Raw genomic sequence first — 288,358 nt, 5'->3', positions numbered from 1 at the left:
TTTCGGGGATGGGGATGGGGTCTTGAACCCTCCCCCTTCCCTTTTATAACCACGCATGGGGAAGACCGATGCCGGTAATTTTACGGTAATTTTAACCATTTTTATTAATTAATCATTTTCAAAATTTTCGGAATGCCAATATTACCTTTAAAGTCAGTTAAAACTTAAATTACGAAGCATTTAGTCTTGGTGAGTATTCGGCCAACATGCGTCCGCGTACGAAAGAAATGACAATATTAAAGAAATTCGGATGGACGATCTGGGTCCTAGGTCGTCAATCCGATTCTTTTTCAGACTAAGAGCTACATACCTGCATTTAGAGATTGTCAAACAAGGAGTTATTATGCTCAGATCATGCATTACTCTATGGTTTTCACAATTAAATGTATCAGTTACTACACGTACTTACTTACGGAGAAAAACATTTCCAAATAGATGATATCGGTAACTTATATTTAACAGTTAAGTTTCAGATTGTTTTCTGCCATATGCAAGCACGTGTGTAATTCTGATATAAAAATAGGTATCATGGCCGGGGGGGGGGGGGGGAGGGGGTTGTCATCGCAACAAGATTGTGTACTACATGTAGCGTACTAGAGTGTACATTGTTAATTAATAATTGATGTTTAGTTGATGTTTACAAACAAAATCATAAAATTTATAATAACATGCTGTCTGGAAAGTTAACTGGAAGAACTCAAATGCTAGGGAGTTTTGTTTTCTCTATCTGCTGGACGATTTCATTCGTCTTGAATTAATAGGCTGTAAGGATGCCCGCCTACTAAATACACATGCTTACACGTCAACCGATTAAAAGTTACTGTACTTTGGATTTATAAATCGTTCTAAAACATTCGATCTGATATATCGTTGTTAACAATTCAAAACTTTAAACGATTGCATTGGTTATAATACCTACCCTGACCCTCACGGAAGAATCCATTCTGACCAATGGAAATTTCATTTACAATTACTCCGCGCAAGAATGTCTCATTCATTTATATTTTCGCAGTTATAGTGGACGATCAAAAATAGGAACTGTTGAGACACATCATACAATGTGAACATGTACCGTGAATGCAGTTTACTTTGCGTCCATTTTCTTATTTTGAGAGTCCTTTGTATCATTGCCAATGACAATGACAATGAACTTTATTCTCATAACTGAATTTACAGTGTAGAGAAAAAACATATGTACAGTATGTACAAACTACAATATATATAATACATGAAAATCAATGGTACAGGCATGATGAAGGGATAACAGATATAATTTAACCAAGAGAGCTAACTCTCTCAAATATAGTATCTAATAGTTTACAAATATTGGTAAGCTGGTTTATGTTTGTGACATTAAACAGTTTTTCAAATTTTACAACATTTGGATTTGTTATGAAATATTTTGGTAAACATCTAACCCTTGAATTGGATATATATACATCAGTACATTTGAAAAGGTAGTGAAATTCATCCCCTATTTCATTGCAGGTACATAGTTTACAAATTCTGTTTTCTCTAGGAATATTAAACCATCTACCTATCTCAATAGGTAATTTAGCATTACCAGTTCTAAAGTTACAATATTTCTTACATAATTGTGTTGGCAAAGTCAATAAATACTTTTCAAAATCCAGTGACTTTTTAAAAATCCTATAATTTAAACCTTTTGGAGAATTATGTACCTCACTATACCATGATTGCTTAAATTGGTCTAATAAAATATTGTATACTTTAGATTTTAACCAGGGTATGTTTATTGTGTTTTGATACCATATATATGTCAATCCACATTGATTTAAAGTTTTCTTAATGGCTTCGCACCATGGATTATTAAAATTCTTCAATACATTTAAAAGTTTTGCTGACAATTTTGAGTTCTGGAAATTGACTAATTTACCCCAGAAGGAAATCATTCTAACTTTAACGTTAATTGTTAAGGGGTATCTTCCAAGTTCCCCATATACCATAAAGTTTGGAGTTAAGGTTCTCAAGTTCAATATATGTTTACAAAATTTTAAATGTAATTTTTCAAGGATATTAGTGTTATGAAAACCCCAAACTTCGCATCCATATAATAATATTGGTTTGATAATTTTATCGAACATGTCTACTTTACAATCAATTGTTAGATTATGGGTTCTGCACTTCCCAATAACACCATACATTGCTTTAGTAGCTTTATCAAACAGTTCTTTAACATTAAGATTAAAAGAGTTGCTTTTACAAAAAGTAACACCCAGGTATTTAAAGTTGTTAACAATTTCTAATTGGGAACCTTCAAGAGTAAAACAGTTGGTTTGTTTACCTCTACCAAATATTACAACTTTAGTTTTTTTACTGTTAACCTTAAGACGCCACTCTTTACAATATCTAGAAAAAACATTGAGTAAGTGTTGAAAATCTTCTGGATTTTCAGACAATAAGATGGTATCATCTGCATACAATAAGACAAAAAGATTTAAATAAAGATTAAGATCTTTCTTAATGTTATCAGACAAGCATGACAAACCTCTGACATTGTTTGTATAAAGATACTCCTCAAGATCATTTAAATATAGTTAAAATAAAAAAGGCGATAAATTTTCCCCTTGTCGTACTCCAACTGTACATTCAAAAAATTCCGAACTTAATCCATTAACCAGAACTTTTGACTTGATACCTTTGTACATATAAGTAATAATTTTAAAACATTTTCCATCAATATTGTTTGATAATACCTTGTTCCATAAACCAATGTGCCAAACAGAGTCAAATGCTTTCTCAAAATCTATACACGCACAATATAATTTCATCTTATGCAATTTGAAGAGTTCGATAAGGGAATACAATGAAAAAATATGATCTATTGTACTATGACCCCTACGAAAACCTGCTTGGTTCTCTAAAATGAGTTGAACATTGTCAGCATATTTGTTTAACCTTTCATTAATGATAGCAGTGAATAATTTTCCAAGACAGCTCAAGAGTGTAATTGGTCTATAATTTTGGGGTTCTGTACTATCCCCTTTATTCTTATAAACAGGTATAATGTTACCACTAACCCACTGTGTGGGTATAACACCAGATTCAAATATTTTGTTAAACAATACAGTATATAAATTTAACATACAATCTTGGGTACTTTTGATATATTCATTAAAAATTCTATCATCACCACAAGCTTTGTTTTTTCAACATATTGATACCCTTAAATATTTCTTCACAAGTTATTGGTTGGTTAATGTCATTATTAAGATTAATATCAGATAACATATTAAGTTCATCAAGAGAAAATACATTGTTATTTGACTCTTCTTGTTCATTAAAGTTCTTGTTACAACAATCCTTATAAAAAGTAAAAAGGTCATATAAATTTGCATTACATCTTTTCTTATCTGTGTTTGTATTCAAAATTTTCCAATATTCTCTAGGATTATTTGTTCTTAAACTAAAAAGTTTTTTTTTCATTTCTACTCTATGCGTTACATTTGCATTTTTCAACCTTTTTTTATACAATTTTTCTTTTTCATACAAGTCACTTTTAAAAATATCTCCACCAAATTTTTTGTACAACCTTTTCGCTTTTCTATAATTCTGTCGAGCATTCTTACAGTCCCGAGTAAACCATGGTTTCTTATATTTGACATTGAGTGTTTCACTTGTATTTGTAAGAACTGGCTTTCTACCGAATACATTTTTGGCACTTTCGACCAGTACATCACTAATCTTTTCAACAATATTATCAATAAATTCAGGTGATATGTTTTCAAGCATAGTGTAACTTAGTTCATTTTCTAATGATTTTACAATATCTACTTTATCTTCTATATAGTTATGATATACTTCAACTTTTTCGGGATTCCATTGTTTAGCAATTTCTTGTGTTGGCTTTTGTTGATATATGGATTCAGTGCTGTGCTGTCTTTCAAGTGCCAATACTATTTCTATAGGGTTATGAACATCAGATAAAAATGAGGAAAAAGGTAATATTCTCACACTATGTACATATCTTAAAAACTCAGTGTTTGAAATACAATAATCTACAACACTTGATTGTTTACATGTAAACTCACCATTTTGGTCACCCATGGATCTACCATTAAGTATTATAATGTTACAATGTTTACAAATATCAATAAGTTTATTTCCATAGCAGTTAACAATGTTATCTTTAGATTTCCTTTCTATGGAAAAACCATATTTTTCAATTGCTTCTAGGTCTATTTGATCAACAGCCCAATCAAAATTACTGTTATTGTCAGCACTGTTACAAAAATGCGATAGAGAATCCTCAATATCAATAAAATCTCTCAATGTGGATACTCTACTATTAAAGTCACCTAATAAACATATGCAATCATTTTCTTTGGACAAGTTAAAAATCTCATTCTCAATATCGTCAAAAATTTCAACTGATGAAAATCTGGAGTTTGATGGCGGTATATAAACAGTTCCTATCAAAATATGTTTCTTAATACTAAATGTTTTACCTTCTATTCTAATCCATAATATATTGTCACTTGCGTTATTAATAATGCTACAGAATTTGGATAAAGAATCTCTAATATAGACTACAATACCACCAGACTTCCGAAATGACAGATTTGATCTATGTTTGCTGAATACACTGAAGTTTGGGATATCAATATTGTCAGCTTTATCTGTTTTTGTCTCTGTGAGGCAAATTATATCATATTTGCTAATAACATCAACAAACTCAGGATTTCGGAGCTTAGAAACTAGACCGCAAACATTGATAGAAACAATCCTCGCATAAGAAGTGTCTAAAGATGTGAGAGAGTTACATTCGGTGGTTTCGTTTTCGTTGTTTACATTCCCGCTCGGTTGCCTGAAAATGACGGAAGGCGGAATAATAATTGTTAATTATTATGTCATATAACACGTGAAACTGTTTTCATTCCACCCACAAGATTGAAATAATAATATAAGATTATTAATTTTATTTTTATTTTTATTAATTTAATATCTAGCATTGTATTGCTTTGCATGTACACAATATATTTAAAAAATCAGCACTTAAAGTGTTGATTGTTTAAAAGATATGTCTATTAATCTATATGTACACATAGCGTACACACGTGATTCAAAATACCCCAAACGGAAAACAGTAAAGAATTCAGTCATTGAGTCTACATTTTATAGAATTTATAAAAAAAAATACATTGCGGTTCTGAATGTTTGTCAATGTGTCAATCTATCAATAAAAAGTTTGTTAATTATGTTCGATTGCTAAAGCTAAAGCGTTTTTGATAAACATTGAACAACATTTTTTCCATGCAATTTTTTTCCACGGAAGATACCTAGTACAATTATAAAGCACAATTTATTTAATTACCTCTTTAAAATTTTGTATGTAATAAATAATTTATAAATTGCTGATGGACGTTGTTTAATGTTTTCGTTTGTAGATGTTTTACAATTAAAAAACGCAAAACGCGGGGCATGTCATAATTAACTAATATCCCTAATGACCGTAACTTAAAATAAGCGGCTTTGGATTCAGATATTATTGTAGTCGCTTTTTAAATCATGTTCACGATGATAATATTAGTTTCATCGTAAATCAGTATTTTGTTTTGCTTTAAAATATGTTCTATCGGAAGCAATCCCGTGTTCGTTTTAATTGCCAGCGTACATTTTTCATGTCAGTAATACACATTATGCTTTATATTACGGCCGTGTGTTGTAGAAAAAAATTGAGTTTAATTACTATGCATTAGAACAATTTTATTAAAATATCTCCCAGTGCTGTAACAAACCAGCGGTGCGTTAGACATCTTCAAGCACATGCAAAGTCGTCTGGGCGACGGTTGATACAGCTAGCGACTCTGCTATCGATCGGTTACCTGAGTCCCGTAATCTAAACAAACAACAAAAATAAGGTCAAAAAGCTTCATTTTTATGAAAATGTACATATAAATAAAAACATTTGGGGATTTTATGTGGAATCATCTTTACGCGTGCATGTATCAGTTAGTACATTACAAGAAGCCATTTTATAACGTCTTAAACGTGCACACACCCACACAAATGGACCAAATTGACGAACATTAATTGTTTCTGCAAATACTGACTATTAATTACAAAACCATCAAATTGAATACTGCGGAAGGATTCGGAATTAATTTCTGTACAACTTTGTTTTAATAATGCCTTAGAAATGTTCAAACCTTTACAAGTTATTGACAAAAAAAATTGACACCTAACTCCCTAATTATAGGGGCCAGCCACTTTTTTTGTATACCGAATGAAAGGTCTCGGTTTGACCAAAAACTTTTAAAATACATCTTATGACAAATCATTATTAGGTAGAAAACTAAAACGGCAAAAACTTGAAAATGTATGCATTTCTTTCTAACCTTTGATTTAACGCTCATACCACTATTTTTACTTACATTTAAGGACGTTGTTTACTCAGGGTTAGAGTTCTCAAAATTCGGATTGTTATAAAGTTCAATATCATGAGTAAAATTTGTTCTAAACACTAAATGTATTTATGAAATGAATTATTATTGACAAACCACTCGATATTTTTACTAACTTTTTCACTGATATATTATTGGCAGTATTGTAATATTCAAAGTTAAGATTTGATTTGTTAGTCAACATAATTTTACATATTTTCTGTCGGTTTTATCTCACTTTTTCGTTTAGATATTCGAATGGCACACCCTACAAAAATATTGAAAAATGCTGAAAAACGATAAAAGATACCGTATCTCAAAATTTTGATCATTGACCTCATATATCTTTTATGCCTGCAGAGTAAGGTAAATATAGCTAGTTTAATGCTATAAATGTTTTAGTATTATAATCATTCAGTTTTTTTGTAAAATTGAATCAATAAAGGGTAGGAATTTGAAAACTGATCGAGGAAATTCGGACTGGAATATTCATAAAAATTGTGAATGAAAACTTAACGCTTTGCGATTGTTTAGTGTCACTGCCATTCATAAACTGTATTTTTTTTTAAAAAGAGTTTAGCAATTTGTATTATTTTCACAATTAAGATAATTTCAATTATAGTGTAAAATTTTAAGTGACTTTTCTTAATTTTTTAAAAAGATCTTCAATGGCCATCGTCTCAAAAAGTAGGTCATTGACCTACTTTTCTGAGAGTGAAAAATAGCACTACCATGATACGTCTTTAACACACAATAGATGGTTTTTCATTATCATCAGTGGAATTTTTTTTTCATTCTGAGTAAACATATACCTCAAATAACAAATGAAATATGTCTTGCACCAATTCAATGTATCAGCTTCCAAACCAGTCAATCTTTAAGACTCTGTCATTTATCGTTAAAACTAAACCCATCAGACAAAAGAAGTCGTTAAATTTTACTAAAAGGGTAATATTTGAAAACCGAATAAGTTTTTAATAATAAGTTAAACCGAATTCATCAATCTGAAACGACAACTTCGTGCGGCATGTTATCAGACTTGAAAATTTCAAAACAATTGTTGAACAAACGAGAGAGATATTAAGGATCAAAGTTGGCGTCAAGAAGAATAAAAATAATAAGAAATCTGAAATTTTTTTAGAATAACAAGAAGGTCCTCCGCTCGGAAGCGGATGATGTTAATAAATATTATTAAACACTTCAACCTATTTCATAATTGCATTCACACCTTTCCTAAAGATGATCTTGACGCCGTTCGGGCATATGTACCTGTATTAAAATGAATGTGTTTTTATGATGTGTTAAGACACCTGGCATTTATAGTAACCGCAACGTTATTTTTTACAAGATAAACGATAGGATAGGATTCACGCACGATAGGATAGCATTAACGCACGATAGAACAGTATACACGCACGAAAGGATAGGATTAACGCACGATAGAACAGTATACACGCACGATATGATAGGATTGATACACGATAGGAAGGGATAAACGATGTTCATGATAAACGTATGGTCATTTTAAACGATATTTACGAAGAAACTGATGATGGCAGAATTTGAGAGGGAACACGTACAAATAAAGATTTACGTGGAATTTCTTTTTAGTAACAATTGCCGAGTTGTTAATCATCGCTGCATCGTTTATAGAATGTATAAAAATGACCAGTTAATTTTTTTTTCAACTAAAATTATGAGCTTTAATGATCAATAAATTTTCTGTATTGTTAAAATTGTTTTCATTACCGAACACCCTAGCCAATCGCTGCGAATATTTCATCCCGAGATTAAATCACTCGGAAAATAGCGGGTTTAATTATATAAATTTAACTCTTTTATAAAGTAAGTATAAAATCTATCATAAATACATTTCTTTCTGTATAAGAAAATGATGCATTAAAAACGAATTATTACAGACAAGTTGAATAAATATTTACGCAGTTATAAATGTACATTCCGCGTACGATTTGTTAACAGTGTTTTCATGACCACGCACCCTAGCTAATTGTCGAGAACATTTCAGCCTGAAATCAAATATCACACGGAAAATAACGGGTTCGAAATACAACTCGGGTTTTAATTAAATATAAATTATATCATGAATAGTTTTGTTTCAGTAAAATATGATGCAACAAAATTATATTGCATAAAAGTTAATGTCTACGCAGGTATACACTCTGCGTACGATTTAATATATTCGATATACAGGTAAATATGTTACCTTGTTCCTAAGAATTTCGTTTTTCATTTTCAATGTTAGCAGCTACGATTTACATATAATATTGGTTAATTTTGATCTAAAAAGTTCAAAAATTAGTATCCTGACGGAATGTTGGATAGGATTTTACAATTCTTGTTCGATAAATATTCGTATACGGCGCACCGAACGAGTTGCAACTTAATAATACATTTACTTGCTTATAAAAAGGCACGAAACGATTAACACGATAGGATTAACGGAAGGATTGTTGAAATTAAACTATAAACCTGATAGGATTAACGCACGATAGGATAGGATTAACGCACGATAGAACAGTATACATGCACGATAGGATAGAATTAACACACGATAGAACAGTATACACGCACGATACGATAGGATTGATAAACGATACGATAGGATAGGATTGTAAAAAATAACGTTGCCGGTACTGTAAATGTTTAAGTTCATTGAGTTACCTCAGTTGTTTAAACATGTTTTACCTGTAGTATTTCGGTCGAGTAAATCTCTATTCAAATGCGTTTTCAATGGGATCTTTTGCTCCTGTTGTTGTATACGTCTTTTATCATTAGATGCAAGGGTTTCACTGTTTACGTCATGGAAACTCCCATAAGTTATTTACATCTTCTTATATATTTAGTTTACAGTGATGATGATTTAGTTTACAGTGCATACACATCAAATATTCACTTCATTTGAGATTTAGAATATAAGTATAATATAAACACAGTCACACATCGAAAATAAAAAAGCACATGTACATGTACAGACACGTGTATACACCGACAGACAGACATATATATGCACAAACAATCTCGAAAACTTGCTTTTATCACCCCAAAAAGTTTGAGTATTTTTAGTTATGAGGTGGGGGGGGGGTGAAAGAGGGTGGAGAAAGAGAGGGGAACACTATCTATCAAAAACTCATACATATGCAAGAGGATACATAAAAGTAGACTTATATTGTTTGTCATTATTTGCTTACAATTTCCTTGCAGCTAATATAAACACATTTAATAACAAATCGCAAATAGTTTGCCAATACTTTTCATACTCAGCAAATTAACAATTCTTTAACAACAGTAGTTTCTCAATATGTATTCTATCAGTGACAGTTCGTTTTAACATGAGCGTCGAGAGGTTTGGGACATTCTTATATTTACTGGCAAAAAAATATTGTTTTACTGTGAGAATCAATATGTTTTGAAGTCTATACATATTTCTGTTTTTGAATTTACCAAAAAGTATAGTTTTTTTTATCAAATGTCATTAAAAAATTAAACTTGCTTCTTCACCATTCTTCAAAGTAGAGCCATATTTCTTTGACATGAAAACAGTCCACAAATAAATGTTCTATAGTTTCGATATCTTAATTACAGAAAGAGCAGGCTGGCGAATCGATTATATTGAGTTTGAAAAGGTACTCATTTGTTGGCAACATTTTATGTAAAATCTGGAATTGCAACCATTGAAATTTGGATTCTTTCGAGGTTTTAAATGGGAGTTGTACATCAGTGTGTAATTGAAAGTAATTGAAAAGTAATTGGAATTACATGCCTTTTTTGGAAGTAATTAATTAAATTACCATTACATGTAATTGAAACTTTGGCCAATTACACATTACTTTCAATTACATCGAAATTTGTAATTAATTACACTCAATTACCATTACAAATTACCACTACCCCATCCCTGATTCTATTTCTGTATAAGCAAATCCACTTTCTGTCCACTTCGTTACTGAACGAATTGATTCTTTTTTGTTATCGATGAGTACATAATACATATACTTACATCCTTTGCTTTGTTTGTAAAAAATACTGAGGGAATTTGGAATAAATTGTCCATATTCTACCTTATTATTATTTAACACTTTTAATCTTTCAAAAACTGCTCCTTTCAAACCAGTTTTTAGAACTGTTTTGGTTTTCCTGCCTTTGGTAAACATGTTATTTTACCTAGTTTATTTGATTCTGTAAAGTGTCCTAACTCGTAAGTATTGTTTATGGCTCTTGTTATAAAGCTGCCTAAGTCGTACCAAAAGAATTTAAAAAATTCGCTTGTAAACCCATCAGGCCCTGGGTTTTATCGCTTTTCATATTCTTCAAAAAGTTATAGACTTCCAATTTATTAGATGGGCCTGCAAGAAGATCAGATTCTTGTTTATTTAATTTGGGAATGTCATACAACTCAAATTTTTCGTAAATGTTTTCTGAATCTATAGTTTCCCTCTTCTGATAAATGTTATCGTAGAACATTCTTAATTCATTTAGTATTTCAAATTGATTAAAAACAGTGGAGCCATCTTCTTTTTGAACTTTTGGTATTATTTTGCTCGAAAAAATTTTCGATTCAAGGCTAATGAAATATTTTGATGGCTTTTCACCTTCCTCTATCCACTTTACTTTTGATCTTATACATTGACCTTGCAATCTGTTTTTTTTAATAAGTTCTAATTCTGTTTTTTTATTTGATAATTCATCTTTTATTTCTACTGTAAAATTCTGCTCAAGAAGTAAAATCTCTTGTTCTAATTGCTTTTCCCGTTCTGTTGTTTTCTTTTTCTTATAAGTTGAATAGGATATTGATTTTCCTCTAATTTGCATTAGTTATGTGTATAGGAATTATTGGTCACTTATAATAAATTGTATATTATTATCATCTATTGTTTCAATATTTTCTAAATTGTAAACTGGGCAGGCATACTGCTGTTTTACATTTTTTATTTAATTAGATATACATATTTTTTGTCTTTAAGAAGAGAGTTGTTAAATTTTCAAAAGCCCTTTCCTTTAAGAGATTTATTTGTTCTTACATACAAGACAACTGGGCAATGGTCAAAGCGGTAACTGTTTTCATATTTTACATAGAGAGATAAGTTAAGTAAATAATTTGATTTAAAAAAAAATCAATCAAGTCTAGCCTGTTTAATTTGGTTTTTTTCATCCAAGTGAATTTTTTTTAGAGTTGGATTATGCTCGCGATATACATCTTTCAGAGTAAGTGTTTCCATAATTTTTAAGACTTTGAGTCTTGCTTTGGGATTATTTAAGTTCTTATAGTTCATGGAGTCTAAGTCCTTATTAAAGAACTAAATAAAAATCACCACCAATAACTATATGCTGGTTTAAGTAAATATCTTGAATCTATAATAAAAGAAAACTAGAGCAAAGCTCGTTGCAAAGCAACGAGTGGGTCTTCCGTTAATGTCGGAAGTAAAGCTGGAAGTTCCAGTAAGTAGCAGAGCTTTTAAACCGATAACAAGAGTACCTCAAATGAAGAGATGAAAAAAAAATCGAATTATTCCTGGTACGACTTAACAAAATACGAATGATTTTAAGTACGACTTAACAAAAACCTTTCCGATTTCAAGAACGACTTAACAAAAAAATCCGAATGTGTTCAAGTACGAATAAACAATTATTTTTGGTACGAGTTAATTTAACTATTAACTTTATGCAATTTTTTAAACCAAAAAAGTGGAATCGAAATTTCCGGAAAAATCAATTTTTAAACCCCAATATCTCTGTAATGCGTCATCCAAGTACAAAATGGTTTACAGTGTTAGATTCAGCTTATTAAGCTCTACAAAACACATATACGTTTTTTATTTGATAAAAAAATTCAAATTTTCGAAAAATTTGATTTACTTCCGGTTTCGACCGGAAGTGACTGATTTTCATTTCCAGCCTTATTACAGAGGCAAATTGATCAATATATAAGCTCGAAAAATTTTAACTTTCTATCTTAAAGCGTTTTTGAAAAAAGCCGCGGACAAAATGACTTTTTGAAATTTTTAAAAATGACGTAACGTTAAAACGGAAGTGATGTTACTATAGAAACTTTAACATCTTTGAGGCATTATAATTGCACATTATCTCTAAAAGTTTCAGAAAAATCGGTTAAAAACTTTTTGAGTTATGAAGCCGAAAAGGAGTCAGAAAAAGAAAAGAAAAAGTATAATAATAGAAAGAAACCGAAGAATAAGAAGAGGGTCTTCCGTTGAAAACGGAAGACCCTAATTACCATCACTATCTTTATGTTCATTGAGTATTGTTATATCACAGTTATTATTGATTAATATAGCTACTCCTCTACACTATGATTTATATGAGTTAAAGTAGGCTTTATAACCCCATAGTCCCTTTATCAAGCTTTCTTTCTTTTCAACTAAGTGAGTGTCTTGAAGAAAGCATATATTATAATTTTTTTGATTTTAAGACTTTAAAAATGTCCCTCCTTTTATTGATATCACCTAAGCCTTGGCAATTAAATGTCAATATGCTTAGATAGCTTTGCTGCACTTTATCATCCATGTTTATATATATGCTTTATAAGGTTTACGGTTCCCGAAAAGAATAGAAAAGGGGCAAATAAAAGGGAGAAAAAACAGTTAAAGACAAAGGTTTAGATTTGCGAAAGCACATCACGCTTGCTAATTTTACCAACACTAAAAAATAGTTGACTGCATGAAGGGTTAACATTTAGTACAAAGGGCGTGGGGTTGGTTTTCATGGTTATGATAGACGTCATTGGCGTTGCTATATGGATGACGTCAGTGGCTCCACAGCTCCACTGTGAATCCCATAGTAAGGTATCCGATGTAATGACGAAAAGTGACCCCCGTAGAATATTGACACGAGAGTCAAATTTCTACGTAGAAAACTGACCCAGGGTCAGTATTTTATGACAAGTAGGGTCCTTTTTCTACAGTAGAAAACCATTCCAGACCTGTTAATCTACGACCCCCCACACGTTGAAAACTGACCCCATAGAATTTTGACCTCACTTATAAACTACATGTACATAGAAATTTAAAAAATTCAAGGCGATATGTTAAGCATTCATGTTTGGGGGGAGGAAGGGGGGGGGGCGAAAGCAGATGAAAAATTAGATAGAACTAAGTATGCCCCTCCAGCTTGCCTTGTTAAGCCCCTTCGCTAAGTCTTTTTAGGATTGTGCCCCCACCCAAGGCAAATGCATTAGGATGTGCTCGCATGCGCTCCCTTTTTGCATTATGCTCGCTTTGCCAAATAGGTCCCGTTATTAGTCCCCTACCGGTTTTCACCGGAGGGGACTATAGCTTTCCTCTGCGTCCGTCAGTCCGCCCGTCCGTTCGTCCGTCCGTCTGTCTGTCCCACTTCAGTTCTCCACCTTTGTTTTCTTCATGCGTTTGAGGAATAATATGATAATTTGCTGAACAGCCTCAAAATGTCAAACTACAGATCAAGTTTACACTTTTGGAGCGTCTGGTTGACATATTTTCGAGAAAATTAATTGTTTATATTCCAATTTTTTAATGTTCGGGTTCGATATTCTGCATAACTGTGCATTGTTTTCACAATTTCCACAAACCGGGGACGTGTTATTTGCTTATGCTTATATGCTTATGCAATACACTCAGAATGCTTGTAATACTCACTTTTCCCTTCGTGCCCAGGAGGACGCATGAAGACGTGCAACAAAATACGCCACTTACGTCGGTCGCTGGCAACAACCTCCGCCTCTCTCCAACTGTTCCACCCAAGTTCTTCTCTCTCTTTCTCCACTGTACGCATCCGTGTGTTCCTTGGCCTTCCTCGCCTTTTTTTCCCTTCAGAAGCCTAGGTCAGCGCAGTTCTGATATTTGAGTTGTTGTCCCTTTGGAAAACATGGCCTATCCATCTCCAACGTCTTCCCTAGATTGCTCTTGAAAGTGGGATTGTTGCTGTTTGCTCATATAGTTGATGGTTTGAAATATTGTCTGGCCAGTGTATTTTCGGTGGTTCTCCAGAGTTCAGGGTATTACAGTAACACAGAGATGTTGAATATTCTCACCTTGGTCATAGTGGTATATTGGGCTGATTTCCATGAATTGCTTAGGGATGAAAATGCACTGAAGGCTAGCCATAGGTCTTTCATTATATCTGCTTCTCACCCCTGCGAATGTGTTCGGAATGTTTTCTTTATCGTTGCTAAGTATGTAAAAATAAACCAGAGGTGTTCGAATGAGAGTTCACTAGACTTCACCGAGATTTGTTCAGTTTTTGTGAAATTTCGAGCGGAAGTATAAGTGTTCGGATAATTTTCTCAAAATGCGTTAACTACTGGTCGTTTTTCATATCATATCCTACTTTGATTTATGTTAAAACAAGACAATCTTTTAAAATGTATGTCTTATTTCACCATATAGCGGTTATTTATATTTAACGAAAATATTTAGAACAGAGTTATCGTTCATGTTCAGTCTCGTGTAAAGTTGTTGAAAATATAAACATTGGGTTGCTTAATGAAATCATAGCCATGTTGGATGCTTGTGTTGTGCGATACCATGTTTTTAAAAAAAATAATGGGTGTCTGTTCTGCATAAAACTTAGTATATCGAGATATTTCAAGGAACATTCTGCATAAAATAGTATAGTCTGTTTCACTATTGATACTATTACTAGGTCAGGCGCGGATCAAAAATTAATCCTCAGGTGTTATCGCTGCTAAGCATATAAATTGTTACAACAGCAGACAAAAACTAATTTTTGTATTGTCACATTCATTTCTAGAACACATTTTATCCACCAATTAATGAAGATAAAGTTTAAAATCAATAAGATTTTATATTTGATTACAAGAACCCAGATTCTATGAAATAGACTTTAAATACAAGGCACGTTTTTTACTGAGAATCTGAAAAGGTCAAATAAAACCACGTGGTCTAAAATTTAAATGACAATAACATTCGCAGGGGTGTTCTGTCCCTCCGGTCTTGTCTATTGTGGCTAGGAGGTAAAGGAATGTTTGCACCTCCTCAACTTCTTTGCTGTTTAGGCTGATGGCATCATTTATCTTCATTTTTTGTTTTATTATTATTAATATTTAGTCATGTATATTTTGCGACATCTTTCAGCCTGGCGGTTTTCTCTTGTATGTTGCTATATTTGCTGGATATCAGCGCCAGGTCGTCGGCAAAATCAATATTTTCTAGTATGGACATAAGTTTCCAGCATATACCTCGTTTCCTATCGTTGGTGCTTCTCATTATCCAATCGACCACAATGATGAATAGTAACCCAGACATGACACCCTGCCTCACTCCGGTTTTTCCTTTTTCAATAACACATGTGGTACTTCCATCATACATTTTTCTGATGATTTTAACATATATATCAGGAGTTTCATAATGCTTGTGTACATTCCATAATGTATCCATTATTATGCTGTCAAAGGCTTTCTTGACGTCTTAAAAACTTATGTGTAAAGGTGCTTGCCATTCTATGGACTGTTCTAGTATGTTTCCTGAGGGGTAAACATGTTTTAATGTTCCCTTTCCTCTCCAATATGCAGCTTGTTCTTGCCTTAAATTTTCTTCTATCCTATCTCTAATTCTGTATATCACTACTCTATAAAAACAGATATTAATGATATTCCTCTGTAATTGTCTTATATAGTGAGATCCTCGTTTTTGGTATTTTGACATAAGTGATCTTTTCCAGTCTGATAGTATCTCCTGTTCATCAATGATTCTGTTGAATAATATCATTAGTTTTGGTGCTACACTTTCTTTTAACAGTTCTGCGCTGATTTAATATATTCCGGGGCTTTTCCGTTTTTTCCATTTTTAGGATTGCTCTTTTAACTTCCTCTTCTCATATCGGCGATGCATCAATTTCTATGTCCGTGTTAGGCTGGTCAGTACATCCTTCTGGGAGTTCTGATGCCTCTGTTGGAACAGTTGACTACTTTCCTAAAATGTTCTTGCCATCTCTCTATTATCTTTCCCTCCTCATTTAGTAGTTTGCCATCTTTCGATCTTTTGTTACTTGTTCTGCTCCTTTTCTTTCCGCAAAGCTGTTTAGTCAGCTGGTATACTTTTCTGAGGTGGTTTGACTTTGCAGCATTTTCAGCTTTGCAAGCTACCTCCTCCAAGGTTTTTCTTCTTTTTACTTCTTTGTCCTTTTCTGTATATCCCTCTTTCTTAATTTCTCTTTTTCTTTTTTAGTTTGATCTTGCAATTTCTTCTTTTAGTTTCCTTCTTTCATCTATGGTTTTGTATGTTTTAGTATTGTGCTAATCTTTATGTTTCTTTGTCCTCACGTCCAAGATTTTCCCGCTGTTTCGTTATATATCTCTTTCACTTGTGTCCAGTTTTTGCTGATATCATTTTCTTCACCTGATGATTGCTGGAACCTGTTTCTGATTTCAAGTTGGAATACTCTGCATACCTTGTGATCTGTCAGTCTGCTGACGTCGTACATCTTTCTTATTTTTGCTGATTGTTTTGTTCAGACTTTCAGCTTTACTTTCGTTATCACTAGATTGTGGTCTAAGTTGACATCTGAGCCATGCATACTGATCTCCTTAATCTGCCATTTACAATTACATGGACGATTTGGTTTCTATCCCTACTTTGAGGCGATTCCAATGTGAGTTTTTGTATGTCAAGGTATTTGAAGAGAGTTCCACATATGACTTGGTTTCTCTGCTACTCTTAACCCATTTTCATTTATTTTGACTATTCCTTCTCGTCCCATGACCCTTTCCCATCCTTCATTTTCAGGTCTAACTTTTGCATTTGCATCGCCCATTGTTAATAGAATGTCATGTTTTAGAACCTTTTCTTTTTCTCTCTGCAGCTGTTCGTTAAAGGTGATATGCATCTGCATCTGCATAACTTGTTGGGCTGTATATTTGTTTTATCGTTGTTCCCATAATTATAGTAGATGCATTAATAGACAAACCTTCATTACATGACTACGTATTGCATATTTATAGAAGAAAAACGCAGAAGACAGATGTAAAATTTTGATAAATAAAGCGGATATTTTAATATCTGTTTTATTAGCTACACCGAATGTCTGACAACCAAACAAAACATCGTCATACCGACAGACTTACCTTACAGGTTCACATAAGACAGCAACTCGCATGTAAATTCAGAATTTTTGATTTATCACTTTTTGCGCTTAAGGTGGGTCGCGGGTTTACCCCATAAAAAATCTCACGAGAAAACATACCCTGAAAATTTGTCAAATCGTTCTGTAGGATTTACAGTTCATTATATAAAATATTTATCAAATTTGTCTACGCTGTTTTTATGCAATACCGCCTTGAAATTGGTATTGTTGATGGTGCTGTTTTGACGCTTTTCTAATGAATACATAGGGAAATGAGCATTTTTCAAGATGGAGTTATTTTGAGGAATTGCAAGTAACTCTTAAACAGTTTAGACAAATTTGTCAACTGTTTCTGTGCGTAAAGAAAAATTAATTTAAAACAAATTTATGTAAAAAAGATGATATGTGTTCTCGCTAGATTTGTTGCTATTTTATCTCTATTTTTAATAATTTTACTGAAAATTGCCGTATTTTCGTATTTGACGTCGTGAGTACGACGTCATTTATTTTTAACCCATTCCACTTATTTAGTGATAACATCACTTAAAAATCAAGTATAGACTTCTTAAGTTTAAACTAGAAGCTTACATTTTTTTAAAAAGCAATATTGGAGAGAATGAAAATAACGCGCAGATAAAAAAAAGCATATTTTTATTATGAATTCGAAGGCATAGGGCCTCCTGTGTACCCCCGCTTAGCACTGGCGTTAGAAAAACAATAGTTCTTAACTTTACTTTTGTATTATAAAGACATTTTTTTTAAATTAAACAGATTTTTATAGTTGATATTAAGAATATTAAAATAAAAAGCTCACTTTCGCCCTCTTATTCTAAATCAGAAAATGCAGAGCATTGTATTTTTTATATCAAAAATTTAGAGGAAAGGGTGGTACCAAATTTTTAAGTAGGTTCCCAATTACCACGTTCTCTTTGTCAAATGTAATGTTAAATGTTAATGTAAATATATGCGAATAGTCTCAAATCTAGAAAACGGATGATATTTGTAAGATATTGACTTTTATTTTGGTTATCGAAATCTTCGCAACTAATTAAGAAAATTTAATTCCCCTGCTTTACTCCTTCCTTTTATCGTTCAAAATAGTTACGATATACTTACTATAAATGCTTTTTAGTTTTTCTTCTTTTGAAGAATTATTACCTACCCAAACCCACATCTCTCTCTCTCTCTCTCTCTCTCTCTCTCTCTCTCTCTCTCTCTCTCTCTCAAGTTTGAGACTACATGACTGTCATTACTTAGCTTTTATGGACGATTTCACATAGAGTTAAAAAGTAACGCTCCAATTCTTGCTAATAATCTACGTAGTTATGATGTATTGCTTCCAATCTGCATTTCCAACTTACGTTTCTTACATGAAAACTAAGACTTGGTATGAATTACTACTTTATCATTTACACTATAGACCTAAATCGAATTTCGTTATTATAACTAAGAGCATTTGACGTTAGAAAATGTGAAGCGGGAAACCTTGAGATGTCTCCTTTATGACGTCATAAACAAATGTGCACAAAACAGCCAATCGAGTTGTCTAAATTGAGTACAGAATTTGATGACGAAAGCAAACCCGCAACCCACCTTAAATTAAACTAAATGTCTGATTACTTTAATTTCAAACTCTGCATCGCCGCCATTATATGCTCAATAAAGTTGTGTAAGTATAGCATCTTTTTAAAGTATTTTAGGACAGACTAATCTGAAATCAGGACAAGCAAAAAGAAGAAAAAAAGAAAACATTTTTCGCCAGTTTTCAATATCCTAATACGTGGGGGGGGGGGGGGGATTGGCAATTTAGGAATTTTTCTATAATTTTTAATCCGCTTCCATAGGGGGAGGGGGGCTCTTTATAATTTTTTTTTTTACTTGTAAACGTAAACTTAAAAATGTTACCTTGGAAGGAGAGGTTTGGAATTCGACTGCGTTGTTTTAACCTTAAGGAATGTGGCCAGCTCTAGAAATTAAAAGCTGGAAAACAAAAAAAAACAAACACTTTTTAAAATGACTTATTTTGGTCTCAATTTGGCTTGATCTTAAATTTTGGCCTGGCCTTAAATTTTGCCTCTACAAAAATTCTTATTTTCATATTTTATTTACATATTTGATGGTTTTATTGAATTTTACTGATTTATGTGCAATACACATGAATCATCTCACTAAATGGCTTTTAGTATCTTATGGTGATAATTCTTTTGAAACAGAGATCACTTTTCCAGGAACGGTGACAAAAAGCAGCTGTTGTTTCTACTTTTAGAAACTGCTAAAAATTAGTATGATTGCCTGGGACACTTATATAGGAAGTCCAAGTAATGTTTAAAAAGTTATGTAAGAGTATGCCCGTATAAATTACTAGATTCAAATGTCGTTTTTAAATACTAGAGTGTGTTTCAAATCTAGTCAACGTCAACGCCAAAGCCCTTTTTAGTGCCATTGTTTTTATACATTTTTTTACTGTTTTATACCAAAGTGTCATGTTGTAATCATGTTGTAAATTTTGTATTTACACCCACCCAGTAAATTCAAAATTTCCAACTTGACAGTAGTTTGCAAGTACATCCTTAATGTCAATTTAATTGCAACAGATATCGATTTTAAATTCATGCAAAATCATTGTTAAATATTTTGTTTCTTGTGTTCAATTCTAAATTCGAAGTTTTAGGATTTGTGATGTTTATATGGATTTGAAATCAAGCATTGTATTTTTTTGAAATACATTCTTTTTAAGCCAGTTGTAACAATAAAGAATTGATTGTGAAAAATATCCAAATGAGATAACGCAATCGATCGCAGATCTAAGGGATAGCGAATTCAACTTGTTAAGGTCACTTATTAAAGGGGAATGGTCACGATTTTGGTTACAAATTATTTTTTCGATTTTAATGTTTACAATGCTTCAGTAAGGCATTTTGAATAAGCAACCAACATTTGAGTGTCATTTGATGAGATAAAAGCGAGTTACAGAGCTTACAATTCTTCGCTATGTAAACAAAGTGTTTGTTTACATTTCGAATGTTGAAGTGCAAATTCCACTTTTAGACTTAAAATAAATGTGTTAATCGTTAGGAACTGTTTATTTATGCTTAAAATGACTAATAAGTTAGACAAACCAGCTTTAAAAAGATTTTTAAAATGTATATTGAAGACATGTAAACAAAAACAGGGCACGAGCCTTGTTTACATGACGAAGAATTGTGAGCCCTGTATCTTGCTTAAAACGTAACGACTGGCACCCAAATTTCATTTGATCATTATAAATGCATTCTAAAAGCATTGCAATTAATAAAAAAAGGAAAATAAAATTTGACCAAAATCGTGACCATGCCCCTTTAAATTTACCTATAATAGGCTTCGACCCTCCTTCTAATAAATATTCACACACACCCCTCCCAACTCCCAGATAAAATTTTCTAATTTCACGCATGTGATGAGATGTGCCTATTTCAGACCAATGGTTAATAATTAATTTCTCATTGTGATAGATACCGTGATGAGTAATTTTCTATTCCTCATTAAAATTTACTGGTATCAATTCCTGTTCACAATTTGTACATGTACATTTTTTTTTTATTTAGATTGATATCGTTCCGTCATGGTTGAACAATGTACTTTAATAAAAGAAATATATATCTTATTTTTTTATTTGAAATAATGATTGTTGGCAATGACAAGTGAATAGAAAAGCTTAATCAAGCTGGTTATTCGTACAAGGTTATACGATAAAAAAAAAATCCAAGTACCAAGTACCAAGCAGGCAATTTAATCCCCATCCCCCACCCCCATCACCACCATCCCTGTATCCACCATAAGAAAAAAGAATGGACTTGAATCAAGTAAGGATCTTTTTGAGAACAGCAGTGCTTAACATGTGCTATGACTATGTAATCGGCCTTTTAGGAAAGGTATTTGATGATAATCATAAGAATGTCCAGGGGGGGGGGGTATTTTTTATTTATACAGGATCTACCTATATTATACTACATTGTCCATATATTGTGTATTGTGACTCCTATAGGTTAATTTTATCATGCCTATTGTTGCTTAGGAGAGCGATGTGATAACTATATGTTAGATACAAATAACACACACAGGAATATGCTAATAAAACCTGTTATTTATAGATACACCTGTGCATGATTTAAATTAATTAATTAAATAAAATAGCAAGACCTTGTAATTAATCAATATAAGTTGCATTAAGTATATATATTTATAATGTAGGCTTTTATTAAAAACTAGACAATTGTTTAAAAAATGATTATTATCATTCATCAGTCATGATCTCATATACTGTAAATTTCTAATTAACGCAAAGAATTAATATCCGCGTAATATCGCGAGAAACACATCTCGCAGATTTTTAAATTTCCTTTATTTTTTCGGACAGATGTAAGCTATTAGGAAATTTGATGTAAAATCGGTGTGCAAGATTTTATATTCTCGCGATTTGATGCAAAACGATAGAATCGCGGAATTAAGTACTCGCGTAAATTAAGAATCTACAGTACAGCATAACTGAATAAAAGTGTTTATTTCTGATGTTTGCTTATTCTATTGCAGCCACTGCTGACGCGATGGAGTCACTGTGTGAAATCCCAACCCCAGGGACAGAAAACCCACAGCAAGATAACCAGAGTCTGCTGAAGCTGATGTCTCCCCCCGAGCTACCTCATTCTGGTGTTAATGATAGTTACATTTCTTTTGTGACATCAGGCCGGGTCTGTGCTAGTGATGAAGACAACCGAAACATGACAAACACAGAAGATGTCCTTCGAAATCATGTGGAGGGTTTATTTAGTTCTAAATATGGTAATGGATTTCAAACAGTGAACAGTGATGGTGAACACATTTACATAGATAGGGATTATAGCATTAAAAAAGCTTCAAAAGATAAGAAAACAACCACTACCTTAATGAGGAAAATATTTTCGAAATGGACACCAAAGTGTGTGTACTGGTCTCCATCCACTGGGGATCTACTGGTCGGGATGTGTAGAGAGGAACCATGGACAGGCAAGGTAACGCGGTACAACCAGAGCGGAAAACTGATACAAACCATACAACATGACAATACAGACCTGGAACTGTACAAATATCCTACATTTATAACAGAAAACAACAATGGGGATGTCGTGGTGTCTGATAAGTCTGGTGCTGTAGTGGTGACAGAGCGTGGAGGAAGACATCGTTTCTCCTACATAGGACATCCACCAGCATTAGGACTACAGCCATATAGAATCTGTACTGACGCGCTGTCGCACATCATGGTGTATGATTATAAAACCAACACAGTACATTTGTTAAATAAGGACGGGCAGTTCCTGTCACATGTACCTGTAATGATACCAAGAATGTTCTCACCATACGATATGAGTTGTGATGTCAACACTCACCGTTCCCGGGACCGATCACGGGACAACATTGCGTTAGTCCAAAGACATATAAACAGAAACGGCAATATAGGATGTAAGTCTGTGTATTTATTATTCATAATCATTGAATATCAATAACTTAGACATACACAGTAACACTTTGTGTTAATTAAGAGTCAATTAGAAACAGTACCGACCCAACCTAACAGCGAGTAAACCCAAACTAAACCCTGAATTTACTTTCTGGGTTAACTCTGGGTTTACTAGAGTGGACCCAAAGTAAACTCAGAGTAAACCCAGAGTGGCCACAGAGAGTATACGAGTATACCCCGATCAGAAGTATACACCCGAAAGCAGACACTACATATGTATTCAGAATATACAAGAGACAGGAATTACAGGCAGTTAGATGGTAAGATAAAAGGCAAATCTGCTTCACACTTCAGTGCGTCCAGTTAACCCCAAAAGCAATTCCCCAGTTAACCAAAGGTAAACCCCGAGTATACCCCAAGTAACCCCCCCCCCCCGAGAGGACCCAAATTTTCAAAAAATAAACTTGGAGTAAACCCAAAGTAAACCCAGAAAGTAAACCCGGGATTTAGTTGGGGTTTACTCTGGTATTAGGTTGGGTTTGATTGGTACTGCACATGTACTGCTCATGTTTATCTGTGCGAATGTTTGTCAATGTCAACAGCTCATTCTTACAGGGTTGTTGGCATTAAGCAGTCAATTATTTCCTTCATTTAAAATATATAGAGAGCAGATATTTTAATTCATTAATCACATGTAGATATTTCGTCACATTGCTTTATAACTACATGTAATTAATATAAATTACAACTAATAGTAATTAGGGAATAAGATTTACTGTAATTTGTATACTGTATATTTTGTAATTATTGGTTTTCGTTACAGCTAAATTTTACTGATTTAATCATTAGAAAAAAAATTAAGCAATCATTAATATAGTTGGTTAAATCGTTTTCTTTGTAGATATAATATTCAAATATTCCACTGATGAGGATTCCTCGTCTTTAAGCTCATCATCATCCGTAGAAAGACAAGGCGATTTAACAGGTAAGTCTGAGTCATAACAGGCAGTGTTAATTATTTGTTTATTAGAAAAATTTGACTTTTTTTGTATTTCTGTCAATTTTTGTCAGTGTTAAATATGTGTGTATAAATTTGTGAACTCTCTCTCTATTTATTAGTAACAGTAGAAAAATAATATTTTTGATTTTAGATACTAAGGAAAGAATACAGACAGATAATATGCAGGTGTCACTACAGTATTTAATTTTACTATATATTCTTACCAAAATTGCGCAACTTTATAAACAGATTTAAAACTCAAAACGAACTTCTGAAAAAAATCCTCTTGACATCTTTTTAAACAACGCTTCATTCACAATTTTCTAGCACAAAACACATGTGCATCCAGCAAGGCGTGATACTTTGTTTATCTCGTAGTTATACATGTGCTTGAAAACAAGCCCGGGTCTTTTCACCTCCCTCCGGGAACAACACGCATAAAAAGTTGAAATGACCTCGATTATTACAAAACTTAGATAGTTGGACTTCTCACACGTTGATTTTTTATCTCATAAAAAATCAGCTCCTGTCGTGTGCGGAAACGCCCAAAATTCATAGGAGAATTCGGTAATTATTTTGCCTCAGCCATGTTTTGACGTGAACCTTTAGTGAAATACTGTTATGACACCTGCTGAATATGGAGATTCATGTCGTTAATTATTCTATAATAAAATACATACTACATTGTTATCAATCAATTAATTAAGTTTATAGATATAGTAAAGTCTCTAAAATACTAAATTCAGTAAATTATTGAATTACAATGACCTGAAATACATATGAAATGAATGTGTCAGCATTGAATGATAAAATTATGTAACATCAACGCCTTGTTGTAGATGAGGAAACACACTTCACTGATGGGGATTTCTTGTCTTTAAGCTCAACATCATCCGTAGAAAGACAAGGCGATTTAACAGGTAAGTCTGAGTCATAACAGGCAGTGTTAATTATTTGTTTATTAGAGAAATTTGACTTTTTTGGTATTTCTGTCAATTTTTGTCAGTGTTAAATATGTGTGTATAAATTTGTGAACTCCCTCTCTATTTATTAGTAACAGTAGAAAAATAATATTTTTGATTTTAGATACTAAGGAAAGAATACAGACAGATAATATGCAGGTGTCACTACAGTATTTAATTTTACTATATATTCTTACCAAAATTGCGCAACTTTATAAACAGATTTAAAACTCAAAACGAACTTCTGAAAAAAATCCTCTTGACATCTTTTTAAACAACGCTTCATTCACAATTTTCTAGCACAAAACACATGTGCATCCAGCAAGGCGTGATACTTTGTTTATCTCGTAGTTATACATGTGCTTGAAAACAAGCCCGGGTCTTTTCACCTCCCTCCGGGAACAACACGCATAAAAAGTTGAAATGACCTCGATTATTACAAAACTTAGATAGTTGGACTTCTCACACGTTGATTTTTTATCTCATAAAAAATCAGCTCCTGTCGTGTGCGGAAACGCCCAAAATTCATAGGAGAATTCGGTAATTATTTTGCCTCAGCCATGTTTTGACGTGAACCTTTAGTGAAATACTGTTATGACACCTGCTGAATATGGAGATTCATGTCGTTAATTATTCTATGATTAAGATACATACTACATTGTTATCAATCAATTAATTAAGTTTATAGATATAGTAAAGTCTCTAAAATACTAAATTCGGTAAATTATTGAATTACAATGACCTGAAATACATATGAAATAAATGAATGTGTCAGCATTGAATGATAAATTTATGTTACATCAACGCCTTGTTGTAGATGAGGAAACACACTTCACTGATGGGGAGGCCATGTTAAGCTCCACTGATGGAGAGGAAATGTCTAGATCAACATCAACCATAGAAAAGATATAGCTTAGATATTGACACGTTGTAAATGTATCGGTACAAATCTAGTCTTCTTTCAAAACCATATGTGTTTTTGTCACTTTGTTCAACATCTGCATTTGAAATTGACCTGTGCATTTCTTTAATCTTCAAAAATCTTCTGGAAAAGCATTCAGCCAAAGGACCTCAATTTTGTGTGAAAGGAAAGGTTGTGTAGAATAAAGTTTGATCAAATCACGATTCCCTTGAGAACGATTAGGGCAACAAGGGGGGAGGTTAAACATTTCAGCGAAACATTTTCTCAAAAATGTTAAAACAACATAAGAGGCCTTATATTTACCATAGAAATACGTGTATAAAAATCAGAAATTTTTTAACTTCTTGTACAAGATCTACTGTACTAAATTGTCGAGATATTTTGAATTTGATACTGTAATTTGATTAACTATTGTTTTTTCAGATGAGTGGTGTGGTCCACTGGCCTCAAGTTAATTATTTATATTTATATTTGTTGCTATAATATTTTCAATATTAATCAAACAATTGTTTTTAGCTCACCGAGACGAAGTCGGGGGAGCTTATGCTATACACCTGGCGTCGGTGTCGGCATCGGCGTCCTGACCTTGTTAAGGTTTTTGTTGCAGGCCCTGTTTTTAAGTTATTACTTGTCCCCATTTTCACCAAACTTGCGTGGATGATGCATCTGGACCTGATTATGGACTTAAAAAAATTGAATGCTGAATCTGGGTCATGAATTTCAAATGCTGGAGGAAGTTGAGCTTTTTATGAAGTTACTTATGGTTTTAGCTTCACCAAACGTGCATGCATGGTGCGTCTAATGATACTGATGCACTTGACAGGCTTGTTTATAGAGCAGGTACCCTCTGATGATTATATCTTATTTATTATTGGTCCTAAACCCACAAAACTTGCAAGGATGGTGTTTCTTATGATACTGATGCACCTGACAGGCTTAAATGCTGAATCTGAGCCAAAGGTTTCGGATGCAAGAGGAGTTAAGAGTTAATTTTTGGAACAGGTTACATGTTTAATATGCATAGTTGAATAAACTATGATATAAATGAATAGCAGAGGTAGCTTCAATGCAGAACCTGATCCCCTTTATCAAGGATGCAAAAATATAAATATTAGTTATTGCTGGTCCACACTTCACCAAACTTGCATGGATGGTGTGCCTTATGATACTGATGAACATTGCAGGCTTGAATGCTGACTCTGAGCCATAGGTTTCAGATGCTGGAGGAGGTTTAGTTTTTTGGAACATGTCGCATGTTGTATAGATTATAGCTTGCATAGTTGATTTAACTATAAAAAAAAAAAGAATCGCAGAGATAATTTCACATACAGAGCCTGATTTTCATTATCAAGGGTGCTAAAAAATCTCCTTCCTCACTCAAACCTGCTTGATAGATGTAAACTGGTATAACATGCTTCCTATAATATAGTATTGTATGATATGATACACTTTTGATTTGATTTGAACATATTTTTATTGTACAAAAATACAATTGGGATTGGGCACAAGTTCCATAACTTAGACTGCCCTCTCCCACTATTGTTTTATATGATACAGTATTGTATCATATGTTATATTGTAATAAGTTATATGATACATTATGATATTGTATATAATTTTCTTTTTATTTAATGATATGATATTATTCATTACATTGGTATGCACTGTATTGTTTATTATTATAGAAGATTTCATAATATGATATAGCATTATAAATTTTTATCACATACTACTGTTACAGTACCCGCAACGTTATCATTTACAATCCTATCCTTGCGTATCGCGTATCAATCCTATCGTATCGTGCGTGTATACTGTTTAATCGTGCGTTAATCCTATCCTATCGTGAGTGCATACTGTTCTATTGTGCGTTAAACGTATCCTATCATGCGTTAATCCTATCAGGTTTATCGTTCCATTTTAACAAGTTTTCCGAATATCCTATCGTGTTTATCATTTCGTGCCTTTCATAAGCCAGTAAATTCATTTCAAAGTTGCAACTTGTTTAGACAGTGCGCCGTATACGGAAATTTATCGAACAAGAATTTTAGAATCCTATCCAGCATTATATCATGATACTAATTTCTTAATTTTTTAAATCAAAATTAACCTATATTACATGTAAATCATATCTGTAAGCATTAAAAATGAAAAATTAAGGAAAACTATCGAAGTTTTAAAAAAAAAGGTAAAATATTTACCTGTATATCGAATATATTAAATCGAACGCGGAGCGTAAACATTAACTTTAATGCCATATAATTATATCCGCACTTTCTAAAGAAAGTTCGGGTATATTGTTGTTACATGTACCCTGTTCCGTCCGTCGGTCCGTCCGCCTGTCACGTTTTACTTTCTCAAACTGCTCTTACATCTTATAAACCAGCAAACTGAACTCTTGGAGTTTGATTTGGGGTATCATATTGTTTTGTAAAAAGGTTTAAAAAATTCTCTCTTAGTCCTGGGGGTCAAATAATTGGTAAAAAATGACGTTTTTTCACAAAAAAAGCCTTCTTCCTTGCACTCCTCCAACAGTAGACAAATTTTTTGGAATATGTTTTAGGGTATCCTATAGATGCGCAATAAGGTTTCGGAATTTTCAAGTTTGTCCTGGGGGTCATTTAATGGCTGAAAAATGACGTGTTTTTTTTTTTTTTTTTTTTTTACAAAAAAAAACTGGTTTCAAAATCGTCTTTTTTTGGCAGTAGCCAAATGATCTTCTAGAATACGATTTGGGGTGTCATGTTGAGGTGTGATCAGGTTCCAGAATTTTTTTTTATTAAGGGGATCAGTGGGCAACAAAAAATGACGTTTTTTTTGCAAAAAAAGTATGGTTCCCAGAACTCCTCTTACAGCTTTTGGAGTAGCTACGTCATTTCTTGGGATATAATTGGGGCCGTCCTATAGATGTTCAGTAAGGTTTTAAAAATTTAAATTTCATCCAGGAAGTCAAATAGTAGCAGAAAATTGACATTTATCACTTCAAAAAAACATAGATCCTAGAACTCCTTTTATGATTTAATGGATAGACACATCATATCTTGGGATATGATAGGAACTGTTCCATGGATGTGCATTACGGTTTTGAAAAAATTAAATTTAACCCTGAGGCCCATTACCTACATACCTTTTGATGCCCTTTAAGGATCAAGAATATATATGGTTAAGGGGTGGGGTTCTCAACCGTTATCAAGATATTCGTGCACTTCCTGTTTGAGGGGGGTCATGACCACCCCCGGGGCCCATGACCTACATACCGTTTAATGCCCCTTGACACAGGGAACAAGTATATATATGGTTTAAGGGTGGGGATCTCAACTGTTTTGAAGATATTAAGGGACTTGCTTTTTGAGGGGGTCAGGACCACCCACAGGGCCCATGACCTACATAACATTTGATGCCCCTTGACATCAGAAACATGGATATATATGGTTTAGGGGTCATGATTATAACAGTTTTTGAGATATATGGTAATTTCAAATTTCTGGGGTCAGATCTAATAAACCCTATATATTGCCAGTAACAGTCAATATATGATTATGAAAACCCTATATTATTATCTTTGTCCGTTTTCAAGTAACCATTTACAATAGAGTCTACGATTCTTCCTACAAGGTTCAATGTTAGACCCCACACCCTTTTGACACCCCCCCCCCCGAAAAGTGTTGTCTAACCACCTAAAATGAGAAAAATCAAACCAGAATGCACAACTAGATATGCAGGCCTATCATACATATATCCTAGAGTTCTGTACAATTCTGTTCAGCCATCTCTGAGAAACAAGTTCAGAGCGGGAAAAATGAAAAAGAAGAAGACGAAGAATAATAATACATGTATTACTAACCGTACAAAAACAATAAGTCTCCAACTTTCATTCGGGAGACTTAAAAGATTAAATAGAGATAGGATCATCAAACATCAATACTTTAAAGACTAGATGCTGTCATTAGACACTAATACCCGCACCAAGTGTTTGCCCCTAAATAACACTGTTTTGTACCAGTTTAATTAAAAATGAAGGCTACGACGCTATGTTAAGGCTGCCCAATTAATTTCACAGCGATATGTAGAAAGTCACTTGTCTGTACTTCATAAGATATGACGTCATAGTTAACTTTGACGTCACTATCTGCATTCCTTTCGACCGTTCTTAGGGAATGTATCGTAACCTGATAAGTGATATTCATTGTGCATAATAAAACCGCTTCATTCCTTTACATAGACACTGTTGTAAATACTAGTGATACTAAATTCAATATCACCGATATGGAGTATAAAAAAATCAACAGTTTAAAAGCTTCGTAATAGGTTTATAACTATTCATAAACTAATGGTTTTGAGACTCCCCCTGCTACGTGTAATCTAATGAATGGTGATATGTATGTGCATATAAAAACGGCTTGGCACAAGTGAAAGATAAAAACAATCTTAGTTTATTTTACGTGAAATCGGGAGGGAAAAAAAGTACCACTGTGAATCTTGATGGGGGAAACCTACCGATTGACCCGATTTTGTGTAAATTGAGCCTAAAAGGTAAAAATGTGCCTAATTTCGATGGCGGTGCGAAATGTTTTGACAATATTTCAAATAAACGAAATATTTATATGAACCCCCAGCAAGAACTGCAAAATACATTACTTATCGCAGGATTTTTCATAAAATTTTTTTTGATTTAATGTCATTTTTCACTTGTGCCGATGCGATTTTTATAGATTATTTTCCGTGTTAGAATACACCCGTCACGTGCTTAAGAAAAATATATGACGTCACAAAAATACATTAAATATAGTGTTGGATGCCACTGTTAACTTATGTAATAAAAAATTAAAGAAACTCATTCGGTTAAAGCATTTTTCGATCATTAAAATAGTATCATTTTTCGATATATATTTAGCTTCGGACAGCCTTAACATAGCCGCGTACATGCAAGCTCCGGTAATACAATTAAAATTAATAATTTTCATAACTGAAGGATGAGATCCCTTCCCATATGATAATACACATTGTGACATGAGCAGCACTTTATGTGCAATTCACAGGGCGAAAAACCATCTTTAAGCAAGTCCTTAAAGGTGGCTTAAAGGTGACTTAAAGGAGCTTAAAGGCTATACAACCTTTAGGCCGCCTTTAAGTCACCTTTAAGCAAGTGCTTATAGGTCCTTAATGTCCAAACTTCTTTAAGCTACCTTTAAGCCACCTTTAAGCCACCTTTAAGCATCTTTAAGTGGCATTTACGCTCTCTTTACACTGCCTTTACACTGTCTTTAAGTGGCCTTTAAGTCAATATTGATCAAGCTGAACAATAAAAACATATATTAAACGCAAAAGCTCTTTTATAGGGATGGGAGGGGGTCATCCGAGTGATAATATAATTTCCAAGGAGGGGGGGGGGGGGTGTTCCAGGCGGTTTTAATCGTCGCTCCATTAAACACAGATCGCTATCATCAGCACCGCTCCGATGGACACAGATTGCCGTTATAAAATTCTTTATAATTTTTTGGGGGTTTCAAAATTATTGTAGGGATGAGCGCAGTCTCTGTATCTTAATATGTGCATAAAACTAATTAAAGTATGTTTGTTTCCTATTATAAATTAATCGGTGAAAAAATCTCTCTCTCTCTCTCTCTCTCTCTCTCTCTCTCTCTCTCTCTCTCTCAGTTCATCCGGTTATTAAACAAAATAAAGATAATAAACCAAAAATGCATGATTTAATTTGATAATTGGTTTAAGGTTTGTATTTTTTTTTTCAATTTTCATTATTTCTAACTCTAGATCTGCTAGATACATGTTAAAGATGAAAAGACTCTCAACTGTCTTTGTTATATCGGGCAGGATATTACTGCTTTGTTTGTCTAGACATAGTTTTGTTCGTTTGTGTATATCTAATTAGAGTCTATTGTTTGTCCAACTTAAGAAAACCCCTGGAACTAACACAGAATATACAAGATATACACAACAGTTGTGTCGTGTGCCCAGGTGCATGTTTGTGTATATCTAATTAAAGTCTATTGTTTGTCCAACTTAAGAAAACCCCTGGAACTAACACAGAATATACAAGATATACACAACAGGTGTGTCGTGTGCCCAGGTGCACGTCAGAGTTTCTAAAGGCGTTGAATCTTAGTATGTACGAGTATACGATAACTCTAGTGAATAAAAGTTAATTTACATTTGTAATTCATTTTCAAAGTATTATTTCCTAGCTCTGAGTTTCATAAATGTTACGTCTACAAATTAACGATACATGTATGTAAGAGTAAAATCTTGAGGCTTATTAATTAATGTACCGGTGATCATAAATAGGGGTTGATTATTTCAATATATGTATAAGGGTAAATATGTCAAATATACCCGGCCTTGGCACATCATACAATTGTATGTACAAGTCATTTGCAATTGCCACATGCAGTAAATACGTCACCGGTAATTGGTAATTTTGTTTGTTATAGAATTGATAGTTTAAAAATCATGTACATACAATTACATGTAAATATATAAACATATTGGAACGGCGCCGCGATCATGAAAACCGGGAAATTGGGGAAATTGAACAAATACCCTAATAGTATCAATGCATTTAATAAAAGAAATGATTTCATTTTCTTTTTTACATTTTTATAGCTATAAATAAGATGAACGTATCTACTCGGTTTAAATTTATTAACTAAGAAAGCCTACTATAGTGAACCTAATGGTTTCCATTTAGGTATAATATATTTTTGTTCACTGAAGACCAAGTTCCGTATTTCATTCTAAATACATGCATGCATGTAATTTATAAATTAGATATAATTGATTGTTACAAACTGAATGGTTTGTCAAAATCTTTTCAAGTAAACACATTCAATACAGTGATTCAATATCCACTGATATATAGGATATAAAAACGCTCATATATATGTAAGTTGCAGTGGCGCAGAGGAAGTGTGGTGATGCTAGTAAACTAAGGGTCCCAGGTTCAATTCTCGCCATGGCCCGTTTTTTTTGTGTGTTTTTTTTTTCATTTTTCTTTCTAGAACAAAAACCGTTTTAATACCTTTTCTTTCATAAAGTTAATACATTTTGTTGGAAATTAAGCACAATATTGAATTAAATTTTTTTTTAATGGCTTAAAGGTGGCTTAAAGGTAGCTTAAAGGTGGCTTAAAGGTTGCTTAAAGAAGTTTGGACATTAAGGACCTATAATTTGTCCTTAAAGGTGGCTTAAAGGTGGCTTAAAGATAGTCTTTAAGCTGCCTTTAAGCCATCTTTACGCTTTCTTTAAGCCACCTTTAAGCAACACATATAGCTTAAAGGTGGCTTAAAGATCGTCTTTAAACTACCTTTAAACACCTTTAAGCTATCTTTAAGGAGGACTTAATGATGCTCATTCATCCTGTGATATTGGGGTAGAACTGTTTGCAGTGAATTTTCAGTTAATCAATAATCTTAACATTTTATGTCATAGAAAGTATAATAGTCTATATAATTATTACAAACAAAATTGAATTATGCCCCCTCCCCGTGGCGGTTGCCGGTTTTAGATTTGCTTCTGTGTGCCTACATGAACATCATCGTGTGCACAGATTTAGAAAAGGGGTGGGAGTGAGGGGTCCAGACCCCCTCCCCCCTCCCCATGAAAATTCATTTATATCAATTGAAAAATTACCAAAAATACACCTTGGACCCCAATGCTCTTACAGACATGTAAACGCTCTAACCCATTGCCCTTCAATGTTAAGTAACATTATTTGGGGGTAAATATTTAATCAATATTTAATATACTTTATTGTTTATCTCAATAGGAAGTATACATGTACATCACAATATGCAGGTGTCCTGCACCACCTTATAGCTGTTATTTACCTAATAAAAGTGCAAGTGGATTTGAAGAATAGGTCATAAAAATACATGCATGTTACAAATGACTGATCTTTGTCTGAAGTTACGTACACAACGCAGGTCTGCATGTCTCATTAGCGGGTACTAGTTTTACCCAGCTCTTCGATTAGATGGGTTCACGTGTATACATACATGGGTGTTGCTAAAACGCGGAACGGAAAATGGAACGGAAAGCAAAACGGAAGGGAAAACGGAAAATCTTATCTAATGTTATTTACCTTATAGATTTGTTAATCATGCTAAAACGATATACTTTATGTACCTTTTAAAATTTTTTTGAAATATAAGCAATATTAGATTATTTGTTCAAGAATATTCATTTCCTCAAAATTAACAGTACATGCATTGACCACTATATTCTGTCCAAAAATATCCTCGATTCACTTTTTGCTGTATATTTATATGTACCTCAGGGTTCAAGCGATTCTCTTTTAGAAGCATTAAACATTCTCATTATTCTTTCTTTAAAATGTCCCCCTAGCTTATCAGCTGGTATAAACAGACGTTTAAAAATAAAGAAGTCTCCGGGATTTTGCATTTCAACAGACCCGGATGATAGTGTTGAAAAATTGTGCAAGGTCTTCTGAGTGACTTCCAAATGGAGAAAAGATGTCAACATTTTCCATTATAAATCGTCCAAATGTACTGCATGAATAATTAGGATCGACAGACTATAGTCCCAATACATAATCGGAAAATCAAACCAGGCAACGTCTAGAGTTCTCTATTCGGATCATATGTATATAGCTGCTGGAATAAACAACTGCTTAGTAATGCAAACGTAAACAAACTTGCATTGCTAAAAATACTAGTTTCACAAATTACTAGTTTCACAATTATTACCGGGTATTTTAATGTTTACTGTATTTTAATTTTTAATGTCGTCAGTCCTACGGGTTTTTTTCATTCATCTTAATGATACTGTATCGTCTGTATGATAAAAGATCGTCTAGAACGCCGAAAATTCAATTTTGATGTAAGTATATACATGTACATCATGTTTGAAATATAAATTAAAATACTCAAAACACGCATAAAACGCTTTCACTAACTGCGTACGTTACGCTGATATGCCAGCGATACCATATAAGAAAAAATAAGTAAAAAGTTATAGCTAATTTGCTCGTTTAATCATGTTAATGTTTTACAATTCGTATATATATATATACATTTGATTTTTCCGTTTCGTACTCAACTAAAGCCGAATGACTACAATGCTATAATTGAGACATTCATATGAATATTAATAAGATAGCAACATGTTGATAATCTTTCATTAGATATAAATAAAATATACAAAGTAAATCGTTTCTGGCCAGTCTATATCCTTTTTAAGCGATAAACGTGATGATATTTTCCATTCCGTTCCGCTTTCTGTTCCGTTTTCCGTTCCGCGTTTTAGCAACACCCATACATACATGTCTGTGTTTTCCGTATGCAGAAAAGGATTAGTTAAGATCAGCTAAAGGAATTCATTATTGTGTTTTAATTGGATTATCATTATGATGTTGACCAATTTAGGTTAGCATAATACATATAGTAGCAGTAGCACAATATAATGATATGCCAGCATACATACAGTACCGTCAACGCGGATCCCGTATTTGACCGCGCTCCCCCCGCGGTTATTTAATCCTTTCCGCGTTACACCATCGCGGTTAATTCATCGCGGTCCTCGCTGCAGCCATGTTTAAACCGCGGCGGTGTGACCTACCGTTGAACAAGGTGATCGGAGATTTTTACCTGTATGCTATTAGACAATAAGACGGCCACCTAACACTGAGAGTCATTCTATACTGGCCATGTCTGATGTATTGTTTTCATTTCACATATTAAAATGATAACGTATTTTTAATGCACGTTTTCAAAACTCCTTATCGATTATTTTAGAGATGTTTTAATTAAATAATCATCTGCACCCGTAATAATTTTCATGTAACTGTTGATATACCTATTATTTCAAAAATATTTAATCATTTTTATATAATGTAATCTACATGACGGAGAGAGTTAGAACTATAAAATATCATTTTTCGATTTTTTAATGATTTTAAACATTTCCGACTACAAAAATGTTTTAATCCATATCAGTTTGTAGCTCGTTTTACGGCACTCTCTCGATGCTCAAGACAATTAGTCTAGTCCGTGACAGGCACATGCTACACGGAGAACGTTAACCTACGGTCAACGGCATGATATGAAAATTTTACTCAACCCTTAAAATACTAAATTATATTGACATAATTTTATGTGAGTTCAATATGAAGCTACAACACAAATGTACATGTAGTATCAGCTGCGAATACCGTTTTTCGTAACCGCCCCCTCCACCTCTTCAACGTTTTAATGACTGTGAAAGTACATGTAAATTGTACTTGACTTTAGTCCCAATTGTTTAACACAAAGGTGTGAAACCATCGCATTGACGGGAAATCACTCTACGCTTGAATGCACAGAATACACTGGTACATGTATATGAGACAGGTGGATAATCCGTGTAACGAGAGACAATCGGGAATTTCATTTGTTTTCAAACAATTTTACTAACCGTAATAACAATAAATAGTTATTCATTTTACTGTTATCTGTTTAACTGTTAAACGTGTTTAAGATGCACCCCTCCGCAAAAAACCTAAAACCTTCAATATAGACTAAAAGAGAGAGAGAGAGAGAGAGAGAGAGAGAGAGAGAGAGAGAGAGAGAGAGAGACTGTCGATACTCAAGACAATTAACCTAGTCCGTGACAAGCACACGCTACGCGGTGTACGTATACCATACGATCAACGGCAAACTATGAAAATTTTACTTTACCCTTAAAATATAAAAATATATTGATATCATTTTGTGTGTGTTGAATATGAAGCTACTACACATATGTCGTATCTGTAGCGAATAATAACGTTTTTTGTACCCCCTTTACAACGTTTTAATGACTGTCAAAGTTAACTGTATTTGTCCCAATTGTTTTACACAAAGGTGTGAAACCATCGCACTGACAGGAAATCACTCTTCGCTTGAACGCACAGAATTCACGGGTATGAGGCAGGTGGATATTCCTTGCAACAAGTGACAACCAGGAATTCCTCCCGTATATCAAACAATTTATCTAACAGTTACAATAAATAATTGTTTCATTTTACTGCCTTCTTAAAATGTAAAAGGTGTTTAACATGTCTCTTCCCCCGAAAAGAGAGAGAGATAGATATAATTAGTTTTCTTTTTAATTATGTTGTATACGAACTAAACTTCACAAACACGGTGTCAAGCATTAAATTAAACATCATAAACAGTGTTAAATACTATATTGTTAGACGAACTTCTTTTTTTCCTTACCTGAAGACTAATAGAACGAAACTGTTTTCCTTTATCAAGGAAGAAGCACGTGGTGCAGCTCGCGGGCTGATTTGATTGACAGGTGAAGCACGTTGCATATTGGATTCAATCACAATGTCTTTTATGAATACTAAACTTAGGACATTTTTATATTATTATATCTCAATTGAATGCAGTGGCGTCGTGAGGGGGGCTAAAGAGCATTACTCTCTCTCTCTCTCTCTCTCTCTCTCTCTCTCTCTCTCTCTCTCTCTCTCTCTCTCTCTCTCTGGCTCACACACACACACACATTAAGATTGTAGATAAACTCAAGATCGGCGACACTCAATCAACTTGATCAAGAAACCTCCTCTGTAAGATAGGTGTACTGTTAGACGAAGCCGTACGCAATTTGGAGATTTTCTTTTGTCTTAAATAGGTGTGAAAACCCCTAGAGCATGTCGTTTTCTACCCTAGGTTTGTGAATCACTATACACAGGAAATGATCGCGACTTATAATTAATATACACAATGAAGGAAATGTGTACAAAAATAGGTGGCATTTGAATTTTTTTAAAAGTAACTCAAGATGTATGCATTTAATAACATGTACAACTTCCCATGTTGTTTTGTGATGTAACAACCTCATTCCATTTCTTGTAAAGAAATGTCTATCTTCACGCACACCAGAACCCCTAGCCATTGTTTTATGAAAATCACAGAATATACGTCTATATACACTGTATCTTTTCAGGACACACTTCGTTTAAAACTTAATAAAACCCGTGCGATGTGAAGAATCATACAATTTTAATTATGAGTACCTTTTTCCTTTGTGTTTTAATTAGGAAAACTGATTTTTCTTTGAACATTTAATTGTGAGCAGGTGTTTTTATAAGGCTACAACTAGTCGGTCTACAGAGCTGGTTGAAATCAATTTTCCTAACAAATTATAAAATTTTTATCAAAACAATGACGCTTGTTACAGCAATTATAAAGTGATTTTCCGTAATATGAGCGATTAAGCCACTTTTAAAATTTAAATGAATTTTTAACGGTTTCATAGGATAAAATGATATTGAAAAATAAACGTACCTGAATATTCATAAAGTAAAATATTTAATTTAAGTAAATAAGTCTTATTTATTTTACATTTTTTGTTAGATTTTAAAATTTAATTTAATCGTATATCGATAGATCAATAAGTTAGTAAAGCATGATTTTTCAACCACCTGCGGGCATGGCTCATTTCACCTTGGATTGTACAGATAACAGCTTTAAATGATTAGAATTAAAATATTACCACAGTATTACCAAATAAACAGCAAATATTAAAAAAAATATATTTACCTTCAAAATATGTGATTTACTATAAAAGTATCATTATTATCTTTATGCATTTATTAACTTACATTTATGTTTAATGCATGTTATATTTTTTTTTTATCGAGGGAGATAACTCGTGTTCCTTTTCGATACTTTCTAACACCTGTAATTGATCGTTCAAACCGCGGGGGTGTTGTCAATATAGGTGATTGAACCGCGGGGGCACGCGGTTTTTACCTGAGACAGGTGTTTAAACCGCGTTGCAATTTGGACCGCGGGGGTGCGCGGAAAATACGGGATCCGCGTTGACGGTACTGTATATAAGTTCTACTTCAACTTTCTAAATCACTTAATGTGATCTCCCTTTGACAGCATAATGTATCATCATCTTTTAATATTTAAATAAGCTTATCATCGTTACCTATCCTATTGCATTTGTAAAGTTTCTGTCATTTTAGTTGCAAAAGTTATTTTTTTCATTTGTCAGACTTACACTATTGAGTTGACCCCATATTGACCCTATATAAACAATTTATTATTAAATTTGTGTATTACATGTAAGTTAGTGTAGACACTTATCATTTTTATATGAGTAAATTATAATAAGAAGGAAGGAGTATTTCTTTCTTAATGTATTATGATGCATCAAATACAATGTAGGTCATGACCTTATGGGACTGTTCTGACCTCACGAAACAGGAAAATACAAAATATCTTCTAATGTCATTATGATGCATCAAATGGTGCAAAGTACATTAATGACCCCCAGGTGTTGTCTTAACCACCCCCCCCCCCCCCCCCGCCTTTATGAAATAGGAAATGATATGATACAGTGCTGTATATTTTGTTAACTTCTGAGATCTGAGATCCTCATCCCTAAACCATATAATTTATTTTTGCTGTTTGTGTCATTGCGTGTAAAATTGTGTATAGATTATGCCCCCTTGGAGACACCCTGACACTTTAGAACTAGTAATAATAATGTATGTTATCTTATTCATATGTAATACAGTAGTGTTTGATCCATGTGGGTAATTCCTAGCCTAATGATGTCACTGCTTTGTTTAGGAGACTTTACAATTGCCCCAAATAGGCGAATACACATGGCAGTGATGCATATACATTGTATAACATTTTGTTTATAAATCTTAAAAATTGAATTAAGCAATTTCCAAAATGTTAATGTGAATCACGAGAGAAAAAGCAATCAAGAAATGATTTGAAATTTGCTACTGTTCACATGTAAGAATGTATTAAGAAGACTGAATCTTTATAACTAGGTTAGATTGGGGGGGGATGAATGTGGAGTATAAACATTTATAATTTGAATCATTTATTGTAATTAATTTTAACTTGTCAATGAATACTACTTATTGATCCCAAGGTAGAAATATGACCTCTGATCATATCTCAATAGATCATTTGTCAATTATGCAAGGTGTAATGTAATTTTTTTTAAGAATAACATTTTTTACCAGTTTATAAAAGTTTTAAGACACCCAAATTATATTTTGATTTTAATAGATCATTCGACAAGGGAGGGAGGGATGAGAACAGTTTATATTTGAATTTGTTTGGGAATGGGGGTTCCAAGTCATATATTTGACAATTTTTTAATGTTATTTAAAATAAGACTAAGCCATACTACAATCATGAACATGAATAGTATAGAACAAAACACAAACTAATACATGTACATGTATAATATACATAGGAAGTATTACAAAACAGATGACCGATCTATATCTGGGTTCTTAGATTGAATCATATATTATGTACATACTATATTATTGTTTCTTTGTTCAAGGCATTTAAGATGGTATGTAGGTCATGATCCCAAGTGCTCTTCCTGAAATTATCAAATATCATAAAAACCATTGAGATCCCCACCTTAATCCAAAGTTATTATTCCTCCTGAGGTCATGCAGGCGCGTCAGATCATTATGGCATGTAAACCATGACCCTAAGGGGTCATCCTGACCCCCTTAGAATCAGAAATTGTCAATTATTTTTAAATTATTGATGTTTGATGATCCTATCTCTATTTAATCTTTATTATTAAGTCTCCCGAATGCAATTTGGAGACTTATTGTGTGTGTACGGTTCTTTATACATGACTATGTTATTATTCGTCATCTTCGTTTTTTTCTTTCCTGCTCTTAACTTGTTTCTCAGAGATGGCTGAACAGAATTGTACAAAACTCTAGGATATGATAGGCCTGCATATCTAGTTGTGCACCCTGGTTTGATTTTTTTCATTTTGGGTTAGACAACCACTTTTTGGGGGAGGGAGGGGGGAGGGGGTGTCAAAAGGGTGTGGGGTCTAACATTGAACCTTGTAGGAAGAATCGTAAACTCTATTGTAAATGGTAACTTGAATACGGACAAAGATAATAATATAGGGTTTTCATAATCATATATTTGCTGTTACTGGCAATATATAGGGTTTATTAGATCTGACCCCTGGGGTCATCCCCACCCCCCAGGAATTTGAAATTACCATATATCTCAGAAACTGTTATAATCATGACCCCTAAACCATATATATTCCTGTTTCTGATGTCAAGGGGCATCAAATGTCATGTAGTTTATGGGCCCTGTGGGTGGTCCTGACCCCCTCAAACAGCAAGTCCCTTAATATCTTCAAAACAGTTGAGATCCCCACCATTAAACCATATATATTCTTGTTCCCTGTGTCAAGGGGCATCAAAAGGTATGTAGGTAATGGGGCCCGGGGGTGGTCATGACCCTCCTTGAACAGGAAGTGCACGAATATCTTGATAACGGTTGAGATCCCCACCCCTTAACCATATATATTCTTGATCCTTGAAGAGCGTCAAATGGTATGTACCGGTAGGTAATGGGCCTCAGGGTTAAATTTAATTTTTCAAAACCGTAATGCACATCTATGGAACAGTTCCTATCATATCCCAAGATATGATGTGTCTACCCATTAAATCATAAAAGGAGTTCTAGGATCTTTGTTTTTTTGAAGTGATAAACGTCAATTTTCTGCTACTTTTTGACTCCCTGGATGAAATTCAAATTTTTAAAACCTTACTGCACATCTATAGAACAGTCCCTATCATATCCCAAGATATGATTGTCTATCCATTAAATCATAAGAGGATCTCTTGGATCTATGTTGTTTTTTTAGTGATAAACGTCAATTTTTGCTACTATTTGACTCCCTGGATGAAATTTAAATTTTAAAAACCTTATTGCACATCTATAGGACAGCCCCACTTATATCCCAAGAGATGACATAGCTACTCCAAAAGTTGTAAGAGGAGTTCTTGGAACCATATTTTTTTTTGCAAAAAAAACCGTCATTTTTTGTTGCCCACTGATCCCCTTAATAAGAAAAAAATTCTGGAACCTGGTCACGCCTCAATATGACACCCCAAATCATATTCTGGAAGATCATTTGGCTACTGCCAAAAAAAAGACGTTTTTGAAACAAGTTTTTTTTTGTTAAAAAAAACCAAAAAACACGTCATTTTTCAGCCATTAAATGACCCCCAGGACAAAATTGAAAATTCCGTAACCTTATTGCGCATCTATAGGACACCCTAAAATATATTCCAAAAGATGATTTGTCTACTGTTGAAAATGTAGGAGGAGTTCGAGGAAGAATTGGTATTTTACCAATTATTTGACCCCCAGGACTAACAGAGAATTTTTGAAACCTTTTTACAAAACAACATGATACCCCAAATCAAACTCCAAGAGTTCAGTTTGCTGGTTTATAAGATGTAAGAGCAGTTTGAGAAAGTAAAACGTGACAGACGGACGGACGGACGGACAGACAGATGGACGGACGGACGGAACAGGGTAACAACAATATACCCGAACTTTCTTTAGAAAGTGCGTGTATAACAATTGACAATTTCTGATTCTAAGGGGGTCAGGATGACCCCTTAGGGTCATGACTTACATGCCATAATGATCTGACGCGCCATGACCTAAGGAGGAATAATATCTTTGGATTAAGGGGGGAATCTCAATGGTTTTTATGATAATTGTTAATTTCAGGAAGAGCACTTGGGATCATGACCTACATACCATCTGAAATGTCTTGAACAAAGAAACAATGATATAATATGTACATGATATATGATTCAATTTAAGAACCCAGATATAGATCAATCATCTATGTTTTGTAATACTTTCTATGTATATATACATGTATTAGTTTGTGTTTTGTTCTATACTATTCATGTTCATGACTGTAGTATGACTTAGTCTTATTTTAGATTACATTAAACTTTTATACACTGGTAAAAAATGTCATTCTTAAAATAAATTACATTACACCTTGTATAATTGACAAATGATCTACTATGGAATCATTAGATTTCGTGGTGGCTCAATTTTCGTGGAATTCGTGGGTACCTTTCATCAACGAATTAACATTCTCCACGAATTAATAAATTCGGGTAATAAAGTCATATTTTCTCTGTAGGTTTGAGAGAATACACGAAAATACGTCCCTACGAAACTGTAAAAGAGCTAGAGCCACGAAGCATCAAAATGTGCCTTAAAATTTTCACAGAACTCAAGTCTGAAACAATACAAATTGTAATTACTTATAATGTAGGGCACAATATTCTGCTTCTATGCATATGAATTTTTTTCACTTCGGTCCCACCGTTTAGCACATGCGCATCATCAAACATACTATGATCGTTAAAAATAGCTGAACATTGTAGATTTTACTGCAGTATTTCCCAAATTTGAATGTGGCCACACTTGAGTACCTCTTTGAAACTTTTAAAACTGAGAGATATTGCATAAATGCTTCCGCCTGCAAAATTTCGTAGAGGTACTCAAATGTGGCCAATGTGTATTTTACAAATTTTGAAAATTTTAATAACAGAAAATAACACTGACCACTCTATTTTAGGGTAATTATTTGCTTCCTTTTTATTGAAATGGCAGAATTTAATTAATAATGATAAAGAATTATTTGTGATTATTTACAAAATCATCATTTTATCAAATATTTGAGGAAGAAATGCATATAATCTTAACTTTAACATGTTTTTATCTAGTAATTTTATACTGTGTATTCATGCTTAGATCGTGCATCATCAATGACGTCATAGTTTGACGTTTGCGACGTCAGTTGAATCTGTACATGAAATCTTGAGTTCTTTCAGTCTTTTGCCAATAGAATTGACCAGTAAAGTATGCATTTTTAAAAAGCATTATTTCTATATACCACGGTATTATTCAATTGCAGTAGAATATGAGATACATGAACATTCCTGTAAACAGAAAAAAAATTAATTGGCAAAGTTAACATTGTACGTACGTAAGTAAATATATATTCCTATACCTTTATGTAGAATAAGCGATAGCATGTATACGTAGCTAGTTAAGGGTTTTTTGTCAAACGGTGAAATGCATTAAACGAAAGGAAAGATGCAAGAGATTTTTTTCACACAAGTACGTGTTCCTGAATACCGCGGGAGAAAGTCAGTCGACATCACATGAAAACATGTACATATATGATAAACTTAATTTATTCCGTCAAAAAACTTGATTATTTAATTCCTAAGTACAGCTGTAATTGAATATTAAGCCAATCGTCCCTTGCATAAAATTTTTTTGCAAATGCATACGTCTTTTCTTTATCAGCCACCTGTTGATCAGTGTTGATTTGTCGCGTGGTCAATGTATTTCCGGTGAACCGTTCCATGCAGTTACACTCCTTTCTTAAAAGATCGATTGTGTCCGTTTCGATGAAGACGGCTTTTGGTATACACAACTTAGAATACATTATCAGCATGTGCTCTATATAGAAGTCTAATCCTAATTGCGATGTCTTTGTTGATAATTTGTCCAATAAAATAAAAAATCACCCTAAATGTGTGTACATCGGTGACTTACTTTTGCCTATAAAATTCCCGATTGAAATATTCTTTGATTATTTTATGCGTATTAAATCTAATTAATAAGTTTTTCTTGTATGGAATGTAGAAAAAAATCAAATTGCCGGGCCCTTTCTTTAAAAAAAAAAACAACGATGAGAACAGAGAGATTTAAAACAGTATTTGTTTCCATTCACCCCCTCCCCTTCCCTACCCTCTGAAAAAATCGATTTACGGCCGAGTTCACTACAAATCTATAGGTATGATAACACAAATTCTACAGGCTTGCTATGAACTCGACTTATCAAGACAATTTTACAACATTATTTATGTGCTACTGCTTGATGTTTTAAATAAAAATGTTCATTTTAACCTATCTTCGCTCCGAAATAGTAAACCCACATTCTCTCTCTCTCTCTCTCTCTCTCTCTCTCTCTCTCTCTCTCTCTCTCTCTCTCTCTCTCTCTCTCTCTCTCTCTGAAATATGTTCTTAATTCTCAAGACATTTACGGATAGCTTATCACTTGTAACAATTCTCAAAGGACATGAATATTACTAGAAAAAATGAAATGTAAATGAATAGACATTATGGCATTTATAAGGAATAATTAACTCATAAGAATATTTTTAAAGAAATCGATATTCTTTTTTCATTTAATTAATAAAAATTAAAACACTGCTGTAATGTCATTTCTTTGTTCAAGCAGTCAAAAATTTTACTTGTGACAGTCCGATATATTAGAGAGCTTCCTGATATCAGACCATCATCAGTGGTTACAACACTTTCATTCTTTAAAATCAGGCTGTCTCAGGAATCAACAATGATATTCAATTACTCTATATGCCTCAAACACTTCTGTACGAAAAAATATCACTGTTCTCGGCCCTATAACGGGCCTCGAAACTGTTTTATAAGCAATTCACGAAAATTGGCCCCCACGAAAATTAATGATTCCACAGTATTGATCAGAGGTCATATTTCTACCTTGGGATCAATAACTAGTATTCATTGACAAGTTAAAATTAATAACAATAAATGATTCAAATTATAAATGTTTATACTCCACATTCACCCCCCATCCCCCCCCATCTTACCTATTTCTAAAGATTCAGTCTCCTTAATACATTCTTACATGTGTACAGTAGCAAAGTTTAAATCATTTCTTGATTGCTTTTTCTCTCCTGATGCACATATTAACATTTTGAAAATTGCTTAATTCAAATTTTAAGATTTATAAACAAAATGTTATATGCATGTGTATTCGCATATTTGGGGCAATTGTAAAGTCTCCTAAACAAAGCCATGTCATCATTAGGCTAGGAATTACCCACATGGATCAAACACTACATATATATGAATAAGATAAAATACTTTATTATTTCTAGTTCTAGAATGTCAGATTGTCTCCAAGGGGGTCATTAATGTACTTTACACCATATGATGCATCATAATGACATTAGAAGATATTTTGTATTTTCATGGTGGGGTCAGAACAGTCCCATAAGGTCATGACCTACATTGTATTTGATGCATTATAATACATTAAGAAAGAAATACTTCTTCCTTCCTATTATAACTCACATAAAAATGATAAGTGTCTGCACTCACTAACTTGTAATACACAAATTTAATACGAAATTGTTTATACAGGGTCAACATGGGGTCAACTCAATAGTGCAAGTCTAACAAATGAAAAAAATAACTTCTGCAATTAAAATGACAAAAATATTAAAAGATGATGATACAGTATGCTGTCAAAGGGAGAACACATTTAGAAAGTGAAAGTAGAACTTATGTATGCTGGCATCTCATTATATTGTGCTACTGCTACTACATGTATTATGCTTACCTATATTGGTCAACATCATAATGATAATCCAATTAAAACACAATAATGAATTCCTTTAGCTGATCTTAACTAATCCTTTTCTGCATATGGAAAACACATACATGTATTTATACACGTGAACCCAATGCATCTAATCGAAGAGCTGGGTAAAACTAGTACCCGCTAATGAGACCTGCAGACCTGTGTTGTGTACGTAACTTCAAAGATAAGTTATTTATAACATGCATGTATTTTTATGACATATTCCTCAAATCCACTTGCACTTTTTATTAGGTAAATAACAGCTTTAGGGTGGTGCAGTACACCTGCATATTGTGATGGATACTTCCCATTGAGATAAACAATTAAGTATATTAAATATTAATTAAATATTTACCCCCAAATAATGTTACCTAACATTGAAGCGCAATGGGTTAGAGTGTTTACATGTCTGTAAGAGCATTGGGGTCCAAGGTGTATTTTTGGTAATTTTACTATCGATATATTAAATGAATTTTCATCGGGGAGGGGGGGGGGGGGGGTCTGGACCCCTCACTCCCACCCCTTCTCTAAATCTGTGCACACGATGATGTACATTTAGGCACACAGAAGCAAATCTAAAACCGGCAACCGCCACGGGGAGGGGGCATAATTTAATTTTAAATTTTGTTTGTAATAATTATAAGACCATTATACTTTCTATGACATGAAATGTTAAGATTATTGATTAACTGAAAATTCACTGCAAATTGTCCAACCCCAAATTGCACATTTAGTGCTGCTCATGTGTATTATCATATGGGAAGGGATCTCATCCTTCAGTTATGAAAATCATCATTTTTAAATGTATTACCGGAGCTTGCAAGTGGCCATCATTTTTAATTAAACTGGTACAAAACAGTGTTATTTAGGGGCAAACACTTGGTGCGGGTATTACTGTCTAATGACAGCATCTTGTTCAATTTATATGCATCATATTTTACAAAAACAAAAATATTTATGAAATAATTTATATTTAATTAAATCAGAGTTGGATTTTAATTAAACCCGTTATTTTTCGTTTGATATTGATTTCGGGCTTAAATGTTCTTAGCAATCAGCTATGGTGTGTGGTAATGAAAACAATGTTCACAAATCGAACAAGGAATGTATATCTGCGTAAATATTTATTTAACGTGTATGTAATATAATTCGTTTTTGATGCATCATTTTCTAATACAGAAAGAAATATATTTATTAAGAGAAAACCAAAAAACTATAATTGTAATATTTATTGGAGAATAATGGCCATGGCTACACTACAATTTTGGATTACAGTATAAATTTCAATTATTTACTGGTTACATTTGCAACCAAGGTTACCGACCCATGAAAAAAGGGCGAATATGGCAACCCAAATGGCAAATACATGTAATAGAAAATGTTCAGAAATTTACAATTATTTACTGGCTACATTTGTAACCAAGGTTACCGACCCATGTAAATAGGGCGATAATGGCAACCCAAATGGCTAATACATGTAAATGGAAATGCACATGAATACGTTAAATATGCAAATGAATCAGAAATATGGGAATATACATACGAAGCTGTTAAAGAACATACTAGCAAATCAAACATATCAAATTTGACACAAATAAGCAAATTGAAAATTAGAGTTGTAGCGAGCCCTGGGAACAGATGCTTACTAAATATAGCCCTATTTAAGTTCAGCTAAAGATTGCAATAATTAGTGAAACATCAATATTTAACCTTTATACAGTCATAAAACGATATAAATCCCTGCTCGAGGTCGGCACAAACCATAGAAAAAGAACCATGGAAGTCACAACATTAAGGCTTGCTGGTGCGTGATCTTTTTGGAAACACGCTGGCTGGATCAACCTCATTGTAGTGCACCATGACGAAATCGTTTGATATCGGTTATTAGAAGTGGCAAGAACTGAAAGCATAATAAAATAACAGCAGAAATACCGTCCCAGAAATACATTGACAGATTAACATTCACAATCATATCTAGTGGGAATATACATGTCTATGTATAGTCTCTTTATACATTTATATCAGTCACTGTAGTAAAAAATGGTGTAGGTGGGTGGGTAAATTTAACAATAAAGAATTAAAATAAACAGATTTCAAACTGGATAGCGATTTCTCGTCTGCCTTACTCCGTCGATGAAAAGGAAAAGGAAGTGCAGTGGGGTTGACTAATTGACGAAGAAGCTATTGGAGTATGCTCATCACCCCAAAAAACCCAAATAATGGTCTCTCTAATAAAGCGATTTAATTCTTTAGCAATTAAATCGAATTATTAAGAGAAAACCAAAAAACTATAATTGTAATATTTATTTGCGAATAATGGCCATGGCTACACTACAATTTTGGATTACAGTATAAATTTCAATTATTTACTGGTTACATTTGTAACCAAGGTTACCGACCCATGAAAATAGGGCGATTATGGCAACCCAAATGGCAAATACATGTAAATGGAAATGCACATGAAAATGTCAAATATGCAAATGAATCAGAAATATGGGAATATACATATGAAACTGTTAAAGAACACACTAGCAAATCAAACATATCAAATTTGACACAAATAAGCAAATTGGAAATTAGAGTTGTAGCGAGCCCTGGGAACAGATGCTCACTAAATACTATGGTTTCATTAATATTCAAGGGTATCAATTTTCGTGGATAAAGTGAAAATCAGTTTCAAGGATACGTAAATTCAAGGCTAACGCCCATATCAATACAAAATCTTAATAGAAATTGCACTTCAATGAACATTTATTTTCGTGGATCAACTAAACAACGTAATCCACGAAAATTGGTATTCAACGAATATTGATGACACAACAGTATAGCCCTATTTAAGTTCAGTTAAAGATTGCTCCATATGGACACCCGCCATAAGGGCGGTAGCTGAACACAATTATTAAGATGCTAACTTATGATGTTAAAGAGTATATAATCTTAGAATTTAGAATGTTCAATTTATGACTAGTATTTAGCTAGAATTAAGTGTATGCCATGGCCATTACATAATTATGACAAAGGGTACTAGTAAACTCCTACACCTGACGAAATAAACCTCTTGAAAGCTTTCTTCAAGGTTTTTAGGAAAATTTCAATGCCTTTTTCAGTCAAATGCATCCCATCTCCCTTGAATAAGCTTTTGTCGGATGGAGTAATCTTTTGATAGCGAATGTAGCCCCCTTGGTGTGCTAAAAGTTTTGTAGCAACAAAGCTATTTACTCGCACCCCTGTCTTATTGAGGGCATTGTTGTCTCTAGCATTACGCCATTTCAGTCTTGGAAGTATTTGCGACCAAATGATTTTTGTTCTTGGCAACAGTGGAGAAAGTGCATCCAGAGATTGCTCCATTTTTTTGCGCAATTCGCTAGATTTAATCTGACCAATATCATTACCACCACAATGAAGTACCAGAAAATGTGGAGGGTCTTCATACCGTAACAATTGCCTGATTTTAGGGGAGGAGATGTCGCCATCTCATGCCGCCTTTTCCCTGCCCCCATATGTTAGCTTCCATTGGAGAAAAATCAAGATTGGACCCCCCATTCAACCTAGCATGACTAAATGCTTGCCAAATAATTGAGGATCCAACAATCCACACTTAAACAACTTCTGAAAGAATATATGTATATGTATAGATATATATACATATATATATATATATACAAACATAAAAACATATTCAAAATACTCAGTAAACAACTCAACATTTCTGTGCACTACAATATGAACAGACAAGGTATAAAAATGTCAAGTAAGCCGCTAGAAAAAGGGGGCAACAGTTCAAGTCCTCATTAATGAAGTAACTTTGAGGTTGGTATTCTTATATAGCGCTTATAAGCTCTTGACTCCCAACGCCCAAGTTCTTTAATTTGACCATCAGAAATGCCATTGATAGAGACTGTTGTGGCGCCACCTATCCTAAAGGAATGCGATTTGTATTTTTTAATATCTACATCAATACATGACGGAGATTTCTTTAAAATGGCATTAATTGGTAACGAGTTAGTGGTGATCTATCAAAATGACAGAAAAAAGGGCCTACCATTTTAGGACGCAGCATTGAGTACTGCTTCAACAACTTTACTGGACAGACCTTACCCTCTACTGCAGGCAAAATCAATACAACTCCCCTACCAAGTTGATCTGTTTTTGAATGGGCCACATAAATTTTTACAGCTGAATTGTCCCGAAAAAACTGGATGCTGGGGACATCCATTGCATGGGAACTACTGCCTTTCTTGCTAACTAACACTACATGTAACTCAATCACCCTGAAAAGACCAAAATGTGAACACGAAAAAACTGCCGAAAATAATTTAACTTCATACAAGGAGCTGCAAACAACAAATTCGATCTACTGGATTCGGTGGACTTGAAGCTAAAATAACTCTAAATCCGATATTGCGGGAGCAACAATTCGATCGGGATCGAGGACAAAGAACAGTTAATTGATCGGGATCGCCATACCAAATAAATGAACGATAGGTGTGCTTTGTGGTGTGAATGTCTACGTGTGTGTGTGTTTTTGTCAAATAATGGGCTGGTAAGTGGTTACTTGCTGAAATCTAAGTCATTCTCTATTATGTTATTTTGCACTGTTTTTTATTTCATTACTTTCCACGATGCCACGGTCAGATAATATTACAATAGCTACGGTGAACTGTCAGGGGCTTGCAACTCTAAATAAACGTAAAGATGTCATTAATTACTACAAACAAAAACAATACTCGATAATTTGTCTTCAAGATACGCATTTTATACCTGAGCATGAACCATTCATTGAATCTCAGTGGGGATATAAATGTTTCTTTAACTCATACATGTCAAATTTAAGAGGTGTTTGTATACTTTTTAATAACAACTTTGAATTCAAAGTCCTCAGAGAAAGGAAAGACACAGATGGTAACTTACTTGCATTGGATCTAATCATTGAAGAAAACAAGGTAACACTTATAAATATATATGGGCCTAATATGGACACCCCTAGTTTTTATGAAAATATTAGGGATATTTTTCTAGATTTTGATAATGATTATTTTATACTATGTGGTGATTTTAATCTAACTCTAAATCCTTCTCTTGACACTTTTAATTACACAGGAGTTAATAACCCTAAGGCTCGTAGTAAAGTTTTAGAAATTATGGAAGATTTGCAACTTATCGATTATTATAGAGTTCTGAATCCAGATAAAAAAGTCTACACTTGGCGCAAGAAAAATCCATTGAAACAAGGCCGCCTTGATATTTTTCTTATTTCTAATAGTTTGTCAAATTTAGTTGAAAACTGCTCTATTAAACCGGGTTACAGGTCTGATCACTCCATTGTTTTGCTTGAGTTAAAATTTAATCCTTTCACCAAAGGACGTGGGCTTTGGAAGTTTAATAATACTCTTTTGTCGGACAAAGAATATGTGGTAAAAGTAAAAGATATTATTCAGTCAGTCAGTAGCCAATATCTAGACAATGTAGAGAGTGGTAATTTTCAATGTAAAAGTGGTATTGACGAAAGTCTTTTCTTTGAGGTGTTAATGATGGAAATAAGGGGGGCAACTATTTCTTATTCAACATATAGAAAAAAGGTCAGAAACAACACTGAAGAAAAGCTTATTCAGGAGATAGAGTATATTGAATCAAATTCTACTGTTGATATTAATACTTTGGATGAAAAAAAAAGTGCTTTGGAAAAACTACGCAAGGAAAAGTTACTTGGGCATATGGTTAGGTCTCGTGCCCAATGGTTGGAGGAAGGCGAAAAACCTTCAAAATATTTTTGCAATTTGGAATCTAGAAATTATTTAAATAAAACAATAAAAAAAATTGAAGCTGAGGATATTGGAACGCTACATGAACAAGGAGAAATACTAGATTATGTTAAGAAGTACTATGAAAAATTATATGCAAGTGTGGATACAAATTTGGTAAAGATTGATTTAGATAATATTATTTCTAATTACAATTCACCCAAGTTAGAAAAGGAGTTGTCAAATGGTTTAGAAGAGGCTTTCTTAGAAAAAAAGGTATTGAATGTCATAAAACATATGAAGAACAACAAATCTCCTGGAAGTGATCGGTACACTGCTGAATTTTTTAAATTTTTTTGGAAAGATATAAAAAATTTTGTTGTACGAGCCATTAACTGTATATTTCTGAGGAAGGAACTCCCCATCTCACAGAGGCTTGGAATTATTTCATGCTTGCCTAAAGGTGATAAACCTAGACAGTTTTTAAAAAACTGGCGACCAATCACTCTTTTGAATGTTTTGTATAAGATTATTTCAGGGTGTGTTAGTTTCAGAATCAGGAAAGTTTTGGATTATTTAATATCTGATACACAGTCTGGATTTATCAAGGGAAGGTATATTGGAGAGAATACTAGATTTATATTTGACCTTTTATCTTATACTGAGTTCAAAAACATACCTGGTCTTTTAGTACTTATAGATTTTGAAAAGGCGTTTGATTCTATGTCGTGGTCATTCATATACCAAGTCCTTAAATATTTTGGCTTCGGGGAGAATATTATTCAGTGGATTAAGATTTTAAATACAAACTTCCATGCTGCTATTTTACAGTGCGGCCATTTATCACAACAGTTTGTTGTACAAAGGGGATGTAGACAAGGAGACCCTGTTGCTCCATATTTATTCATCATGTGTGCAGAAATCCTAGCAATAATGATTAAACAAAACAAAGACATTAAAGGTATATTTATTAACGATAATGAACATAAGATATCACAATATGCAGATGACACTTCACTAGCCCTTGATGGTTCACCCAAATCTCTTTTTGCAGCTCTAGAAACCATAGAATTTTTTTCTAGTTTTTCTGGTCTTAAAATAAATACATCTAAGACAAAGATTATTTGGATTGGATCAAAAAAAATTTCAGATCAGGTCTATCATCACACAAGATGGAAATTGGACTGGGGGTCAACAACATTTAACGCTTTAGGAATTCAGTTCTCGGTAGATCTTCATAATATTGTCGATATTAATTATAATTTACTAATTCCAAAAATTATAGCTATGGTCCAGCAATGGAAACGACGAGTTCTTACTCCCATTGGTAGAATTACTGTTATTAAAAGTTTGCTCATTCCAAAACTAAATCATTTATTCATATCACTACCAAATCCAAAGAAAGAAACAATTTCATACCTTAACAAAACTATTTTTGAATTTTTGTGGAAATCTAAGATTAAAGTTAAGAGGTCAGTCATTACTCAGGACTATTCGTCAGGAGGGTTAAAAATGGTTGACATTAACAATTTTATAACATCTCTTAAGTGTTCTTGGATTAAAAGGCTTACAAAAGCACACAAACCTTGGATGGATTTTTTATTTACCATTTATGGAAATGATATTTTACAGAAATTGTTTGATTTTGGTGATAGTTTTGTAATTGAATGCTTACACAAGGTAAACAATGTTTTTTGGAAAGATGTGTTAAATTCATGGTTATGTTTTATTACTACCTATAAGAATCACCCAAAGGTATAGATAATTTTTTAAATACTCCAGTGTGGTATAACTCAAATATACACATAGCAAATAAATATGTTTTTATTAAAGCCTGGTACAAGACCGGTGTAAAGGTTATTCAAGATTTTTATGATGAAAATTGTAATTTTTTAGATATTGAGGAATTTAAATGTAAATACAGTCTCAAGGTTCTATGTACAATGCAATACAATAGTGTAAAAACAGCAATTTTTAAGTTTTTCAAAATGTCTAATATTGACAGGACTTCTGTTAAAAGAAATCCTAATCCATGTATACCATTTTTTTTCCAAACAGTTATACCCCATGAAAAGTGTACCAAAATTATTTATAATGTTTTGAATGAAAATGTAGTTGTTCCAATTGCTGTAACCAAATGGAAAACAGATCTAACGGATTATAATGTTGAAGATCTTACTATATGTGACATTTTTAAGATTTGTTTTAATACTACCAAAGATTCTTCTGTACAATGGCTTCAATTTAGAATTTTACACAAAATTCTTCCAGTTGGTTTCTACCTTAAAAAAATTAATGTCAAAACTACTGACATATGTGGGTTCTGTAAAAGTAATGTTGAAACTATTATACATGTTTTTATTTCTTGTGAGAAAATACATACCCTGTGGAGTGAACTTAGTTTATACATTTACAGAAAGACCTCTGAAAGAGTCGGATTTAATATGTCTAATATTATACTTGGCCAACTTCCATTGTCGTTTCATAACAAAGTCATTAATTTTATAATTCTTTATATGAAACAATATATATTTTGTTGTCTTAGGTCAAATAAGATTCCATGTTTAATTGGTTTCCTTTGTCATTTAAAACTAAAATACAATATTGAAAGATATGCTGCAGTACAAACTTGTAAATTACAATATTTTGAAAAATTATGGGATAGTTGGAAATGTATCTTTGATGCTGACATCTAATCTATTTTCATTATGACTATTTTTTCTATTTCTGTTTTGTCACTTAAACTTTCTTTTGTTTCTTTTTTCTTTTTATGTAGGCAAGTAACCACTAAATAATACATTTAGGTGTTTTTTCATAAGTGTGGGTGTGTATGTGTGTGTGACTGAATGTCTTTTCTGTATGTTTGTTCCTTGAAAAAGAAATAAATTATAAAAAAAAAAAAAAAAAAAAAAAAAAAAAAAAAAAAAAAAAACCTCTCCAACAAAGCAGGTGTAATGTGAAGTCGAGCATCAGTGGTACCTATTAATCTTGACATGCCTGCTAACAGTATTTTGCCAACAAAATTTTGGGTGGAGTCTCATGTGCATTGAAGTTTACATTTAAAACTAATTCCAGACAGATAGGTTCTTACAGATGCAGATGACAAACCTCTTACAGAACAGCTAACAATGAATTGTATGATATGTTGATCAGAAGGAGGCCATACTAAAGGTAACCCAATGGAGACCCTAAAACGGTCAAATTCCACTAAACCTGTCTCATAAGCCAGCCTACTATTTGGTGCAATAGAACCTTGAATAAATCTGCTAAACACAGCCTGGAAATGATGGTTAGGAAAGAATCTGGTATTGGTGTTGGTTCCAAGTCTGCCTGGGGTACAAGAGTCCGAAAACGCTGAAACTGACAACGAGACAATGCATCAGCAACTTCATTATGAACACCTAAAATAATTATGACAAGCCTTAAATTGAATAGCACTTAACATGGATTGCAGTACTAAAGTGCGAATCAAACCCATGACACGCTTTGACTTTGACGATTTTTTGTTTAAAATTGCAACTAAGGCCTCGTTGTCCACTCGAAAAACAATTTGTTTGCTAGTTAATTGATTCCCCCAAGCATGGATTGCCAAGACAATTGGTACAAGCTCAAAGAATGTTATGTCCCTCATTGATTCTGTACCAGCCCATTCAGTAGGCCACTTAAAAAACAACCAATGGTTTCTAAAGAAAGCACCACAACCCAAATCTAAATTCCCTGCACTGTCTGTAAAAAGCTGCAAATGCTCATCATCTACCCAGTCAATCTGGGGAAAATAATAGCAGCCATTGAATAAATCTAAAAATGTAAGCCATACTCTTAAATCATCCTTAACCGCTACTGAAACCCTAATAAAGTGATGTGGTTTAACAACACCTTGCATGACATCATAAATAAGTCTAATAAAGGCTCTAGTTGGCGGAATGGCCCTTGGACAAAAATTAAGCATTCCTGCAAGAGCCTGAAATTCCTTCAAAGTAGCCTTCTTCCTTGCCAGAAAACAAATTATCAAATCCTTTAAATTATACAGCTTATGTACTGGAATTTATATTTTCATTTCTACTGAATCTAATTCAAAACCTAAAAATATTAGGGAAGTTGTAGGCACCACTGTCTTATCATCAGCTAAAGGGACACCTAACTGCCTACAAAGCTCCACAAATGTTAACATGAGTTCATTGCATGCATTGTCGCTTGCCTTACCTACAACATACTCTTAAATCATCCTTAACCGCTACTGAAACCCTAATAAAGTGATGTGGTTTAACAACACCTTGCATGACACCATAAATAAGTCTAATAAAGGGTCTAGTTGGCGGAATGGCCCTTGGACAAAAATTAAGTAATCCTGCAAGAGCCTAAAATTCCTTCAAAGTAGCCTTCTTCCTTGCCAGAAAACAAATTATCAAATCCTTTAAATTATACAGCTTATGTACTGGAATTTATATTTTCATTTCTACTGAATCTAATTCAAAACCTAAAAATATTAGGGAAGTTGTAGGCACCACTGTCTTAGCATCAGCTAAAGGGACACCTAACTGCCTACAAAGCTCCACAAATTTTAACATGAGTTCATTGCATGCATTGTCGCCTGCCTTACCTGCAAACAAAAAATCATCCAAATAATGCACCACAGATTCTTGGCCATATTGCTTCCTTAGTAACCATTCTAAACAAGTTGAAAAAGACTACAAGACACTGAGCATCCCATAGGCAGGCACTTGTCAAAGAAAAAACATATCATTTAATCTAAAACCTAAAAGTTCAAAATCTGATGGGTGAATAGGAAGCAACCTTAATGCAGATTTGGGGTCAATTTTACCCATCAGTGCTCCTGTACCCAATAAACTTAGCAAGTTAACAGCATCATCCAGCGAGGAGTAATTGACTAAACAAAATGACTTGTCAATAAATGAATTTACACTAGAATTGGCAGGAAAAGATAAGTGATGAATCAACCCGAATGAACCATCTTTCTTTGGAACTAAACCTATGGGTGAAAGACGTAAATTAGGAAAAGGTCTTGATCTAAATGGTCCTGCAACTCTTCCAGCATGAATTTCTTTAAAAACTTTCTCAAAAATCTGAAGCTCAGTTTCTCTAGCAGACTTTAAGTTGGAACACTTAGTAGCAACCCTTGGACCAGTGTAATTGATGTTAAATCCTTCAACAAATCCCCTAATTAAAAATTCAGCACTCCTCTTATCATAATCAGAATTTTGTAAGTAAGCTGCAAGGTCTTGCACATTAATTGGGGGAAAACCTAGGCCCTGCAGCTCTGGGTACATAAGGGAATCTGGCTCTGTGCGGTTGAGTTGGTCTTGGAGAAGGAACCTGGCTTCTGTACGGTGATGGGGATCTGTGACCTTAAAAATCTCTAGCAACAGGTTGATAATTAGAAGACCCCACACACATAACTGATGGATGAGGCCCACTACAATTCAATCATTATGTAAATATTGACACTGTTGTTTTACACACACCCCATAATTGTTAAAATCATAACATTTTATAAAACGTCCTCCTGTTAAAGGCTTTTGCACTGGGTTAGCTGAAGGAATCATACATAAGCCAGAGCTCTTGGTCTACGACTCCCCATGATGCACTAGGATTTTTAGCCATTCTCATCCTAAATTGCTCGTCATAAAATTTCCACCCTATTCCTGCACACCTTGTAGCCCCTAGCCTTATAGTGTGGATGTATTTCAACAATCCTAAAAAAATTTCAGGGTGAACAACAGAATATATAGATGAAAAAATCAAGAATGCATCTGTCTACTGCTGTACATTTGTAATCTACCTCATTCCGGCACCCAGTTTTTACGACCATAGCTCATTCCGGCAAAGATTTTGCATATTAAACATTTAATTATCTAAAATATTTTTATATATTTCGATAGTCTTATATCCATAGATGAAAAAACTGAAAACCGAATGACGATAGCTTATACACAACACAAGTTATTGACCTTTTTATACATGTCACTACGTATATTACATCGCCATTCCGGCGAATAGACCTGCCCCTCCTCTTAGTACTTTGGGCTGGTTGCCGCTCGGCGCTGGCAGACGCAGCAGGTCACTTTCGAGCAAGTTTCCCCCTTGGCATGCTCTCTTATTTATCTGAAACTAACTTCTAACAATGAGAAAAAACAACGTAGCTTGAAAATTAACTACTGAAAATGTATTATTCATGCCCATTATAAATTTCAAACATGTGGCCGATTAACACTGTTTAAAATGTGCATCATCAAACGCAATAAATAAACAATGGAGAAACTAAAGCTATAAGATATTGGTCAAATATTTCCTCTTTTCAAAATTTAACGATAGAATGACTTAAATTTAACAATAAAGAATTAAAATAAACAGATTTCAAACTGGATAGCTTCACTCCGTCGATGAAAAGGAAAAGGAAGTGCAGTGGGGTTGACTAATTGACGAAGTAGCTATTGGGGTATGCTAATCACCCCCAAAAAACCCAAATAATGGTATCTCTAATAAAGCGATTTAATTCTTTAGCATTTAAATCGAATTATGATATATTTTATATTTACTTTGAACAATAATTGGATTTTTATAATTGAACCCGCTATTTTCCGTGTGATTTGATCTCGGGCTAAAATATTCGCGGCGATGGACTAGAAAATGTTTTTTAAATCACGTTATTTTATTTTTTTTATTCTCTGCGATATTATCATGTCAGTGCCTACGGTTCAATTGGAATCTATCATGTTTTGACGCAGATTATGCACATTAGAATACAACAAAAGTAAGCATGCTATATATGGTTGTTTAGATAATTTATTATAGAAGAAAATGGTACTAATAAACACATTTGCATTGTATTTCGTATTAAAGCGAAAACGACTGGAACACACGGGAGGGGGTGGTTTACCTCATTCGGAGTTAGATACCTGGTGTTATTATTATACTATAGGGTAAATTTTTTTCTCAGAAACAAGTGCCTTTGGTTCGAATCTATAGATGCAGGAGGTATACTAGCCCCCCCCCCCCCCCCCCGGATTTTCCTGATTTTGGGAACTAGGTTTTTTGTGTTTTTTTTGCTTGTCAAGGTATCTGGGGATATGTCTAGCCCCCCCCCCCTTTCAATTTGGTTCAGACGCCACTGTTGTGTGTTGTGTGATGCAACATACCGTTTTCCGTGCAAACTTTATAAAAATTGGGAAGGCTTTACGAGAGCCGATGTAATGAAGAATCATGAACCCCCCCCCCCCCCCTTGCTAAAGGATAATTGGATTTTTCTGAAGAAAATAGATCAAGGGGTCATTTTTTCTTCATGTTAAACGTGAAGAAAATTGACCCCCGTAAAAATAACCCCGCTGTAAACAAGAATAAAAATCAGTTTCCTAGTATCCCGACAGGGTATCTGTATGAAACGCCGGGACTGTCTTATATGGGGATTAAACATTATACGCAGTTTTCTCCTCATAATATTTGGTAGTATATTCATTATATGAGGTCTTTTTTACAGTATTTCGTGTGCATTTTCCATTATATATAGTACCTCTTTCATTATATGATGTAGTTATTTCACTATATTATGTACATTTATCATAATATGAGGTGCTTCCAACATTATATGAGGTGCTTCTAACATTATATGCGGTCGTTCTAACATTATATGCGGTGAACACAACATTACAATGTATATTATGTACTTCTCACATCATATACAGTATATTCATTATTATATGTAGTATTTCTGTTATTATGATAATGATGAACATGTAATATTATGTCCGGTCCTGTCAGCATTCCGTGCGGTAGAATTTGCATTTCGTTGTGATGTAGACATAGTATTATATGCTGTGCTTTTATCTTTATGATGATGATCTTTCGGAAGCTTATTTTCGGAATCTCTCTGGAATATTTAAACGCAGAGTTTTTAGTATGACGAATCATTTGATAAAGTCGGTTTAGGTACGACTCGGTTTGGGTACAACTTCACTGTAAATCTAGCATTGGAGATCATTCAGGTTTATGATTAAATTTCATATTGACAGTTTACCATTTGATACAATTCAGTGGCATCGGAAGCAAATTGAAAGTGTGTGTGTGGGGGGGGGGTAGTTTACCTGTGACTATAAGTCCAATCTTACTCGCATAAAAAAAAAATCCAAAATCATGAAATTCCTTATCGGTGGGGAAGAGGGGGGAGTACTATACCTATGGCTCCAATTTTCGATATCACTATTAATATTTTATTCTTTTTAAGGTAAATTTAGGAACAATTTTACTTGCTGCGAAAAAAAGTGGCGGGGCTGAACCCTCCATGATGCTATATTCCCAATGGTTAGGTGTAACTTTGCAAAATCAAAAAAAAAGCCCCCCCCCCCCCCAGTTCCGACGCCTATGCAATTGAAGTAACAACAGTCCCATTTATTTATTGGAACTAATTATTGGCCAGCCCCCCCCCCCCCATGTTCCAACACCTATGCAATTGAAGTAACAACAGTTCCATTTATTTATTGAAACGACAGAAGGATACAATATGCCGGGGAAGAGGGGGCATCTTGTGTGAAAACAGAAATATGTACATTTATATTCTATTTTCATCACAGAAGAGTTGTACATGCACACTTTTTTTAGTTTACTTAGCTCCAAACCGGACACGTACGGGGACATAAAATCCATAAAAAATAGTTTTACTAAATATAAATTGTCAAAATAAAAAAATATAATAGCGGGAACAGAACATACATACGTTGTCAACATTAATCTGTATGTGTGCAGGAATGAAGGTCTAATTTCTTTCTAAATTCAAAATGCCAATTATATAATATGCAGACTTAACTGATGATTTTTCAAGCTCGAATGGCGTGCATTGAGAGAGGAATGGAAGGGAGAGGGGTGTCTTAAAATTTCAGAAACTGTTTATTCACCTTCATTAAATGCAGATGTAGAGTTTACTATCTAAATTACAAATTTTAAGTAAACGATATTAATTAATTTGGCGGTACTTTAAGAAAAGTTTTGTCACAAAGAATGTATCTGTGAAATATGAAAGCAATTGCCCCACCAACTCAAAAGTTAAGGCCAAAGTTTATATTTTTGCGGACAAACAGAACAGGGGAAAAACTATATACTTCCGAATCTTCGATTAAGACGGGGCATAAAAAAGCTTAAACTTAAAAATTTAAAATGTCTCTGTGCTAACTAACCGTACGAATCGTGTACCTTTGGCAAATGATCATGTATATCATGGGAAGGCCCAGCAATGAATATTGTATTAAGTATTCAGGAACAGATCGAATATTTATTTCCACCCACCTCTTTTCCAAAACCAAGAAATAAGAATTTCTTTAACGCTAAATGGGTATTTCTAAGAGAATAATTTAAAATTTTGGCAAGGTTCTAGAAATATGGATATAAAACTTTACTTTAAATTATGAAATGTGATTTGTGTAGTATTGAAATTATTTTTTTTAAACTTATCAGGTGAAAAACTTAATTAGACAATGTGCAGATCTATTTGCATGCCTTATGATTTGGAAAGATATACTGTAATCCTCATCAAGTATTTAAGAATATTTAAGCAGGGCTAGACAAATAGCATTGCCCGGCAATGGGTACATCCATCTATAAATTGAGCCATTTTAAGGTCCCGTAAACTATCATCCATTTTTTTTCATCGAACGACTACCGAAAAAAAGCTTCCGAAAGATCATCATCATAAAGATGAAAGCACAGCATATAATACTGTGTCTACATCACAACGAAATGCAAAAACAACCGCACGGAATGCTAACAGGACCGACATAATATTTAACGCTATTCATCATCATAATAACAGAAATACTACATATAATAATGAATATACTGTATGTAATGTGAGAAGTGCATAATATAATGTTGTGTTCACCGCATATAATGTTAGAACGACCGCATATAATGTTAGAAGCACCTCATATAATGTTGGAAGCACCTCATATAATGGTAGATTTACATAAAATAGTGAAATAACTACATCATATAATGAGAGAAGTACTATATATAATGGAAAATGCACACGATATAATGTAAAAAAGACATATTCACTCATATAATGAATATACTACCAAATATAATGAGGAAAACACTGCGTATAATGTTAAATCCTCATATAAGACAGCCTCGGCTTAATTACTGGATTTTCACTCTGTTCAGTTGATTTTAAAGTTATAAAAACCGAACTTGTAAAGAAATCGCTGTATAAAGTTTTTCATATCCGTAGCAAACACACACACAAACACACTTACATTGCCACAAATTTGTAATATCGTAATCCGGAATTGTCCGGGACTCTATTATTTTTACTTTTGAAATCGGATGTGACGTGAAAGAGTGTGAAAATTAAAACTGAGTGAACATGGCAGCAAGTGTTTTTATTGAGTGTTAATCGGATGGTATCTGACATATAACAGGCCCTAAACATAATATTTGGCGACGAGGATAACAAGATGACGAACGCTATTCCCGTATTTCCACAATTTGATGCGGATTCAGACAAAACTACCGCCGGAGTGAGGTGGGATCGCTGGATTGGGCGATTGGAAAACTTATTCATCGTTTTGAAACTCGTGATTGCTGATGATGCAGACGAAGGTGTGTTACTACATTATGTGGGAGAACGAACATACGATATATATGAAGCGCACAAGGGAGATACGGAATTGACTTATGGTGCAACAAAAAAGGTACTGTCAGATTATTTTAAACCAAGAAAGAACACTCAAATGGAAGTGTATACGTTTCGTTGCTGTAAACAAAAAGACGGTCAATTGTAAGATGAATTTGTGACAGAACTGCGCAAGCTATCAAAGAATTGTGAATTTAATGATGTTGACAAGGAAATTCTGTCACAAAACTGCAAATCAAACCAGCTAAGACGGCGTGCACTCAGAGAAAGCCATAAAGGGCTACAAGATATTCTGGATCTTGGAAGAGCGATGGAGATTTCTGACACACAAGCCCAGGTTATGAAGAGAGAGTCGACCGACAGTGTTAATAAAGTAAGACATAACAAGCCACCCTAGAAGGGACAATTTTAAACCACGAGGAGGACAGAGATTCCGAAAACTGTACCGTCCGAAACTAACTACAACTTGTTGGAATTGTGGGGGACCATTTCCGCATAGAAATAACCATTGTCCAGTAAAAGACAAGACATGTTATGCTTGTAAGAATACTGGACATTTCGAGAAAATGTGTCGGAGCAAGGATAGACATAAACCTTCAACTATGCAGGTGAAAGCTATTGATTCAACGACCTTTTCACATGACGACAGTGATTTGGACTACTGTAATGGTATTCGCACACAGAGTGAAGTAAACTCACTGGACCCTTCGTCAAAGCAAGACTTAATGACTGTGAAGTGAAACTCTTAGTGGATAGTAGATCCTCAGTGAATATCCTAGACGAGACCACTCACAAAAGAATTGGGAAACCAAAACTACAGAAAGAAAAATGACATTGACCCCTTACGTAGGAAAAGGTGAAATTAAAATAATCGGTACCTGTGACTTGGCAATGGAAACCAGCAAGTCATACTCTATGATACCATTTCATGTTGTCGAAGGTGAAGGCAGTTCGCGTCTAGGATACCTGACGGCAAATCAGCTGAAAATATTGACTGTTGTAACCAAAATTGACTCTGTCTGTGTTAATGGAAACGTAGAGGATAACTTTAAGGAAGTGTTCCATGGAATAGGAAAGCTCAAGGGAGGACAAGTAAAGTTGCACATTGATGAATCTATTCATCCAGTTGCTCAGAAACCTCGTAGAACCCCATTTCATTTACAAAGCAAGGTGGCCAAAGAAATTCAATATCTGGTGGACACTGACATCATAGAGAAGGTAGAAGAAGAACCAACGCCCTGGATTTCTCCTATTGTTACACCCCCTAAGCAGGATGGAGAAATAAGACTTTGTGTAGACATGAGGGAGGCAAATAAGGCTGTGAAACGCGAACGACACACAATACCCACTATTGATGAGCTCATACTAGATTTAAACGGTGCTAAGGTGTTTAGCAAACTCGATTTGCGCAGTGGATATCACCAATTGGAGTTACACCCAGATTACAGATATATCACAACCTTCAGTACGCACTTAAGGATTTAGAGATATAAGCGTCTTAATTTCGGGATATCATCCGCTTCCGAAATTTTTCATGAAACTGTCAGACAAGTGATACAGAACATACCTGGAGCTAGAAACATCTGACGATGTTGTGATCTTTGGAGAAAATAGGGGCAGCATGATGTAGCACTTAAACAAGTCCTCCAAAGACTTTCAGATAAGGGACTTACTCTGAATGGTAAAAAGTGTGTGTTCAGAACAAACAAGATTTCGTTTTTCGGAGTTATTTTCTCACAGAATGGAATTTCACCTGACCCAGCAAAGGTCAAGGCTGTTCGTGAGTTTAGCCATCCGCAGAATGTGAAAGACCTGAGAAGTTTTCTCGAAATGACCAATTACTGCTTTGTCGCCCTCTACGAGAACTTACTCACAGAGACAACCCATGAAAGTGGACTCAAACATGCGAAAAAGCATTTGTGACATTGAAAGACAAATTGTGTAGTGACACTGTAATCTCTTTTTATGATCCAAGGAAACCTGTAACCGTCCGAGTTGACGCTAGTCCAGTTGGACTGGGAGATATTTTGCTACAGGATGAGGACAATGTGGTGTGGTATGCAAGTCGTGCGTTATTGCCTGTAGAATCGAGATACAGTCAAACTGAAAGGGAGGCCTTACATGTAGCAGTGACTTGGGCTTGCGAGCATTTTGACCTATACCTGCGAAGACTGCAGCACTTCACAGAAATAACGGATCATAAGCCACTAGAAACGATTTGGAAGAAACCATGTCCATCTCTCAGGATTGAAAGATGGGGATTGCGCCTTCAGCTATACAAGTTTATTATTCGATACTTACCAGGAAAAGAGAACATAGCAGATTATATGTCAAGGCACCCCATTTCCATAGATATACAGGAAAAGAATCTATCGGAGGAATATGTGAATTTCGTTATCCTGGAGTAGTTACCATATGCAACAGGACTGGATGAAGTACGAGAAGCATCCTTGAACGACCAAACAATACAGACAGCCATACTCTATACTCGTACAGGAAGGTGGTACCAGATGAAAAACCTCTTGCATGAAAGCGGTGTAAATCTTGAAGAATTAACATTAAACAGATCAGTTCGTGATGAGTTAACAGTTCACAGCGACAATGTTTTGTTACGCAACAACAGAATCGTCCTACCACAGACGTTAAGGAAAAGAGCTGTACAAGTATCTCATGAAGGACATGAGGGGATGGCAAAGACCAAAGCATACTTGCGATCAAAAGTATGGTTTCCAGGGATGGACGCAGTAGTAGAAAACTCTGTTAAAAAGTGTGTGTCATGTCAGTTACTTACCCCAGAACCGCGCTCGATGGAACCGTTAAAGGCGTCAGAATTACCTGGAAATGCTTGGGAAAATCTCAGTATGGATTTCTGTGGACCGTTACCAAGTGGAGAATATTTATTTGTCATTATTGATGAGTATACGCGTTACCCAGTCGTGGAAGTTGTAAGGTCGGTTGCCACTAAAACAGTCATTCCTGTGTTGGACAAAGTGATAAGCGCGTATGGTATACCACGTGTGAAAAAGACGGACAACGGAAGTCCATTTCTATTTTTGAATTCAGAAAATACATGGCGCACATGGGAATAACATATCGTAGAATTACTCCTAAATGGTCTCGTGCCAACACTCAAGCAGAAAGTTTTAACAAACCATTGATGAAATCATTACGTTCAGCTAACATTCATCAGCTCAATTGGAAACCGGAAATGTTCAAGTTTCTCAGACAATACCGATGTACGCCACATGTAACTACAGGCCAGACCCCACACAAGCTTTTGTTTGGGAGAGAACCAAAGACCATGTTACCAATGGTACCTTCGCGTACGATGGATCCTCATATAGATGAGAAGATTCGGCTCAATGACAGTGAAGCAAAGTACAAGATGAAGTGCTATGCGGACGCCCGAAATTGTGCAGATTACCGTGACATGAAAGTTGGAGATTCAGTTTTGATGAATATAAAGGAAAATTACAGCCAGAGTATGAAAGACCAGGAATAGTGATGGCTAAGAAGGGACCGATGATACCAGTAAATAATGATGTTAGACGGAATGTCTCTCGTTTCAAGAAAATCAGTCCAGAAGTTAGAAAGGAACTTTCTAAGAGATCGGATATGGATGAAGACAACGAGATAGTCATACCAAACCCGCCAAAGGATCAATTCATTCCGGTACTCAAGATGCAAAACCATCTACTCTACCAGCACCGTCTAGTCCGCTACAGATTCTGATACCAATCTCAGGCCGAGGTCAGCGAATGAAGAAACCTCCCGGAAGATTCAGAGACTTTGTAATGAAGTGAAATTTTTTAAATGCATGTGATCTGTGTTAAGCACTGTATTATGTTAGGTTGGCTAGCAGTGAAAAGGGGCACAATAATCCCCGAGCTAGTCAAGAGGCTAGAAAGTCTCATTTTCTTTTTTTGTGATGTATTGTTTCTAGTCATATTCATATATTGTTTAACCATGTTTCATCTCGTACAATTTTATCATATCCAGACAATGCTATGAACATTGAACAGTATTTTTAATGAACATCGAACAGTACTATTGCAGTTGTGATGTTAATTTCAAGCATATCTAAATCATGTAAATAAACTATCTAAAAAGGAGAGGAATGTAATATCGTAATCCGGAATTGTCCGGGCCTCTATTATTTGTACTTTTGAAACCGGATGTGACGTGAAGGAGTGTGAAAATTAAAACTGAGTGAACATGGCAGCAGGTGTTTTATTGAGTGTTAATCGGATGGTATCTGACATATAACAGGCCCTAAACATAATAAAATTGATTGTTTACAGTTACATCTCTTCTCTCGGCGGCGGGAAATAGCGCTGCACTTGTATAGAAATCTCCTGAACTATACTTGATTCTTTACCATGAATAATTCATATTATATAGCTATAATATTTAAAGACGATATAATTTCATTTACAAAATGTATCCACAGCTTGCTTAACTTTATATATCTCGATTTTACAATTGCATCGGCAACAAATTGCCAGGTCGGCATGGTGTGTTTAGAATTATGTGCAGGTGGTTCCAATGTTGCAAAGTCATTCCTTATTAAAAAAGAAAACAAATGAAAAACAAATTTATATACATTGAGGAATTAAATAGTGTGATAATTAACGAACAACAATCATGACATGATAATGTTGTAATAATATAAGCAATATTCATTGGTGAATGAATTGTCAAACAAAGAATGATATATATATTTTTTCGTGCTGGGGGGAAGGGATTTTTAAGGTGGAATGTTCCTCTGACAAGAGAGAAAACATTTTACGTTAGTTTTTTGTTTTCTTCTACGAACATGTACATGTAATAAATATACATCGATATTCTAAATATTTAATTTGTTGTAATGTTGTATTTTGTGATCTTCATTATACTTTTTTTTAGAGCAAATGTGTGAAGAGAGTACCTGACTATAGTTAATCTTAAATAGATAATAAACACTGATCGAGTATAATAAGTGATTATTTATAAAAGCGTTGATAAGGGGTAAAGGGCTCATTTGAAGGTTTATTTCCCCCTTAATTTTGATCACACGAACTAAGAAACACACGCGTTAAGTAGAGGAAGTTTTTTAATATTCATAACAAATTCTGAGGGCTTCTATCATATCTAAATGTGTCCATTTAGCTCACTAGAACTTTGTCTTTTTGTAACTCTTTACAACGATATTGTGGTGAATGGTGGGCCGTTATCTCCCCTTTCTTTGTAGTGTACGTCAAACAAATTACGGGGCAGTGCAGGAGACCTATAAGGCTATTATTGCCTTCTCCCAAATTTGGGATGTACGGGAACCATCAGTAATTCTGAGGGGTTTTTATCTCACTTGATCTTGATCACACGATCTTTACTGCCCCCAAAGTTGTCAATGCTCCCACAAAGTATTCATATATTAATCTTGATGTTAATTAAAGTATGCCGATGATAAAGTAAAATATATTTTCTGTTCGAGTACTCTCAGTACTTTGACGATTTTCCTTATTGAATGGCTGCTATAAGTGGTTGCACACTTCACCATGTTTATAATGCCTAACCATGGAGTAAACATTTCATAATTTTGGTTTCAACATTAATTCTTGGTAAGGCACTTGCATACCCAGTAGTTTGTAGTATGGGAAAATCGTCAATGTAAGTATAATTCATAAACAATATCGTGTCTACTCTTTTATCGCCAATAAACAGAATTTTGTTTGAAAGTGTCTTGTATCTCAAAATAATTTAAATGTATTGTCACTCGTTATAATGAGATGTATACATGTAAATGTAACTCGTTAAGATGACAAACATACCCCTATAAACGTCAGTATCTTGTTAAATGGGAAGGATTTTCTTTCTAAGATATACCCCTTCTTTCACTTTAAGTTTATTTGAATATGAATTATGATTTTTGTTACTTTCTGTAAACTGCATTATAAATATTACAATATTGTAAAGATTATTTCACAAATAATAAAAAATTATACTGAAAAACTTTAATCTTTACGTAGAATAATGACCGAGGGTCATATTTCTGCGTAGAATAATGACAGGGGGGGGGAGGTCATTATTTTACGTAGAAAAATGACCCCCGGTCATTATTATACGGGGGTCATTTTTCTACGTTACGCCGGATGAATAACTATTTAATTAGGAAGAACATAGAATTCTAGCAGCGGTTGTGATTAAACTGAGATGTTTTGTTTTCACTTGGTATGTTTATCAGTCCCCAACCGGTTTTCACCGGAGGGGACTATAGCTTTCCTCTGCATCCGTCTGTCCGTCCGTCCGTCTGTCTGTCCGTCTGTCTGTCTGTCCCACTTCCGTTTTCCACACATTTTTTTTCTTTATGCGTTTGAGGAATAATATAAAATTTGATGAACAGCTTCAAAATGTCAAACTACAGATCAAGTTTACACTTTTGTAGCGTCTGGTTGACATATTTTCGAGAAAGTTAATTTTTTATATTCCAAATTTTTAATGTTCGGGTTCGATATTCTGCATAACAGTGCATTGTTTTCACAATTTCCACAAACCGGTAGGGGACGTGTATTGCTTATGCAATACTCTCAGAATGCTTGTTTTATTTTGGAAACCGCGCGGTAGTGTTGTTCTATCTCATTTTTTGTTAAGGAATATACGTAAGCTATTTATAGTTGTTACGTGATAATGCACCAATGTGGCAGTAACGTAGTAACCCGATTTTATTGCAATGACATCTATTTTAAAGGATAATACTAAGTTTTTGATCTTATCCAAAACAGTTATTTAATTTCACGATTTTGAATATAACAGTGAAAATAAGACGCTAAATAACTCATATGTTTACTTAACACCCCTGCGTATTATTCCATTAGAGAGCAACGTCTGTATTGAAAGGACAGTTAGTGTGCCTACTTTGAACAATCAGATACCTCTAGCCGCAAGTACTAGAGAAGTACGGGAATTATTGGGAAATGACGAAAGAAATATTCTATTAGAGTCTGATCAGAATCAGACGAGAATAGACTCTAATAATAATTGTTTTCAGAATTTGCTGAATGAGAAGACAGATTCTAATCAAACAAAAATTTCTCTGAATGACAGAGGAAGAACAAGAGGCCCATGGGCCACATCGCTCACCTGAGGAACAATAGGTATGATAAAATCAGCTCAATGGAGTCATAATACAAACTATCTGGACAATGTACAATAATACATGTAGATCCTCTATAAATAAAATCCATTTTCCCCTGGATATTCTTATGTTTATAATCATTAGTCCCTTTTCTAACAGGATGATTTTATAGTGATATCATATGTTGATTATTGCATTTCTCAAAAAGATCCCTAACAATAGTTTATATATGGGATATAAACGTACATCAAACTCTGAACCTTCTCGTGAGGCCAAAGCATTGTCCTGGGGCCAAAGTCTTAACAATTATAAAGAATCATCTGGCTGATTAGTTTCTGAGAAAATTTTTAAAGATTTACCCTATATATTCCTTTGTTAAACTTTGATCCCCCCATTATGGCCCCACCCTACCCCTGGGGATCATTATTTTCACAACTTTGAATCTACACTACCTGAGGATGCTTTCACACAAGTTTCAGCTTTCCTGGCTGATTAGTTTCTGAGAAGATTTTTAAAGATTTACTCTGTTTATTCCTATGTAAAACATCGATCTCCTATTGTGGCCCCACCCTACCCCCGGGGGTCATGATTTTCACAAATTTAAATCTACACTACCTGAGGATGCTTCCACACAAGTTTCAGTTTTCCTGGCTGGTTTCTGAGAAGAAAATTTTTAAAGATTTACTCTATATAATCATATGTTAAACTTCGACCCCCCATTGTGGCCCCAACCTACCCCCAGGGGTTATTATTTTCACAACTTTGAATCTACACAACCTGAGGATGCTTCCATACAAGTTCCAGCTTTGCCGGCGGATTAGTTTCTGAGAAGAAGTTTTTAAAGATTTACTGTATATATTCCTATGTTAAACTTCGATCCCCCATTGTGGCCCCACCCTACCCCCGGGGATCATGATTTTCACAAATTTGAATCTACACTACCTGAGGATTCATCCACACAAGTGTCAGCTTTCCTGACTGATTAGTTTATGCGAAGAAGATTTTTAAAGATTTACTGTATATATTCCTATGTAAAACGTTGATCCCCCATTGTGGCCCCACCCTACCCCTGGGGTCATGATTTTCACAACTTTGAATCTACACTACCTAAGGATGCTTCCACACAAGTTTCAGCTTTCCTGGCCGATTAGTTTCTGAGAAGAAGATTTTTAAAGATTAACTTTTTATATTCATATGTTAAACTTCGATCCCCTTTGTGGCCCCACCCTACCCCCGGGGGTCATGATTTTCACAACTTTGAATCAACACTGCCTGAGGATGCTTCCACACAAGTTTCAGCTTTCCTGGCCGATTAGTTTCTGAGAAGAAGATTTTTAAAGATTTACTCTATATATTCATTCGTTAAACTTCGAACCCCATTGTGGCCCCACCCTCAGGTGAGCTAAAAAGGTTAAGTTTACAATTCAATAAGTTGGGTTTCTGGAAGAACATACTTTGAAAATTTTCGTAATAATTAAATATTGACAATTTTTTTCCTTTTTTAATCTTTAGCTTTTAAGATCTGTGTACAAACACAGAATTGTGAGCAAATTTCTGTATCTTGCTTATAATTCGAAGCTTAACACTCAAATATGGTTAGTAAATAGAAATTGTAAACAATTAAACACAAGAAACATGCACTATAACAAATAAAGAACACAATTTATTTTTTCGAAATAAATCATATAATATACATGTATATACCTACATATTTCCGTCAGCGATATCAAACTCTATTTAAACTAAATAAACTCGAGAAAATGCCGAGCATCTCAAAAAAACCTTTTGCATTAATCTACCATTACGCAAAAGATAATGCCGAATTACCGATAGAATGAATTGTATTTCAGTACCCCTACATCAGATTTTGCTAAATTTGCGCAGGTAAACAGTTAACTGTTTGATTGACCGAAGTCTCTGTTTGATTTGATACGTAAAAATCACGAAATACAGACGATGATAGTTCCCAGGTAACAAAGCAAATATAATGAAAACGAAACGAAAACAGAACAAGCTAACACCAACGTCATGTGTGAAAACTGTCAACGCATTGAAATGTTTAGCCTTAATCGGCACTAATATATTTTGCATGTTTCAAAAATTTCCCTTCATACGCGAACGGTTGCATAGCAAGCAAATTCATCATAGTCAGATCGACCCTTTTTCGTATAATGTCATGGCTGCTTTAAACAAAGAACCTCGTTTTAGAAGTATGGAATACGAGTCTTGGTAATATGGGTATGCAAACCCGGGCCGTGGCAAAATAAAAGCCGGGGCAGATCGGCAATCGTCAATTCCAAATACGCATTATTTTGCAGCAATATTTACAGCGAATACAAATATACTGGTCCATCAAATATCCCGAAATTTTAACGAGATTGGCAGATTAATAATTGCCAATCTTTTGTTTTGCTCAAGCCAAGTCTTGCCTACCTATTTTACCGTATGCCGAGCCCGACGCTATTAAACTGATTGAAACACGCCTTTCCTTTATCATTATTTTCGTAATAACTCAGATTTGAAACAGAATTAGCACTTTATTTTTGCAATTTATATTTTCCTTCCCATAAGGATAATTTATGCTAAACTATGTTGAATTGAACTCGGTAGTTCTTGAGAAGAAGATTTTTAAAAATGCACCCCCCTTTTACTACAGTTTCAAGGTTTTCTCCGCTTTGAATACAGATCGGACTTTTATTTCAGCAATTTATATTCGCCCTCCCATAAGGATGCTTTGTGCCAAATTTGGTTGAAATTGGATAAGCGGTTTTAGAGAAGAAGTTCAAAATGTAAAAAGTTTACAGACGGACAGACGGACGGACAGACAGACGGACAGACTGACGGACGCAGAGGAAAGCTATAGTCCCCTCCGGTGAAAACCGGTAGGGGACTAATAAAGGTTGGGGTAAATATAGAAATTTAGTTAACAACTTTTTAAGAGCATTTAAACTTTAGTTAATCAAGGATAGATAGCTGCTAGTATGGGTATTATTGCCATAGCATATATGCATCAAACTCTTGGAACTTTGTTAAACTATATTTCCAGTCAAGACGTTGATACAGTACAGTCAATCAAAGATATTTTCCCCATGTCCACAAAAGCTATAGATCAGATGGGCAGAACTAGAGTTCTTCATCATTTGATAAGAAGGAAAGCAGCAGCTCAAGACACTCGTTTAGTCACTTTAAAAGACATTCATAGTTAAATTATAAGTCTGACGCTGACAAATGATGGTGTTTTTGGTGAGAAGTTAGAAGAAAAACTCAAAGAACGAAAAGTGCAGAAAGATTCTTATAAAGATTTAATTCCAGAACGGAATGAAATCAAAAGAGAAAATATCCAGAAACTACAAGTGGAAATTTAGGAATTTTCAAGAGACCGAAAACATCTGTTGTCCATAGTAGAGGGCAAACAATTCAAGGATAAAAGTTCAGTCGACAATCTTATGATAACAAAAAAGGGATGACAACTCTAAAGCCACTTCAGCGGCCACATCTGTTGACAGAATGAATTCCTTTCGAATCCCACAGAAGACAAGTAAATGACTGGAATCTAGAACAGTTAAACATACTAGCAATGTTTCTCGAGATACCTGTTGGAGGTAGTTTCAAATTTTTCAGGGAAATTGGAATCAATTTACTCATGACGTATGGGTCTTGTCAGTAATCAAAGAAGGGTACAAACTAGACGTGCTCCAAAAACCTATGTTTATGGGGGTGAAAAAAAAAACTTCAATTGCAACTGCACATATAAATATTTTGTTAAGTGAGGTAGAAAAATTTTTTAAAAGCAAAAAAGTAATAGAAATTGTACCACAACAAGAGAAGCTGTCACGTTTTTACAGTACATTTTTCCTTGTACCAAAGAAATGCAGAAAAATGAGACCCATTATAAATTTGAGACCTCTCAAGCGGTATCTCAAGAAACTACATTTCAAAATGGACACTTTGAACAAAGTTTTAAATGTAGTGAAACCAATGGATTGGGCAATATTAATCAGCAAGTCGGAGATCATGCAGGCACCCAAAAAATTAAAAGATTATACTTGCAAATTCAAACAATTTAATATCTGGTGTAGTGCAAGGAAAACTGATCCCTATTCAGCATCTCTAGTACAAGTAGCTAGTTTTTTGACAGATCTTTATGTTAAAAGTCTTCAGTAAAGAACAATTGCTGGGTATCAATGTTGTCATGCATCAGTTTTACCACATTTGGGAAAAATTTCAGTAGGTCAACATCCATATATCATTAGACTTTTGAAAGGGGTGTTTAACTCTAGACCACCTAAAGTTGAGTTAGATTCTGAGTGGGGCTTGCCTATTTATTTCTCAGGAAACCAAACTCAAATTAACAGAAGAAAACACATATTATTACTTTTACATGAATGAAATCTACATTTAAGGAGGCCGACCGCATTCTAATATAATACAGTTGTTTTATACTTCTTATGATTTTTTGTCGATATCATTTATAAAACTGAACACAATAAACAAAATACAGATAAAAATATTTAGATTTTTAAAGGAAATTTTTATTTTTAACACGATTTTTACGTTGTGCGGTAGGGGAGCATTGCCATTGCGCTTTTATGACGTTATGATAAAATGAAGCTTTGTAGGAGTACGTTATAAGAAATAACATAAAAGAAAAAGTAAAAATTGTACGCTGTTGAAATTTTATGTACAGAATAATGCTATCCTCGAGGATATTTTCCTCATTTTTGGAATGAATCCATTTTTCCAATCATCATTAGTGATGATCGAAATATATAGCAAAATTTGGTGCATTTTAATATTTTGAGATGGCCCCCACTAAAAACCAGGCGGTAGAATTTTGTGTTTTTTACATATTAGGTAGGAAATGATATTACTTATCATATATAACAATTTGAGAAAAAAAGCTATTGTAGTATTTTCTAAAACTGCTTTGATGTGCGGAAAATGACTGTTTCCTATATATTCCTATAGTAAATGTACCTCTATTTTGAGATGGTCCCTAAAAAACCAGACGGTCGATTTTCATGAACCTTCGCATATATACTAGAGTTGGTTTAAATTACATATGGTTAAAAAATAAAGAGTTATGCTATTGTAGTTTTTCTGCAAAAAAACCCAAATCGGCCTCCTTAAATCGTGTTTGTTTGATTTTTGTGCAATTTAGCCTTGTATCGTTTAAAATAACGTGTTCCGTTCATAGTGAAGACCTGAAATTTGAACACATTCAACATCAGTGGTTATACTTTATGATAATCACATTTCCAGGTCATATCAAAAGGTAAAATATGATGACATTAGTTAAGGTTTTTTTAATCAATTTTCACATCCGTCAAAAATACTTGAACCTCAGTTAATCTAAACCCCAAGGTCATATTTTCATTATTTTAATATACCGTATTTTAATTCCTGGGGCATGGCAATCATACTGATAAATTATATTCAAATTGAACAATACAATTTTTTTTTAGATACCGTTAATTCTTGTAAATTTTCGTCTTAAAAGATAATTTACAAGTGTTATTTTTACTAACATTATATTATATCAAAATTAAACATAAGTTACCAGTTAGAATTTATTTCAGAATTTGTAAGTAACCAAAAAGTTCCTGTTCAAATACAATGCAATACAAACATTTGATATAATTTTATATTATAAGTGATGTATTCGCACATGGAACGCTACAAAGGCATACACGGTTGTATTTCAATATAGTATAATTTAAACTATAAGGTAATCATCCATCAAACTTTTATAATAATGAAAATAACGAGCTTCCTTCAAATTTTGTTCTCCGAGTTAACAAGTGGAGCCGTTTCTTGGGGCGGACCGACAACTGCAGTTTTCTGTTTTCTCTTCAACTTCGCCACAAAGAACGATACAAAAAACAACACAACGCCAAGAATCAAGATAACCACAATGATCACATTGTCTGAAATAAAGAGCCACAAGTTGCCAACAACGAGGGGTTTCGACGTCACTTTGATGCGATAGAACCCGGTGCTCCACTGTTTCTGCGTATATTCTTGAGTCGTCACGCAGGTCCAGTCTCCGGACATTGTATAGTCGTTGCAAAATCGATGCAGTCTTCGTTGATGGACTTGGCTGGGATATCCTGGTCTAATGCGTAGTAGATGTCGTCAATCATCCAATTCCGTTTCGTGTAGAAATACACGTGACCTATGGCGGCACTGTTGCATTGTAAGCAAAATTTACGCCCATAAAGGACAACTTTTGGTGGGGGATTTTCGGGGAAAACCAACAATGCAAAAACAGCCACTGTTTTGACTAGAAACGGTTCATATTCAATCTAACACGTGTATGAACCCAACGAAACTGCCCTAAAGGTCAAGATCTAGTAAATGAAAAGTGTTATAGGTTCATAAAATTTTAGATATAAATTCTTTCATTTATGAAGCTTCAAAACAATAGCATTGTTTGATATGGTGTACCGGGGCTAAATATTTTGGTAAACACAGTGAAAAATCATGTTTTAACCTGTCATTTCCAATGAAATATGATGGAATTGGGAACAAATTTCGGAGTTTTGTTCATTTTTGACTAATGAAATATATCTAAAATGCCCAGTCTCCCGAAACACATAACTAAACAAGCTCTTGACATCCTCTTTAAAATAATGTCAAATGAATATAGGTATCGGGATTACTTTTCCATGTTTTAACACAGAATGTCAAGAAATTATTTAATTTTCTACATAATTTCTTTAAAGCTGTAAAATACGGGGAAAAGATTTTTTATTTTTATTTAATAAATTGTGACGTCGTAATGGTTTTAGCACCAAAAAACACTCTGGAATCATTCACTAGATCTTGACCTTAACTTCAGAAAAATGACCTTCCACGTAACGTTATTCCTGTAGTCGAGTGAAATTTCTGACCCTGCTATGTTTAGTCAGCTACACAGCTGTAAGCTTTGAAAAGCATTTTACTATGGATCCAACGATATTTACATGTAGCCTGCCGAAAGTTTTGAATGACCTTACTCGTAACGTTATTTCTGCAGTCGAGTGAAATTTCTAACCCCTCAATGTTACAGTGAAGCATTTATTATTACTTTTCTCTGAGTACAGAGGTTGAGACCTTCATCATCAAATTGAATTGTTATTTTCACTGTAAATAGCGAGCAAAGGATAACTCTGCTTTGAGTTCCATTAACACATGCAGTGTTAATTTGTTCCCAATTCCATCATATTTCATTGGAAATGACAGGTTAAAACATGATTTTTCACTGTGTTTACCAAAATATTTAGCCCCGGTACACCATATCAAACAATGCTATTGTTTTGAAGCTTCATAAATGAAAGAATTTATATCTAAAATTTTATGAACCTATAACACTTTTCATTTACTAGATCTTGACCTTCAGGGCAGTTTCGTTGGGTTCATACACGTGTTAGATTGAATATGAACCGTTTCTAGTCAAAACAGTGGCTGTTTTTGCATTGTTGGCGTAAATTTTGCTTACAATGCAACAGTGCCGCCATAGGTCACGTGTATTTCTACACGAAACGGAATTGGATGATTGACGACATCTACTACGCATTAGACCAGGATATCCCAGCCAAGTCCATCAACGAAGACTGCATCGATTTTGCAACGACTACAATGTCCGAAGACTGGACCTGCGTGACGACTCAAAAATATACGCAGAAACAGTGGAGCACCGCGTTCTACCGCATCAAAGTGACATCGAAACCCCCCGCTGTTGGCAACTTGTGGCTCTTCATTTCAGACAATGTGATCCTTATGGTCATCTTGATTCTGGGCGTTGTGTTGTTTTTGTATCGTTATTAGTGGCGAAGTTGAAGAGAAAACAGAAAACTGCAGTTGTCGGTCCGCCCCCAGAAACTGCTCCACTTGTTAACTCGGAGAACAAAATTTGAAGGAAGTTCGCTATTTACATTATTTTTATTTATATAAAAGTCGAATATTTGGTTACTTTCCAGTTCAAATTGCATTTTAGAATACAGCTGTGTATATGCCATTATAGCATTTCATGTACATGTATGAATTCATTAGTTAGTTATTGGTGCATTTTAAATAATTTTGTATTTTTCTAAACCTTGTTTACTAGTATTGGTAATTGTACAAATGCGATGTGATTTGATAATACAGGCAGAACAATTTTATATCGTGCTTCTTAAAATTCATTATTATGTTCATTAATTCATCAAGGAATTTATAAAAGCAATTTCCTTTAACTTTAAACATTTTTGGGCCATAAGAAATTATAAATTATTTTTAAAAATATATAAACCAATTGTATGAGGACGAGTTTTTAATAGGAAATAAAATCAACCGAGCACTTTGAATTGCAACATATGAACTCTCTAATTCTGCATAATGTTTGTACATGTAATTAACGTACATGCAATGATTTAGTTAAATTTGATAGTTTCTTCATAATCCATTCAATTACAGATATCACTAATATGCATAGTTTATAATAAGTGTTACCGAATAATTATACATCCATATTTGAATAGTTATAATACTTATTATTATTATTATTATTTATTTAAACTTTGAGCAATAAGCTCATCAGCATTAAACATAATCACATTTATAAACATATGCGAGGCACGCAAAATGCGAAGCCAGTAGGCTTCAGAGTCTCTGCAGAGCGTGCACTCTCGCTATGGAGAACAACATACAGCTTTCATATATGTTTACATCCTATAAGATATTGTGAGATACAATGAATATATATAATACTAAAATTATGATTTACCAATTGTAATAGAAAAAAAAATTGTATAATTTTAACTAGAGCAATGAATTTCTGAACATAGTTGCATAGTGAAGATATTTACCAAGGTTACATAACTCTTTGGTATTGTTTGAACTTAATAACTGAACAAGTTTGAACACAGATGGTTTTTTAACATAATAATTCTTAATGTATCTTGATCTTAGTGAATTGTAAAGTGGGCATTTTAACACAAAGTGAAAAACATCTTCAATGTCGTTGTGATTACAAAAAATACATTTCTGGCAATGTTTTTATACCTTCCAGACTCAACTGCTAATGAATGAGATTCTAATCTATACTTTGTAATACATCTTCTAAATTTCTTAGGTATAGGTTTGAGTAAATAAGACTGCATGCAAAAATTATCTATCAAATGTGAAAAAATATAACATTTTGGAAAGTTATTGATAGCAGCATACAATTCCTGACAATGAACATCTATAATTCTTCTCTTTATAATTGGAAAATGTTTTTGGAACACAAGGTATTCTTGGTGTTCCCATAATTCACCAAGACCAATACTATACAATTCTGATCTAATAAATGCTGCCCAATTGGAGCATGATCTTTTGGCTTTACAGTCTATGGTAAGATTTACATAACAGGATTTTAATATACAGTTTGTGGTTCCAAGTAGTTTAAACCAGTACTTTATCATTCTAATAATTCTCACACACCTTAATGGGAGACATCCCAATTCAATGTAAACCATAGCATTATTACAATTTGCTTTCACTCCTAATAAACGCTTACAAAACTTCATAAAAACTTTGTCAATATCATTTGCCTTGTGTGATCCCCAGACTTCACAACCATAACATAAAATGCTTTTAACGTAATCTATGTTTCGAACAATGCCAACATTGTTTCGTTATTTAAATACAAATATTTTGTTCTAGAAAGCATGGTATAAAGACACTTTTGTCCTTGTTCAGCCAACTTTTTTTCAGTTTCTAAGAATTTACAATTTTACTTAAATATGACACCGAGGTAAGTAAAGCTATCGACAATATCTAGTAACTGTCCGTTGTATGTCCATTGTTCATTTGTGTGTAGTTTTCCCCCATTTCTGAAAACAATAGTTTTTGCCACATTTACAGTAAGATGCCACTTACTAGTGTATTCATATAAAATATCTAACATTTTTTATAAACCATCTACTTAATATAACAATTCAAAGATTGTCACTGCATATTTCGTAATTGTGTTAAACATGTACGATAGATTGTATTTCTAAACTGCTTTCCTATGGGACAACACATGGAAACGTTTAAAACGTACCCTATAGCTGTATTTTACATCCAACACATAAAATGGTTGTGCTACTGCAAACCACTGCATGTAAACTTGTACAAGAATTTTAAATTGTTTCATTAAACCAACACATGACTATCCAAGACCAGCTTCCTAGTTTTGGGGGTAAAAAATTTTCTGCAATGTTCGTTACATGTAATAAATATGGAAATTTTTAAAAACTGTATTAAGTTTTATTATTCAACATCCAAGCTGAATACATTTCATCGTAAACACCTTCAAAATGCGGTTTTTCAATGACAAATACAAAACCATCTCTTGAATGTTTATCCTGTTGTTTGGATACTGTTTCTTTCTCCTCATTCAGTTCCATGCATAGCTGACCTGCATTATGAATTTTGAGTCTATATCAATCATTATATTAATCATAAAATATATCGTCCTATTAGGATTAAAATGTATAAGAGTGCCTTTATTTGCAAAATTCAATATGTTGGTTTATACATGTTTGTCATCACAGACATTTCTATAGCAAATTACTGGAAAAGTAATTCAAAAACAATAAATATAATAACATAAGTCAAACCTCTTTCCTTGGTATACACGTCAGCCAGTATTCCGGATGTAATTACTCCGACCAGAAGATCGACAACATTCTGATTATAAAAAGAGTTCTCAGTTTTAAAAAAGATGATTAATTACAATTGTCAACTGCATCAGTAAATATTAATGAAAATATTTTTTTTTCTTATGCATAATTATTTATTTATATTTTATCTTATCTTTTAAGATTAGATTTATTACATTGGAGTAGTAACGCTCATTTATTATACTATAGTCTGTCCAAAGATATTTATGCAGCACATTTGGACGATTTTTAATAAAAATACACATATCTGTGAAAGAAGTGCAATTGAAATAGTTGAAAGGGATATTTTCCAAGATAATTTCATTGAAACATTATCATCTTTCACTCGGAAAAATTCACAGGAACGAAAACAGATTCCTAACCATGCTTACGGAGATTTATAATGGGGAAATTATTTACATCTTTTCTCCATTCGGAATACACTCGGAATGCATCGCGCAATTTTTCAACGTTATCATCCGGGCTTGCTGCAATACAAAATCTCCGTAGACATAATATTTTTTAGCATTGTATTGAAACCTGATAAGCTAACAGGGGCGTTTTTACTAAGAAATCTTGGAAATTTTTCATACTTTTGAATGAACATCGTTTGAACCCTGAGGTATTTTTGAATATCAAGCAATTAAGCCAAATGTAAATCCAGAATATCTTGGGACATAGTATAGACTTTGACCCGTGCGTGCAAGGGTTGATATTGCATATGATATCGGGCATTTACGAAATAGATACAACGACACACCGTATTGTTGACATTTACATAACCAAGCTTTAAGCCTACAATAATGCTATTAATTTCACTACACTCTGCTTAGTTAGAACAATCTAACTGTGTCTCGGGACAGGCCTTTACCACAGTTTACAGGTTAAAATGCCTCCCATATACCCGTAATGAAGCAGAAAACTGCAGAATCGCTCCGAAACGATTTTGGAGAAAATTAATGAAGCTGCATTAAAAGTTACAGTCAAATTGTTCATAATAAACCATTTTGATGCTGTAAATACCTTTCATCTAAAAATCTAATTCATATTTATGAAGAATTCAACACTTTTTCACCAATTTTTTTACTCGCTTCGAATTTACACAACATGTTGGCATTAGGAACTCTCGGAATTTTTCATATCAAATGCACTAATAAATGAGTTAGATTCATCTCCCGTATTTCCTTTGATGAAAGAAATATATGACAAATTTTCAATGAAAATTTACATGTTTTTTTGTATTATCATTTCTTTGTTTATCCATGCAAATGTGATATTGTGGAAACATAAACTAAAGAGCCTATCGCGATTTAGCGTGAATGTAATGTGTATGCGCAAGATTGTAAAATCCAAAAAATCCAGATGATTTCCGGATTTTAAAAGATATTTTCGCTGATTATTAATTAGCAAAGCTTGATTGAAAGAAAATAAAAACAAATTTGTAATCTTCAATTTCCAATGTTGTATAAAATATATAAAACAAGAAACAGTACTTTTCCGATTTCTCGGTATTAAAGCCCAAAAATTCGAGTCTATTATTGTAATATAGTAGTATAGATATATCGGACACTTTGCTGAGTTCAACATGAATATATGCACTAAAGAGAACAAAGTGACATCGCAATGTACTAAGAATGGATTTAAAGGGGCATGGTCACGGTTTTGGTTAAAAAGTATTTTTTTTTTTCGATATTAATGTTTACAATGCTTCAGTAAGGCATTTTTGATAGGCAACCAAAATTTGATTGTCATGTGTTGAATTATAAGCGAGTTATAGAGCTTACAATTCTTCACTATGTAAACAAAGCTTTTGTTTACATTTTGAATGTTGAAGTGAAAATTCCAGTTTTAGACCTCAAATGAATGTGTTAATCGTTAGTAACTGTTTATTTATGTTTTAAATGAATAAGAAGATAGGCAAATCAGCTTGAAAAAGATTTTTTACTGGTTTATTGAACCTATGTAAACAAAATCAGGGCACGAGCCTTTTTTACATGACGAAGAATTGTGAGCCCTGTATCGTGCTTAAAACTCATCGACTGGCACCGAAATTTCATTTCATTATTAGAAATGCATTCCTAAAGCATTGTAAACTATAAAAAAAAATTGACCAAAATCGTGACCATGCCCCTTTAACCTGGCATTCGGAAGTTGGAGTTCTATTCGTTTTTCGCTATTCACTAGAACACACGACAGGTGTGACCGGTCTGCAGACGATACTCACTAATCCATGGCAACTGACCCTACTTTTGATTTTTGTTATGGTTCATGTACAGGTCAGCCATATGAGCAACAAGGATGGTATGGATGGGTAGATAGTTTGTCAAGTGTCTGATCAGCAAGGTACGTTTTTTCCTGTAAATTGTTCATATACCTAAAGGTATATGAACAATTTACAGAAAACAACGTACCTTGCTATATTAGCTTTCAAGAAGCGTTTAAAAACAGTTAATATATATTTCAACGAAATAACTTTCGTTTTCGATTTTCTGAAATAAACGTAATAAATGGACTGTGCACAATATACGAGGGTTGTCCAAAAAGTTCGTGGACACATGTAATTTCATTCTAAATAACGACGCTATATTTCGAAAAGTATTAAAATATTTTAATATAGACTATAATAATGCATGTGTATAAAAATCAGAACAATGTTCATTCTCATAATGTAGTTATCACTACAAAAACATTGCCTGTACAGGCCGCACGGCCCAGTCTGACGGTTACACGACGTTTTTATAACGTCGCACGTAGCACGTTGGTTTCTGTTACTTTTCAACGTAGTCACCTTTGCACTGCAAACACTTCTCACACCTTCTTAGCCATGAATCGAACACATCCGAATACCATTTACTGTCGATTTTAGATACAATGGTTCGAGTAGCATATTTAAGTTCCACAGAATCCTCAAATCTTACTCCTCTTAGTTGTGATTTGATGAAAGGAAAAATTGCAAAATCCATCGGAGCAAAATCCGGACTGTATGGCGGGTGTTCAAGATGATCGAATCCTAGGAGTTCGATTTCCAGACACGTGGAAGCTGTCGTATGTGCAGGTGCATTATCTTGGTGTAGGATGATATTTCCAAGGTCCACAGCCATGGCAGGGCGTTTTCTCTTAATAGCCTTAACTAAGTCGCGGCGTAACACCTGTAATAAATAAAACCAATGTTTCGTTTGGTACACTGTATGTGGCTTTAGAATATGTTAATTTATTCATATATATAGTAATTAAATAAATCAAAATTAAGAATAGAATGTCTGGGTATTAAATTTATGAATTACGATATGCTAAATGTAGCGAAATGGACGTTTTTAAATCTGTAATTACAATTTAAATTTGATGAAATGGGTAGTTCTCTACCTTGGAGTAGTATGCACCATTCACCGTTTGACTTGAGGGTACAGTGTGGACCAAAATCATTCCGTGCCGATCAGCAAAGAATATGTACATTTGTTTACCCACGGATTTCGCAACCTTTGCCTTTTTCGGTGCTGGTGAACCCCGGTGTTTCCAAATGCTGGATTCTGTTTTTGTTTCTGGATCAAAATGATGCAGCCAAGTCTCGTCCGTAGTAATGATTCTGTCAAGCCACTTCTCTCCTCCTCTTTTGAAATTCTGTATGAAAGCCTTACTTGTCTGCATTCGTCTTTTTTTGTGCTCATCGGATAAAAGTCTGGTCACCCATCTTGCGCAAACACGACTCATACAGAAGTCTTCAGTGAGGATATTAAAAACCGAAGATTTGCTAACATCACTTATTGAGGCGACTTCTCTTAACGTCAGACGTCTGTCCTTCATGACAATGTCATGAATGCGGGATTTCGTTATATCGTCACAAAGCAAAGGCCTTCCACTTCTTTAAGCGTCTTTTAAATCGCAAACTCCATCCGAAAATCGTTTGTGCCACTTGTAGACTAGTGATCTTGATATGTGTCGATGCCTTTTTGTACTCTCCATCATTTGTTTCGTTTTGATAGGTGTTTTCCCCGAGTCTACGCAGAATTTAATGATTGCGCGCTGTTCCATGCGATCCGCCGACGTCGCTTTTTCTGGCGTTTTCAAAGACGTGTTCTTGCCGTAAACTCCTTGAAATATCCTCTGCTCAATTAAAAACGGCTTTAAATGACGTATGAAAATGACGTTCACAATTCTGACTACATCACAGTTGAATATTTTAACGTTTTTACCTGTATTAAAAATACTGTTAATATTCATATCTTAAAACTCAATCTCGAAGTTTGGACAATTTTGACAATGGGCCGTTCGTGCTTTTCGCGACACTTTAATACAGTAAAATTTAAGTTTTATTTTAATGAAAACATTCAAAACCACTGATTTGGAATTTTATGACAAATATTTTAGAATACAATATGCATATATAAACCCGTTTAAAATGACAAAAACGCGATTGTCCACGAACTTTTTGGACAGCCCTCGTATGTCACAAAAACATGAAATTTTATTGACATTAGATCATGTAAGTGAGTTATCAGCGGATAAACGTGATTCTAAGTGATATAGTGACAAAGTGGAGACGGGGCGAGAGCAAAATAAACAGCTCACCGACAAACCGAGATCGGGCCGACCGTTAACAAAAATGGGCGTAGTAAGAAAGGAAAGTCGAGAACATAAAATACAAAGGGAATACTAAGGAGGCAAAGAAAATGTAGCAAGAAACTCAAAAAACATAGCTGCGTCATATCAAGCGTCAAAGTCTTTATAAAGTCATGATTGTAGTTAACGGTTTTATCAAAGCTACACATTGTTCCATGCATTCGGCAAACTCAAAATGCATAACATTCTTTAAAAATAATTGAAACCTGCACTGAAGCGATAAAAAAAAACCACTGACAGGATTGATGAACGAAACTTGGTACAATATCCGGGACACGCTACGCTTGTTCAAGATGGTGCGACACCTCGCACTGTACTCGTAACACAGAATTGCTGTATTAAAGATAAACTGCCAAACTTTAGTTTAAAAGAAGAATGGCCTTGCAATTCCACAGATCTAAACTGCTTAGAAAATCTCTGGACCTACAAGGGTCCGTGCTTGACATCCATTGACCAATTATAAGGCCGCCTTCAACGTATATTGAGGGAGATGCCTAAAAAATATTTGATTTTTTTAAATTATTCAATGCTAATAAGAATTATAAAAATGTACTAAAACAAAGGTGGTCTGTTAGGTTATAAGAACCCCCCCCCCAAAAAAAAAAACCTTACACATGAGTTGTTTATTAATGAACCTAAGCCAAAGTAAATTACGAAACGTACTTTGTTAGCACTCTTTATATGAATATATTAAAAGAACTAAAATGGTTAATTTCTTATTTTATTTACACTTTTTTCATTTTAACTGCGATACCGATAAAGCATTTATAAAAATGTTGCTCTCAATTATTATTATTTTTATTTGTAGATCAATGCTTGATGTCAGTTATGGATCCCCGTTAAAGTGCCAAAGATGTGCACCGATGTGACCTTTGTGAGACTGCCATAGTACACAGCTACTGTGACATTTGTCATGTCAACCTGTGCAAGCCCATCTCAGGTGGATATGACAAACATAAAGTAGTCCCTATTACGGAACTAAGATCAACCCTCATTTAAGTAAAACACAGAGACATTTTACAAAAAAACACTCGGATGAAACCAAACATATACATGTACACTGTCTTATTAAGCAAATATTAGTTGCCATTAAAGGAATTGAGAAATCTACTGAAGTATCCCTTGTCATTGAATACAAGTCAACTCTAAGATCTGAGAGTTTAGCAAGCTTCTATCCAAGTTCAAGTATCACTGCTAACATTCATTGCTGTACAATAAACCGTGTCTGAGAAACTTTATAGTTTGTTTGGACATATCACTCCATTAGCTACTTACACAGAGGAAAGTATCTGTTTACTGAACCAACCAAACAATTTTGTCAGAGAACTACTGAATAAACCGTAGCTTGTTTTCGCAACACAGATTGAATAAATTATGGCAAATTACGCTGTGTTACCTGTCAAATTGAGAACAGTCCAATAAAATCAAATATTTCTATCTTCAAAGTTTACTCCTCCAGATAATTCAGACAAAAATAGGGGCGTTCTTTGATGGTATGATTATAGACAGAGACGATGATCTAGTTTTCTCTAACGTTGAAACAAAGAAGTTTATAAAGAAAAGAGTGGACAGACAGAAGAGTTGACCAAGGTTGGGTGCCTAACAAACTATGTGTCACCTCTACTGGTGATCTTCTAGTTACTTCATTCAGTGAAGATGGAACTAAATTACCTGTTACTCGGAATATTCAGAGAAACAAGCAATTCAATTCAATGATGAAGGTAACCTCTGTACTCAGGGAATTATTATACTATATACCTCACAGAGAACAGGAATCATGATGGCTGTGTATCTGACGGTGGGGCTGGTGCAGAAGTGGTGGTGAATCAGGACGGGAAACTCAGATGGAGAACAACGGTCGTTCCTCACTAACCAAGAACAAACCCTGTGTTATCACAACAGGCAATCAGAGTCGTATCCTGACAGCAGACATTAACAACCATTGTATCCACATTCTGGATCAGAATGGACAGTTTATTCGTTACATTGATAACTGTGATCTGAAAAATCCTCTTGATTTATATGTGGACACGAACAGCAATGTCTTGGTGTGTGAGTGTAACAGGGGCAACGTGAAGAAAATCAAATATCCTAAACAGACGCCAACTTTTTTTTAATCAAAGAAAAAGCATGCATTTATGTTGTATTCAATTTTCTTTGTTTGTTTCTTATCAACAGTTTATGAAAAGAGGTTGATGACACACTTCTCTGAGATAATATTAATGTGGGATATTTACTTCACATTGCATACATTAAGAAAGATTAAGCTATTTCCCTTTTACCCTTCCTTTGTTGTATTAAATACTGGTTTAATATCTACAGTGATGTTAAACTTATTTACACTTTATCATTATAAATAATAATCAATCCTATCAATGTAGAGAGTTTTACAAGATATCTTTCGGCCAACAATTCACGTCATATGTTAAATGTACGAGATGTTTCTCGTGAATACTAGTAGGCAAAAGCACTGGAGCACCGTGTTTCACCTGTGTGACGGCAAAATCGCCTATTGTGGGCAGTTTGAGGCTCTTCAATTCAGATACTGTGATCATCGTCTTTATTTTGATTTCAGGTTTTGTATTATATTAGGTATCGATCTTTGTGGCGAAGTTAAAGATAAGCCAGTAAACTACAATTGTCGGTCCACCCCCAGAAACTGCTCTGCTTGTCAACTACATGAGCAAAATATGAAGCCCTATGTAATGCACGCTGTTTTAAAATTTGCGAAAGTTGAATATGAGAATCCTAGATCATTTGAAATGTTGTGCGAAGTGTTAAAAGGGCATGGTCACAATTTTGGTCAAAAATTATTTTTCTAGTTTTAATATTTACAATGCTCCAGAAAGGCATTTTTTATGTAAACAAAGCGTTTGTTTACATTTTGAACGTTGAAGTAAAAATTCCAGTTTAAAACCAAAAACAAATGTGTTAAACGCTAGAAATTGCTTATCCATGCTTAAAATTAATAAAAAGATAAACAAATAAGCTGGAAAAAGATTTTTTACTGGTATATTGAACCTATGTAAACAAAAACAAGGCACGAGCCTTGTTTACATGACAGAGAACTGTGAGCCCCGTATCTTGCTTAAAACTCTACGAATGACTCTCAAATTTTATTTGATCATTAGAAATGCATTTCTAAAGCAAACATAAAAATAGAATTTGACAAAAATCGTGACCTTGCCCCTTTAACTTAGGCATGAAAATTAACCCTCGGGCTTCCTAAATCTCAATTGTACATTCATTCAGGATAATAAGTCCATTTTCCGTTATTTAAAAAAGTTTAAAATTTGGATTTTAGATATTTTTCGCAAATATATTTTAGTTAATGAGAACGGTCTTTTGATAGAAAAACATATCGACTGATCACAAGAGCAAGTTAAACGTTCACCGGGTAATGAACGTTGTTGGTCAAGTAATCAAATTCTGTTAAGTAAGCCCGAAGGAATTGTTCACGTTCCAAGTTCATATATCGGTAAACTTTTTAATATATTGCTATCATTATATTTACATTTTAGAAAGGCAATGGTTTTTTTATGCAATTTGTGGTGACCTTAGTGACGTCAAATATTTGACATATTGACATTTTAAAAATCAACATTTGTTTTTTTTTCTATTGAATCATACAGGAAAACAAAATAAGAACTGTAAATATATAATACATATATTGAAAATGAGAGGCATAATTAAGTGGTACTAGTATTTTATAACATTAATATTCACATTCCTGTTGAACTCTTAAATATTGCCATTCAAATCAGCCTCTCGTTCGGTCAATATTTTAATATAATTCTATACGTGGATGCAGAAATATTTCGAAGGGAGGAGGGGTCCGAGAGATATTTTTTGTCTGCAGAGGAGGATTCGAATGTATTTCTACTCGGATATTGTGTTAATGTATAGCTCGAAATAGAATTAATATTGGAAACCATGAAAATTGATATCACGAACTGTTTTAACCAAATCTTTAACGATTCCATCTAGAATAATCATTTTAACAGAAATAATTGTTTTTATAAAGCTAATTTTTCCAATTTATATAAGATAAGAATACTGTGGTTTCATAAATACCAATTTTCGTGGATTTCGTTGTTAAGTTGATCTACGAAATTAAATGTTCATTGAAGTTCAATTTCAACTAACATTTTGTATTGATAGGATCATTGACCACGAAATTATATATCCTGGAAACTGTGGTTTTCAGAAAATCCACGAAAATTGATATCCACGAAAATTAATGAAACCACAGTACTTATTTTAGTTTTAAGTTTCATTCAAAGAAGTAAACCAAGAACATCAGCGAGTAGATCAATTAACGAAACATTTATTGTAAAATTTAGAAACATGCCATCTGCAAATTGTTATATCTATTTTTTTTCCCAGAAATACGTGTAAATTCATACACAGATCTAGTTTTGTTTCCTGAAATTCAGGTCAATAAGTCATAGATTTACGAAATGGATTCTAACATTGCATATTGACTGGTCAGTAATGCTACCAAAATTTAGGAAAATGCGCACATTTTGAATATTTTCTTTATAACTTAAGCTAAAATCTTGATTTTCGCTGCAAGATCAGCGTGATAGATGTTGTACATGTATGCAGAAAGATATTGATGTATGAAATGTGTAATTCATAATAACCAATTGGTAAGTGCACTGAACGGAATATTGCGCAATGAAAATACAAGCTCAGAAATTTTTGACGCCTCCTAAATTTAGTGAGGCGCTTGAAGTTTAAGATACATTTTAATATTAAAATTATTTTCTTGCTAATTAGTATTATAAAAAGACATATCTATAACATCAGGTGTCTGTGATTTAACGAAAGTCAGCATATAACTTGGCCCGTTACTATATTTAAGACAGTAAGTGACGCGGACAAGGAAGTTTTTCATGAATTTAATAATCAAATATAGCCCTGATACAACTCTTTAAAGGTAAGTAAAGGAGAACTTTATTTATTTGCCAAAAAAAATGGCCCTTACATACTAAAACTTCTTTTCGCGTTGATATCTCTTCCCAGCACCATTTGGATCACGCGGAAATGGCCGAGTAGTTACGATTGTTCCCAGCACATGTATATAATACAAGGGGCGTAACTCTTTATTACTATTTTTAGCTTATCGGGAGACCATGTTGACGCATTTCGTACAGCCATATTAGCAACGGGTATGAATGGATAGATAATTTGGGTATTATCTTATCCACAAGGTATGTGTTTCTCTAAACTTTCAAATACTTCAATAGTACTTAGTTATTAGCTGTCAAAGAAATGTTAAAAAATGATTTTAATATATTTCAACGAAATTACTTTCGTTTTCGATGTTCTGAAGTAAATAAAATATATGGACTGTGCACTATTCTACTGGATTAATTTGACACAAATACATAGTACAATTTTATTGATATAAGATGATGACTTTGAAAAAAATGGTTTTTATACTCTGTCCCGAGTTTTTGCTTCCACCACTTTTTGCATGATATTTCAATAATAGTAAATACCTTTGTGCTCAAACTACGTTCATCCACTAATATGAAAAATGTCCAGATTATCTGTTTTGAAACGCCCCCTCTACCTCTTCAGGTTTCAATACACATCCAAAAATTGAAAGTCTACAGAAATTTTGCATTGCATCAGCCATTAATAAGCCCGGATGATAACGTTAAAAAATTGTGCGATGTATTCCGAGTGTATTCCGAATGGAGAAAAGATGTAAACATTCCCCATTATAAATCTCCGTAAGAAAATTGTTTTCGTTCCTGTGAAATTTTATGAGTGAAAAGGGATAATTGTTCAATGAAGATATCTTGGATATATTCCCTTTCATCGATTTCAATTGTATTTCTTTCACATGTATGTGTATTTTTATTAAAAATCATCAAAAATTGATGGAAGCAATAACTTGGGACAGACTATAGTAATAATGACCTCAATAAGAACTTGAAGAGTTGGGTACATAATTCGAATGAAGACTATCTATACTTTATGAATATAGTAGAACTCAGATGGTTAATTTTTGTTTTAATTTACATATTTTTGATTTAACTACGGTAGATGTTAACCAATCTAAAAAGATTACTTTTGATTTTTTATTTGTAGATCAATGTCCGATGTCAATTATGGATCCCTGTCACAGTGCCCAAGATGTACACCGATGTGACCTTAGTGAGACCGCCATAGTACACAGCTACTGTGACGTTTGTCATTTCAGTCTATGCAAGCCCTGTGTTGTTGATCATATCTCAGGTGCGTATGACAAACATAAAATAGTTCCTTTTAAAGAACGAAGATCAACCCTCATTTATCCAATATGTAAAATTCATCCACACAAAACTTGCAAATTTCAATGCAAGGACTGCAACAGCATTTTTGTTTGTTCTTCCTGTAGTGAGTCTGAACAACACAAGAGGCATGTATTTGAAGAAGTTTCAGAAGTTTACAAGACAAAGAAAAAAGCTATTGAAAAAGATGCAGAAGAGTTAGAAAACCTTATTTCTCCCACTTATGAAGAAATGGTGCATGACTTGGAAAAGCAGCTTGCTTACCTTGATGGAGGATATGAGAAACTTGCAACAATGATGTCAAAGCAAGGAGAGCAATGGCACAGAGAAATCGACATTGTTATTAATAAAATGAAAATGGAAATAAATGAGATAAAAGTTAAACACAGAGACATTTTACAGACCCACTTGGATGAAATCAAACGGGTACAGTTGCTTATTAATCAAACATTAGTTGTCATTAAAGAAATTGAGAAATCCACACAAGTGACTCCTGTCATTGAATACAACTCTAAGATCCAAGAGTTCAGCAAGCTACCACCTAAGGTTCGGGTATTACTGCCAACATTCATTCCTGAACCAATAGACTGTGAGAAACTGAAGAGCTTGTTTGGACACGTCACCCCATTATCTACTGCTAAGGAGAAAGATATCTTGTCACTGAATCAACCAAACACTTTAGTCAAAAAACTACTGGATGAACCGGAGCTTGTTGCCACAATACGGACTGGGTATGGTCAATTGCGCAATGTTACCTGTAAAAATGAGGAAATGATGTGGGCCAGTGGAAAGTCTAATAAAATCAAATGTTTCAACCTTCAAAGTTCACTTGTCGATACACTTTATATAATATCAGGGACGTTCCCTTATGATATAATTGTAGACACTAACGAATATCTAGTTTTCTCTGACGGAGTAACGAGGAGTGTGTATAAATATAACTTTAAAAATAGACAGTCAATAGAGTTGATAAGATTACAGGGATGGACGCTTGGAGAGTTATGCGTCACCTCTACTGGTGATCTCCTGGTTACCATGAGCAGTGATGATTATACTCAATCCAAAGTTGTCCGCTACTCAGGATCTTCAGAAACACAAACAATTCAATTCGATGATGAAGGTAAACCTCTGTATTCGGGGAATGATGAAACTAAATACATCACTGAGAACAGAAACCATGACATCTGTGTAGCTGACTATGGGGCCGGTGCAGTAGTGATGGTTAAGCAGGACGGGAAACTCAGATGGAGATACACCGGTCATCCCTCAGTTACCAAGAACTCACCATTTAATCCCTGGGGCATCACAGCAGACAGTCAGAGCCGTATCCTGACGGCAGACGCTAACAACCATTGTATCCACATTCTAGATCAGAATGGACAGTTTCTCCGTTATATTGATAACTGTGATCTGGAAAATCCTTCTGGCTTAGATGTTGATCAAAATGACAATGTCTTTGTGTGTGAGCTTAACAAAGGAAACGTTAAGAAAATCAAATATTCAACATAGACGCCAACGTTTATATCAATGACGTAGCTAAAAAGACTGTTTTACATGTATGTATGAATTGTTCGTTATAGACTAGTATGCATGTGTATTGTACAGGTGTATTGGGTTTTATGACATCCTTCTGAAATATAAAAAACGTGTGGAATACCTATTTAATTTACATTGTATAAATCATGAGTGATGTTAAAATAGTTGCTGTTCTTTAATGTTTTTTTTTACAATTCGTCTGTCTGGCTTTGATTCTTCTATTATAATTTCATGAACGCTAAGGTGGCAGGGGACAGTTTTTTTTTATACAATTCATTGTAGCCAAGGGAGGCATCTCTTCAGAACTCTGTAACTAGAATTTCCACAGGTCCCATTCAGCACAAATACCTTTAATTCACCCTTTATAAGACCAATCACCAATTTCTGAAGAAAATTACTAGTCCAAACCTGTAAAATTCTCTACATACTGGTTTTTATGAGATTTTGACCCTTTCATATTTTACTAATTGTTCATGATTTTTCAGCTTTTTAGACCTCCCCCAGCTAATTCCCTGCAGAGGGTTGACCTTCCGCACCGCGTGCATGTTGCACTATCCCATGTCAGAAACTGACCGGTGTATAGTTTACAATGTCCCATCCACCTACTTTATCCGAAACTGTCCCTTGCTACCTAATGTGCTAATAATAATGAAATGTAATGTAATTCACCTTTCTAACAATAACAATTAATTAAAAAAAACCCAGCGAATTTGAAAGACATTCCTGATTGACTGTTATAATGTCTTAATTGTGTTAAACGTGATAGATTGTATAAATCACTTTTTTGAAAAGAGTAACTTAACATTCGTGAGTGCTCCTATATTGCAGAATAATGCGCGATGAAAATAGTGCAAGTGCAAGATTTTGTAAAAGGCCGGTCTTTCATAGGTTCCCTGATGAAGTTTTTGCGGTCTCCCCAAATTACTGATCTGGTGTTTGCATAATTTGGACTAGTGAACAGTGAATTGTGTTTTAACGTGAATTCATAATCAAGTTAAACGTCCGGATCTACGATTGGATGTACACATGTAGCCTGGGTAAAGAAACATATCGTTCTATTAATTTATAAAAATGTTGAGATAAACAACTTTTTAGGAGGAAGTTTATATTCCAAATATGAGGCAAGGGGAATAATTCTAATTGTTTAAACCTATCAGTTGACTAACTCATTACGGGTCTCCATGTTAGCAGCAGGTTACATGTAGATCGATTTGATGAACTTTTGAATTTATCAACAAGGTTTTTTTTCCCTCTCTTCTTCAACCGGTTATACATTAAATTGTTCAAATGTTGTTAATAAATGTTTATTATATATTTCAACTAAATATGCATTTGTACTTTCATTTTCTTTCTTTTTTATTATTATTGCAATGGAAAAATACATGTACTTAAACAATAAGATGATTTTCTGCATGGTACATAATTCATGCGGAATATAATGGTAGCGACATTGTAGAGAAAATATATTACCCACGTTAGCAGTTTATGAATTTGTTTATACCTTTATAACCTGTATGAATCATTAAAGAAATTCTTTTATTGTTTATATTTACATCTTTCTTTTAACAAATTAAACACTCGGTAGTACAAAAAGGTAACTTAATTATTGTTAATGTACATTAGATAAAAGAAACATCTTATATAATGGGAATATGGGCCTTGCACCATCATTGATATTTCGTGGAGTTTGTGATTTTTCTTCAGTTTGGTTGGTGAAGGTTTCGACTAATATAAACTGGTTAGAACTGGATCGTGTCAATTTCAATCCTGTCAGTTTCTATAGAGCTATGAATTACAATCAGAAATAAAGTAGAACATACTCGGTAGATGTAAATATTATTCCGTATTGAATAAAAGTGAGGTATAATAAGGTTAGTCTAATAGTTATCCTTACCTCAAAGTAAAATTTTAAAAAAAAAAGAAAAGAAAATTTCTAAGATATATAAATAAAGATCATTGGATATAAAGATTTAGTTGTATTTGAATACAAGACAAAGAAACAAGCCATCGAAAAGGAAGCAGATAAGTTAGAAAATCTTATTTCCCCTACATATGAAGAAATTGCACTGGACTTGGAAAATCCGACAGATCAACCCATTATCTACTTTCACCGAAGAAAAAGGCTTGTCAACAAAACACTTTAGTCTTAGAACTACTGGATGAACCGGTAGTGTTGCCACGATACTGAGTGGGTATAGAGAACTACGCAGTGTCACCTGCCTAAAAGAAGACAGGATCAGGATATGGACCAGAGGCGGATCCAGCAATTTGGAAAAGGGGGGGGGGGGTCCAATTGATGAAAATCAATAGGTGCTTAATTCATTATTTGTCAATAAACAAGGCCTTTTAAACGTTTTCCGTGCGTAAATTTAATAAATATTTATCTCGTCAATCTCTTTTTTATATCTATTTTAATATCAGAATGCACAGCATTATTGAGCGTTTTGGTTTTGGAAAAATTAGAAAGTTTTGCATAATTATTGGGCTTAAAACCCCCCAAGTCTCCAGCAATGAGAAAGTGCGTCTATGCTTAACAGAGAGAAACACTAAGAAACAAAAAAATTAATTCAGACCAATTACGACAACATATTAAGAATTTTTGGTAAATTTTTTGTCTTTGATGTTTAAATTCTGAACTATCTATCGATTTTGATTTCTATCGATTGCTTTCTTAAATAAAGGTCTAAATGATAGGATATGACAAAAAATGGGGATAGTTTATCTGCTGAATATATGGAACATGTGTAATGCACTTGTACAAGCAATATAGTAGTCCCAGGGAACTTGATGTGACCTCTCTCCCCATAAAGGGCGCGCCACATCATTGGGAACTAGTAAAGATGCGATCATATTCAGAAAAGTTTTGAAAAGTTGTGCATCTTCATAACGGTTTACATATTAACCCCTTACACAGCATTTTTGTAACATAATTTCCGACTCTTGAATGAAACAAAACAAAAAAGGCTTTCTTTTGTGTTTCATGTGGGTATGAAGGTAGCTAGCATTCTAGAAAAATAGCATAAAGCGCATAAGCGGGTCATGTAACTTCCTTTGTATTTTTCGTATGAAACGAAGTAAACTTCAATAATTACTTATGTTAATTATCTAAACAATACATTGAAAGCAGCTTTTGAAACTAAAACGAATAAGTGTACTCGTACTTGAACGTCGTTTTACTCGATGGCTTGTCAGTTCAAAACTGTATGAACTATAATCGATTTTTTTTAAGAAATAGAGCAGGAAAACATTGTAGATGTCATTATAAATCTGTGTTTTTAGCAATACTGCTTAAGTTTATGTAATTTTTTTTTATTTTCCACATGTTTACTTATGGAAGTGAACACCGGGTGCTGAAGGGGAGTACTTTTTTCGATATAAAAAGATGATTAGGGTTTTTTCAAATAAGAAATACATGTAAATTACGGTATGTTGAAAGAAATTCTTTAAAAAAGCAATTTTAAAAGCATTTCTTTGAGATAATTACATTATTTATATCATAGATGGAAAAATTGCTTTTAAATAGGCATTACAAGTTTTCCAAAAAAATCATAAGTCCCAGAGAAAGGGGGGGGGGGGGGGGTTCCGACCCCCGGACCCCCCCCCCCCCCCCTTCTGGATCCGCCGATGCTGGACGAGTTGAACACCAATCGTATCAAATACTTCAACATTCATGGTACTCACTTAAAACAATCTTAACAAAATCAGAGATTTTCCCTAATGATATAGTTGTAGACGTTTATGGGGATCTGCTTTATTCTAATAGAGCAATGCAGACAGTAAATAAAGTAATGAATTGTCAGACAGAAGAGTTGATCAGATTGTCATGTTGTAAATTTTAAATTTACTAGGTGGGTGTAATTACAAAATATACAACGTGACAAGATAACAAGGATGAAAGCCTGTCAATCTGTGTACAACCTTCATTTGGTGATTAATTAAGACGCAATCCAAAGCCGATTTTAAAATGAAATGTCTTGGACATGTGTGTTATTCCTTATCGTAAGTATAGGTACACTGTACATGTTTCTGTCAACTTACTTGGGTTCCTAAGGCTCCTTTGAATGTACTAGCTTTATGTGGCTTTTATTTATTGACAACATCAGCATGTGTACGGTTATCTGCCGCAGAATTAAACATTATCTGCATAATGCATAATATATATATGAACATCGACATTGTTGTCAAGGGAAAACCCATTAACTAGAATTTCAGACAGAGGCATCTGAAAGTGATTTATGTGAGAAATAATCTGTATTATATACAATAATTAGATATTGTAAGAGATACAATTGGTATCACAATTGCAAACAACTATTTCCCGGCTGCAATGTAACGTACGTAGTGGTACATCTCAGACACACATTATAAAGTTTATAGTCTTACACTATTTTAAAAGTACATGCATTAAAGATGCACAACAAGCTAAAGAATAATTGATGTAAAAGCCTTGAATAAATTGATAGTTTTGGAAAGCTACCGGAAATTCACGTGATAATTGTGGGACGATAAAAGAGGACGGTTCTGGTTGTAACTGTCATCAAAGCTGTCGGTTTCTGTAAAAGAATGTTCCGAGTCTTCGTAAACCCATGAGGTATCCTCATCTACAAAGCTTAATAACGTATTGTCTTCAAAACTAAAGGAGTCAATCGTTTGAGTTGTGCTGACATTAGCTGCGTTTTTGTTCACGTCGTCTTTGCTACTTTCAGTGCTTTTAGTGCTTTCAGTGCTTTCTCCTAGGCTGCCTTCTATCAAATCTTTTGTCTTTTCTAAAGCTGCTTTTCCCATGTCAATAACTTTTGCGGTCAAGTTTGTTGCACCCTTTTTTCCTTCGTCATCAGAATCTTTGCAGACGACAACATTTCCTTCTTTATCCGTGTAACAAAAATTTCCGTCATTATCATAAAAACCACAACCAGAGTTCTCCAATAGTTTATGCTCAATTTTCGATGCTATTTTTTCTTGCTTTTTCATCTTCTTCTCAACTATGTCAATAAAGATGGATGAAATCACCATGATAAAGCAGAAAAAGCCACACAACATCAGAATAGTCTTCTTCACATTATGTTTGACATAATCCCAAATTAAGGCCACTCCTTTTGGAGAAGGTAGTACTTTGATATTATAAAAAGCAGTAGTCCACTTCTTTTCGTTAAATGGATTGTAAACTACGCATGTCCAATTCCCCTCCAATTTGGCAGACGCCTTTTTGATGACGTCACTTTGTTTTCGTTTGGCAGATATTTCATGTAATGACGTGATTTTTTCGTTTTGGAACCAGCTTTTGACGGATCCAGGGTATAAAACACCTAGCAGATGTGCGTGACACTGTAAATGGATTTCTCTTCCCTGTGTAACCAGTGTAGCTCCATAATCAGCTCTAACATATAGAGAGTAAACGCCAACGGTTAGCACCTTCCGCTCTGTGTAATGCAGACGACACGAGTAAAGACCCGTATCAGTGGCCTTTAACCCCTGAATGACGAGGTCACCCATCCGGAATACCATCCTCTCAGGTTCCATCGTTAGCGGTCCATCGTTTAGCGTCCATCGGTAGGTGGCCCTTGGGAACATTTTGAAGATGTTCCGAGTGGCGGTTGTTTCACATTCGAATTCGACCCCGGTTCCGGCTTCTTTGATGAAAGCGTTGTGTGTTGTGTTCAGGGATGTCTTTATCATGTTGTGAATACTTTTGGAGAGCTCCGACGGTTTCTTTTTGTTCCTGTTTTTAAATTTCTTGACAAATTTCCACATTTTTTTTCTCCCCTAGAAGTTTGCAAGATCGAATAATTAATATAGATATGTGTAATACATGTATCATTTTTAATTATAATAAATAACTTAATTTACTTATCAAAAATGTAAATTCCATTAGTCATTTTTGTTGAATGTTATCACGTAGAGTACTCATTTGGGAACTTATAGGTTATGGACATTTTCAATTTAGCTTATATTCAGGGGGAGGGGGGCAGGCTTATTAATTTTTTTTAAATTGTAGCCAACACCTTTCTCTGATTTCCCCCTTCAGAGCCTGATATTTTTCAATAATATATTTACAAATGTATTTTTGTTTCTGTGAGCTTTATAACTTTTTTTTAATTACAGTGACTAAATTTAGATATTATGGCTCTAAAAACGAATTAGGAACCTTGTATCATTGATAAAATACGGTATTATGCATGCATGCACATTACATGTTAAAAAAACGCACACAGAAAAAAAAAACGAAAAAAAAAACGTTTTTCTCTTTTTGTTTCCGTCTGTGTGCGGTTCTGTGTTTGTTTGGGTTTTTTTTTTACATGTAATATGCACTGTATTTTAAAATGGTTGTAGAGAGGACACCGATGAACCCCTGTCACATTTTTTCCAGATTTTTAGTTCTTCAAAATAAGACTGCATGCAAAAAAAAGAAGAAAAAAATTAAATAAAACAAAATTTCTCAGAATAGAATTTTATCATAACTCTTTAAACAGGATTTATCTGTACAAGGTAAATGTATTTATATTTTGAACATCATCACAGTGATACAATTGTATGTATCATGATGCATGTCTTCTTGAGCCTATGCATACTTTATCACTTTATAAAAAGGTTGTTTATTTTGGCGAGTAACGTCTCTCTCTCTCTCTCTCTCTCTCTCTCTCTCTCTCTCTGTACCATACGACACAAACCTCGTTCAATATTCCGTACGTATAATCAATATTATTATGATATCATATTTCAATTTCGATTAAAAATTATTGCCTGCAGAATGTTTAAGTATTTGTATTTCTCTTACAATCTATTTCCCAATGATTTACCTCGTACAAGTATAGTAACTCTCTCTCTCTCTCTCTCTCTCTCTCTCTCTCTCTCTCTCTCTCTCGCTCAATATATATGCTCACTGATAATTGAATGAGCGGCATCTTGCAAAGCATCCCCACAAGTCGGGGGTCCCAAGTCCACTCATAAACCACCAATTGTGAGGATGCTTGCAAATAGTCCGAAATCATTTGAAGTTTTCCTTGCTTTTTAAACTATTTTGATATGTTACTTCTTATCTGACGTTTTCCTGGCTTTTTTCAATATCAAAATCGTTAAAAAAAAAAACAGGAAAACCTCAGATAGTATAGCTCGCAGAGTGTATAAATATGTACATGTATATGACAGCCGCAATTAACGTTATAGATAATTCTCGCATTATCACCGGTGTTAGATCGGTTTGTCCGGTGTGAGACAGCAGTGCGAGATTTTTCTGTCTTACACTGTGTATTACTACGCCGTTTTAAAACTTAAACAGATGTTGTCTGCTGTAGGGAAATGTAAAATGAGATTATCCATTAAGTAATTGTGTTGCTTAATTAATTACAATTTATCATATTTTTAATTAAAAAACTGTCGTATGCTCTCATTTTGACTTTTGAAGCACGCGGAGGGATATACAGAAAGTAATCTTTTGAACGTCATAACAAAAGTTGTCAAACATCATTTTTTAAGGTAATATAATGCGAGAAAAATAATCATTCATTATATACTCGTGTGGGATAGTGAAATTCCACCGAGGGGACAAGATTCACGGTCTAGGACGAGGCTCTCCTCGTCCTAGACCGTGAATCTTGTCCCCTCGGTGGAATTTCACTATCCCACACGAGTATATAATGAATGATTCTATTATTCTTCAACAGTAGAAAATTAGTTTTGAATGGTTATACACTGTTCGTCTATGAGAAGGCCTAGATGTCCACTGTGGGACGCGGATGTTTTGCCGTTATCGTTTGCACAGAGAGAGAGAGAGAGAGAGAGAGAGAGAGAGAGAGAGAGAGAGAGAGAGAGAGAGAGAGAGAGAGAGAGAGTTAAATTTGTGCATTACAAACCTGTGCTAAAGAAATCACGCAGACAACAAGAACTGCGAACACAATAAAGGTCTTCGCGAAATTCATTCTTGAATATGACGTCCGGAATGACGTGCGCGTCCTACGTTACAAAGAATTAGTTCCGTACAATTTATTTATCATCACTACATTAGCTCGACTACTTTTAAAAACAGAGTTATAAATGAATATCAGAATAAGCATTAATACAATGGAATGCGAGGAAAAATATGAAATACGAAACTAAATTTTCCCGCCACATTATTTCGGTTTTAATTTTTAGCAATATGGCGGGAGCTGGGGATCACAGTCGATCGCTGAAGGAAGCTCTCGTAGAGAGCTTAAATGCAATTTTATCACCGATTCATAATGTCAGAATATCTGGGGAAGAACAAGTTAAAGCTCTAGAAGTCACGGAAGGTAATTATTATGTCACAGACACAAAGCTTATTGATGTGTCATGCCACACGTGTTTTTTCTCCTTCGAAAAAAAAAGCATCAAAACATCAACGTGATATTCATACAGCGATTCACCATTTTACGGTTTGGTCTATTAAATGGTATATTCTGCATTCAACTTTTTGTTACAGTGTATAATTAATGTGATATTTCAATCTGACAGAACCGGTAGAACCGACCGAATTTTCTCGCAGAAGTCTTGTTGATTGTATTGATATTGAAGTAGCACGGTATCTGTAAGCTTTGTTACACATATGATGAACGTTTATACAATTAGTATTAACAAAAGAAATTTGCTTTCATTCTAATGTTCTCTAATCATGTCTGCTTTCTTTCTAATGTTCTCTAATCATTTCTAAAAAGAGGTCTGTTTATTATGTTTTATCAATGAAAATGTTTCTTTTACAGAATTTGGTGTACACCTTGCAGAACTTACTGTTGATACACAGGGCCCCCTTGCAATAAGACAGTTGTCGTCTGTTTTGTTGAGACAGTACGTCGATGCTCACTGGTATAAACATGGCGACAAATTCCGAGAACCTGAAGTTCCCGAACAGGTTGGTTGATGATTGTTTACGAATTTAATTTTGTAGTAGGAAAGGAGGAATGAGTACATATATAGATACAACGAAAACATATGGCTGGACCGGGAATCAAACCCGGGACCCCTGCAACTCTAATCAGGAGCTCTACCACTGAGCTACCCAGGCTGATATCCACGGTCCATATTTACATCTGAATACAACATGTATTCTCTCTTGTGACATTTTTTGAACAATATAATTATAATAAAGATTTTTTTTTTTCCACAAATATGAAAGTCTTATTTATCAATGGACACAACTTTAAAACTTTAATCTTAAATGATTTATGTTTACCTCTACTGTAGGCAAAGGCAGAGATTAGAAGAATATTACCTGTTGGCCTTAAGGAGTCAATCAGCAAGGTTCGATCCAGTGTAGCATATGCTGTATCGGCCATAGCTCACTGGGACTGGCCCGAGGTATGGCCGGAGTTGTTTCAGATCCTGATGCAAGCGTTGACCAGTGGTGATCCCAATGCTGTACATGGATCCATGAGGGTTTTATCTGGTAACTTTTCTCATTAATTATTTCTAGATTAACTTTTATCTCTCCATCAAGTTCAGATATATTTTCATGGAAAAAATCATCACTTCGATAACAGTTTCAAACCTGTCTTGAAACGTTTTGGAATAACTTATGTATTTTGAATCTTGAATCTAAAGAATTTTGATTCATAGGATCAAATTATGTTCAAAATTGTAAAAATTGGCGAAATTAGTACCTAGTTAACTTATGAATAGACAGGTCTGACAAGGTTTCATTCTTTTCTGTTATTTCAGAGTTCACACAGGATGTGACTGATACACAGATGGGGCACGTAGCTCCAGTTATTCTACCAGAAATGTATAAAATATTCCTGCATGCCGACGTAAGTTTGGATGGAAATTCAAATATATATAGCATTTCTAAAACGTTTCTTTTGTAAGATAAATGATGGGAAACACATTAAAGCAATTTTATCACAAAGTTGCAAACAACAACACAGTGTAAACAATGCTCAATCTAATCTTAAGATAGAAGTACCAATTAGAAGATGACATATTGCTGCCGACATATATTGTGTACAATTTTCTCATGTTTTCAGACTTTTGGAATCAGAACCAGATCGCGAGCTGTAAGCATCTTCAATGTTTGTGCTGCAATGATAGCTACAATGGCAGAAATACAAAGGGTAATGCAGTTATCACTTTGGTGTTTTCTGAACGACAAAATTTCTAAGAATTCTGATTCAAGAGAAGAATTGATCTAGACAAGTATTTTTTACTTGAATTTGCATGTATATGTCAAATTTCTGTGTAAAAGGGTTTAACTATTTTGAAGTCAGTTGTGAATATAGTAAAGATATACTTAATATACTGACAGCATTTATGGTTTAATGATAGATGGGGAGCAATCACTGCAATTGAAAATTTTCATGTAAAAAAACCAAAATGATTTTTTTGTGTTTGTATTTTTTAAATGGACAGGGTATTGCCAAACAGCTGTTGTTCCCCTTCATTCCCCAGTTTACCCAGGCGTTCATACAGGCTCTGCAGGTCCCCGACGGCTTGACATCAGACAGCGGACTGAAGATGGAAATTGTTAAGGTTCGGACTTACTGGGTGGCTTTCTTTCTTCTATATTGTATATGATTCTTTCTATGAAGTGGATTAATTAAGTGATAGTACAAGATGTTGCTAAAATTCTAATACTGTGTTATTCTATAAAAAGGTATTTAATGAATATGTGCAACATTGGGATGCTTCATCTGTTAAATAGGCTGCTTTTGTAAAAAATAAAATAAAAAAGGATTTCCTATCCAAAAAATAAACAATTTTTCCATTCCATTAAATGATTTATAACTTTGAATTGGGAAATGATGCAATAATAAAGCTCTACTGTAATTTGTTCTTTACATTTTGGAGGATTAGAGATGATGAGTTTGTATATTTACCATACATGATTAAGACAAGTGTTTTCATTTTCAGGCTATCACTACATTGGTGAAGAACTTCCCTAAGCTGATGTCACAGTACATCAATGACATCCTACCACCTATTTGGTTGATATTCACTCAAAGTGCTGACTTGTATCCTTAAACCTAGTGTTGATTTTATCTTCGGCTGTAATACTGTCGGCACAAAATTTGATTTTATACATGTATTTGGCAGAATTTTTGACAGCATGGGGGTATCTGCTTTTTAGTAAGTGAGCGTTCATGTAGCGACCATGAAGAGGCTCACTTTAAAGGGTTGCACCTCCAATGAGTCGTTAAAAATTATCTTTGGTAGATTATGAAAATAATGAACCCGTAACTGAAATTGAAGCTTGTTCATTTGTTAAAGATTATTTTATCTTCATCTTTAAACTTAAAGTTATGCATCACACTTCAATTTGAATAAGCAAATTGCCATATACATGTGCATGTATACTCATCTAATTACTAAATTGATTGTGTTAAGATGTTTTCTAATAAAGAACAAGATATTGTCTATTTGTAGTATGAATTATTTTTGTGTATTTTGATGTAGTGGTCTTGTACATGCTTTTGTCAGTTATGAGATGATGTTGGTGATTTTTTTAAGAATTTAAGGTGTCTGCAAATCCTACCTTGCTTACAGTTTTCTTTAATGTTGATTTAGCTATGTGAGGACTGTCGTGAACAGTTTGGAGGAATCTGACGACCCTGTTGATTCTGATGGTAAATGTTTGTGTGTCTTTGTACGATTTGATTCTTGTTGAGATGATAAGCTTTGACCGGAAAAGTGGGGGTGCAGAGGAGGCACACTGTTTAAAAGAGGAAATAAAAACCCAAAAGTTAACGATAATTTGAAGTATGTTAAGGCAGGGGAGAAAAAAAAATAATAATTTGAAGTATGTTAAGGCTTGGAGAAAAAAAAGTGGTTAGATACACAAAACACTGACACACCGAACTTTCATGTGAGGATAACAAATATATAGACATTTTCATTTGCAAATTCATTAAATTTGGGATTTTTACAGAAGAATATGTCGGTGAGATGAAATGTTAAAAGTTTCATTTTGACGTTTTTTTTAAAACAATATAAATCACAAATAAGCATGCACATTTTTTGAAATTTTATTTAGAAATATTAGATTTGAGATTTTTTTTTTATATCAGATGGTATGTTGTTTCAGAATTCTATATAAATCATGTGTAATAGTTGAATTTAATTTCGGCCGAGTCTTATTTCATGACTTTTCTAAAGTACATTTCTACAATATAATCTTTGAAGAAAAATTTTATGAAGAAAGAACGCTGAACATGTCCTGAATAAGTTACAAATATATAATTTAATTTCTTATTTTCATGTAAATTCTCAAGTATTAATTAACTATGTATTTCTGTGGTTTGATTATAACAAAACCTAAAATTGGGTTTGATTATAACAAAACCTAAAATTGGTTTACATTATGTACATGTATGTAATGTATATTTACAATGATGTATTGGACAGGTGAGGTCTTAGGGTTTGAGAGTCTGGTGTACGGGGTGTTTGAATTCGTCCATGTTCTGATCGACACTTCCAAGTTCCGCACGACCGTCAAGAGTTCCGTCAACGACATCCTGTACTACGTCATCCTCTACATGCAGATGACTGATGATCAGGTTAGAGTTCAACGAGGAAAAATTAAAACACCGAAAGATTTTATTCGAAAGTTTAATTGGTTCTTTGATAATTAAAAGACTAGCATTAAGCAGAGATTTTTTTTCATTTTGATGGTCTGGCTTGTATATTTTTGTCATTTAAAGAATTGAAGGCTTGTCTATTAACAGCAAGTTTGTGAGATTAGTGTGAGTATGATGGAGTTTCATCAAGAGTAAATATTATTTGAATTTAATGTTTCAGGTGAGACTGTGGACCAATAGTCCAGACCAGTTTGTGGAGGATGAAGATGACGATTCCTTTTCGTATTCAGTCAGAATATCAGCACAAGACATCTTGTTGGTAAGAGCATTCACTTCTCCTTTTTCTTCAATTTTCAACACATTGTCTGGAAAAAGGCTGATGTTGACTAATAAGAAGTCAAAGTTTTACAATTAATTGCTTTCATATTGCTGCAAATATTTTAGTATAAGTGCATATATGTATATTTATTTAGTCAATTCTAGAAACAGAGATACGGTGGATTTTCTCTAATGTTTCTTAAAAATGTATTTCATCTGATACATTATTCTATTGCTTCTATATCCAAGTTATGTATAAATTGCTGACACTTGTTGCAGATAAAGAATGAATTTATCAATCAAAAGAAAGTACATGTAATGGATTAGTATTATTTGTTGTCAGTGAATCTTCCCCATAAACACCTGCTTTGTGTGATTGTAGTCCATCTGTAGTGAGTTCCCAGAAGACAGCGCCCCCGCCCTGTGTCAGGCTGTCACCAAGCACCTGACTACCGTGGAACCACTAAAGAACGCCAACGACCCAAACTGGTGGGTGGAGACTTTACTAATTTCATTGTCATTAACTAATGCGAGACAGAAATGTATGCGCAATCTTTGAACATCTTCCATGATACTTGTAAAGAATTTGGCAATAATTGCATCTTTTCTAAAGTTAGCTCTGCCAGTTTGAATAGCAAGTAGAGACCAGTCTTTGAAAACTGACCTATTGCAAGTGTTATGTCACTTTCAAATGCTGAAATTACATAAATTTGATACATAAATTTGTTTACCATTTCATGTATTTGTATCTTTTATTTAAAAAATATTTACATAACTATATTGTCAATGTACATGTATATTCATTAACTAAATGTGTTTTTTACATGTACAATTTTGGTCAAATTCATTCTTTCATTGACAAGATTTGACAAGTGCAAATGAAGTGGCAAATATACTTTATGTAGATAATTCAATATTTAGGTGGAAAGTCCATGAGTCCTGCATGCTGGCTATGGGGAGTGTGACGGACCTGGTCACGGAGTCTATCCAGTCCGGAAAAGTCCAGTTTGACATCACCGGCTTCCTCCAGTCTGTGGTGCTGGCCGACATGAATTTCTGCAGTTAGTCAAGTTGACATCCTCAAAATGATAAAAGTCATACGATACTGTAATCTGATTGTAAGAGAGAAAGAGTGATATGATGTTATCAGAAATAGATATTTGGTGATGTAAATTCCCAGTTAAATGCTAGAAATTAATGTTTGCTTAAAATCATGCTTAAAATCATGAGTAGCATCTAGTGTGGATTTTAAAATCTTGTTTTAAGTTTTCTGACAGTTATAAACTGTAAGAAATTGCAACAAAACTTCAGCACCTGCAATATTTGTTCTCATGTATGATTTTATATAAAATCATGGAATCTCAGAAATAAGTACTTCTGTAAAATAAGAGATGTAGGGAATGCATATCCATTTTACATGGACGTTTTAATTTTTCGGGAAAAATTTTGTTTAAAGGCTTTATTATGTAGGTATTTCATAAATGCATATGGTAAAAATATATTTGTTTCTATGTTTTGCTCCTCTCCATAACTGTCATAACAGTTTCTCTATTGCTAAAGTATTTTTATTATCATTTTTACAGTTTCTCCGTTCTTGGTTGGGAGAAGTTTATGGACGGCCAGTCGATACACAGAGGTCACCTCTACATCTCCAGAGCTCCTCAACAGGTCAGTGCAGCATTGTGAAATAATGCTAGTGGTCCGTGCCTCTTGTTTTATCACCCTGGGGGCTGTGTGAAAACAATGGAGTATTTAAGTATGGTTATTGGTTACAGCTCTGCAGTTCAAATGTAGAATGCAACACACTGTAACTTAATTAGATGCCTTGTAAAGAATAAGGGGTGGAAGCATGAGATTTAGAGCATTAAGAATAACAACATGCAGATTAAATTTAACTTAAGATAAGTTAATTGATTATTGGTACTCCGTGGCCATTGCCCACTGTATGATTCGGAATGTATATACAAAATATAGATAACGTATACAGTGGAGCCTCAGATATCCGGACACCAGATATCCGGACGCTTCACTTTCCGGTCGATTTTTATTGGGAACGGAATTTTTACACAATTATTTGTCTCGTTTATCCGGAATTCCGCGTTCCGGATCCGGACGGTCAAATTTTACCACATAATACAGTTTTCCTTTAAATTCTAACCCATTTAACTGGACGGTCACATTTTAGTGTTCGGGGGCACAAAAGTTTTTTTATGCGCGAGTGAAAATTGGTGTAAAAACATCTGACACTGGTTGTTGGTTTTAAACAATGCCTTCGTCCGGTAATCGGGGTCACCTGTGTCACGCTATGTACTCGCCCGAGGATATTACGATAACCATGGATGCGACATGTTTAATTGTCGCCATTTAACTTATGAACTGTTATTGTTTGATTAAAATGTCATGAAAATTGTTTAATTTGTGTTTTAAAAAGTCATCTATTGATTGAATTAAAATTCTATTAATCGTAGTGTGATTAGATCGTTCGTACGCCTATTCATTTTAAACATAATTGAAATGAAATATTTGATAATTTGAGTTCTGTTTACGATAGTTATTAAGACCGCTTGGGATGTTCAGGGTATCGACATTAATTTTACAGCGTGTGTTCAATTAACAGTGTAATAATAATTTTTGCCAAACATGGCGTGGACGAGTGTTCACGCTACTTGTAAATATCGCTTGGGTGCAATTAACTCTATAGAAAGATGGATACGTAAAATTAGCTTGGGTAAGTTCTGTCAATGAAAAAATAGCTTGGACAATTATCAATAAGGGAATATATACAGATTTTCATCCATTTTCAATCAACAAATGTTGAGCAGCTTCAAACATGTCAACACCACCGGCCAAGAGAGCGAATGTAGTGCTTGCTTTCCTGTGGAAAAAACATACATGTACCTTAAATAATGTTTTTAACAAAATTTTGTTTTGTTAAATTAAAAAAAAACTCAACTTTTCTTTGTAATGCTTTTGTAGTGCTTATGGCTATCAAAATAAAATATTTAATTGTATAATTTATTTATGAGTTATATTTCCATAAATATTAAAGGTAAATATCACAATTCAGATATCCGGACGCTTCACCTATCCGGACGATTTGGCCTGGGGACAAAAGTGTCCGGATAAGTGAGGCTCCACTGTAAACATATGACGAAGGAAAAGTATCAACATATACTATGGATGATATTTAAATGAGACTGCATTAAAATTGACCCCTCAATTTCAGATTCCTGCAGTCTACAGTTGGTGGACTCCATGCCACCCAGCCCCCCACGATCCGAATCTCCGCCATCCGGGCGGTGTACAGCTACTGTCAGCATCTGAAGTCGGCCAACACCACTCAGTACCTGATTCCATTCCTATCCAACATACTGGACGGCCTACTCTCCATCGCCACCCAGTTCTCCTCAGACGTCTTGTCCTTGTGTCTAGAAACGATGTCCATACTGTTAACTGTAAGTTGGTCTAGATTATCAATCACAATTTCAGTAATTGTCAAGACAATTATTTTCTTTCTTTCCCTTTCTCTCCTTGCATTTGATGCAAAATTTTTCCTTTCATCTATGTTATAGTTTTATACTTTGATAAGTTAGAAATCAATTGGTTTTTTCGATGTGTGTTACATTTTCTTTTACAGGTTGATCAAGCTTTCACTGCCTCTGTAGAGAGCAAAGTTACTCCTCTCACTATTGCTGTCTTTCTCAAGTTTTCCTCAGGTAATTCTGTTTTTTTTTTCAGCCATTTTTGTTTCACAAAGGGTGAGAGTAAGATCACAATGTACATTGTATTACAATCTAGTTATGCTAGCCACGATCGAGATATAGAACAAAATTTTTGTAGATCCGACAAACGTAATATTGATTAATGTTTTTTAGATCCAGTAGTTGTGAACATTGTGCAGGACATTTTCAAGGAACTAGCCGGCAACGAGAGTTGTGCTGGTCCCCTTGAACATCGTCTTCTCCCCACCCTAGTCAGTATTCTCCAGGCCCCAGACAAGGTTCCTGTCAGCCTCCCACCAGTAAGTCAGTTAGTTAGTCCATACAATAAACAAACTGTATACCGTATTTTCCCGACGACTCGTCGATGCGGACGACTCGTCGAATTGCCCATTTTTAGCCAAAATTTTAACAAAATCCTATGATACGTCGATCTCAGACCATACGTCGATCTTATCACTTCAAAATGGCCTATAAAACTGCAGTAACATTATCAGTGTATGATGCCACGATGTCACCGATATTGCTACCAATTATTATTAATGATTAACATTTAAACAATTACGCTTTATACTTATGCATCAAATTTTCAAATACCGGCAACTTTTACAAAGTCGCTTGCATTTTAAACAATTCCGGATATCGCGTGTTATGCAAAACTAAACTTACTTTGTCAGAAATATTTTATTCCCAAGCATTAAAATAAGTATCCACTCTGACTATCGCCAGTGTATTCGCCATTACGTAACCAGCCACCTGTTGACTCGGCGCGTGGTCAATGTTTGTTTAACAATTTCCGGTGTCATAGGCATGCACCTGTCTCGTGTCTGACTTCAAAGGGGGATCTCAAGTGCAGAAAGCTTAGCAATTACTATGATTTGATGAAACTTGTTTACTTTGTATCCAGTAATGCAGTTACACGCTATTGTTTTACATAGACACTGTTAGAAATAGATCGATCATTTGTACGACTTGATAATGACGATATACGACATACGTACGTTTCCTAAAAAAACTATCTAACAATAATCAAAGAATTGGACAATAATTAATCAATGAACTATAACCACTCTTATAACGGTACTCTTTATATACACAGGGAGTGAAATTGCCGTAAAGATCTCAGCCTTAGGGCAAGATTATTAACACAACCGGTGTCAGCCTATTGTATAAACAGTAGTATTGATAATTGCCGATTACGTATTTTAAGATTGAATTTGACCATTAAATATTTCTGATTTATACTTTCCACTAACAACTCTTTACAAATAAAATAATTAAATTTTAAAAAACATCCCCCGGACCTACTGCAATATTTTCTTCCATTCAAACTTGGTTTCAATTTTACTGCGCAATGTTATCTTCCTACTAGTGATACACAGAACCATGTGACGATGTGTTTATAAAAACGGAACGGTAAAACTTTTAATTGATAAATGACAATGTAACATTTTTTAATAACTGTTGTTATTATTATGTATTTAAGTGTTGACAGATGAGTGAAAATGATAATTATTAAAGATGAACAGTGAATTCACCAACGTAATTTTCAATCACACAGCCAACTCAAGATGATTAAAACCAAGATTTTTAATGCTATTTTAAAAAAAATTCTGACTACGAGCCTACGACAAGTCGAACAAGACGATAAGTCGGGTGCTCTGCTTCAGATGAAAAAAATACCGACTAATCGTCGGAAAAATACGGTATATATTTATAGGGAAATATTTTTCATGTTCTGTCCACAAGGCCATTGTGTTAAAGGATCTTATTGTATCCTGATGTATGGCAAAAGTAATGTAGGGGAAAAAAAACATATTTTGTATGGAGTTCATGTAACTTGTTCTAGACTAGATTTTCGAAGTGTTAAAAAAAGAGATTGAGGATTTCATTAATAAACTATAGGATAATTCATAGAAAGTGTACTGTGTTTAAGCATGAAAATGTCCATTTGTTTAATGTCAATTTTAAAATGTATTTTACTAGCTTATAAAGTAGTGAAATAAATGTATGTACATTAGTTCAGTGCATTGAATGCCGTTTATTGTTTATTTAGGACTTTCTACCTATTTTGTAATCTTTTATGCCCTGTGGGCCAGAAATTCAAAGAAAATCATTTCATTTTTACATGAACATATCATTCCAGGTATCACTGGAGATGATGGAGACTATGGTCAGGGCACACAAAGGGCCGTTGTCCGAGGTCATGATCAAGACCGGGTTTCCCGCTGCGGTTCACTGCACACTACACACGGACGACAATGCCGCCATGCAGAATGGGGGAGAGTGTCTGAGGGCTTTCCTGTCAGTGGCTCTGGAGCAGGTCATGGCGTGGCATGACGAACAAGGTCGGTGCAGTAGCTCTGAAATGAAAAATTAACATAGCCTGTCATCTCTTATCCAGACTTTATGCAATAATCTGTTGTACATGTAAGATGTTTATGGAAGTGAAAGTTATTTTGGGTTACCTTAGTTATGAAGGTAGACCAGTATCGATCCATTCTTTATCAGATGCTCTTTGTTAAAGAATTTTATATTTTGAAGCTCTTTTTCTGTATATAATAAATTATAATATGTGGTTTATTTAGTTATTGATATAGTGACAGTAAAAGGTCTTGCTCAAAAGATGGGACAAAACTGCCTTTAAAATGATGTAGTTTTTTAACATTCTAAACATATTTGAATAAAAATGCTTTTGCATATTGAATAAAGACAACGAGTCCTTATACTGAATTATATATCTCGGTCTTTGTAAATCATACATGGAAAACCTTCATCTCTGTACCAGGTCTCATTGTTACAGTTTAAGGTCCAATTCTAATAAACTTTCTGCAAATGATTTTATCTCAATGTGATTGTGCATGTATAACACGTAGTTGGCTGTTAATGCCTTTGCATCTGTTGTGCAGATCATTCCTTTACAAGTAAATGCACATGTACATGTATTGTAAGTTACATAAGTCATGGTTTTTCCTTTCCAGGTAACAACGGACTGTATTACATCATGCAGGTGATATCAAAACTTCTGGACCCTAAAACCTCGGAACACACAGCTTCCTTTGTGGGGCGACTGGTCTCCATAGTGATCACAAAGGTCGGGAACCAGCTCGGCGAGAACTTGGACCTGATGTTGAGACTGGTCCTCAGCAAGATGCAGCAAGCAGAGACCCTCAGTGTGATGGAGGTACTAATGCTTTCTGGTTCTACTCTTCACAACTTCAAAACAATAACTCTGCTGAATGACTCTTTTGTGACTACATTTGGTTTCGCTCAACAATATTTTATGAAAAAACATTGTAGTAAGTGACTCCCGGTCTTGTGCGACAAGTGACTAGTACTAATGTAGTCCTGAAATGTCATTTAGACTGTGTTAAAAGACTTCTAGACAAACACTGCATATACATTATAATGCTTTTAACATAATATTCATTGAGAACGGACATTGCCCAAAAAGTGAGTGGTATGATTTGGTTACTCTTGTGAAATTTTTAAACATTCCCTCTCTCCTTTGATTTTAGATGAAAAAGCTTCTGTATTCCTGTCCCTGAAGTTAAATAACATGCAAATGAATCATCTTTTGAAAATATTGATGTCACTAAGGTTGTGTATGATAACATCTGTTATTTGTTTTCAGAGTTTGGTGATGGTGTTTGCCCAGCTGATGATCAGTAACATGCCTGCTGTGCTCGACTTCCTGACCAACGTCCCGGGCCCCACCGGAAAACCCGCCCTGGAGTTTGTGCTCACAGAGTGGTGCTCCCGCCAGCATCTCTTCTACGGCAATTACGAAAGAAAAGTCTGGTAAAGAACACATACTATAGATAAGATAACTGTAAGGTATCTTGATATATATTGCTTGCAAGTTATTTTTGGTACAGTGCTAATTTCCTACTTAAGAACTGTAATACATGTACTCTCTATTTGAGTAAGTCATTTTTGTGATTTTATGGTACTCACAAGCCATCATACTCCTTGCTTGTATGAGCAATTAAAATAAAAAAAAAATAAAAAAAAGTTGTTCTGAATGAAAGCATTTTTGATTTACCTTTATGACAATTTCAGTCTTCAAAAGTGTAAACGAAGATGATAAAAATGGTGTAGTTTTCTAAGGTGCAATTTTCTGTTGTTTTCTAGCACTGTTGCCCTATGTAAGCTGTTGCTACATGCGATACAGGCCAACGACACCAGACTGCAGGAGATCATGATCCAAGGGGAGGAAGTGGAACAGCCCACCTCAGGGATCAGAACCAGGTCCAAAACGGCCAACCGTAAGTAAACAGTACTGATCAAAGAGATGGGCTGGTGTGAATATAAAGCACGGTAAGTAAGGCTCTATCATGAACTACGAACTGTAAGAGAGTAGTACCAAAGAGAGAAATGAGCTAGTGTAAGTACTAAACAAGAGATGGACTGATGTTCAATATTAGTACTATTATAAACAAGACTTTCATTTCTGATATTGGTATGTGAACAGCACCATTGAAAGACATGGTATGTATGAAAGCTAATTTAAATTAGGACAGAAAAATTGATAATGGGAGGGGGGTAGCAAAGAGATGGTTGGGTGAAACAGTTTGTGTCATTATGAAATGAATATACTTGATCAATTTCTGGATGTACTTATCAATATACATGTACATAGATGCAAGCAAGACCTGATTTAAAAGAATCTGCTTTCTAAAACAGACACATGAAGCAAAAATTTAACACATTTTGAATAAAGGCAATTTAAAAATGTCAACATTAAAAGATTAAAGGGGGGGAGAAATTTGTTCAGAATACTAGTGTCATCTTTTCTATAATATAGGGAATTAAAAAAAATTCTTTTACTCAGTTTTAAATTTTCTTTCAGAACCAGTTCAATGGACCACCATTCCAGTTCTGGTCAAGATCTATAAACTGCTCATCAACGAACTGTCCAACCAAATAGAGACAAACATGTGTAAGGCCGGTAAGGATGATGAGGATGATGAGGAAGACGACTGGGAAGATGAAGATGCTGATGGTGAGGAAGACATCCAGCTGAGGGGGCAGACTCTGTCTGACCTGATTGACAGTATGGCGGCCGAGTTCAATGGTGATTATACCTTGTATTTTTTCTAATAAGAAAGCACTGATAAGATGAAAGTGTCAAATATACTTGTACTCAAAGGGTTTGTAAGTGTCTGTTATGGAGATAGATAAATTCTGATTGACAGTATTGCAGCCAAGTTTAATGGTGATTATACTCTTTATGCTGATAATAAGTGATTGGTGGTAATGTTGGGGGGGGGGGGGGTCAAATATATATACTTTTACCTTAAGGGTTTGCAACTGACTGATGCATAAATATATCAGGTTTAACATGTTGGCAAAGTTGCTTGTTTGATTGATCAGCTCTCTCTCTCTCTCTCTCTCTCTCTCTCTCTCTCTCTCTCTATATATATATCTGTAGACAGTGTAACTATTAAAAATCTAATGTGTGTGAGTTTTTTTTTCGCAAGTAATGTGAAAGATATTCTTGTTAAAACAAGAAGCTGACATTAAGTCTTCTGGAATATGAATTTGAACCTGTTGGATACAGGAATAAAGCCATCTGTTATGCTACAGATTAAAAAAAAAAATGGAAATGCAAGATTAAGTTTAAGGAAACATGGATCAAAGATGTTTGTGAAAACTTTTTTTAAAAATCTTTACATTCAGGGCTCTACATTAACTTTTTTTCCTACTTGTCCATTCGGACAAGTGACCAAGATATTTACTTGTCCGAACTTCAACTTCACTTGTCCAAAAAAATTTCAATATTAAAGATCAAATATTGGCAACTTGAAAACTACAGTTCTGTATTACTAAAATAAATCATCTATCGATTATTCTTGCCATAATTAATAACCTGATTTCCTAAATGGAAACTTAAAGTGTATTGGTTCCATATAACATTAAACATGATTTGTCAGCTGTAGCTTTGTCATGGCAAATTACAATTAAGACATTTTAAATTTAGCATCAGGTTTTAAAATACATGTAACTCTTATATTGATTTGTCAGCTGTATTTTAAACTAAACATGGAAAGTCATCATAATCTATCAATGATGAATGAAACCGAAAATAAAATACATTTCTTTCCACAATCCTTAAGTTTATCTTTGCTACCTGTTCTTCCTTTCTTTTTGATAACGTGTGTTTGGTACTTTGTAAGAACTAAGATCCACACCTTTACAGTTCAATATTGAAAGTTGTTTGTAATTAGTGAACTTCAATCCCGATTAAGAGTAACTCAATTGCATTTCAATTTGAAGTCGGGATCGAAACTTAAAATAACTAATCGATAAACTTATAACGGGACTACGGATAAACTTATCACAAAACTTTCTTTACTTTTTAAAATGTTGGAGACTTCTTTACATAAAATTGCACTTGTCCAGTCGAACAAGTGGCAAGCAATATTCACTTGTCCGTATATTTTTTTAACTGGTACCGGACAAGCGGACAAGCGTTAATGTCGAGCCCTGATATTTGAATGAACATTTGATTAAATGTTTGAAATGCTTTACTTCAGGGTATGATGTTGATGATGAGGAGGAAGAGGACCCCGATTTCTCCAAAGACCCGACCTACCAGATAGATTTACAGGTCAGTGTGCATGTCAATACATGGATATATTTGAAAGTATGAAGAGAGAAAAAGTCAGTGTAAAAATACATAGTCTAAGATGCTTTCATTATTGTTTCATATTTATTAACATTACTCAAAACTTTTGAGTCAAGTACACATACATATACAGGGTTGTCTATTAGACCCGGGAGGCGGGGAATTCCCCCACTTATAATGCCTTTATTACCCGGCTATTTTTGCATTTCAAACACAATGTAGCTATAAGCAAGACCCCCAGACCACCTTCTACTTTTTCATTTCCTCCTTCTACTTCAATTTTTAGAGACAACCCTGCATATATATAATATGCACACTCCTGTCGATAGTTAAAAGGAAATGGATGAAAAAAAACCTGCTGTTTTATGTATAATAGATTAATACTCATCTTTAAATCGCAAAATTATAAATCATGAATTTTTCTTCAATTGTTTAAAAATGCAACAAATAGAGGCATTAGAGGGGGGGGGATGATCTATAAGAACGTGTCTCAGTTCGTATTAATCAGCATCACATGCTGTAAACAGTGAAGTTTAATTTTCTCCAATTTTTTCTAGGCATACCTCACGGAGTTCCTCCAGTCTTTGTCCCAACAAGCGTGTTACAGTACCTTCAGTTCACATCACAATGACTCCGAAAAACACGTTCTACGAACAATTAACATCAATGTTTGATCTCTAGTCACTCGTTCCTTACCAAAACCCACATGTTAAACTTTTTTAAATTTAAAACTGTTTTTAACTTAATGATGCCATTGGTTTTGATCATTTTTGGTATTTTATGACTGTGTGAATGTGTGATGCATTGAAAAACAGAGTGAGCTTTAAAATGCCTTGTGAGTGAAAATGGCTTTTTTATTTAGGCCTAACAAATTGGTTTTAGCTGATGGATTATAATTTAATGAGAAAATAATAACTTATAGTTGAATGTAAAAATTAAATACAGATGCATTTCAATTTAGAAAAAGGTTAGTGTAATTTGTATTGTTATTTATTTGTAGAATTTGGATGTATTGTGTCAATTTGACTGTGTAACTATTCAGATTTAATGTGTATACCAGCATTTATTTGTTTAAAATATGCCTATTATTTTTAAACTATGTGCAATACTCCTCAAATTTTATTATCAATAAATCCTTTTATTTGTTTCTAAGCTAATTCCTGTTGTTATTCAATCTGATTCATATTTAACAAGTACACTATTAATCTTGGATGTTGAAGAGGGTATATTAATTATGGCTTCAAATGTTAGGGTTAATCAGTAGAAAATTCTTATTTTTGTTCAGCGAATGTCTACAGAGGCTCTGTGCTTACAGTCGCCAAAAAATGGAGTTAATGACAGATAAATTATTCTTTAAGTGAACAAGGTGTGTGGCAATATCTGTTGCTGACACATTATGGTTATTATCATGAACAATGTTAACAAAAAATAAAACAGAAGAAACCGTTTTATTGGGAAAGTGGCATTTTCAAAAATGAAATTCCAGGTACTATTATTTTATTTTTCGGATTTTTTTATATACATTTCATGTGTGTGTGTGTATCTATCTACATGTATATATCTGTCTGTTTATCTCTCTCTCTCTCTCTCTTTATCTCTCTCTCTATCTATCTATCTATCTCTATCTATCTATCTATCTATCATATTCAGCGCACCTCAGCTACATGTACAATACAGTGTATAAGGTAAACTCTTGTCCAGTGTCCGTCCGTTTTTCCTTTCTGACTTTTATCTCAATTGTCACGACTGACGTACATATATAGCACAAAACTATCCCATGGTATTATGAAAATAAAAGGAAAAAAAACTCTCTCAGAAGAAATATAATAAAAGTGTAAAATTGGGCTCCAGATGTAACACAATATGCTATTAATCAACTGTTTTTCTTCATACAGACATAAAAAAAGAACATTTGTTTAGACACACGGGAAATAACTCTATTTCAGTTTGCTGTCAAGTGACCGCATTGCAAGCAAGATCAGCCATGTTAGAATCGGAGGGTTAAAACAAATTATATAGATACACGGTATGTTGTTTTTGTATGATAAAAACTTCTATATTTACTATACATTTGATTTTATGCATCTTCTTCAACTGCAATGTACATAATTTCCATCAATTTAGAACTTTAATATATCTTTTTCAACAATATAACTTTCACTTTCACTTTCTCTATAGAGCTGTTTAACGTACTCGCCTCCAAATTGATGTCAACCGGTAGAGGTGAAACAGTGAAATAAAACTTCCATGTTCAGGTGAAGGGGATTTGTGTTTTGTTTCAGCGCTTTACTTTCTAGGGTTATTTGTCAGTTGATACATTTTATTATACAGGCACGTAGCATCGTTTTTGAAAGTGGGGGGGGGGGGGGGGGGGGGGCCAGACTCATCCGAAAAATCTTGACAAGCAAAAAAAAAAAAAAAAAAAAAGGGAAATAAGACTTCCCAAAAATCTTCAAATTCCTTATCCGGGGGGGGGGGGGGGGGGGGGGGGGGGGGGGGGGGGGGGGGGGGGGGCTAGCATAGTATATAACTTCAATTTCAATCCTAATTTCCTTATTTTCATATCAATTTTTTTACATCCTCCAAAAAAGTGGGGGGGCCAACTCCATGATAATTCAATTTTTTATATGTAAATTTTAAAAAATTAGTTCCTGTGAGAAAAAGTGTGGGGGGGGGGGCTAGGGGGGGGGCCCTGATGCTACGTGCCTGTTATACACCCCACCCACACACATCCTTAGCTATTCATTTTTATCCCTAAACTGCAGTTTTTTTGCTTATTTGATATATGTACAGTTTATTTATCACTATATCTTTTAAAAAAAAACCTCAACGGTGTATCGAGATGGCTTGTGTGTACACTTTTATCGATAAGGATAACCGAATAATATAATTATATTTTTCATACATATTCATTTGTAGAAAACTATGGATCCCCAAAACAGTGCCCAGGATGTGCATCGATGTGACCTTTGTGAGACCGCCATAGTACACAGCTACTGTGACTTTTGTCATGTCAACCTCTGCATGCTCTGTGTAATAGATCACATCTCCGATGGATATGATGGATATGACAAACATGAAATAGTTCCTTTTCAGGAACGACTACCAACCCTCATTTATCCGAAATGTAGAACGCATTCACAAAAAAATTGCGAATTTCAGTGCAAAGATTGCGATGAAATATTGATTTGTTCTTCTTGTACGGCATCTGCACAACATAGAGGGCATACATTCCTAGAAGTGTCAGAAGTTTACAATACAAAGAAAGAAATTTTGGGAAAAGATACAAAAGAATTCCAAAACATCATTTCTCCTACATATGAAGAAATTGCACTTGATTTGGAAAATCAGCTTGCCAACCTGGATGGAGGATATGAGAAACTTACAACAACAATGTCCAAACAAGGAGAGCAATGGCACAGAGAAATCGACATCACCATCAATAAAATGAAAACTGAAATCAGCGAGATAAAAATAAAACACAGAGACATTCTACAGAAACACTTGGATGGAATTAAACAGATACAGTCTCTCATAAAAGAAGCATTACATACCTTAAAGGAAATGGAATATTCCACGGAAGTATTTCCAATCATTGAATACAGTTCTAAGGTCAGAGAGTTTAGCAAGCTTCCACCCAAGGTCCAGGTATCGCTGCCAACATTTATTTCAAAACCAATAGATCGCGAGAAGCTGTGTAGTTTGGTTGGACAGATCACCCCATTATCTACTGCTACAGAAGAAAATACCTGGTCACCTAACCAACCAAACACTTCAGTTAGAGAACTACTGGATGAACCAGAGCTTGTTGCCACAATACAGACTGGGTATGAAAAACAACGCAATGTTACCTGTCTTAAAGATGGTAGTATATGGACGAGTGGAATGACCAATGGTATCAAATGCTTCAATACTAAAGGTTCACTTCTCCAGACAGTCAAAATAAATGCAGAAAAAGGGCCAAATGATATAGCTGTAGACACTAATGGTGATCTATTATTATTGCTATTATCCAATTGGACAGCAGGGAAAGTAAATAAAATAAAGAATGGACATACAGAAGAGGTTTTCAAATTAGAAGGATGGGGACCGTGTAAGCTGTGTGTCACATCCACTGGTGACCTCCTGGTTACTATGTTCAGTTATGATGAAACTCAGTCAAAAGTTGTCCGTTACTCGGGATCTACAGAGAAACAAACCATTCAATTTGATGATGAAGGAAAACCTCTGTACTCAGGGAATCAATATAGTAAATACATCACTGAGAACAGAAACCATGACATCTGTGTAGCTGACTGGGCGGCTGGTGCAGTAGTGGTGGTTAATCAGGACGGGGAACTCAGATGGAGATACACCGGTCGTCTCACAGATACCAAGAACAAACAATTTAGACCCTGGGGTATCACAACAGACAGTCAGAGTCGTATCCTAACAGCAGACTGGAGCAACCTTTGTATCCACATTCTGGATCAGAATGGACAGTTTCTCCGTTACATTGATAACTGTGGTCTGGAGGATCCTTATGGTTTATGTGTGGATAATAATGACAATCTGTTTGTGTGCGAGTATAACAAATGGAACGTAAAGAAAATTAAATATTGTACATAGACGGCCGGTTTTTGACAATTATAAAAGGCAACTTTTTTAATGTACATTGAATACTTTATTTTAACATTTTATTTCAATTCACAGAGATATTAAAGTGAATTGTTTTTGTCCCCGGGAACAAATGATTAACTGCTCTAACCGACAACCAAGGCTCATGTGTATGACAATATGATTTGAAAATGTTTTATTAAATGATAAGAAATGAATTTGATAACTTTTCTTTTAAATCAACGACGACACAAAAGAAAACTATAAACGGAAACGATTTTATCAATTTTTCATTGATCCTTTTTAAAAAAAATTTTTGGATGGGGGCAAATCTATTGATGGAATGTAGATTACTTTTTGTGGTACAATTCGTAATGAAAAAAATGCTTTGTCCTGACTCGTCGAAGATTGGAAATCTGACATCCTGTTTAGTCGGTTCATTTTCATCGAAAGAAATATCATTTTGTATTGTAGCATCTGTAATGGATATATGTCAAAAACAGTTATGTATAAAAAAAATATCACAGAGGTTCGAGGCCCGTTAGAGCTGAATACTGTCAGATATATTTTGCAGCCCGTTAGAGCTGAGAACTGTCTGATATTTTTTTCATACAGAAGTGTTTGAGGCATATATCGAACTTAAAACAGTGCCAGTGAATTTCATAGATGATTTATCTGAGACTGTCCGATTTTGTTCTGTAACCACTGGTAACAGTCTGATATTAAGAAGCCCACTAATATCGGACTGTCGCAGGTAAAATTTTAGACTGCAAAAACAAAAGAATGACATCACAGCAGTGTTTTCACTTCAGATTGGGTAGATTCAGGTTTGTTGGAATCATTATCTCCAGGAGGATTGGAACACATTTTTATTTGTGTTTTGTTGTACAATGTGAACATGTAATGTCTCCTTTGAATTTCTAGTCTTTTAGCTCTGCCCTATATTTAGGGGCTGTTAAAACGCACTTTAAAAATGTTTGCACTTTTAAAATTTTGTCAAATTGCGTTAATTTTAGGACCAAGTCAACGAACTTTGAATGAATTTTTTTTATTTGAAAGTGCATCGATATTCTCGATATTAACCCACTTGGAAAAAAGAAATGTTAGATACCTTATTGGACACATAATCTTCCCTTAATTCAGTTACAATCTGCATTACCGAAAGTTTTACCTTGTGCGAACTTTTATTAAGGTCTTCCGTTTCCAACGGAAGACCTTGTACTGATCCTGTTGGAAATTCTTCATTATTATTTTTCTTCTTCTTTTTCTTCTAGACGTTTCTTTAAACTGTAATATCTCGCTTGTTTGTCATTAGTTTACGGTCCAATTCTAATAAACTTTTTGCAAATGATTTTATCTCAATTTGATTGTGCATGTATAACAGTTGACTGTTAATGCCTCTGCATCTGTTGTGCAGATCATTGCTCTACAATGAAATGCACATGTACATGTATTGTAAGTTACATAAGTCATGGTTTTTCCTCCCCAGGCAACAACGGACTGTACTACATCATGCAGGTGATATCCAAACTCCTGGACCCTAAAACCTCGGAGCACACTGCCTCCTTTGTAGGGCGACTGGTCTCCATAGTGATCACCAAGGTCGGGAACCAGCTCGGCGAGAACCTGGACCTGATGTTGAGACTGGTCCTCAGCAAGATGCAGCAAGCAGAGACCCTCAGTGTGATGGAGGTACTAATGCTTTCTGGTTCTACTCTTCACAACTTCAAAACAATAACTCTGCTGAATGACTCTTTTGTGAATACATTTGGTTTCGCTCAACAATATTTTATGAAAAAACATTGTAGTAAGTGATTCCCTATCTTGTGCGACAAGTGACTTCTAATTTAGTCCAGAAATGTAATTTAGATCGATTTTAAAGACTTCTAGACAAACACTGCATGTACATTATAATGCTTTTAACATGATGTTTATCGAGATCCGACATTGCACAAAAAGTAAGTGGTATGACATTTGGTACTTTTGTTAAGGTTTTTAAACATGCCCTCTCTACTTTGATTTTAGAGGAAAACGCTTCTTCATTCCTGTCCCTGAGGTTAAATAACATGCAAATAAATCATCTTTTAATAGTCTTGAAGCCACTTTGAGGTTGTGTATGATAATGCCTGTTATTTGTTGTCAGAGTTTGGTGATGGTGTTTGCCCAGCTGATGATCAGTAACATGCCCGCTGTGCTTGACTTCCTGACCAACGTCCCAGGCCCCACCGGGAAACCCGCCCTTGAGTTTGTTCTCACAGAGTGGTGCTCCCGACAGCATCTCTTCTACGGCAATTACGAAAGAAAAGTCTGGTAAAGAACACATTCTATAGATTAGAGATCTGTAAGGTATCTTGATAATTGATTGCTTTATTTATTTTCCAAAAGTATTTATGGTCCAGTACTAATTTCTTACTAAAGAACTGTAATACATGCATTTTCTGTTTGAGTAAGTCATTTTTGTGATTTTATGGTACTCACAAGCCATCATACTTCTTGCTTGTTTTAGCAATTAGATTAAAAAAAGTGTTCTGAATGAATTTTTGATTTACACACTTTTGATTTACTTTTATGACAATTTCAATCTTGAAAAGTGTAAATGAAGATGATAAACATGGTGTAATGTTCTAAGTTGCAATTTTCTGTTGTTTTCTAGCACCGTTGCCCTGTGTAAGCTGTTGCTACATGCGATACAGGCCAACGACACCAGACTGCAGGAGATCATGATCCAAGGGGAGGAAGTGGAGCAGCCAACTTCAGGGATTAGAACCAGGTCCAAAACCGCCAACCGTAAGTAAACAGTACTGATCAAAGAGATGGGCTAATGTGTATATTATATACCTATTTATTAGTTATGAAGACGATAGTAAGTTTATTGTCCATCAAGACAGCAACTATTTCACAAGGGGAAGCCGAGGTAAAAAGTTGCTGTCGAGGGGGGCAATAAGCTTGCTATAGTCCGAATAGTCAGTGAATAGGTATAATTTTATTATACAGAAGAAAACTTTATTTGTTGGTATGTAGAATTTCTTGATGATAATCAAATTAAAGTTATCGGACTTTGAATTTAATGTAGCAATCGGATTAAGTCAGAACTGCCGGTGAATAGTTTCGATGACCATTCACCGTGGCCAGATAGCAAGGAAATTATTTTACAGTTAGATAGGTTAGCGTATTTATTTGTTGTAATTTTACATAGAAAATATTCACAGAGGTATAATAAAAAGCATGATAAATAAGGCTTTATCATAAACTACAAACTGTAAGAGAATATTGTCAAAGAGAGAAATGAGCTAGTGTATGTACTAAACATGGACTGAAGTTCAATATTTGTACTTTAAACAAGACTTTTTCATTACTAATATTTGTATGTAAACAGCACCATTGAAAGACATGGTATGTATGAAAGCTAATTTAAATTAGGACAGAAAAATTGATAATGGGAGGGGATAGCAAAGAGATGGTTGGGTGAAACAATTTGTGTCATTATGAAGTGAATATACTTGATCAATTTCTGGATGTACTTATTAATATACATGTACATAGATGCAAGCAAGACCTGATTTAATAGAATCTGCTTTCTAAAACAGACACCTGAAGCAAATTTAACACATTTTGAATAAAGGCAATTTAAAAATGTAAACATAAGATTAAAGGGGGGAGAAATTTGTTCAGAATACTAGTGTCATCTTTTCTATAATATAGGGAATTCTTTTACTCAGTTAAAAATTTTCTTTCAGAACCAGTTCAATGGACCACCATTCCAGTTCTGGTCAAGATCTATAAACTGCTCATCAACGAACTGTCCAACCAGATAGAGACAAACATGTGTAAGGCCGGCAAGGAAGATGAGGATGAAGAGGAAGACGACTGGGAAGATGAAGATGCTGATGGTGAGGAAGACATCCAGCTGAGGGGGCAGACTCTGTCTGACCCGATTGACAGTATGGCGGCCGAGTTCAATGGTGATTATACGTTGTATTTTTTCTAATAAGAAAGCACTGATAAGATGAAAGTGTCAAATATACTTGTACTCAAAGGGTTTGTAAGTGTCTGTTATGGAAATAGATACATTCTGATTGACAGTATTGCAGCCAAGTTAAATGGTGATTATACTCTTTATGCTGATAATAAGTGATTGGTGGAAATGTTGGGGGGGGGGTGTCAAATATATATACTTTTACCGTAAGGGTTTGCAACTGACTGATACATAAATATATCAGGGTTAACATGTTGGCAGAGTTGCTTGTTTGATTGATCAGCTCTCTCTCTCTCTCTCTCTCTCTCTCTCTCTCTCTCTCTCTCTCTCTCTCTCTATATCTCTGTAGAAAGTATAACTATTAAAAACCTAATGTGTGTGAGGTTTTTTTTCCGCAAGGACAGTAATGTGAAAGATATTCTTGTTAAAACAAGTAGCTGACATTTAAATCTTCTGGGATATGAATTTTAACCTGTTGGATACAGGAATAAAGCCATCTCTTATGTTACAGATTTAAAAAAAAAATGGAAATGCAAGATTTAAGTCTAAGGAAACATGGATAAAAGATGTTCATGAAAATTCTTTTTTGAAATTTTTATATTTGAATGAACATTTGATTAAATGTTTGAAATGCTTTACTTCAGGGTATGATGTTGATGAGGAGGAGGAAGAGGACCCCGATTTCTCCAAAGACCCGACCTACCAGATAGATTTACAGGTCAGTGTGCATGTCAATATATGGATATATTCGAATGTATGAAGGGAGAAAAAGTCAGTGAAAAAATACATAGTCTAAGATGCTTTCATTATTATTGTTTCATATTTATTCACATTACTCAAAACTTTTGAGTCAATTACACGTACATATATATAATATGCACACTCCTGTCGATAGTTAAAAGGAAAATGATGAAAAAAACCTGCTGTTTTATGTATAATAGATTAATACTCATCTTTAAATCACAAAATAATTATAAATCATGAAGTTTTCTTGAATTATTTAAAAATGCATCAAATAGAGGCATTAAAAAAAAGGGGGGAGGGAATGATCTGTAAGAAAGTGTCTCAGTTCATATTAATCGGCTTCACATGCAGTAAACAGTGAAGTTTAACTTAAATTTTCTCAAATTTTTCTAGGCATACCTCACGGAGTTCCTCCAGTCTTTGTCCCAACAAGCGTGTTACAGTACCTTCAGTTCACATCACAATGACTCCGAGAAACACGTTCTACGAACAATTAACATCAATGTTTGACCTCTAGCCACTCCTTACCAAAACCCACATGTTGAACTTTTTTAAATTTAAAACTGTTTTTAACCTAATGATGCCATTGGTTTTGATCATTTTAGGTATTTTATGACTGTGTGAATGTGTGATGCATTGAAAAACAGAGTGAGCTTTAAAATGCCTTGTGAGTGAAAATGGCTGTTTTATTTAGGCCTAACAAATTGGTTTTAGCTGATGGATTATAATTTAATGAGAAAATAATAACAGTTGCATTTCAATTCAGAAAAAGGTTAGTGTAATTTGTAGTTATTTATTTGTAGAATTTGGATGTATTGTGTCAATTTGATTGTGTAACTATTCAGATTTAATGTGTATACCAGCATTTATTTGTTTAAAATATGCCTATTATTTTTAAACTATGTGCAATACTCCTCAAATTTTATTATCAATAAATCCTTTTATTTGTTTCTAAGCTAATTCCTGTTGTTATTCAGTCTGATTCAACATTTAACAAGTACTCTATTTATCTTTGGTGTTGAAAAGGGTATATTAATTATGGCTTCAAATGTCATGGTTAATCAGTAGAAAATTCTTATTTTTGTTCAGCCAATGTCTACAGAGGCTCTGTGCTTAAAGTCGCCAAAAAATGGAGTTAATGACAAGTATATAATCTATTGTTTACATGAATAATGTTAAAATAAAACAGAAGAAACCGTTTTATTGGGAACGTGGCATTTTCAAAAATGAAATTCCGCGTACTATTATTTTAATTTTCGGATTTTTATATATATATTTTTAATGCATTCTTTCGTCATATGTGTGTGTCTATCTATCTATCTATCTATCTATCTATCTATCTATCTATCTATCTATCTATCTATCCATCCATCCATCTATCTATCTATCTATCAATCTATCTATCTATCTATCTATCTATCTATCTATCTATCTATCTATCTATCTATCTATCTATCTATCTATAATATTCAGCGCACCTCAGCTACATGTACAATACAGTGTATAAGGTAAACTCTTGTCCAGTGTCCGTCCGTTTGTCTTCTGCTTCTATCTCAATTATCTCGACTGACGTACATAGCACAAAACTATCCCATGGTATTATGAAAATAAAAGAAAAAACTCTCTCAAAAGACAGATAATAAAATTGTAAAATAATATGCTTTTAATCAACCGTTTTTCTTCATACACTTAAAAAAATCAAAGAATATTTATTTAGACACACGGGAAATAACTCTATTTCAGTTTGATGTCATGTGACTGCATTGCGAGCAAGATCAGCAATAATAAAATCGGAGTGTTAAAAAAAATTATATAGATACACGGTATGTTGTTTTTGTATGAGAAAAACTTCTATATTTACTATACATTTGATTTTTATGCATCTTTTTGAACTGCAATGTACATAATTTCCATCAATTTAGAACTTTAATATATCTTTTTCAACAATCTAACTTTCACTTTCACTTTCTCTATAGAGCTGTTTAACGTACTCGCCTCCAAATTGATGTCAACCGGTAGAGGTGAAACAGTGGAATAAAACTTCAATGTTCAGGTGAAGGGGATTTGTGCTTTGTTTCAGCGCTTTACTTTCTAGGGTTATTTGACAGTTGATACATTTTATCATACACCCCACCCACACACATGCATCCTTAGCTATTCATTTTTTATCCCCAAACTGCAATTTTTTTGCTTATTTGATATATGTACAGTTTATTTATCATTATATCTTTAAAAAAAACCATCAACGGTGTGTCGAGATGGCTTGTGTGCATTCTTTTATCGATAAGGATAACCGAATAATATAATATATTTTTCATACATATTCATTTGTAGAAAACTATGGATCCTCAAAACAATGCCAAGGATGTGGGCCGATGTGACCTTTGTGAGACCGCCATAGTACACAGCTACTGTGACTTTTGTCATGTCAACCTCTGCATACCATGTATAGGCAGACACATCTCCGATGGATATGACAAACATAAAATAGTCCCTTTTCAGGAACGAAGATCAACCCTCATTTATCCGAAATGTAGAACGCATTCACAAAAAAATTGCAAATTTCAGTGCAAAGATTGCGATGAAATATTGATTTGTTCTTCTTGTACTGCATCTGCACAACATAGAGGGCATACATTCCTAGAAGTTTTAGAAGTTTACAATACAAAGAAAGAAATTTTGGGAAAAGATACAAAAGAATTCCAAAACATTATTTCTCCTACATATGAAGAAATTGCACTTGATTTGGAAAATCAGCTTGCCAACCTGGATGGAGGATATGAGAAACTTACAAAAACAATGTCCAAACAAGGAGAGCAATGGCACAGAGAAATCGACTTCATCATCAATAAAATGAAAATTGAAATCAGCGAGATAAAAATAAAACACAGAGACATTCTACAGAAACACTTGGATGAAATTAAACAGATACAGTCTCTCATAAAAGAAGCATTACATACCTTAAAGGAAATGGAATATTCCACGGAAGTATTTCCAATCATTGAATACAGTTCTAAGGTCAGAGAGTTTAGCAAGCTTCCACCCAAGGTCCAGGTATCGCTGCCAACATTTATTTCAAAACCAATAGATCGCGAGAAGCTGTGTAGTTTGGTTGGACAGATCACCCCATTATCTACTGCTACAGAAGAAAATGTCTTGTCACTAAACAAACCCACCACTTCAGTCAGAGAACTACTGGATGAACCGGAGCTTGTTACCACAATACAGACTGGATATTTAAAACAACGCAATGTTACATGTACTTGTCTTCATGATGGTAGTATATGGACAAGTGGAGAGACCAATGATATCAAATGCTTCAACAGTAAAGGTTCACTCCTCCAAACAATCAAAACAAACTCAGAAAAAGGGCCAAATGATATAGTTGTAGACAATAGTGGTGATCTACTATTATCCAATCGGAAAGCAGGGAAATTAAATAAAATAAAGAATGGACAGACAGAAGAGTTTTTTAAATTACAAGGATGGGGACCATGTAATCTGTGTGTCACTTCTACAGGTGATCTCCTGCTTACCATGTGCAGTGATGATTGGACTCAATCCAAAGTTGTCTGTTACTCGGGATCTACATGCAAACAAACAATTCAGTTTGATGATGAAGGTAAACCTCTGTACTCCGGGAATGCCAAGATTAAATACATCACAGAAAACAGAAACCACGACATCTGTGTAGCTGACTGCGGGGCTGGTGCAGTAGTGGTGGTTAATCAGGCCGGGAAACTGAGATGGAGATACACTGGTCATCCCTCAATAACCAAGAACAAAACATTTAAACCCCGTGGTATCACAACAGACAGTCAGAGTCATATCCTAATAGCAGACGGTGACAACCATTGTATCCACATTCTAGATCAGAATGGACAGTTTCTCCGTTACATTGATAACTGTGATCTGAATATTCCTTACGGTTTATGTGTGGACAATAATGACAATCTGTTTGTGTGCGAGTTATATAAAAGCAATGTAAAGAAAATTAAATATTTAACATAGACGGCCGGTTTTTGATAATTATAAAAAGCAACTTTTTTAAATGTACATTGAATACTTTATTTTAACATTTTATTTCAATTCACCGAGATATCAAAGTTAATTGTTTTTGTCCCCGGGAACAAATAATTAACTGCTCTAACCGACAACCAAGGCTCATGTGTATGACATTATGATTTGAAAATGTTTTATTAAATGGTAAGAAATTAATTCGATAACTTTTTTGGATGGGGCAAATATATTTGATGGAATGCAGATTACTTTTTGTGTTACTGACTCGTCGAAGTTAGGAAATCTGACATCCTGTTTAGTCGGTACATTTTCATTTAAGGAATTTCATTTTGTATGCTAGCATCTGTAATGGATATATGTCAAAAACAGTTATGTATAAAAAAATAAATATCAGAGAGTTTCGAGGCCCGTTAGGGCTTAGAACTGTCTGATATTTTTTCATACAGAAGTGTTTGAGGCATATATCGTACTTAAAAACGTACTAGTGAATTTCATAGATGATTTATCTGAGACAGTCCGATTTTGTTCTGTAACCACTGGTAACAGTCTGATATTAAGAAGCCCACTAATATCGGACTGTCGCAGGTAAAATTTTAGACTGCGAGAACAAAAGAATGAAATCACAGCAGTGCTGTCACTTCAGATTGTGTAGATTCAGGTTTGTTGAAATCATGATCTCCAGGAGAGGGATTGGATCACATTTTTACTTGTGTTTTGTTGTACAATGTTAACATGTAATGTCCTCTTTGAATTTAGTCTTTTAGCTCTGTCCTATATTTAGGGGCTGTTAAAACGCACTTTAAAAATGTTTGCACTTTAAAAATTTTGTCAAATGGCGTTAATTTTAGGACCAAGTCAACGAACTTTGAATGATTTTTTTTATTTGAAAGTGCATTGATATTCTCGATATTAACCCACTTGGAAAAAAGGAATGTTAGATACCTTATTGGGCACATAATATTCCCTTAATTCAGTTACAATCTGCATTACTGAAAGTAATACTTTGTGCGAACTTTTATTTAATCTCTAATTTCGTCAAATATTCTCAACCCGTTTCCCAACCATTTTTAGTCAACTGGCTATATTGAAATGACTACAAGTTTCAAGGCTAGTATTAATACCTTTTGAAAGGTATTGAATACACCCCTGCGAATGTGTTCGAAATGTTTTCTTTCTCATTGCTATGTTTATAAGAAATCCAGAGATGCTCAAGTGAATATTCACCAGACTTTCCTCGAAGCGACTCCGATATATCTACAGCTGCTCTGTAATTTCTAGCGGAAGCATGAGTGTTCGGATAACATTCTCAAAATACATACAAAATATTGATCGCTTTTAATATTACATCTTACTCATAAGTTAAACCCTAAAAATCTATTAAGAGATAGGTTTTATTTCACCATCAAACTCTTATTTAAACTGAAATGATGATATTAGGCACAGAGTTATTATCATTCTTGTTCAACCAATCTACACGTGGTTAAAAAGTTAAACACTGGGTTGCTTGACAAAATTACAGCTTAGTTTGATGCTTTTGGTGTGCAAAACCATTGGCATGTTTTTTAAAAGCATCAGTGGGTATCTGTTTCGTATGGTGGCATATCTCTGCCCCTTGTGTGCAAGTTATTTTTCTATTAATTATGTGGACATGCAAGATAAATATGTTGACATGCAAGATAGTTATTTCAACATGCAACATAACTATGTTGACATGCAAGAAAACTGCAATCGAATAAGAGTTATAATAAATCTCAATTATCGCCAACATGTGACATTCAAGATGCTAGATACGCTACCTATTGATGTCAACATGCAACTTATTTATGTTAACATGCAAGTTCTTTATGTCGACATGCTACTTATTTATGTCGACATGCAACTTAGTTATGTTATCATGCAAGATAAATATGTTGACATGCAACATATTTATGTCAGCATGTGACTAAGTTATGTTGACATACAACTTATTAGTTTCATGTCAACATATTTATCTCGCATGTTAACATAACTAAGTTGCTTGTGAACATATTCATATCGCATGTCAACATAAGTAAGTTGCATGTTGACATAAATAAGTTGCATGTTGACATAAATAAGTTGCATGTTGACATAAATAAGTTGCATATCAGCATATTTATCTTGCAAGTTAACATAAATAAGTTGCATGTCGACATAAAAAGGTAGCATCTAGCATCTTGGATGTCACAAGTGGGCGATATTTGAGAATTTGTGAGATTTTGTTTAATTCCTATCTGATTGCAGTTTTCTTGCATGTCAACATTGTTATGTTGCATGTTGACATAATTATCTTGCATGTCAACATATTTATCTTGCATGTCGACATATTTGATGGAAAAATAACTTGCACGCTAGAGGCAGAGATATGCCACCATAGTTTGGTGTAAAAAGATAGTGTTCAATCAACACTCTGCATAAAATACTACTAGTACAGTCTGTTTCATTATTTACACTGTTACAAGGCCGGGATTGGAACCGAATCTCATTTACTTGAATACTGAATATTCAAAATGTTTGTGTTAAAATACATCTGTCTCTCTCTCTCTCTCTTTCTCATATTAAATATTTTGATTTATAATATAAGCATTCGAAACAATGTCAAATATGTACGAGTAAACAGACTCAGAGTTGATATGTTTTGGTTCATGGACATATTATTTTTATTATTTCATTTTTATTCGAAATTTTGAGAGGTGAAAGAGGACAGGGTTAATGGAATGAAAATACTGAAATTTTATAAAATGCTTCATAACACTTATTGTTCAAATTACAAAAAATATTGATAACACTTATATACAATTTACGAAAATTAAGGTTTGTCTTAACTGTTTAATGACGATTTTTGTTCGCTTTTTTGTTGCTTAAGAAAAGAATGTATGACATGAATGCAGTTATATTAACTCCCATGCACATGCTTTTAAATTCATCAATGCTTATGCTTTCAAATAAAACATCGTTTGTCATAGAAGACAAGGATTAACCGTGACCCTTCTGAGGGACTCTTATATCTACTTGTCAATAATATCTTCACGTACATTACCTTAGAATGATTAAATTACAAATAGCCTAAATGATTTGGAAAAACATGGAAAATAAAATATTTTAAATTGATAGCTAGAAAAATTATCTAGAAAATGTTTCCATGGAGAGGGGGGTGGTCCGAAGGAAAACTGTGTTTGTCGGGGCGGGGGGGGGGGGGGAGAGACATATTTCCGATTATTATGCTACGTGAATTTAAGAATCTAGTTTACAAGGAAGGGGGAGGGATCCATTTAACCCTAGAAAAATTATCACAAAAAGGTTGTGTTAAAAATAGTATGCATACACGATTTAATGGATTGGTGTTCGCTTTATACGCATACCTAATAATAAGAAGCATAAAACTTGTTTTCATCTCCGTATATCAATCTCTACAAGCGTAATAATATCCTTGTTGTATAAATGTGCATATCAATGTGCAAATTTATTACGAAAATGAATACGTACCAGTGTCTGCACAATCTTTATCTCAATACATGTGGACGTATTACAGTACCTTCAGTTCTCGCAACAACGACTCCAATACACACGTTCAACGAACAATTTACATCAAATTGAATACCTAACCTCTGAGGTCCCTACTTCCCAGAACTCACATGTTGTGTATTTTAAATGTAAAACTACTGTTAACTTAATGATACCATTGGCTTTGAACATTATTACGGGCCGCCGGAAGGCGGTCCGTTATTTGATACACATTTAAATATTGTTACTGCGTTTCTGCGGGATAGTTCTTTTTTAATAGAATTAATACTATGCTTATTTTTATGAATTAAAAGTAAATTTGCATGTAGAAATATGTATTATGCCTTTTAGAAAATATCACATATTTTTTGTTTTACTCGTAAATGAAAAGTAGGTCATACTTAGTAGATTGTCGTATTTTATCGAGACTATAATCTATTCGGAAAATTTCGGAGTTTTTCATTCTTTTCAAAACAATGCATCAGGATCGGTCAATCGCAACTTCTTGGGCCTTTCCGACAGGCTCGGAAAAAGGCCCGAGAAGTTGCGATTGCAGGATCGGTATGCGGGACATACTAAAGACCTGAAATACTAAAGACCTGAATGTTATTAAATTTTATATAAATGATATATTTGAATTTCTATGTGCCGTGTCAAATAAAATGACTTTGAGTGTGTATTTATTATATTTCCATGTAAAAAGTGGTAGAAAATATCGTGAAATGACATTTATTTTTATATCAATTATTTACGCAAGAATTTGACAGAAATGAAAATTTGAATTGAGTGGAAAATTTGATTTATCCATTTTTATTTTATTATGAGGTCCCTTGAAATCATATATTAAACTAGTGCATTAAGTTTTCATTCAATACTATGCAACAACAAAAAACCCAAAATGGTTAACCGTTTGAAATTTATAATCTCCAAGAGAAAAATGATGAGTTGAACTTTGTATTAGAGTAATGTACAAATCATGCAGTGTGTTCTCCATTACTTCATACTATGGCAATGATCATACAATTTCCGTTGGAAATGCTTACAGTAACGAAATCGATTCTTTATGATAATAGTAAAATGTTAAACTTCAAAACAAGTTGCTGAAAGTATATTAAAATTTACCATAAAAATTAGTACAACCAACTCTTATTTTCTTCTTTGTGGTGTGTTTTATGTAAACAATCAATGATTCATACAACAATTATATTTTTTGCGGCCCATTTGACGCTTGCGTCAATATGATTTCTTGTTGGTATTTTATGAATGTGTGAATGTGTGATGCTTGTAAAAACAGAATGAACTGAATGCCTTGTGAATGAAATTTGCTGGGGTTTTTTTTTTAGGCCTAATAAACTGATTTTAGCTGATGAATGACAGATTAATGAGGTTAACTTACTATTCTAAATGTTAACAGTTAAATAAAAAAAAACATTAAATACAAATCGGTTTGATTAAGAAAAAAAAGTTAGTGTAACATGCATTGTTATTTATTTGTAAGATTTGGATGTTTTAGGTCAATATGTTTATGTCTTATAAAAGTAAAAATTTTATAAATAGTTTTTATACCAGATTTTTCTTTTAAAACAATATATATCATTTTGAAACTATGACCAATATTCCTCAAATTTTATAATCAATAAATCCTCTCATTTGTTCCTTAGATAATTCATTTGCCATGCAATCAACATCAAGATAACAGACTAACAAAACAAATACAAGTACACCGCTAAATGTTGAAGGGTGTAATCCATTAAATATGGTTTCAAATATCAATTTTAGGTTAACCAGTAAACAAGTCATTTTGTTGTCCTTCTAATGTCTTGGGAAACCCTGTGATTTCAGCCGCCATATAAACAGGGTTGATTATGACAAGAAGATTACCTATTTCTAGCTACATGTATATGTAGTGTGTGACAATGGCCTGACCAATATCATAAACAATGTCATAAATCATTAACGTTTCATGTTTGGTTGTCATTGTCAAAAGTTACAATATGCTAGGTTTTGAAAAAAAGAAGAAACCAAAAAATTAATACCAAGGTGGTATTTCAAAAATGTTGAGATACCATTATTTTATTTTCTGGTTTTTCTTTTATTTCTTAAAAAATATTTGAGTAGTGTACTTTTTGTTGTATTGTAACATATTAACATATCTATGATTTAAATCGGAGAGAACAATTCATTCCAGATCTAAAATAACAGCTACATGTAATTTCTGTTGAATCAACTTCCGCATGTGTTTTTTAAATCATCTATTGTAAAAATATATAATTCTAAAATATTCCAAATATATTATAGATTGAATGTTCAGCGCACCTATGCTACACGTATTAGGTCAACTTTTGTCCAGTGTCTGTCTGATCATCATTCTATAAAATAATCACTATACAGACTTCTATCTCTAAAATCTCGACTGACGTAGCGCAAACAATAAAAATAAAAGGACCTTTTTCAAAAGACAGATAATAAAGTTTAAAATTGAGCCTCGAGCTGTAGTATATTAGGGAATTTAATCAACAGGTTTTCTTCATAAACACATTTGGAATAATCTTTGTTAGACACACGGGAGATAACTTTATTTTCAGTTGCTGTCAAGTGACCGCATTCCGAGCAGATCAGCCATGTTAAAGGCGGAGGGTTAAAAAGAAATACATTTTTTTTTATAGATATACGGTATGTTGTTGCTTTTTTATGATAAAAAGTTCTATATTTACTATACATTTGATTTTCATGTATCTTTTTCAACTACAATTAATCAATTTAGAACTTTAATATATTTTTTTCAACAATATAACTTTCACTTTCACTATAGTCCTGTTTGTTTTCATTCGTACCCGCTCCCAAATCGACGTCAACCGGGAGCGTGGAAGCAGTGGAATGAAAATTATATTCAGGTGAAGGGGATGTGTGTTTTGTAGAAGCGCTTTACTTCCTATGGTTATTTCTCAGTGGACAAATTTTAATATACACCCACTCCCACCCACTTCTAGTCAATGATTTTAAACAAACAAAAAAACCAAACGGTGTACCGAGATTGCTTTTGTGCATACTTTATGTTTTTAAGCAGAGCTGAATACATTTTTTTTATTAATTGTAGAAATAATATGGATCCTCAAAACAGTGTCCAGGATGTGCACCAATGTGACCTTTGTGAGACCGCCATAGTAAACAGCTACTGTGACTTTTGTCATGTCAACCTCTGCATAGCTTGTATAGGCAAACACATCTCAGATGGATATGACAAACATAAAATATTCCCTTTCCAGGAACGTAGGTCAACCCTCATTTATCCGATATGTAGAACACATTCACACAAAAATTGCAAATTTCAGTGCAAAGATTGCGATAAAATATTGATTTGTTCTTCTTGTACAGCATCTGCACAACACAGAGGGCATACATTCCTAGAAGTTTCAGAAGTTTACAATACAAGGAAAGACATTATAGGAAAAGATACAGAAGAATTAGAAAACCTTATTTCTCCTACATATGAAGAAATTGCACTGGATTTGGAAACTCAGCTTGCCAATCTGGATGGGGGGTATGAGAAACTTACGACAACAATTTCCAAACAAGGAGAGCAATGGCACAGGGAAATCGACATTATCATTAACAAACTGAAAACTGAAATCAGCGAGATAAAAGTGAAACACAGAGCCATTTTACAGAAATATTTGGTTGATATAAAACAAACACAGTCTCTTATAACAAAAACATTACAAGCCATAAGGAAAATCGAACAATCCACTGAAATATCTCCTACCAATGAATACAGATCTAAGCTCACAGAATTAAGAAAACTTCCACCCAAAGTTAAGGTTACACTGCCAACATTCATTCCAAAACGAATAGACGGTGAGACACTGTGTAGTTTGTTTGGACATATTACCCCGTTATCGACTGCTACTGAGGAGAATTTCTTGTCACTGAATCAATCAAAAACCTCAGTTAAAGAACTACTGGATGAACCGGAACTTGTTGCCACAATACAGACTGGGTATCAAAATCTACGCAGTGTTACTTATCTAAATGATGACTGTGTTTGGACATATGGATTGACAAATGATATGAAATGCTTCAACATTAATGGTTCACTTCTCCAGGCAGTGAAAACCAAATCAGAAGAAAGGCCCAGTGATATAGCTGTGGACAGGGATGGGAATCTTCTGTATTCCATTCGGACAGCAGGGACAGTGTTCAAAGTAAACAATGGACAACCAAAAGATTTTATCAGATTACATGGATGGGGACCATGCAATCTGTGTGTCACCTCTACTGGTGATCTCCTGGTTACCATGTGCCGTGATGATAAGACTCAATCCAAAGTTGTTCGTTTCTCGAAGTCTACAGAGAAACAAACAATTCAATTTGATGATAAAGGTATACCTCTGTACTCAGGGAATGATAAAATAAAATACATCACAGAGAACGGAAATCATGATATCTGTGTTGCTGACTGGTATGCTCATGCAATTGTCGTGGTTAATCAGGACGGGAAACTCAGATGGAGGTACACCGGCCATCCCTCAGTTACCGGGAAGAAACCATTTGATCCTTGTGGTATCACAACAGACAGTCAAAATCGTATCCTGACAGCAGACAGTGACAACCATTGTATCCACATTCTTGATCAGAATGGACAGTTTCTCCGTTACATTGATAAATGTGATCTGAAGGATCCTTGGGGTGTATGTGTGGACAATAATGACAGTTTGTTTGTGTGTGAGTATTACAAGAGCAGTGTAAAGAAAATAAAATATTTAGAGTAGACTCATAAGTTGTGACATTTACCGGTATATTAACCATTAAACAAGCGTCAACTTTTTATCGTATTTTATAGTTTATATATCAATGGTGATTTTCATATGATTGATTTGAGATTTGGTAATGAATTTTAATACGTGAAAATGACGGTTGATATTTAGTGTAATAAAAGTTAATAAGAATGTCGTTTTTCATCATTGCATGTTTCAAATGTCAATAACAGACTTGTGTGTATAGTTCAAGTTTTCGACATTTTAAACATGTAAAATATACGTACTATAATAATTACTGTATATTGTAAATTTCGTACCAGTTTGATTATAATTTCAAATGTAATATAATTGTAGAGCTTTTTTTTGTCCTTGCCGCATTTTTCTCACATCACAGGTGCTCGACATTTTAACAAACTCTTGGTAAGGCATGCCATATAAAGGGATCAATTTTTGTACCAATAGGACATCAACTTTCAGTTCAATGACGACTTTGTTGATTGTAAGCCTAATTTGTTAAACAAATGCTGGTCGAAGATTTCACAGCAACTATTCTTTGCGAATGCTTGAAATCTTAGCACACTCTTTGGTAAGGCATGCCATACGGTGGGGTCTATTTTTGTTCCAATCGGACGTCAACTTCCTGTTTAATGACGAATTTGCATTTTTTTAGCCCAAATTTTCAAACAAATTTTCGTAAAAGAATCCTAGCACCTATTAAATGCAGATGTTTGGTACCATCAGAGCAGGGGTATATGTATAACTAGTGAGCATTGGCTCACATATAATTTGTTTAAATTTTTTTTTTTACAAACAAACTTTATTTTAAGGGTTTAAACTAAAATAGACCTTACATATAACATATGGGCTCAATCAACAACGAATTAAAAATGTACATTCTATCAATAAATAGACCTGAAAAAATGTATATTAACGTGATATATTTTATAATCTGTTGACAATGTGCGCCCTTTACGTCAACTATTTACATTTGCAGGACTTTCGCCTTTTTTAAAAAGTTAATATCATATTTGCGAAAGTATTATTTTAACACACAAAGTTGACATTTGATTAAATCAGATTACATTATATTGTTTTCTTATATTGTTAACAAAATTATTTACATTGATACTCAACTGGCAAGCAAGACCAGATTGAGAAGAAGCTGCTCTCTAAAACAGACACATGGAGCAAATTTAACACATTTTGAATTAAGGCAATTTAAAAATGTCAACATTATTTGATTAAAGGGGGGGGATATTTTATTCAGAATACTAGTGTCATCTTTGCTATATCGGGAATTAAAAAAAAATCTTGTACTCAGTTTCATATATTCTTTCAGAACCAGTTCAATGGACCACCATTCCAGTTCTGGTCAAGATCTGCAAACTGCTCCTCAACGAACTGTTCAACCAGATCGAGGCAAATATGTGTAAGGCTGGCATGGAAGATGAGTATTAAGAGGAAGGCGACTGGGAAGATGAAGACGATGATGGGGAGGAAGACATCCAGCTGAGGGGGCAGACTCTGACCTGATTGACAGTATGGCGGCCGAGTTTAATGGTGATTATACCTTTTATTTTTTCTAATAAGAAAGCACTGATAAGACGAAAGTGTCAAATATACTTGTAATCAAAGGATTTGTAAATGTCTGTTATGGATCGAAATAGATAAAGTCTGATTGACAGTATTGTAGTCAAGTTAAATGGTGATTATACTCTTTATGCTGATAATAACTGATTGGTGGTAATGTTGGAAGGGGGGGGGGGTTAAATATATAATATTACCTAAAAGGTTTGCAGCTGACTGAACCGTAAATATAACAGGTTTAACATGTAGGCAGAGCTGCTTGTTTAATTCATCAACCCTATATAAAAACTTAATGTGTGTGAGATTTTTTCTCGCAAGGACAGTAATGTGAAAGATATACTTGTAAAAACAATGAATTTTAACCTGTTGGATACAGGAATAAAGCCATCTCTTATGTTACAGATTTACGAAAATTGGAAATGCATGATTCAAGTCCAAAGAAACATGGATAAAGATGTTCATGAAAAAAATGTTTTTAAATCTTTATGTTTGAATGAACATTTGATTAACTGTTTGAAATGCTTTACTTCAGGGTATGATGAAGATGAGGAAGAGAACCCCGATTTCTCCAAAGACCCGACCTACCAGATAGATTTACAGGTCAGTGTGCATATCAATACATGGATATATTTATGGAGAATGCTTTAATACATAGGCATTGGCTGCTGCCTAATCCATTCATGTATATTTGCATAATAAAATATGTTCAAATCAAATCAAATCAATACCTGGATATATTTGAATGTATGAAGAAAGAAAAAGTCAGTGTAAAAATATATAGTCTAAGATGTTTTCTATATTATTGTTTCATATTTATTCACATTACTCAAAACTTTTGAGTCAAGTACACGTACATATATATAATATGCACACTCCTGTCGATAGTTAAAAGGAAAATGATGAAAAAAAACTGCTGTTTTATGTATAATAGATTAATACTCATCTTTAAATTGCAAAATTATAAATCATGAATTTTTCTTCAATTATTAAAAAATGCATCAAATAGAGGCATTAAAAAGGGGGGTAGGGAATGATCTGTAAGAAAGTGTCTCAGTTCATATAAGTTGGCTTCACATGCAGTAAACAGTGAAGTTTAACTTTAATTTTCTCCAATTTTTTAGGCATACCTCACGGAGTTCCTCCAGTCTTTGTCCCAACAAGCGTGTTACAGTACCTTCAGTTCACATCACAATGACTCCGAGAAACACTTTCTACGAAGAATTTACATCAATGTTTGACCTCTAGTCACTCCTTACCAAAACCCACATGTTAAACTTTTTTAAATTTAAAACTGTTTTTAACCTAATGATGCCATTGGTTTTGGTCATATTTGGTATTTTATGACTGTGTGAATGTGTGATGCATTGAAAAACAGAGTGAGCTTTAAAATGCCTTGTGAGTGAAAATGGCTGTTTTATTTAGGCCTAACAAATTGGTTTTAGCTGATGGCTTATAATTTAATGAGAAAATAATAACAGTTGAATGACTATGTGCAATACTCCTAAAATTTTATTATCAATTAATCCTTTTATTTGTTTCTAAGCTAATTTCTGTTGTTATTCAGTCTGATTCAACATTTAACAAGTACTCTATTAATCTTGGGTGTTGAAGAGGGTATACTAATTATGGCTTCAAATGTAATGGTTAATCAGTAGAAAATTCTTATTTTTGTTCAGCCAATGTCTACAGAGGCTCTGTGCTTAAAGTCGCCAAAAAATGGAGTTAATGACAAGTATTTAATCTATTGTTTACATGAACAATGTTGAAATAAAACAGAAGAAACCGTTTTATTGGGAACGTGGCATTTTCAAAAATGAAATTCCGCGTACTATTATTTTATTTTTCGGATTTTTATATATATATTTTTAACGCATTCTTTCGTCATATGTGTGTGTCTATCTATCTATCTATCGATCGATCTATCTATCTATCTATCTATCGATCTATAATATTCAGCGCACCTCAGCTACATTTACAATACAGTGTAAAAGGTAAACTCTTGTCCAGTGTCCGTCCGTTTGTCTTCTGCTTCTATCTCAATTATTTCGACTGACGTACATAGCACAAAACCATCTCATGGTATTATGAAAATAAAAGAAAAAACTCTCTCAAAAGACAGATAATAAAATCATAAAATAATATGCTTTAAATCAACCGTTTTTCTTCATACACCTAAAAAAAAGAAGAATATTTATTTAGACACACGGGAAATAACTCTATTTCAGTTTGATGTCAAGTGACCGCATTGCGAGCAAGATCAGCCATGATAAAATCGGAGGGTTAAAAAAAATTATATAGATACACGGTTTGTTGTTTTTGTATGAGAAAAACTTCTATATTTACTATACATTTGATTTTTATGCATCTTTTTCAACTGCAATGTACATAATTTCCATCAATTTAGAACTTTAATATATCTTTTTCAACAATATAACTTTCACTTTCACTTTCTCTATAGAGCTGTTTAACGTACTCGCCTCCAAATTGATGTCAACCGGTAGAGGTGAAACAGTGGAATAAAACTTCAATTTTCAGGTGAAGGGGATTTGTGCTTTGTTTCAGCGCTTTACTTTCTAGGGTTATTTGACAGTTGATACATTTTAGCATACACCCCACCCACACACATGCATCCTTAGCTATTCATTTTTATCCCCAAACTGCAATTTTTTTGCTTATTTGATATATGTACAGTTTATTTATCAATATATCTTTAAAAAAACCCTCAATGGTGTGTCGAGATGGCTTGTGTGCATACTTTTATCGATAAGGATAACCGAATAATATAATATATTTTTCATACATATTCATTTGTAGAAAACTATGGATCCTCAAAACAATGCCAAGGATGTGGGCCGATGTGACCTTTGTGAGACCGCCATAGTACACAGCTACTGTCACTTTTGTCATGTCAACCTCTGCATACCATGTATAGGCAGACACATCTCCGATGGATATGACAAACATAAAATAGTCCCTTTTCAGGAACGAAGATCAACCCTCATTTATCCGAAATGTAGAACGCATTCACAAAAAAATTGCAAATTTCAGTGCAAAGATTGCAATGAAATATTGATTTGTTCTTCTTGTACTGCATCTGCACAACATAGAAAGCATACATTCCTAGAAGTTTTAGAAGTTTACAATACAAAGAAAGAAATTTTGGGAAAAGATACAAAAGAATTCCAAAACATTATTTCTCCTACATATGAAGAAATTGCACTTGATTTGGAAAATCAGCTTGCCAACCTGGATGGAGGATATGAGAAACTTACAAAAACAATGTCCAAACAAGGAGAGCAATGGCACAGAGAAATCGACTTCATCATCAATAAAATGAAAATTGAAATCAGCGAGATAAAAATAAAACACAGAGACATTCTACAGAAACACTTGGATGAAATTAAACAGATACAGTCTCTCATAAAAGAAGCATTACAATCCTTAAAGGAAATGGAATATTCCACGGAAGTATTTCCAATCATAAAATACAGCTCTAAGGTCAGAGAGTTTAGCAAGCTTCCACCCAAGGTCCAGGTATCGCTGCCAACATTTATTTCAAAACCAATAGATCGCGAGAAGCTGTGTAGTTTGGTTGGACAGATCACCCCATTATCTACTGCTACAGAAGAAAATGTCTTGTCACTAAACAAACCCACCACTTCAGTCAGAGAACTACTGGATGAACCGGAGCTTGTTACCACAATACAGACTGGATATTTAAAACAACGCAATGTTACATGTACTTGTCTTCATGATGGTAGTATATGGACAAGTGGAGAGACCAATGATATCAAATGCTTCAGCAGTAAAGGTTCACTCCTCCAAACAATCAAAACAAACTCAGAAAAAGGGCCAAATGATATAGTTGTAGAAAATAGTGGTGATCTACTATTATCCAATCGGAAAGCAGGGAAATTAAATAAAATAAAGAATGGACAGACAGAAGAGTATTTTAAATTACAAGGATGGGGACCGTGTAATCTGTGTGTCACCTCTTCTGGTGATCTCCTGGTTACCATGTGCAGTGATGATTGGACTCAATCCAAAGTTGTCTGGTACTCGGGATCTACAGACAAACAAACAATTCAGTTTGATGATGAAGGTAAACCTCTGTACTCTGGGAATGCCAAAATTAAATACATCACAGAAAACATAAACCACGACATCTGTGTAGCTGACTGCGGGGCTGGTGCAGTAGTGGTGGTTAATCAGGCCGGGAAACTCAGATGGAGATACACCGGTCATCCCTCGGTTACCAAGAACAAACCATTTAAACCCCGGGGTATCACAACAGACAGTCAGAGTCGTATCTTGACAGCAGACGGAAACAACAATTGTATCCACATTCTAGATCAGGATGGGCAGTTTCTCCGTTACATTGATAACTGTGATCTGGAGTATCCTTATGGTTTATGTGTGGACAATAATGACAATCTGTTTGTATGTGAGTTATATAAAAGCAATGTAAAGAAAATTAAATATTGTACATAGACGGCTGGTTTTTGACAATTATAAAAGGCAACTTTTTTAATGTACATTGAATACTTTATTTTAACATTTTATTTCAATTCACAGAGATATCAAAGTTAATTGTTTTTGTCCCCGGGAACAAATGAATAACTGCTCTAACCTACAGCCAAGGCTCATGTGTATGACATTATGATTTGAAAATGTTTTATAAAATGATAAGAAATGAATTTGATAACTTTTCTTTTAAATCAACGACGGCACAAAAGAAAACTATAACCGGAAACGATTTTATCAATTTTTCATTGATCTTTTAAAAAAAAAAGATTTTTTTGGATGGGGGCAAATCTATTTGATAGGATGTAGATTACTTTTTTTGTTACAATTCGTAATGAAAAAAATGCTTTGTCCTGACTCGTCGAAGTTGGGAAATTTGACATCCTGTTTAGTCGGTACATTTTCATCGAAAGAAATATCATTTTGTATTGTAGCATCTGTAATGTCAAAAACAGTTCTGTATATAAAAAAATCAGAGTTTCGAGGCCCGTTAGAGCTGAAAACTGTGTGATATTTTTTTCATACGGAAGTGTTTTAGGCATATATCGAACTTAAAACAGTGCCAGTGAATTTCATAGATGATTTAACGAGACTGTCCGATTTTGATCTGTAACCACTGGTTAAACAGTCTGATATTAAGATGCCCACTAATATCGGACTGTCGCAGGTAAAATTTTAGACTGCGAGAACAAAAGAATGACATCACAGCAGTGTTTTCACTTCAGATTGTGTAGATTCAGGTTTGTTGGAATCATGGATTGGATCACATTTTTTATTTGTGTTTTGTTAACATGTAACATGTAATGTCTCCTTTGAATTTCTAGTCTTTTACCTCTGCCCTATATTTGGTGGCTGTTAAAACGCACTTTAGAAATGTTTGCACTTTTAAAATTTTGTCAAATGGCGTTAATTTTAGGACCAAGTCAACGAACTTTGAATGAATTTTTTTTATTTGAAAGTGCATCGATATTCTCGATATTAACCCACTTGGAAAAAAGGAATGTTAGATACCTTATTGGACACATAATCATCCCTTAATTCAGTTACAATCTGCATTACCGAAAGTTTTACCTTGTGCGAACTTTTATTTAATCTCTAATTTCGTCAAATATTCTCAACCCGTTTCCCAACCATTTATAGTCAACGACTGACTATATTGAAATGACTACAAGTTTCAAGGCTAGTATTAACACCTTTCGAAAGGTAATGAATACACCCCTGCGAATGTGTTCGAAATGTTTTCTTTCTCATTGCTATGTTTATAAGAAATCCAGAGATGTTCAAATGAAAATTCACGAGACTTTCCTCGAGGCGACTCCGATATATCTACAGCTCCTGTGTAATTTTTAGCGGAAGCATGAGTGTTAGGATAACATTCTCTTAATACATGTACATGTATACAAAATATTGATCGTTTTTATATTACATCTTACTCATAAGTTAAACCATAAAAATCTATTAAGAGATACATGTAGGTTTTATTTCACCATCAAACTCTTATTTAAACTAAAACGATGATATTAGGAACAGAGTTATTATCATTCTTGTTCAACCACTCTACACGTGGTTACAAAGTTAAACACTGCGTTGCTTGACAAAATCACAGCTAAGTTTGATGCTTTTGGTGTGCAAAACCAATGGCATGTTTTTTAAAAGCATCAGTGGGTACCTGTTTTGTGTAAAAAGATATATAGTGTTTAATCAACATTCTGCATAAAATACTACTAGTACTGTCTGGTTCATTATTGACACTGTTACAAGGCCAGGAGCGGATCCGAAACTTATTTAGTTGAATACTGAATATTTAAAATGTTTGTGTTAAAATCTCTCTCTCTCTCTATCTCTCTCTCTCATATTAAATATTATACAAATATTGACTGGGGTTGAGGGCAACATTGATTATATTAGCCCCCAAGGGCCGAAATATTGCCCGACGCGAAGCGGAGGGCAATATTTTCGTCCCAAGGGGGCTAATATAATCAATGTTGCCCGAAAACACAGTCAACATTTGTTTTGTTATATGAAGAAACAAACCAAAATTTAAGAAAGTAATTGAAAATAGATCGCCGTAATTTTCTCAGCTCAACAAAGAATTCACGATTTCAATTTTGTGCAAAATTCATTTCCAAACTATCCTCAGCATCAAACGGTCACTGGTGATATTCCACCGCCCGTAAGAATTAACATACAGTTGTTCTACCTGATTTTACTTAACAGTAATTCGCAAATACTTACATCCGTTATGATAGCAAACCGTCGCATTGCGCGTCCGTTGTTTACTTGCCTTGACTGACTGTCTTTTATGACGTCACCTTGTTTTGGAGTCGCGAAGAATTATTTACGTCATCGTTTACGAATCAACAAATCAGAGCCGATTATTTGAAATAGAGGGAATGTTCTCTAGATATTATTCCTAGCCGGTCAATATCAAAAAAATATTGACCGGTCAATATTTTTGGGACGAGCTAATATTACAATTATTGACTATTCGTCTATATAGAGTTATATAGTGAGAATATACTACTGAATATAACAATCTGATTTATAATATAAGCATTCGAAACAATGTCAAATATGTACGAGTAAACAGACTCGGAGTTGATATGTTTTGGTTCATGGACATATTATTTTTATCATTTCATTTCTATTCGTAATTGTGGGGAGGGAAAGAGGACATGTGGTTAATGGAATGAAAATACTTAAATTTTATAAAATGCTTCATAACACTTACTGTTCAATTTACAAAAAAAATATTGATAACACCTAGATACGATTTACGAAAATTAAGGTTTGTCTTCACTGTTTAATGACGATTTTTGTTCTCTGGTTTGTTGCTTAAGAAAGGAATGTATGACATGGATGCAGTTATATTAACTCACATGCACATACTTTTAAACTCATCAATGCTTATGCTTTCAAATTAAACATCGTTTGTCATAGAAGACAAAGATTAACCGTGATCCCTCTTAGGAACTCCTATATCTACTTGTCAATAATATCTTCACGTACATTACCTTAGAATGATTGGATTACAAATAGCCTTAAATGATTAGGAAAAACATGGAAAATAAAATATTTTGAATTGATAGCTAGAAAAATTATCTAGGAAATGTTTCCATGGAGGGGGGGGGGCTCCGAAGGAAAACTGTGTTTGCGCGGGGGGGGGGGGGGACATATTTCCGATTATTATGCTACGTGAATTTAATAATTTGATAATCTAGTTTACAAGGAAGGGGGAGGGATCCATTTAACCCTAAAAAAAAATCACAAAAAGGTTGTGTTAAAAATAGTATGCATACACGATTTAATGGATTGGTGTTCACTTTATACGCATAACTAATAATAAGAAGCATAAAACTTGTATTCATTTCCGTATATCAATCTCTACAAGCGTAATAATATCCTTGTTCTATAAATGTGCATATCAATGTGCAAATGTATTACGAAAATGAATAGGTAGCAGTCTACACACTCTTTATCTTAATACATGTAGACGTATTACAATACATTCAGTTCTCGCAATAACGACTCCAATAAACACATACGTTCAACGAACAATTTACATCAATATTTAACCTCTGGGGTCACTACGCTCAGAACCCACATGTTGTGTATTTTAAATGTAAAAATACTGTTGACTTGATTTCATTAATTTTGAACATTATTTGTATTTTATGATTGTGTGAATTTGTGATGCTGGAAAAAACACAATGAGCTGAATGCCTTGTGAATGAAATTTGCTGGGTTTTTTTAGGCCTAATAAATTGGTTTTAGCTGGTGAATGACAGATTAATGAGGTTAACTTACTATTCTAAATGTTAACAGTTAATTTAAAAACATTAAATACAAATCGCTTTAATTAAGTAAAAAAAGGTTAGGTAACTTGCATTGTTATTTATTTGTAAAATTTGGATGTTGTATGTCAATATAACAGTAAAAATTTTATAAAAAGTTTTTATACCAGATTTTTCTTTTAAAACAATGCCTATTATTTTTGAAACTATCACCAATATTCCTCAAATTTTATTATCAATAAATCCTCTTATTTGTTCCTTAGATAACTCATTTGCCATGTAATCAACATCAAGATAACAGACTAACAAAACAAATACAAGTACACCGCTAAATGTTGAAGGGTGTAATCCATTAAATATGGTTTTAAATATCAATTTTAGGTTAACCAGTAAACAAGACATTTTGTTGTCCTTCTAATGTCTTGGGAAACCCTGTGATTTCAGCCGCCATATAAACAGGGTTGATTATGACAAGAAGATTACCTATTTCTAGCTACATGTATATGTAGTGTGTGACAATGTCCTGACCAATATCATAAACAATGTCATAAATTATTAACGTTTCATGTTTGGTTGTCATTGTCAAAATTTACAATATGCTAGGTTTACAACATTTTGAAAAAAAGAATTATTACCAAGGTGGTATTTCAAAAATTTTTGTTGTATTGTAACATATTAACATATTTGTGATTTAAATCGGAGAAAACAATTTAGTCCATATCTAAAATAACAGCCACATGTAATTTCTGTTGAATCAACTTCTGCATATGTTTTTTAAATCATCTATTGTAAAAATATATAATTCTAAAATATTCCAAATATATTATAGATTGAATGTTCAGCGCACCTATGCTACACGTATTAGGTCAACTTTTGTCCAGTGTCTGTCTGATCATCATTCTATAAACTAATCACTATCAAGACTTTTATCTCTAAAATCTCGACTGACGTAGCGCAAACATATCCCACAGTATTATAAAAATAAAAGGACCTTTTTCTAAAGACAGATAATAAAGTTTAAAATTGATCCTCGAGCTGTAGTATAATAGGGAATTTAATCAACAGTTTTTCTTCATACACACATTTGAAATAATCTTTTTAAACCCAAGTTTGTTAGACACACGGGAGATAACTTTATTTTCATTTGCTGTCAAGTGACCGCATTCCGCGCAGATCAGCCATGTTAAAGGCGGAGGGTTAAAAAGAAATACTTTTTTTATATAGATATACGGTATGTTGTTGGTTTTTTATGATAAAAAGTTCTATATTTACTATACATTTGATTTTTATGTATCTTTTTCAACTACAATCTACATAATTGTTATCAATTTAGAACTTTAATATATTTTTTCAACAATATAACTTTCACTTTCACTATATAGAGCTGTTTGTTTTCATTCGTACACGCTCCCAAATCGATGTCAACCGGGAGAGTGGAAGCAGTGGAATAAAACTTATATTCAGGTGAAGGGGATATGTGTTTTGTAGCAGCGCTTTACTTCCTAGGGTTATTTCTCAGTGGACAAATTTAATATACACCCACTCCCACCCACTTCCAGTCAATGGTTTTAAACACCCCCCCCCCAAACGGTGTACTGAGATTGCTTTTGTGCATACTTTATGTTTATATGCATTGCTGAATAATATAATACATTTTATATATTAATTGTAGAAAAACTATGGATCCTCAAAACAGTGTCCAGGATGTGCACCGATGTGACCTTTGTGAGACCGCCATAGTACACAGCTACTGTGACTTTTGTCATGTCAACCTTTGCATAGCTTGTATTGGCAAACATATCTCAAATGGGTATGACAAACATAAAATAGTCCCTTTCCAGGAACGCAGGTCAACCCTCATCTATCCGATATGTAGAACACATTCACACAAAAATTGCAAATTTCAGTGCAAAGATTGCGATAAAATATTTATTTGTTCTTCGTGTACTGCATCTGAACAACACAGAGGGCATACATTTCTAGAAGTTTCAAAAGTTTACAATACAAAAAAAGAAATTATAGGAAAAGATACAAAGGAATTAGAAAACCTTAATTCTCCTACATATGAAAAAAATGCACTGGATTTAGAAAGTCAGCTTGCCAACCTGGATGGGGGATATGAGAAAATTACGACAACAATTTCCAAACAAGGAGAGCAATGGCACAGGGAAATCGACACCATCATCAACAAAATGAAAACTGAAATCAGCGAGATAAAAGTGAAACACACAGCTATTTTACAGAAATATTTGGTTGAAATCAAACAAACACAGTCTCTTATAACAAATACATTACAAGCCATAAGAAAAATCGAACAATCCACTGAAGTATCTCCTAACATTGAATACAGATCTAAGCTCACAGAACTAAGAAAACTTCCACCCAAGGTTCAGGTATCACTGCCAACATTCTTTCCAAAACCAATAGACCGTGAGACACTGTGTAGTTTGTTTGGACATATCACCCCATTATCGACTGACACTGAGGAGAATGTCTTGTCACTGAATCAATCAAAAACTTCAGTTATAGAACTCCTTGATGAACCAGTGCTTGTTTTTTTTTTTTATAATTTATTGTTTTTGTTCCATACATACTAGTACTAATATTGACATTATTAAATTCAGTTTTTATAAATTTTATACACATGCATACTCACTCACACACAAGTATAATTACATACATTTTTCAATATTAGTGGTAAATGGTTACTTTGCTTCCAAAAAAAGAGAAAAAACCAAAAAAAATAGAAAACCAAAAAATAAATAACAAATAATAATACGAATAGTTATAATCATAATATCATAAACTAATCTAAAATGTTTTTCCATGTAAGCCACAATTTTTCAAAATTGCGCAGCTTTTGATTTTGGATAGCAGCATATCTTTCTACATGGTATTTTATTCTTAAATGACTGAGTAATCCAAGAAAATTTGGCATTTTGTTTTGCATTAAGGATATAAAAATATATTGTTTAACATATAGAATTATGAAGTTTATAACCCTGTTATTGTTTGACAATGGTAGATCACCGAGAATAACATTCGAAACATTGAAACCAACTCTTTCAGAGGTTTTTCTGTATATATGAAGACTTAAATCACTCCAGAGTGTTTGTACTTTATCACAAGCAATGAAAACATGTATTATTGTTTCAACATTTTCCATACAAAAACCACAACAATCAGAAGTTTTAATGTTAATTTTCTTAAGGTATTTTCCAACAGGAACAATTCTATGTAAGATTCGAAATTGTAACCACTGGGCAGAAGAATCACTAGTGGTTTTATAACAAATTTTAAAAACATCTTGCACTGATATTGTGTCTACTCCATATGGCCTAAGCTCTGCCTCCCACTTGCTGATTGAGGTTGGAATAGCCTCATTTTTATTCAAGAAATTATAAAAGATTTTTGAGCATTTTTCAGAAGATATGAGAGGTTCAAAAAATAAAGGTACATATGGATTAGGAAGTCTTTTGAAAGAAGACCTATCTATTAACAATGATTTCAAATATTTTGAAATAGCTGTAACAATGCTATTGTATTGCATCACACAACTATCAGATAGATTGTATGTGTTTTTAAGAACTCCAAAGTCTAAAAGATTACAATCATCATCAAAAAAATCTTGCACAACCTTTATTCCCTTTTCATACCAGGATTTAAAAAAAACTGGTTTGTTGTTAACTTTTATATTAGAGTTATACCACACTGGAATATAATGAAATTTGTTTTTAAAGTGCGGAGAGTAAGTAAAAGATTTCATATAACATGACCAAGCAATCAAAACATCTTTCCAAAAGGCGTTATTTTCTTTTAACAAACAATCAAACACAAAACTATCTCCAAAATCATACAATTTCTGTAAAATATCATCTCCATTGAGAGCATAGAAAATATCCATCCATGGTTTATGTGAGCAAGTTAACCTTTTAATCCATGTACATTTAAGTGATGTAATAAAACTTCTAACATCTACCATTTTCATACCACCTGACAAGTAGTCTTGTGTTATAAGAGACCTTTTAACTTTGTCTGTTTTGGATTTCCATAGAAACTCAAAAAAGGCTTTGCATATAAATGCTACAATCTCCTTTTTGGGAGTAGGAAGCGATATAAATAAATGATTTAGTTTTGGAATTAACAAACTCTTAATGACAGTGACACGACCAATTGGAGTAAGAATTCTTCTTTTCCATTGTTCCATAAGTGCAATGATTTTTGGAATCTGATTACCAAAATTAATATCAACAATTTCAGAAAGTTCAACGGAAAATTGGAAACCTAATAAATTAAAAGATGTAGATCCCCAGTCTAATTTCCATCTGGTATGATGAAACACTTGATCAGAGAATTTTTTTGAACCAATCCACACAATTTTTGTCTTAGATGTATTAATTTTAAGTCCTGAAAAGCTGGAGTAAAAATCTATAGTTTCTAATGCTTCGAACAAGGATTTTGGTGAACCATCAAGGGCTAACAAAGTGTCGTCTGCATACTGTGATATTATATGTTCTTTATTATGAACAAAAATGCCCTTAATATCATTGTTTTGCTTTATAAGAATTGAAAGGATTTCTGCACATATAATGAATAAATATGGAGCAACAGGATCTCCTTGTCTACAACCCCTTTGTATGTCAAATTGTTCTGATAAAAACCCACTTTGTAAAATGCAGGCACGGAAATTTGTGTTTAAAATTTTTATCCACTGGATAATATATTCTCCAAACCCAAAATAACTTAAAACTTTATAAATAAATGACCATGACATAGAGTCAAAGGCTTTTTCGAAATCAATGAGGACCAAAAGCCCTGGAATTTCATGTATCTCTGTGTACGACATCAGATCATAAACAAAGCGAGTATTTTCCCCTATGTATCTACCTTTTATGAAACCAGATTGTGTATTTGAAATAATAATGTCCAAAACTTGTTTGATTCTAAAGCTTAGGCAACCAGATATGATCTTGTAGAGAACATTTAAAAGGGTTATTGGTCGCCAGTTCTTTAGAAACTGTCTTGGTTTGTCCCCTTTTGGCAAACATGAAATTATTCCAAGTCTTTGAGAGATAGGAAGCTCTTTTTTAAGAAAAATACAGTTAATAGCTCTAACAACATAATTTCTAATATCACTCCAAAAAAACTTGAAAAATTCTGCGGTATACCCATCACTACCAGGGGACTTATTATTCTTCATGTGCTTTAATACGTTAAGAACTTCTCTTTCCTCAATGTCTTTCTCCAGACCTTTGGACGTATTTGTATCCATTTTAGGATTATTAGAATTCAAGAACATTTCTTCTAAATTTATATTAACTAAACTTGAATCTGCACTTTTATACAGAGTTTCATAATATATCTTAACTTCATCTAAAATTTCTGTTTGTTCATATATAGTGCCAGTACCCTCTAATTCAATTTTTTTTATTGTTTTATTTAAATAATTCCTAGATTCTAAATTATAGAAATATTTTGATGGTTTTTCACCCTCTTCTATCCAGCGAGCTCGGGACCTTATCATGTGGCCTAGTAACTTTTCTTTTCTAATACTCTCGAGTTCCTTTTTTTTTTCATCTAATTTATTTAAATCAATGAAAGCATCTGATTCTAAATCCTCAATTTCTTGCAGTAGTGTTTTTTCTTTTTGGTCTTTTTCTTTTTTGATATATGAAGAATATGAGATAGTATTTCCCCGTATTTCCATCAGTAGTACCTCAAGAAATAAACTTTCATCCATGTTATTTTTACATTGGAAATTTTTACTCTCTGCATTCTCTAAATATTGATTACTAACACACTTTATTACATTTTTTACCTTTTGAACGTAGTCTTTATCTGTAAGTAAATAATTATTAAATTTCCAAAGACCACGCCCTCTCCGGAAGGGATTAAATTTAAGCTCGAGCAAAACTATAGAATGATCAGACCTGTATCCAGGTTTGATAGTACAGTTTTCAACAAGATTTGTTAAGCTGTCAGAAATGAGAAAATAATCAAGGCGACCTTGTTTTAGAGGATTTTTTTTTCCGCCATGTATATACTTTTTTTTCAGGATTTAGGACTCTATAGTAATCTATGAGGCATAAGTCCTCCATTATTTCCAGGACTTTACTTCGAGCCTTTGGATTGTTAACACTACAGTAGTTATAAGTATCCTGCATGGGATTCAATGCAAGATTAAAGTCCCCACATAAAATAAAATATTCATTATCAAATTCAAGGAAGATACTTCTTACATTTTCATAAAACTCAGGGTTGTCAATATTAGGACCGTATATATTAATGAGGGTAACCTTGTGGTCCTCAATTGTCATGTCCAAAGCTAACAAATTACCTTCACAGTCGTTTTTCACTCTATGAATTTTAAACTCAAAGTTGTTATTGAAAAGTATACAGACCCCTCTTGAGTTAGATGAATATGAATTAAACACACATTTATATCCCCACTGTGTTTCTATAAACTGTTCATGTTCAGAAATAAAATGAGTATCTTGCAGGCAAATGATAGAATAATGTTTTTGTTTATAGTAGTTAAGAACATCTTTACGTTTTGATGGTGTGGCGAGCCCCTGACAGTTCACCGTAGCTATTAAAATGTTGTCAGACGACATCATATTTACGTATTAAATAGAAAATAACAAAAGCAACACATGTAAGACAAAGAAAGTATTCAAAAATAACACATGCGAGAAGCAAATAACCACCTACCATTACCAAATTTTCTGATCCAACCATACCCAAAAATATTACACACACATAAGAAACTAAGCATCCTACCAGTTCATTAAGAACACTTATAAAGGGAGAAACACGCACACTCACACATACACACATGTCTAAACAGAAAGTAAACAGTTCTGAAATTGAGATACCGATCCCGATCTGAAAACCGTTGACCGATCCCGAAGCATCCAGGTTCCACTCCGCTGTCTATCAAAAAAGTGTACTAGCGCCGTTTTAGTTTTTCAGAAACATTGTCCAGAATATCGAATCTGTGGCGGCGTCCTTGTTCGTCCAGCGCAAAAATCTTGCCGTTGTAGTACCAGGCAGACTGGATTCGAGGGTCACCATTAAGATTGCGCAAAAGTTTTGCGTTGAAATATGTTAGGTGGTCATGCATGGTAAAACATTTTTTGAGTTTGTCATTCGATCGATTTTTGATGACCGCGATCTTGACCTCCGTGTTACGGAATTTGGCGATCACAGGGCGTGGCCCTTTCCCATCTCCCCCAGGAATCCGATGAATCGCAAGAACATCCGAGGGGTCCAGGTCCATCTTCACTGCCTCCTTGAGAATTGTACACAATTTACTCCTGAGGTTTTCGTTTTTCTCCTCGGCCCAGTTTAGAAATTTAATATTGGCTTTCTGCGAGTATTGTTGATTTTGATTGGCGAGGGTCATTGCAGATTGTGCCGCAGATTCACATTGTTTGAGCTTGTCGTTGAGAGATCTCAGTTCACTGGCTTGGGAGTTCAATTTTTCTCTCAGAGTGTCGAAATCAAGATTAAAACCCTCGGAGATTTCTTTTGTTTGTGTTTCGAACTCTTTACACTTTTCGTCGATTTTATCTTCAAACTCTTTCTTGACTTTGTTTTTGATACTTTCTTCGAAATCTTTTTTCATTTCATCGACAATTTCTTGTTTTATTTCACTTTTTATTTCATTTTTCAATTCTAACAATATTTCCGAAACCAAGACCTTGACATCCGATTTTTTCACCATGGACTCTCTTATTTCTGTCAAACTTTGCTGAATTTGATGAAGGTCACCTGAGATATTAACGTGCTGGTCAGATGTACTACCGTCGTGAGCAGGTGTATGATCACCGCTGCTAGTTCTCGGTTTTTTCACTGCGGCCTTTTCAGAAACAATGGATTTTCTTACGGATACTGGTGCCGATTTTAAATCGAGCTGAACAAGTTTTTTTGTTTTTGTTTGTTCTTTTTCTGGTGTTTTTTTAAGTACCCCTGACTTTTCGGCCATTGTTACTATTGTCACTATTAGTGAGTAAGAGTTCACCACAGTCCGATATTTTCAGAATGCTTCTTAACAACAATATGAAGGCGTAAATTTCTAAAATTATATAGCACTCACCAAATTGAGTTTTAAGTCCTTTATCCAGTATTTTGGGCACTTTAAATATTACAGAGACGTATTTAAAGAGAAAAAACAGCGGAGCTTCAAAAATATGGTCAGTCGCAGACCATCACGTGACCGGAACCAGTGCTTGTTGCCACAATACAGACTGGGTATCAAAATCTACGCAGTGTTGCCTGTCTCAATGATGACTGTGTTTGGACATGTGGATTGACAAATGATATGAAATGCTTCAGCACTATAGGTTCACTCCTCCAGACAGTCAAAACCAAATCAGAAGAAAGACCCAGTGATATAGCTGTGGACAAGGATGGGAATCTTCTATACTCCATTCGGACAGCAGGGACAGTGTTCAAAGTAAAGAATGGACAAACAAAAGATTTTATCAGATTACATGGATGGGGACCATGCAATCTGTGTGTCACCTCTACTGGTGATCTCCTGGTTACCATGTGCCGTGATGATCAGACTCAATCCAAAGTTGTCCGTTTCTCGAAGTCTACAGAGAAACAAACAATTCAATTTGATGATAAAGGTAAACCTCTGTACTCAGGGAATGATAAAATAAAATACATCTCAGAGAACGGAAATCATAACATCTGTGTTGCTGACTGGTATGCTCATGCAATTGTCGTGGTTAATCAGGACGGGAAACTCAGATGGAGGTACACCGGCCATCCCTCAGTTACCGGGAAGAAATCATTTGATCCTTGTGGTATCACAACAGACAGTCAAAATCGTATCCTGACAGCAGACAGTGACAACCATTGTATCCACATTCTTGATCAGAATGGCGAGTTTCTGAGTTACATTGATAAATGTGATCTGAAGGATCCTTGGGGTGTATGTGTGGACAATAATGACAGTTTGTTTGTGTGTGAGTATTACAAGAGCAGTGTAAAGAAAATAAAATATTTAAAGTAGACTCATGAGTTGTCACATTTACCGGTATATTAACCATTAAACAAAGGTAAACTTTTAAGCGTATTTTATAGTTTATATATCAATGGTGATTTTAATATGATTGATTTGAGATTTGGTAATGAATTTTAACACGTGAAAATGACGGTTGATATTTAGTATAATAAAAGTTAATAAGAATGTCGTTTTCATCACTGTTTCAAATGTCAATAACAGACTTGTGTCTAGTTCAAGCTTTCGACATTTTAAACATGTTAAATATACGTACTATAATAATTACTGTATATTGTAAATTTCGTACCAGTTTGATTATAATTTCAATTGTAATAATAATGTAGAACTCTTTTTTGTCTTTTCTGCATTTTTCTCCCATCACAAGTGCTTGATATTTTAACAAACTGTTGGTAAGGCATGCCATATAAAGGGATCAATTTTTGTACCAATCGGACATCAACTTTCAGTTAAATGACGACTTTGTTGATTTTAAGCCTAATTTGTAAAAGAAATGTTGGTCAAAGATTTCACAGCAGCTATTCTTTGCGAATGCTTGAAATTTTAGCACACTCTTTGGTTAGGCATGTCATACGGTGGGGTCTATTTTTGTTCCAATCGGACGTCAACGTCCTGCTTAATGACGAATTTGCATATTTTTTAGCTTTAATTCTCAAACAAATTTTCGTAAAAGTTTTAGGCATTCTGTCTGCTGTGACCAATATTGCACCAATAAGAATTCAACTTCCTGTTAAATGACGACTTTGCTTATGTTATATATTCGCATCAGAGCAGGGGTATATGTATAACTAATGAGCATTGGCTCACATATAATTTGTTTAAAATTTTTTTACAGACAAACTATATTAACGTGATATATTTTATAATCTGCTGACAATGTGCGCCCTTTACGTCAAATATTTACATTTGCAGGACTTTCGCCTTTTTTAAAAGTTAATTCCATATTTCAGAAAGTATTATTTTAGCACACAAAGTTGACATTTGATTAAATCAGATTACATTATATTGTTTTCTAATAATGTTAACAAAATTATTTACATTGATACTCAACTGGCAAGCAAGACCAGATTAAGAAGAAGCTGCTCTCTAAAACAGACACATGGAGCAAATTTAACACACTTTGAATTAAGGAAGGAGTCTTTTCATTATCAAACCTACTTCTTATAATAAGAAATGCACGAAATTTTGACACAGTCAAACGGATCAGATTACTTAATGATTCTATCAGTTTTATTAAATTTGACCTTTTTGTTTTCGGATAAAGGTCAGGTCAAGGTCACTACCTTTTTCCTCAATGTTTTAAGAATGATAAAAATAAGTGTAGATCTTTATAGTTCTGTAGACATTTGTTTAAGATTTGAAGATTCAAATCTTCAATGAAATCATAGACCATGAGAGTGTCTATCAGCTTATACTACTAAATTGGAACAAATATTTATACTAAAATTGATATTGCTTAGCCCGCATTTCCTCTAATTTTCTAAAATTTTGAATTTTTTTTTGATTTTATGCTTCCAATAATGAAATATTTCTAATTTTTATGTATTATGAAGACTTTATATAAAGATATAAATTGACAGAAAAGCTAATATATTGACCATTTCATAAGAGAGAAATACTGATTTTAGTGTTTTTTCCAAAAAATCAATGTATAGAATGGGCGCTTTAAAAAGCTTATAAAAATGTTATTTAATAGGCAAATCATATTTTAAAAACATATTCTGAAACCCACGTACCATATTATTAGTTCACATTAGTAAAAAAAAATCCAACATTATTGTTTTTGTTTTTAAAATGCTAAAACAGACTCATTATATATATAATCTGCAGCAATTCTGAATTGCGCAACATGTGATATTTTCCTACGCCAATATTACGCCAAAAATATAGTCCTTGTTCCATTCTAAACATTGATTACATTTTTCTATGCCAAGTTGTATGATAGTAAAAAATATACTATTTTAATTTCCTTTCATCTTGATTTAATGAACAATTAATCAAATTTACGTTTGACAAGTCGAAAACCAGAAAAGACTCCTTCCTTAAGGCAATTTAAAAATGTCAACATTATTTGATTAAAGGGGGGGGGGGGGATATTTTATTCAGAATACTAGTGTCATCTTTGCTATATCGGGAATTAAAAAAAATCTTTTACTCAGTTTCAAATATTTTTTCAGAACCAGTTCAATGGACCACCATTCCATTCTGGTCAAGAACTGCAAACTGCTCCTCAACGAACTGTTCAACCAGATCGAGGCAAATATGTGTAAGGCTGGCATGGAAGATGAGGATTAAGAGGAAGGCGACTGGGAAGATGAAGACGCTGATGGGGAGGAAGACATCCAGCTGAGGGGGCAGACTCTGACCTGATTGACAGTATGGCGGCCTAGTTCAATGGTGATTACACCTTGTATTTTTTCTAATAAGAAAGCACTGACAAATATACTTGTAATCAAAGGATTTGAAGTGTCTGTTATGGATCGAAATAGATAAAGTCTGATTGACAGTATTGCAGTCAAGTTTAATGGTGATTATACTCTTTATGCTGATAATAACTGATTGGTGGTAATGTTGGAAGGGGGGGGGGTTTAAATATATACTATTACCTTAAAGGTTTGCAGCTGACTGATCCGTAAATATAACAGGTTTAACATGTAGGCAGAGCTGCTTGTTTAATTCATCAACCCTATATAAAGACTTAATGTGTGTGAGATTTTTTCTCGCAAGGACAGTAATGTGAAAGATATACTTGTAAAAACAAGTAGCTGACGTTTAAGTCTTTTGGGATATGAATTTTAACCTGTTGGATACAGGAATAAAGCCATGTCTTATGTTACAGATTTACAAAAATTGGATATGCATGATTTAAGTCCAAAGAAACATGGATAAAGATATTCATGAAAAAAAATGTTTTTAAATCTTTATGTTTGAATGGACATTTGATTAACTGTTTGAAATGCTTTACTTCAGGGTATGATGAAGATGAGGAGGAAGAAGAGAACCCCAATTTCTCCAAAGACCCGACTTACCAGATAGATTTACAGGTCAGTGTGCATATCAATACATGGATATATTTATGGAGAATGCTTTAATACATAGGCATTGCCTGCTGCCTAATCCATTCATGTATATTTGCATAATAAAATATGATCAAATCAAATCAAATCAATACCTGGATATATTTGAATGTATGAAGAAAGAAAAAGTCAGTGTAAAAATATATAATCTAAGATGTTTTTTATATTATTGTTTCATATTTATTCACATTACTCAAAACTTTTGAGTCAAGTACACGTACATATATATAATATGCACACTCCTGTCGATAGTTAAAAGGAAAATGATGAAAAAAAACCTGCTGTTTTATGAATAATAGATTAATACTCATCTTTAAATCGCAAAATTATAAATCATGAATTTTTATTCAATTATTAAAAAATGCATCAAATAGACGCATTAAAAAGGGGGGTGGGGAATGATCTGTAAGAAAGTGTCTCAGGTCATATAAGTCGGCTTCACATGCAGTTAACAGTGAAGTTTAACTTTAATTTTCTCCAATTTTTTAGGCATACCTCACGGAGTTCCTCAAGTCTTTGTCCCAACAAGGGTGTTACAGTACCTTCAGTTCACATCACAATGACTCCGAGAAACACGTTCTACGAACAATTAACATCAATGTTTGACCTCTAGTCACTCCTTACCAAAACCCACATGTTGAACTTTTTAAAATTTAAAACTGTTTTTAACCTAATGATGCCATTGGTTTTGATCATTTTTGGTATTTTATGACTGTGTGAATGTGTGATGCATTGAAAAACAGAGTGAGCTTTAAAATGCCTTGTGAGTGAAAATGGCTGTTTTATTTAGGCCTAACAAATTGGTTTTAGCTGATGGATTATAATTTAATGAGAAAATAATAACAGTTGCATTTCAATTCAGAAAAAGGTTAGTGTAATTTGTAGTTATTTATTTGTAGAATTTGGATGTATTGTGTCAATTTGATTGTGTAACTATTCAGATTTAATGTGTATACCAGCATTTATTTGTTTAAAATATGCCTATTATTTTTTAACTATGTGCAATACTCCTCAAATTTTATTATCAATAAATCCTTTTATTTGTTTCTAAGCTAATTCCTGTTGTTATTCAGTCTGATTCAACATTTAACAAGTACTTTATTAATCTTGGGTGTTGAAGAGGGTATATTAATTATGGCTTCAAATGTCATGGTTAATCAGTAGAAAATTCTTATTTTTGTTCAGCAAATGTCTACAGAGGCTCTGTGCTTAAAGTCGCCAAAAATGGAGTTAATGACAAGTATATAATCTATTGTTTACATGAACAATGTTAAAATAAAACAGAAGAAACCGTTTTATTGGGAACGTGGCATTTTCAAAAATGAAATTCCGCGTACTATTATTTTATTTTTCGGATTTTTATATATATATTTTTAATGCATTCTTTCGTCATATGTGTGTGTCTATCTATCTATCTATCTATCTATCTATCTATCTATCTATCTATCTATCTATCTATCTATCTATCTATCTATCTATCTATCTATCATATTCAGCGCACCTCAGCTACATGTACAATACAGTGTATAAGGTAAACTCTTGTCCTGTGTCCGTCCGTTTGTCTTCTGCTTCTATCTCAATTATCTCGACTGACATACATAGCACAAAACTTTCCCATGGTATTATGAAAATAAAAGAAAAAACTCTCTCAAAAGACAGATAATAAAATTGTAAAATAATATGCTTTAAATCAACCGTTTTTCTTCATACACTTAAAAAAAAAAAGAATATTTATTTAGACACACGGGAAAGAACTCTATATCAGTTTGATGTCAAGTGACCGCATTGCAAGCAAGATCAGCCATGATAAAATCGGAGGGTTAAAAAAAATTATATAGATACACGGTATGTTGTTTTTGTATGAGAAAAACTTCTATATTTACTATACATTTGATTTTTATGCATCTTTTTCAACTGCAATGTACATAATTTCCATCAATTTAGAACTTTAATATATCTTTTTCAACAATATAACTTTCACTTTCACTTTCTCTATAGAGCTGTTTAACCTACTCGCCTCCAAATTGATGTCAACCGGTAGAGGTGAAACAGTGGAATAAAACTTCAATGTTCAGGTGAAGGGGATTTGTGCTTTGTTTCAGCGCTTTACTTTCTAGGGTTATTTGACAGTTGATACATTTTATCATACACCCCACCCACACACATGCATCCTTAGCAATTCATTTTTATCCCCAAACTGCAATTTTTTTGCTTATTTGATATATGTACAGTTTATTTATCATTCTATCTTTTTAAAAAAACCCTCAACGGTGTGTCGAGATGGCTTGTGTGCATACTTTTCTCGATAAGGATAACCGAATAATATAATATATTTTTCATACTTATTCATTTGTAGAAAACTATGGATCCTCAAAACAATGCCAATGATGTGGGCCGATGTGACCTTTGTGAGACCGCCATAGTACACAGCTACTGTGACTTTTGTCATGTCAACCTCTGCATACCATGTATAGGGAGACACATCTCCGATGGATATGACAAACATAAAATAGTCCCTTTTCAGGAACGAAGATCAACCCTCATTTATCCGAAATGTAGAACGCATTCACAAAAAAATTGCAAATTTCAGTTCAAAGATTGCGATGAAATATTGATTTGTTCTTCTTGTACTGCATCTGCACAACATAGAGGGCATACATTCCTAGAAGTTTTAGAAGTTTACAATACAAAGAAAGAAATTTTGGGAAAAGATACAAAAGAATTCCAAAACATTATTTCTCCTACATATGAAGAAATTGCACTTGATTTGGAAAATCAGCTTGCAAACCTGGATGGAGGATATGAGAAACTTACAAAAACAATGTCCAAACAAGGAGAGCAATGGCACAGAGAAATCGACTTCATCATCAATAAAATGAAAATTGAAATCAGCGAGATAAAAATAAAACACAGAGACATTCTACAGAAAAACTTGGATGAAATTAAACAGATACAGTTTCTCATAAAAGAAGCATTACAGGCCTTAAAGGAAATGGAATATTCCACGGAAGTATTTCCAATCATTAAATACAGCTCTAAGGTCAGAGAGTTTAGCAAGCTTCCACCCAAGGTCCAGGTATCGCCGCCAACATTTATTTCAAAACCAATAGATCGCGAGAAGCTGTGTAGTTTGGTTGGACAGATCACACCATTATCTACTGATACAGAAGAAAATGTCTTGTCACTAAACAAACCCACCACTTCAGTCAGAGAACTACTGGATGAACCGGAGCTTGTTACCACAATACAGACTGGATATTTAAAACAACGCAATGTTACATATACTTTTCTTCATGATGGTAGTATATGGACAAGCGGAGAGACCAATGATATCAAATGCTTCAGCAGTAAAGGTTCACTCCTCCAAACAATCAAAACAAACTCAGAAAAAGGGCCAAATGATATAGTTGTAGACAATAGTGGTGATCTACTATTATCCAATCGGAAAGCAGGGAAATTAAATAAAATAAAGAATGGACAGACAGAAGAGTTTTTTAAATTACAAGGATGGGGACCATGTAATCTGTGTGTCACCTCTACAGGTGATCTCCTGCTTACCATGTGCAGTGATGATTGGACTCAATCCAAAGTTGTCTGTTACTCTGGATCTACATACAAACAAACAATTCAGTTTGATGATGAAGGTAAACCTCTGTACTCCGGGAATACCAAGATTAAATACATCACAGAAAACAGAAACCACGACATCTGTGTAGCTGACTGCGGGGCTGGTGCAGTAGTGGTGGTTAATCAGGCCGGGAAACTCAGATGGAGATACACTGGTCATCCCTCAATAACCAAGAACAAAACATTTAAACCCCGTGGTATCACAACAGACAGTCAGAGTCATATCCTGACAGCAGACGGTGACAACCATTGTATCCACATTCTAGATCAGAATGGACAGTTTCTCCGTTACATTAATAACTGTGATCTGAAGATTCCTTACGGTTTATGTGTGGACAATAATGACAATCTGTTTGTGTGCGAGTTATATAAAAGCAATGTAAAGAAAATTAAATATTTAACATAGACGGCCGGTTTTTGACAATTATAAAAAGCAACTTTTTTAAATGTACATTGAATACTTTATTTTAACATTTTATTTCAATTCACCGATATATCAAAGTTAATTGTTTTTGTCCCCGGGAACAAATAATTAACTGCTCTAACCGACAACCAAGGCTCATGTGTATGACATTATGATTTGAAAATGTTTTATTAAATGGTAAGAAATAAATTCGATAACGTTTTTGGATGGGGCAAATCTATTTCATGGAATGCAGATTACTTTTGTGTTACTGACTCGTCGAAGTTAGGAAATCTGACATCCTGTTTAGTCGGTACATTTTCATTTAAGGAATTTCATTTTGTATGCTAGCATCTGTAATGGATATATGTCAAAAACAGTTATGTATAAAAAAAATATCAGAGAGTTTCGAGGCCCGTTAGAGCCGAGAACTGTCTGATATTTTTTCATACAGAAGTGTTTGAGGCATATATCGAACTTAAAACAGTGCTAGGGAATTTCATAGATGATTTATTTGAGATTGTCCGATTTTGTTCTGTAACCACTGGTAACAGTCTAATATTAAGAAGCCCACTAATATCGGACTGTCGCAGGTAAAATTTTAGACTGCGAGAACAAAAGAATGACATCACAGCAGTGTTTTCACTTCAGATTGTGTAGATTTAGGTTTGTTTGAATCATGATCTCCAGGAGAAGGATTGGATCACATTTTTATTTGTGTTTTATTGTACAATGTTAACATGTAATGTCTCCTTTAAATTTCTAGTCTTTTAGCTCTATCCTATATTTGGGGGCTGTTAAAACGCACTTTAAAAATGTTTGCACTTTTAAAATTTTGTCAAATGGCGTTAATTTTGGAACCAAGTAAACGAACTTTGAATTTTTTAAGGTCAGACGCGACACGTTCCTCGATTTTATTTAACATTTTCCAGGAATTTCTTAATGGTTTACTACTACTCTGAGAAGCTTTCTTGGCAAAAAATTAGGATACCTTATTAGGCATTTCTGCACCATACTAGTCTTCTTGAAAATACACTTGAATCGCTGATATAAAATTAAGTAAACAATACAGCACAGCAAAATTCACTATATTGGAGAGGGCTTTGAACTCACAACCTCTTGAACCTACGCTCCTGGCAGAGAGCGGCCATGGCTCTAACCCCTCGGCCATCTAGGCACATATCCATATACAAGTAAATTTTAATCATATTAAAAATCATTATAAAAATAATAATTTGATTGGAACTCTTTATTACGAGGAGATACAAAAAAGATGTTCGAGGAACGTGTGGTCTGACCTTAATTTCAAAGTGCATTTAAATTCTCGATATTAACCCACTTGGAAAAAAAGAATGTAAGATACCTTATTAGACACATAATCTTACCCCAATTCAATTACAATCTGCATTACCGAAAGTTTTACCTTGTGCGAACTTTTATTTAATCTCTTATTTCGTCAAATATTCTCAACCCGTTTCCCAACCATTTTTAGTCAACGACTGGCAATATTGAAATGACTACAGGTTTCAAGGTTAGTATTAATACCTTTTGAAAGGTATTGAATACACCCCTGCGAATGTGTTCGGAATGTTTTCTTTCTCATTGCTATGTTTATAAGAAATCCAGAGATACTCAAATGAAAATTCACGAGACTTTCCTCGAAGCGACTCCGATATATCTACAGCTCCTGTGTAATTTCTAGCGGAAGCATGAGTGTTCGGATAACATTCTCAAAATACATACAAAATATTGATTGCTTTTAATATTACATCTTACTCATAAATTAAACCATAAAAATCTATTAAGAGATACATGTAGGTTTTATTTCACCATCAAACTCTTATTTAAACTAAAACGATGATATTAGGAACAGAGTTATTATCATTCTTGTTCAACCACTCTACACGTGGTTACAAAGTTAAACACTGCTAAGTTTGATGCTTTTGGTGTGCAAAACCAATGGCATGTTTTTTAAAAGCATCAGTGGGTACCTGTTTTGTGTAAAAAGATATATAGTGTTTAATCAACATTCTGCATAAAATACTACTTGTACTGTCTGGTTCATTATTGACACTGTTACAAGGCCAGGAGCGGATCCGAAACTTATTTAGTTGAATACTGAATATTTAAAATGTTTGTGTTAAAATCTATCTCTCTCTCTCTCTCTCTCATATTAAATATTATACAAATATTGACTGGGGTTGAGGGCAACATTGATTATATTAGCCCCCAAGGGCCGAAATATTGCCCGACGCGAAGCGGAGGGCAATATTTTCGTCCCAAGGGGGCTAATATAATCAATGTTGCCCGAAAACACAGTCAACATTTGTTTTGTTATATGAAGAAACAAACCAAAATTTAAGAAAGTAATTGAAAACAGATCGCCGTAATTTTCTCAGCTCAACAAAGAATTCACGATTTCAATTTTGTGCAAAATTCATTTCCAAACTATCCTCAGCATCAAACGGTCACTGGTGATATTCCACCGCCCGTAAGAATTAACATACAGATGTTCTACCTGATTTTACTTAACAGTAATTCGCAAATACTTACATCCGTTATGATAGCAAACCGTCGCATTGCGCGTCCGTTGTTTACTTGCCTTGACTGACTGTCTATTATGACGTCACCTTGTTTTGGAGTCGCGAAGAATTATTTACGTCATCGTTTACGAATCAACAAATCAGAGCCGATTATTTGAAATAGAGGGAATGTTCTCTAGATATTATTCCTAGCCGGTCAATATCAAAAAAATATTGACCGGTCAATATTTTTGGGACGAGCTAATATTACAATTATTGACTATTCGTCTATATAGAGTTATATAGTGAGAATATACTACTGAATATAACAATTTGATTTATAATATAAGCATTCGAAACAATGTCAAATATGTACGAGTAAACAGACTCAGAGTTGATATGTTTTGGTTCATGGACATATTATTTTTATTTTTTCATTTCTATTCGTAATTGTGGGGAGTGAAAGAGGACATGTGGTTAATGGAATGAAAATACTTAAATTTTATAAAATGCTTCATAACACTTACTGTTCAATTTACAAAAAAAATATTGATAACACCTAGATACGATTTACGAAAATTAAGGTTTGTCTTCACTGTTTAATGACAATTTTTGTTCTCTGGTTTGTTGCTTAAGAAAGGAATGTATGACATGGATGCAGTTATATTAACTCACATGCACATACTTTTAAATTCATCAATGCTTATGCTTTCAAATTAAACATCGTTTGTCACAGAAGACAAAGATTAACCGTGACCCCTCTTAGGAACTCCTATATCTACTTGTCAATAATATCTTCACGTACATTACCTTAGAATGATTGGATTACAAATAGCCTTAAATGATTAGGAAAAACATGGAAAATAAAATATTTTGAATTGATAGCTAGAAAAATTATCTAGGAAATGTTTCCATGGAGGGGGGGGGGGGGGCTCCGAAGAAAAACTGTGTTTGCGCGCGGGGGGGGGGGGGGGGACATATTTCCGATTATTATGCTACGTGAATTTAATAATTTGATAATCTAGTTTACAAGGAAGGGGGAGGGATCCATTTAACCCTAAAAAAAAAATCACAAAAAGGTTGTGTTAAAAATAGTATGCATACACGATTTAATGGATTGGTGTTCACTTTATACGCATAACTAATAATAAGAAGCATACAACTTGTATTCATTTCCGTATATCAATCTCGTCAAGCGTAATAATATCCTTGTTGTATAAATGTGCATATCAATGTGCAAATTTATTACGAAAATGAATACGTACCATTGTCTGCACAATCTTTATCTCAATACATGTGGACGTATTACAGTACCTTCAGTTCTCGCAACAACGACTCCAATAAACACGTACGTTCAACGAACAATTTACATCAATATTTAACCTCTGGGGTCACTACGCTCAGAACCCACATGTTGTGTATTTCAAATGTGAAACTACTGTTAATTTGATTTCATTAATTTTGAACATTATTGGTATTTTATGATTGTGTGAATGTGTGATGCTGGAAAAAACATAATGAGCTGAATGCCTTGTGAATGTAATTTGCTGGGTTTTTTTATAGGCCTAATAAAATGGTTTTAGCTGATGAATGACAGATTAATGAGGTTAACTTACTATTCTAAATGTTAACAGTTAAATTAAAAGATTAAATACAAATCGTTTTAATCAAGTAAAAAAAGGTTAGTGTAACATGCATTGTTATTTATTTGTAAAATTTGGATGTTGTATGTCAATTAAAAGTAAAAATTTTATAAATAGTTTTTATACCAGATTTTTCTTTTAAAACAATGCCTATTATTTTGAAACTATCACCAATATTCCTCAAATTTTATTATTAATAAATCCTCTTATTTGTTCCTTAGATAATTCATTTGCCATGTAATCAACATCAAGATAACAGACTAACAAAACAAATACAAGTACACCGCTTAATGTTGAAGGGTGTAATCCATTAAATATGGTTTCAAATATCAATTTTAGGTTAACCAGTAAACAAGTCATTTTGTTGTCCTTCTAATGTCTTGGGAAACCCTGTGATTTCAACAGGGTTGATTATGACAAAAAGGTTACCTAATTCTAGCTACATGTATATGTAGTGTGTGACAATGTCCTGACCAATATCATAAACAATGTCATAAATTATTAACGTTTCATGTTTGGTTGTCATTGTCAAAATTTACAACATTTTGAAAAAAAGAAGAAACCAAAAAAATAATACCAAGGTGGTATTTCAAAAATGTTGAGATACCATTATTTTATTTTCTGTTTTTTTTTTATTTCTTAAAAAATATTTGAGTAGTGTACTTTTTGTTGTATTGTAACAAATTAACATATTTATGATTTAAATCGGAGAGAACAATTCATTCCAGATCTAAAATAACAGTTACATGTAATTTCTGTTGAATCAACTTCCGCATGTGTTTTTTAAATCATCTATTGTAAAAATATATAATTCTAAAATATTCCAAATATATTATAGATTGAATGTTCAGCGCACCTATGCTACACGTATTAGGTCAACTTTTGTCCAGTGTGTGTCTGATCATCATTCTATAAACTAATCACTATCCAGACTTCTATCTCTAAAATCTCGACTGACGTAGCGCAAACAGATCCCACAGTATTATGAAAATAAAAGGACCTTTTTCAAAAGACAGATAATAAAGTTTAAAAATGAGCCTCGAGCTGTAATATAATAGGGAATTTTTGGAATAATCTTTTTAAACCCAAGTTTGTTAGACACACGGGAGATAACTTTATTTTCATTTGCTGTCAAGTGACCGCATTCCAAGCAGATCAGCCATGTTAAAGGCGGAGGGTTAAAAAGAAATACATTTTTTAAATATAGATATACGGTATGTTGTTGGTTTTTTATGATAAAAAGTTCTATATTTACAATACATTTGATTTTTATGTATCTTTTTCAACTACAATCTACATAATTTTTATCAATTTAGAACTTTAATATATTTTTTTCAACAATATCACTTTCACTTTCACTATAGAGCTGTTTGTTTTCATTCGTACACGCTCCCAAATCGACGTCAACCGGGAGCGTGGAAGCAGTGGAATGAAAATTATATTCAGGTGAAGGGGATGTGTGTTTTGTAGCAGCGCTTTACTTCCTAGGGTTATTTCTCAGTGGACAAATTTTAATATACACCCACTCCCAGTCAATGGTTTTAAACACCCCCCCCCCCCAAACGGTGTACTGAGATTGCTTTTGTGCATACTTTATGTTTATATGCATAGCTGAATAATATAATACATTTTATATATTAGTTGTAGAAAAACTATGGATCCTCAAAACAGTGTCCAGGATGTGCACCGATGTGACCTTTGTGAGACCGCCATAGTACACAGCTACTGTGACTTTTGTCATGTCAACCTTTGCATAGCTTGTATTGGCAAACATATCTCAAATGGGTATGACAAACATAAAATAGTCCCTTTCCAGGAACGCAGGTCAACCCTCATCTATCCGATATGTAGAACACATTCACACAAAAATTGCAAATTTCAGTGCAAAGATTGCGATAAAATATTTATTTGTTCTTCATGTACTGCATCTGAACAACACAGAGGGCATACATTCCTAGAAGTTTCAAAAGTTTACAATACAAAAAAAGAAATAATAGGAAAAGATACAAAGGAATTAGAAAACCTTATTTCTCCTACATATGAAAAAATTGCACTGGATTTAGAAAGTCACCTTGCCAACCTGGATGGGGGATATGAGAAACTTACGACAACAATTTCCAAACAAGGAGAGCAATGGCACAGGGAAATCGACACCATCATCAACAAAATGAAAACTGAAATCAGCGAGATAAAAGTGAAACACACAGCTATTTTACAGAAATATTTGGTTGAAATCAAACACACACAGTCTCTTATAACAAATACATTACAAGCCATAAGAAAAATCGAACAATCCACTGAAGTATCTTCTACCATTGAATACAGATCTAAGCTCACAGAATTAAGAAAACTTCCACCCAAGGTTCAGGTATCACTGCCAACATTCATTCCAAAACCAATAGACCGTGAGACACTGTGTAGTTTGTTTGGACATATCACCCCATTATCGACTGACACTGAGGAGAATGTCTTGTCACTGAATCAATCAAAAACCTCAGTTATAGAACTCCTTGGTGAACCAGTGCTTGTTGCCACAATACAGACTGGGTATCAAAATCTACGCAGTGTTGCCTGTCTCAATGATGACTGTGTTTGGACATGTGGATTGACAAATGATATGAAATGCTTCAGCACTATAGGTTCACTCCTCCAGACAGTCAAAACCAAATCAGAAGAAAGACCCAGTGATATAGCTGTGGACAAGGATGGGAATCTTCTGTACTCCATTCGGACAGCAGGGACAGTGTTCAAAGTAAAGAATGGACAAACAAAAGATTTTATCAGATTACATGGATGGGGACCATGCAATCTGTGTGTCACCTCTACTGGTGATCTCCTGGTTACCATGTGCCGTGATGATAAGACTCAATCCAAAGTTGTCCGTTTCTCGAAGTCTACAGAGAAACAAACAATTCAATTTGATGATAAAGGTAAACCTCTGTACTCAGGGAATGATAAAATAAAATACATCTCAGAGAACGGAAATCATAACATCTGTGTTGCTGACTGGTATGCTCATGCAATTGTCGTGGTTAATCAGGACGGGAAACTCAGATGGAGGTACACCGGCCATCCCTCAGTTACCGGGAAGAAATCATTTGATCCTTGTGGTATCACAACAGACAGTCAAAATCGTATCCTGACAGCAGACAGTGACAACCATTGTATCCACATTCTTGATCAGAATGGCGAGTTTCTGAGTTACATTGATAAATGTGATCTGAAGGATCCTTGGGGTGTATGTGTGGACAATAATGACAGTTTGTTTGTGTGTGAGTATTACAAGAGCAGTGTAAAGAAAATAAAATATTTAAAGTAGACTCATGAGTTGTCACATTTACCGGTATATTAACCATTAAACAAAGGTAAACTTTTTAGCGTATTTTATAGTTTATATATCAATGGTGATTTTAATATGATTGATTTGAGATTTGGTAATGAATTTTAATACGTGAAAATGACGGTTGATATTTAGTATAATAAAAGTTAATAAGAGTGTCGTTTTTCATCATTGTTTCAAATGTCAATAACAGACTTGTGTGTATAGTTCAAGTTTTCGACATTTTAAACATGTTAAATATACGTACTATAATAATTACTGTATATTGTAAATTCCGTACCAGTTTGATTATAATTTCAAATGTAATATAATTGTAGAGCTTTTTTTTGTCCTTGCCGCATTTTTCTCACATCACAGGTGCTCGACATTTTAACAAACTCTTGGTAAGGCATGCCAAATGAAGGGATTGATTTTTGTACCAATAGGACGTCATCTTTCAGTGCAATGACGACTTTGCTGATTTTAAGCCTAATTTGTAAGACAGATGTTAGTCAAAGATTTCACAGCAAATATTCTTTGCGAATGCTTGATATTTTAGCACACTCTTTGGTTAGGCATGTCATACGGTGGGGTCTATTTTTGTTCCAATCGGACGTCAATTTTCTGTTTAAGGACGAATTTGCATATTTTTAGCCCAAATTTTCAAACAGATTTTCGTAAAAAGAATCCTAGCACCTATATATTAATCGCAGATGTTTGGTACTCATTTTTAGGCATTCTGTCTGCTGTGACCAATTTTGCACCAATTAGAAGTCAACTTCCTGTTAAATGTCGACTTTGCTTATTCTATATAGTCACATCAGAGCAGGGGTACATGTATAACTAGTGAGCATTGGCTCACATATAATTTGTTTAAAATTCTTTACAAACAAACTTTTATTTTAAGGGTTCAAGCTAAAATAGACCTTACATATAACATGGGCTTAATCTTTTAAACAACGAATTCAAAATGTACATTTTATCATTAAATCGACCTGAAAAAATTTATATTAACGTAATATATGTTATAATCTCTTGATAATGTGCCCCCTCTACGTCAACTATTTACATTTGTAGGACTTTCACCTTTTTTATAAGTTAATATCATATTTTAGAAAGTATTATTTTAGCACGCAGAGTTAATCTGATTACATTATATTGCATAACTTGTTAACAAAATTATTTACATTGAAACTCAACTGGTTATACCCCTAGATTTTTTATGTAGACGTGGATATGAATACTATTTCACTTAGTGGGGTTTGCATATCAATATTAAAATAAAAACTTTTTTTATACATATATCTTGTCAGGTTTTGACTGTTTTATAAATATGGTTTGAGTCATTGTTATTAACTAAACTTTTGGAAAATTTAATTACTCATTGCAAAGTCAAACAAAACGTTATCTAAAACATTAAAGTGGCAAGGCTCGCAAAATTACGTTCTTGGTATTCTGAAATTTGTATCTGTTAGCTTACCATTATTGTTTTTGTCCTTTTGAGGGATTTCTAAAGAAGCCTGTAACTGAATAGTTTACAGACGAGGAAAAGTTTCTCTATCTTTTTTATCTCGGCTGAGATGTTAGCTTGCCTTAATTGATATTTGACAAAAAGCTTTTGAAAATCTTTGGTTAATATCATGATACTCATCCCAGGTATAAATATAAGTTAATTTCAACAATTAATCTTGTTATTTATTTTAAGCGCAAAACGTTCTAGGGGAAACATATGTTTGTTACAAAGAGGAAACTAATAACACAAACTATTTAATTACTTCATGATTCAAAATAACCACATAATTTCCCTCTGATTCCGATCACGAAAATATCAATCAAGGACAATAATAATGAAAGGGAAGTGGCGGATAATTTTTGCTTGGTACCATTTCCTAAAAGGCATTGTAGTTGCAATCTTTGCATTACAAATATAATGTGCGTTTGATACAAAACGCTTACTATTTTTAATTTTAATTATAATCAAAAAAACAAATTGCAGGTTTTGTGATTCGTTTTTATAACAAATATGGACTCTCATTATAATGCACAGGATGTTCACCGATGTGACCTTTGTGAGACCGCCGTAGTACACAGCTACTGTGACATTTGCGATGTCAACCTCTGTACGTCATGTATAGGAAAACACATCTTAGATGGATATGACAAACATACAATTGTTCCTTTCCGTGAAAGAAGATCCACCTTGATTTATCCGAAATGTAAAGAACATTCACAAAGGAAATGCGAATTGCAGTGCAAGGATTGTGGCGACAGTTTTGTTTGTCTTTCTTGTACTGCATCAGAACTACACATTGGACATAGGTTTGTAGATGTTAAAGAGGCGTACAAGATGATGAAAGACGCCATTAAAAAGGATGCAGAAGAATTAGAAATCCACATTTCTCCTGTATATGACGAATATGCACTTGATTTGATGAATCAGCTTGCAAACCTGGATAGAGAATATGAAAAAGTTACAACGGCAATATCTAAACAAGGAGAGGAATGGCACAAAGAAATAGATTATGTTGTCGAAAGAATGGAAAATGAAATCAGCAATATAAAGGTTAAACATCGAGAAGATTTACAGAAACAGTTGGATGAAATCAAACATTTACAGTCTTTGATGAAACAAACTCTACTGACCTTAAGAGAAATTCAGGAATCTACAGACGTTTCATCGACCATCGAGTATAACTCTAAAATCACAGAGTTTAGCAAGTCTCCAACAAGGTTTCTGTATTCAATGCCAACATTCATGCCGAAACCAATAAGTCACGTAAAAATCTATAGTTATTTTGGTGAAATTACACCACTACGGACAACTAGAGAGGAACCTGCTGTGTCAGCAAAACCAGAAAATACTTTAGGTGGAGAATTACTTGCTAAACCAGAACTGACAAAAATAATCCAGACTGGGTATGAAGAACTGCGCAGTGTTGCATGTCACAATGAAGAACGAATTTGGACGACGTGTGGAAAGACAAATGATATCAAATGCTTTAATATTAAGGGTTTTCTTCTTGACACAATCAAATCAAAATCTGGAAAATGGCCGAATGATTTGACTTTAGACAAAGAAGGGAATCTACTGTTTTCTGAAGGGACAAGACGAACGGTGACTATAATTAAGAACGGAGAGACAGAGGAGTTGATTAGAGTACAGGGGTGGATGCCTAATACCCTGTGTGTCACCTCTTCGAGTGACCTCCTAGTTTCCATGTACAATAATGAAAAAGATCAATCCAAGGTTGTTCGTTACACGGGATCTACAGAGAAACAAACCATTCAATTTGATGACGAAGGTAAACCTCTGTACTCGGGAAATAATGGAATCAAATACATTACCGTAAACAAAAACGGTGACATCTGTGTCTCTGACTGTAAGGCCGGTGCGGTTGTGATTGTTGATAAGGCCGGGAATTTTAGGTGTAAATATACTGGCTATCCATCACGTACCAAGATCTCTCTATTTAAGCCCTTTGGTATCACGGCAGACAGTCAAAATCGTGTCTTAATTGTAGATAGAAGCAACCATTGCATCCATATTCTTGACGGAAATGGAGACTTTCTTCGTTTTATTGATAACTGTAATCTAAAAGATCCTTTGGGTTTATGTGTGGACATTTATGACAATCTGTTTGTGTGTGAGTTTTACAAAGGCTATATAAAGAGAATCAAATATTGTTAAACATGCACACAAAAGATAGTTGGTTCGATCTACAAGTACAGAAATACTTTGCTGTACATATACTAGTATTGCTGCGCTAATAGTAACTGTATACATTTACATCATTAATCTTATGAAATACATTGATTTAACTAACAATGATTGCAATGCAATATACAAAAGCAAAATTATTTCCTCTTCCGCGCATCTTTCTCAATTGAATTCATTTGTTCCTTATTTACATGTGTTTTATTAATTTTTTCACTTCCGTCTTATGTAATTCAGTTTTAATGCACTTTTATATACTTTTCCGTTTCATTACTTTAAATTTTGTTTCCATTACATTATCTAATGATCATACTCCATAATCACAGTTGTTTACGTCCTTTTGAGAGAATATTGAACATTTTATGGTTATTATCAAAATTGAGAGCAATTTGTATTCTCAGTAACTCGCTAATACTCTATCTAAAAATTTAACTTTTTTCAAAAATATTTAAGATATAGAAAATGTATTTTTGAACAGAAAATGTTTTTTTTTTATATTTGCTTACACAAACCTATTACCTAAATGCTTCTTTATCAAAAGTAAATCTAAAAGTTCAAAATATCAAATCCATAATTTTTTAAAGTTTCATTATGCATTCTGGTTTTAACATTATCTGCATAAGAAACCTTATTGATGAAACTCCAATGGCTACCAGGTATCTAAGAACAATGCATTTTCAGCAATAATCCTCGAATGTAAATGAAATCAATGCTTAAAGATTTTAATATCTTTATGTTAAATTCAACAGTGGAGACACATACATGCACATATGTTAGTGGAATTGAGATTAACTAATTTGGTAGGGATATAAGGAAATTCATTAATTCATTATTAAGTAACGTGAGTGTTGCCATGACAATCCTTGATTCCTGTTAGGAGTGACAGACACCAGTTGTCTGAAATAATGATTGGCTTATTTAAGGAATGAATTCAATATTTATTTGTTTTATACGATATAAAATGGTTTAGGGCAGTTTACGCTTTATAATCCGTGAAACGGTTTATAAAAAAGCGTAAACTGTTTCAAACCATTTTTATCGTATAAAACTAATAACTATTGAATTCATTGCTTATAATTTATTTTTTTTACTCTTCATTATAGATAAAAACGGTCATTTGACCTTTAAAATGACGTAAAATTGTACAAAATTGAAACGTAAAGTCAGGCGTATTGATACTTTTTGACGTTTGTCTCACTATGACGTAGGCAACATTCTTTATACGATATAAGATATTTTTAGCCAATCTGAAAGCGCGTAACAACCAGAAATAAATTATTTCTTTAATTATATTACGAAGTTTTTTTTTCAATTTTGTTAAACTCTCTCGAATCTATTTGCATTAAACAAGCCAAATCCTGAATAATGCAGTTAAGTGAATCTCAAGAACGTGTCACATTATTACTGATTGTGGTTTTTTTCTAGTTTCTTAATTGACAGAATTATTTATTAATTGCCAATGCATTGTAATGGGGACCAAACACAATACAAGTTGTTTTACGAAGCGTTTAAATATTTACAATATAAACATGGATTAATATTATATTTTGTATTGCAAAGAATAGAGATATATTAGCGAATAAATGTAAGTTACACGTATTTGCAGGGAATTGTGTTCGTAAATGTAAACCTCCGAAAAATATTATTGTGGCTCAAATGAGAGGAGATACCTGCCTTTGTTTTCTCTGTTTTTATTTCAGAACAAGGAGTAGCAAATCTCCTAATTATATGTTAATACCAACCTTTTTATTTTTATTTGAATAATAAGTTTAAAAAGTATGCAAAATTCAATATACTAGTACTTATACTGTATTTATAACCAAAAAAAAAAACACTATTTGTTCTTATACTCGTTTATGTATTATTTTTTTCTAGTAAGCTAATGCGATTACGGATGTTATTTTCTATATTCGGTTCATTCAAAATTGCTCTTATATGTATAAGTTTAAAGTTACATCTTGACAGCAGCTTGAAAGATGACCTCATCGTCTGGCTTGGCAAAAGAAAAGACTGTTGGTGTATTTGTTTTAACGTTTTGAAATGGTCACGGATCCATCAACACAGACATACTGTATATGCATGGCACCATGTTACCAAATAGGTCTTATGAATTGTATGTAAAACCTAATTAATGTATCTTCAAAACTGAGATGAGATGATTCATTTAAGCTAATAAAATTATTCACTACCAGATCCATTTGTCCATTTCTATGTAGTAATTTTTATAAAATTTTATATTTACAAGTACTGCGATTGGATCAGCTACTCGCAGCTGTAGCCAATCATAAAACGGAGCTCGTCGCCGAGTTTTCGCAATGAAATTTGCCAAGGGTTTATGGGGAGCGAAGTGGACCGAAAACCCTTGCCTAGCGAAGATGAAAGAGTGTTGGTTTTCTGCTTATCACAATATCCCCATTAAATGGAAAGAAAGGGATCATAGATTTATTTATATTACAGTGCACACCCTTACAATTAAAAAAAATATATTGAGTTTTTTTATATCTTATTTTGATGAATTCAAGAGTCTAAAACGCTAATTTTGAAGCATGGTATTTTATGAGTTTTTGGGGCTCATCATATATGAAAGCAAATATTCTAATTCTAAGTATATTGCTATTTTTATTGATATTTTATAAAATACGCCGCCTTTAAAGTCATTATTAAGCAGCAAAAAACTAATTTTGTCAAAAATTCATAATTTCAATAAATCAAGGTGAATCAAGGCCAAAGAAATTGGTATATATTGCGGAGGACATCCTATTGTCTTTAACTTTGAAAAACAACACAAAAAAATATTGAGTAATTACTGAGTTGCACTATTCTGTTCCTTCTTTATTGAATTTGACTCAGTGGCTCTAAAGAAAAAAATAACACCCCTAATTTATTGTATCATATGAAACAACATTGTAGAATATGATATTGCATTAAATCATAGAACACTAAACTGTAGATTATAATATCCTATTGCTTCATTTGGTATGATATTGTTATGATAAAATAAAGAATCATTTAAAATCGTATTGTAAAAATTGGATTTTTTATCAAAAATAAACACAGATAACTGTAAAATAAAAACCAAACAAAAAACCAAGGGTTTAAAGTATTCGTAAAGAACTAGGTACAGTTTCAGTTATATTTCCCTGTTTGAAAGCGAGTCTTTAAAATATCACAGGAAATTCAAATTTAACATTTATTTACACGTAAAAACTCATAAACTAAGAATCCGTTCAGAGTTCCCGACGTAAACTTTCATAAGGGTAATTGTGACGTCACAGACAGTGCGTTTTCCCGTAATTTTCACTAAACTGAGCAGAAAATATTAATTAATCATTCGGTGTTATTTTTTTTTGACAGAAAACTGTGTCCGCAGTTGTCGCCCACGATGAGACTCACATTATAACTTTATTATGTATTATAAAATATTAATGTCATTGTGGGTGGTGGCTGCGGACACATTTTCCTCTTCAAAAAACTTCGAGAAAATGCGCCGTTTTGACGTTTGACTTAATATTAAAAATATGCCAAATTTTGAAGTCATGATTATTGCTTGAAACAAGATCAAAGTGTATAGCTTGGTACTTTATATACACCCACATTTAAGGTAGTATAATATGTGTATGAAGCTGTACATTCTTCTCTCTGTATGTCTATTTTTCTTGGCTCAATCCTTGTCTTTCTTTCCTAGATATTAAAAAAAAATTTAAGAGTTCTCATTTTGGTATAGTATTATATCATTAACAGTGCAAATGCAACGCCTAATGATAAAAATGTGTGTATCATGAGGGGTTGACCATGTGGCTTTTGGCTTGTTTCATTAAGCGTTAGGTCTGCTGTGCATTTGCGACGCTTAATAATAAAATTGTATCATTAGGGGGCGTTTTATCATTAGCGGTTGATGTTGTCAACTAATAATGCAAGAAGTTATAGCCCTAGGTTTTGCACTTGCAACGCTGAATGATATTTGTATCATTAGGGAGCGTTTTATAATTAGAGGTTGATACAGGGTAATTGTGGGTTTGGGACTGCTGGCTGATGTCGTGGCTTTGTCGAGCACGACTATCCCCCCTCCACGCCTGTAATTGCTGTCGGACCAATGATTCGTTCAAATCTCTCGTCCATTGGGGTTAAGGAAACAATGGATGGTAGAGACCACCCCCCCCCCACCAATTTTTCTTTGTTCTCCTTATTAAGCGCCAGCTTCTTCTTGCTTTCGCTCGACCTGCAAGTCCAATTCTTTTTAACATCCTCCCCAGAACGCATGACGTTAGAACAATCAACTGCATTTACTTGTTCTGCAATATCTTCCCAGGCCTTTCTCTTCATACTGTTGCACACTGTTGTACTTTGCTTGGCAAATTGCAGTTGTTTCCTTTTTTCAACTTCTTCTGTTAAAATAGATAATTCAGAAGCTGAAAAATTGGGATTTCTTTTGCTGTTCCGTGCCATTCTTGGAGAGTTCCACGTTGTAAATGCGGGAGGTGTTCGCTAGTCAGTTTTTGAATCACGCCAAATACAATCGAACACTTGATTTTAGGTGTAAATGATAAAATGGTATGACTGCATCAATTATATATGTTGATTCATTATATTTCAAATTTATAACTGATGCTCATCGTAAATGATATTAATGTAAATGTTATAATAAGAGATAAAAATAATGTTTTTGCACTTATTTTAATTATATAGACCTACCATGCAGAGGTTGATATAATTCATTTCAGTTGAATTCATGTAGATTTATTTTCTTCACTGGTTTGTTCTTATTGTTCTTATCAAAAGAAAGTACAAAAACATACGGTACATTATAAAGTATCCAGTAATGTTATTAAATATATATTTATACTACGGATTTCGTAAATAAATTCTTTACTTTACAATTTACTGATTGAATTTTATACAATCGCTCCTATAATAATTATCTTAAGATTATCTTAAGATAAGTTAAAGTTATGACATCTTTGTGAAACAGCTATGTCATATCTTCTGATAATCATAAGTCAAATCTTATGACAATCTTAAGACATGTCTTATGACAGCTATTTGAAACGGGCCCCAGTTCAAGAAATGTTTTACATTCTTATCCTCAAATGTACAAGATGGCTGCACATCCCCCTTAAAATGGTTCTAATTACCGTCTTCCTTGGAAGACGGTATAAAGAGTTGAAATAATTTACAGTCTCCGGGTTGTGAACTTCCTTTCCTTTGTGATTGGTTGAAAATACATGACGTGAAAATTTACATTTATTTCATTGGTCGAAATACTGTTCGGCGCAAGGGAGATAATTTTCTGATGATCTTTTTCACGTACGACTTAACAAATTTCGTAGATTTCAAATCTTAAAAAGTAAGAAAACGAAAAAGCAATACAAATTGCTATGAATGAAATTCAGCCTTTGGTTTTCAGGTCCAACTAGTTGAAAGTAACATTCTATAATATCTATTGAAATTATTTGTTTTTCTTTTAGAATTGTTTATTCAAATATTTATACAAAAATTAAAAAAAAAAAATGATGCGGTATGCTTAATATCGGTAAAGTTATTTGCATCTAAGATAGATAAATGCAGTGGTATAACTTTGATTTTATCAAAATAATACGAGTCTACGACCCTACCTAAGATCTCTTTCACCCTTTAATCGATCTCAACTTACAATGCAAGTTCGGGTACGCAGTTCTCAATTTTAGACACGCAGGCTTAAACGACACATGACACAAAAATGTTTGGATAAATTCACTCGCCATGCTATGTAGAGGAAGGTGACATTTATATAAAAAAGAGTTAAACTTTTTTGGTTACTAAGTGCTGTTCATGGTTTGTTCTAAAGACGGTAAGCTTTTTTAGAAAAGCTAAACTTGTAAAACGTTACTGTTGTGACATATTCGTATACTGTGGTTTGCTACAATACAGATCAGGAAAAAAAATCTCAGATTCAATGTCAACAAATTTGATTGGCAGATAAACAATCATGCAGCTACTATGAGAAGGCGATTTCCAAATATATACTAATTATATAAATAGGGTTGTGTTGTGCATTTACTATCATAATGCCTAAACAGTAGTCAGGGGTTTGATAGAGAGTGCACGAGCCTATTAAATTGTATGAGTATGAGTCCTTGAAACGGATAGTGCGCAGGCAGTTGAGAGAGTGAGAGAGAAGGAGGTTGTCAAGTATATAGTTACGCATTCTGTTGTCTTTGAACAGCTAGAGCAACAGCACGCTGTCAAACGAGCAGACGACTTTAAGACACACGTGGTGAATTTTTTCTCCTACGTACAATTCTAAAAAAAAATAGTTAGATTTTTTTATTTATTTATTCAGCTATAGTGAACATGGCAGTCGGATTTTACGGTTACTTATTTTGTGTTCTGTGTGTCAGTGATCTGCTCAATGTGGCGAGCGCGGTGTGCCAATACATGAAGCAGGATATTGTTTTTAAAGTAGTGAAATCGGACGTAGTTTTGACTGGGACGGTCAATGGAATTACGAGCGGAGATGATAAATATTTTCCAGGAATTCCAGGAGCAAAGACCATTGAGATGACAATAGACTGTATCTACAAGGGCCCCAGTATGAATAGCGCTGTCAAAATATATGGAGTTGGTGAGTTTAATAAATAAATATTATCTCATTTATTCTTTTATTTCTTTTTAAAAGCGCACCTGTTATCTTTGGGGTGTATCATTTTTTCAAACCTAGTTTACTGCAAATTGCAAACAGGGATTATCTGCAGTGGTTGAGAAGGCCAATGATGTAACTGGGACTATAATCTCAGTGACATTCGTCGAGACTGAAAATTTTTGACGAACGACTCTTCCGAATCTCAGACCAGTGAAACACAATGTGAATCGGGAAAATTTGCCCCAACTTCAGCCGGGAAATTTGCCCTAACTTCAGCCGGTTGTAACGACAGAAATACGCTGAAGTAAATAAACGGCCCGCTCCAACTTTTTACTTTTTCATATTTAAATGAAAGAGCTATCTATTTATTAAAAAAAAAATAGAAATTATCAGAGACCAATGTAGAGCAAAATTTTAGGGAGACTTAACTTCTCCTTCACAGAAAAATAGGGGGAAGTTTGAGAAAATCTGGGAGACTTCCATTCAGCATAACGTATATGAAGTTATTAATACACGTATGTTACAACGCACTTTGAAAAATTACGCACTTTGAAAAATATTTTCAAAGTGCGTTAATTTTTGGACCAAGTCAACGCACTTTGAAAAAAAATATTTTTTTTCAAAGTGCGTTGATATCGTCGATACTAACGCACTATGAAAAAAAATTGTTCAGGGTTTAGTCGAAATAATATATAATTTTAGATACAATAAATAATTGTTTTAACCTTGTGTAGCTTAATGGGATATATTTTAGAAAAAATCCACTGCATTCTCAGCTAACTTGCTTAACAGTTTCTAGATTAGAAGTTTTTCCTTTTCTCATAAGCTTACGCAGTTTAACAAATTTACATAGAACAATTAGGGAGATTTGAATTATCCAAATATGACAATAACTGCGTCGCTTAGCAACTGCATTTTCCTTTTTGTGTATGCAGCAAACTTACTAATTATCTGGTACATTGTGCTGTGCCAGAAACGAAAATTATTTAATTTATTTATATTTAATGGAGATAATGTATAACATATTTCAACTGTCTGCAATTGCATGTGCTTATAGACAAACATGATTTAAAAAAGGATAAGTTAGTTATGGTTATCAAAAACAACATGATCTATTAGAGGATCAGTGTTTAAGTTTATGATAATTTAATGTTTGTCAATGTACATGGAGTTTTTTTTTTAATGAAGTGGTTTATTTGATTAGAATTTGAATAGAGGGTCTATGTTGAAACGCTTATAGATTCTTTAACATACCAAGACAAGATTACCAATAATATCACTGTACTTAATTTACAACAAAGCGTATCTCTTTTCCGATTTTTACATTTAATCTAAGTTGCTGAATATCAAATTAAACATGTTTTTGAAGGAAAAAAGAGGGGTAGGGGACCTTCCTGTAATCAATGAAATGAAGCACAGGTAATTGACCTGTATCTTTGGTTACCTCCCCCCCTCCCACTCCAACCCCTATCCCCGATTTTAAAAAAGGTAAATTAGATTCATTAGCATTAACAAATCATCATAGTATCAACAAATTAGGAATTTAATTCCAAAATATGTGATTTAAACATATTTTTTCAAAGCGTCTCGATACTAAAAAATGTTGATGTTCCTTTATGACGCACTGGGTTAACTTGGTCAAAAATTTAACGCACTTTGAATTTTTTTTTTCAAAGTGCGTCATTTTGGACAAAATTTAACGCACTTTGAAATTTTTTTTCAAAGTGCGTAATTTTTTCAAAGTGCGTTGCCACACACGTATTCAATCTTCACATGTAATAATTTTTGAAACTTGCAAATGAAGAAAGTCAGGAAAAAATAAAACAATCAACCTCTAAAAATTTTAAAAACTAATCCAATTTTTCAAATTTCATTTATTTGATGTATTTATACATTTTATTGATGAAATGTTTTGTAATTGTGTTTGGTATAAATGATGCATAAGATCAGTGTCTGTACTTCTGTATTTTTTCCAACTCTTTGACCCAACTATAAGTGTTATGTTGGGGATCTTTAAATTTTAAATATTGAAAACTGTAAACAAACGGTTTTATGATTTTTTAAACATTAATTTTGCAGAGTTATTAACTACAGCGAACTACGCAGAAGTGTTTAATAGGCGTTACATGTAATACCAATTACCGGTGACGTATTTACTGCATGTGGCATTGTAAATGATGTATAGATATACTTGTACATACAATTGTATGATGTACCAGGCCGGGTATGTGACATTTTTACCCTTATGTATATATTTAAATAATTAACCCCTATTTATGATCACCGTTATAGTAATTAATTAGCCTCTAGATTTTACTCTTACGTACATGCATCTTTAATTTGTAAACGGAACATTTTTAAAACCTAGAGTTAGGAAATAATACTTTGAAAATGAATTACAAATGTAAATAAACTTTTATTCACTAGACGTATACACGTACATTTTAAGATTTGAACACCTTCAGAACCCTGACGTGCACCTGGGCACACGACACTCCTGTTGTGTATATCTTGTATATTCTGTGTTAGTTCCAAGGGGTTTTCTTAAGTTGGACAAACAATAGACTCTAATTAGATATACACAAACGTGCACCTGGCCACACGACACACATGTTGTGTATATCTTGCTATATTCTGTGTAAGTTCCAGGGGTTGGACAAACAATAGACTCTAATTAGATACACACAAACTTATATCTAGACAAACAAAGAAGTAATATCCTGCCCGATATAACAAAGGCAGTTGAGAGTCTTTTCATCTTTAACATATATATATATATATATATCTAGCAGATCTAGAGTTAGACCTAGAAAAAATCAAAGTGACTGCATCACATGTTTCCCAGCGGCGAACACGTATGTCTCACGATCGTGACTTCACACTTTTCACAGAACTTTATATAAACTCAAATCCGTCCTCTATTTGGAAGATACCCGAAAACTACCGAGAAATCGAACTCTGCAAGTTTATCTGCAAACTACTCTAAACTACCACCCATTTAAATGGAGATCTATATACATGTATTCTGTGTAATAATTCATTCTTCAACGTTTTTCAACATTCTTCATGTTCCTGTCCGTCCACGGCGATGATTCGCGAAAACTGGTGGGACGTGATCGTAAACCGTTTCGATGTGCGGCTCTCTGCGGAATTGTGTGGGTGATCAGTAAACGACCTATTCCTTGTACTGCTGGGGCGCCATACCATTCATGGCATTTCGTAACTAACTAATACGAAGCGCGGCAGCAGAGTACTACAGATCAACTTCTGTTGTATTCCACACGTGAGGACATGTACAGTTTGACGATAACTTTTTATATAATCTTGATATTTCTTATTTATTTGTTTATTCCCCCCCCCCCATATTACTTGTGTAAATGTATATCTTTGATGTGACTCGTTAGAAAATTTATGTATGTGTTATGTTCGATCTCTATTTAGAGGAAATAAAGTATAAATGTATGAACAATGAATGAATGAGTAATATCCTGCCCGATAAAACGAAGGCAGTTGAGAGTCTTTTCATCTTTAACATGTATCTAGCAGATCTAGAGTTAGACATAGAAAAAATTAAAATTGAAAAAAAAATACATACCTTAAACCGATTATTAGAGAGAGAGAGAGAGAGAGAGAGAGAGAGAGAGAGAGAGAGAGAGAGAGAGAGAGAGAGAGAGAGAGAGAGAGAGAGATTTCACCGATTAATTTATAATCGAAAACAAACATACTTAAAAATAATTTCATGCACAGATTTAGATACAGAGACTGCACTCACCCCTACAATAATTTTGAACCCCCCCCCCCCCAAAAAAAAATTATAAAGAATTTTATAACGGCAATTTGTGTCCATCGGAGCGGTGTTGATGATAGCTATCTGTTTAATGAAGCGATAATTAAAACCGCCTGGAACACCCCCCCCCCCCCCCTTGAAATCCTTGGAAATTATATCATCTCTCGGATCACCCTCCTCCTCCCTATAAAAGAGCTTTTGCCTTTAATATATGTTTTTATTGTTCAGCTTGATCCAACTTGACTTAAAGGGAACTTTAAGATGGTGTAGACTGAGACAACTTTAAGGAGCGTAAATGCCACTTAAAGAGACAGTACGGCGCATCTTATCAAAAAACCGACTTGAAAAATTTCCCGATCTGGTTCGGTTTTTTTGTACTACTCATGAATGTATATACTTTCAGAAAATTACAAAGTTCTCCATGAAACAAATCTAATTGTTTCATTAAAATTAATAATTACGTATAACCTATCACATATTTACATTGCAACGTGTTACGGGGCTCAGCCTTCGATACTATTACGCATGCGTATGTACTGTAAACAAAACATATGCAGGGCTCGCGAGGATTCTCCTGGACATGTATGATAAAAATATGTTTTTTTCTACTTCTCTCGGGTAATAATTGTTCAAAATTTTTAAAAAACCATTTTGTAAGCATGTATTTTTCGTGTTTATCGTAGGAGTTGATGCAACCTAAATTCATTTGTGTAAATGAGGCCTCTTGAGGGGTCATCTGACTTATTAATGTCTGTTCATTTTAAGATGAACCGAAATTGCTAAACCATCTATAAATTATCGAATTAATGACGATGTGTTCCGTTTAGAGAGTCCCTTTAACCTCGTATACCATGATGACCGTAGTCGGACGAAGATCTTGTAGTTTTCAACACTTGTCAATTACTGTCAATCAAAGTCCACGTGGTACAAATAAACGATATTATAATAAGATTATTCCGGTTTGTACGACCATCGAATTTTCGGAAGCTCATAATTACGTTAATTAGGTATGTGAAAGGGATTTTTGCGTATTTCAACTCTTACATTCAACGTTATTTCTTATTTCCTAACGGTGCAATGGGTAAATCTGAAGTTATTCACACATGTGTTTTCAGCTGTACTGTCTCTTTAAAGATGCTTAAAGGTGGCTTAAAGATGGCTTAGAGAAATTTGGACATTAAGGACCTAAAAGCTCAGCTTAAAGGTTACTTAAAGGTGGCTTAGAGATTGGACATCCTTTAAGCCACCTTTAAGGACTTGCTTCAAGATTGTTTTTCGCCCTGTGATTATTTTTTCTACATAATGGTTATCTGGAAGTTATTTTTACTGTGTTGAGGTCCTGTCCCGAGACACAGATAGATTATTCTAACTAAGGAGAGTGTAGTAAAAATAATAGCATTATTGTAGTGACGGTGTGTCGATGTATCTATTTCATAAATATCCAATATGCAATGTTAACTACGTAAACTACGTAGTGGTGTCGGAAGCAAATTGAAAGTAGGGGTTGGGGCTTAACTTAATATCATAAATCTTGAACAAAAAAAAAAGTTTTCGGTTACTTTTTTTATCACTTTGCATAATAATTTTCAAATATGAATAATGAATTGCTTTGCCCTGAAATAACATTTTTTTTATTTCTTGTCAACTGGGTTTTTGGGCCTAAACATCATAGCATGGGCCTAAACATCTTGGGGTCTAAATGTCTTTAAATCAGGCGAATTATGCTGACATATTGTTGAAAAGTTCAGCTATTTGATCTCACATCTTCCCATTTTAATCAGTGCATTAATTTGTATGGTTTGTTTTGTATATTTCAAGGTATTTTTGAGGACAAAGCAGGAAAATGTCACAACACGACCGTAGCAAAGGACCGGGAAGCCATCGTCTATTTAGAACAAAAATCGAATGGCGACCTTTTGATGAAGTATCTAAATGACCCGATTTACTTCGCAGACGAGCTTACCATATGTGGACAAGATCCACCGAAACTCGTGTCCGGTAGGATAATTAAAACATTACTGAATCTTTTAAAATATTTTCTAGGGATGGATAATCTTTTGATCAATTTGTTTCTATTGTTATTTATCATGATAATATCAATACTTTTTATGAAAGAGATTTGTGTTTATCAGCAAGTATTTTAGGTTTAATGTTTATATGTGGAGAACTTTTAAGAGTCAAGAGTCACCTTTTCTATTTGATAACATACTATATAGCAGATTTGATTCTAGCATCATGTATAAGTGCACATGTGAACGATGTGGCCCCTGGACATCTTGTTTTTCATATACATGTATCTGGTAATTTACCTTTGGAAAGTATGAGTGACTCCTTTTTCCCCTTCGATTAGACCACGTGGAGCCTGACTATGTTGACGAAATCTGTCCCTGGTACGGGGACGACTGTTTTGTGTATAGGACCACTCCAGTACCCACTACAACTAAAGCTCCGACGCCTAAACCGGAACCATCGCCGGAACCTAATCCAGAACCGACAGCAGAACCAGAAAAGAAAACTACAATCAAAAACGTAATAAATCGTAAGTATAGAGAAATCCGCTTTCGACTCCAACTTTAGAACACCATTTTTTAAAAAATTAAATTAGAACCCTTGCGCGGATTCTGAATTTTATTCCAGAAGGGGTCCGAGGCCTAAATTCAGTAATTTTACAAGGTCTGTCAAATCTCCCGCACTCAAAGATTTAGACGAAAAATGTCATAATTATTAAGTATAAAGAAATCTTACATTTGAAGGTATGTATATAATTAAGTTTTGTATTCTGTGATGTAAACAAAGATACATATTTAAAATACCAACTTTGTTTCATCTCTTTGGTTTCTAAAAATTGCGGCATCGATATCATCCCATACCAAATCGGTGTCAGCGCTACTGACCTTACAAAGCATAATAAATATATATGTATTATTGGTTGCTACCTGGTGGGTTTTAAAATGTTTTTCTAAAAAAACCAAATCATATAAAAATAAAGAACAAAAGAAGAATAATTAATGCTTTACTTATAAAGGATGTATAAGTGCAAGGAATTAAATAAAAAAGATCACCCCATATGCGTGATTCGAACACCCTCTAAACAAAGGGAGAGTGTCTTGAGGCCTTCGCTATGCACACTGCACACTGCACTGAGAAGGCACATTAAACATGTAGTGAATTATTTTTATAGTTAGAGAATCGCTAGTGAATTAATAAAGAAGATTTTGTAACATATACAATTTTACATGACACCCCCGAATCTCCTCTGGATCCGCGCATGGAACCCTTTAATAAGAACCGCTGGGATCCTTTATCTACTACTTGGTGCGTTCAGAGAACTGCCGTTGGCAGACAGAAGTTCCCACTAGTAGTTTTCTTCACCATTGGTATGCAAAAAGTTCCAATGTGTGTTGATAAAATTTACATTTCTAGAACTCTGTTAATGGGTGCGTTCAAAGTATTTCCAGTGGTACCAATACCTGTTTGCCAATGGTAACAATTGGTGCCATTGGTGCAATTGGACCCATATGTACTCTGAACGAGTTTAGGGGTACAAATAGCGGGATATTCACCATTGTTAACAATGGTACCTTTGGTGTATCATTGTTAACACTGGCTGATTATTTAGCGGAAAATGTCAAACCAAGATGCAATATTTTTGCCTCGTTGATCATTTTGCACCAAAATGATACATTCAGCAATATATTTTGTGTACAGTAAAGTATTTTTTCTTGCATTTTTTTCTCATGCAAAACGTGCGTAGATTTAAAAAAAAAACAATGCTAGAGTAAGTCATTATAATATGAGATTACTGTACTATCATATACACCCGATGATTTTTATACCGTTTGTCCAGGGACACATTTGAAAGTGAATTCTATGGTTAATGCCAACAACAATCTAAAGGGCCCTACCCCTAATGTTGAAAAACAAAAACTGTTGGTGTTTTGTGAAAACTCTGTTTGAGAGCTTTCGATGTATGGCTAATCGGTTTTAGAACATCTATAAAAGCACGTTTTTTTGTAGAGTATATTCTCTTTCTTGAAAAATACTGAGGCCGAGTAGATAGCCTACATCATAGGCAAAAAATTGGAGAAAACTTTCAATTTCAAAATGTTGCTTTAGATGGCCATGGCATTCATATTCCAACCAATATCCCCACTCACCTGCAGCTTGCTTACATATACGGAAAGAAATTTTATTCAGTTGCACTTATGGCATGTTACAATGCTAATAAGAAATAGTTCAGCTACAACAAGATTTACGGTGAAAAAGCCGTGAAATTAATCTGTTACCTTCAATGCCTACACAATATTTGCCATTTTTGTGATGTCATAAAAAAGTTACCATCGCTAACAGAGCTCTACACAGCAAAATGTGCCACATACGTTTCACATACGTTAAACATGTGTGATACGTATGAGACCTCACGTACGTTTAACGTGATTTAAGTACCACGTGTGTTTAACGTACATTAATGAACATATGTGAAACGTATGTTACACGTGTGTTAGACATACGTGATACATTTCATACGTTTTACGTATGTGTGGATCCAACGTATGTTTTTCACATGAATTACATACGTATCACATGTAAATTGCTTAAAAAATTAAATTACTTGAATATTTTTAATTTTTCAGTTTATTCTTGATATACTTCATCTTGCTGCTTGAATCACTTTAATTGATTACTCAGTAACTTCAGTGGATCTTTGGAAACAATCATTATGCATTTCCAGCTACTTGTTAATCTAAAATTAGAGTTACAGAAAAAAAGACAGTTTTGAGATTAAAAATGAATTTAATTCCTTGAATGATTACATTTAGATTTGTATTGTTGTCATTCTTCTGTGCTTTAATAGTTTCTGAAAAAAAAACCCAAAGAATTTAACATTAAATATCATTTTATTATAAAGTAAAATTTACAAATGCATCGGTTGCTTTTTTATTCAACAATATTGTTAAAGAATAACAGGATCCATTTAGATTTTATTGCAAATACAACATGAGGAAAGTTTACAATTGTTAATATTTTTTTCTTTTATTTGCAAGCTATCAGAGAGAGAGAGAGAGAAGAGAGAGAGAGAGAGAGAGAGAGAAGGGGGCAAAACAAAAGCCTTAGGTCAATCACAAGTACCGGTATTAATTTGACAAACTAATTTTTACCTCTAACATATTCATCCTGATTTTTGTCCACCTCCAACTTCTTCCTTTTTAATGTTTTCCCATGACAATGCTTGTTTGAACTTCTTTCTAAAATATTAATACAAACTTAAGTATACAATCATTAGAGTTTGTAAATACACGATAAAAAGTATAGTTTATAAATGTAAGTGGAAAACAACGTATACAGGTAAATATTTTTTATGCAAATAAGCTTGAATCATTTGGGTGAAATGATATTCTAAAGTACAGTTACACATAGTTTCACATAGTCTCCAGAAAAGTGTGTGTGTGTGTGTGTATGCATGGGGAGGGGGCAACTCCTTGATAATTCACTTTTTATATGAAAATTTAAGAAAAATCTTTGCTGCAACAAAAAAAAAATAGGGGGGTATGGGGTTGGGGATGGGGTGTGACTAGATACATGTCTGTATTAATCCTTATCCTTATCTAAATTGAATTACCTTAATCTGTCACTAAATTAGCAACCACATTGCAACTGTCTTTGAACTTTTGGATCCTGGATCATTCATTACAAATCTTTAGGCTACATCAAAAGAGATCTTTGAAAGTTCTGTATTATATCCATTTGCTACAAAATATAATGCATGCATTAGATAAATACATATATCAAAATTTTACACTTACTTACTAGGAAATACAAATGTTGGTGTCATGCAACAGATTATTTAATGATCCTGAACACCCAGTGACTTCTACTTTTAATGAAGTATGTCGTAGAAATCCATACCTTTGAGTTATTTATTAGGTTGGATTTGTATGGAAAAAAATTTCACAGTGGTGTTGATGACCCTTAAAAAATGTTTAAATTGTGAAATGCAATGGTATGTGTACTTACATTACGATTTTATCAATTCAAAGAGACATCTGTCATTGACTGTGTTAGCTAGTTGATGTCCTCTCCAAGGGATATGTCAAGCAGCCAATGCATGCCTATAAAAATGTTTCAATTACCATGCAATAAGAATACAACTTAATAGAGGCAATTCAATGATCATTTCACTTAGTTGCAATGGAAGATCTACTCGTTACTTTGCATAGGCTTTGCTCTAGTTTTTCTGTACTTTCAATATTTCAGTTTTCAAATGCGTCTTATCCAAGGTCGACGTATACACCCCTGCGAATGTTATTGTCATTTAAATTTTAGATCGTGGTTTTATTTGACCCTTTCAGTTTCGCAGTAAAAATCGTGCCTCGTGTTTAAAGTCTATTTTAGAGAATCAAGGTACTTGTAGTCAAATATAAATTCTAGAGGTTTATTGATTTTAAACTTCACTACAATAATTGGTGGATAAAATGTGTTCTAGAAATAAATGTGACAAAACAAAAAATAGTTTTTTCTGCTGTTGCGATAATTAACATACGTAGTAGAGATCCCCCCTAAGAATTAATTTTCGATCCGCGCCTTACCTAGTAATAACATCAATAGTGAAACAGACTGTACTATTTTATGCAGAATGTTCCTTGAAAATGGCTCAATATACTAAGTTTTTATGCAAAATATTCACCCATTATTTTTTTTAAAACACGGTATTGCACACCACAAGCATCAAACATGGCTATGATTTTATTAAGCAACCCAATGTTTATATTATCAACCACTCTACACGTGGTTAAACACGAACGATACCTCTGTTCTGAATATCATCGTTTAATTTAAAAAACCGCTAGATGGTGTAATAAGACATACATCTTAAAAGATGTTGATGTTTTAACATAAATCAAAGTAAGATATGATATGAAAATCGACCAGTACTTACGTATTTTGAGAATATTATCCGAACACTTATACTTCCGCTCGAAATTTAACAGGAACTGAACAAATTTCGATGAAGTCTCGTGAACTTTCATTCGAGCACCTCTGGATTTATTACATACTTTTTCCCGGAGAACACAGTTACAGCTCCGTGCTACATGTTTACCCTTTTGCTATCAGTAATTGTACGATATAATTTTCAAATGTAAGTAAATAAAAACGAATGCTTGACAATCATTACCTCTGCTAAATTCATCCTGCAGTTCGATCTTCTGCCTCCGTGATGTAAAAATGTGACGTATATTTTGTCATCGACAAAACTAAAACCGATTTCGTATTAATTCCGGATTCGTTATCGAATTAATTTTAAGAAGACACGTGGCTTCTGTTAATGAAACAACTTTATGCATAACTACATATAAAGTTTAAACCAATAAACATGCACAGTAGCAAGGCTTTTCTTAATCACACATGTTCACGTGCATTCATTTCAGAGACACGAGTGATAAAGAAACATCAGACATGTACATGCAGATGCGCTGATCCAGAAAATTTTTCCCGGGGAGGGGGGGGGGGGGGTCCGAAGGATAATTGTGTTTGCCCCGGGGTGGGGGGGGGGGGCGAGATCCGAGGCATATTTGCAATAATTTTACTGTGTAAATTTCATTAACTTTCATTTTCCGGGGGGGGGGGGGAGGGAGGGGGGATCCCTCCAACCCCCAACCCCCCTAGATCCGCGCATGCAATTACTTTTAATGTCAAGTTATTCAAATGCATGCCTTCACACACATGTAAAACATATATTATTAACGCACCTGTAACATATGGTTTTTAGAACATATGTTAACCATGTGTTTATTAACATATGTGTAACATGTGGTTGAGATCTACATATTATGTAAAACATATGGTTCACATATGTTTAGCATATGTAAAATCTAACGTATGTTAAACATATGTGTTGTTGAACGTATGTTATCACGTGTATGTTTACCCCCTTCCCTGCGTTAACGCACTTTAACGCATATACCGTTGCCCCACAATCACGTATTTTAACGCATATACCTTTTCCCCGCAATCACGCACTTTAAGGCACTTTTTGTTGTTGACTGTTACGGCTCCGATAATACGTAATTTATTGTTTTATTTATCAAAATATATTGATGGTATCATTGTAAAAGATTAACATATTAAATTTATGTCATTAAATTTCAAAATCTTTGGCCAAATTTTTTTTTTAATTCTGGAAATGTCAAAGTTGCCCGATTATTTCGCAAGTTCTGCGCGACAAAATGTTAAATGGCGGCAAGTGAAGTTGATTTTTTTAATTAAATTAAACCTCCCATATACAACGTAGCGTACAGTCATATTACCTAGCGATGGGGTAAACGATGTGCATTTTTAAATTAAAATGGCTTGGATGCCGGCCGGAAACCCACAGTAATCGGACGGTGACTGAGGTCATCGGTCACATCAGTGGATGTCATCAGAAGAAAATAAGTTGTTGTTAAAATTCAGCGATGTCTCCACCGATGTTCCATTGCTTCTCATCAGCAATACATCATAAACACATCATTTAAGAATCGGCCGAGGTATGGCCGATCATTGTCTGGTGCCCTTTGAGTCTGAGGTTAGAGGTGTAATAACAAACATCGGCTGATTATTGACCAAACATTTGCCCATATACTGCCGATATACGAACGTGGTTCACCAATTTACGAACGATGTTAAATACATCAGCCGATTACAGCTTGAATATCCGTATATGTTTAGCAATGCAGCAATGGGCCTTTGTTGGGCTTGTACGAGTTGTTGCTGCAACATGGCTAATCTCGGATGTCACTCTGCCAAAGCAATTATGGTATATTGACCATGAAAGGTTTGGTAATTAGTTTATAATTCTTCGGCCGACCATTATCCGGTCATCATACAATGTATGTAATATGACTGGACAATTATCGTATTATGTTTGATTCACTGTCCGGCCACCAGTCGAGCATTGTAGGATGATCGGTAAAGACTGTCAGATGTTTGTCCGATTTCCAGCCGGTAATCGGTGTTACGCCGGTCAAAAAATTCCTTTAGACTCACGTAATATTATCGACGGGAGTATACGCACGGCCTCTGTACGATGCCTGTTGCTGTTACAGATGTGTTCACGACTACTTGTCCGATGAGGACTGATGTTGGGGCATCGCTCACATCACCGATTACCACCAGTCTGCTGTAGAGTAATGTGACTAAGGCATAGGACAAATGAGAAAAAAATCCTTGAGTTTCTTCTCCATAGAGATTGTTAAAGAATATAGAAATACAGCCACTATAAACATAACAATGCAGAGAAAATGTATGGTTTTAGAAGGTTTTACATTTTTATTTTCGATTCAGATTAGCTCTGTTTTAAGACGGTACTTATAATACTAGCGGGTATGATTAATACACATTGCAGGAAAAAGCGGCATGTGTTAATAATATATATATATATAGAGAGAGAGAGAGAGAGAGAGAGAGAGAGAGAGAGAGAGAGAGAGAGCTTATCAATTAGTCCATGAAATCGAACAGCGAAGAATCAGTATTTTTGGACAATTTCTTTAAAAATCATTTCTTAAAATATGATTACTGGAACATGATCAATCTGTATATAATTATTATTAATGTTTTACGTTATTTAAATACATTGAATTAAGGATGATTTTCACATGAGAAAGAAGTTTACAATTATTAACAATATACAATTATAACGTATTACTATTTTTAGATTATTGGATATCAGTAAATCAGAGAGTTAGGAATTATTCAATCATATAATAAAAACTATTATCATTTATCATTTAGCACAAAAATGGCCCCACTTTTCTTGTTTGTCAATCGTGGAAACTTTTTGAAGCGTGCACAATTTCTTTCCAAAAACGATGGAAACTTTTTGAAGCGTGCACAATTTCATTCCAAAAACGACCTTGCCGCATTCTCTCGGTTGGATAAAAATGCCTTGGTCGTCCATCCAATTTATTTTTAGATCGGGATCGGAGTTGCAGACCTGAAGCTTTACTTGATAGACAATATCCACCCCCCCCCCACCCCCCCCCCCCAGCGCTTTATTTAGGTTTACAATACTGTAATACGGTTTTAATATTTTTTTTTGCATGTTTTGTTATCTGCTTTTGAGGTTTAAATTGATCAATTTCAAGAATCGACTTTTCGTATGGATTACTCTCTTTGTAATAGATATAAATAAAATTGTAAAATAAAGTCTAAATATTCATTAAATTCCCATTACTTTTCAAATATAATTGTAGGACTTTACATATAAATGTGATCTAATGTAAAGTAAAAATACATGTACCTCCGTGTTTTGGTAACATATCTTACACCATTTCTATTTTAGTACTATATGTAATTTGTTTGTTTCGTCAGTTTGTTTCAATGGGTGGACATAAAAGACATTATAGCCTCTTGGAAGGAGAAGTAAACAATGGTCGATATGTCTTTTGACTTTGTTTCGAATATGTTAATTGGTATTACTTTTCTTTAAAAAGAAAAGATAATGTAAATGCAGACAGCATTTTGCCTTACAGTTGCTCAGTAACTGATCGTTTAGGATACAACGAGCGATTGGAATTTATAGTGCTTTTTTGTTTAACGGCTTTAATTCTACACATTAAAATTATTATTGTAGTGCAGTACCATAGGTTGATAATTAAAAAAAAATTATTATAGATTGAATTTTTTTACAGCTTATATTACCTTATTATTTATTAGTTGATTGAAAATTTATTAGTTCGGATACTCAAACTGTGTACATATGTATTTACTCTAGATAAAATGTCTGCATAAAATACAGTAAGGCCACAAATGGCAGGTCACACCAGGATCATCGTAAATATTTTTCAAAAGTAATCAAATCATAAAATTTGAAATCTATGTATTGAACGCTTTAACGCGAAAGAAATCCAGCAGTCTTTTTGTAGAACTGTCTTATGTCATGGTGTGCGTACAAAGTGAGAGGATCGTATATATTGGCCGTGGTTTGAGACAATAATAAATACATGTAAGATAATTCATACGGAAACAATATTTGCAGAGTTTCCATGCATGCATTGATTTGACGCAATTTTATTGAAGGAGGACTTAAACATTATTTCCTGACTTAAAATAAATCACATGCCATGCTTTATTGTCAAAAGTGTTAGCTATCATTTACGATTTTGGTATTACTGACACAGAACTGGAAACTACAAATTAATCCATAATGAAGTACATCTATTCAATTATACGCACGCTTATTTCCATGTTTATTCCCAGTAAATTTTAAAATTAGTGCACGCACGTAATTTATTGTAAGCACATATATTTATTAAAACTGGGTAACGAAGGCATTTGTGTGACAGAAATGCTCCATAAAAATATTTAAGCCATTTAAGCTTTAGCTTTTCATAACGTAAAATAATGTTAATTAAAATACTTTTGATTTCAAAGTCTGAACTTTAAGCTAATAACAATTTTATTCAAGTTTAATTTACAAAGCAGACTTAAAATACAAAATCGACGATTAATTTGCGTGGATAATAGAGAATTCGCGTTAAAAGGTTTCGGAGAGATGTCTTTTACAGCGTACAGGGAATAACAATTTATAGAAAAAAAATTTAACTGTCGAAAATTATAGGTTGTAACGTACAAGGAATCATGAAGGGCAGGTTGTATATTGATAGTTCTTGCGTTGATGCAGACATTTATCTGGGATGTAGTATAATTCGAGGAAAACATTGTTTTCCTAGGGAGGGGTTCTCTTTTGGAAGTTTTACCATGCTTGATCAGATACTTGCACATTGATCCGTTTCTAGTGTAAAATACATTTTTGTTTTTACAAGTTACTTCCTGTTGACGACTTGATTTATATGTATTCAATTTTATTCATTATTAACTATAAGATGTTAAATACACGTAGTAATATGGTTTATAAATACAACTACATGTAAAATTATGACTTTCATTTTTATTAGTTATAAACTGTCGTAAATGCTTCGAGCAATAACGATAAGGGAATGAAAGATTTATTTTTTAGTATCAAATGAACACTTTATTAACTCAAATTCAAATTCAAGTTCTACATGATCTGAAAGACTGCGAGCTATAAAGATCACTTATATATCGAATGAATTGGTTAAAAAAAACAACGACACACTTCCTTTTAATTTAAGAAAAATCTTTGCTGCAACAAAAAAAAATAGGGGGCATGGGGTTGGGGGTGGGGTGTGACTAGATACATCTCTGTATTAATCCTTATCCTTATCTAAATTGAATTAACCTTAATCTGTCACTAAATTAGCAACCACATTGCAACTGTCTTTGAACTTTTGGATCCTGGATCATTCATTACAAATCTTTAGGCTACATCAAAAGAGATCTTTGAAAGTTCTGTATTATATCCATTTGCTACAAAATATAATGCATGCATTAGATAAATACATATATCAAAATTTTACACTTACTTACTAAGAAATACAAATGTTGGTGTCATGCAACAGATTATTTAATGATCCTGAACACCCAGTGACTTCTACTTTTAATGAAGTATGTCGTAGAAATCCATACCTTTGAGTTATTTATTAGGTTGGATTTGTATGGAAAAAAATTTCACAGTGGTGTTGATGACCCTTAAAAAATGTTTAAATTGTGAAATGCAATGGTATGTGTACTTACATTACGATTTTATCAATTCAAAGAGACATCTGTCATTGACTGTGTTAGCTAGTTGATGTCCTCTCCCAGGGATATGTCAAGCAGCCAATGCATGCCAATAAAAATGTTTCAATTACCATGCAATAAGAATACAACTTAATAGAGGCAATTCAATGATCATTTCACTTAGTTGCAATGGAAGATCTACTCGTTACTTTGCATAGGCTTTGCTCTAGTTTTTCTGTACTTTCAATATTTCAGTTTTCAAATGCGTCTTATCCAAGGTCGACGTATACACCCCTGCGAATGTTATTGTCATTTAAATTTTAGATCGTGGTTTTATTTGACCCTTTCAGTTTCGCAGTAAAAATCGTGCCTCGTGTTTAAAGTCTATTTTAGAGAATCAAGGTACTTGTAGTCAAATATAAATTTTAGAGGTTTATTGATTTTAAACTTCACTACAATAATTGGTGGATAAAATGTGAACTAGAAATAAATGTGACAAAACAAAAAATAGTTTTTTCTGCTGTTGCGATAATTAACATGCGTAGTAGAGATCCCCCCTAAGAATTAATTTTCGATCCGCGCCTTACCTATTTTATAGTAATAACATCAATAGTGAAACAGACTGTACTATTTTATGCAGAATGTTCCTTGAAAATGGCTCAATATACTAAGTTTTTATGCAAAATATTCACCCATTATTTTTTTTAAAACACGGTATTGCACACCACAAACATCAAACATGGCTATGATTTTATTAAGCAACCCAATGTTTATATATGTATATATACAATGTATATACATGATAATATAAACATGTATGGTTTTAGAAGGTTTTACATTTTTATTTTCGATTCAGATTAGCTCTGTTTTAAGACGGTACTTATAATACTAGCGGGTATGATTAATACACATTGCAGGAAAAAGCGGCATGTGTTAATAATAGAGAGAGAGAGAGAGAGAGAGAGAGAGAGAGAGAGAGAGAGATAGAGAGAGAGAGAGAGAGAGAGAGAGAGAGAGAAAGAGAGAGAGAGAAAGAGAGAGAGAAAGAGAGCTTATCAATTAGTCCATGAAATCGAACAGCGAAGAATCAGTATTTTTGACAATTTTTTTTTAAAATCATTTCTTAAAATATGATTACTGGAACATGATCAATCTGTATATAATCATTATTAATGTTTTACGTTATTTAAATACATTGAATAAAGGATGATTTTCACATGAGAAAGAAATTTACAATTATTAACAATATACAATTACAACGTATTACTATTTTTAGATTATTGGATATCAGTTAATCAGAGAGTTAGGAATTATTCAATCATATAATAAAAACTATTATCATTTATCATCTAGCACAAAAATAGCCCCACTTTTCTTGTTTGTCAATCGTGGAAACTTTTTGAAGCGTGCACAATTTCATTCCAAAAACGACCTTGCCGCATTCTCTCGGTTGGATAAAAATGCCTTGGTCGTCCATCCAATTTATTTTTAGATCGGGATCGGAGTTGCAGACCTGAAGCTTTACTTGATAGACAATATCCACCCCCCCCCCCCCCAGCGCTTTATTTAGGTTTACAATACTGTAATACGGTTTTAATAAAAAAATTTGCAGTTTTTGTTACCTGCTTTTGAGTTTTAAATTGATCAATTTCAAGAATCGACTCTTTATATGGATTGCTCTCTATGTAACAAATATAAATAAAATTGTAAAATAAAGTCTAAATATTCATTAAAATTCCCATTACTTTTCAAATATAATTGTAGGACTTTACATATAAATGTGATCTAATGTAAAGTAAAAATACATGTACCTCCGTGTTTTGGTAACGTATCTTACACCATTTCTATTTTAGTACTATATGTAATTTGTTTGTTTCGTCAGTTTGTTTCAAAGGGTGGACATAAAAGACATAATAGCCTCTAGAAAGGAGAAGTAAACAATGGTCGATATGTCTTTTGACTTTGTTTCGAATATTTTAATTGGTATTACTTTTCTTTAAAAAGAAAAGATAATGTAAATGCAGACAGCATTTTGCCTTACAGTTGCTTAGTAACTGATCGTTTAGGATACAACCAGCGATTGGAATTTATAGTGCTTTTTTGTTTAACGGCTTTAATTCTACACATTAAAATTATTATTGTAGTGCAGTACCATAGGTTGATAATTAAAAAAACATTATTATAGATTGAATTTTTTTTACAGCTTATATTACCTTATTATTTATTAGTTGATTGAAAATTCATTAGTTCGGATACTCAAACTGTTTACATATGTATTTACTCTTAGTAAAATGTCTGCATAAAATACAGTAAGGCCACAAATGGCAGGTCACACCAGGATCATCGTAAATATTTTTCAAAAGTAATCAAATCATAAAATTTGAAATCTATGTATTGAACGCTTTAACGCGAAAGAAACCCAGCAGTCTTTTTGTAGAACTGTCTTATGTCATGGTGTGCGTACAAAGTGAGAGGATCGTATATATTGGCCGTGGTTTGAGACAATAATATATACATGTAAGATAATTCATACGGGAACAATATTTGCAGAGTTTCCATGCATGCATTGATTTGACGCAATTTTATTGAAGGAGGACTTAAACATTATTTCCTGACTTAAAATAAATCACATGCCATGCTTTATTGTCAAAAGTGTTAGCTATTATTTACGATTTTGGTATTACTGACACAGAACTGGAAACTACAAATTAATCCATAATGAAGTACATCTATTCAATTATACGCACGCTTATTTCCAGGTTTATTCCCAGTAAATTTTAAAATTAGTGCACGCACGTAATTCATTGTAAGCACATATATTTATTAAAACTGGGTAACGAAGGCATTTGTGTGACAGAAATGCTCCATAAAAATATTTAAGCCATTTAAGCTTTAGCTTTTCATAACGTAAAATAATGTTAATTAAAATACTTTTGATTTCAAAGTCTGAACTTTAAGCTAATAACAATTTTATTCAAGTTTAATTTACAAAGCAGACTTAAAATACAAAATCGACGATTAATTTGCGTGGATAATAGAGAATTCGCGTTAAAAGGTTTCGGAGAAATGTCTTTTACAGCGTACAGGGAATAACAATTTATAGAAAAAAAATTTAACTGTCGAAAATTATAGGTTGTAACGTACAAGGAATCATGAAGGGCAGGTTGTATATTGATAGTTCTTGCGTTGATGCAGACATTTATCTGGGATGTAGTATAATTCGAGGAAAACATTGTTTTCCTAGGGAGGGGTTCTCTTTTGGAAGTTTTACCATGCTTGATCAGATACTTGCACATTGATCCGTTTCTAGTGTAAAATACATTTTTGTTTTTACAAGTTACTTCCTGTTGACGACTTGAGTTATATGTATTCAATTTTATTCATTATTAACTATAAGATGTTAAATACACGTAGTAATATGGTTTATAAATACAACTACATGTAAAATTATGACTTTCATTTTTATTAGTTATAAACTGTCGTAAACGCTTCGAGCAATAACGATAAGGGAATGAAAGATTTGTTTTTTAGTATCAAATGAACACTTTATTAACTCAAATTCAAGTTCTACATGATCTGAAAGACTGCGAGCTATAAAGATCACTTATATATCGAATAAATTGGTTAAAAAAACAACGACACACTTCCCTTGAAAAATCACGTTTTTTCTACGTTATCGCGAGCGCGCTGTGGGGAAACGGGAAACGTCATATAACAAAAGTTGACGTAAAGTTGCTGTAACGTCACAATCATCGAAAAGGTAGTTTCTCAACACATGTGTAACGTACGGTTTGACTTCACATGTGTGTAACGTATGTTGTACGTGTGTTAAGTTCAAACGTATGTGGCACAATTAGCTGTGTAGATTGTCTGCAGAAATGTCTACCTATGGTAAATTTTTTCGGCAAACATTGGTACCGTTGGCATACCAATGGTAAAAGAAAATTACTAGTGGTAACTTTTGTCTGCCAACGGCAATACCCTGAACGCACCCGCTATTGTAACTTTATTATGACGTGCCAAAAATGGCGGATATTGTGTATGCATTGAAGGCAACATATTAATTTCACAGCCTTTTCCACCTTAAATCTCGATGTAGCTGAACAATTCCTTAAAAGCATTGTAACAAACCAAAAGTACCACTTAATAAAATGTCTTTCAGTATAATTATGTACATGTAGGCTTGTTGCAGGTGTTTGGAGACATTGGTTGGAATATGACTACCATCTAGAGAAGTTGTTTGCTTGTAATGTAGGCTATATATTCGGCCTTAATATTTCTTAAGGTGGAGAATATGCTTTTTGAAATTTTTGTTTATAGATGTTCTAAAACCGATCAGCCATGCATCGAAAGCTCTCAAACGTAGTTTCCACGAAGCACAGTTTTTTTTTTCAACGTTAGGGGGAGGGCCCTTGCAATTGTTGTTGGCATTAACATACCATTGACTTTAAAAGAATATTGCATATTGGTTTGATATTTTCCGCTAAATAATAAGTCAGTGTTAACAATGGTACACCAAAGGTACCATTGCTGACAAAGGTGACTTTCCCACTATTGTACCCAAAACTCGTTCAGAGTACATATGGGTCCAATGGCACCAGTGGCACAAATTGTTACCATTGGCAAACAGGTATTGGTACCACTGGAAATACTCTGAACGCACCCACTGTATGCCTAACTTATCAAAATTTGACTTGTAAATCCGCTCCTCTACGATACGCTGTACAAGTTCAGTGTACCGATTGTACGTGAGCGAATCTAAGATCTAATTTTAATTAGATTGTAATGAATGCAATAAATTATTTAGATTTTCCTCGAATATTAAGCAGTTCAGGCATCACCTTCACCAAAATTAATATTTGAATCACTTGAATCAGTCCTGAACTCGGTAACTTGAAAAGTGCATACAATTCAAGGCTACAACATTGGGGCCTTTGTTGTGAGTCTGTTATAAAAGTTCAAATGTATAACGATATTTTTCTCTGATATTACTTAATTTGTTATGAATATGACGTCATTATCGATTAATACATTTATTTATGATAAAGGCAAGAAAAAAAACAACGTTTCAAAACTTGAATATTTCTTGTTTTGTTCTATTTTTAGCTGCCAAACCTCAGAGCAAGGACGGGGACAAAAACAATAGTGCAGCGAGTTTGACCTCCTTGACCTTTCTATTAACCATCTCTTCAATTGTAGCATATTTAGTAGTTTGAACATAACAAGCATAGCGTTTTGAACAATTATAGCCTTCATGACATATAGATTTTTTTAAAAACTATGTATCTTTTAAGCAAGTTGTTATTTAAAATTGTTTTAACTGCAGATCGGTATAAATCCAGGCATTCCAGTTTTGAATGGTACTACATGTAGTTTTTGTGAAATCGACAAAGGTTAAAAAAGAGTCAGAGTTGATTACTTTCATAAGAAATCTACAGAGAGTGATTTTCAATTTTTCATTGAAAAAATGTTAGACAGACGACTAACTTTTTTGAACGACTATGAGTATATTGTATGTATGATTCGCCTACTAGATCAATATTTTATCATTCAATACCAAATAATACATGTAGTTAAGTGTATGTCATGGATTTTTTCTCAGTAAAATAGACCTTGAAATTATAATAAAATAACATATATATTTCAAGATACAGTGTGGTGTTAAAGTATGGTTAGCAATATTTTAAACAAATTTCAAAAAGCCATTAATGATAGCCTAAAATACACCTAAACATATACCGAGATTTATGTGCCTATGTCACATTTTTTTATCAATACATACAAGCTTGGTTATCCCATAATTCGGCAATGTTACGCAAATATTGTAATACCCAAGACAATCCGAACAATCGTGCAATTCGGCAGGTCTCGGGAATCCTTGTCAGGAGAATAACTATACGACTATAAGTGCACATGTGAACGCATCTTGTCTTTCATATATCTGGTAATTTACCTTTCGAAAGTAAGAGTGACTCCTTTTTCCCCTTCGATTAGACCACGCGGAGCCTGACTATGTTGACGATTACTGCCCCTGGAACGGGGACGACTGTTCTGTGTATAGGACCACTCCAGCATCCACTACAACTGAAGCTCCGACGCACAAACCGGAACCAATGACGGAACCCAACTTGGAACAACAGCAGAACTACATGTAGAAAAAAATATCTACCATCACATACGTAATTAATCGTAAGTGTAGAGGGATTCGCCCCCGACTCCAATTTTAGAACAAGGGGGTCGAGTTTTACTCTAAAGGTTGTAAATTTTGTCGTAAACGTAAACGTATACTTTACGTCCGAATTTACGTGTGCGTATACTATTGTTTTTTATTCTACTAGAAGTATTCCCGAGATCAAACGGATATCAGCAATCACTATACCATGAACGTCATCAATAAATTATCAGATCAGAAATACCTATTTGTCTCGCACTGATCATGAAGGTACAACTTCAAACCGTAAAAAGCCTTAAAACCATGTCAATTTCACATGTAAGTTCCAGTCAAAATAAAAAAAATCAATGCGTCTGTTCCTATGACCTGCCTAGCATATTTTCACTGCGTGTTTTTACATAAAACATATAACGTGTAGTAGTAATAATCGTATTAGATTGCCCTAAATATTAAGAATATGCATGATTCAAAGATATTCTATAAATAAATGAAGAGTATATTAAAAATCAAAAGAAAAATTATGTCGTCTGCATGAGATTCCTTTGATCGATATACGTGTAAACAATACTAACAAAACTGTTGGGGTTACACAGAAAAATGACCTAGATCGTCTCTCTATAGGAGAAACGATCTGTAGAAATGCTGGGCTATTAGTAGAATACATGTAGAAATACAAATACAAATATTTTCTTGGCACCAACACAATTACAACTAGAGCAAAGCTCGTTTCAAAGCAGCGAGAGGGTCTTCCGTCAATGTCGAAAGTAAAGCTAAAAGTTCCTATAAGAAGAAGAGTTCTTAAACCAATAACAGGAGCTGTAAATAAAAAATCAAAATTTTTTTGGTACGACTTAACAAAATCCAAACGGTTTTAAGTACGAATTAAGAAAAAACCTTAACGATTTCATGACAACCTAACCAAAACAAAATCCGAATGTGTTCAAGTACGACTTAGCAATTAATTTTTAGGTACGAGTTAATTAAACCCTAACACTATTTTCTTAACCAAGAACGCAGAATCAAAATTTCCGGAAAATTCAATTTTTAAAGTTCAACATCTCCGTAATGCATCGTCCGATTTTAAAACGGCTTTAAGTGTCAGTTTCAGCTTAATAAGTTGTACTTAACATACATTCGTTTTATATTTGATCAAAAAATTCTTTTTTTTCCAAAAATTTGATTCACTTCCGGTTTTGACCGGGTGTGACAGATTTTTACTTCCAGCCCAATCGCAACTTCTCGGGCCTTTCCGGCAGACTCAGAACAAAAACTCGAATATATCAACATTACCAGATGTTAGAATCGCTTGTCATTAAAATAAGTTTCAGCTTGACAGCCTTATAAGTCGCTTCTGTGTTATTGTTAGGGTTTATCATTTACTTTAATGAAGTCTAGCTTACATCTCAATAGATCGTAAAATGTGTTGTATTTATATCAAGTTTTTTTTAAAAAAAGGGGGGTTGTCATGGACGCCTAGGTAATACATTCGAGGTGTTTTTCCGAGCCTGCCGGAAAGGTCCGAGAAGTTGCGATTGAACACATTTCATGATCTGTTGAGATGTGAGCTATACTTCATTAAAGTAAACGACATACACTAAAATATAACACAGAAACGACATACAAGACTGTCTAACCGATACTTATTTTAATGGGAAGGGACTCCATTTTGTATAAAATTCTAACATCCGGTGATTTTAATACATTCGAGGTGTTTTTCCGAGCCTTCCGGAAAGGACCGAAAAGTTGCGATTGATTTCCAGCCTTAATAAAAAGGTAAATCGACAAAATCATTATGATAACCATTCAATATTTCAAGCCTCTATCTTAAAGCGTTTTTGAGAAACGCCGCGCACAAATTGACTTTTTTTAATTCTAAAATTTACGTAACGTCAAAAAATGGAAGTGACGTTTTCAAGGAAACTTTATGATCTTTGAGGCATGATATATGCACATAATCTCTGAAAGTCTCATCTAAATCGGTTGTAAACGTTTTGAGTTATAAAGCCGACAAGAAGTCAGAAAAAAAGAAGAAAAAGAATAGGAACATCCATTGTATGTTTATATATTTTTCCTGATCTATATACATTGTAGATCAGTTTATCATTTCCTTAGACTAATTAATTGACATCTGTGTTCAAAGCAGTCATTAATGAATTTAACAGTAATTTTATGAAATAGTATGTATTTCGCTATTTAAACATAAATGCAAAATGTATCTTTCTTTGTCCAAGTTATTTGCAATATTTATTTTGATTTTTATGGTATCGCGGTACCTCTGTAGCACGCGCTGAAATTGACATTTGACGTCAGGATATTTTAAGGCATAGTGAACAGAGGCACGCTGAACATCACTGAGGTATATAAATGAGGAAACTCACAATAACATTATTTCTGGAAATATTTCCGTATTGATAAATTTTTCAACAAAATGATTTAACTACCGCGATATCATAGGACGGGCTCATATATTACAAGATAAATATTGATGAAAAGCATCAAATCGGCCGCAAACTGTCTAAGGAGGCGAATTGCAGAACGTTTTAATGAAGTAATATAACCTTACTCTTTTTGAAAGAGAAAACTACTATTTCTAATAAAAATAAGATTGAATATCATGAAGCATTGTTGTTTTTAGCAAAATGCATTAAACAAAAATATTTATAACATTGTAACCTCCATTTGAAATGTACATCAAAGGTAGTGCTATAATGAAACTGAAATTAAACAGTGGGTGTAATGAGCCTAATTTTAAATGATGTGCATACGAGTAAAAGAAATACACACCTACTTGTATTTTTTGCTGAAGTTTATTTTTTAAACAACATTAGTAAACAATAAACAAAACTTGTAAAATGGAAAAGAGTGCTTGTCTATTTTCATAAGAATGAAAGAAAAAAATATTGTCCTGATTCTCAACAGTTGCATTTTTTTAAAATTCAAAGCTGCAAGATAGAAGTTTGAGGAAAGGCCAGTAACTCTTTGACATCCTCCCAATGTATGCAATGTGTGGACATATTTTTGAAAAAAAAATTAAAATGTCATTTAAATGTAAGCATTTGAAATCGTTTGCTTTAATCAAACTATGTGATTTTTTATGCACTTTTTTCAAAATTTACTCTGTTGAAGAAGATGAAAATATATGCATTTTTGGCAATAATTAAGTGCATAAAGTAATTTAATTTAATTTAATTTTCTTATTTGGACATATGTAATGAAATTGAGAGTGAATACAGTCATCTTAATTCATGGATCTGAAAATTTAACTGAAAGAATAAGAATGTTTAATTTATATCAAAATATTTGTTTTCGGTTGAGAAAAAATAGAAAGGAGTATGTAAAATTACATACCCAAAATTTAAAATTATGTAACTGCCAATGACCTTTGACAATTAAAACAAAGCACTTGATTTACAAAATTTGAAGAGTACGAAGTATTTGAATAGGATTGAACACATATCAAGTAAAATTCAATTAAAAACATTTTTAAAAAATAATATAAATCGGAATTTTACGATTGTAATCAAATAAAATATTTCTTTAGAAGTAGAAATAATAACGTCTCATTTCCCCATGTGCACATTTTAACACAACCACAAATAGATCGGCCGCTCCTGCGGCCAAAAATAAAAATTACTAAAATAGATGTTCCTTAGATGAGAATAGGCTTTACATTGAAAAAAGGTGTCGAAATGTTGTTTAAAAATTTAAAAGCCTCGGCAACAACATTTCTTGACCTCGGAGGTTATTCTCCAACATTCACGAAAACTTGTACTTAATTTCTTAAATGAAGGGCGTAACTACCCACGTAAAGGTAGATATATACAAATACACTTTGTTGTAGTTAACGAATGAAACTTTTTAGAAGAAGAAGGTAGTAAAGTAATTGTATTTATACCAAAGCGTATGTACTTTCGTTTTTAGGTCACCTGAGTAAACTCAGGTGACCTACTGCTATCCGTTTTCGTCCGTCGTCGTCCGTCGTGCGACGTGCGTCGTGCGTCGTCCGTTGTGCGTTAACAATTTTACATTATTAACTTCTTCCTAAAAACTACAAGGTTAATTGTTACCAATTTTGGTGTGAGGCATCTCTATGGTAAGAGAAATCTAGATTGTGAAATTCGTGGTCTACCACCCCTGGGGCACCACAAGTGGGGACAAATCTGCAAAAAGAAGCCAAATTTTCAAAAATCTTCTTCTCTGCTCCCACGCATGTGAGCAACAAACTGGTTGCATGGTTATAATGTCCATAAAGCCCTCTACCAATATTGTGAAATTCTACGCCCCTGGGTCATGGGTTCTGGCTCTAGGGTGGAGCCAATATGGCCATATAGTAAAAATGTATTAAATCTTAGGAAATTTTCTTCTATACTCCTATAAATATTTGTTAAAATCTAAACACGTGATTATGATGTCCATGAAGCCCTCTACCAAAATTGTGAAATTCATGACCCCTGTGTCGGGGGTTCAGGCTCTAGGGTGGGGCCAATATGGCCATATAGTAAAAATGTATCAAGTCTTAAAAAATCTTCCTCTTTACTCCCACACATGTGGGCAAAAAAACTGAATACATGGTTATGATGTCCACCAACTCCTCTACCCAAATTGTGAAATTCATGGCCCCTGGGTCAGGAGTTCAGGAAATGGGGGGATGCAATATGGCAATAAAGTGTTAATGCATATAATGTTTTAAAATCTACTTCTTTATTCTCACACATCTGTATGAAAAAAAACTGACTTCATAATTATGTTTACCAGGAAGTCCTCTACTAAAATTTGAAATTTTATGTCCCCTGGAGTATGACATTATGGAAGGGCCAAAATGGATGTATAGGTTTAACGCATATAATGTTTAAAAATAATCTTCTTTACTCCCACATACATGAAAGGAAAACTAAATTTATGATTTTGTAGACCAAATCTTTTAAGTTTTTCACCAAGATTATAGGTTTCATAGTTCTTTTTGAAAGATTTCAGGCAGGCAGGTGGTCGTCATTACAAATTTATAATTTTTCTACTCCAAAATGAAGCCCAATTAAATGAATATATGAGACTCTTCGACAAGTTTTTGTATGGGTTATATTCTACTCAGGTGACGGCAAGGCCTATTGGCCTCTTGTTTCTGTTTATCGTCTGCAATAGTAAATAATTCATTGCTTGCTTAAAATGAACAAGAAAAAGCCATGAAAGCCGAACTGGACGAACTCGGAGATGAAAGTACTGTAGCTGATTTGTACTGTCTTATCATCCCATAAAGTAATCTGAGGGAAGCTAACTTCGATTGTTACTACAGACGTGAATAAGCGAGCATTGGAAAACATAACAGAGAAGTCGTTTTTCATATATCTATATACACATTTAAAATGAAATTAATACATATTGCTGTTTTGATTAATTTCTCTGTTAATCCCAGTCTATATATTAACAAAAACTGTGTTATAATTATAAGTAAGCTAGGTGAACGATGGAGGAAAAAATAAAGTCTGTTCATGGTTATGGTGGAGGGTACTACAATCAACAGGGTCCAAATTTCAACAGTGTTCATATTTTGTTTACATCTCAATCGTTCTCGCAGGAACAAAACAATTTTGTATGCATATAATACTATGATAGACTATCAATCAACTTGCCCAGTGTTTATGAAAATATATGCACTTTAAACAAGTATGGAATTAATTTATGGATTTTTCCTAACAAAAACCAGCAAATTTTGTTAATCCACCATTACCCTGCATTTAAATCATCATAATAGAAAAATAAACACTATGACGAACCCCATGATGTATCGTCTGCAAGGACTGCAGATTCATTAATGAAAAACAAGTACTGTTGTGAAGATAAATTTAACTTACAGGACAATTGAGTGCAATCGTCGAATTTAGAACCCAGTAATGGCTGACCCGTAATTTTGTTGATGAATTTATACTTTGTATATTGGAAAAAGGAAATGTAATAAGATTAATCAGCTTATGTAAATATTGCAAGCTATGATTGATATACATGATAAATGTCTTGGATTTCAAAATCATTGCTCATTTTATCTGTAAAGAAGACCTATAGATTGAGACTGTCAAAATAATTGGGCACACAATGATATATATTACACGTTGAGTTTGAATTTCTAAAATACGGGGAAAATAATCTTTAAATTAATATTAGAGAAATGTTGTATAGGTATATGTTTTATGTAATTAATATTAGAGTAATAAATCACATGGGGTGGAGCACAAATGGCTCACTAAATGATTATAGGCGTTAGACCAGTAATCGAAAGGTTGTGTGTTGTACACTTCGATAAGGCACTTAATTTACATTGTCTTAGTCCATCCAGTTGGAATTGGGTAGCTACTTATGCTGGGAGTTAACTACGATGGACTGGTGTCCCATCCAGGGGGATTCAATGACTGCCATCCGCTTAGTACCATGGAAAGTGGGGACAGGCATGCACCGGCCTTATTTATTCACCTTAATGCACTGAGAACATTAATTAAACATTTCACTAATTCAGTAAGGGCCTTTATGTTCAATTTTTTATAATTTTATCACAGATTTAATACATATGAGAATAAGACTCACTCATACTTAACTTAAGCCATATTCTCATTTTTATTTATACTATTAAATTACATGTATACTTATTTATATTTTATTTTATTTCAAGAGTAAATGCTGTCTCATTTTGCTCGCTGACAGTTGAAGAGGCTAAGAACCGGCTACAGGACGTGCGAAAAAAATGAAAGAGGCATACAGAAAGAAAGAGGCAGGTATGACTGGTGGTGGCCCCTATACAGAGGTCACTTTTAAACCCTGGGAATTGACTGTAAGTGATGTACATTTACTTCACACAAATAATGATAATGCTCTTAATTAAAATAGATGTGTAAATTAAGAAGTAATAAAAAACATTATAAGTGACAATAAAATGAAGTGAAGAAATATGAGCAATTTTAATTGTAAATTAAACCAATTTATCAAACTTACTTGCATTTATTCATGTTTTAGATTCTGAGCACTATATCTCCAGTATCAATATATGGAATAGGAGTTGGAGCTGACACTGCATGGAAAAGAAGTGTGCACTGCTGAAAAACTCAGTGGTCTGTCTGGAGACTCTTTTATACCACCTGGGTTAATAGTTACAGGTTTGAATATTATATGATGTATAATTTTTCCAAATCCAAATATGTTTGTTTATGGCATAAATACTGTTTAGCTACTGTATAAATGTTTGAAAATTCATAAAATTCAGTCAAGCATTTAGAATTATTTTTATACATTTCAATCGGTAATTAGTATGCTATATCATATGTAATATTCAAAAGCAATTGAAGTGCTATTGTAATTAGATTGTTTATTATTTATTTATTTGTCAATATAGAACTAATAAATTATTTATTTATTAGTTCTATATTTTTTAAATGCAAAGTTTTGATTTTGAAACCGAAAACTGTGCAAGTGGATGTTGATGCTGATGATTCTCAATAGGAATGCTCAACATCCAGTGAAGTTGGAGACTTGAGTATGCTCTTTCATTTTTCTTAAAAAAGTATATGTATATATATTCGTATGCTTTTTGTATATAGATACATGTACATGCATGCCTCAATTGTTTATTAATTTAAATTGTTAATTTTAATTGTTTTGTAAATAACATATTATTTTCTTTACACTTTCATTAATTGGATAAATACATTCTTTCGATAAATATTACAATTGCTTGCTGACACTTGTTGATGAAAATAGATACTGCAGTTAAAGAATATACTGATCAATTAAAAAAAGAAACGGATTAGTATTACACATGTATTGTTGTCAGTGAATCTTCCCCATAAACGCCTGTTTTGTGTGATTGTAGTCAATCTGTAGTGAGTTCCAAGAAGACAGCGCCCCTGACCTGTGTCAGGCAGTCAACAAGCACTTGACTACCGTGAAACCACTGAAGAACGCCGATGATCCAAACTGGTGGGTGTGACTTCATTTAAATTTACACGTAAATATCAATCTTATTTACCCTCATGGAACTCCGAAAGAAGCAGCTGTTTTCTAAAACAGGCACAGGAAGCAAATTTAACACATTTGGAATAAAGGCAATATAAAAATGTCAAAATTATAAGATTAAAGGGGGTGGATTTGTTCAGAATACTAGTATCATTTTTTCTATATTGGGAGTTTAAAAAATCTTTTACTCAGTTTCAAATTTTTTTTCAGAACCAGTTCAATGGACCACCATTCCAGTTCTGGTCAAGATCTATAAACTGCTCATCAACGAGCTGTCCAACCAGATAGAGGCAAACATGTTTAAGGCAGGCAAGGAAGATGAGGATGAAGAGGAAGACGACTGGGAAGATGAAGATGCTGATGGGAAGGAAGAAATCCAGCTGAGGGGGCAGACTCTGTCCGATCTTATTGACAGTATGGCCACCGAGTTCAATGGTGATTATACTCTGTATACTGTTAAGAAAGCATTGATAAGGTGAAAGTGACAAATATACTTTTACTTAAAGATTTTTTAACTGGCTGTTATGGAAAAAAGATCAAGTCTTATTGACAGTACGGCAGCCAAGTTGCATGATGATTATACTCAGTATACTGATAATGACTCATTGGTGGTAAAAAGGGGGGTTGTCAAATATATATATACTCTTACTTGAAGGGTTTGCAGCTGACTGGTACGGAAATATTTTAAGTAAAACATGTAGGGGTATTTGCTTGTGTGATTGATCAAAACTCTTCCTTTTGCACTAAAGCAATGGAAATAGGAGATTATATTTTAAGGAAACATAGATAAAGATGTTAATTTGAAACTTGTCATTTCTCTATGATGGAAAGGATATTTAATCAGCTGTTTGAAATGCTTTACTTCAGGGTATAATGTTGAGGAGGAGGAGGAAGAGGACCCCGATTTCTTCAAAGACCCGACCTACCAGATAGATTTACAGGTCAGTGTGCATGTCAATAATGCATATGAGTGAACGTAGCGTAGAGAGAGAAAGTAAAGAGACATAGTCTAAGATGTTTTCAATATAATTGTGGTGGAATTGATTCAAATTAATGTTTCGACAAACTTATCAATCATGAGATTTTTATTTTCAGTTACTGAAAAAGTGCATTTAATAGAGGCATTAAAGGGGAGATAAAAAAGGAATTTTTCCTTTTTTCTGGGTTTTCCCCCCACGTTCTTTGTTTTAATTTGCACACGCCTCCAGATCGACGTCAACCCGTAGAGGAGAATCAGTAGAATGAAACTTAAATTTCCATGTGAAGGGGATGATTTTAGTATCAGTGCTTTACTTTCTATATGGTTATTTCTCAGTGGATACATTTTATTATTCATCCCACCCAACCACTTCCATTAAATGATTTTTAAAATCTGAACGGTGTATCGAGATGACTTTAGTGCATTCTTCTATCTACATTATAACCGAATAATTTAATTCATTTTTTTATATTCATTTGTAGAAAAACTATAATGGATCATTAGAATAGTGCCCAGGATGTGCCCCGATGTGACCTTTGTGAGACCGCCATAGTACACAGCTACTGTGACTTTTGTCATGCCAACCTGTGCACGTCATGCATAGGCAAACACATCTCAGATGGATATGATAACCATAAAATAGTCCCTTTTCAGGAACGAAGATCAACCCTCATTTATCCGAAATGTGAAAAACATCAACAGAAAAATGGTAAATTTCAGTGCGCAGATTGCGATGAAATATTTATTTGTTCTTCTTGTACTGCATCTAAGCAGCACAAAGGGCATACATTCCTGGAAGTTTCAGAAGTTTACAAAATAAAGAAAGAAATTATGGGAAAAGATACAAAAGAATTAGAAATCCTTATATTCCCTACATATGAAGAAATTGCACGTGACTTGGAAAATCAGCTTGCAAACCTAGATGGAGGATATGAGAAACTAACAACAACAATGTCCAAACAAGGAGAGCAATCATCAACAAAATGAAAACTGAACTCAGCGAGATTAAAGTAAAACATAGAGATATTTTACAAAAGCATTTAGATGAAATTAAACAGAAACAGTCTCTCATGAAACAAACACTACAGGCCTTAAAGGAAATGAAATATTCCAACGAAGTATCTCCAACAATTGAATACAGCTCTAAAATCAGAGAGTTTAGCAAGCTTCCACCCAAGGTTCAGGTACCACTGCCAACATTCATTCCAAAACCAATAGATCGTGAGAAGCTGTATAATTTGTTTGAACAGGTCACTCAATTATCTACCGCTACTGAAGAGGATGTATTGTCACAAGACCAACAAAGTTCCTCTGGAAAAGAACTACTGGATGAACCAGAGCTAATTTCCACCATACAGACTGGGTATAAAACACTACGCATTGTTTGCTGTCACAAAGAAGATAGAATATGGACATGTGGAGATACCAATGAAATCAAATGCTTCAGCGTTGATGGATCACTCTCCCAGAGAATCCAGACAATATCAGGAAAATGGCCCAATGATATATTTGTAGACAGTGAAGGGGATCTTTTGTACTCAAATCGGATAGCCGGGACAGTAATTACAGTAAGGAATGGAAAGACAGAAGAGTTGATCAGATTGCATGGATGGGGGCCGTGTAAGGTGTTTGTTACTTTTTCTGAATATTTGCTAGTTACCATGTGCAGTGATAATTTAACTCAATCCAAAGTTGTCCGTTACTCGGGATCCACTGAGAAACAAACAATTCAGTTTGATGATGAAGGTAAACCTTTGTACTCAGGGAATACCAAGATCAAAAACATAACTGAGAACAGAAACCATGACATCTGTGTAGCTGACTATGGGGCTGGTGCTGTAGTGGTGGTTAATCAAGGCGGGAGACTCAGATGGAGATACACCGGTCATCCCTCAGTTACAAAGAAGGAAGCATTTAAACCTTGTGGTATCTCAACAGACAGTCAGAGTCGCTTACTAACAGCAGACACTGAGAACCATTGTATCCACATTCTGGATCATAATGGACAGTTTCTCCGTTACATTGATAACTGTGGTCTGGAGTATCCTTATGGTTTATGTGTGGGCAATAATGACAATCTGTTTGTGTGCGAGTATTATAAAGGCAATGTAAAGAAAATCAAATATCTAAACTAGACATTCAAGCTGTGACAAATTATTGTCTTATAAAACACTTTTTCGGTATGTATTAACATACTGAACAAGTGTTTATAAGACCTTTATTGTAAGAACAAGGTTATATATTATGATGACACATGATTGATTTACGATATGCTCTTTGATTTAGACAAGGAAAGGATAAGGACGATAATTACAGGAAAATATGCAAGAAAGTTAGCACGTTTAGGAACCATCGACTCGAAACAATTGAGTTAACTCAATCGGAATGGTGCTACATTCTCGAACGAAATTCAATCACTTTAACATTTGCAATTGATTATACCTTCTTGAACTGGTATATATGAAGTCTCATCTGCAACATGTTATACTTAAAAAGTTTGTATTATAAGCAGTATTTGCACAATCAGAATTTGTATGGCAGAATAATAATGTTGGATGATACCAAAGATATATTAATAGTTTAACAACATATTTCATAAGAATGAATTTTAAATATACATTAATAATTGTTACTCCTCCAAAAATAAGACTAGATTAATTAATCAACACAACATCTGTCACTATGCTCAGAGAATGCGGAAACGAGTGTAACGTTAATTACTAGTATAAACCATAGTTTATTTTGAATATTGCGTCTGAAAATGGCATTAAATATTTCATTTCCAAAAACTAATGTGAAATAAATCTAAGAGGGTGGAATTTAAATAATTATTTTACTTTCTTATTTATTGAATGTTAACATAAAAAGAAAATTATCAGTGGTTTTTGGGGATTGAATCGGGTGCCTTTGGTGTGTAAGCATGGGACTCATACCACTAGGCTAAGTCAGATTTATCTTTATAGTAACATATTATCTTTATTATAGAAAATACATTTCGGTTTTAGGTTTATTATTGTGTGATGTTAGAAAGAATACCATTCTGGATAATTCTTGCCTAGCTCACTGTCATTATCCAAGAGAAGGACAAGGGAGATGATGTAACTTCGGTGTAAAGAAATTAATTTTAACATTCACGGTGTGTCCTTGCTTATGTATGTGTATTTGTTAATTTCTTTGCTTATTGCTATGATAGGGTATGCGTATAAACAAATTGTATTATCTATTTGATATTGAGATATAGTTTTTGAATGAGAAAAGATAAACCTGTACTTACATATATTAGACAAAAAAAAAACCCGGTAATACTATAGATCAATGAGTAATAGTATTGGGATTATATGTATAATTATGATATACAATTGCAATAAACAGATTTTTATTTCAAGTTTTAGGATCTGTCAACATTTATGTATGCTAGCTGAAAGTGGAGATAAAGAATCTCAACATAGTATTCTGAGTGTTACATAAATATAAAATTAGAAAATAAATACCTGTTGTTTTCGAATCCAAAACACTTCTATACAAACTAGTCCAATGAGCCATTCGAGACCCGTTATGAATAAGAACTTTAAACTAGTGTTCTCTAAATGTGTTCGGTTGTATCGCCGGCTTAGCGGTTTTTTTATCTTTAATGAAAACGTGCATTTTTCTTTATATATGGGTCTTGTATCCATTTTTTAACCATTGAATTTTACGACAACACTTGCACTAAATTCGTGGAAAGAAGACCCCGAAACCACATAATAATTTAAAAATTGTGTAAATGATTAGGCGTTTAGATGAATTGCAGCATGTTGCTATATTTTTGTATTTATTGCCACCTGGTAAATTCAACATTTATAAGATGACACACTTTGTTGCTCATTTTTTTTGCAAAACAAAAATCATTACACTAAGGTAAATACAAATTTTAAACTCTTGTTATACGTTTTGGGTCTTTTTAATACAATCCATCTGAAATCATAATTGTATTCACAAAATCAGAGTTTTGGACTTCGCGATTCTTGAACTGTTTTGCCTAAAACCAAACTATATCACATCACGTACTTTTAAAAACAGTAAAATAAAAGCGGAGGACCAATGTTGGAAAAAAACAAATTTGTAAAATTGCAACGTTGTTCATTTAAATTAATACAAAATAGTTAAAAGCCGATACATGTATTGGTTTGTTTGTTTTTTTTAATCATTTTTCAAAAATATATACTTTATTTATCCATCGAATAATTTATTGGTATGTCAGGGACTTTAAGTACATTTACATTGTTGTTGTCCCATTTAATAGATTCCTTTAAAACTGTATTGATGAGAACTTCATAGATTTTTTATAAATATCAAACTTATCTCAAGTCCGTTTATGATTAAATGTTTATTAAAAAAAAATGCATATGTCAACTGGAAAGTTTTAACCGCTGTGCAGTGAATGCTAGAGAAGAAAACTATTTACAGTGATACCCAATTGGCTATGTTACTAGATGTTTTACCTTTCGGCGCGGCTTTGGATAATATATTACTTAAAAATAACTTACTAATAGGATTTTTTCACTCCCTAGTAAAATTTGCATAATAATATTGAAATAAAAATGTAACTTGAAATTTATTAGATATCCATCTTGTCAGGTTTCGACTGTTTTAAAAATATCCACATGTGGTTTGAGACATTGTTGTCTACTTAATTTTTGTTTTAAATTTCACTTACTTATGTCAAAGTCGAATAAGACGTTATCTAATACATTAAAGAGGCAAAGCGCGCAACATTACGTTTTTAGCATTCTGATTTTTTTATCTGGTTGCTTATTACTATTGTTATTGCATTTTTTAGAGAATTCTCAAGCAGCCTGAGACTGAATAGTTTATAGACGAGGAAATGTATCTCTATTCTCTTATCTCGGCTCAGATGTTAGCTTGCCTTAATTGATATTTGACAGGAAGCTGTTGTAAAAATCTTTGGTTAATATCATGATATTAATCCCAGATATAAATATAAATCAATTTTATATTAACCTTGGAATTTATTTGAAGCGCAAAACGATCTTGGGGAAACACTTTTTTGTTGCAAATGTTACAAAGAGGAAATTGGTGGCAAAAACAATTTAATTACTTTATGATTCAAAATAACTTAAAAAATTTCCTTTTGATTACGATCACGAAAATATTAATCAAGGACAATAAAAATGAGAGGGAAATGGCGTGTAATGCATGGAATGTTTTGGCTTAGTACTGTTTCCTAAAACGTATTGTAATTGCATTCTTTGCATTACAAATATAATGTGCGTTTGATACAAAAGGCTTTTATTTTTTGTATCATATTAAAAAAAACAACAACAAAAAACAAAATGTAGGTTTTGTTATTCGTTTCTATAACAAAGATGGATTCTCGTTATAATGCACAGGATGTTCACCGATGTGACCTTTGTGAGACCGCCGTAGTAGACAGCTACTGTGACATTTGCGATGTCAACCTCTGTTCGTCATGTATAGGAAAACACATCTTAGATGGATATGACAAACATACAATTGTTCCTTTCCGTGAAAGAAGATCCACCTTGATTTATCCGAAATGTAAAGAACATTCACAAAGAAAATGCGAATTGCAGTGCAAGGATTGTGGCGACAGTTTTGTTTGTCTATCTTGTACTGCATCAGAACTACACATTGGACATAGGTTTGTAGATGTTAAAAAGGCTTACAAGATGATGAAAGACGCCATTAAAAAGGATGCAGAAGAATTAGAAATCCACATTTCTCCTGTATATGACGAATATGCACTTGATTTGATGAATCAACTCACAAACCTGGATGGAGAATATGAGAAAGTTACAACGGCAATATCTAAAAAAGGAGAGGAATGGCACAAAGAAATAGATTATGTTGTCGAAAGAATGGAAAATGAAATCAGCAATATAAAGGTAAAACACCGAGAAGATTTACAGAAACAGTTGGATGAAATCAAACAGTTACAGTCTTTGATGAAACAAACATTACTGACCTTAAGAGAAATTCAGGAATCCACAGACGTTTCTTTTACCATCGAGTATAACTCTAAAATCACAGAGTTTAGCAAGTCTCCAACAAGGTTTCTGTATTCAATGCCAACATTCATTCCGAAACTTATAAGTCACGTAAAAATCTATAGTTATTTTGGTGAAATTACACCACTACGGACAACTAGAGAGGAACCTGTTGTGTCAGCAAAACCAGAAAATACTTTAGGTGGAGAATTACTGGGTAAACCAGAACTGAAGAAAATAATCCAGACTGGGTATGAAGAACTGCGCAGTGTTGCATGTCACAATGAAGACCGAATCTGGACGACGTGTGGAAAGACAAATGATATCAAATGCTTTAATATTAAGAGTTTTCTTCTTCACACAATCAAATCAAAATCTGGAAAATGGCCAAATGATTTGGCTTTAGACAAAGAAGGGAATCTACTGTTTTCTGAAGGGACAAGACGAACAGTGAATATAATTAAAAACGGAGAGTCAGAGGAGTTGATTAGAGTACAGGGGTGGATGCCTAATACCTTGTGTGTCACCTCTTCGAGTGACCTCCTAGTTTCCATGTACAATAATGAAAAAGATCAATCCAAGGTTGTTCGTTACACGGGATCTACAGAGAAACAAACCATTCAATTTGATGACGAAGGTAAACCTCTGTACTCGGGAAATAATGGAATCAAATACATTACCGTAAACAAAAACGGTGACATCTGTGTCTCTGACTGTAAGGCCGGTGCGGTTGTGATTGTTGATAAGGCCGGGAATTTTAGGTGTAAATATGCTGGTTATCCATCACGTACCAAGAAATCTCCATTTAAACCCTTTGGTATCACGGCAGACAGTCAAAATCGTGTCTTAATTGTAGATAGAAGCAACCATTGCATCCATATTCTAGACGGAAATGGTGACTTTCTTCGTTTTATCGATAATTGTAATCTAATGGATCCTTGGGGTTTATGTGTGGACGATTACGACAATCTGTTTGTGTGTGAGTTTTACAAAGGCTATATAAAGAAAATCAAATATTGTTAAACATGCACACAAAAAATAGTTGCATCGATGTACAAGTACAGAAATACTTTGCTGTGCATATACTAGTATTGTTGCGCGAATCGTAACTGTATATATTTATGAAAAATTCATTAATTTTATGTAATACATTGATTTAACTAACAATGATTCCAATGCAATATACAAAAACAAAATTATTTCCTCTTCCGCGCATCTTTCTCAATTGAATTCATTTGTTCCTTATTTACATGTGTTTTATTAATTGTTTCACTTCCGTCTTATGTAATTCAGTTTTAATGCACTTTTATATAATTTTCCGTTTCATGACTTTAAATCTTGTTTCCGTTTCATTATCTAATGATCATACTCCATAATCACAATTGTTTACGTCCTTTTGAGAGAAAATTGAGAATGTTATGATTATTATCAAAATTGATAGCAATTTGTATTCTCAGTAGCTCGCTAATACTCTATCTAAAAAATATTCAAAATATAGAAAATGGTTTTTTTTATACAGAAAATGTGATTTTTTATCTTTGTTTACACATATTACTTAAATGCTTCTTTATCAAAAGTAAATTTTATAGATAGAAATGTCAAATCCATAATTTTATAATGTTTCATTATGGATTCTGGTTTCAACATTTTCTGCATAAAAAACCTTATTGATGAAACTCCAATGGATACCAGGTATCTAAGAACATTGTATTCTCAACAATAATTCTCGAATGTAAAGGAAATCAATGCTTAAAGATTTTAGCAAGAGAACTGTGTTTTCTTTAGGACTTAATATTTAAGTGATGTTGTATTCAACAGTGTAGGCACATACATGTATATATGTTAATGGAGTTGAGATAAACTAATTTGGTAGGGATATCAGGAAATTCATCAATTCATTATTAGGTAACGTACGTGTTGCCATGACAAACCTTGATTCCTGTTAGGATTGACAGACACAAGTTGTCTGAAATAATGACAATGGATTGGTTTATTTAAGGAATGAATTCAATATTTATTTGTTTTATACGATATAAAATGGTTTGGGCAGTTTACGCTATATAAACCGCTTCACGGTTTATAAGAAAGCGTAAACTGTTTCAAATCATTTTATATCGTATAAAACTAATAAATATTGAATTCATTGCTTATAATTTATTTTACTCTTCATTGTAGATAAAAACGGTTATTTGACCTTTAAAATGACGTAAAATTGTACAAAATTCAAACGTAACGTCAGGCGTATTGATACGTTTTTGACGTTAGTCGTACTATTGTGTAGGCAACATTTTTTATACGATATAAAATAAGTTTTAGCCTATCAGAAAGCGCGTTACAACCTGAATTAATTTTTTTTCTTTATTGATATCATAAAGTTTGGGTTTTTATTTTTATTTTTTAAAACTCTCATGCAACCCATTTGCATTAAACATGTTCTGAATACTGCAGTAAGGTGCATCTCAAGAACGTGTCACTTTATTACTGAATCTGGTTTTTTTTCTCTAGTTTCAACTGGATAAAATATCTGGTTTCAGCGCTGCGGAAACCCTTTGGAAACAGAATTTTTTATTAATTGCAGATACATTATAATGGGCATCAAACATGTTTTATAAAGCGTTTAAATGCTTACAATATAAGTATATTTTAATATTTTATTTTGTATTGCAAGGATTTAACTCTCAGAAAATCGAGATATATTAGCGAATTAAATGTAAGTTAGGTGTATTGGCAGAAAATTGTGTTCATATATGTAAACCACCGAAACAAATTAGTGTGGGTTAGATGAGAGGAGATACCTGCATTTGTTTTCTCTTTTTTGAGAACAAGGAATAGCAAATCTCCTAACTATATGTTAATACCAACCTTTTTATTTTTATTTGAATACTGAGTTTAAAACGTATGCAATATTCAATATATATTGAATTTATAACCAAAAAGCTATTTGTTCTTATACTCGTTTATGTATTATTTTTTCTAAGCTAATGCAATTACGGATGTTATTTTCTATATTCGGTCCATGCAAAATGGCTCTTATATGTATAAGTTCAAAGTTACATCTTGACAGTAGCTTGGAAGATGACCTCATCGTCTGGCTTTGGAAAAGAAAAGACTGTTTCTGTATTTGTTTTGACATTGTTAAATGGTGACGGCTCCATCAACACAGACATACTGTATATGCATTGCACAATGTTACCAAATAGGTCTTATGAATGGTATGTTTGAAAAACCTAATTAATGTATCTTCAAAACTGAGATGAGATGATTTAAGATGAATCTCTCTTATAAGCTAATAGAATTATTCACTACCAGATTTATTTGTCCATTTCTATATAATAATTTTAATAGACTTGAATACCATTTTGAAGAATGTTGTAAAAAGACGTAATTAACTGCAGTAATTAGAAAAACAAATCAACGACACTCGATTATGCTTATTTGCTTATTGTTTTGCAATGCCATCTTCCTTCATACACACTTAAAATACCCAAGAAAAATGTATTTAATTTACAGTTCATTTTACGAGGTGAACATTATTTGTTAAAAGCACTTAGCACTTAATGCTGTCACTATTTTATAGGTATACTAAACTCTGATACGTGTATACGGTATCAAGGGTGTTTCCTATGGGCCCTGGAGCATGTTGGTAAAAGAGCAAGTAGTACTTATAATATTTTCTATGACGGTGGGAATTATTTGTATTTTGTGGGAAATACTGGTATTTCTAGTGAAATACTGGAAAATGAGGTGTACCTACATTCTTCATTCTTTAAATCATATAAGTTGGGGGTGTAGACAATAGTATACCGTGTTAGCAATCACGTGTAATCATAACATTGTTTTTTGTTTGAAGAATTTTTGGCTAGCCAGTAATGCATTGGGCATCAATCTTCAAAAATGTAAAAAAAAAAAAGAAAAAAAAAATGAAAGTGATAGTTTCACTACCCCCATATGCAACACACCTAAAAAGAGGCCCTCAACACTGTCAAGAGCCAGTTTGTTAAGACAACATATATTTTTAAAATACAAAAACTGGTGTGAAAAAAGCTATCGTTAAAGTTAAACTCTGCTATTCTTCTATAGGATGCTATAGGGAATAGAAGATATGGTGATTTTAAGATTCAATTTGCGGATACTGAAATGCCTAAACATGCCGCATTATGATTTAATGCTTACTGTTTATATCTTATATCCTAAACACATGTTTGGCATTAAAAAAATAACATAAATTAAGAATTTAAATTTGGAATTTCTAGTAATGCATTGTTTTGTGAAAATCAGTAGTATTTCCGAGGTAATTACTGGTAATTCTCAGCATTGGTATTTCCCGGTCAACCCTACTACATGTATGGAGGTATCAATCGCTAGATTTCTGTAACATCGGTAAGATATTTCTTTATACCCGCATTGAACATAAAAAGGTATTTAGCATTTTATTTAAATATTATATGATATTATCATAAATACTTTATTGGACAACAATATTATTAAAAATCGAAATAAATGGCTGAATTTTCATCATTAATTTTAATGAATTATCTACATAATATTATATCTTGTTATCCTACCAGATATGTAACTTGCTGGTTGATAATCATGCACTCTTAGAATGATTTAAAAAAATATTCAAAGATAGTTGTAACTATAAACAACACACGGGCTATGAAGGAGGATATCTTAGCAGAAGTAAATTATATAACAAGAGTGAGAGTGATGTAAAAAAAACAAACAAAAAAACCTGAATAATTAATTTTCTGCAATGCTTGCACCTTCATAACCACATGGATAACCATTGCTTGAGTGACCCATTTTAATGTTCAATCTTTCACTGAAGAGGTCAGTCTGTTAACATCAAAATATTCTAATATGAAGTTTGTAATTACACAAAACTGAGAAATTGTCTTACTATATTTTGGCTAATTTAACATACTTCATATAGATTGATATGATATACAAACACTAATTACTGCGTTGCATTTTCTTCAAATTAAAAAGTAATTGAAATCCAATTCTTACACTTTCAATGAATTTAACAATTCACCCAAAAATAATAGGAACTTGTATTGGGTAGTAACGTTTCTATACCAAACATTTCCTTTTCAATAATTGATTGATAGAATTTCCGATTTTATATCATTTCAAAAATCGTATAGAGGAATATTGACTTACAGGTTAAAGTATGGGGTTTTTTCTATCACCATTTTCCTGCATCTGCATGTTTATTGTCTATTTGTCCCCTAGCCGTTTCGTTTTTCCTTATAAAGTATGTAGACTTCATCCTTTAATATCGAAGACCATCTCTCAACCGACTTTTACATAAGATCCCAATGTGATAAAAATAATTGTAGGAAACACATCTGTTGTGTTAACAATATGTCCAAACCGAAGCATTATATCATTCATTATTTTCTTAAGCTTCAATATTTTTCAGAAATTCACACTCGAAAAAATACAGCTTGTATGAATAACGGGAAGTAACTCTAAATTGTTCAATATACTGTCAACTGACTGCATTCTGCCCAGGATCAGCCATGTTTAAGGCGTATCTTCGATAGAGCATTTTATAGAAAATACAAGTATGTGATACAGGGATACGGTAGGAAATTGTTATTTTAAAATCTACCACACAAAACCATGTGCAGTTTTCGATATTTTGCTTAACAATACACACTTCACATTTAGAAATTTACTTTCGATTTAACTTTATTGTATCCATTTTGTACATGTACGTATTCGCCCTATTAAATTTTTAGTCCCATTTTCAGATGCTTTGGGGAAGTTATATATTATATTAAGTACTTCTACCTCCTCCCCTTTCTTCTATATCAATTCATTTATTTCCCAGCGTTCATTACAACCGTTTACTCATAAAATACACCTACCCAGAATACCGCTTTTGAATGTTTAATGTCATTTTCGGTTCGCTCAAATAACATGCTACATTCTGCACTGATAAAAACACCAAAAGGTATAAATAACATTACATCGCTTTCGTGTTTTATCAATGTATATTAGCATTACTATACAGATTTGAAGTCTTTTAGATATTTTGTAGAACTATTATGGATCCCCGTTCTAGTGTGCAGGATGTGCATCGATGTGCCCTTTGTGAGACTGCCATAGTACATAGCTACTGTGACGTTTGTCATGTCAACCTCTGCAAGCCCTGTATAGGAGAACATATCTCAGATGGATATCAAAAACATGCAATTGTGCCTTTCCAAGAACGAAGAACAACCTTGATCTACCCGAAATGTGGAACTCATGAACATAAAAAATGCAAATTGCTATGCAAGAATTGTGCCAACAGTTTCATTTGTTCTTCTTGTACTGCATCTGAACAACATAGAGGCCATGTATTTGTAGAAGTCTCGCATGCTTACAAGACACAAAAAGAAATGGTTAAGAAGGATACAGAAGAATTAGAAAACAATATTTCTCCTATGTATGAAAAAATTGCACATGACGTGGAAAATCAGCTTGCCAACCTGGATGGAGGATATGAGAAAATTACAACAACAATGTCCAAACAAGGAGAGCAATGGCACAGAGAGATCGACATTATCATCAACAAAATGAAAACTAAAATCAGTAAGATAAAAGTAAAGCACAGAGATATTTTACAGAAACACTTAGATGAAATCAAACAGTTACAATCTCTTATAAAAGAGACATTTCTGATCTTAATGGATATCGAGAAATCCACTGAAGTATCTCCAATTATTGAATACAGCTCCAAGATCAGAGAGTTCAGAAAACTTCCACCCAAAGTTAAGGTATCACTGCCAACATTCATTCCAAAACCTATAGACCGAAACAAGCTATATACCTTTGTTGGAGAGATCACCCCATTAGCTACTGTCACAGAAGAAGTTTCATCTCTTAATCAATCCAACACTCCATTCAGTGGATTACGGGATGAACCAGAACTTGTTGCCACAATGCAGACTAAATACACAAGTCTATACAATGTTTCATTTTGGGGTAAGGACAAGATATGGACAAATGGAGATACCAATGATATCAAATGCTTCAACATCAATGGTTCTCTTCTTCAAACAATTAAGACAAAATCAGAGAAATCGCCGAATGTTATAGCTGTAGATAGCGATGGAAATCTATTGTACTCTGACTGGTCAGTAAAGACAGTGAATAAAGTGAAAAATGGACAGACAGAGGAGTTGATCAGATTACAGGGATGGAAGCCTTGTAATCTGTGTGTCACTTCCAATGGTGATCTGCTGGTTACCATGTACAGTAATGATAATACTCAATCAAAAGTTGTCCGCTACTCTGGATCTACAGAGAAACAGGCAATACAATTCGATGATGAAGGTAAACCTTTGTACTCAGGAAATGGCTATACAAAATACATCACTGAAAACAGAAACCATGACATTTGTGTAGCTGATTATGTGGCCGGTGCAGTAGTGGTGGTTGATCAGGGCGGGAAACTCAGATGGAAGTACACCGGTCATCCCTCAGTTACCAAGACCAAACCATTTTTACCCTGGGGTATCACAACAGACAGGCAGAGTCGTATCCTGACATCAGATTATAAGAACCATTGTATCCATATAGTGGACCAGAATGGACAGTTTCTCCGTTACATTGATAACTGTGATCTGGAGAATCCTACTGGTTTATGTGTGGACAATAATGACAGTTTGTTTGTGTGTGAGTTAAACAAAGGGAACGTAAAAGAAATCAAATACTAAAAAGATGGACAATGATGGATTTTTATAAAGATTTTTTTTATTAAATAAAAGGAAAGGGGCGCAACTTTTCAAGAAAATGTAATTAATTAGGACACATTCCACTCTTACATATTGATACTTAAACATGACAATTATGTCCAAGTATAATGAGTATTAACCCCAGACATATCTGTTATGCACCCATATTCAATAAACCTGGGGCTATTATGGATCAGATACCTTAAAAGAATGTTTTGCCTTTCATAAACTGCAACAAGGTTTCATGGGTTTAGTTTTCATTACTTGCCGATAATGATTCAAAATATTTTAACTTAAATCCGTCGTTCTTTCTTTTTCTCACAATTCTCATTCTATAAAAGCTTCATCTATTTCTTCAACTTCAGCATATGGTTAAAATTTGGATCTTTGATATTACATGTACATGTATCACATAATAAAATGCACTAAACGTTTTTGTAAACCGTCAAATAAGGTACCATAGATCGACATGGACAATTAAAGAATACGAGTTATCTGTCTTTGTGGCACTTCATCTGATTGACTTCATCTCAATGACTTCATTGATATGCTCCTGCCACATTAATAAATGTCGTAAATATTAATTATCATAAAAAACATATGAATTAAAAAGTTTGATAATTTGTATTAGGTTAAAATTAGACAACTTTTTCCATTCGCACCTATTTAACAATATCAATGTGATGTTGTAAATTTTGAATTGTCTGGCTGGGTGTAAATTTTATACAAAATTATAACATGTCACGTTGTCAATTTTGTATCTACACCCAGCCAGTAAATTCAAAATTTACAACATTACATCAGTATAGATGTGGTGGTTATATTTCGTTAAAGAAAGATAAAAATATAACTTAGCAAATGTGGTATTAAAAAAATGAAAGTACAGTTAATTTAATCCTTTTGTTTGCTGTAAAAGCAGGTTTAAATAGAGTTACAATGTAATTTAATTCTTAGGAATCAATATCATTAAAACTTGACCCTGAAGCTAGTCCTGCAGCATATATCCTTAATGTTTGGATTACCTTCTACTTATACATGTAAATTTATTACTAAAGGTATTTTATTTTTAGTATAGAATGCATCAGAGAGAGACCTGTCCCTCTGTACATCTTTGCGGTAGGTTAAAATAAGACAGTGAATGTTGAAGCTAGTCCTACAGCAAAATTGGTTAATGTTTTGATAACACTGAACATGTATGTTCTACAAATAAACGTTTATTAATAAGCAAAAATATTTTGCGATCACCACTAATTATTTGAAGTTTATGCTTAATTACAATTTGTTATACATTTAGAAATATATATATATATATATATATATATATATATATATATATATATATATATATATATATATATATATATATATATATATATATATATATATATGCCATTGTGTGCATTATTATATGTCTCGTATATTTTTCTATAATCGAAAACTTAGAATGATAAGAAATATTAAAGATTTATTTATAATTATATTTCCCAAATACAATCATACTATTATCTAATCCAGAGGGCCCTGGACCCCAGGTGAAGATATATTAAGAGGTTATCTGCGGAGATTTAACCTCACAATCAACTGTATTTGTTTCTTGATAAAATTATGAGATAAAACACCATTAAGCTTACCATTGAATTTTATACAAACTATCTTTTGGTTCCATGAATCATAAGATAAAACATTTACATACAGTTTTAAAAATCAATATTCGTCCAAGATTACAATCATATAGATATTTTTGTCACCAGAACGCCCAAATAATGTTGAAGGAAAGTAGTTTAACAATGAATCTGTATCTACACGAAAAGTTTAAACAAGTCAAGTACATTTTTATTTCCGATATGACATTGTTTCGCGCAAAATCACATTGGTATTGCAACATAGAATTTAAGCGTGGAGGTTGTAAATATTGGTATCATAAAGTAATGAAATTGTCATTAAATTAATATTTAGGCCATAAGCTACATGATACTAAGAGAAAACACTTTGTTGTTGACATTTTGTTCAATAATGCACCGTTCTTCATACAGTTTTTAACATCAAAGGAAAAGATGCTACTTTAAATTCAAACCAGCAATGAAATGTATACCCAGTTTGGTTCTGCAGGCTTGAAGATCAGCACCATATGTCATCAAGATGAAACATTCCCCAGTCATACCTACAGCGTAAAAGACACAGCGTTCTTCACAATATACAACACGGACGAACACAATGTCATCATTTCATCGGAACAGATATCTTCTAGCCAGGAAAATGATACACAGAGATATTAAAGATGTAAATACCCAGCTGAATGTGGTATGAACAGATGTCCTGACTTTGGTCACATGTTAACTCGGTGATTCTGGTCAGTTCCTGTAAGGAGATGGGTGACTTTGGTCAGGGGGCAACGTAAACAAACAGACGGCATCGTGGGTAATGCGCGTGCTTTTGTCCTTTGCACGTGCATTGTTATTGTATTTTTGCGAAGAGAATGGATATGAACTGTTGGTCAACTTTTGACTGGAGAAGTGTAATGGTTAAATTAGGCCCCAGTGGATAATTGAATCATAAATGAGGGTAATGCAAAAGAGATGGGAGAGGCCTTCTGCAATAGAGTTTTATGGTGCATAATGGTAGAGCATTCAATTTTCGTATTATGTTGCTAAAATAAGGCATTATTTTCATCCTAAAGTGGTATAGGCTTTGATTCCCTGCCTTTAATATATAAACCTGTATCGGGGTTAAAACGTGAAATGTGTTGTGTTTTGAAGATCGTAGGAGATGTTGTGTGGAATCATTTTGTTTTGATAATTTTAAGAATCCTTTTCATATGATTGTTCGTTTTTATGTTATAAAGAATCACAGAAGACAATTCATTAATAATAAACTTACTATCTAGAGCCTCTAATTTAGCCTACTCCTCAGTAAATTTTTTCTCTTCAATCTTGGGTAAAAATAAATTTAGTAAGTTGACCCGTCCAAACAAAAAACTCGAAATTTATTGCATACAAAAAATTGCAAACGCTTTTAGACATATCAAACAAAATCAACATGCTAATCTCAACACGTTAAGTTAGCCAGCTACAATATACACATGATGAATAACTATCCTTACTGACTTGTCCTTTTAGCTGATGACAATAATACGCAAGCCAGCATCTATTAGCCATCCAGTGTATCCATTTATAGATTAATTTACTGTAGCAGCTCAAAACACGGAATTTCCCTAAAATACAACAAACAGTAGTAAAACTTGTTAAAGTACAATTTTGCTGTCATTTGGTCTTAAAAATACCATATTATGTTACAAAAAATTTATGACTTCTTTTATAACATTCCATTTGTCAATCTTTTTAGATGACTTCATTATATTTGTTGACGTGTTGAAATTGAACATGAACATGAATCTGTATCTGAATCAATTTAGTACCATTTTTTGACTAAACATCATCTTTAACTAAGTCTACATACATGTAAGGATGAGAACACATAATGATTAAGTCATTCATTACTTTTATGAATTCTTCATAACAACAACATTGGGCAATATAACTTTTGACGAGTCGAAATCAGTGGCTGATCATTCATCACTTAATAAGATTATTATCCTATGTTCCTGTTCACAAATCATGATTTAAACAATATAAATAAAAGCATGTCTTTAATGTTTCATGAAGGTAGCGATCATTGCATTAAAATGCATAACATACGTTTACGGATTGTTTGAATTTTTTACGCCACATATACCTTCCTAATAAAGAATAATCGAATAAAGCATTTTAATGTTATTTATATATTTAAAAAAAATGGTTAAAGTAATCATAAAAAGTAAGTTAAAGTAACTAAATTGTTAATGTTAGATAGAATGAATAGTCAACGCTTTTATTTTTAGAACTTCGAGTCTGACTTTATTTCGAGCAGTCCGTGGGTTTTTTTAGGTTGCTGCAGAGTCGATCGATCGATAAACTTGTTAATACTGGATCGTGTAGATTTCGCCCCCGTCAGGTTCTATAGAGCTATAAGTTTCAATCGGTTTTCCTAAGAAAAAAGAGCAGAAATTACTAAGTGGATGTAATGTCCATTCTGAGGTCCGTACTGTTAGCAAACAATAACGACGAATAATCTACTTTCTTCATAATTTAGGGGGAAAAAACTAGACGGGCTCTTTAAACCCTATAAATATTTTGACATCAAAAATATTGTATCAATCAATTGCTAAAGATAAACAATATCTATCTTGCAATAATATTTTCTATTTTTGTCGGTTGATTTCTCCCACAAGATTAAAGTAATTGCAATGAAACCACAACGTGTTGCCGTAAACTTCGTGACTTTTGAACTTATCACAAAATAATAAATAATTAACGTTTATGAGCTATACATTTAAGTTAACTCCAATAATGTGATATACAAATAAAAGGAAAACACCTCCGTGCTGAAAAATGTGTTTAAAAGGCATAATTATATAAACAATTATTTTATTTCATTAGTTTCCAAAGTTGACAAACGAAAAAGTATAAAGGTCATAGATGTATGACACGGGAGGTTACCTTACAATTTCAATATGCTGTCAGCTGACCGCAGTTTGAGAGAGAGCAGCCATGTTTACGAAGTAAATTCGTATTTTAAATAGAAAAAAAAACTTATATAGGATACTGTTATATGGTATGAAACCTTTAAAATTTTATATATCTACTACATCAATTAACACATCAGCAGTTTTTTAATATTTTGATTTAACTGTAATTTTAACAACATTATTATCCATAGCATTGAAAAATCAACATTTGTTTCAAACTTTATGCATGTACCCATTAAGTAGGCGTTATAAAAGGCGGTACAGTGACGGCATTGTATTTCCGTTCAGATGTATGTGAAGGTGGGATAGTCTATTTGTGTATTTTTACAAGTTTACAACTGTCAGGAAAAAAGAAACACAATTTCTCTACTATTTCCTCAAGTAGACAAAGTAAGAATTGTTCTGTTGGTGGTTGGACTGCAGCAAAAGACTTTATCTACTAGTAATATAAAATTCGGATGTCATTTTAGGGAACATTATCATAAAGATTTTTTTAAATTGTAGAACAAACATGGATCCTCGTTCTAGTGCCCAGGATGTACACCGATGTGACCTTTGTGAGACCGACATGGAACACAGCTACTGTGACTTTTGTCATGTCAACCTATGCATACATTGTATAGGCAAACACATCTCGGATGGGTATCATAAACATGCAATTGTACCTTTCCAAGAACGAAGATCAACCTTGATCTATCCGAAATGTAAAACTCATGAAGAAAAAAATTGTAAATTGCTATGCAAGAATTGTGCCAACAGTTTTATTTGTTCCTGCATCTGAACAGCATAATTATAAAGGACATATATTTGTAGAAGTCTCGGATGTTTACAAAACACAGAAAGGCCTTTTGATACCCTTCAGGTGGAAAGTTCATGAGTCCTGCATGCTGGCTATGGGGAGTGTGACAGACGTGGTCACAGAGTCCATCCAATCCGGAAAAGTCCAATTTGACATCACCGGCTTCCTCCAGTCCGTGATGCTGGCCGACGTGAATTTCTGCAGTTAGTTGACATCCTCTCAATGATTCATTTGTTTTACCTGTATCTGATTTAAAAAAGAGCGACAAAAAGTTGTTTAGCATATGTAAATATACATATGATATGTACATTCTTCCATATTTTGTGTATATACGTAGGTTAGTGTAAGTTCCCATTAAATGGGTATATTTGTGAGAAACATTTATTACACAGATCTTGAAATTGTGTTTCTTTTTTCCTGACAGTTGTAAACTTGTAAAATTGCTACAAAGTCATGTTTTTAAATTTTTAAGATTTGATGAAATAAGGGATTTACATGGAAAAAAGTTAGTTTTGTTATAAGCATTAATACATATAAAGGGATTTATTAAAGCAGATGGTATACTTGTATGGGGTATTATCATTTTCTGCTCTCGCCCATATTTTTCTTAACTGTTTTTATAGCGATGACTTTTTTCACAGTTTCACCGTTCTTGGTTGGAAGAAGTTTATGGTCGGCCATTTTGCACACAGAGGTGACCTCTACATCCCCAGAGCTCCTCAACCGGTCAGTGCAGCAATGTTGAATAATGAGAGCGTCGCATACGTCTTATTTTATCACCCAGGGCACTGTATGAAAACAATAGAGGATTGTTTATTCGTTACAACTCTGCAGTTACAAAATGTAGAATGCAAAACACTGCGATTTAACTCAGTTAGATGTATTCGGAGGAATGAAGGGCGGATCCGAATCTCCGCCATTCGGGCATCGTACAGCATCTGAAGTCTGCCAACACCACTCAGTACCTGATTCCATTCCTACCCAACATACTGGACCGCCTACTCTCCATTGCCACACAATTCTCATCAGATGGCTTGTCCTTGTGTCTAGAAACGTTGCCCATACTGTTAACTGTATGTTGGTCTAGATTATCAATCACAAATTCAGTAATTGTCAATGCTATTTTCTTTCTCTCTCTTTTTCTCTGCATTTCGTGCCAAATTTTTCTTTTTTTCTAGGGTGCCAGAGACTCCCTCATTCTCTTCATTGTTTTAGTTTTAAACTTTTATGAATTAAAAATCAATTGATTTTGTCAATGTGCATTACATTTTTTGCAGGTAGATCAAGCTTTCATTGCATCAATAGAAAGCAATGTGTGTAATAAAATGAATATTCTTGATCAATTTCTGCATTGCTTATCAATATACTTAAATGAAAGAAAGATCAGATGGAGGCAAACATGTGTAAGGCTGACAAGGAAGATGAGGATAAAGAGGAAGACGACTGGGAAGATGAAGATGCTGATGGGGAGGAAGAAATCCAGCTGAGGGGGCAGACTCTTTCCGATTTGATTTACAGTATGGCGGTCAAGTTCAATGGTGATTATACTCTGTATACTGTTAAGAAAGCATTGATAAGGTGAAAGTGTCAAATAAACTTTTACTTAAAGATTTTTTAACTGGCTGTTATGGAAAAAAAATCAAGTCTTATTGACAGTACGGCAGCCAAGTTGCATGATGATTATACTCAGTATACTGATAATGACTAATTGGTGGTAAAAAGGGGGGTTGTCAAATATATATATACCTTTACTTGAAGGGTTTGCAGCTGACTGGTACGGAAATATATCAAGTAAAACCTGTAAGCGGATTTGCTTGTGTGAGTGATCAAAACTCTTCCTCTTGCACTAAAGCAATGGAAATCGGAGATTTCATTTGAAGGAAACATGGATAAAGATGTTAATTTGAAATATTTCTTCATTTCTCTATGATGGAAAGGATATTTAATCAGCTGTTTGAAATGTTTTACTTCAGGGTATGATGTTGATGAGGAGGAGGAAGAGGACCCTGATTTCTCCAAAAGACCCGACCTACCAGATAGATTTACAGGTCAGTGTGCATGTCAATAATGCATATGAGTGAACGTAGCGTAGAGAGTTAAAATCAAAAAGACATAACCTAAGATGTTTTCAATATAATTGTGGTGGAATTGATTCACATTAATGTTTCGAGTTTTGAGTTTTAGTACAAATACATGTATAATATGCACCCTCACGTCAATAGTTAGGTGGAAAATGCAAAAAATGATCAATGTATAATACTCTAAGGCCCTAAACGACAAACTTATTAATCATGAGATTTTTATTTTTAGTAACTGAAAAAGTGCATTTAATAGAGGCATTAAAGGGGAGATAAAAAAGATAAAAAGTAGTGATCTATAAGGAATTGTTCCTTTTTTCTGTGTCCCCCCCCCCCACGTTCTTTGTTTTAATTTGCACTCGCCTCCAGATCGACGTCAATCCGTAGAGGGGAATCAGTAGAATGAAACTTAAATTTTCATGTGAAGGGGATGATTTTAGTATCAGCGCTTTACTTTCTATTCGGTTTTTTCTCAGTGGACACATTTTATTATTCATCCCACCCAACCACTTCCAGTCAATGATTTAAAAAATCTGAACGGTGTATCGAGATGACTTTAGTGCATACTTCTATCTATAAGGATAACCGAATAATTTAATACATTTTTTTATATTCATTTGTAGAAAAACTATAATGGATCATCAGAACAGTGCCCAGGATGTGCCCCGATGTGACCTTTGTGAGACCGCCATAGTACACAGCTACTGTGACTTTTGTCATGCCAACCTGTGCATACCATGTATAGGCAAACACATCTCAGATGGATATGATAACCATAAAATAGTCCCTTTTCAGGAACGAAGATCAACCCTCATTTATCCAAAATGTAAAAAACATCAACAGAAAAATTGTGAATTTCAGTGCGCAGATTGCGATGAAATATTTATTTGTTCTTCTTGTACTGCATCTAAGCAGCACAAAGGGCATACATTCCTGGAAGTTTCAGAAGTTTACAAAATAAAGAAAGAAATTATGGGAAAGGATACAAAAGAATTAGAAATCCGTATATTCCCTACATATGAAGAAATTGCACGTGACTTGGAAAATCAGCTTGCAAACCTAGATGGAGGATATGAGAAACTAACAACAACAATGTCCAAACAAGGAGAGCAATGGCACAGAGAAATCGACGCCATCATCAACAAAATGAAAACTGAAATCAGCGAGATTAAAGTAAAACATAGAGATATTTTACAAAAGCATTTAGATGAAATTAAACGAAAACAGTCTCTCATAAAACAAACACTACAGGCCTTAAAAGAAATGAAATATTCCAACGAAGTATCTCCAACAATTGAATACAGCTCTAAAATCAGAGAATTTAGCAAGCTTCAACCCAAGGTTCAGGTATCACTGCCAACATTCATTCCGAAACCAATAGATCGTGAGAAGCTGTATAATTTGTTTGAACAGGTCACTCCATTGTCTACCGCTACTGAAGAGGATGTATTGTCACAAGACCAACCAAGTTCCTCTGGAAAAGAACTAATGGATGAACCAGAGCTAATTTCCACTATACAGACTGGGTATAAAACACTACGCATTGTTTGCTGTCACAAAGAAGATAGAATATGGACATGTGGAGATACCAATGAAATCAAATGCTTCAGCGTTGATGGATCACTCTTCCAGAGAATCCAGACAATATCAGGAAAATGGCCCAATGATATATTTGTAGACAGTGAAGGGGATCTTTTGTACTCCAATCGGATAGCAGGGACAGTGAATAAAGTAAGGAATGGAAAGACAGAAGAGTTGATCAGATTGCATGGATGGGGGCCGTGTAAGGTGTTTGTTACTTTTTCTGAATATTTGCTAGTTACCATGTGCAGTGATAATTTAACTCAATCCAAAGTTGTCCGCTACTCGGGATCCACTGAGAAACAAACAATTCAGTTTGATGATGAAGGTAAACCTCTGTACTCAGGGAATACCAAGATCAAAAACATAACTGAGAACAGAAACCATGACATCTGTGTAGCTGACTATGGGGCTGGTGCTGTAGTGGTGGTTAATCAAGGCGGGAGACTCAGATGGAGATACACCGGTCATCCCTCAGTTACAAAGAAGGAAGCATTTAAACCTTGTGGTATCTCAACAGACAGTCAGAGTCGCGTACTAACAGCAGACACTGAGAACCATTGTATCCACATTCTGGATCATAATGGACAGTTTCTCCGTTACATTGATAACTGTGCTCTGGAGTATCCTTATGGTTTATGTGTGGGCAATAATGACAATCTGTTTGTGTGCGAGTATTATAAAGGCAATGTAAAGAAAATCAAATATCTAAACTAGACATTCAAGCTGTGACAAATTATTGTCTTATAAAACACTTGTTCGGTATGTATTAACATACTGAACAAGTGTTTATAAGACCTTTATTGTAACAACAAGGTTATATATTATGATGACACATGATTGATTTACAATATGCTCTTTGATTTATACAAGGAAAGGATAAGGACGATAATTACAAGAAAATGTGCAAGAAAGTTAGCACGTTTAGGAACCATCGACTCGAAACAATTGAGTTAACTCAATCGGAATGGTGCTACAGTCTCGAACGAAATTCAATCACTTTAACATTTGCAATTGATTATACCTTCTTGAACTGGTATATATGAAGTCTCATCTGCAACATGTTATACTTAAAAAGTTTGTATTATAAGCAGTTTTTGCACAATCAGAATTTGTATGGCAGAATAATAATGTTAGATAAAACCAAAGATATATTAATAGTTAATAAACAACATATTTCAGAAGAATGAATTTTAAATATACATTAATAATTGTTACTCCTTCAAAAATGAGACTAGATTAATTATTCAACACAACATCTGTCGCTATGCTCAGAGATCGCGGAAACGTGTGTAACGTTAATTAGTAGTATAAACCATAGTTTATTTTGAATATTGCGTCTAAAAATGGCATTGAATATTTCATTTCGAAAAACTAATGTGAAATAAATGTATGAGGGTGGAATTCAAATAATTATTTTACTTTCTTATTTATTGAATGTTTACATGAAAAGAAAATTATCAGTGGTATTGGGGGATTGAATCGGGTGCCTTTGGTGTGTAAGCATGTGACTCATACCACTAGTCTAAGTCGGATTTATCTTTATAGTAACATATTATCTTTATTATAGAAAATACATTTAGGTTTTTGGTAAATTATTTTGTGATGTTAGAAAGAATAGCATTCTGGATCATTCTTGCATAGCTCACTTTCATTGTCCAAGAGAAAGACAAGGGAGAAGATGCAACTTCGTTGTAAAGACACTAATTTTTAACATTCACAGTGTGTCCTTGCTTAGGTATGTGTATTTGTTAATTTCTTTGCTAATTGCAATGATAGTGTATGTGTGTAAACAAATTTTATTCTCTTTTTAATATTGAGATATAGTTTTTGAATGAGAAAAGATAAACCTGTACTTACATGTATTAGACAAAGAAAACCGGTAATACTATAGATAAATGAGTAATAAAGAGTATTGGGAGTATATATATAATAATGATATACAAGTGCAATAAACAGATTTTTATCTTAATTTTTAGGATCTGCCAACATTTATGTATGCTAGCTGAAAATGAAAATAAAGAACCTCAACACAATATTCTGAGTGTTACATAAACATAAAATTAGGGGAGAAAATACCGGTTGATTTCGAATCCAAAACATTTCTATACAAACTAGTCCAATGAGCCATTCGAGATCCGTTATGATTCAGAACTTTAAAGTAATGTTCTCTACATGTCTTCAGTTGTATCGCCGACTCAGCGGACTTTAATCTTTCCTGAAAACATGCATTTTTCTTTATATTTGGGTCTTGTATCAATTTTTAACCATTGTATTGTACGACGACACTTGCACTAAATTCGTGGAAAGAAGACCCCGAAACCACATAATAATTTGAAAATTGTGTAAATGATTAGGCGTTTGGATGTTTTGCAGCATGTTGCTATATTTTTGTATTTACTGCCACCTGGTAAATTCAACATTTATAATGACACATTTTTTTGCAAAACAAAAATCATTACACTAAGGTAAATATAAATTTTAAATTCATGTTGTACGTTTTGGGTCTTTTTAATACAATTCATTTGAAATCATAATTGTATTCACAAAATCAAATTTTCGGACTAGGCGATTCTTGATCTGCTTTTGCCTAAAACCAAACTATATCAGATCACCTACTTTTATAAACAGTAAAATTAAAGCGAAGGACCAATTTTGGGAAAAAACAATTTTGTAAAATTGCAACGTTGTTCATATGAATTCATACAAAATAGTTAAAAGCCGATACATGTATTGGTCTTTTTTTTAAAATAATTTTTTCAAAAATATATACTTTATTTATCCATCGAATAATGTATTGGTATGTCAAGGAACTTTAAATAAATTTACATTGTTGCTGTCCCATTTAATAGATTTCTTTAAAACTGTGTTGATGAGAACTTTATAGATTTTTGATAATTATCAAACTTATCTCGAGGATCAATATCCGTTTATGATTAAATGTTTATAAAATAAAATAAATGCATATGTCAACTTAAAAGTTTTAACCGCTGTGCAGTGAATGCTAGAGAAGAAAACTATTTACAGTGATACCGAATTGGTTATGTTACTAGATGGTTTACCTTCGGCGCGGCTTTGGATAATATATAACTTAAAAATAACTTACTAATTGGATTTGTTCACTCCCTAGTAAGATTTGCATTACAATATTAAAATAAAAATGTAACTTGAAATTCATTAGATATCCATCTTGTCGGGTTTTGGCTGTTTTAAAAATATCCACTTGTGGTTTTAGGCATTGTTGCCTACTGAATTTGTGTTTTAAAGTTCACTAACTTATGTCAAAGTCGAATAAGACGTTATCTAATACAATAAAGAGGCAAAGCTCGCAACGTTACGTTTTTAGTTTTCTGATTTTTTTATCTGGTTGCTTACTACAATTGTTATTGTCTTTTTGAGAGACTTCTTAAGCAGCCTGTAACTGAAAAGTTTATAGACGAGGAAAGGTATCTCTATTCTCTTATCTCGGCTGAGATGTTAGCTTGCCTTAATTGATATTTGACAGGAAGCTGTTGGAAAAATCTTTGGTTAATATCATAATATTAATCCCAGATATAAATATAAATCAATTTTAATATTAACCTTGGAAACGCAAAACGTTCTTGGGGAAACATATGTTTGTTGCGAATGTTACAAAGAGGAAATTGATGGCAAAAATAATTTAATTACTTTATGATTCAAAATAACCTCAAAAAATTCCCTTTGATTACGATCACGAAAATATTAATCAAGGCAATAAAAATGACAGGGAAATGGCGTGTAATGCATGGAATTTTTTGGCTAAGTACCGTTTCCTAAAACGTATTGTAATTGCATTCTCTGCATTACAATTATAATACAAAGTATAATGTGCGTTTAATACAAAGCACCTATTATTTATTTTATCATAATAAGAAAACACCCAACAAAATGTAGGTTTTGTGATTCGTTTCTATAACAAATATGGACTCTTGTTATAATGCACAGGATGTTTACCGTTGTGACCTTTGTGAGACCGCCGTAGTACACAGCTACTGTGACATTTGCGATGTCAACCTCTGTACATCATGTATAGGAAAACACATCTTAGATGGATATGACAAACATACAATTGTTCCTTTCCGTGAAAGAAGATCCACCTTGATTTATCCGAAATGTAAAGAACATTCACAAAGAAAATGCGAATTGCAGTGCAAGGATTGTGGCGACAGTTTTGTTTGTCTATCTTGTACTGCATCAGAACTACACATTGGACATACAGACCCTGAAACGTACTACTACACCAAAAAAGCGTGCGACTTTCGTGCGAGAAACGTTTCGTGTAAACCGTTTAGCGTTTCGTGTAAACCGTTTAGCGTTTCGTGTGAATCGTGAAGCGTTTCGTGTAAACCGTTTAGCGTTTCGGGCAAAGCGTGCAGCGTTTCGGGCAAAGCGTGTAAATCGTTTCGGGCAAAGCGTGCGAGATCCGTGTGAAACGTTTATCAGATTTCATTCGGAACTCTCTGAAAATTTAATTGTTTCAAAATAGCGCTCGTGTTAAACATTACTTTAAACTGATTGGCAAAACTCCTTTGAGATATTCTCGTGAAAAAAATCTATAAGAAATGATATACTTATCTTTTTACAAAATTGAATTAATTTTTAACAAACAAAAGAAAAGTACGCGTATTGAAAGAAGACTAGTTACTGAGACTATTCGGCTGTGTACAACCAGTACACATACATGTAACCTCGGACATCGGGTAAGACCTGCACCTGGCTGAACCTGTCAATCAAACTCTGTGTATTCGTTTTCATTGGATGGTCACGCGTCTCTTTTTTTGTCAATAGCCAATAGAAATTTAATAACTTCAAGTTAGTCGGAATCAGTATTTGATGATGCACACAATTTCAATGATAGATTATTTAACATTAATTTGAACAAAATTAAATGTAAACATAGAAAGAAAATATACTGTTCATTTCTATGAAATGCGGGAAGTAAATTCTTTTGAATCCCGATTTAAAATATTTCTACAAGTTATTATTTTAATTATTTAAACACTGATAACGGAAAACAATAAGTAATTAACACACTGAAATTTTCCTAAAATGTACATATGCAATTAATTATTATGGGAGTTTATATGCATGGTACTTAATTCAAATAGATTATAATAGATATATTGTACGCTGTTATGCGGGGCGCTGGTTATGTATACGAATATTGAGACAAAAATCTAAATCATTTTTTATTTTTTGTTCTTTCCGAAATCCGAAATAGAAATGACAACTTTCTTTATTGTTTAATCCATTGATTTTTCTCTGTGATATTATGTACGGAACATTTATTTACGCGAATGATTCGACATAAACAGAATTAGTCGGTTGTTTTATAGCATTTTTCTAACTTATGTGACTAATTATATTTTACATAACTTTCAAAATTATCAATGTAAATAATCACAAGTTTATTTACAGTTAGTATTTTAACATCGTATTCTCTGAAACCAATAAAAATATCAATGTGAGAAGAAAAATCAAATCCCGCCGAAAACTGAAAAACCGATTTCAGTTTGTAATCATACGGATTTTATTTTTGGTATTGAATATTGTGTTACGGTAACTTTTTTCTCTGGATTTTTTTTTATTATTTACGGCACTAATAAGAATCATGGATATTTCTTTTGAGCAATAAATATATTTATAGAAGTAATACATGTATCTTTGGCTAATTCTGTGAATAAATAATTTTTTGCTTTAAATATAAGTAACAAATTAAATTAATCCATCAATTCAATACTTATGTACATATATGTTTCTAATATCAATATTTCTATTAGTTCGTGTTTTCTTAAAATTAATTCTTACTAACAGAGCCAGGGTAAAAATCCGAGAGGACCCGAATCGATCAGGATAAAAGCGTGTCCAAAGCGTGTGAAAAGCGAGCAAATCGTTTCGTGCGAGAATCGTTTCGTGTAAACCGTTCAGCGTTTCGTGTAAATCGTTTAGCGTTTCGGGCAAAGCGTGCAGCGTTTCGTGTAAACCGTTCAGCGTTTCGTGTGAACCGTTTAGCGAGCGTGTAGCGAGCGTGCAGCGAGCGTGTGGTGTAGTAGTACGTTTCAGGGTCTGTAGGTTTGTAGATGTTAAAAAGGCTTACAAGATGACGAAAGACGCCATTAAAAAGGATGCAGAAGAATTAGAAATCCACATTTCTCCTGTATATGACGAATATGCACTTGATTTGATGAATCAGCTTACAAACCTGGATGGAGAATATGAGAAAGTTACAACGGCAATATCTAAACAAGGAGAGGAATGGCACAAAGAAATAGATTATGTTGTCGAAAGAATGGAAAATGAAATCAGCAATATAAAGGTAAAACACCGAGAAGATTTACAGAAACAGTTGGATGAAATCAAACAGTTACAGTCTTTGATGAAACAAACATTACTGACCTTAAGAGAAATTCAGGAATCCACAGACGTTTCTTTTACCATCGAGTATAACTCTAAAATCACAGAGTTTAGCAAGTCTCCAACAAGGTTTCTGTATTCAATGCCAACATTCATTCCGAAACTTATAAGTCACGTAAAAATCTATAGTTATTTTGGTGAAATTACACCACTACGGACAACTAGAGAGGAACCTGCTGTGTCAGCAAAACCAGAAAATACTTTAGGTGGAGAATTACTGGGTAAACCAGAACTGAAGAAAATAATCCAGACTGGGTATGAAGAACTGCGCAGTGTTGCATGTCACAATGAAGAACGAATCTGGACGACGTGTGGAAAGACAAATGATATCAAATGCTTTAATATTAAGAGTTTTCTTCTTCACACAATCAAATCAAAATCTGGAAAATGGCCAAATGATTTGGCTTTAGACAAAGAAGGGAATCTACTGTTTTCTGAAGGGACAAGACGAACAGTGAATAGTTTCTTCCGGTTCAGAGCAAATTTTTTGCAAAAGTCTAGAAGCCTCATAATTAATTGATTTGATAAGGTGACTTTTGCCAGTTCCTGCACCTCCTGTCACAAACAAATAAAATGGTGTAGGGTTGCATCCAGCAGCTTTCTTTAAACACCACTCTCTCAAATGATAGAACATTTTGCGTTGCTTGTAATTCAGTGACCTCAACATGGGAAATATTTCTTCCCTTGAAGTGTTTTGATGTGCCACTGTATATGCGATGTTCAAAGTATGATCTGGCGTTTCAAGCTCTGGAATAGAATCAGTATTGACATTATCATGAGTCTTTCTTTTTTGCATTTCACATAAATCCCTCTCATTCTCGGTTTCTGGACATAATGAAGCCCATGCGTCTTGAACATCTCCAACTAATTCGTACACTTGCTGAGCTTCATTTAACATCTGTTCGTTGGAAGCAAAACGTGTCCAATTTGTATCTACAATTTGTTTCACATGCTCTAATTTGTTAGATCCTTCTAAACAAACATAACCACTTTCGTAAAATGTTTGATACATGTCAAACCCTGGCGGCTTTAGATGTACTACTTGCCTGTAAGGTAGATACAACTGAAGAAGAGATTGATAATGTTTTTCAGAGTTCTTTTCTGTATTGAACCTCGGATACCGAATAACAGCTGGATCAGTTTTACATCTTTTTTGAACAAACCCTTTGTTATTCTGCAACATATAAACACCCTCGCGTTGCTTTTGGGGAATTTGTGACTTTGACAGAACTCTGTATTCAGAACAGAATGTTGCTAGACACATATTTGGAAAAGGTTCACAAACGGGTCTTTGTTGATAGCGATCAACAATGTTCGTCATCCAAATGTCATCTTCATCGTTCTGGTTCTCTGAATCACCGTCTTCCAGTTCAGGGATCTGTGTTTTGTTTTTAGTCAATACAGAGAGTGGTTTGCTCAACCTTGTCGGGTTTTCTCCTACTGGAACGAACACCACTTTTCTCGAGCATTCTCTCATTCTCAGATTGCAAATTCGAAAAACAGCCTCTTGAGCACTGACCTCCCGATTAGATAAGTATGCCGATCCAATTTTTTTCATAGTTTCCTTTGCATTCATGTTTCCTTCAGAAGCTTCTATCTTTGTCTGTTTCAAAAGCATGCCCATTTCTCTCTCAGCTTTTGATATATAGGAGACTACATAGACAATACAACTGAAAGGATCAAGAACAAACTGTATGTCCATATTGGCATCCCAGCATTTAAGTAAATATGGATTATACTGATTAATCCACTGTTCTTTGGGGTTTCTCTTAAGGACAATAGTTTGTTTCGCCGTCATCAACTGAAACGCTTCTTCATAGAGCTCTTGTGTGATTTTAAGATCTTTGAAGATGTCTGTTGTTGTTTTATCAACATCAAAATCATCGGCTTGAATTTTTTCCCAAACATTCTGTAAAACATTCCTTGCCTCTGATCTTTGTAGCTTTATTTCATCATCTGCAACTTCGACTTCAGCTTTTGATGTTTCCTCAGTTGGTGATGAAATGAACGTTTTGCTTGATGGCGGTCTGGGGAAATTAAATCGACATTCTTTCCCACCTTTTCTACACGACTTAGAATGGTTTTTACTGTGTTGCTGGACTTGGAGAACAGCATTGTGCAACTTAAAATCTTCCTCTTCGCTTGGAATGGAGCAGGTGATATATTTGTCAATAAATTCACACACTGTCTGCTTTCCGTCTTGCACTAAATTTGGGGCGTTTTGAGCCCAGAACATACAATGCACATGTGGTGAACCCCTTTGCTGAAATTCTACTCGGTAAAAGTAGTCCTGAATTTTTCCAATGGGTTCTGCTGGGCTTAATATAACTTCATGAAGAAATACATGAAATCTGCGTTCAAACATGCGTGCAACAATTACGGGATTTGATTTCAACAATTTACTCTTTTCCGTCCAGTCTAGCTCATCCACTTTTCTGTAATCACTTTGCTGATGCAATAAGACATTAATAATTTCATTCCATCTGAATTCAGCCGAAGAGAATGAGCAAAACCAAGTCGGTATACCTAGCTGCCTTAACATTGCAAACAAGTCCTTTTGTACACTTTGCCAAAATGATGGTGTTCCACGTATGGGTTGAAGAAAGCGCAAAGCTTCATCAGATTTAAACATTTCTTTCAAAATCTCTGGATCATGCAACATATTCGCTGTAACTTTTGTCCCTTGTTTTGTTTTCACAGAAGACTTTCGAATCGATATTTGTGTCTTATCAATAACTTGCTTCAGTTCTGATAGATATTGGCTGAAAAATATATAATCAATATCTTTCGCAAACCTACCATCAGCATTCATCAATCTGTTGTTAAAGTACTTTGCAAGTGTAATCCTCTTTTCTCTACTCTCTGTCCATGTGTTTTTCCCATTTGGGAATAAATGTGGAAAAGACTTTGCTTCATTTCCATCTTCTTGAAGCATTCGAACTGGATTTTTTCCCTCTGCTGGTGCTATGTTGTATATATCATTGAAATAATGATCAAGAACCTCCTGACCTATGTCAACTGGTTGTAGGCAAGTGTCATATTGAACTCCAGTCTGAAGATCTTGCTCTGAATCATTTTGTTCTGTTGTTCCTTCATTTTCAGCATCCAAAGAAGATTCTTCCTTGTCCAAATCTTTGCGAATGCAGTCCTCTGTAGTGTCTATTTCTGAATACCAGCTATTGTGTTCTTTTAAATACCTTAATGCTTCTTGAACATGTAGTGGATTGACAAATTGGTATTCATAATGACCCTTGTACGAAAGTTTGCGTTTAAGCTTGACTTTTATTACCATATCTTCTTCTGCTCTTCTTGGCAGAGCTTCGACTTTCTTTGGGTCTGATGGAACACATACAACTGGGCCATATATAGCATTCTGACCTCCCCTTGGCAATGCAGCAACTTTCATAAATGGAATGTGCAGTGCTATTAAATGTTTTTCCAGTGTATTTAGATTCTCTAGCTCAACTGGTACATCAAACAGTTGCATGTTGTTTGCAGCACATTCGGCAGGAATTTGACTACTCATAATTTTTCGTTGGCATGTTTTGCATATCCAATGAGAGGAGAAAGTACAGTTTAGAGGACAATGTGCTGAACAAGTGTGTAGATATTTGTCAGATATGCATTGTCTTGCAACATTCCATATTGACTCTGATTTTTCTTTAAATGATTCCAAATCACATTTCTCCACCTGATTTTTAAATAGAAGTCGATGACATGAAGAACATGCATAACAAGGCCCCTCTGAAGCTTTCTTCTGGAAATTCTCCAATACATAATCTGTATCAACACATTTTGATGCATTAATATTTCTTCGTCTCTTTTTGCTTTGCATTACTTTTTCTTTGAGTTCTGGTTTCTTGTGATATCTTTCTTTTCCATATTCTTTCTTTCTCTGCTGAAAATCTTTGTCTTGGTACTTCAGTCTTAGGTTCTTTCTAACCTTTTGTCTAAAACCTTCATTAGTTTTATATTTTTTTGTGCTGTACTCAATCAATTTCCTCTTGAATGAGTCATTAGTATTGTACTTTTTTGTACTATACTCCCTTAGTTTCTTCTGAAAAACAACATCAGTTTTGTATTTAGTTTTGCTGTACTCTCTCATTTTTTTCTGAAATACTAGATTGTTTTTGTACTTTGATTTAGTTCTTTCTTTCAACTCTTCTTGATGCTTTTTATCTCTGTTGTACTTTTCTTTGCTCAATTCCTTTTTCCTCTCTCTATGCTTTACATTTGAGCTGTACTCTCGTTTGCTGTAATCCTTTTTCTGACTTTTGTGTTTTTCATCTGTTTCATACTTGTCCTTACTGTACCTTTTCAGTTTACTTTTAAAGCCTTCCATCTCTTTGTATTTTGTTTTCAATTTCATTAATTTGCTCTCTCTTTGGCTTTGATAATCAAGTTTCCTCTTTTGAAGTATATTTTCCCTAAATTGATTATTGTTTTGATACTGCTTTTGGAACCACAATTTCCTTCGTTTTTTATCCTGTTCACGACTTGAATGATCTTCAGATTCTTTAGTGTGCATCCTTTTCTGTGTTTTGATATTGGCGTTCACGACTTCGTCACAATTGCTTTCATTTCCATTTGGTAAAACCATTGTGTTTAACACAGACTCTACAACATTGTAATGATTTCCATTGACATGATTAAGATAAATATTTCCATCTATTGGTGAGAATAGTCTGTCTACAAGGCTGCCTGAATATTTTTTCCATGCGCAATCAGAATATGTGAAAATGTTGACATTCAACATGTGTGACATGGCTATTATTTCAAATTCAGTTGCCCAAGTACCAACACAACTCATACTCATTAAGTAATCTTCTAATGATTGGCTGGGTGATCTTAAAAGTCCTTTGAACATAGCCTTGTTTTGTGTGACATGTGTACACATTGTAGACCTTAAAATTTCATGCGATTCCTCAGATCCTGAGAGGCATACTGATAAAGCTCGAAAGAAGCAATTTCCATCACCCAAAACTATTTTGCATTGAAGAGGTGACCTGGCTGTATCTGGGTTTTTTCCTTCGCTACAAAGTTTCTTTGCTATAAACGGGATTTGCAGGTTTGAACAAAGCGTTAGCTTGGCATTTTCTGACAACTGATGAAATTCTGTTTTAGGAGTTTTCTCTTGTTGAATGTAAACAACATCACAAGACATTAGATTATGTGCCTGAACTTGTTCATTCTCAACATTTTCTTCAATACCATCTTTCTTGCAACACATTCCTGTTATTTCACATTCTATAGCATTAGAAAAACCCATAGAAAGTGCCAATTCAATAATGTGCATATGAACTTCATCAACAGTTTTAACAATTTTACAAGTGCTTTTCCCATTTGCAGACATTCTTCCTGATGATGTTCTAGAATGAGAGTCAAACAGAAAGAAACCGTTGTTTAAAACACCACACAAAAATGTATTGTCTCCAAAACATATAAAACAGCCATCTGTGTTTTCAAGACTGCTTTGTATTGCTTCTTTCAATGGTTTAGCATTAAACTGACTTAAATCTGGCATTTCCTGCTCCATTGATATGGGTATCAAAGTGGCAATTGATTCAGCAAATGACATCGAAAACAATTCTGAATGGATATCAAGATTCCTTGGGAGGTCTGATATAAGCAAGTAATGATGTCCAATATTTGTGTATCTCTGCAATGTATCATACAGTTCATTTCCAGTTGTCAAAATTTTGTCCATGTCTGATGACTGCCATAAATGGGCTGGTTTATTTTTATGGTATGATAATGCTGATAAGCAATTTGGAACACATTGTAATCCAGCATTTAATCCAAACAAGTCATTTGCCTGATGAAAGTTTCCCTGAACTGAGGTATACATGTTATTCATTTGCATCTCATCATTTGACTCCATCAATTCAACTGCAGATGATTTCTTTGCAATTTTGCAGTAACTTTTTGAATCTGTGACCTTGTCAGATGTTTCATTTTCAATCACCATGTTAGACTTTTCAGTTTCTGTTACCAAGTCAGACTTCTCATTTTCTGTTACCCAGTTAGACTGTTTTGTTTTTGTTACCAAGTTAGACATTTGAGCATCTTTTTCCATAACCATACTATCTTGCATTGATAGAAATGGTTGCGTCTGATCTGCAAGGCATGGCGCTAAGCCATCATTGTGCCAGGGTACCCTCAGAGGAGTACAGACCGAATCAGAGACAGATACTTCCTCAGAAGTACTCAATGAAACGGAATCAGAGATCGGTGTCGTACACACGTATACGGTACTCAGACTTCCCTGGGGAGATGCAACCCCCAGGGCATTTGAATGAATCTTTTTCTCTCTAAGAGAAGCCTGATTCTGGGCTAAGGATCTTTTATCCTTTTGTAACAATTCTGTAGTCAGACTCTCTACATCAGTAGTGCAGGACACCTCATGAAGCCTCTTCTCTCGTTTTCTTTCTCTCTGTTTAAGCTTGATGGCTTTCAGGTTTGTTTTCTTTTTCTTCGGCATCTGGAAATACATTCATATCTAATAGAACAATGTATACAGCCTTGAATTCAAAGTAGCAAAGGTTATACTTGTGGTACAGGTCTGACCCTCGTTTTATTACATCAGCAAATGGATGCCACTTTTTATTCAAATAAATGAACCAATTGGATTATGTGTCCCATACATCCCTACACGGTTACAATGGTACTGTCTTTTGCAGGGCAAATATATATATTTTGCCTTAGTTTTACTATAATTTAATGACAAATAAAACTATTGACTTTACTTAATATTTTGCCTACGTCGTTTTGACCTGCAAAATAGCATTACCACAGTCACCCTGAAGGTATCTATTTCATGTAACAGAATTAAAATTAAAGAACAAGAGGTCCACAGGCCACATCGCTCACCTGAGCAACAATAGGCATGATAAAATCAGCTTCGTAGAGTCATGAAACAAAACATCTGGACAATGTGGTACAATACATGTAGATCCTATACAAAAAAATATGTTTCCCATTGGATATTCTTATATTTATAATGAAGTCCCTTTTGTAACAGGATGATTTTGTAGTCATATCACATTCAGCATTGCAGTTATCAAAAAGACCCTTAACAATTGTCTATATACAGGATTTAAACCTACATCAAACTCTGAACCCCTTGTAAGGCCCAATAATCATCCAGGGGCCATAGTTTAAACAAATTATGGTAATATATACTTATAATTGTTATCCAATCCTTATCAAATTGAAATCTCAGAAATTATCAGTAAAACCAGGGACATAAATATAAAAGTCTCCAGTAATTTTAAACAATCCATAAATGACAAATTCCCCAATAAATATTTTACAGCTGTATTTTTAAGAATTATGATCATGGCTGCATTCAAGATCATAGCAGCTACTAGCGTTGTCAAATCAATTAGAAATCATAATCGATTAATCAGCAGAATCAGTTGACCATTAGTCCATTACCAACTGATTATCAGCTAATAATCTAATCGGAAATGAATTGTATTATATTTATAAAATAGGGTCACTAAATTTCATGCTATGGTTTAATTTAAAATTAAGAAACGGTATTTGCAATTACTTTGAAATTTATAAGAGGTATGCTGTATTGTTTTCCATTAAGGAGGCACGATGGTAGACAAATTAACCATCAGATGTGTGTAAAATTTTTTGGTATGATTTGTTTAGCTATTATTTTGTAAAGAAGTAATCTGTAAAACATATCTTTTAAAATTGGGTATTTTTCTAAATTTGTAAATAAACGAGATCAGTACTGTCTAAAGATGGCTACAACCATCAAGTTGTCTTAGAGTGTTACATATCTTTTGAGATTAAAAAAAAAACAACCACCAGTTTGCAACAGTTTTCATATCAGGTATTATCTAAAACAACCACCCATCCCCCGGGGCAGACAGATACTCTCAGAGTTTCTGAAAACCAAAAAATTCTATCAGTCATTCGGACTGATGACTTAGCATGTTCTACCAGTTCGAAACAAATTTTATCAGTCCAAATAAAACAGATATTAATGTTACAGTAGTTGTTCAGTGTTATGTAATTACTCTGTTTCTAAATAAATAGTGCCAATCTTTAATTAATTTCTGTTCTGTTTCTATTAATGACTCTTTACAATTTATCTTATTCTTTCCTCGTTTTTATTCTGCTCCATTTCAGATGTTTGAGTAGTGTATGTGCCACAAAATCACGATTTTTAGCTGCTGTACTGGACTGGTTAATTTTCATTAAATCTTAACAAACATATTATCTTATACAATCGAAAATTAATGGAATCAAAAGTGAGAGTTGATTCATGAAACGCCAATGATTGACCCGTCTCTATAATATGAAACAAGTCATGCCATTAACCTTGCTACATTTCAACAATTTCGTGCCGTTGTGGATTAAAATATCTTCATACTTTTCTTTATTCTCAATCCTCACATAGCTTTTAGCCTCGTACAAACAGAAAAGTGATGGACAGCGACCACGACATGATTCTATATCAGTGTAAGATAAGCGCTCAGAAGAAACTTAAATTTAAACACTCCCTAAAGCGTTTTGAAGATTACGACTAAAAGACAAGAACGGAGCATAGAAACATGCTTGTGAAAATGGAACATACCGGTCACACAGACCAGTAATATATGAAATGCTATCGGACATTTTGATTTTCTATCAGTTTTGCCGGTAGGACTGGTAGTTTTCGGAAACTCTGAACTCTCCCTGTAGGCATTTTAAAAAAAACAACTATTGAAAGCTTCTCTTGTATTACACACTTCTCCTGTTCCATCTTGGAAGATGTTGTCAACATCTACATTTATACTAAAATCATTTTACATGTACTGCTTATCAGTGATTTTGGTTGGCCAAATACTACTTTAGGGCATTGCAAAGTTTTTTCTTTGTTTAGCGTCCACCTAAATCTCAAAAACTTGTTTTTCTATCAGGAAAAAAAACCCAAACCTTAGAAAAAAACCCACAACTTCAAAGGTTCAACAAAATAAAATTTGTTATTTATTTTGAAGTATTTTCTTCATTTTGTAACAAAAATAACAAATACCCACTATATGATTTCCATTTTGAATGTTGTTATGTTTGATTTCTGATCCGGATTTAAAAATGCGATCCTGAGCCCGACATATGAAAAAGAGATCTAATTTTATGAACAACAGTTGTGTTTTTTTTGTTTTTATTTCAAAACCAATCTGACAGCGGACGCTAAACATAGAAAAAACTTGGAATGGCCTTACTATTATCTAGTCTATTTGTTTATTCAGAAAGTTTAAAAACTTTTTTTGTTTCGAATGATAAATATACTTGCATAACTTTGATCATACAACATCTTAATTAAATTATAATCAATGAATAATCCCTAAATATGACAAACAAAGGAAGATAACTCCATTATGAAGAAGCAAGTGAAGATCACTCCATTAACTGTAATACTATATACTAAATATTTTTGAGGATTATCAAATTTATTTCCAATGTAAAAATTTGACCCCCCCCCCTTTTTTTTTTTTTATAGATTTATCCTTTTTTATTTGAATTTTAAAGATTTTTCCCTATATATATAACACTATCTGAGAATGCTTTCACTCAAGTAACAGCTTTTCTGCTCAATTGATTTTCAAAACTAAGATATTTCTCTTTATATTCCTATGTAAAAACTTGACCCCCCAATTGTGGCCCCATTGTACACTACCTGAGGATGATTCCAAGCAAGTTACAGCTTTTCTGGGCAATTGGTTCTAGAGAAACAGATTTTTAAAGATATTTCTCTATATATTCCTATGCAAAAAATTTGACCCCCAATTGTGGCCCCACCTAACCCCGGGGATCATGATTTGAACAAACTTGAATATACACTACCTGAGTATTCTGTCATGCAAGTTACAGCTTTTCTGGCCAATTGGTTCTTGAGAAGAAAATTTTTAAAGATTTTTTTCTATATATTCCTAAGTAATAATTCGACCCCCAATTGTGGTCTCATCGTACCCCCGGGGATCATGATTTGAACCAACTTGAATCTACAATACCTGAGGATTCTACCACGCAAGTTACAGCTTTTCTGGCCAGATGGTTCTTGAGAAGAAAATTTTAAAGATATTTTTTATATATTCCTATGTAAAAATTCGACCCCCCCATTGTGCCCCCCTTGTACCCCCGTGGATCATGATTTGAACAAACATGAATCTACATTACCTGAGGATGCTTCCACGCAAGTTACAGCTTTTCTGGCCAATTGGTTCTAGAGAAGAAGATTTTTAAAGATATTTCTCTATATATTCCTTTGTAAAAATTCGACCCCCAATTGTGGCCCCACCGTACCCCCGAGGACCATGATTTGAACAAACTTGAATCTACACTACCTGAGTATTCCGTCATGCAAGTTACAGCTTTTCTGGCCAATTGGTTCTAGAGAAGAAGATTTTTAAAGATACTTGTATTTCTCTATTTATTCCTATGTAAAAATTCGACCCCCAATTGTGGCCCCACCGTACCTCTGGGGATCATGATTTGAACAAACTTGAATCTACACCACCTGAGGATGCTTCCACGCAAGTTACAGCTTTTCTGGCCAATTGATTCTAGAGAAGAAGATTTTAAAAATACACCATTACTTTTTCACTAATTCCAAATTATTTCCCCTTGAAAGAGGGTGTGGCTCTTCATTTGAACAAACCTGAATCCCCTTCACTTAAGGATACTTTATGGCAAGTTTGGTTGAAATTGGCCCAGTGGTTCTTGACAAGAAGATAAAAATGTGAAAAGTTTACAACAACGACGACGACAACGACAGACAACGGACAAATTGTGATCAGAAAAGATCACTTGAGCCTTTGACTCACGTGATCTAAAAAGTACCAAAGTACTGACGGGAGTTGATTTTATTCATTATTATTAATTTTAAAATCAACGAGATGTTATTTTGCATGGCAAGTAGTTTCTAATATGTATTTGAATGACGCACATTTTCATAATATGAATTCTCGGAACTTTTCTGACAAGAATTTAAAGAAAACCCCATATGATTAATTCCATCAAACTATGTATCATTAATCGAAATATTTCTAAAAATTGAACACATGTCTGGATCCGAGCAATATTGAACTCTAGTCTTGTTCAACCAGACGCTCGGTAGTTTCCGTTAATCTCTGACTACCAAGAAAGACTCTTTGTTTGTTGGAGATTTATGGATACAGCCAAGCGTCTGGTTGAACGAGACTAAATTGAACTCTGGCAAAGGAATACATACGACTGCAAAAATATCTAAATTGTTCGTAAAATCTGACTATTTTTAAGGTATATATAAATATGTTTCCCTGAAAATTAATGGTTCAACATACAATACAGCGAATTTATCTGTTATTTTCAAGATTTAAGTTTTGTCAGCGGTGATGATTGGTATGGGCCCAAACACTGTTTCACTTTGCCAGAGTAACTGCATTGGAGAGTTGATTAAAATAAACTCCTAAAAACCTTTCAGGAATTAATCAGTATTGATGCTGCTTGGTCCAATTTTTTATCAAATTTTGTGTTAGCTCTTATACGATGGTTATGCTAGTAAGTATGTGTATAATAATAGGCAATGCAGTATTTACTTCAGTCAATTAAGCTATATTTCAATGAAAAAAATTATGTTCAAAATTTTGTTTATAACAGAAACTACATAAAAGGGCATCGTGTTAATTCCCCCACATTAAATATGCCCCTGACATCAAGGCAGATATGATTGTATTGTTGTTTTATGACTTTGACATTGCTATAAATAAAAATCATAAAGTTTAATTTTGGTCAATCAAAAATTTTTTAAAGACATGTATGTTTTGTTCACTAATATTTCTTTAGTTTGTTTTATTTACAATCTATGCATAACATGCGGATTGATTTCACCCAATTATTAGCGGGACAACACCCAACAGTTCACTTTTCTACACATTCCTGTGCTACATTTTGGTTTCTTTTTGTATAGCCATAAAGAATTTTTTTAATTTACTATGAATATTTCTAACTTCGAAAGGAGAACAATTCTGCTAGTGTAAATGAATGAAAATCTACAACTTTCTAAGAAAATTAGTCTGAAAAATTATTTGATACTGAACTGCAGCTTTAAAAATGTTGCTCTTTTAGGGCAAATGCAGTCAAAGTTCTAAAAGTTTTGAGGTTATGTATAACTTTTTATGTGTTACCAAACAGCTACCTCTTAAATGGAATGTGCAAAGAAGAACAGATCTGGTCAACATGATGATTGATTGGTAATAATTCAGCACAATGTGAAGTAATCACAACTAGAACTGTCCTAATGGGACTAATACCCCCGCAAGGCTAATTTCAAATGGGACAAATTATTGAATTGAATAATAAAGGTTTGGAACACATACAAAAAAAAAAATTCTAGAATTGTAAAAAAAAAAAAAATTAGTTAAAGAAAATTTAAAATCAAAATTGTCATAATTTCACTGTAAATACATATCTATAACAGTAATACATTTACAAATGTATGTATCTAATGATATATTTTTTTTTAAATTTAATTGATTTAAAGAGAAACCAACAAAATGACAATAACCCCTCCCTTTGCAGTAAATGGAAATACTGGTAGCCAAGCAATGCTCTTCTGTTGATAAAACTTTCAATATCTTTCTAATGAGAGTCTTGACAGATGCAATTAGTTGTTTCAAATTTTCCTCACTTTCTCCTATGGCACAATGGAACTCCATATCAGAAAATTGATCCCATAGGACTTTGATTTTCTTTGATGAGCTTGCTAAATTTAATAAACTCCCAAAACATTACCATAATTACCATACTATGTAAAAATATGTAAAAAAGAAAATTTAATATTACAAACAATTTTAAAATTGCCAAAACACTACAATCATATCAGTAATTTTGAATTTCATTTAAATTAATGCCCAATAGGGTCACTTCATCAATTTACTTGACAAATAAATTTAAACAACCTCTAAAAATAGTTTAACTTCTTTAATAATAATGATATAATTTATTTCCTTATGATAGACCTTTTGGTTTACATGAAACAGTTTTAAAATGGCCCCAAAACTATCACCCACTTTACAGATTTACAATTTCCCCTAAACACATGCTCTATCTGAACCATGGCTCAGATAATGGCTCCCTTGGGACAAATGAATTCAGCCACACTTGTCTTTGATGTTCTTATTAGCTCCTAAGAATTTATCATTGACAAACAAAAACTTTGCATTGTCAGTTGATAGAATACTTATAAAAAATATTTTTTTTTTATTAATTAAGACATAAAGACAAAAAACCTCCATCTGGATGTATTATATAAATATATTTTAGAGTGTTTTAATACTATTAATTAATTAATAAAATCTGTTAGGATTACCTCCCTTACTTTTCAACATTAGTGTACAATATATAGAATAAGGAAAATAAAAACTGTCATAAAATCATTAATTCTTGTCTGATCTTAAAAAAAATTGCAGGTGCACATCTTCAGATGGTGTTCAACATATGTACAAATTTTCAAACTGTTCCATGCAGTAATAAAAAATTCTATAGGGGGACAAAGTTGCGTCTACAGACAGACGGACAGACAGACAGACGGACAGGGTGAAACCAATATACCCCCCTAAACTTCGTTTGCGGGGGTATAATTATACCTGTCCCATTACACACAAGGTGTCATACAGTTACTCAAACAATAGAAATGCATATTTTCCTTAAAATTGCTAAAAAGCAGCAACTTTTTCTGCTCTGGGTTGGTTCTATTAAAGCTGACATGAATTCATAAATACCCATTATTTCCCTTTTATCTCAACTACCACCATATTATTTGTCAAATTCTTCTGTTCTGCTCATCACTACACAACCCCTATATAAGACCAAGTGCACTATTCATATTTACATGCTTTCAGGTATTTCATTGACCCGAACACGTTACAATGGAGGTAAAAATTTGAAGAAATGTTTTTTGAACATAAATAAACCGACAACCTGCAACCTGCACTGGTAAGGAATATCCAACAAAAGACGAAACAAAATAGAAAAAAAAACCAAGCATACATATTTCAAAAATCTTTGATCATCGTAAGCACTTTCCTGTGTCATACCATTCATCGAACATGCGCAAACCACACACTGTAGAGGGTCGTGCAGGGGCAGCATGGACTTTTCAAAATAAAGAGTTCATGTTGAAACTGATAAAATCAATGTTATGTTGTTACTCTCTTAAATTTACTATCACTTATATACTGTCTCTAGTGTACTGCAGCCAAGGTCTACGAAAAAAATGAAGACGTTATACTTATACATTCAGTAGGAACGACACACGCATTTGATATGCATGCGAAGTTAAGCAGCACTGCTCTATCTGTGCAAGATAATGTGAATACATTGGAAATTCTTTCACAGAAAAAAAAACAATCATTTATGTTTTATTGATAGTAGTTAATTCTTTTTTACAAACATATTAATATATAGTGTGTGTAGTCAATACATTAAGATGTCGGTGCAACATAAATGCCTTAATCGGAAAGCTATTGACTGTAACTTTCTTGGTCTGTATATTTACACCAGTAGCAGTTGAGGAGTAATTGAAACTTATATGGCAACCAAACTTTTTATAAATTCATGTCAGCTACAACACAGTAGAAATATTATAAAGGTTGACAGTACCATGAAACTTTTTGTCTGTTTGACAAAAAAAGAAAAATTGCATAAAAGTACCTTAAAAAACCTACTTCAAGGCCATTACGCCAAAGGTTTTAAACCGGGTGGTTTACCTCAGGTAAGTTAAGGTAGGGGTGGAGTCTATATCAATATAGATGTGAAGCCCCTAGGGAAACTCACTCGCTTGTTTATACATGTCTATATACACAGGGTGTTAAAATGCTCTCAACAGAGTTTTTTCGATGATCTAGAAAAATATCGTATTTATATATGTACTTCAAAAAGCAAATTGTCGATTGTTGAGATGAATATAAAGGCATGAAATAACCATGTGCGACATGGCCGAAATCTTTCATTTGTTTAAATAAGTTTCTGACGGGATCTAGTGAGAGTTTATCGCAATGTTTTATGCAATGTTATCATCATACTGTACTCAAATACTAATGCAACATTTATACAATATATGTTTGTATTATCTCTCCGAACAGCTGCTAAAGTGCACGATTCTACCTGCTGCGCATGTTCCAGAGTTGTCAGTACTTTTTCTTTTCCGGTTTCGGCTCGTGAAAATTCTCAAAGAAATATGATAACTAAAGTTATAAATCGTGGGCCCAATATTTGATTTAATTTAAATCTGTATTCTCAATTATTCACAAACTTCTTTATTAATAAAAGAAAGTTCTTATAAATGATTGGCACCACGTGATTTTGAAAGACTGCAGGTGATCAGCGCGTTTTGTGTGGTACAAAAACCAAGTACGAGTAATGTTTTAATTCATATCTTTCACAATTTTCAAGAGCAGAAAATCTAATTTAGTTTTATCGATGTCCACAGTAGTTTCTTTTGATTATAAAGACATTGCGTTTTATGGTCACGGTATCCATCAAAGGACAAAAGTTAATTGCACGATCGTCGCAAGCGCTAGACATGGTATACACAGGACAAGTAAACGAGTGTCAATCATTTTCTAACATCCAATCTGGGCCCCCTCAACTCAGTTGATTGACAGGGGAACACTGACCAGGTAAATTTGAAGGCGTTGCTTATTTTCTCGGCTTTTAAGGTAGGTAACAAGAGCCATATAGGTAAATCAAGCTACTTAGCTAAATCATGTGATTGCACAGGACCTGTTCATGGTGCACGTTTTCAAAAATGCATATTTAGAATATATTCATTATATGTTATATAAAATAACAGGATATATATATTAATCAATGTCAATAAACATCTTCAGTTTAAAAAAATGTATTGACACCCAGATTCAACCACAACGAAATAAATTTTGCAGTATGTTATCCGAGTAATGGACGAGTTTATCGCTGAATAAAGGGTTACAAGGCCATTTTACAATTTTTCGGGGTAAACGGACAAAAAGTCAAAATTTTAACTGCATCACTGTACAACGTGTAAACCTTATATTGTCGACGTAGTTTTCAAGATACGTGCCCGAGGAAAACACACAGTCAACAATGCGTAACCGCCAAAACAGAACGTGAAAAGTCAAAACACTCAAAGCAACATTTTGTTCCAATATTTGCTACCCATTTACTCATAAAACACTTACAGCTGGTGATATTCAACTTCGCACAGATGAATCTCTCTATCTCCTTTCTTCGTATTAAGTATAGGCTACCACAGAGAAAGCATCAACATGTTCAAAGTAAATTACAAAACGAGTTCATAAGACTGACAAACTCTCAGTCTCACTAGATGGCGCTTTTTTAAAAATTGAGGTGCTGCTAGTAACGTGAATAACACGAAAACCTTATTTATTTTAATTTCATTGATTACGAGGAGCGTTTTATTGAACACTGTTCTAATTTATAGCATAGAACATATTAAATTATGTCAATACAATTTTAAGAATTAAACATTAAAAGGCCGAACATTTTTACCGGGTGGTAAATCTCAGGTGAGGGCGGGGCTTAATTTCTAGAGGTGTGAAAGCCTCCGGGGCTTGCAGTCTACCTGCGGTCGTGAACGCTGCTAATCACTATACACAGGAAGCAAATTAATACACAGGAAATAAATAATTAGTCAGAATTGGTCTTAGTTTGAATATGTTATTGTTCTAATGACCATACGAAGCGATTTTATACAGAAATGTTTTGTGTCGTCCGAATTTTCTCTAAGCACACGTGTGCAAAGTACAATTGAAAAAAAATTCGGTAAATTAATTCTGCTTCAAAAATATAAGTCGGTACATTGTGTTTAGCCCTTGACATTGTTTAGGAAGGTAATTTTAATAAATATAATTGTATAAGAAAACCATACGATCAGTTGGAATGTGGAATGTAAAGGTAGCCATTACATGGTGACAATTAATGGAGTTCGTTTTCCATGTAGTGACGTTTTCGTGCAACAAGTTCCAGTTGAGTGTATTACCAGTAAATACACCTTTAGTAGCTCAGAAGAGTGTATGTGCTTTGGAGCTGCTCATGCATCTTCGTAGAATTTATTAGATCACATGCATTCAACATGATTAAAATATAAATTGCGTATTTTCAATTACTGAATAATTATCTTTCATAAACAATGTTAATAATGGTAATGTTAAAAATTCAATTTTTAATCCCCCTTTTAATACATGACGGAAGATATCAAAGATAACGTTGTTAATTGCTAGTAAACAGAAATCCGCGGACCTGGCAAGATCACGCTCGGACGATCACGTCAATCAGACTGAATGCTATTGTTTCAAACTTGATTGACAAGCGGCATCTTTTTGAAGTTTGTACAGGTAAAAAAGGGGGCGTTTGTAAAATGTTCGGCCTTTAACATGTGGTTGGTTTACTGACCGATCATCGATCACTGCACTAAGTTCGGTGCAGTTCATAACATGGCATGTAAAGAAGTAACATACGGACTTATTATCATATAAAAAAAACAAACAAACAAACAAAAAACCGATAAATGAATTTGTGATGACCACAAAATCTATTTCTTTAAAATTTCATAGCCATTGCCTGTCATTGCACACGTAAAAAATGGTAGGTAAAATGTAAATTTTTTGTGTCATTAGCGGATCCACGCCCCTCCTCGACCACATGTAAGGGATGAGTTATGTAACCATACACACAAAGCTTACGAGAAGGATGGATTAAGTTATGATATGACAATAGTTTTCATTTATACCATGTGCCCAAACATTAAAAGGGGTGGAGGTGAAAAGATTAAATTAAATTTTAAAGTTTGTTTTCATAAATGAAATTTTAAATTTGCAAATATCCATAAACGTGTTGGAAAAAAAATTGGACACGTAAACGCATTTTTCTGATAATGTGTAGCATTCCAACTAGTCAGAATCATCGTTTATGCGTCTTGTTTCACTTTTAAGCACAAGCAGGTGCCGTTTATTTGCCAGATTGCCACGAGTACTGGTCTACATGTATTACTTTTTACCCTCTTATTATGCAATACCTGGACACAAAAACAGTTTTATGAGATTAATAAGATCACAAACAACATTTTTCTTAGCGGTACCATTATTGAAAAATTTACCGTTTTAGAGTTATAAAGCAAAGAATTTTAAGGGATCTAGATCCCTAATTTAAGGGGCCAGCCCCTTTTTCATAATACCGAATGAAAGCCCTTGGTATTTTGCATAACTTTTGTTCTATATGTATTTAGGAAATATTTAGGGCTAAAAAGTTATGGTGGAAAAACATGAGCAAAATTTAACATTTTTTAAAACATAAATTTCGATTTGATTTTTTTAGTAGTATACATAGGTTAATAAAACAAATAAAACTGAGAGGACAACGTTCAAGGTGTCTACTTTGAAGATTTGTAATTTAAAACTTCTTTCTACCGACCATCTCGGAGCCTTTGCAGGTACACGAGACCCATTAAAAAAATATTTAAAGGGGAATAACTCAAAACCGGAAGTACCGATCACAAAATCCTTTTAGTCATAGTGAGCTATTGACATTTCCAATGTACCCTGAAAATTTGAATAAAATCGGATAACAAACAAGCGAGATATTAAGGTTTAAAGAAACGTCTAGAAGAAAAAGAAGAAGAAAAATAATAATGAAGAATTTCCAACAGAATCAGTACAAGGTCTTCCGTTGGAAACGGAAGACCTTAATTAAGAACGGAGAGTCAGAGGAGTTGATTAGAGTACAGGGGTGGATGCCTAATACCTTGTGTGTCACCTCTTCGAGTGACCTCCTAGTTTCCATGTACAATAATGAAAAAGATCAATCCAAGGTTGTTCGTTACACGGGATCTACAGAGAAACAAACCATTCAATTTGATGACGAAGGTAAACCTCTGTACTCGGGAAATAATGGAATCAAATACATTACCGTAAACAAAAACGGTGACATCTGTGTCTCTGACTGTAAGGCCGGTGCGGTTGTGATTGTTGATAAGGCCGGGAATTTTAGGTGTAAATATGCTGGTTATCCATCACGTACCAAGAAATCTCCATTTAAACCCTTTGGTATCACGGCAGACAGTCAAAATCGTGTCTTAGTTGTAGATAGAAGCAACCATTGCATCCATATTCTAGACGGAAATGGAGACTTTCTTCGTTTTATCGATAATTGTAATCTAATGGATCCTTGGGGTTTATGTGTGGACGATTACGACAATCTGTTTGTGTGTGAGTTTTACAAAGGCTATATAAAGAAAATCAAATATTGTTAAACATGCACACAAAAAATAGTTGCATCGGTGTACAAGTACAGAAATACTTTGCTGTGCATATACTAGTATTGTTGCGCGAATCGTAACTGTATATATTTATGAACAATTCATTAATTTTATGTAATACATTGATTTAACTAACAATGATTCCAATGCAATATACAAAAACAAAATTATTTCCTCTTCCGCGCATCTTTCTCAATTGAATTCATTTGTTCCTTATTTACATGTGTTTTATTAATTGTTTCACTTCCGTCTTATGTAATTCAGTTTTAATGCACTTTTATATAATTTTCCGTTTCATGACTTTAAATCTTGTTTCTGTTTCATTATCTAATGATCATACTCCATAATCACAATTGTTTACGTCCTTTTGAGAGAAAATTGAGAATGTTATGATTATTATCAAAATTGATAGCAATTTGTATTCTCAGTAGCTCGCTAATACTCTATCTAAAAAATATTCAAAATATAGAAAAATTTTTTTTATACAGAAAATGTGATTTTTTATCTTTGTTTACACATATTACTTAAATGCTTCTTGATCAAAAGTAAATTTTAAAGATAGAAATGTCAAATCCATAATTTTATAAAGTTTCATTATGGATTCTGGTTTCAACATTTTCTGCATAAAAAACCTTATTGATGAAACTCCAATGGCTACCAGGTATCTAAGAACATTGAATTCTCAACAATAATTCTCGAATGTAAAGGAAATCAATGCTTAAAGATTTTAGCAAGAGAACTGTGTTTTCTTTAGGACTTAATATTTAAGTGATGTTGTATTCAACAGTGTAGGCACATACATGTATACATGTTAATGGAGTTGAGATAAACTAATTTGGTAGGGATATCAGGAAATTCATCAATTCATTATTAGGTAACGTACGTGTTGCCATGACAAACCTTGATTCCTGTTAGGATTGACAGACACAAGTTGTCTGAAATAATGACAATGGATTGGTTTATTTAAGGAATGAATTCAATATTTATTTGTTTTATACGATATAAAATGGTTTGGGCAGTTTACGCTATATTAACCGCTTCACGTTTATAAGAAAGCGTAAACTGTTTCAAACCATTTTATATCGTATAAAACTAATAAATATTGAATTCATTGCTATAATTTAATTTATTTTACTCTTCATTGTAGATAAAAACGGTCATTTGACCTTTAAAATGACGTAAATTTGTACAAAATTTAAACGTAAAGTCGGGCGTATTGATACGTTTTTGACGTTTGTCTTACTATGACGTAGGCAACGTTCTTTATGCGATATAAGATATTTTTTTAGCCAATCCGAAAGTGCGTTTCAACCAGAAATAAATTATTTTTTTTATTTTTTTTTATTTTTTTAAACTCTCATGCAATCCAATTGCATTAAACAAGCCAAATCCTGAATAATGCAGTTAAGTACATCTCAAGAACGTGTCACATTATTACTGATTGTGGTTTATTTTAGTTTCTTAATTGAAAGAATTATTTATTAATTGCCAATGCATTGTAATGGGGACCAAACACAATACAAGTTGTTTTATGAAGCGTTTTAATATTTACAATATAAACATAGATTAATAATATATTTTGTATTGCAAAGAATAGAGATATATTAGCGAATACATGTAAGTTAATCATATTTACAGAGAATTGTGTTCGTATATGTAAACCTCCAAAAATATACCGGTAAGTGTTGCTCAAATGAGAGGAGATACCTGCCTTTGTTTTCTCTGGGTTTCTTTTTTTATTTCAGAACAAGGAGTAGTAGCAAATCTACTAATTATATGTTAATACCAACCTTTTCTTTTTATTTGAATACTAAGTTTAAAAAGTATGCAATATTCAATATAATTATATTGAATTTATAACCAAAAAAAAACTATTTGTTTTTATGCTCGTTTATGCATTATTTTTTCTAAGCTAATGCAGTTACGGATTCTATTTTCTAAATTCGGTTCATGCAAAATTGCTCTTATATGTATAAGTTCAAAGTTACATCTTGGCAGCAGCTTGAAAGATGACCTCATCGTCTGGCTTGGCAAAAGAAACTAGATGCTGTCATTAGACAGTAATACCCGCACCATGTGTTTGCCCCTAAATAACACTGTTTTGTACCAGTTTAATTAAAAATGAAGGCTACATGCAAGCTCCGGTAATACATGTACAATTAAAATTTATAATTTTCATAACTGAAGGATGAGATCCCTTCCCATATGATAATACACATCATGACATGAGCAGCACTTTATGTGCAATTCGGGGTAGAACTGTTTGCAGTGAATTTTCAGTTAATCAATAATCTTAACATTTTATGTCATAGAAAGTATATACAAAATTAAAAATTAAATAATGCCCCCTCCCCGTGGCGGTTGCCGGTTTTAGATTTGCTTCTGTGTGCCTACATGAACATCATCGTGTGCACAGATTTAGAGAAGGGGTGGGAGTGAGGGGTCCAGACCCCCCCCCCCCCCCCCCTGAAAATTCATTTATATCAATTGTAAAATTACCAAAAATACACCTTGGACCCCAATGCTCTTACAGACATGTAAACGCTCTAACCTATTGCGCTTCAATGTTAGGTAAAATTATTTAGGGGGTAAATATTTAATCAATATTTAATATACTTTATTGTTTATCTCAATAGGAAGTATACATGTACATCACAATATGCAGGTGTCCTGCACCACCTTAAAGCTGTTATTTACCTAATAAAATAGTGCAAGTGGATTTGAAGAATAGGTCATAAAAATACATGCATGTTACAAATGAATGATCTTTGTCTGAAGTTACATACACAACACAGGTCTGTATTCTCATTAGCGGGTACTAGTTTTACCCAGCTCTTCGATTAGATGGGTTCACGTGTATATATACATTGGTGTTGCTAAAACGCAGAACGGAAAACAGAACGGAAAGCGGAACTGAAGGGAAAACGGAAAATCTTATCTTATGTTATTTACCTCATATATTTGTTAATCATACTAAAACGATATACTTTATGTACCTTTTTAATTTTTTTTTTGAAAGATTAAAAATATTAGATTATTTATTCAAGAATATTTATTTCCTCAAAATTAACAGTACATGCATTGACCACTTTATTCTGTCCCAAAATATCCTCGATTCACTTTTTGCTGTATATTTATATATACCTCAGGGTTCAAGCAATTCTCTTTTAGAAGCATTAAACATTCTCATTATTCTTTCTTTAAAACATCCTCTCTAGCTTATCAGCTGGTATAAATACACGGCTAAAAATAAAGAAGTATACGGGGTTTTGCATTTCAACAGACCCGGATGATATAGTGTTGAAAAATTGTGCAAGGTCTTCTGAGTGACTTCCAAATGGAGAAAAGATGTCAACATTTTCCATTATAAATCGTCCAAATGTGCTGCATGAATATTTTTGGATCGACAGACTATAGTCCCAATATATAATTGGAAAATCAAACCAGGCAACGTCTAGAGCTCTCTATTCGGATCATATGTATATAGCTGCTGGAATAAACAACTGCTTACATGTAGTAATGCAAACGTAAACAAAATTGCATTGCTTAAAATACTAGTTTCACAAATTACTACTTTCACAAATTACCGGGTATTTTAATGTTTACTGTATTTTAATTTTTAATGTCGTCAGTCCTACGGTTTTTTTCTTCCATCTCAATGATACTGTATCGTCTGTATGATAAAAGATCGTCTAGAACACCGAAAATTCAATTTTGATGTAAGTATATACATGTACATCATATTTGAAATATAAAAATACTCAAAACACGCATAGAACGCTTTCACTAACTGCAAACGTTACGCCGATATGCCAGCAATACCATATAAGAAAAATAAGTAAAAAGTTATAGCTAATTTGCTCGTTTAATCATGTTTATGTTTCACAATTCGTATACATTTGATTTTTCCGTTTCGTACTCAACTAAAGCCGAATGAATACAATGCTATAATTGATAGACATTCATATGAATATTAATAAGATAGCAACATGTTGATAATCATTCATTAGATATAAATAAAAGATACAAAGTAAATCGTTTCTGGCCAGTCTATACCCTTTTTAAGCGATAAACGTGATGATATTTTCCATTCCGTTCCGTTTTCCGTTCCGCGTTTTAGCAACACCCATACATACAAGTACATGTCTGTGTTTTCCGTATGCAGAAAAGGATTAGTTATTAAGATCAGCTAAAGGAATTCATTATTGTGTTTTAATTGGATTATCATTATGATGTTGACCAATTTAGGTAAGCATAATACATGTAGTAGCAGTAGCACAATATAATGAGATGCCAGCTTACATAAATAAGTTCTACTTTCACTTTCTAAATGTGATCTCCCTTTGACAGCATACTGTATCATCATCTTTTGATATTTAAATAAGCTTATCATCGTTACCTATCCTCTCGTATTTGTAAAGTTTCTGTCATTTTAGTTGCAAAAGTTGTTTTTTTTTCTTTGTCAGACTGCATGCACTATATTGAGTTGACCCCATATTGACCCTGTATAAACAATTTCTTATTAATAAATTTGTGTATTAAATGTAAGTAGGTGTAAACACTTATCATTTTTATAAGAGTTATAATAGGAAGGAAGGAGTATTTTTTTCTTAATGTATTATAATGCATCAAAATATCTTCTAATGTCATTATGATGCATCAATTAAATGGTGTAAAGTACATTAATGACCCCCAGGTGTTGTCTAACCCCCCCCCCCCCCCCCCCCCCCCCCCCGCCTTTATGAAATAGGAAATGATATGCTACACTGTATTTTTTGTTAACTTTTGAGATCTGAGATCCTCATCCCTAAACCACATAATTTATTTTTGCTCTTTGTGTCATTGCGCGTAAATTTATGTATAGATTATGCCCCCTTGGAGACACCCTGACATTTTAGAACTAGAAATAATAATGTACCGGTATTTTATCTTAATATTCATATGTTATACAGTAGTGTTTGATCCATGTGGGTAATTCCTAGCCTAATGATGTCACTGCTTTGTTTAGGAGACTTTACAATTGCCCCAAATAGGCAAATAAACATGGCAGTGATGCATATAACATTTTGTTTATAAATCTTAAAAATTGAATTAAGCAATTTCCAAAATGTTAATGTGAATCACGAGAGAAAAAGCAATCAAGAAATGATTTAAAATTTGCTACTGTACACATGTAAGAATGTATTAAGAAGACTGAATCTTTATAACAAGGTTAGATTGGGGGGGGGGGTGAATGTGGAGTATATATAAACATTTATAATTTGAATCATTTATTGTTATTAATTTTAACTTGTCAATGAATACTTCTTATTGATCCCAAGGTAGAAATATGACCTCTGATCATATCTCAATAGATCATTTGTCAATTATGCAAGGTGTAATGTAATTTTTTTTAAGAATAACATTTTTTACCAGTTTATAAAAGTTTTTAGACACCCAAATTATATTTTGATTTTAATAGATCATTCGACAAGGGAGGGGGGGGGGGGGGGGGGGGGGGGGGGGGGAGAACTGTAGTTTATATTTGAGTTTGTTTGGGAGTGGGGGTTCCAAGTCATATATTTGACAATTTTTTAATGTAATTTTAAATAAGACTAAGCCATACTACAGTCATGAACATGAATAGTATAGAACAAAACACGAACTAATACATGTACAATTTTCAATTTTCAATTTCTTTATTAACCAATTTAAAGGGCCCTCAAGGGGCAACATGAAGACTGCATGTTGACATACAACATCCAATGAACATAAAACATTCAATAAACATATATACAAGAGGGAAAGAGCTGGATGATTAAAAGAACTATGACAGACATGAACAATTAAATAGTATATATGTATATATATGTGTATAATTATGGATGTTTTCATACATTCAATATAGTGTGTTCTATATATTTATGTTAAACACCATACATAAATATGTCAAGATACAAATGCACATACAAATTTGAAATAGTTTATCATAGATTGAAAAATAAAAAACCCATTATTTGAATAGGAAGTACAAATTAAGGCAATGCCTTTTGTAAAAATTTACCAACAGAGTTTAATATATCTAATTCTTCACAGTTTAGAATCCAAAATAATTTTTGTTTATCTTCTAAACTAGTAAAATGTTTTGCTTTAGATGAAATTAAATCAAATAGTTCCTCTCTTTCTTTTGTAAATTTGCTGCATTGGATAAGAAAATGTTCTTCATCTTCAATTTTATTAAGTGTACAATTTTTGCATATTCTCTCTGTTCTAGGTGTGTTATTATATCTGCCCGATTCAATAAAAAGTCTATGCGCTGATATCCGCAGTCTACAGATTGGCTTTCTGTATTCAGGTCTTAATATAGTTAAATACTTTTCCAGTCTGAAGTTAGTTTTCAAAAATAAATAAGTAACAAGTTTGCCATCTTTAAGTGTTTCATTTGAGTACTGCCAATCCATCAAATATTTTTTAGTCTGAGATTGTTTTAAAGAAATAACAAAGTCTTTTTTAGAATATGTCATAATGTTTTGAATATTAAGAACGTTTAGTAGCTTTTCAATAGAGGAATACCAAGTTGTATTTTGGGCGAAATGAAGTTCTTTACTACATACAAATGCATCTTTTAATAGAGGAAACTCTGTTGTTAAATTTTCTAATCTGTAGCAATATTTTAGTAATCTATTGACAATTAATATCATAATGTAGAGGAAATCTTCCTAGTTCAGAAAGTGAAGCATGGTTCATACTTTTCTTATTCAACCCCAATATGGTTTTACAAAATTTGAGATGTAAAGTTTCAGCTATTAAGTTGTTATAACATTGTTGTATCAGTATATCATTAGACTGTTTTATTTTTATGTTATTGACGTTAAAGATTCCCCATATTTCAGAGCCATAAAGTAAAATTGGCTTTATAGTGTGGTCAAATACATTTAAGCTAGTCGATATCCCGGGGTTTAGACTCAGAAAGTCTTTTCGTAGTTTGAAATAAGCTTTCAGTCCCTTTTTGTGTAATTCCACCTTAGCCAGTGAGAAAGTCCCTGAAGCTGCGAAATGAATGCCTAAGTATTTAATTGTAATTTGGTACACATTCAATATTGAAATTTTTGTAACCAAATTTATGGTTTATTGTTCTCCCAGCTTTATTAAATATAATAATTTTTGTTTTATTGGAATTAACTTGCATACCCCAGTCATCACAATATTTCTCTAAAGCATTTAATTTTTGCTGAAGTCCTTCTGGTGATGATGAAAAGATTACTATGTCATCAGCATACATTAAACAGTCTATGTTTTTTGAGTATAATGATATAGAGTCAATACAGCCGTGTAAATATGATGGCAGGTCATTTATAAACATTTTAAATAATGTGAGGCTCAAATTGTCTCCTTGACGCACCCCTAATTTGATAGGAAATGAGGAGGTAAGAAAATTATCATATTTAACACATGCTTCACTTTTCATATACATATTATTAATGATACAATAAAATTTTGTTCCCACATTATGTTGTAGTAGTTTTAGTTTCAATCCATTGTGAACAACACTATCAAAAGCTTTATGAAAATCTATAAAGCAGGCATATAATCTACCTTCTTTTGTATTACAATATTTATCAATTAAACATTTAACAATAAAACAATGATCAGAGGTTCTGGCATGTTTTGTGAATCCAACCTGACAAGGGTGTATTAGATTATTTTCACTTAGGAAGTTATCTAATCTGGTGTTCAAAATAGTATTGAAAAGTTTGCCAAGATTACTTGTTATAGTTATTCCACGGAAATTGTTTGGGTCACATGGATCATTTGATTTGAATATAGGAGTGATATATCCCTTAGCCCATTGCTCTGGGTAATAACTAAAGGAAAAGCATAAATTAAATAGTTTCAATAAACAAGGTATGAGAAATGTGTGTCCACTTTTCAACATTTCATTCGATATAAGATCTAACCCTTTTGCTTTTCCACATTTCAAAGAAGAAATTGCAGCAGATATTTCTTTGTTTGTTATTAATGTTGTCTAGTTTATTAAATATGTTATGTTTACGTTCTTTTTCTGCAAGTAGAAAATTTAATTCTCTAAATCTGTCTTCAAAGTTTTTGTCCACTGATGAATGTGAAGATTTAAAATGGTTTAACCATGCATTAGGTTCTACTGGATATAATTAGTTGAATCAGCTTTTTCTGCCCTTAGATCATTTACAAGTTTCCAATATTGTTTTGGGTCATCTATCCGCAAATAATCTAGCTTGTTAATAATGTCGCTTCTAAATTTTCTATTGTACATGTATATATACATAGGAAGTATTACAAAACAGATGATTGATCTATATCTGGGTTCTTAAATTGAATCATATATCATGTACATATTATATTATTGTTTCTTTGTTCAAGGCATTTAAGATGGTATGTAGGTCATGATCCCAAGTGCTCTTCCTGAAATTATTAAATATCATAAAAACCATTGAGATCCCCACCTTAATCCAAAGATATTATTCCTCCTTAGGTCAATCAGGCGCATCAGATCATTATGGCATGTAAGTCATGACCCTAACGGGTGTGATCCTGACCCCTTAATAGAATCAGAAATTGTCAATTATCTTTAAATTATTGATGTTTGATGATCCTATCTATATTTAATCTTTATTATTAAGTCTCCCGAATGAAATTTGGAGACTTTTTGTATTTGTACGGTTCTTATTACATGTATTCCTCTTCTTCTTTTTCTTCTTTCCCGCTCTGAACTTGTTTCTCAGAGATGGCTGAACAGAATTGTACAAAACTCTGGGATATGATAGGCCTGCATATCTAGTTGTGCACCATGGTTTGATTTTTCTCATTTTGGGTTAGACAACCACTATATGGGTGGGGGTGGGGGTGGGGGGGGGGTCAAAAGTTTGTGGGGTCTAACATTGAACCTTGTAGGAAGAATCATAGACTCTATTGTAAATGGTAACTTGAAAACGGACAAAGATAATAATATAGGGTTTTCATAATCATATATTGGCTGTCACTGGCAATATATATAGGGTTTATTAGATCTGACCCCTGGGGTCATCCCCACCCCCCAGGAATTTGAAATTACCATATATCTCAGAAACTGTTATAATCATGACCCCTAAACCGTATATATTCATGTTTCTGATGTCAAGGGACATCAAATGTTATGTAGGTCATGGGCCCTGTGGGTGGTCCTGACCCACTCAAACAGCAAGTCCCTTAATATCTTCAAAACAGTTGAGATCCCCACCCTTAAACCATATATATTCTTGTTCCTTGTGTCAAGGGGCATCAAACGGTATGTAGGTCATGGACCCCAGGGGTGGTCATGACCCCCCTTGAACAGGAAGTGCACGAATATCTCGAAAACGGTTGAGATCCCTACCCCTTAACCATATATATTCTTGATCCTTAAAGGGCATCAAAATGTATGTACCGGTAGGAAATGGGCTCAGGGTTAAATTTAATTTTTCAAAACCGTAACGCACATCTATGGAACAGTTCCTATCATATCCCAAGATATGATGTGTCTATCCATTAAATCATAAAAGGAGTTCTAGGATCTATGTTTTTTTGAAGTGATAAACGTCAATTTTCTGCTACTTTTTGACTCCCTGGATGAAATTTAAATTTTTAAAACCTTACTGCACATCTATAGAACAGTTCCTATCATATCCCAAGATATTATGTGTCTATCCATTAAATCATAAGAGGAGTTCTGGGATCTATTGTTTTTTTTGAGTGATAAACGTCAATTTTCTGCTACTATTTGACTCCCTGGATGAAATTTAGATTTTTAAAATCTTATTGCACATCTATAGGACATGCAGCCCCAATTATATCTCAAGAGATGACGTAGCTACCCCAAAAGTTGTAAGAGGAGTTCTGGGAACCATACTTTTTTTGCAAAAAAACGTCATTTTTTGTTGCCCATTGATCCCCTTAATAAAAAAAAAAATTCTGGAACCTGATCACACTTCAATATGACACCCCCAATCATATTCTAGAAGATCATTTGGCTACTGCAAAAAGAAAATGACGTTTTTGAAACCAGTTTTTTTGTAAAAAAAAAACATCATTTTTTAGCAATTAATTGACCCCCAGGACAAAATTGAAAATTCCGAAACCTTATTGCGCATCTATAGAATACCATAAAACATATTCCAAGAGATGATTTGTCTACTATTGAAAATATAGGAGGAGTTCGAGGAAGAAGGTTTTTTGTGAAAAAACGTCATTTTTTACCAATTATTTGACCCCCAGGACTACCAGAGAATTTTTGAAACCTTTTTACAAAACAACATGATACCCCAAATCAAACTCCAAGAGTTGAGTTTGCTGGTTTATAAGATGTAAGAGCAGTTTGAGAAAGTAAAACGTGACAGACGGACGGACGGACGGAACAGAGTAACAACAATATACCCAAACTTTCTTTAGAAAGTGCGGGTATAAAAACTGTTTCTGTATTTGTTTTGACATTGTGAAATGGTGACGGGTCCATCAACACAGACTTACTGTATAATTATGTATTGCACCATGATACCAAATAGGTCTTATAAATGGTATGTTTGAAAAACCTGATTAATGTATCTTAAAACTTAGATGAGATGATCTCATATAAGCTTATAAAATTATTGAATACCAGATCCAATTGTCCATTTTTATGTAGTAATTTCAATAGACATGAATATCTTTTTGAAAAATGTAGTAAAAAAGACGTAATTAACTACAGTAATTAAAATAGAAATCAACGATAACCAGTTATGCTTTTTTGCTTATTTTTCTGCAATGCCATCTTCCTTCATACATACTTAAAATAGTAAAGAAAAATGTTTTTAATTTCCAGTTCATTTTACGAGGTGGATTTGATTTATTAAAAGCACTTAAATTAATGCTGTCACTTTACATTTATATAGTAACAATGGTGTTTCTTATGGGCCCTGGAGCATATTGGGAAAAAAAAAACCAAGTAATACTCATATTTTCTAGGACGATGGGAATTGCCAGTATTTCTTGGGAAATACTGGAAAACGAAGTATGCCTGCATTCTTCATTCTTTAAATCATATATGTTTTAGTGGAGACAGTAGTATACATACCTAGTTAACAATGACATGCAATCATTGTTTATCTTATATCCTAAACACATGTTTGGCATTAAATAAATGACACAAATTAAGAATTTAAATTTGTAATTTCTAGTAATCCCTAGCATTGTTTTGTGAAAATCAGAAGTATTTCCCAGGACGGAAAAAAACCGATATTCTCAGCATCGTTATTTCCCGACCAAACCTACTACATGTATGGAGTAATCAATCGCTAGATTTTTGTAATATCGAAAAGGTATTTCTTTATAGTTTTTACCCGCTTGAAACACCAAAAACAAATCATTTTATTGTAATATTGTATGATAATTTTATAAATACTTTATTGGACAAAAATATTATTAAAAATCGAAATAGATGGCTCTATAAAAAGTTTTAAGTGCAAAAGTTTATTTTATTGACCACATACATATTCCTGAGTTTGGTTTATGTCAGTCTCATAATAACATTAAAATAGGTATTTGATGTAGTATAGATCCATCAAAATTGTTAAATATGCCTTAGTTATGGATGGACTACCTTAAAAAAGATTCAGTGGGGGCTGTAACTGAGTATAAACAACAAAAAAGTTTTATTACACGTGCTATAAAGGAGGCAGTCTTTGGTGAGAAAATTATGTCACAAATGTGACATTGAATGATTTAAAGTTGAAAAAAGCCTAAATAATTATTTTTTATGCAATGCTAACTACCTTCATAACCACATGAATCACTATTGCTTGAGTGACCCATTTTGAACTTCTATCTTTCACTTAAGACGTCACTCTGTTTACATCAAAATGTTCTAATATGAAGTTAGTAATAAAACAAAGCTGAGATATCGTCTTTTTCTATTTTGGCTAATTTAACAAAGGCGTCGAAACCGGAGGGCTGATTGGGGGGGTGGGGGGGGGGGGGGTGGTAGACACATAGGGAAGGGCCAGCCCCTCACCTTTTCTCAAAGCAAACTTAATTTTTCAGCTGCCGCCCCCACATTTTCGGTAAAATGTAAGGAGTTGAAATGAAAAAAGGGAAATATTATGAGTGATATTCAAAATTACAGTTAAAGGTGTACTCCCCCCCCCCCCCCCACAACACACGTAAACAACCGTAAACACTCATTGTAATTGTGAAATTTTAGGTAATTTTTTTAAAAATATTAATTCTAGTATTGTTAATGATAAAACACAAAAGCAATTTAATGTTATGTACCGGTATACTTTATGGTGTGTTAATAAATAAAGAATATATAAATAGTGCCTGTTTGGGAGGGTAACAGTTGAAATTGACACCCCGAGAAAACCATTGTCAACCGACGCGAAGCGGAGGTTGACAATGGTTTTCGAGGGGTGTCAATTTCAACTGTTATCCTCCCAAACAGGCACTATTTATTTTGTTATACTGAATGTCTTTTTTAATATTTTTAAGAAAATTTTACTGCTTTTATATAGGAATAACGTGAATTCTACAGCGAACCGTACGCGCATAATTTTCGTGCATGTAACATTTTTTAATATTACCCGTTGCCAAGTGCGTTGCTAACGCTGAATAGGTAATAGTAAATATTATTAACTGCGTCTTAACCAATCATATTTCAGTATTTAACATGAAAGTATAACAATATAAAATAGTTGTGCGTACACAAAAAATGACATTAAACATCCGAAAGCGGTTTGCTAGTAAGTGGAATTTATAAAAAAAAAATGGTCTGAAGGATCCGTATGGTTTATGTGTCGACAATAATGACAATCTATTTGTTTGTGAGTTCTTCACGAGCAATGTAAAACAGATCAGATACTTAAGAAATAGATATGTTTGTGATAACCAAGAGTGACATTAAGCTTTTTCTCCAATCGAAAATTGTTTCAAGATTACAATCAAAAAGATTTTTTTTGTTACCAGAAGGGCCAAAAAGGGTTAAAGAAAAAGTTAACGCTAACTGTATCTGGTTCTACATGAATATGTTGAAAAAGTCAATTACATTTTTACTTCCGACATTACATTGTTGTTTGCATAATTACATTGGTGTGGCAATATAGAATTTAAGCGTGTGTTATTTATCCCTTGTTTATTAAATATTGGTATCATAAAATAATGAAATCGTCATTTAATCATATATACATACGCTTCGTAATACAAAGAGAGGACACATTGGTGTTGACCTTTTTTCAGCAATATACTGGTGGGGGGAAATAAGCAATAAGCAAATATAACAACCAAGGAAATTTGTTGCTTTAAATTCAAACCAGCAATGAAATGTATACCCAAGTAGTTTCTGCAGGTCTGAAGATCAGCGCCATATGTTATAAACATGGAACATTCCGCCATCACTACAGCGTAAATGACACAGCGTTCCTCACAATACACGACACGAACGAAGACAATGTCAGCATTTCATCGGACAATGTATCTTCTAGCTAGGAAAATGATACACAGAGATATAGAAGATGTAAATACCCAGTTGAAAGGGATATAAACAGATGTCCTGACTTTGCTAACATGTTAACTTGGTGATTCTGGTCAGTTCCTGTAAGAAGTGATGGGTGACTTTGGTCAGGGGGCAACGTTAACAGACGGCATCGTGGGAAAAGCGCGTGCTTTTGTCGTTTTGCACGTGCATTGTTATTATACCCCCGCAAACGAAGTTTAGGGGGGTATATTGGTTTCACCCTGTCCGTCTGTCCGTCTGTCTGTCTGTCCGTCTGTCCGTCTGTCTGTAGACGCAACTTTGTCCCCCCTATAGAATTTTTTATTACTGCATGGAACAGTTTGAAAATTTGTACATATGTTGAACACTATCTGAAGATGTGCACCTGCAATTTTTTTTAAGATCAGACAAGATTTAATGATTTTATGACAGTTTTCATTTTCCTTATTCTATATATTGTACACTAATGTTGAAAAGTAAGGGAGGTAATCCTTACAGATTTTATTAATTAATTAATAGAAAACACTCTAAAATATATTTATATAAATACATCCAGATGGAGTTTTTTGTCTTTATGTCTTAATTAATAAAAAAAATTATTTTTTATAACTATTCTATCAACTGACAATGCAAAGTTTCTGTTTGTCAATGATAAATTCTTAGGAGCTAATAAGAACATCAAAGACAAGTGTGGCTGAATTCATTTGTCCCAAGGGAGCCATTATCTGAGCCATGGTTCAGATGGAGCATGTGTTTAGGGGAAATTGATAATCTGTAAAGTGGGTGATGGTTTTGGGGCTATTTTAAAACTGTTTCATGTAAACCAAAAGGTTATCATTATAAGGAAATAAATAATATAATTATTAATAAAGAAGTTAAACTATTTTTAGAGGTTGTTTAAATTTATTTGTCAAGTAAATTGATGAAGTGACCCTACTGGGCATTAATTTAAAAGAAATTCAAAATTACTGATATGATTGTAGTGTTTTGGCAATTTTAAAATTGTTTGTAATATTAAATTTTCTTTTTTACATATTTTTACATAGTAATGTAATTATGGTAATGTTTTGGGAGTTTATTAAATTTAACAAGTTCATCAAAGAAAATCATAGTCCTATGGGATCAATTTTCTGATATGGAGTTCCATTGTGCCATAGGAGAAAGTAAGGAAAATTTGAAATAACTAATTGCATCTGTCAAGACTCTTATTAGAAAGATAGTGAAAGTTTTATCAACAGAAGAGCATTGCTTGGCTACCGGTATTTCTATTCACTGCTAAGGGAGGGGTTATTGTCATTTTGTTGGTTTTTCTTTAAATCAATTAAATTAAAAAAATATATCATCAAATACATACATTTGTAAATGTATTACTGTTAAAGATATGTATTTACAGTGAAATTCTGACAATTTTGATTTTAATTTTTCTTTGTTAACTAATTTTTTTTTTTTTTTTACAATTCTAGAAATTTTTTTTTGTATGTGTTCCAAACCTTTATTATTCAATTCAATTATTTGTCCCATTTGAAATTAGCCTAGCGGGGGTATTAGTCCCATTAGGACAGTTCTAGTTGTATTTTTGCGCAGACAATGGGTACGAACTGTGGGTGAACTTTTGATTGGAGAAGTGTAATGGTTAAATTAGGCCCCAGTGGATAATTGAATCATAAATGAGGGTACTGCAAAGGAGAGGGGAGAGGCTTCTGCAATATAGTTTTATGGTGCATAATGGTAGAGCATTCAATTTTCGTGTTATGTTGCTAAAATAAGGTATTATTTTCATCCTACAGTGGTATAGGTTTTTATTCCCTGCCTTTAACTCTAAAACAGGTACAATTATTATAACACACAAGTATACTACAATTGTTAAATTTCCAAATTTCATGCCGGTGTTATAACAGTTACCGGACAATGCATGATGCTGCATATTTTTTTATTATCATAAAAACGTCACACATTGTATATATAAACCTATAAAACGTCAAATGTGTTGTGAAGATCTAAGGAGAAGATGTTTTGTGGTATCACTTTTTTATAATTATAAGAATCCTTTCATATAATTGTCCAGTTTTTGTAATAAAGATTCTTGGAAGACAATTCATTAATAATAAAACTACTATCTATAGCCTCTACTTTAGCCTACTCATCTGTCATACTGTTCTCTTCAGTCTTGATTTAAAAAAGTTAGTAAGTTGATCCGTCCAAACAAAAAACTCGATATTTATTGCATACAAAATGGTGCAAAAGCTTCTGGAAATATTTAAAAAAATCGACATGTTAACCTCAACACGATAAGTTAGCCAGTTACAGCATACACATGATGAATAACTTCTGTACCCTTACTGACGTGTCCTTTTAGCTGATGGCATTACGCTAGCCAGCATCTATTAGCCATACAGTGTAGCCAGTCATTTATAGATTAATTAACCATTGAAGCTCAAAACACGGAAGTTCCTGGAGGAATTGGTTCCTCAACGACCAAGTTTCTGCCCAGCGCTTACACAGGGTCCTGGCTCTGCACGACTTATTCACCGTGAGAGATCACTGTCCTTGCGCCGAGGGTCATGATTATCAAACGGCTTCTTCACGCCTTTTATCAATGTAGCACAAATCAAGCATTAACCTGCTAGCTGTTGACAGCGTCTAAATGCTTTAGACACCTGCTCTTGTGTTGCAGAGCACACCCAATAATCGGAGGGAAAAATGCTTATTGGCTTCTTTTTTTTATCTGAATTGATTTTTGTTTTGTTTTGGTTGTTTTTAACTGTCGTTCCAAAGATCAAACGTTAAAAAATCCTCCCGTTAAAGGTGATGAAATCAGCTTGCCTGACTCATTTATTGATTAGTGTATAATTGAAAGTCCATTAACCCGCCTTTATGAAAATATGGCGCCTGAGAGAAATGATGAAAATAGTAGAAAATCTCTAATACCTTGTTGTTTAATTAAGTGGTTTTTTATAATACATGCTGATTTTTGTCGTGTTTTCATGTGGAAGCAACACATAATGCCACACATTTACATTCAAAGAATATGCATTTATTTTTTAGGGTGACTTCAAGATCCATCAAATAGGGAGGGTGAAGGGATCATCTCTCCTTTTTTAATCAGCCTTAACATACACCATATATGTAGCATTTCTGATATGTGACATATACCCTGTTATTTATTTCGTCCCCATACTTACTTGGACCGGAGGGTTACACATATTATACAATATGTTTTTCTTTCAATGCGTCATTTTTTCAATACTGAGATAAACAAAAATTTCAACATCAAACCTACATGTACTTTATAAACCCAACTTTATCTATATCTATCATGGCGTAATGTTTCGATCACCAAAGCCTTTATTGTTTCTATCAACAATACGTCCAGTATTTGATGCGGAAGAAAATACTGACCACCCACACTGTTCAGGGATAGTGCAGACTCCAGGGTCGCGCGGTCACTAGAGAGACGTCTTCAAAGAGTGTTATGTTTTGATGCGGATTAAGAAAACCTGAAGGCAGTAAAAGGTCGGCGTCCTCTTGTTTGTTTAAGGTTACATATGCCACTATTTTTTACCCAGTGTTCACGATCCATGCAAATTGTTCTAATGGCCAATTGCAAGTGTGTACATGTAGGTATTGTCCCTAAAAAGTTTCTGAGAGGATTCTTCCCAATAATTACGAGGAACAGATGAAATCTGGAAAAAAAAATCATTTACATGTATATGAAATGTAGTAAAACTGTTTGAAAGTGTATTAGGAAAAATGCCAGGGGACCATTACATTTTACGCTGAATAGTTAAGGATAAGCTATATAGATGATCTAGGCCTAAAAACCCCCAATCTTCCTCTACTCTTAAAAAAAGTGCTTAATATTTTTGCGAGGATATCATTTTTCTTGTTTCAAATTTAGGTATTGTTACATGTATTGCAGTTGTGTTTATTCGTTCAAATTTTTGAAATATCATACGAACATGCAAGTTTTTATCCAGTTATGACGACAATTATTTGAATCGTATCTAATTTCTACAGTTGAGATATTTTGTCATTTAAAAGCTGTTACCTGATATTGCAAATCGTATTTCATGCGTTTAAAGGGAGGTTTAATACTTTTAAACCTATACTGCATTTACTGAAATGTTGCATGTGCTTTATTTTCTATTTAACAGATTAATGATCTAGACTTGACCTTCAAGGTGTGGGTTTAGAGGCCATGATTAAAATGAGATAGAAACATTTTAACAGAAGCTTGGACTTCGGGTAATTGTGTAAAACAGCAATGTGACATAGGCCTGTCTATATCATTGTAGGCCACTCAGCCATGGCTCTTTGAAATCATTAAGATTTGTATGACTTTCGAGCTAAGACTACGCAGGCTATGTATATTTTACTTGAAAGCAGCGTCATTTTTAGAACCATTTTAACAAGAGCTTCGACGTTGGGTAGTTGTGTCAATCGGCGATGTGACATAAACCTGTCTATTTCATTACTGGCCACTCAGTCGTGGCTCTTTGAAATCAACATGATTTGACTGGCTTTTGAGATTAGACTACGCAATCGATGTATATTTCGCTTGAAAATGGCGTCATTTCAACTTGTTTTGACGCAAAAAATAGATAGGTCACATCCTATTAAAAGTCCAAGGCCTTGATAAAATGAGGCAAACTTGTATTGACGCAAGAAAAAGATATTTATGTCCTGCCGAACGTCCAAGGTCTTGTTAAAATGATTTTAGAAAGACAAAGTAATAAAAAATCGCAGTCGATTTTTAACATGTGGAAATGAAATTTGTCAATGGTTTGTTGACTTAAAGAGAACATTATTCTCCCTCAGTATATGCGATTTATTTATCTTTTGATTTTTGCATTTCGCTTTAACAAAGAAATCTCCCTTTTCCATAAAAGATTATGTCAACTGATAACAGAGAAGATAAAAAAATAATCGAATAACGCGTTGAATTTTATTTTAATATAAAATATATCTTCAAATAAACTCTTAATTTTGTATCCATATAGCAAATAGGGGTGGGGCAAAACGGCCTGCGCCCCCCCCCCCCCACACACACACTCTCCACCTCTTTTCAGGCAACCGACCTTTTTCGTATATTTACATTGAGAATTTCATCGAGATTGCTTAAATTTGCGTGAAACATTTTTCGGTAGTTTATGATTATGGCTATAGTTATATCCTTATGTAAAAATGCAAATTTCCTCTGTCTTATTTATCACTGTCCCTGAAAAGTAATGTACAGGAATACCATTAGGATCAACAGTCCATAAAATAAACCCATCAACAGAATGAAATTCAAGGTGAGACGATGAGAAAGTCGCCTACGGCGTAGAGTTACAGATCACTCCCCCGAAATGGTGTTTGGAGAGTTTAAGAGAGACGCAAAAAAGGTTGATAAATACAAAATCTCTCTCAATATCTCTCTCTCTCTCTCTCTCTCTCTCTCTCTCTCCTACATATATTTATAGCTGCAACTGACTCGTATAAAATAGGACCCGGTAATGAACCAGCATACACACACACACACACACACACACACACACACACATACCGAATGCAACGTATAGAAGAAACCCAAAAGGACACCTTTTTTTTTTTATAAAAATTCTCCATTAAAACATGACTTATCTTTGAGTGGTTTTTTTTCATTTGTAATAAATATTTTCGAGTTGCTGTTGTGTTTTTGGTTTTTATCTAGTAAGTTTCATTTTTGAATAAAAAAAAAAAAGAAAATAGGTGAGCATTGTGCAAACATGACAGTAGACGCTGACTTGCAAACAACTTTAAAAAAAAGAAAAAGAAAATTAATCAACATAGTTTTCTTTTCTTTTTTTTAAGTTGTTCGCTAGTCATGTATTGTCTGTCATGCATGTCTGTGCAATGCTTATACCTATTTTCTTTTTTATTCAAAGATGAAACTAGATAAAATTGTTTTGCTTTTTGGCTTGTTTATTCAAAGATGAATCTACCTAGCTATAGATAAAAAAAAGCTTTTGCTTTTTGTCTTGTTTTATTTTGTTAATTACTTGTACATACATGTAATTGCATGAAGAAGTAAAATTGTGCTTCAGAATATTTCGGATTTGGACGGCAGAGCGTGACTGTCTCATGTTAAATCGATTATCTATATATATATACGTTCACCCACTGAAAGCTTATTATTCGTGATTCTTATCAAGTTTGACGTTACGAACGTAGAAATTATTTGCACACAAAAAATGTTCGTCTCTATTTATAACAAACATACTGCTCCAATTTTTTCCGCCTGCTTAGGCACAAAAACGTAACACATATGAGATCTGGAGAGAGAGAAAAAAAAATATAAATGATATGGGAGTCAACTCGCCATTTTTGAGCTCAAGCTGAGTGAAGAATTCTTTTTTTTTTTCGTCAGAGGATGAAAACAGCATTTGCCGGCTTTGAAACCAGGTGCAAATTGTAATTCTACAGGAACCGGGCAAAAATGTCACGGAATCCTAAAATATTTGTTCCGGGTTGTTAATGTAACGGATTCTGTCTGTCTGTCTCTCGTTCTAGAAAGGTACATCAATTCTTTTGATAGAAAAAACGTGTAACTGTGCTTGCTTGTGTTCATACGATATAGCTTCGTGTGTGTTAACTTTGCTGTTCGATTGTCCTCCCAACGGATTTTTTATTTTGGATCTCCTGAAAAACTCTTGATCAAATCAGGAGAACTTCGTTTAAAAATATTGATATTTTTGTCTGTTCGTAAGATGGACGAATTGACGAGGGAAAAAATGCAGTTTTGGATTTAAAAAAAAATCCAATATTAATAACGCTCCAACAAATATTTACTGCTGTATTTGTTTTCGTGACTACAGTGTAAATTTTGTATTTACTGCCACCTGGCAAATTCAATATTTACAGCAAGACAATAGATATATACGCTTTTAGACAAACTTTATAATTCTAAATATACAAACTTTATAATTCTAAATATACAGGTGCTGTCATGAGAACATTGCAAGCAGAGGCACCGATATAGGTAACGAAGGAATAATCAGCAGACCATTTTTGACTATCTGGGATTAAATATAGAGTATCAACGGCCACAGCAACACCCCCCCCCTCCCATACACACACGCGCGCGCACACACACTCACACAAACACACATCATTTTTTTGCTTGATGAAATTCAGATAGGGATGCGGAATGTTTTATAAAAAAAATGGTTTTTAACACAGAACATCGACAAGTGCTCTTCAAGTCTGACAATGCTTTGTAATTGACAAAGTTTAGGGCGTTTTTTTTCTTCTTTTTACGGCACGGAAATTATTTCCGTTGTCAATTCTTTTTATAATTTGTTACACAGAGCGCACTTCGCGAAACAGTAAACATCGCGCACTTTGGGGCCACTGGTTATGAATAGCCCTCTATTTAATATTGAAAAGGGTCTTTTTTTTATAAATCAATTGCATGCAAGTGCAAAATATGAGTCGTTCTTGTCTGTTGTACTTGACAAATTTTTCTGTGTATAAAACTAGAGATCAAAGGATCTTATGCATTTTTCTGCACAATTTCGTTTCAGATTTGAGTTGAATAACAACCGGACGCAATGGCAATAATGACACACAAATCATCGAATTAATTCAGCATTTAAATTGTGGAAAATTGTCTCGGTTTCAACATATAGGGCTGGTACATCTTGATAATCGTAAATTTTGCTGCAGCTAATCGTAAACATACGTTAGATTAGGTCGCCATTTGCTACTGTAAATCGCCATGGTCTGACGGATTTATGGAATAATATGACCGTTTCTATCGATCTTATCAAAGAAGTTTCCCCCATGAAAAAGTTTCCAAGACTTCTTCGTAATTTCCTCCTGTTATATAAAGAAACTTAATTAATTCCGATCACTTCTAGCTGGTTAATTTTATTTTTGTGAAGGAAGGAAGTCACCAGAAAATGACTTTGGAACATGGCAACCCGAGAAAACCTGTCACTGCGAAAATTGTGTTACTGTATAGAGACCAAAGAATGAAAATGGTTCTTGCCACTCAATTATCAAATTGAAAACAATTTCATTAATTATCACTCCAGAAATAGTTTTTTTTTTTGATTGCATTGATTAAATGTTTTCAACAAGATCGTGTAATACGGTCCGATTGGTTTATATAAAAAAATATATTTTTATTGGCTTAAAGTATTTTTGTTTCTTTATTATAGCACCCAAAGATCACGACCAAATATATCGTTACTCATACACTAGTGCAATTTTAAAGCACTCGAAAAGCTAATTCTATACTAGTTAGTTGTTTATTTTGAGAGAAATTGACAAATCTTTTGACAATGTATATCTTATATAAAGAGGAATACATATATGTTCGTGTAGTACTGACAGGTCACTATTCGATTGCGAAAAGGCCAAAATTTCAAAAAGTAGTGAAGACCACCTCACCAAATTTTCATGGTGGTAGTGGTATACCACCAGTAGATGCCCCTGAAAATTTCGAGCCCCAAATATGAATTCTAAATTTTGAATTGCGAACTGCGTTCTAGATAGAACGCAGCTCACTATTCAATTACATATAAGCCCGATTCTTAAAAACTAGAGATAGCTGCATCACCATATTTTCACAGTGGTAGTGAAATACCACTAGTAGATGCCCCTGAAAATTTCGGCCCCCAAATATGAATTCTAAATTTTGAATTGCGAACTGCGTTCTACAACGCAGTTCACTATTCAATTGCGAACTGCGAACTGCGTTCTAAAAACCGATTATCGCCATGGCTTTATGAAATCAACAAAATTTGTCTGGCTTTTGAGCGAAGGCCACGCAATCGGTGCATATTTCACTTAAAACCGCGTCATTTTTAACTTATTTTTGACGCAAGAGAAAGATACATGTAGCTGCGCCTACTGAAAGTCCAAGGTCTTGTTAAAATGATTCTAATGTGTGGGAATACTTGTAATCATTTTATGGTATGTTTCAACACTAAGCTGGACGTTTGTCTGGATCATATCATATTGTGTTGACATTTAGACTAAAACTACGCCCAAGTCGATAATAAGCTTGTGAACATTTTTCTATTTTATCATCATCATTTTAGCTTTTGTTTTGCAATTTGGTTCTGTTTTTTTTGTGTGTTTTTTTAATGTGGAAAATGAAATGAAGGGACAGTTATGTCGTTCTAATTTTGAATGTAATAGTCGGAAATGTCTGCGTTTTTCTGACTTTCTTTTATTAAAAGAATGGGGATGTTTTACTTGCCAGAAAACTTGTTACGTGTTTTTCTGGCAAGTAAAATATCTCAAAATCGTTTTTAAAAAAGCCAGGAAAACTTCAGATATTTGGAACTATTAATATATGTATGTATGAATATGATTGAAACCAGAACAAAAAGGAGAAGAAGAAGATAAAAAAAAAGTGGGGTGTGTGTACCATTGCAAAATAATAAAATATTACTGTGAATTCATCCAAAAACGCTACATAAACAACCAACCTACTTCAGATTTCTTAAAGTGCTATCAAATCAAACTTAATTTCAACTCGCTAATTTTATTTCTCAGCAATAAGTTATAAACAAGTTTAATTTAGACTTTTGATATTGCATGTCAGTGGAATTTTTGTTATTTCTTTTTTTTTTTAGAAACATAGTTGAGTTATGAGTATAACCCGATCGGACTAATTCATGTGGTCAGTTCATCAGAATAAATCAATATATCCGGGTGTTTTCGTAGAGTTGGGGGACTGTGTCGTAATAGGAGCCTTCCTCAATAATGACTGGTGGGATAATAAAATGTTATTGTTGTGACTTATTCGTGTACCGTGGTTTGTTTACAATAGAGATTCGCTGTTTGAAAAAAAAATCCTCGAAGACCGATGTCCATACCCATGTGACAGTTGTGTCAACAAATCTGATTGGCGGATAAACAGCTAAGGGCTACTATGTGTTATAAAAGCCGTTTTCCGAATAAACTAATTTGTCGTGAATTTATACAGGTCTTTACTTAAAGATGACAAATGTATTGAAGTTTAAGATTTACAAATGTATATATTTTTAGCATATTGGAAGTTATCTGTTTGGGTTTGACCTTGCTGGACACTTTAAAAAAATTGTTTACAAAATATAGTGTATGGGGAAAATAATCTATTCTGGTTATGACCTGACCAGAAATCATGATATCCACATCTATAAACATGTAGGCTATTTACATTCGCACGCTAATGTGATGCTTTCAAATTTTAAATTAAAGCCAGAAAAAAATCAACAAAAATAAAACTTTACGTCCGTCAAAAAAAATAATATTTTACGTCCGTTTTTCTTTTTGCGATTTCCTTCAATATACAAATGTTTCTCTAATTAATTGATTTCGTAAAAATGTATCTGTTTTCAAATTTTTATTCATTCATTTGAAATTTTTGAAAATATTAAGATTGAAATGTTTCTTAAAAAACACGGACACAAAAATGCATGTATTTGTCTTGTAATTTCCTCTGAAGCCATGTTTTTATTTTATTTTTTTTATTTTTTTACAAAACATGATCATTAAAATGTCACCGTATCATCCGAACATTGACCATAATGCCAAGTTTCATCGACAACTGTCAATAACTCGGGGTGGCGTTAAATGACACTTATATTTAATTATCAATTTTCAGTAGTACAATATGGGGAATACCAGAAGGCATAATCCAATTACAAGGCCGTACTAGTAAATCAATCATTTCTCTCTTCCCTGAAACATGATCCGGTTTTTCCTCGCACAGAAAGCGTCGTAATTCTATTACGTCGGCGCGTTATGGCCGAACTATACCGCCCTCCGATCACCATGGTGTACTTGTGTCATATTTGAATTTAAGTGTATCAAATATGGCTTATCAAAGCAAACCCCCCCCCCCCCAAAAAAAAAAAACTGTTACGATGACTTTAACAGATCAATGAAATGCAGTAACCTGCAACTACGGCAAATTATCCCCCCCTCTCTCTCTCTCTCTCTCTCTCTCTCTCTCTCTCTCTCTCTCTCTCTCTCATAGTAACTTTTCACAGTGATAGTTAAGTTATATTTCAGTGACTGTTTGGTTACTTCTCAGTGACTGTTAAATCATATATCAGTGCCTATACATTCAGTCATATTTTCGTTTCAGTTACCAGTCAGAAATCTTAAACTGAAGTGACAATGCATTTCCCTCTTTCCTTCTTCTAATTGCGTTTTTATCACAGCTTAAGTATCAGTGACCCTTCTAACGACCCATCTATCAAGTATCTACATGTATGCAGTCTTATTAATTTCCTTGTTTTCTGGTGATACTGAATAACTTTTTTGCATGAGGTAATTTGTTTTATTAAAGGATCTTTAAAATATCCATATTAATGAATATTCAAAACAGAAAAAAAGACATTTGATATCTGATGCAAATTAGTAGGTCCGAACATTTTTTAAGGATAATAATCGATGCAAATCGTTTCCAATTTCCTATAATATGTAAATCTGTATCAACTGTCTCTGTTTCCCCTTCCAACCATCTGCTCGTAGTTTTGAAAGCTGAGTTAGTACTGAGTTAGACAAAGAATAAAAGGTGTTTATTAAAGAAGAAAGAAAGAAAGACAAAAATTAAATCAATACCGATACACCATTTTAAGATTTGTATCTCGTGATGTAGTTAGCTACATCTATAAGTCTCCAGTCGCCAATCGATCGATGTCAACCTATTACAGTTTTGAATGCGTATGCATGAATCAATATTCTTTATGGATGAATGTTTTTCTAGATGCGCTTATAATACACATGAGTGAAGCTTTGAGGGGGGAAAAGCCCTGTCTGAATGTGGCAAGCAACCCTCTAGCCACAGTGACATCTGTCGCATACATAAAAGAGAATCCGTATTTTATTTTTTCTTCATACGCTTAATTATAAAAACCACTGCACGTGGTTTCAGGATTGAAAAAATATCCTCTACAGCTGTTCATAAGAGCGAAAGACACCTTTCATGTATGAATTAATAAAAGGGGTTACATCACATTTTTCTGAATGAATGATTAACCACAGTTCGTTGAGTTGCTTCTGAAGATAATGCTGTCCTACCGAAGTCGTTATATACAAAATTCAACTGGCTATAAGTAACTAGATACTAGACAGTGCGACAAATAAAGGGAGAATCGACCATTACAATTATTTGTTGTTATTGGGGTTGAGGGACCCGGGGATCGTTTGAAAACCGGTACCCTGGGTCGCTGTTGGACATCTGGCCCTTGGTGACGCAATTAAGACCACGTTAACGAGTTTTTGGGGGGCGGGGCTACACCTCGGTAAAGGTGTCGGGTCTATAATTACCTGGTGTTCGTCACACGGGGACACATTATTGGGTAAACGTGCATTGTACCTTGAGGTGACTGTGTGTGCATATATTTATCTACATCAGTGAAACTGTGGTACGTTTCGTATATATATGTAAATCTTCTCTCATCCCGTCAACCTTTTGGATAATTACATAATTTTCGCTAGGAGACATAGTTTTTCAGCTGGTGTTTTTGCCTGTTTTACAATAGTTTATGTACAGAGTGCAGCAGCACTCTCAGGATTTCTCCACAGTCTTTCAACACGTAAATATATTCATATTTATATATCTATATACATCATCCCTGTCTGCCTATTGTTGTTTGGGTATGAGTCGTTGAAACGGCTAGTGCGCAGGCAGTTGAGAGAGGGAAAGAGAGAGAGGGTGCCATACGCATTGTGTTGTCTTCAGCCAGAGCGACAGCACGCGATCGAAAGAGCAGACGACTTTTAAAACTTCGGTGGAAACACGCGCGTGGTGTTTTTTTTTCTTCTTAAAAAAAATAGTTAGAATCTTTGATTTATTCAGCTATAGTGAAGATGGCAGTCGGATTTTATGGATACTTATTTTGTGTTCTGTGTGTCAGTGATCTGCTCAATGTGGCGAGCGCGGTGTGCCAATACATGAAGCAGGATATTGCTTTTAAAGTAGTGAAATCGGACGTAGTTTTGACTGGGACGGTCAATGGAATTACGGACGGAGATAGTAAATATTTTCCAGGAATTCCAGGAGCAAAGACCATTGACATGACTATAGAATGTATCTACAAGGGCCCCAGTATGAATAGCGCTGTCAAAATATATGGAGTCGGTGAGTTTAATAATATTTTATCAGAATATCGCACCTGTTACAATGTATCTTTAAGGTGTATCATTTTTTTTCACAACCAGTTTACTGCATATTGTTTAAATGACATCGAAAACAGGGGTTATCTGACCTGGGTTTTTTTTTTATTTATCAAGTGTGGGTTTAGACACCGATTCAAAGTCATATTCGAAAACATTCATTCATTTCTTTTTTATATTCTCAAAACCTGAATTTTTATTTCTGCCTCGATAGCCACGTTTCTACCGTGAAATAGACTTTACATATAAGACTTTAATAAACCTTTTGACAAGACAATTTGGTTCGGTATACAGTCGATATCAAGC

At 33.7% G+C, this 288,358-nt stretch overlaps 11 protein-coding genes, 1 long non-coding RNA gene and 4 pseudogenes across 15 annotated transcripts in view; 12 read left to right on the top strand and 4 right to left on the bottom strand.

Moving 5' to 3' along the window:
- Positions 1-50,247: 50,247 nt before the first annotated feature.
- Positions 50,248-55,336, bottom strand: LOC128160895 (uncharacterized; annotated as a pseudogene).
- Positions 55,337-77,144: 21,808 nt separating this feature from the next.
- LOC128160894 (uncharacterized) lies at positions 77,145-86,994 on the top strand (annotated as a pseudogene).
- Positions 86,995-91,002: 4,008 nt separating this feature from the next.
- On the top strand, positions 91,003-92,831 carry LOC128160893 (uncharacterized). The gene has a single exon (XM_052824193.1). The coding sequence runs from the start codon at positions 91,003-91,005 to the stop codon at positions 92,671-92,673; it is 1,671 nt and encodes a 556-aa protein (XP_052680153.1). The 3' UTR covers positions 92,674-92,831.
- A 4,147-nt stretch (positions 92,832-96,978) lies between these two features.
- LOC128161575 (uncharacterized) lies at positions 96,979-100,629 on the bottom strand. The gene is made up of 2 exons (XM_052824888.1): positions 100,551-100,629; positions 96,979-98,463 (listed from the first exon to the last, which is right to left on the bottom strand). The coding sequence occupies exons 1-2, from the start codon at positions 100,614-100,616 to the stop codon at positions 97,174-97,176; spliced, it is 1,356 nt and encodes a 451-aa protein (XP_052680848.1). The 5' UTR covers positions 100,617-100,629; the 3' UTR covers positions 96,979-97,173.
- A 199-nt stretch (positions 100,630-100,828) lies between these two features.
- On the top strand, positions 100,829-117,041 carry LOC128161469 (importin-9-like). The gene is made up of 23 exons (XM_052824746.1): positions 100,829-100,967; positions 101,415-101,563; positions 101,896-102,097; positions 102,370-102,458; positions 102,675-102,761; positions 103,057-103,176; positions 103,558-103,658; positions 104,212-104,270; positions 105,049-105,200; positions 105,442-105,540; positions 105,922-106,028; positions 106,461-106,600; positions 107,123-107,207; positions 108,766-108,994; positions 109,177-109,255; positions 109,415-109,560; positions 111,405-111,606; positions 112,240-112,442; positions 112,893-113,059; positions 113,393-113,526; positions 114,111-114,335; positions 115,798-115,871; positions 116,447-117,041. The coding sequence occupies exons 1-23, from the start codon at positions 100,835-100,837 to the stop codon at positions 116,561-116,563; spliced, it is 3,099 nt and encodes a 1,032-aa protein (XP_052680706.1). The 5' UTR covers positions 100,829-100,834; the 3' UTR covers positions 116,564-117,041.
- A 488-nt stretch (positions 117,042-117,529) lies between these two features.
- LOC128161468 (uncharacterized) lies at positions 117,530-129,399 on the top strand. The gene is made up of 9 exons (XM_052824745.1): positions 117,530-117,915; positions 118,068-118,144; positions 118,809-120,420; positions 121,975-122,177; positions 122,629-122,795; positions 123,139-123,272; positions 124,223-124,447; positions 125,106-125,179; positions 127,963-129,399. The coding sequence occupies exons 3-9, from the start codon at positions 118,815-118,817 to the stop codon at positions 129,214-129,216; spliced, it is 3,663 nt and encodes a 1,220-aa protein (XP_052680705.1). The 5' UTR covers positions 117,530-117,915; positions 118,068-118,144; positions 118,809-118,814; the 3' UTR covers positions 129,217-129,399.
- Positions 129,400-135,379: 5,980 nt separating this feature from the next.
- Positions 135,380-143,583, top strand: LOC128160892 (uncharacterized; annotated as a pseudogene).
- A 4,984-nt stretch (positions 143,584-148,567) lies between these two features.
- On the top strand, positions 148,568-163,760 carry LOC128160891 (uncharacterized; annotated as a pseudogene).
- A 5,092-nt stretch (positions 163,761-168,852) lies between these two features.
- LOC128161470 (uncharacterized) lies at positions 168,853-176,509 on the top strand. Its single transcript, XM_052824747.1, has 4 exons — positions 168,853-168,929; positions 169,080-169,161; positions 169,357-171,002; positions 173,335-176,509. The coding sequence occupies exons 2-4, from the start codon at positions 169,145-169,147 to the stop codon at positions 174,720-174,722; spliced, it is 3,051 nt and encodes a 1,016-aa protein (XP_052680707.1). The 5' UTR covers positions 168,853-168,929; positions 169,080-169,144; the 3' UTR covers positions 174,723-176,509.
- A 2,296-nt stretch (positions 176,510-178,805) lies between these two features.
- Positions 178,806-179,249, bottom strand: LOC128160890 (myb/SANT-like DNA-binding domain-containing protein 4). The gene has a single exon (XM_052824192.1). The coding sequence runs from the start codon at positions 179,193-179,195 to the stop codon at positions 178,806-178,808; it is 390 nt and encodes a 129-aa protein (XP_052680152.1). The 5' UTR covers positions 179,196-179,249.
- Positions 179,250-180,841: 1,592 nt separating this feature from the next.
- LOC128160521 (importin-9-like) lies at positions 180,842-216,304 on the top strand. 4 transcript variants are annotated; one of them, XM_052823852.1, is made up of 9 exons: positions 180,842-181,350; positions 186,974-187,153; positions 203,768-203,962; positions 210,265-211,084; positions 211,369-211,461; positions 211,798-211,904; positions 212,151-212,375; positions 212,808-212,881; positions 213,402-216,304. In XM_052823852.1, the coding sequence occupies exons 6-9, from the start codon at positions 211,892-211,894 to the stop codon at positions 213,426-213,428; spliced, it is 339 nt and encodes a 112-aa protein (XP_052679812.1). In that variant the 5' UTR covers positions 180,842-181,350; positions 186,974-187,153; positions 203,768-203,962; positions 210,265-211,084; positions 211,369-211,461; positions 211,798-211,891; the 3' UTR covers positions 213,429-216,304. The 4 variants fall into 4 exon arrangements, with proteins under 4 accessions (XP_052679812.1, XP_052679811.1, XP_052679810.1 ...); XM_052823853.1 differs by lacking the exons at positions 180,842-181,350; positions 186,974-187,153; positions 203,768-203,962 and having other exon boundaries at positions 207,135-211,084; XM_052823850.1 differs by lacking the exons at positions 203,768-203,962; positions 210,265-211,084; positions 211,369-211,461; ... (2 more) ...; positions 212,808-212,881; positions 213,402-216,304 and adding exons at positions 187,506-187,694; positions 202,880-203,131 and having other exon boundaries at positions 180,862-181,350.
- Positions 190,259-192,599, bottom strand: LOC128160523 (uncharacterized). The gene is made up of 3 exons (XR_008240297.1): positions 191,171-192,599; positions 190,776-190,903; positions 190,259-190,401 (listed from the first exon to the last, which is right to left on the bottom strand). It is a non-coding gene; the product is annotated as an uncharacterized LOC128160523 (long non-coding RNA).
- LOC128160520 (uncharacterized) lies at positions 213,903-216,304 on the top strand. The gene has a single exon (XM_052823849.1). It carries the CDS (start codon positions 213,903-213,905, stop codon positions 215,052-215,054), a length of 1,152 nt encoding a protein of 383 aa, XP_052679809.1. The 3' UTR covers positions 215,055-216,304.
- A 135-nt stretch (positions 216,305-216,439) lies between these two features.
- Positions 216,440-220,968, top strand: LOC128160519 (uncharacterized). The gene has a single exon (XM_052823848.1). It carries the CDS (start codon positions 218,286-218,288, stop codon positions 219,948-219,950), a length of 1,665 nt encoding a protein of 554 aa, XP_052679808.1. The 5' UTR covers positions 216,440-218,285; the 3' UTR covers positions 219,951-220,968.
- A 3,465-nt stretch (positions 220,969-224,433) lies between these two features.
- On the top strand, positions 224,434-237,610 carry LOC128160522 (uncharacterized). Its single transcript, XM_052823854.1, has 3 exons — positions 224,434-224,500; positions 224,980-226,621; positions 235,017-237,610. The coding sequence occupies exons 2-3, from the start codon at positions 224,987-224,989 to the stop codon at positions 236,397-236,399; spliced, it is 3,018 nt and encodes a 1,005-aa protein (XP_052679814.1). The 5' UTR covers positions 224,434-224,500; positions 224,980-224,986; the 3' UTR covers positions 236,400-237,610.
- A 49,622-nt stretch (positions 237,611-287,232) lies between these two features.
- Positions 287,233-288,358, top strand: part of LOC128160518 (uncharacterized) — an 18,498-nt gene continuing 17,372 nt past the window's right edge. The window contains exon 1 of the mRNA XM_052823846.1: positions 287,233-288,017. Coding sequence (XP_052679806.1) covers positions 287,747-288,017 — 271 coding nt within the window. The 5' untranslated portion in view covers positions 287,233-287,746. The remainder of the gene's footprint in view (positions 288,018-288,358) is intronic.

Source organism: Crassostrea angulata, chromosome 8 (assembly GCF_025612915.1).
Source record: "Crassostrea angulata isolate pt1a10 chromosome 8, ASM2561291v2, whole genome shotgun sequence".
Lineage (NCBI taxonomy): Eukaryota > Metazoa > Mollusca > Bivalvia > Ostreida > Ostreidae > Magallana > Magallana angulata.
This window is presented reverse-complemented; position numbering and strand designations above follow the sequence as displayed.

Coding starts and splice junctions, on each gene's coding strand:
- LOC128160893 (XM_052824193.1), top strand. CDS start 91,003: ATGGATCCCTGTCACAGTGCCCAAGATGTACACCGATGTGACCTTAGT.
- LOC128160522 (XM_052823854.1), top strand. CDS start 224,987: ATGGATCCCCGTTCTAGTGTGCAGGATGTGCATCGATGTGCCCTTTGT. Junction 226,622..235,016: donor GTGAGTTAAACAAAGGGAAC/GTAAAAGAAATC, acceptor GCATCTAAGCAG/CACAAAGGGCATACATTCCT.
- LOC128160890 (XM_052824192.1), bottom strand. CDS start 179,195: ATGGCACGGAACAGCAAAAGAAATCCCAATTTTTCAGCTTCTGAATTA.
- LOC128160521 (XM_052823850.1), top strand. CDS start 181,080: ATGGCAGTCGGATTTTACGGTTACTTATTTTGTGTTCTGTGTGTCAGT. Junction 181,351..186,973: donor TGTCAAAATATATGGAGTTG/GTGAGTTTAATA, acceptor GTATATTTCAAG/GTATTTTTGAGGACAAAGCA. Junction 187,154..187,505: donor TCCACCGAAACTCGTGTCCG/GTAGGATAATTA, acceptor CCCTTCGATTAG/ACCACGTGGAGCCTGACTAT.
- LOC128161469 (XM_052824746.1), top strand. CDS start 100,835: ATGGCGGGAGCTGGGGATCACAGTCGATCGCTGAAGGAAGCTCTCGTA. Junction 103,177..103,557: donor TGAAGATGGAAATTGTTAAG/GTTCGGACTTAC, acceptor TTTCATTTTCAG/GCTATCACTACATTGGTGAA. Junction 113,527..114,110: donor CAGGTCCAAAACGGCCAACC/GTAAGTAAACAG, acceptor ATTTTCTTTCAG/AACCAGTTCAATGGACCACC.
- LOC128161468 (XM_052824745.1), top strand. CDS start 118,815: ATGGATCCCCAAAACAGTGCCCAGGATGTGCATCGATGTGACCTTTGT. Junction 122,178..122,628: donor AGACCCTCAGTGTGATGGAG/GTACTAATGCTT, acceptor ATTTGTTGTCAG/AGTTTGGTGATGGTGTTTGC. Junction 122,796..123,138: donor AATTACGAAAGAAAAGTCTG/GTAAAGAACACA, acceptor GTTGTTTTCTAG/CACCGTTGCCCTGTGTAAGC.
- LOC128160519 (XM_052823848.1), top strand. CDS start 218,286: ATGGATTCTCGTTATAATGCACAGGATGTTCACCGATGTGACCTTTGT.
- LOC128161575 (XM_052824888.1), bottom strand. CDS start 100,616: ATGAATTTCGCGAAGACCTTTATTGTGTTCGCAGTTCTTGTTGTCTGC. Junction 98,464..100,550: donor GCGTGATTTCTTTAGCACAG/GTTTGTAATGCA, acceptor GCAAACTTCTAG/GGGAGAAAAAAAATGTGGAA.
- LOC128160520 (XM_052823849.1), top strand. CDS start 213,903: ATGAAAACTGAACTCAGCGAGATTAAAGTAAAACATAGAGATATTTTA.
- LOC128161470 (XM_052824747.1), top strand. Junction 171,003..173,334: donor TGTGTGTGAGTATTACAAGA/GCAGTGTAAAGA, acceptor GTACTGCATCAG/AACTACACATTGGACATAGG.